Here is a 288,358-nt window from a genome sequence, read left to right as displayed (position 1 = left end):
TTCATTTTATGATTAATTCAACTGATTGGAGTTCTTTCACCTATTCCGAATGTGCCGTCCAAATCAACGAACCATACGATTACGATTCATTGGAACGTTGGTTTCTTTTCTTAACACTATTTCTACCGAAGCTGTCAAGAGACACATATTAATGATTTTAATTTAACACTATTTTTTCCAAAAGCGTTAAAGGACATCTTTTAACAATTTTTAATAAAATTATTTTTTATGATCTACGTATTCTATATCATCATTTCTCGACTTTCGCCATAATCGTTACAAAATAAATTCGGTAAATTGTACAATACAGAATGTCGGTAAAAATTATGTTAAATCAGTACGTGCTGACACGATTTCTATAAATAACAATTAACGAGCACTGAATGTGTACAGAAAACCATAATTCGGTCGTTTTCCCATATTTACCATCACTCGTTCGAAACAGCTCCTCCAGGGTCGGACAATTTTGCCATCGGACAGGTAACAACCACAGCACAGTTGCTCGGTAGGATCGTGAGAACAGGCCGGTGAAGTCATTATGTGAGATTAGAGATTGCAATTACGATTGTCGCTCGCCGAAAGGAGGGCACCGCGAGTATCTCGAGCGAAGAATCTCCGAAAATCTCCCCGTAGGAGCCGGCAGCGAGCGAATTTCGAAGATCTGCCGGTAATAGCGGCTCTCCGGAGTATCGTGATCTCTAAATTCAACCCCGAGGCCGAGTAACGAGCAGGGTAGTAGTCTACGGAGCTGCCGCTGGATTTACGATCATTGCCACGAGAGAAGAGGAGTCGCGTGGCCCGTTCGAATCGCTCCGTCCCGTTTCCGCGCGGGCAACGACTGATCTCGCCGTCCTTCTTTCCGCTTTTATTCGTACAACCGGCTCGTGGGAGCCTTCGGGACAAGCGGAGAAAAAGAATGTAGTAATCTATGGACGTTGCGGGGCCCTTCGGGGCCAGGCCGATCCGTTTTGAAATTCAAGCCGGTTGAATTGAAAATTTGTAAATGAGTCGGCCGCTCCGTGGACGCCGGTCTTTACGACCACGATTTCCACGAGATTTAAGGCGCGCGAACGACATACTCTTTCGCGCTGAAAGATCCTTTATGGCCACCGCGCTCCGCCCTACACGACTTTTCCTTCCACCAAAGAAACCTTCCCGACTGTATAATCTCCTCGTCCAGTCGCCTAGCTCCGACTTCACGCTGTAATCAATTATGCATAGAGCTGGAAGCAATTATTATTGGATCGGAGACTACACGTGGCTGTCAGCCGAGGCACTGTGAAACGGAGAACGCAGGAAATGTCTTCCATCATTTTGGGAAATCTTGAAAATTCTTTCGTCTTTCATACGATTTTCAGAAAACACATTCTAGTTTGTGCACGTTCGGTGGCCCTTATTTGCTTTTGACCGAGATTTTTTTTAGGAATGTTTGTTGTATCACTCTTCGGACTGATTCCAATTAATGAACAAAAATCTGTGCAAAATTTGAGCTCGAACGGATAATGGGTCTTAACCGGTTAACTATTGTAATCTCTTTGAAAAGTATGTAAGTTATTGTAATTGTACTGTATGGTTTTAATTATTTTCATATTTCGTTTAATAACAACAATTTTATCATCAAGCATGCATATAAGTTATCGAGATCCACAAAATGCATTTTCTAAATTCACGTTATAGGCTCAGTTAAAAAAGTTGGAAAACATCATTTTTTAATTTTTTTTATCATCTCAATCAATCGCAATCTAAAAAACTTTTTGTATACTCATTCCACAGAAAACTAGTCCATCTAAAAAATATTCAAGTCCTTTGAACCAGTTTTAAAAAAGTTATTCCCTTTGAAAAGGCGTTAACGTACTTTCTGTGGCGACTGTACGTAATTAAGGCATTTCTTACAGATAGTCGTGTAAGTCGGTCGTATTGTTATAATTAGACTGCGAACTTCTATACAAAATAAAAGTACACTGCATTTGTTGCGCGAATTCAGAAGTCACTTCGGAACTTCCTCCTTTCATCAATAATTATAATAGATTCGAAGCAATGTACCGATACTCTTTAATTCTTTCACTTTTTCTTCTCTGGAAAACTTGTACCTATTTCTGTCATAAATGTATAAAATCTGCAGTTTAATTATAAGATCTCGAGTTCATTTCTTTTGTTTAAATGCAGACACATTTTGCCGAAATAATCTGCGTCTAAGAATTCATTTAATCCAACGAACATGAACGAAACAGCTAAATAAAGCAGCGACTGAACGAAGATGTTCGTGTTCACCTCGGCTGCTAGTTAAAGACCTGGAGATTTATAGCAGTTCCAACAGTATAACGTTTCAATCTGTGGAACGGTAGAGTAATGGTAGAGAGATCAATGGAATTTCCCGCGGAAACGTAGCGTTCCGTTCTCGAAATCTGTTTCTCGTCTTGTGGTGGCCTCGGATTTCAACGTGGGCCTTGCCCTTCTCATCCTGTTCCTGCGCGTATGTACACATACACACGGAGCGTCAATTTTCCGGGACTTCCGACGGGAAGGACACTCCTGCCACGCCGGCTTTAATGGACACTCCACGCTGGTCACGACAGTTTGAATTGCTGTTTCTCCCATCCGTTTTTGTCTCCTTTTCGCTCTTCCTTTGACCATTTCATAGTCCGAACGAGAAATATTTTAGGCTCACTCGTGAGAACGTGTTCCCCGCCTTTACCACAAGAGACTGCTGCTAGAGTGAATAGAATTTATTTTTTCTTTAATTTGGATAGTTATTAATAGACTGCGGTTTTTATGCGTTTATGATAAAAATTAGTAGATCAAATACAAAACAATGGAAATATTTAAAGAATTCAAAAATACTATTGTATTATTTTCAGCTCAATAAATTATATTAACGACGAATTTATAATTTAAAAAAAAATTAAGTTTGTGAAGTAAAAGTTGAAAATTGTGATGCATAACGTCTACACGATTATAACTCCTTAATTATTATAGGTATTACTATTATGTGTAATGATTTTTAATAACTAACGAGTTATCATTTTTAATCGTTAATCAGATCACTTTTTGCCCAACTCTGCATTACCACAATTTGCCTGGTGTTAAATTATTTATCATTTCATCAATTTCATAAATATTCTAATCGTAAGGGCATATTCATACGTTTCTAAAACATTGAGTTAGGAATAGTATTCTTTAATATTGCATGTTCTTTTTCATTACCAGATATTTCCAATAAGTTGCAATTCATACTTATGTTATTCATTATTTTGTTTTATTCTTAACTTTATTTACAAAGCAGAAAATTAATCTATATAGATAGAATAGAATATTAATCTATAATTTACATTTATAGATTAACGAGTGTCTTTCGCTACAAAATCTAAATTTTCCCTTATCAAAGAATATCTTCTTTAACAAAATCTATATTATTTCTTATCGAGAGTTTTTCTTAACAAAATATAAAATATTTTCTTTTCAAAGTGTATTCGTATATCCTGATAAATCTGTCCAAATGTCCTATCCTGATGAATCATGTCCAAATAATTTCTAACACTTTGACAAATGTAATTCCATCTGTGAGTTCACTTTCTTTGTTATGTCTGCTTATTGTTATTCAAAATGGTTATAATTATGCGAAAATCGTATATTACATTTCGGACTACGACGATTAACAGAACGTAAACAGAAAATTCTGCGCCGATTTCCAGCGAATATTTTACAATAAAATTGAAGTTCAGACTTGTAGCAGAGTTTCAGTTGTACACCATAATGTAGAACAGCCGTCTCTGCCCGGCCGAGAGGAATAAATCAAGAGGCGGAAAACGGAAGGAGGAGCAGAAACACTTTCGGTGCCGTAAAAATCTATCAACAACACATCCACGACGGTCACGGATCACTTGAGACGTCGATTTTTCGGAAATCACTAAAGGACACCGCTTTTGGCTCGTTTTCACATTTTAAGCGTTCGTGCCACGCTACAATTTATTGCACATTGTGATGTACGAAGAACGCCGACGGTTAGGGCACCCATAAACATCACAATTTATTGCACGACTTTGTTCAATCTTGCAATGTTCAATTTCTTGCGTGATAGTAAAAGATTCCCGCTTCATTGAAGAATAATAAAAAGATTCTTCCTGACATTTTTTGCGAAATTTTATTTTTGATACAAATTTTAACTTGATGTGACTCAGACATGTGTTACCGCACATTACAAATTTTGAAATTGTGAATTGCACTTAAACAATTTTTTTCTTTAGTAAGACATGGTGCTGATAAAACAGCGTCGCGTACATTGACTGTAATAACTAAAAATATAAAAATATAATAGGAAAATGTGAAGTAATTCGTGACTTAATAGAAATATATCCATCAGTAACTGAGGAAGTATAGCACCCAAGTAACCAAATTGAAAAGTATAAGTATTTCTCTGACTTATTATTTGAATATGACGTCAGCACTATACATAAAATATTCCGTGCGTAGATGTTCGCTTTGTGAACAGTGTGGACGAGGATCTAATATGACTGACGGAAACTTGTCAGAGCCACTGTATACACGATTTTAAGTTCACTTCCTTTCCGGAAAAGATTAAATAACAAAGGGTCCGGGGAAAAAAAGAAGGAATTACCATTCGGAGGACATGGCGCCAGGCTCCCATACCCACAAACACGCCGAGAAGAAAGCTCCGGGTCGATGGACGCTTTAATTGATGCGACAATATTTGGACCGCCTAAAAGTCGCCCGATTTATTTAGGACAAAATGGGTCGTCTATACATATATACCTACTTTGTTCCTACACGCACGACGAGCAACCGTTTTCCAACTTCCTAAGCCACGAATAAATCTTTAAACATGGTTTTCCCATGGGGAATTCTGAGATTGTCGTTTACGAGTAACTCGTTTGCCATTAGCGAGGATTTAACCTTGGCCTTCGAGGATTAAGTGCGGTGTCCGAAGATACATATTTCGGTTAAAATAACATTGTCGGCAAATCGGCTTCTAAATACCTATTTTTACTGCTTATAAAATGAGTGGTGCAACGTTATGTGCACTGTCGCTTCAAATTAACCCTAGAAAGATAACCATATGACAACGTACGTAAAAGATAACCATACGCTTCAGAGGCGCATGCTTTTCTAAGGCGTCAATTTTATACTAACAATGGATATTTATTTAAGTTAATCTAGTCATTTTAAAGGTTTGGCATTATTGTAAAAATAAAATGCATTTATATTATATTTTTTTATATTTTAAGTAATTTTAAACTTAAATCACTAGACCTCTATGAAAAATTAACAAAAATCAACAGTCTTCGCAGGCGCCTCTGCGACGTAGGTTATCTTTCTCGGGTTAATTGATCGCTTGAACTAAAATTATATAATCGTAGATCAGGGCTTAATTACAAAAATTAAGAAATGACAGCGTTTACAATTTGTAAAACGGAATCTGCTAAAAATAAATAAGTACTGATTTATGATTGTATTATAATGAAAATTGTGAAAATATATATAAAAATATATATATATATATATCAGTATTAGCAGTAAATTAGTTTTCTATTACAGTTTCTATTTCGGTTCTAAATTGTTACTGAAATTAGTCATGACTTAACTTAATCCGTTTGTTTTTTAATAACAAAGACACTGTAGATATAACATTAATAATAAACTTCGTAAGCTAGTTGGAGTATTAATACTGATATAAGAACTTTTACATACAAATGTATAAAAATTCATAAAACTATTATCTATTTAGCTTCTTCGAATACTTTTTCAACATTACTGCACTAATTACTTTTGTTTCTAATCTAGTATTCCTTCCCAAGCCATTGAAATTCAGTGAATCATTGGATTCAGATTCTCGATTGCAGGAGACTATCCGCCGTGGATAAAAGTACATTTCTATGGTAGGGACCTCGCTGAGAACATAGGTAGGCTAGGTATGTACCTAGTCGGTCGAGGTATGTACCTAGTCGGTTTCCGAATGGTAGAATGTTCTCCACCCTCCTAATCGAACTATCCCACAAAAGTAGATACTCCACTTTGTGACCAGTCTTTGTAGTAGCCGACTATCAGATGGTCCATTAATACAATTATCTCATAATTAGTCGAGCCACCGAGAAGAAAGGTTCGCCGCTACCTGTTTTCGATTTTCGAGATCACCGATAAAATTTTCTTCTCTGGTGGTATTTTTCCTTGAGAGCTTCGAACGATACAATTGTGGGCAGAATGGATTATAATTAACCTGAGAGCAAGTCCTATCTACGCATACATCAACAACCTACTAGGAAGTCTGGTACTGAAACTATTTTTTGTCTCATTCCCTCATTGTTATTATAAAATAGAATTTTGGCGGCTGCTTTCTATCACCTTCGTTCATTTATATGCAATTGTCCATACAACCACATACAATTTGAATAAATTGCTGTCGGTTGATTTGCAATACTTGATAATTTTTGTAATTCTGGATCAGGTATTTTTAATTATATTTTAAATTGCATAGAAACATTTTTTAATTACCTAGACATAGATATGATTAAGTTATTATATTATAATTATATTATATTATTATTATATATTATAGTTAATTAAACTGATTGCCAGACTGCAGATTTTTATGCAAATTCATACTTTCATGGACAACTTTATAAAAATGAGAAGCAAGCAAACATTTATTTTGTTCAGTAAAAAGTTTCTTGTCATTCTAATATAGGAAAAGTATTATACTACTGATTTTTGTTAATATACACGCTTCCCTTTATTTAAAAAATTCACAGCTACAATAAATGCATAAACTTTTACTTAGTTAGCCATTTTAATAGACATTTTAAATTATGTGTAACTTATAACAATAAAAATACATTAAAAATCAATGTATATTATAATAGTGATGGTTTCATGTACTTTATTTCGTAATTAATTTTACGTCGGTTTGATCTGAATCACAGATTTATCCAAATCCACTGGTGGATGATCCATATATGATCAAAATTGGGTAAAATTGCATGTGCTAATGTTAACGTAATAAATTTTAAAATAGATACATAGGAGATGTGTTATTAAAAAGTAAACAAAAATTAAGGTTATAGTTGCAAAAATTATATTTATACTAAACTACTCTTTAATAATAAGCTTATTCAACTAACATATTTTTATAGAAAATGTAATAGAACAGTATTGTTAGAACATTAAAAAAATACAATTGAACAGCTCTATTTGTTTCTTAAAATAAGGTATTGTTTCATCCATGCATCTTCTTGATTACCCAATTACCTTTTTGCTTTGCAAAACACATTTTCATTCTGTATAAACAGTTCACAAAATTAGTACTTATTTTATGTAATAAAAAGAACAGGATTAAGTCGTATGACAATTCTTTGAATTCTAATTCTGAAATAGTTCTGAATGAAAAGGGTTAACATACTGTTGCTGGCCGGGCCTTCCACAAGAAATAAAGACGTTGACGGCAGACCGAAAAGGTTAAAAGCAGGCAATGTCGGAAGACCGAAAAGAGGGTGGTGTCCACTTGAGCACGTGCTTAGCTCCCCGAGAAGGATGAATCTTGTTTTCCTTGATGAAAGCAAGCCGGGCTACGCGAACGGGTTACGCAACACTTGACGAATATTTTCGTAGCTGTGCAATTTCCGAAAAGGATCAGATTTCTGGTAGCTCGTATCGAACAGACACGGAGACTCGAAGATCTTTACAAACTTTTACCGTTCAGCGATCGATATATTATTCTGTAGCATTCTTCTTTAAACAAATGAACAGTGTCAAAGAAACCGTGAAAATCAATATTGTTTTAAATTTTCGGCATCGTCGGCTGCTTTTGAAACGTTATTTGCCGACTCTGAATACTTCAATGCAACATTAACATTCAAAATTGAACGGAGCAATTACATAGACCGCGGAATCTTTATACATATGCGTATTTTTGCCAGTATCTTGCATTAATTTCGTCTGGTCATTCAATAGTGAATGCATATAGGATTTTTTAAAGTTTGAATAAAAGATCAAATTATAGATTTTTTTTCTGTTTTTTTCCATTTATTTTCGATATTTATTTATTTCGAATTATTTCTCCACAAGCATCAGATATCTGTTCCAGCTCTTCAATAATATCAGTAACTAATGTTCCCGATTCGTACAATAGGAATCCTCCTGTTTCTGATTTTGCTATTGCAATCAGCAATCTCCAGAAATTAGTTGCAATGTAATTTCATTTTCAATGTAACTTCATTTTCACAATTTCTTGGGCAATAACTCAATAACCTGGAAATAAATGACGACCTGAATATCTTATTTTGTTTAAGTAATACATATATTAGTAATATAACATTACAAAACAATAATGACTTCTCTTATACTGTGCAAATTTTATGAGTTTACTATCATTTCAAGACAATTTACTAATACTTAGAATAAAAAAAAATACTTTTTGACATTTTTCTGGAAGCTTTGTGCTTTTTTAACAAAACGAAAGTTTGTTGAATAGTGAAACGACTTTTCGAACGACCAAAGGGTCACCGTTCAATTGTGACAAAATTGGGTAAAAATTTAACCCTAATTTTTGACCATTATTGTACATCAGCTGTAAAAACATATTTACTCGAATGCTGGTGTTTCTAAGCAAGAACATATTGTTCCATATTGTATACTTCAATCTATTTATTGTTCCGATTTATGAAACATGAAAACGGTGCGAAAACGGTGTTGCTACTTTTCGCGTATTATTTCGTATAAATAAATATTTTCAAAGTTCATTACATTATTTAGAAACATCAATCTATCGGGCAGTAGTGCCATGATGATCTTATCCATCTGAAAGGCGTTCCACGATAGGTACATTTACCTCGCATCAACTTTACTCAGTATTTTCCGCTTAGATACAATGTTCCCGACCGACACTGAAAGGTTCAAGTCTCGCAAGAATCATAAACGAATTCTGTGAACGAATTAGTAAGCATGCATCAGGGAAGCTGCACAAGTAATGCTTCCGGAGCGTTTAATCCCGTTTTTAACGGAACTCACTCGAATTCCGAAGCGGTGAAAAATAAAAGCATTCTTTTTGTTAACGAGGATACGCCGTCTGACGTTTCCCTACGGTAGTATCCTATCGACCGACCCGTAATAAATGTTTCGAATCAACTAATAAAAGGGTTGGCGCATTGCCCGAGCAAAAGGAGCCCTCTAATTGGCCTGTATCGGGCAGCATTACATCCGTTAAATGGATCACACTCGAAAACGTTTTATTCCCTGAGCGGTGGTGATTACTGCCGATAGCCAGGAGGGCCAGATGTTCGAGCGGCGATGACGGGCTAAGATTCTCAATCAATTTTTATTACGTTTCGACTGGTGATGCCGAAGGGTCGCGTGGCACCGTCCATGATTCGATTCTTTCTTCGGTGGAAGCCGAGGCTACCACCCCCTCCTCCCACGCTACCCCTTTCCATGCTCTATCCTTATCTAGCCCTCCTATCTTTATTTTTCCTTTTGTGGCCGGCTTCTTCCTCTTTTTTCCCTTCTTCGTTTCTTTTCCTTTTTCTCTCCCTCTTTCGCGATCCTTATCCCCGTATCTTTTTCGATGGGGTTTCCGAGGATGAAACACTGGACGTGGAAACGAGATGGACAATCGTACAGCTGTTCGCTCGCGGGGGTGCATCTGCCTCCCAACTCGCGTGCAGTTTAAGAAAAAAACAGCTAACGTTCGTAAATTTACGGGCCTCTTTAGATCGCCGTTACACTCTACCGTATTAGCCTGTGGATTCTGAAGCTGTTCGCATTTTGATAACGGCAGGATCGTGTAACGTGTTCGTAAGCAGATTATCCGAAACGTAATAAAAATCAATTGGAACACACACATACACCGTCCCTCAGTTTACACGAATTTGCGATCCACGCGGATTTGTTTCACACGAATAAAAATCGCATATACATTGGAGATGGAAGCTGATATAAATCTCTCACTTCTTTCACATCATTTGATTATTCAATTATACTATTTTAATAAAAATAACACCGTACTTAACCTGTTCTCATTCAATTATATTCATCATAATCGGATACTTAGAAACTTAACTGAAAAGAATAGTTCATACTCGCACAATTTTTAACTAATAAAAATAATCCCACACTCACACTCACTTCCTTATTTTTATTAAGTATTAATATCTAAGAAACGTTTTACATTTTTAAAAAAATTTATTTAATTACATACAAAATTAAAATATTAACACAAACCTCTTTATCAATATCATGCACAATATTTTAACACCTAATAATTTTAATCGTCTCTCATTCGATAATTCAATTACATCTTGATAAAAATAAACCTACGTTATGATAGTAATATTCTTAATACTATTAACACTGTGTTTACGGAGCACTAAAGATAACTATTTTATATAGCTTGTAAAAGTAAGTGAAATGTATCTATTCAAATTTTTAACCTTTTTTATAGTAATACAAGTTCTGAGACCAAAAATATTTGTAAATTTGTAAATGTAATGGCAAAGCTCGTTATAATACATATATCGAGGAAATTGTTACTAGAACCACGAATGTATTAGATTTCTTATAAGTAGACTGCGGATTTTTATGTAACATAGGGATTATCCGAGCCATTTTCGTATTGCACTTTCAAATTAAAAGTGATATTATCAAAGTTATATTGAAAGTTTCAACGTCACGTTCCATAAAACCACATCTCATTAAACAATCGGGAAGTAATTAAAAGTTTCACAATATGCAAAAAAGAGAAAATTTTCTTCACAGAGCAATGCATGAAGTTGAGAGTTAAAAATGTTGAACAAGAAACTTTGCACAAGAAACAGAATCACAGACGGCATGCGACCATAATTTCAAATTTATCGACGGTAATTTTAATTAACTTTAACGTTAAAGGTATGAAAAAGCTGCGTTTAACTGGCCACTCCATTTTGGGGCATTCATCGGGATGCTATTGGTCCTTGTGTCCCTCCGCTTCATGCAAATTCGCAGGTGTCCATTTCACTGACCTTAAAATATGTACAATCGGGCGGTTGGCAACCGTATTTCATACGTACTTCATATTATTTCATTCGTAAAGTACGCAGTGACAATAACATAAACTTGAACGGCGCTAGATATAAAATTCTGTCCACTGATGCACGATGATTCATATTGCAGGCCGAGGGTGTACATTAACAGTTCCCCTCGTGAGTTTCTTCTTCGCCGCGAAATGTCGCTGCTGCATTCCAAGTTTAAATCGTAATTGTGAAACAGAGTTGGGTTTAATTCTTTTCGGATGGCGGATGAGAGATGAAGACTGGCGAATAAAATCTTATTCGATAGTATGGAATAAAAATTTGTCTAAATATAAATTTTTGCGAACAAGATTTTATTCGAATAAGAATTCATTCGGATTTGAATAAAAATGATAGAATATAAAGCGATTTTTTCATAGTTTATCGGTTCATGTCTTCCATATTCCTTTTTAAAATTAACTTTCTTTCAAGTGCTGCATCGGAAAGTTTGTCACTTTTGGGTACATTGATGTATAACTAAATAATCTTTCTATGGATGCAAAGGAAGGCATCGACAATTTTATAATTCGAAAATGAATTCGAATTTCGAAATTGAACTGATCCTGAAAGTATTCATGTAAATATATTCTTATAAAATTACATAAAAACATGCAAAGTCAACAACTATTCGCATTATTATTCGAATAGCTTTACGATCTCTACTCGAATAATTTACTCAAATAATTTACTCATCATAAATTATTGTGCCTATTATATTTATTCAAATAAATCGATAGAATATAACAAAAGCATCTCAAAGAAAGATGTATCTAACATGTGTTCCAAAATTACTTAAAAATTGTTTATTTTTTTCTGTAAACAGGAATTGAACTGTGCAATTATCTTTTCTTTAATTTATTCTTCAATTACCTTTAATTAATAAATAAATAGTGTCCAGAGAAGAATACAACAGTAATATTTTTGGAAATAATAAATAATATTTTAATTATTAAGATCCCATTTTATCCCATAATAAGATCCCATTTTTCCCAAGGATTAAAAACATTATTCGTGTGTTCTGTGTGATAATGATATTAATAAGCCTGCAGCAATCGCCTGTTTCGGCTTCGCAGAAAATCTTCACACGTCGTTCATCAATAGAACATCTAAACTAGACAGACAGTAATATGATATCGATAAATGCATAGTGGTTTCTGAACGATACAATAGATTACAGGACACATCGCGTGACTGGAACACAGATCAATGTAAACGAGCGCGTAACCGCTAACCACAAATCACCAGCCCTTGTCCTTTCACAGAAAATCACGAATGTCGATTAAGCTTGTCAAGGGATAGTTATATTGGAACCGATGATTGAAAAAGCAGATATCAAAAATGGAGTCCGAAAAATCCGGTTAAAATTCATTCCAACGCCAACCTTTTACATTTTAACCATATCTTTGGCTTGAGCTACAAGTATCTTTTATTGCAAACATAAAAAATAATTGAATATCTATATGATAATTGAATGTCGACATATTTTTATTAATTAATGATGGAAAATATTCGGCACAACGTGTATGTATTGCATGATTGTTGTTAATATTTCTTAATTTAGAGATGTCCGTACATCTTGGTTATCGATTTCCTATTTATACTTTTACGTATTATATCAATTTGTATTTATTCCAATAATCTTAACGATTAGTAATAATAATAATAATAATAATAATATAAACTGCATTGTAATAACATTATTACTAGATTGCAGTTTTTATGCATTTACTACACAAATGAGTAGATAAAATACCAAAGTGTGAAATTGTTAGAAAAATTTAAAAACGTTGCTGTCTTTTTTTTATAAAATTATTAAAGGAAGTAATACATTTTTATTTAATTTCTGTTTCTCACAATTGAGTTATAGAAAACACATTGATGTAAGATGGGCAAATACCTTTATATTTCCAATACAATAATCGTGGCAAAGATATTTAAAGGAAATATTTGTTATGGAATCAATAAAACGTATTGATTAAAATGTGCAGTAAATTAATTTTGCTTATAAAAGGTAACGTACTGATATAAATTCATAAAAGGAAAGCGAAAGTTAATTGGACTCAATTTGTTTATTCAGATATTTATTTATGATATGTGAATATATGTAATATTGAAATATCCACAGTTCAAAAGTTCAAACAATTGAGGAAATTAACACTAAACTTACCTTACAGATCAGCATGACCTCAAATTTTAAAGTTGTTAAAACTATAGTTTTTTTCACAGGAAATAATAGAATAAAAGAATCTTTAAGAACTCTTTAGAAAAGAACTATCTTTTCTAACATCAAACGTACCTTGTATTGCTTCATAAGAATAACAAGCTTGAATTTATTATGATTTTGCACTGTTTTTATTGCCTACATTATAAGCAATACATTATGATAAAAATAGATACTCATACCTTAACACTTCGCCTGCCACGCCAACAACCTCAACAATTTCATACAATTAAAGCGTGATAAAGATTAGCGTAAGAAGTAACTTTCAAATCTAAATAAATAATTTTGTCACCCACAGCAACTTTAAAGATGCGTATAGGTTAATAAACTCACAATATTTGTTATTTTATTAATCCTTCCACTACCTATATGTATATTCTACGCGATTCTTGAATTTATATATTATACCTATGTTAACGTCATGTTTTTAGAACCGTGAGCAGATTAAAAGAGCAACTGAAGATTTCATTAATTGATAATTGCATGTCAATATACATATATATAAGAACTAATTATACATCTATATGATTATACGATTGTGTGATACAACAACAAGAGTTTAAATGTCTTTCGCGACGCTATATTGTCTGTAAGGGAGCGAAGGTTAAAATAATTCTGGAACCAAGTTGTCGTGTCCGACTTTTGAAGGCAATAACTTAATTAACGAGACACGTCGAGAAAAAGAATAAGTATATAGAGGTGTCAGCGGAATAACATCTTAAACGACACCGGCAAATTAATTGAATTATACGCACCGTAATTAATTAATAACATGAAACGAATTTAATCACAGCATTATTGCTCATGAATATTTACGAGCAATCATTCATCCGGTTTTATAGTCCTCGGATTTCCTATGCGTTTGCCAGGAGTCAAATATTAGAGTCTTTTAATTGGTGTATCGAATCACGCTGTGATTCCAACGAAACGTGTGTGTTGCTAAATCCGTATGGAATAAGTCATAATCGGCGAACTGGCGGTAAATATATCGCGAACCCTCCGCCATGATGGCGAACATGACTTCTCGTGTAGCCGAATCTTCTTGTTTAAAAACACGTTTTCGAGTGGGTTATGCAATCGCGCAGAAATAAATGAAGCGACACGATTCTGATTAACGAAAAGTAAGGTGGCTGCGAAATAAAATGAATTAATACTTTCCGAGTGTATTATCTTTATGGCGACCGTATTTCGAGTACACACCCAAGTACGAGGTACGATCTTTCGTTTCACCTGAATCAGAACGATATAGGAGAGACAGCTTGCGACGAAAAACTTTATCGCAATTTTTTCTCGAGAATGTTCTTTACAATGAAGAAATAGTGAAATAACTTAATACTTACATACTTGAATAATACGTTTAGGATAGAACAAGTGACAAAATATATGACGGACTTTAAAAAAAGATAAATAAAAAATAATAACAGTATGTGAGGTAAATTGTAACACATTATTTATTTAATCACGAATACAAACAGTTCTATAAAATAATATATTCGATGAAAACATAGTTATTAAACGTTTAATGTAATGAATTAATCCGTAAGTGATTATTCGCTGTTAAAATTGCAATTATAACAGATGAATGAGATATTCTTATTAGTACAGTTCTTGTGTGTTCAGTACACCGCGGATCTTTGTACAAAATAAAAATTGTTTGCATCATTTACAAAAAAAACAGGAACTGTATAAAGTTTATTCTTGTCCGGAATCATTTTAACGAGTTATAAATAATATAACGAAATTGTTAAATTTTTAATATAGTGACACTGTTTTCTGTTTCACCTATTCATTTTTTCACCCCATTTCATCTGTTTCATATCAAAGTCATTTAATTAACAACTTTGTCAACAACATTGACAACTATTAGCTCAATTCTTGTGCATTCTAAAAACCCTAGTAACATTCAGTTTGTTCGAATGTACGTCAGTAAAAATTAATTTCAAAATGTGTTTAAAAATTAATGTCATTCATATGCAACCGACGCGGTACGCAACGTGTTGATTAAAAAATTTTAACGATATTGAGATGACGTCCTTTATTTATTTAATCAATTTAACGAATTTCCTCGGATTCTCGAAGGAAAATCATTAAAAAGGAATATTTAAATGCCACGAGAGGGATTCATCAAATACGTTCGGCCAAAGGAAGTGGCGCCATAGAAGACAAAGGTTCCATTGTCTTTTCGGAGACGAATTTAATCGTCGTCTCCCGGAGAGTAAGATCGACAGAGATATTTGGTTTCGGAGACAATTGGGGATTCAACGTCTTAATTAGTACTCCGATCCACGAGCCACCGTGATCGAAACGTTAGATCTTGCCTGCTGCGGCCATACCGTGTTCCCTTCTTTGAGATATTATCGAGCAGAAATTCTTGAAGCCTGAAAACCGTGTAAGCGTCAAAAAGTGCCTAAGTAGGAACATCATAAAGTAATAATTATAGTTAAGTGGCTCTAGTTCCATTTTTATTTCAACGTTCATTGCAAAATAGACGGCCATTTAATAATTTTAGATTTTGAAAAAATATGATTACGCGTAGCAAAAACTAATACAATTTGACCAATGTCGTCGAAAATAAAACTATAAAATTTAACAGAGTCATTTAACCTTTCCTGATTCTGAAAATCTTAATCAAATTCGATCTGCACAAATATGTCACGATAAAAAGTAGCTTTTAGAAATTAATGAATAATTATAGATTCAAAGTTACTTTTACGTTGTTACTAATGTATAAAAGAAAACAACAAAATATCATATCTGTATATTTCGATTTTCTATTATTTGTAATACAGAATTATACAAACGTGGTGCTTTGTTAAGTTTTTATTTAAATATCATAAAAAAATTAGTTCAAATTTATAACTATTCATACCACTGTATGAACGACGCGACAATGAGCGTGTTAAATGACCCAGGATCATTTATTTTCGGGAAGATCGTATGAATCTTGCGATATGACCTAATAATTTCGGATGTACCTGAAGAAAGACGGAAAACAGAAGGTTCGACGTTGAAATGTAGGACGTCGAGATGGACGAAGAGGTAGGATTCTCGAGTTACTAATTAAGACACCGGCGGATCGACCATTGTCCGGCCAACAAAAAGCGTGCACACACTTCTCTGCCGGTTCTATAGCGTCCGAGTGTTTGCGATTAAATCAGCACGTCCGATCGAACGAATTAAGTCTTCAGCGTGGGTGGACTCAACCGGAGAGGAATATAAAAGGGCCTGAAAGATCATCTGACTCTCTCTCTTACACGAGCAGAAGCGGCCAGCGTAAATAAACTCGAACGAGTGGAAATTTGCATGTTTAATTCCTTCGTGGAACTAATCTAAACGTATCGGAGCGAGTTTACTCGTTACGTTTTAATTAGCGGCCGTTTTTGTCAGCGGACCACACAGTCTAGGGGAATTTGGCGTTCTCTGGTGAATCTTTGATCAGTTCTTTTCAATTATTTTCCGGTATGGAAGGTTTTATTCCTGATAAATGAATATGATTGTCGATTGAATCACTTTCTTGCATGGATTTTCATTGATCATGTAGAATATTCATTACGGGTTAGAATTGTTTTAAAAAAATTTATATTCGATCAAACGAATTTTTGAAATGCTACGTTGTAAATGATCATGTGAATTTTTATTTGTACTTATCGCAAAGGATGAATCGAAAGAAATAGGTATCCAATTTCGTTTCGTAATTAATTTCTGAAGCAGATGATCTAAATACAAATACTATCAAGAAGGCTGAAAGATTTTAATTTTTATAATAAATGATAAGCTATTTATATTGACTATTTGTTACTATTACTCTACGAAATGGTAGAAAAATTTGATTAAACCTCAACGAAATTTCATATGCTATATACATATACATACTATCGCTGTTGACACAATTATTGAAAGAATAATTTATTCGTTTATTATGAACGAAAAATATTGTTGCATATACATTAGACGAGCATGATGCAAAATTTGACGAGATTTATCCAAAATACTAATGACATAACAACTGCTCTTTTCTTTCGTTAAATATCAAACAGTGAGTACATTGTTTCTTTATGTGAACTTTATGGAAGGGCAAGTAATATTATATCCATAAAAGGAACTCATGTGAACAATTCGAGTACTATTAGAAAATATCGGAGCTCTTTTTAATCAATCGATAAACATAACAACAGAGATTTATAAAATATTGTCAGCCACATTTTAGAATGATTTATTCCTTCAAGTCAATGTCGTTTTATTCTGTATCTTATAAAAAAAAGTAAATATATTAATTTTTACACTAACGTCTTCATACACGACGAGTTTTGTCATTTCATTTACCTTTACCATTAATGGAAAAAATTTTTATATTGAAATTAAATTAATTAAATTTTTATATATTACCAGGTATTATACAGTGGAATCTCAATTATGCGTACCTGTAATGACTGCATTTTCTATTATCCGAACACATTACACATTTAAACAACGCAACTTAAGATGATCTGTATAATCTTTTCACTTATTTATTCAGAAAATCTCAGAAGAACTTTGTACAATATGGAAGACAATTGAGTAGGAAGATTAACTGACGTAAGATTAATTTTCACAATTATTTATTTCTCTTTGTACACGTGCGTACAATCTTCTACACATTTAACTATAAAAAATTTTTTTAATGCATTTATTTTGTGAATTGTTAAAGACTGAATCTAGCTCTGTAACTAAGTGATTCCTCTATTATCCGAACACTCTTGTCTCCCTAATTAGTTCGGACAACCGAGATCTTGCCGTAGTTCAATGATACAAAGAAGATAAGACCGGAACAATTTCCGAGTGAATCCTCGTGAGAGGGTTACCTAATTCGGAGTTTCGGGAAAGTGTGACAGAACCGTGTGCCGAGAGACGAAAATCGACGCCTATGAACAGAGACTCGTATGTCCTTCTATAGTCTACTCCGTCTCCAGCAACCGCTCGGCCGATCTTTGTCTTGTAAACGAAGCCAGAACTGATTCGTATCCGGACGTTGATAAATTCCCCCGCAGAGTTTAGCAGTTCTTCGCGGAGGCTCGGCCCGAGGCTCTCCGCTTATCCTTCCTTCCCATTCAGTACGGAAGGACGAATGGTCCTGACACCGAGAGCATCCTCCTCCGACGAGTCCAGTGGGAGAGGGAACAAGCGAAAGAAGACTTCGTGGGAAACCGCTCGGACAATCCCTCGAACAATCTTCATTCACAGACTCTTCGTTCTTGTTAGGAATGTACATTAAGAAAAAAAGACATGTTACCTAATAAATAAAACAATGAACATGATCGTCGCATCGCCGTGACTGGGGCAAGTGAAATTGTCCCGGTCGAGAAAAGAACACGAAATATTTCCGGCTTAATGTGCCCCCCATGTGTCAAATTAGCACTATAACAAAAAATCGATAAAGTATGGGGCAAATAATTTCTTTCGGCATAAACACAAACCTTTTGCATAGCATAACGTTTCATGAATGAATCAAATATATGGAAAAATATTGAAATATTGTTTTCAATACATTAGCTATTTCAGGAAGCAAAAATCTTATATACATAGTGTCATTGTAATTTCATTGATAAAAATTAAAAAACATTTCCCTTATTTATTATATAACTTTACTCTACTGCTAGTTTTTTTTCACTGTTACATAATTATACGTAAATGAAATTGAAAACATATTTGTTATTATAGTTAAGAGAAAAACGTGTAAGTATTTAAATTTATTTACGTCATAGTACAAAAACATTCTGAGAAAATAATACTTATCAATAAAAAAATTGTATGATTTTAAATAGTTAAAATGATTTTAAAATAGTCTCTTTTGTGTAATGGTCTTTCCATAAATATGTTTAGCTCGATATAAGATTTGTATTGTTTCTCAATTACTTTTATTGCATATAGATATAATTAAGCAGACAAGTACATCATTTTTTTAGCAATATTTTATTCTACCTTGTTTCATATTAAACTTTAGGAACATTTCATTTATTCTTGTACATATATATGGTTAAAAAATATTTTATTTTTTAGATTAAGATCGCTATTAGTAAATTATCGTTTTCTCGAAGTAGTCTGCCAAATTTATTTGTAATTAATATTTGCAAAGATAATGCCAGAGACAATCAACACTTTATTTACTAAGCTTTTTTAATGGCATCAACAGTGGATGCACCGTGCGCTATGCATGGCCAGTGCATCTATGCAACAGCGTTGCACGGGTCATAAATGTTCAGGGGCAGTTGTGAGTGATGAATTCACTACAATTCTAAAACATTTATAAATATAAATCATATGATCGTGGCACCGGAAATTGTTCTTTAAGTACGAATTGTAAATATTTTGTTCATTCGATACATATGTAACTAACTTTGTACGTATTAATTACGATTCCGATTTTATTTTCTTCATTAACTCTTATTATATCTATATTTATTATTTTACAGCGAGAAAGTGACAAGACTATAACACATAACTTTATTGTTTTTGCTGTGTCATCTTAAATCGAAATACTTTTACATACCCTGAGCTGTTTTCCATTTCTCTTAAAGGAATTAAAGTACCATATTTTACATCTTTGTTCGAAGATACACACTGGTACAGAAAATAACTCTTTGAACACACTATCATATTCAACAGAATTAAGTATATAAAATGCCGAGACTAAAAAAAGCATTGTTCAAATTTTCATTACATACTCAGGTAAGAAATTGAAAAATATGACTTTTTTATTTTATTTGTTATTCCACCCAATTGCAATATCTGCCAAAAATTAGTTATGCTGTGCCTAGCAAACTAGCGTTTATATCACCACAAAAAATTCGAATCGTTTGATCAAATTTTAGAAAAATCTTAAATATATCTTAAATGTATATTAAATTACAACACACAGTCTTTTTTTTTTATTTTAAGTCCTACTTTGAGAAAGATTCTCAGCTCTTAAATATTGCCCACGTGTTTCATTAACACGCCGTTTCGATGCACAGACGGCTAAGAACATAATTTCGTCGGAAAATGCTCACTTCCTCGGCATTGTTACTGCACGAAACACAATCAACCCATATTCCCTAAACTTTTCATTCTTTTTCTTATGAAACCGTTCAACCGAGAAATCTCGCAAAATGAGGAAGAAGCTCTAATTTTTCGTGGGGGTGTGGCGGGACATCATCGTGCCTCCTTATTGAAGCTCCCGACGGAGAATGAAGATAGAAAAAAAGGTTTCGAATATCTTCGAAAATGGTGAGCATCCGATAGATTAAGGTGCCGGAAGAAGGGTGTGGCTACTATACTCCCTTTCGTGATAAATGGTCAGCGAGGAACCGCTTTTCCCCTTTTTTATTCATTGCTTTTTTCAAACCTCCCTCTTCCTCCGTTCTACCAAAGGGACTTGGTCTATTATCCTTTTTTATTTAGTTTATTCTCATGCTCTTCCTGGATGTTGATGATAGGTGCCGAAAATGGAAAAGTTCAAGCGTCATTTCGAGATCGAAAGAAATCACTTTCAACGTAGAATTTATATTTTGTACATATTTCAAAATATGTATAAATTTATAAATCATGTTTAGAAATGCTGTCTACATATTGAATCTAATATATTATCTGCACTTTTCAAAATAACGTGTAGAGGTCACGAAATGGAATAGTAAAGTGCTTCTTGAAAAAGTTGTCTCGACCTTGGAAAAGGATTAAGGTTTTCGTAACTAAAATTATACGTTGATTAATATTTGAGATTTGCAAAAATCTGTAGTGAATGTTGACTGAATCTGGACAATATTATATTAACTTGATATTTTTCATTCCTCCAATTCTAGAATTTACATTTGAAAAGTTTTCATTTTTTGCTTAGTAAAGTCGACATTGTATTTTATTTTCTAATTATTGTGTAACCAATTATTAAACTTACATATGATTGGTAATTTGGATCAACTAGACTTGTTATCACATTCTTATGATAAAAAATTCATCTTTTTCTTAAGAATAAACTTTAAAATTTAGAATCGATTTTGACATTTTACCTAAAATTGTATTATTTTCTTGTCACAGAGAAGTCAATGTGGAAAAATTAATTATAATTCGTTTCCAATTGAATTTTACAATTAACGCAGAGATTTCAAATCCTAATGCGCGTAACAATTTATGAACAATTTATTGTCATTATAAGTAACGTTTCGAAAAAAAGTGGGTGATGCACATAAATGCATAAGTTTTGGAGTAGCAATATGGACGTTCACAGCAAATAAGTAGAAGTTCATATAAATAAAATATTAAAATATTTCATTTTAACAAATGAGTAAGGTATTGCAGTCCAGTAGTTACCAATAGTAATGTCTATGAAAGTTTCACCAAATATATCAGTAAATGAAACCACGATTTAATTAATAACAATCTAACAGATGATTCTCATCTTTACTCCGAATAAACTTCTTAGCTAATTCATCGTTGCCTAAAAAATCGAGGGAATTACTTCGGCTCGAACAAATCATCCTTCCAGACGAAGTTTAAAAATACTTCCCGCCCAGTTTGATGATTCCTTGCATGGTTGTTTTCAGATTTTTCGGTAAGAAAGCAAATAATAAGTTGGAATCTTGAATTAGACACACTCCTAAATGGTAGAGACTGTTTCAGTCTGTTTAACTTCCATGCAGTCACGCTAGTTTGTGCCCGGGAATGCTTTGAGACCTAGAGTTTGTTTAGTCAAACCTTGTGATTAGTTGCGCTATTCTCAATCTTGAAACACCTATTACCTTTTTGAAACACAATAGTCATATGTTATTTCTGTCACCTGCGGAAACTTTTCCATACTTTTAATTATCATTTCTCGTATAGACTCTTGACTTGTTCAACACATTGAAGTATAAATAGTATGAAAGTTATACAAATATAAATGTTATACAAATAAAAGTACATTGTGAATCTTAAAAGAAGAATGCATCTGCACGAATCTTTAAGAATCTTTAAGAATAACGAAAATATTCTTTTAATTTCGACAAACATATTTTTATCATTTCTACAAAATGTTCGTCTCTTAAACTTCAGTTTCTGCGATGAAAATTTATGTAAATGAACAATATTCTTAATGACTGAAATAAAATGACCAAGTAATGAATATTATTTAATCTAATGGAATTAAATGAATAAATGTTCTTACTTTTTTATATGAATAAAGACATTACAAAAAATAAGATTATAATTTCATGTGGTGTTACCGAATTTTGTTAATCGCAAAATAAAAACTCAGATAAATAGGAAAAATGCAGTAACGGTTATGACTGACAAAAATTACGTGAAAAAATCTGATGAATTTGTTAGAATTTCAGAAAACGGACGGAAAAAGAGGACGAACTTTCCGCGAGACCCGATAGCTTGAATCGCGTTCGCGGCTCTTCTTCTTGCATCCCACGCCCTGCGTTTTCCCCCGTCCCCAGCCCACCTCTGCCACCCTTTTCTCCATTCATCCGGCCACCGTCGGGTATCTCGCTCCCATTTCGCTTTACGTCTTTGTAAGTACATAATGCTCTTTGTACCGTCCCCGCTCAAAGCAGAAGCAGAGGAGCCGGCGCGGAGGCCAAAGCAGCAACAACGGCAGCGTTGCACCGCGTCGCAGCGTTGCAACCACCATCCTACTCCTCCACCTTCGAGGAAGCAGGATCTGGTTGCGTTCGTCGACCTCGGTCGATCATATGGGCGCCCCTACGTACTTGCACGTGGGTGGCACGAATTCTTGCAGATCGAACGCTTCTCGCGGAAGGGAACTTCTCCTTTTCTGCTTCCTCTATCAGCTCGTTTCGTAACTCCTTGCGTTTCTCACACACGACGAGTATACTGGGTGGATCACTCCGTAATTATTAAAAATCTATTCACCACTATACGTCGCTGAAAATTCTCTGCATCAAACCTAATACAGTGACTCGCATTAAGGGGGAAACGTTATGTGAACCGTTAAGGTAAAGCAGATTTTCGGCAATTTTTTAATAACGCCGAACATTGATGGAACTTCCCGTCACTTTCCGTTCATATTCTTTGACATTTCAAGATACATCAATTTTTGTTGTCGTTACAGTTTATCGACGTTTACTGAAATAATCAATTTTGAAGAATGGTAATACGCGGCTATGAAAACAAAAGTGTTTTTTACGTAAAATTTTGATTTCAATTTTATTTCCAGAGGCGCGTATTATCATTGTTTCTATAACTTTTAAAACAGGGTTAGGTTTGTTCTATTGTGAAAAATACTACGTTTTATTTTGTATTCTAAATCGGAGAAAAGAAATGCTAGAACGTACGCCGTCGACCGGGAGGTTCATGAAGTACCAGATTTATTATTACAGTAAACGTCGACGAAAAATGTAACGACAAATTTTATATACCATGAAATGTCAAATAATATGAATGGAAGGAAACGAAAAGTTTCATCAATGTTTCACGTTATAAAAAAGTTTCCGAAAATCGTTCTCATTGCAATAGTTTACATGTGTGTAAGACTAACCCTTTAATATTCGAATAGCCTTTAAAACAGTATAACCTTTTTAATTTAAATCCTTTTATCTTTCGTTTTTAATAAAATAAAAAAAGTGAAGATTGGATTTTCCTTTCTAATTATCGCGTAGCTTCAAAATTTGTCGACAGTCTCAAATTGGATATTGCTAACAAAGTACAGTTTTTTTTCATTCCTATCATCAAAAATTCATTTTTCCACAAATATATTTTAAAATTTAGATTCGACTTTTTCGTGATTTTTCCTCAAACGCACAAAATGTATATTGTTTATAGAAATAACAAATTTCTATTACTATAATATATATATATATATATATATATATATATATATATATATATATATATATATATATATATATATAGATATATTTTTACAATTGCAGTAACTGTGAAAGAAAGAAGTTACTTTGATTTTTATTCGGCTATCCGAAACAAAATTTCATTCTTCTGTTATGAAATTAAGCCTTCGAATGAAAGGTTATTATGAATATTATTTTAAGTGAAAAAAGATGAATGTTCCAAAAGTGCAGTATAATACTGAAAGACTTTATCATGGTAAAAAAAAGTGTTCTGGTTGATCGACGAAGTTGCTGACCCGAGGTGAACGATGAATACATCAAGCTACTTCCAATGCCATTAAAACACTAATTGAAATAAAAAGGGAACATCAATCGAACGTGTCAGAAAGTGTAATCGACAGATGTATTTTAAGATACCCGTACATTGTAAAGGGAAAAAACGATACTAATAGTAAAATAAAGACATGTAGATGAGGAAGCAAATCTCCCCTCCACTTAAACGAACTAATATTAATAAAAATTAGAGGGAGAGGTAAATACATATTTAACTTTTCATTATGTACAAAAATCCTCATCTACATATGCCATTTGTCGAAAATTGGAATTAAAGAAAAGTTTCCTCTGTCAAAAAATTACTCATTGTTAAAAGAAAACGAAAATACCATTAGAATTTGTTAATTCGTGCATTTTAATAATCAATACAAATTTAGTTATCAAACTTAATAAAACCATGTTTCTGTTACTATACCAATGTGTTACATACGTACATAATTAAGAATTAAAAGTTTAAATACAAATATTTTGTTCTCCATTCTGATTTAGCCTGGGATCAATTCATTTTTATTGTTATTTTATCATTATTACTATTATTATTATTATTAATTTGAATTTTTGTAGAAAAGTTAAAAGAACCCGTTTATGCTAAAAATTAAATTACATCTAGTGCTTGGTAATTAGAGCAACGCACAGTCTTCGAAAATCCCTAAAATGTGACTAAAATTCGTTTTTTATGAAAACACTATTTTAAACAATTGTACGGCAATATTGAAATACATTGATTGTAAATTATAGTGTAACTTTAAAAACAAGTGACATTACAAACAATTGCAAATACGCTTTTTAAAAAAATAATTTGATTCTACATTTTGTTATTACTATGTATGATTCTTGATATTTTAAAGTTTAACCGTGTACATATTGTTCAATCTGTAAGTACATTTTAAATTAAAAATAGTAAACATAAATATGAACATTATAATATAAAAAATTACGATTTTTTGCGACTATAAAAACTTGGTAGAAATCTTAATCCTTTACTCCTGACGTAATATTTACATTCAATATCATCGCTTCATTTCGTTTATATGTAATTTGATGCATTTATTCATACCTCATTTAACCTCTTAGCTGTGGATGACGTGAATATACGTCATAAGGAAATGGTAATTTCACATCATACAGCAAAAATACTTCTCCTACAATTTAATTTAAAATGCTTGTGAAACATATTCATAAATTTTGCACATTTTAGAATAATTCTAGAATAACTTGCCAAAAGAAACAGCTCCCAGTGTGATCGATAAAAAGCGCATAAAAAATTGATCTCAAAAAGTGCAAAGAGTGCAAAGGCTTAAAATACAAATATTGTTTTAAGATTAATACCTGGAAAACCGCAATTATTTCAACACTAAACCTAATATGGATCAAAATGAAACCACATAGGAGCGTAATAAACGACAGAATATTTTAAACAATATTCTGTGCAAATATTCTTTGAAGCAGAGGGCCGAACGGAACTTGAAAGTTCTCCTAACCCTTCCCGAGGGCTCGTTACATGTTTCAAACAGCGTGTCAACAGAAACGCTTAGCCGCGTTCACGATTAATTTCGCTAATGCTCGCAAGAATGCCAGTTTATTACCGTTGGAAGCGTCCGATTTAGGGCTTATCCGGCGGACAGCTTGTCCAGCCACTCGATGCAACAACAATCGACACGTTCCGTTCCTTGTTTCGTTTCAGAGAAACCGCCGGTTCCGTGTTAACTCGACACCAGAGGCTTAGGCTGGCATAAAACGGTGCGGAAGAGCCGTAAAAGGGCCAGTCGCGAGCCAGAACGTGAATCTCGGCGCATTTTAATTTGAGCTTAGAGTTCGTTAGTGGCAGGAACGATCCCTAAGACGACAGATCCCCTCAACGGCCCGCTTAAAGCCGGCCTAAATCGAGATTAAATCGCGTCCGACCGCGGGCTTAATCTAGTTTTTGGTAGCCAATTATCCGGTAGGGTTCCACCGGGAAATAATTCGAATTTTCGCGCGTCTTTTGCGGTCGGAAGCCTCTGTGCGGGGCCACCGAGCCGAATCGCCGGGAAAACATTAATTTCACTGCAAACTGGACGACAAACTTTCTATCGTTTCTTCCTGCGTGGTCATTCGACAAGCGTCACCTTTTCAAGCCTTACCTTTGAGACGCCGACACGACGCGTGATCGGACTCGGTCTGTGACAATTTTTCGTGAATTGACTAGAAGCCGGTCGACTTTCGACCTAGGGTTCAGGTACGACTGGTCAGGTACAACTGGCCAGGTACGGTTCGGCGTTCCGCTATTTAACAATGCACAACAAACCGACACCGAGCTTTGTGGACACCCATGTTTCGTGAAATTAATAGCAGAAAAGGTTCGGCGACTCGTTATTTCTTTACTTTCGACTGTGAAACCGCGTCGTGGAAAATATATGGTGCAGGGAAATGAATAGTCCGCAGCCTCGGATTTATGGAGCGGTTTACTTTTACCGCAATGTTACGCGGTAGAAATGAACATCTTTGTGTTGTGTCAATTCCTGGCCGATATACAGTATATTCTCCCTAATAATCCCGCAACTTGGAATCGAATATGGACAACTTAGACAAACCAGACTGGATTCTCGTAGATCGCCTTTATAGTTGCCGACATCTCGTTTGAAAGAGAGAGAGAGAGAGAGAGAGAGAGAGAGAGAGAGAGAGAGAGAGCAAACTTAAACCCTTGCATACCGATGTAAATTAATACAAATTAACAAAAAAACACAATAATGCTAGAATAAAAACGATGCCTTAACTTTGTTATTTTTAATTTTTTTTATACATGAACATTTTTTTACGAATTAAAAGGAAAAAGTATCCTCACTATGTTAACGTTTTAAAATCAGATAAGACTGTTAGGGATTTGTCTTTTGTAGTAAATATTGTTAGAAAATTTTGATTACATTTGAACGCATCTAGTGTAAAAATTAGATTGCACACATATGGAATGTACTTAGAATGTCCTCAAACAATCTCATAGTTCACAGGGTCATTATTAATTACGTTCTATATTTTGACCTAATACATTATAATGTTACATCTGGGTCCTAACGAAGATTCGAGGCAAGAGTTGACAAGTGCCTTATAAAACCGTCTGTACACATATTTAATTTAGTGTTGTTGATCTGTTGAAAACATTTCTATAAAATATTATTGTAAACAATTTAGCAATCAACGAGTGAAATAAGGTTAGCTAGTTATTGTTATTCCTTCGTAAATATTCTACTTTCACGGAAATCGTAAAATCATGAAGTAGCTTTAACAAGCGCACTTGCGATCGGAATTGCAAATCAAGGTATTCAAACGCCGTTTATAGTATACATAGAGTTACGCGGCAGAAAACGACGAGGATAATATAGGAACAGAATGAACAGGATTGAATATTGTATAAGAAACCACACGTTCGATAAAAGGCCGACGATTATGGTGTCACGTACGTACATATGTACATATTAGCAACGCCCTAAATATCCTGCGCCTGTGGTTAGAAAAATGATAGGCGTATAAAGGACAACTTGAAATTGCCGGTTTCTCGGTGACGAAAGAAGGGTAGAGCATTCGTAGAAGCGCAAGGTTATCCGCAACGGAATTGCTGAAACATTCATAGCGCCAAATGAATTCTCCAATAACGGTACCATAGACCCTATCATTCGAACGGAAATGAACAGGAAAGTACTCTGTCATTTGAGCAAAAATCTGGTTTCTAGAGTGATCGCCGCTGGATCTCGATGTCTATTCTTTCCTTACTGCTCCAGCTGTTTCGCAATCGTCGAAATATAGCTTTCGATTTCAAGGATGTCCTTTGGGAAGCGAAAATCATAACGTTGCGTCATTCGAGGAAAAAGATATCGTGTATTCTACGCCGAAAAAATGTTGCTCCAAAAGCTTGCTAACGCGTGCACGTTTTTTATTTTTCTGAAATCTGAAATCTGGGTCCTTCAAACTTGGCAATATAGAAGGTATTTCGATTTGTTATAATATCATCAATAGAAACCAGAACAAATATTATGTAAATTATATTAATTGATTTTCAAGTCATTTGTTACATACCTACATTATATTCTGGCTTATTTGTATTGGCATTTCTAACTTCATGTTGATTAAACTAAGTAGTGTATAAATAATATAAATAATATTTAAATAATACATATATGTTATATAATACATATATAATAGATCATAAGCATCGTTTATGAAATATCAATATAATTTATATCTTAATTTTAATTTAATAAACTGTTCGATGGTGTAAAAATCGTCCTCTTTCCGCCTGACATCTTATAACTGATAATTTACATGAATTGTTCGGTAAAATATCAATTATATTAATAATAATATAACTGTAATAAATCAATTAGATAAGCGTAATCAATTTTCTTCTGAAGATAATCATTAATAAATATATCTTTAATAGCTTGTAACTAGTGAATTTGTGAAGTCTAAAACCTGAAACATCTGTATTATAGTGCATTTAACCAAACGAATTTTTCTGACTACCAACGATGTATGTCCGTAGAATACTAACAAGTGTAAATCCAGATTACGCTATACGTGATGTAGTGCTCATAAAAGTTTTTCATTCGAGTTGATGATCATCATTAATCGATGTAGGAGTGGACCGCTAAATGGAATGGATCATTTGCTCGTATAAAAACTTTTCACGATCCAGAAGGGAATTCAGTGATAAGATTTAAAATATCAATTACATTATTTAGTAAAGCTGCGTTTATAACTCTCAACGTACATCATTAATTGCTCAATTGCAATAATATCATAATCTGCCAATTAACTGTAGGAATCTTAATCCCCGAATTAAATCATCGCTGCTTATAATTCTATAGCTATAATGAGTTTCATTTGGGGTTCAAGGTGCTTAAGCCCTCTCCTTATATGTAATATTGAGTCAGACAGGTGGTAAAGACCTTAAATCTTTAGTGTGTGTGTGTGTGTGTGTGTATGTGTGTGTACCTATGAAAATTCCCCAATCTTATTTCTTCGAAATAAATCATTATTTGAAACTGCAGATATCCAAATAGGTTGATATTATTTTAATTTTGAAATAACAGTCTTACACAGTTCAGTAAAGTTTAATAACCAGACTACGAATTTTATGCATTTATAATATATATGGTTAGATGAAATTTCAAACAATGAAAATATTAAACGAATTTGAAAACGTCTATGTACCATTTTCAATTCATTGCAATTATTGTGTGTGTGTGAAGAGGAGGAAAGGAATTTTTATTTGACTCATTTATGTTGCAATTGATGAAAATAATCTTCATTTTGCATAAATATCCGCAGTCTAGTAATAATAACAAATCGAAATGGAAGCGAATATAATCGTATCTTCTCTTCCCAAATTGTCCATCTTTGTGTAAAATCTGAGAAAGAATTTACTGTACTTTCAAATAGACTTGTGAACCCATACGAGATAGGTTCGAACACTTTTATTAGAATTTTGAGGAACGTAGAAGATAGATACTTCGAAGTATACTCGAACCTTGGCCGAGTAAATTCAAAGCCGACATTATGTATAAACGAAGGCCTCGATATAAGTCTTACGTCAAAACTCAAGTTAGTTGTAAGTTACATCGCCCTATAATGACAATAATACATACAGTAGATTCCCTTATAACGCGATAATGCGTTACGTGTTCTGCGGATTCATGTGACCCTGGGTCGGGGTCGCTTGTAACATTTCGCTCGCTTTCCATATTTTATTAATAACTTGGATATTTCTTGATGTATAACAAAAACACTGTAACTGAATAATCTCATACAACTAGGTAAATGGTTCGTACAATAATTGTTGTTGTAAATACGATTTTTTATGCGTAATCGTGTTTTAAAGTCAAAGTGTTACAACTGTCCCCGGTCTTCCTCACGAATCTTTAAACGACAGGTGTAAAGCAGACAATGAACTTCTGAGGGGGATCTATAATGTGCTGGGGTTGTTTTACACGTGAGATTGTCGGTCCGTTAGTTAGGATTGAAGGCATCGTGTGCAAGGAACATTGTTTAAACATTTTACAAAGCAATTTACCATCAGTTGTTAGCTCTACTGAGAGTACGATGAAGGAAAAAATATATTTTAAAAATAGTAAACGGCTAGCTTGAAAATCAGAAATTCTCTGTGAAGAACTTGTGACCTACCGTGAAAAAAAATGAAATGTTACAACATCGAACAAGAATTAATAAAAAATTCGTCACGCAGACGAGGGGCATTAAAAAATGTAAGGGAAAATTAACAAAATGTTAATTTAAGACTATAGCTTGACAACAATGTTAAAGTGCAAAACTGTAAAAGTTGTGTTAAGTTCTTATATTTGTAAAGTATTCCGTTCGTTGTAAACATAAATGAAAATACACTATTATGTAATATTAATTATATAACATGATCTTTATTTTCATGAGACATGGAGTGTGTATGTACACTTTTGCTCATCACTCTATGTTCCTGTAAGTCACTGTGTAACTTTCTGCTATTTCGTAAACTCAAATAAAAACAATTTTAGGAAGGCGTTTTGGGTCGATTGAAGTCGTAGGAGAGAATTCGCAGAAGGAGTTGAAGGCTATATCCTCTTCAGCGTTGATGTATGTGTATTGCCTCGGATGGAGAATATTTTGATGTCGACGAAATAAATTTTGACGAACAAATAAGTATTTCGTGCTTCGTTTACAAATTCTGGATACTTTTCGCATAATTTGTAATACATAGACTGCGGATTTGATGCATTCATGACAAAAATGAATATGTGAAATACACGACCATGAATATATTAATAGAATTTGAGGCCACTTATATTTCTTACGATTAACATAGACAACATTCATTTTACATTAGGTTCCACAGTCTAATAATAAAAAGCTTGTGGATTTCGATGCGACGCAATTTTGCTAGGCCACGAGCGAAAGCAACCGCAGGAAGAGTGTGCAAAGAGTTGAACCCGGTCAGCAATAGATAACCGTTTCATTGTCTCGGATCGAGGTTCTCGCGGTGTTGTAAGGCAAGCAAATGGACCGGCGAACAGGGCAGAGGAAAAAAAATTCCTCGAGGGTGGATCGAGCACGAATTCTTGAATGCCGTCGCCCGATGCACCTGTAGCCTGCACGGTTAGGTTCTGCATTTTTCGCCTCTCCTCTGCCTTCTTTTCTTTCTCTTCTCCGGCATCAGGTTGCTGCTCGGCCCTGTCCCGTTCGCTCCAACGCGGACCACGCTCGCCTCGTGGCCTCGTGTCTCGAAATCATTCCACGAGCCTACTACTCGTGTTCAAGAGCGCGACCGAGCGAGCATTCCTCCTCGAGAAGACGCGTGCCTGGCGTGTGCTTCTTTCCCCCCACCTGCGCAGCTTTGAAATTCGGTTTCTCTCCTCCTTTCCATTCCCCCGTGAATCGAAATCGTTGCTTGCCTCTTGCGTTCCCGCTGAACCCGCTACAAATCGAATTTGCATCTTCGACGCATTTAATCTGTAGGTATCGCTGGCTGATGCAACATCCGGATGCCGCTTATCTAACCCCATCCTACCATCGAAAAGCGGTACTTCATTTTCGCTGTACACGGTGGTCCACGAATCACTCGCCATGACTTTTCAAATCTTTTCGTATGTGTAACCCCGGTTCACTGCCACCTGGTGCGAAGATGTTTATATTCAAGCTTAATATATGGTGAGAACGAAGATTTTTATTGGCACAGTCCTAGATAGTGATGTCTGAAAGATGTCCATTTTACGTCCGTTTTGGGTTTGAACGTCTTATGACCTAAAATGAACGTCTATAAGACGTTATTTAGACAGTCTTCAAGACATTTTGTGCTATCTGGGGTAAGATTTACATACAACCATTTCCAAAACGAATTTGCATCTTTGGTGCATTCAATGACTATTTATATATATGTGTGTGTGTTTAAAATATTCATAACATATTGCTTTATTACTTGATCCAAAAATCAACCATTTTTCTACGCTTAAAACACAAACACATTTTCCTTATCAACCTATTTCATTACACCGTAGCAAAAATCATTTGACATATTAGTTGGAACACCCTGTATATACACCTACCGCTCGTAATTATTCGGGCAACTTTATCTCGAGTGCCGCGCCATCCACGTATGGATGACGCAATTATTTGTCCAGATTTAAAGTTTAATATTTACATCGCTGCATTTGGCGTGCTAAATCTTACCAGTAGAATCAATTTTACGGTTTCTGGCTTGAAGTTATCTCATTAGACATTTAAAAGATATAATATTGGGAATAAGCAAGTGATGATGAGATTACAATGAGCAATGTAACATCACGAGCTTGGAGGCAACGATATAATCGTTTGTGATTAAAAAATTATTTAATGGTCTCATTAAAGTGCTGTTTGTGAATATTTGTTTTGCTTCGTATAAAATTGATGCTGCTCCTTGAATAACTTTTCGTTACCATTTTAAATAAGTATTCTTCGACGACAAGAGTACATTAACTAATAACGATAATTAATTATTTAAGCGAAGACAAAACACAAAAGAAGCAAAATTAATTTCACAATTATGTACTCTATAACAGTATGATTATCGTGACGCACTGTAAAGTGAAAGAATTATTGATTGAATTCAGAAGAAAGTGAAAAGTTCTTGAAAGGTGATAATAAACATGACCGATGAGTGAACTGACCGTGGATTAATTAAGATCTTTACTCTGAAAAAGCACGTTGTTATGTTAAATCAGAATTGCAGTTTCATCATTTATAAAAGAAATGGCAATTATTAAATGTAGTTTTCAATTAATATTACATTTGGTATTATCATAGTATGTCAGACAATATTGATAAAATTGAACTAATACTGTGTATATAATAAATTCTTTACTTTCACGAATCATTTCTGCGCTAATCGATTATGCTTGAAAAAGTAATTGATGTCACACAACTGATCTTTTCAATTTTAATTTGACCAAATCAAATTCAATACTTGTTTTTTGCGGTCTCGCTTGTTTTTTGTGCGATTTTGTTTATGCAGTAGATGAAAAAATTAGACAGAAATCAGTGAAATGGTTTATATTATAAAACAATCAAATAATCGTACATTTCAAATTTTGTCTACGTTTAGAGAACATGTGTGTACATGTGAATAAAATATTTAAAAATGTAAATTAATCTTGTATGGATAAGCAATTCTGAATTCTGAATGTTTTTTTTTTATACAGTCCCTGTTCACCGTATAAAAATAGGATTGACTACTTTAATTTTAGGAATGGAATCTTAGAAGCTTCAAATAAGATGAGAATACTTAAGCAGTAAAGATTCAAATACTGAAATATACGCGTGTAATAAAACGAGATGATCGGTTGCGTTATGAGAAGAAATTTCCGCAAAATCAAGGAAATGTTTTTGTCGCAGGCCTGTTAATCGTTTGAAACTTGATCACTGGGACGTTATCAGCCGTGTTTTGTGTCACTGGGATACTCGCGGTAAATTCGAATGCAAAATAGTTGAAAGAGAAGCTCAGGCAGCGGAGGTGGAGGAAAAAAGAGAAAGAGAAGGGAGAAAGAAGCACGAGCACTGTCAGCTCGACTTCCCTCACGGCAGGTTGGCAGCGACTAAATGATTTACCAAACAATAAATCCTCAGGGAGATACGATCGGATGCAACGCGGTCTGAGCCTGGGAACGAGCGAACCGCTTACATCGTCTTACTTGTCCGCAAAAGCTTCTTCTACTTCTTCTCCTTCGTTTTGGGGCCACGAATCTCCGCATCGTTCTTTTTCGCCCAAAACGTTTTTAATTTTCAGAATGGTGACCGCCGTCGCGTGTCCAACGCACTTAAACTATATATTTTATGCGTTCGTAACGATTAGTTGACCGGCTAATTTTCCAATCGTAACACATGCTCGATGCTATATGTTAATTGACAAAAATCGCGATGTACACCCACAACCACAAGTAACATTCATTTCAATAAAGGTGAAATAGAAAAGGAATTTCATAAATTGCTTGTATTATAGTACTATTTCTAAATGTTTGTTAACTAATTTTTTTTTCTAATTTTAAAATATTTCCAATTGATTTGTATGTTCAATTTCTGTATGCACGTAAGTGTATGTTGCAAAAAGGGTTCTTCAAATATTTATTCTCTAGTTACGAATCTTATTCTCTAAAGTTACGAAGTACTATAACAATCTATTTTTTAATAATAAAATATTATTAAATTATTATTATTAAATAATTAAATATTATATACAAAAATATTAAAATAGTCAGAAGACGTCATAAAATAGTCATCATAGTCACTACTTTCGTTTTTGTTATGAACGAGATTGTAGTCTATGCTAATGCAAACATTAAAATCCAATATGTTGGGATTATTTTTTAATTAAAATTGTCATGATTAAAATTTGATTAGTTTGTTTATTACACACTATTATCGTTCTAATAGAAACTTCATCGTAAATAATATTATATGGAACGTGTACACCAAAAAATTTAACTTTATTTTACTTTTCCTTTATGTTAATTTCCAATCTTATGTAAGTTCGTGCTTTGCGTTAACTGTTTTCGCCCGCATATTCGCTTCGCACACGCACTCCGCGCAACGTAAATTTCACTTTTTGAGATACAATTTTCTGTATTACGAATTTGCATAACGATCAAATGAAAGGTTTCGAAAAAATAAGCACAATGACATAGCAGGTTCTGAATTGTTGATGAGCGTCTGTCAGCGAAGAGAAAATTATAGTGTATGCGTTACTGCGTTTCATCGAGAGCCACAAATTCGTCATATCGTTTGCATGTGGATAAAAAAGATATCGGTATAGCAGTTTCGCGGATTCAGTAACCCTTTCTCAGAACAATGCGATAATTTCACCGATATGTTTCCTTGGCGATTGTATAATACAATAAAATGCAACCATGGTACGCATAAACAAGATTAACCCTAAGACTGCTGAATCCTAAACACCGCTAATGCATTAATTGTTTTATAACAATGACAAGATCGGATTTATTTAAAATTTGTACAATTTCTATTAAAATATATGCTTGAATAAAAAAGTTTATATCAAAATTTCTCGTAGAAACATTTTTATGACAGCAGAAATTGTATAACGAAAAAATAAGAAACAATTTTGTCTGGTTTGGCAATAACAGCGTTACATCTCCTTTAATACATTCCTATTTATTTTAATTATTTATAAAATAGTACTTCAATCATAATCATTGTACCGAAGAACATTACGTCGAATAGAAATTGTCTAAAATAATTGAAAGCAAATAAATAATTTGAAAATAATGTAACAATATCCCTACATTCTTCTAATGATCTTATTCATTTGTGTCGAAAATGCTTAAAATTCACAGTCTAGTTATCATTAAATGGCAACGATGACAAACCATTTCAAAAAGTTCTCTTAATTTAATCTCTTAATTTAATAAATGCCTAATACTTAACTAAAATTTTTACTAAATATTTGGTAAATTGTAATCTAAGTCCTTTTTTGAGAATTCACTAATAATATGTTACTCGTCTAGAATGTATAAACTACTTGTATCTTGAAAATTGATATTCGAGACCAGTTTTTAATTTAATAAAGATATTTTGCTTCGGAATGAACGTCAGAAATAAACGGCCATGTGAACAGGTAAGTCGCATGATCCGAAAACGTAGCCCGTCTAGGGTTAATCCACAAAAATCCATAAAAATATTTAAGTGGTCGGTTTCTTCCCATCGACAATATATGTACATGCATACGCGTGTGCAACGGTGCAGTGTACATGGGCTTAAAATCCACTGAAAAGGGTCAATTTTATGTGACGCGCACCGAAGGAGCCGACAAACCGTCAAGCTGTGTATGCGAATGCTCGCGTGCACGGCATAAAGAAACCGAAAAGAAAACATATTTCGGTTCTACAAGTGCATTAATTTGTTCCCATGCTTCAGGGATCGCATATATATCTAAGGCAGGCCTATGCGTCGAGCATATTAGCTGTAGATCTATTAAAATATTTAATATTAATATATGGTACAAATGACATGCATATAATGACACTATATGATAAAATGATACCGTGTTTTGATTAAAATCACTATTTACTAAAAACTGGCGATCAGAAGCTAAATGTGAGTTCATTATAAGTAGCTATAAATATCACAAATCTTTAGAGCATTAAAATGCTATTAGACTTTGTTTATTGATACATCTCCCCTTCCATTTTAAAAATCTGCATATGTCATAAATGCATAAAGAGCTATAATCTGGTAATAACTGAACAGTGGATTTTTATGTGAAATAGAAATTGCAAGAACATTTCTCTTTTCAGTATCTTAATAACTCGAAAAAAAAAATAAAAAAATATTATACTTCGATGCGTATTTCTCTTCACTTCTTGTAATCTGTTTCGCCTTAATTTCTATCACAACTTTTTGTATTTACCAACTTAATGTGTCTCTTTTATTAACAGGATATACGTGAAAATTTGAATAATACTAAAACAATTTATATTAATAGTATACACTTTGGTTGTTCTCATTTTTTCATCGTCGTAAGATTATTTTTGTATTGTAATGTGCGAATATATGACATTATCCTTATTTGTTAAGCGTTTGAGTAATATACAATTATTATAAATAAAGGTTAGTAAAAATAAGGGGGGAGAGTATGAACTTATTTTTATTAAATGCGATGTATTGAATGATGAGAGATTATTATTTATTATTTTTTAATGTTTCAATTGTTGTATTTAATAAATTGATATAAAATATAACTATCAACAAAAAACTTGTTTACCAGACAAACTCAAAGAAAGAATTTTGCAAAAATTACAATCGGTTCGAATAACAAGATAAGAAAATGATATTTTTTCAACAATTTCATAACATATGCTCGTATAATGTATGCTCGTTTCGACGATGTAAGATTACGTCTCAATACTAAATGTCATTTGAAAATCCGAGTGCGGAAATCAATTACGAATAGTGCGCTTGCATTCAGGGATTCTTAATTATTTAGAAGCGGCTGCTCGCTTGGGCGGAACCAACTGCATTACGTCGATTCGACTGTGTCAAATCATGCGCTGAACTGCTCAACGTGTGCGTTCACCTGAAAGAAGAGAAATCATACGAGTTGATTAAGACCCTGTGGGAGTGCTACGGCTGTCAGAAGAAAACGATGCAAACCTTTCTAAACTAGGAAAGCATATACCCCTTCGTTTCCACCTTCCTTGAAAATCATTCGTCTTCTGTTTTGCTCTCATTTCTCAGACCAAACGAGGAAACTGTCAACACTCGGAATTTATTGTAATAAATTACACTCGACTCTCGTTATCTGTTTTTTGCAAGCTAAAAGCGAACCATGATGAGCATGAATGAAAATGTACTTACAATGGTTCGCACCGAGAACGATTTTGTACTGTATCATTTGCTTATTCAAAAATGGGCCAGGCGTGCGTGCGGTGCATTCCGGTTTGTTAACACTGGAATGATCTGCATGGGCAAAATATCCCCAGGCGACTTGGCCTAGTAAGTAGACCCTAGTTTATGAAAGTAGACATTAGGGTCCTGTCATTCATATGAATGGTTTATCAGTGAACTATCAACATTATTCAAATTCCGATAATATTGGCCTGCTATTACTGCGAAAGAATATTACCAGGGGTGTTGGAATAACTTTGAATGGATCAGAAAGGACGTATCATCGCATAAACAAAAATATTAACACTATTGCTATCGATGATGTCAAAAAACACTTTTAATAATTTCTATTCAACGTTATTTTCACCAAAGGAGTTAGAGGATATCTTTTAATCATTTTTATTAAAAATTATTCCCTACGATCTATGTTTTCGATGTAATCACTACTCGACTTTTGCTATAGTCGTCACAAAATTAATTCGGTAAATTGTATAATACAAAATAGCGCTAAAATATGACTTGGTTAGAATTATAGTGACGTAATATATACATGTCAAAATATTAAAAAGACAAGTGAAATAAATTATGAAGTTACTATGAACTAACTTAACTCTAAATTATCTTAACAATAAAGTTGATCAGTTAACACTATACATTCTAAGTGATTCGTATAACTCCAATATCAACAACCCTATCGGAATTGGTCAAATAATAAAAATGATAATTCGAACATAGAATCGCAAATTAAATTATCTATGATTGAACTATAAGATCACGATTAATTTACGGTTTATATAAATATTGTCTACATTTATTAAATTGCAATGTTTTTCTTGAATCGTGAATTATTTAGATTCCATCCTGAATTTTATTATAAAATGACACTTTTATGATTTAATTGACAAAAAAGGACAAATTGCTATTGATGGAACAAAATAGAAATGAAAGCATTATTAAGCTCCATTAATTTTTTATTTTTGCGAATCCTATCCTGCAAATTGTGCACGATCTGCAACCAGTTATTAGTAGACCGCGGATCTCCATGCAAAATACAATATTTTGCGTTAAATACAAGGAACAAGGGGCCGCATAGATATTTATATTCATACCTTAAATCATTTCAATAAGATATAAGTAATATAATCAAATGTTTGTGTGTGTGTGTGTGAATTGTTTTAACAGTATCACGGTTTTACATTTCATCTACTAATTTCTATCATAAATGCATGAAATCCGCAGTCCAGTTATTAGAAATATTAACGATATTAATAATGAATCATTATTATTTCGCTTATTCTTAAGTTCGAAGGGTTTGCCCGTGAGGAGTGAAACCAGACGAGCACGCAGCGAGCGATTTGAAGAGGCAGAAAGACGAAAGAGAGCGAAATTCTGTTTCTACAGAGCGCAAGATCGGTAATTGCTGGTCGTTGGAATCGCGTGCCAGCGATCGGGATCAAGATCGACCGGGTAAGGGACGAAGAGAGGGCGTAAGAATGCACAGTGCACGTGCCTTTATTTATTTTGCATAATTGGAGGTGCTTTGCCCAGGGTATCGTCAGCCTGACAGGTTTCCAACTCATCTTTCTTTTTTCTTCTTCGGTTTTCAAGTGTGCTTTGCTTCTTTTTCCCGCATTTAATTGAGTGATGTTCGGTTCTCACATCTCGCCGAACCAATTGTCAAAATATTCGGCTACGGAATTATTAAAAATAATTAGCCTGTGCGGAATTTATGTGTTTAAGGCCTTTGAGGATATCGAATGATTGAAATTATTAAAGGAAGGAAAATATTTATATTTATCTCTTGTTTCTTCTAATTCTTCAAATTAATTTCTTATTTATATAAATATCTGCATTCAAATAAATAAACTGCTGATTTTTGTGCAAAATAAAAATGTTCGAAATTCGTTGTAGAAAACAGAAACGGAAGAAGAGTGTAATTTTCCTTTTATTAATTTTATTGAATCAGAAATAGTGTAACGATGTTCTTAAATTTTCCTAGTGTTTATAAGATTTTATATTTCACCTATATATTTTTACAATTAATGCATAAAAGCCACAGTCTACTTATAATAATATTTTTACGAATGTCTGAATATGAAAAACAATATTGTTCATGTTCTTACCAGTTATACTTTTACGTTATCACCATCACATATCATTATATGTATGTTATGAAACCAAGAGTTTCAAACATCGCAAAATTAAATATAGAAAAACGAAATTTTTTACAATTATGGTGCATTTTAATCACATATATCCCTCCTTATTACAAATGTATGACTAGTGTAATATTATATTTTTGAGGTGGCCAGAAATGGTATTAAACGTGGATAAAACGGTAAAATATGCGTATTTTACTATTTTTGTATTGTAACAATTCTTTAATCATTTTGTTACCCTATTGCAAGTTCAATATCAACACTAAAAGTATTAAATAATTTATTAAAACTTGCACATATCTCATGGTATCCTCTAAATCCTTAGCTTTGTTACACAGATTGAACAATACATATATTAGCAGTTTGCAAAATATGATAAAAAATCTCATGAAAACTAGCATGGATGCCGATTTCAAGGTGATTCCTTACAAACAGTCGTTCGAATAATTGACGGATAGCGCAGCCAATGTACCATTAGGCTATCAAGGATAGGTGATAAGTCTATTTGCATCTCAATGAACTGCTACGACTTGGGAACAACACAATTTCTGTCGCTTACGGTCAGCATTACCTCCTTCGAACCGTAGAAATTGGTAAACTTCCACCTTTCTCTTTAATTTCCCGTCCAATTTCCGTAATTGCGCGCCTTACACGAACGGTAGCTTATGTTAATGATCGCGTTGCAAAGTAGAGCACGAACGTATATTTCGCATCGGCAACATGTTTTGGGTGCGCCACTGAATTAGCCGCATTACCTTTCGTAAAACGAGCATAACCAGATACCAACCAATGTGTAAACATTTTTAATCAATCATTTCAATATCCAACTATATGATCCAACAGTAAAATAGCACAGTGTCGACGAAACGCCCAGAGCACGCTCCTTTTTCTACGAGAAACATTATGCTGTATCTTGCGCAATGATCTCTTTGTACGTCTTGGACTACAGGAAATCATTAGCGCGGAATAGCAATGGATTAATTATAGCATGTTTACAAAAGAGGTGCACTGTTAAGCGCAATAGCTGTTCATCATGATCCAACCATTTTAAACCCGTAGCACGTGGTTATGGATAGGATCATTATGCAAAATAAAAGTGATCTCCGACAATCGTGTAAAATCGTGTAAATTCGTGTAAAATCGTGTAAATTCGTGTAAATAAAAATGTTTTCCTTCTTTCGATACTTTTGATTAATTAAAATGTAACTGTTAATTGTTCAATTAATTATCACTTAAACAAATATTAAAATGCAATTAACAGTTTTAATTAATTAAAATCAAAATAAAGTAATAATATTCCTAAATTCTTATGTCTTTTCGCTGTTCTGTGTTTCTTTTATCGATTTTTGTATTGTGACCTACCGCGTGTCACGGAAAACAGAACGACGTATAATCAATTTTATTACAGTGGAGAAAAAATACGTAACAATTCAATTGCGTTAAAAATACCAGCTGAGGAACATCTACAGAAACTATGCTTCTCTTCACGCGTCGACAAATTCTGCTATATTCTTTATATAATATATTGAATGGATCATCTATATATTCATTCTGTATCCGCAAAAAAGTAATTCTAAATTTTTCGTAAAATGTCAGACATCTGCTGTTTGAATAAATTACGATACTTTGTTGTAAATATTCACATAACCCTCGCTCATAATTTGGTTCAAATATTCAGTTTTTACTTATACATATATACTTTGAGGGAAACGACATGCAGCTAATTGTTACATTGCACAAGCAGCGTATGCAAATGTGGCAATCGCGTTACAATCAAAGCACAAATGAGTCGAATAAGCAGAATAAACATTTGACTTTATCTCTGGCACGAAAAATAAAGTCTGCCTACTTCCGCATCGGAAACTCGGTAAACTGGTTTAAAGAAATCTAATTTCGCGAAAATATTTGCAATCAAATTTTGAGCATCTTCTGTTCTGAGAATAAAATGTTGAGTTTAATGCGGAGCGTAGCAGGTTGCAACAGCGATCGAAGCGATCGAACGAAGAAGATTATTCGGTCGGGCCGCTTAATCTTAACGACGAGCTTCGATGAAACGGATCCTGGGAATCGACAAACGGTCCGAAATTCCGTCGGAGATCGAAGTTAGCATTCATTAGAGGGCCACGTGAGATTTCCGGCGAGTCATGTAGAAATAATTAAGGTAAGTGAGGGGTCCGTGGTCCGAATCGGTGCACGATCCCCTAGTGGCCTCTCTGCTTTTCTTCGAACAGGATCGCACGCGCCATCTTCTTTCGGCGTGCACGCTCTTCACCCAATCTTCATCTTCTTCCCGCTCTTATTCACTTACGCTTCCCTCAATCAATTTCTCTTTCACACGTAGCAAGTTATCCCCTGCTCTCCTTCCTCGTACTTTCTTTCTCAATATCTCACTGTCGCACCGGCAATTAATGCTTTTCATTCCGCCGGCGAACCGTTCTTCCGTTTACCGGCAATCTTCGAAACGATCCGGTCAATTAATTTTTCCCTTTACGCAACATACGCTCTAATTGTTCGTTAATGAATTTCTCCCATTCTTTATACTTTCTGGATACTCGCAATCGTTAGTTTTATCGCGTCATCGGGACGCGATTTCTCCGCTATTTATGCCGTTTGGGAAACTGAATTGGTTGTTGGGGAATCGTTTGTTTCTACATCGCGGTTCTTATGCATTTACTGTAATGATAGGATCCCGAATATTCTAAATATTCATTGTTTCTAACAAAACAATGAAAATATTAAAGGAATTCAGAGTGCATTATTTTCATCTCGCTGAAATTATTAAAGAAAGAAAAAAATGTCTGTTTAACTCATATACATTGGATAAAAATATTTTTACAGTCGATATTTTGGAGAAAAATTAGCCAACTTTCACTAACTATAAATCTTCTTCGCGAAAAATCATCGTAGGATGATGATATCATTTTTTGAAGCAGTGTATGTTGCCTGTGTGCTAAAATCCTATTTCGAGATGCTCAAGTTTGAAAAAAATTTTTTTTATGATGCTGGGATATTAACAAAAAGCATGTACGATCGATATTGTAAAAATGACAGAAAAAGAATAATTATTTTGCTTGCAGTAAAAAATAACCGAACTCGAAAAAAATGATTTTGGATATCCTTTTTCGAAATATCGTATTTCCACGTGATATTACTCATTGAAATTCATTACAGACATATAATATTCTAATTACAATACATCGTAGTATACATAAAGATACATTGAAACATAAGAAGTTTTTTCTAATACAGAAGAAAACGTTTAATGTTCGACAATACGTTGTACATTTTGTTCAATATGTCGATTCGGACATGTTCAAAGGCATGGAAAAGAGAATAGATCACAGGATCTGCAGTTCCGAACCGATGAAATACAGTTTGTCCAATTAAGTTGCGATAAGATCATTGCGGCTATGGGTGACGATTTGGAAACGACTTCATTAGACTAGCCATAAAATTCATTGGTCCGTTGTGAAACGGAAAGAGGACCTGATGCACACGGACAGGTTCAAGAGACAGGTGGTGTCGTAGATCACATTTAAGACGGCAGGTATCTCCACATAGCGAACGTCTAGTCCTGCACACAAAGAGAAATGATTAGGGTTTATTAGAAGCGAGATACCACTCTTCGAAATTCCGATACAACTGAAAGATGGAATTCTCCTTGCACGAGCACCCATCGCCGGGCGTTCAAATCTCCATTCTTATGGTAGACTTTTATTGGTGTGCCGCGAGAATGAAATATTCCGGTAGCACCGTTTCGGGAACCAAAAATGTCTTCTAATATTCGTGATGATAAAGGTTTTGGGATAAATCAGCTGCGCTTTTTTGTAAAATGAATGTAACCCTTTAACCCTCACAGAGGACATAATTACAGTACTTTTGGAATTAACCATTTTTCTTTCTTAAAATCAGTATAAATACAATCCTTTATGATATTTTATTTCACATTAAAACTACCCAGCAGTTCTGATATTATTCTTTTATTGAAATGTAGAAACTACAGATCAGCAGTTCATTAATATTAATTTATTAATAGGGTATCATGTTATTTTTGTATTTCTAGTTGCAGTGTTATTATTAATATTTTCTTCCGTCAGAGATTTTCATTTCCTGAACTATTAAGGATATTTCGCAATTTCCTTTTGTATCATTGCAGGATATAGTATTGTTAATTAGATAAAACTTTCTTCTTTTATTAAAATTCTCTTCATAAATTAGAGATTGTAAGTAAAATGTATATTTATAGTATGATGCATATGTTGCACTAGTCATTAATTAATGTGCGTATCTACATACTTATCCAGCTTATTTTGCTTATTTTGTCCATACTTCGCAGCTTATTTCGCAAACATTGATATGAGGGTAACATTAACTTTCTTAACTAGGATTACGCATTTAGTAAAAATAGAAAGATTATAATATTAACTTTTGTCAGTACTCAGTTCTTCTTATATTATATTAATTGACTACTCCTATAAATGCATAAATATCTGCGATCCCAACGTTACTGTGCTAAGCCATTTTACTTTAAATCCAAAATAGTACTTCTGACCTACGGTTTTTGCATTCTGTACGACTTATAATAACCCATGTGTGACTCATAAAACAATTATACTTTTAAGAGTTTTTCAATATAAACAAATGTGATAATGTAAAAATTCTTCTGAAACGTGATATAAGAGAGAAGAATATATTACGTTCAAAATATACAAATTTTCAAAATGAGAATATTACTCGTCACCGGTTACATATATTTCGCGGAAGTTTTTGTAAGCATTACACTACCATCTGTTACCATAGCAAATTCATTAATTTCCACCAAAAGAAAAAAGTTGTCCTGCTGCGAAGCATTTGTACGAAAGGAGTGCGTCTATGTGTGGGTCTTACAATTATCGAGTTATTTTTTCTTCCGTGCCTTTAATTCCGCAATCTCCTTCATTCAAAGTTCCGAGTGTGCGTGTGCCCTCTCACATGCTTTCTTATTTCAGGCTCAAAACTGCTGTGATTTTACATTGGAATGTAGTTCTTTCCATTTTAAGAATATTTGTGCGTTGGATCGCAATCGCATGTTAATTGGCCCTCTTCCTCATTCTTTTCTGCTAATTGCGATTCCCCAGTTAAGTATGATTGCAATTAAGTCCATTCAATCGATTAAAGAGTATTTATACGCCAATACATTCACAATTTAAATCAATTTTTCAATTACAATTTAATGTACGCTATTGCAAGTATAATTGATCACAATTAAGTTGCACCAGTTTAATATACATAACCTTACAAGTACAATTTTATACAATTTAATTTACATTTTTGCTAGTTTAATTTATTGCAATTTAATAAATGCCATTACAAGTACTAGTTTAATAAACAATATTACAAATACAATTTAATATAATTTAATTCGAACTATTACAAGTACAATTTAATACAGTTTATGATCTAATATACATTAGTAAATGTATGTTCATATACATAATATACATTAGTAAATGTATGATCATATGTTATGATCTTATATACATTAGTAAAATTACAATTGAATACAATCTAACATACAGTATTGCAAATACAATTATATATACACTATTATAATTTCGATATAATTCAACGATATAAATACTAGACGATTTCATTAGTAATTTGATTTTCCTTTTCTATTTTTGGAAGGTGAAATACAAGAGCGTGATCTCAATTATTAATATTTTACATATTCGAAGATTAGAATTTTATATTGTTTAATAAATGTTTGTTAGGCGTCAAAATATTATTGTAACTTAAATCACCGTAAACATTTTCATATTAAAAACTTTTATATCATTTAATAATAAATTACTCGCAGAATTATCTAATATATTAGCGATTGAACAGAACGGAAGAAATTTCACGTTTAAACTACGTATAAACTACGTATAATACAACTCTAAAATATATTTTTTTAAAAAACCATTTCCTAGACACTCTTCCAAAAAAATGAACAGAGATGATGGATCATTGTTGAGCGAGCGGAAGATTTCTTTATCGTAGTTCGCCAATACAAAATTTCGTTGTAGCAGAAACGAATTTCGCCGACGACTGACCGTTTGATCTGATTTCAACGAAATAAAGCAAGAAAAAGGTTGCTTGCCGGTTGTCGGAGACCGGTTGGATATAAACGACACCGCGGAAGCCTCATGGACGCGTGTCCTGCCAGTCTGTATCATTACTCCTTGCTGATACGTCTCTATTGGCCAGCATTTTTCTGCGCCTCTGCATTTTCTATGCTCCGCGGATATTGCCGCGTCATAATTTCGCTTAAAAAAGAAGTCCGTCGGGAAATCAAGAATCACCGGGCTGAATATGGGTGTACATAGCGAACGTGAAATGGTAAGCCATTCGAAGTGAAACTGAATGTTGTCGTAGAAATCAAATACTTTGCAGATAATCGGGTTGCTTCAGTCGTTCATGCATTCGCTTGATGCAACTGCCGATGCGACAGTCGTTTCGTTAGCTAAAATACACAAATACAAGTGAATAAGTTTTCGACGAATTTTATTTGAATACATAAAAGTCGCATCAGTGAATGAAGATTAATAAGATCCAAGAGGTTTAAGAAGATTTTTTCGAATAAATCAAATTCTTTTTTGAATTTGCAAACAAATGCCGTGAAAATGTTAAATAAAAACACAAATATTTTAGTTTTATTTTTGTGATTATTTCTCGCATAGAGTTGCGCTAAAAATTAAATTGTCGGCATCGGCGCGTTTCTGTAGAAATAAATCGTTAGGCAAGGGTTTAAGGACGAACAACTGCTAATCAACTTAGTCGTGAAAGTAATCGTGGTGCAAGAGGTTAACGAACATTACTGGAACAAGAATGGCGTAGAATGAACGTCACAATTAAAAAAATCAGACATTCCATGTGTAGCAACCAAATAGATGACAACGATAACAACAACTGCGGCATAAATCGCGAGGCAGAGTGTTAAAGGGAGGAATTCACACAGCGCTAAGAATAAGTCACAAGAGTGTGCTAATCGTTCCGTACAGTTGATACACGCCTATTAAACATGTAGCAAGCGCCCTTTTAATTGAGCGTCTGGGATCTCGGCGGAATGGCACGTGTTTTTGGTTTCTGGCACGCGCATCGCTGGTCGACTGGTGGGGAAAGGGCCATGGGAGCTGGTCCCATAAGAACGAAAGGGGCGGAAACGGCGATAGGGAGGGGTGGGAGGGGAACGAAGAAGTTCACTTAACTTCCCCTCAGCAAGTTGTCTTACGTTTGCCAACGCTCTTGTTCAGGCCGAAAGGGCCACGATACTGTATGTAGTAAGGCGGCAGATTCTTTCGGTTATATTTTATACCCGTCTGTTTAGGAGGAAAAAAGAGGGAAGAGGTCGCGAGAGACGAAGGACGAACAATGCAGTGGCGTAGTCTGCTAGTCCCGTGGACCACTTCACAATGATCTGGCAATTCGCTTTTTATGCCCAAAATGAAGTTTTTCAAGTTCAATACAGTAAAATAAATTCGTCCACTCTGTAAAGTGATAACTAGACTGCGAATTTTATGCATTTATGACAAAAATGTGCAAGTCGAATGCAAAACAGTGAAAACGTTTCAAAAATTTGAGAACACTGTTTTACTATTTTTATCTCAATGATATTGTTAAATGATTGCTCATGCATCTGCTGTATGCTGCAATTCATAGAGACAATTTTCATTTCGCATAAAAATCAAAAAATGTTAAAAGAATGATGTTTTTCAACTTTTTGATGTATGCTGAAAATTTCGTCGGAAGATTGTTACGGGCTATAAACAAGTACAAATTATGGAAATCAAATCGATGAAACATTCAGCTTGCATGTAGCTTACCAAGATCTACAGAGCAGAGAATTGAAATTTTTATTACAAGCCCGGATAAAAAAGTTGAAAAACGTCATTTAAAGATTTTGTTGTCAATCCAACCAGCTGCAGTTTTTGCAAAAATGGTTTACTCATTATTTAGTAAACTAGTCTTTTTAAGATCTCAAAATAACAGTCCACGCAGACTTTCTTACTGAGGTTAACGCTAAAATTCAGTACTCAATTTTATGAATAGAAACACGTCTTCTGTGATACACTGACAGCTACAATTCTCCACGTTTCACTACGTATGTTCGTATGTTCGCACAGTTTTGTTTGATTCTAATTCATAAAGGAGATACTTAACACCAGAACTACCGAGCCCTTCAAGGGACTAATGTAAAACATTTTATAACAATGATAAGACTCATTTAAACTTCGTGTAACTAAACTGCGGATTTAATGCATTCACGGCAAAATTGGGTAAATGCAATTTAAAATAGTAATGAGATTAAAGGAATTTGGAGATGTCAATGTATTATTTTTAAGCTGTTAAAACAGCTAAATAAAGAATAAACTTGTTAATTTTTATTTTTTCTAAATGACGGAGACCATTCTTATTTTGCATAAAAATCCGCAGTCTAACGATTACAATGTATGCTTGAAAATCGAAGTTTATCTAAAAATTTCTTATAAAAACATTTTTATATCAAGAAATGTAAAAGAACGAATCGGAAACAACTATGAAATGTTTGGTAGTATTAATAGGCGCTGCCTCATCGTTAAACATTCGGGAAACTCGAAGCCATAGCTCTGGTCATGAATTTTAGGGAAGAATTGTCTCTTATACAAAAGCAAAAGAACTTATCAAAGATACACAAAGATACACGATCTGCAGTTTTGAAGATAATGTCAGAACTGTTCGTGTACTGAATCAACAACGTGGTTCTCGAGTAAAATGTCGTTGAACGAATCAGAAAAGCTTTGGTTGAATTAATCCGACGGTCATCGGAACAGTACTGGTAATGATATCGTATTCGATGCAATGTATAGAGATCGGTAGAATTGCGTTTCCAGGCCGGTTAATAACTACTATTGCTTACTTTTAGAGTCCACGAATGATACGTTACTGTGGATAGAAGGGAAGAGGAGAGGCCAGAGACCGGGCAGGTGCGCGCGTTTCATTTCGTGTTCCGGCAAACAGCCTCGGTTCCGACCAAAGGCGCGCTGCGATTCGGCTGTTTGCGATTTTATCCTGAAACGTCTCGTATGCCAAATCTCTCATTCGATAGAATAAAGGGCCACACTCTGAATAGCAAGAACAGTCGTATTTCGCAGTGGGAAGTATCGCGGATCACGAGGGATTTCTGCCTCCGCTAAATACGTAGCCCTCGAACCTCACAAAATGAAACCTGATTTAGTAGCGTCGCTCGGCTTATTTCAATATTTTTATCGCATTAGCATATACATTTGTTGCTAGCGTCGACACGGAACGACCAAATCAGTTATTTAGAAGGAAGCTTAGCGAATGGCCGTGTGCTGTGAACAACAAGGACAGATTATTGTATACATAATTGAATTTCTAATCAAATGTTCAGGATGCTCCCAATAAAACGAACGTTTCACGAAGGAAATATTTTATAGTTTCTCGAATGTTTGTTGTACACAACACACTCACTTTATATAGGATATTAACTAAATAATGTATTTATTATAATATGATTCTACTATTTGGAATAATTAACATTGTAACGAGCAAAGGAAGAATCGATGGTTCTCTGAAACATTGGATAGATTTTATTGTTATAAATCATTTTTATTCTATTTTAATCAGTTTCATTATTATTATTATTATTATTATTATTATTATTATTATTATTATTATTATTATTGTTATTATCACGTGCAATATTTTGCACTTAAAATCTGATATTTGAAAGTGAATAACTGATAAAAGAATTTTATAATAGTAAACGGAATTGTAAGGCGCAGAGATATTTTCTGAATGTATGGCAACACAATTGTTCGCATTTAACAATCGATCAGTGTATTAGATAATCAATCTAATAATTAGTCAAGTCATTGCAAGAAATTGAACGAACTATTCTAACTGTCATTCTTGAAAGAGCTATTGTTTCTAAACTGGTTGTTGGTAAATCTTGTTACTAGACTGGATTTCTATGCAAAATAAAAATGGTCTGCAACAACTGCAAGATACAGGAGTTACGTAGACACCAGTTTCTATTTTTACTAATTTTAATAACTTGAAAGCAATACGACAGGATTTTATTATTTCTTAAATGTTTCTACTATATTTTAGTTGATTTATTTGCGGAAAATTTGTGTCCACGATTGATCATATCTTCAAAATAAATTGCATGGTAAAACAGCGATAAATTATCGAGATAATAACAGCTATTTTTTTTAATTTTCGTGAAGCATTTTAAAAGCTAATTGACAACATGATATCTTAAGATATCTATAAAACTATAACATTTAAAAGATGTTTAATACTCATGTATAAATCGTTAACTGAGTTGATAATCTATTATGTGGAATATATTCGGTGACACGACGCACGTGAACATTTTCGTACAATCCTTTTTTAGCGAACTCGGACCCGCGAAGGGTCTCCGTATGAAAAATTCGTACTCGGCCAGGTGAACACAGGTGTATGAGCTAACGAGCACGGTTTTGCCTCCCCTGTCTGCTAGAGTGAGAGTGCAAGAAAGAGGTAAAAACGAAAAGAGACAGCAGTAGGAAGCACGAGACTAGCAAACAGAAGAAAGAAAGCGAGAGAGGAGGGTTAACAAGGAACAATTCAGGTGGTAAGCCAACTAAAAGAATAATAGAAAGATTATGGAGTTATTGATTAGAGATATTAATATTTTGATTGAGTCCGAATTCACGTTTCTTTCACACGTTTTCGTTAGAAAGAAAATCACCTTTTGTACACGTGAGTACACGAGAAAATGTATTTATAAATATATATATATTTATCTATGAATATTTATTTTTATAAACTTTTCGAAACTTTTACAAAGTTATTTTTCGAATATTTGCTTATAAAAATTAGAAGAAAACGTGTAACGTACATCAAAATGCCATCAGCCACTTCGTTTCATTTATATGAACATAAAAGTAAATAGTTTTGAATTTCTAAACGTTGATAAATATTTTCGGTCGATCGTGTCAATTTTTGCATCATTTATTTCACAATAAAATATGATTTTTCGTCTGTAAAAACTATTCAGAGACACAGAAAAATAATGCTGGTTGCTGTCTTTATGGAACCCACTGTTCAAAATTAAATTTTACAATTGAATTTTGTAATCCTTAAACTGTGTATATTTTAAAGTAGGAATAATTGTCAAAAAAGTGTAAAAATCCAGTAACTCGCGTTAGAAAAGGATTTAAAAAATTGATATACTGCGTTTATTATTTCTACCTCTTTGTGTCTCAATATCGCACTTCCGAACTTTTTTACAATTTCGTGGCATCTCGAAAGATTGTAGAAAAAGTAATGATCATAGATCCCAGTCCAGGTTCTAAGTATTTTTAGTCCATGGCAGCAATAGTACCACGAAGTGCCATTATGCCGTAAAAGGTGAATTATCTTCCTAGAAAAGAACCCAAACAATCCAGATCAAAGAATCAATCGCATGTAAAAGCATGCTTTCTCATTCTGGTGAAGATCTTAAGATCAGACTATCATATTTTAATCTAAAATGATCCATTTTCAAACTCTCAATATTCAAATGATTTTTAAACGATTATACTTCGCTAAAATTATTTCTGAAAAAATTTGTTCTATACTTAATAACGTACAGTATATATATTGCAGACACTGATTATATTTTAAATAAACGAGAAATCTTGACCGAACTGTATGTGGAAATGGCAGACAATTTCGAATAAAAAAAGTGTATTCCAGATGAATGGGAGCAATAAGAACAAAGAGCAATTAAAAACTCTATAAATCTTTGCCAAGAAGAATTATGGTCGTTATTAAATATAAAGGAGGAGCCAAAAAAAGCATTAAATGTAATTCGTTGATTTATTGCTATACATAATTTTTAGTTAAACGTGCTACCATTTTGCTCCACTGTATTTCCATAAAAATTCTTGTTTTTTTTCAAATAAAATTGTTTAGACTGGCGAAATTCAATTCTATTTCATTTGTATATGTTTATGGTGGTATTTTACAAGTTTGTATAAAAACAAACCTTGATTGTAATGTTAAATAAATAAAGATTACGTTAATTTTAAAGTGTACTATTTTTTCCCTGAGTGTGCGATCTTAGCAATTGTTTAAATTTCCAAAATAATGTATCAAATCAAATAATGTATCAGAAAATATAAGCGGAATTTAACATTGTTGGAGTATTTGTAGGTGGCCTACTCGGCAACCCTGTATACTCCTTGAAAGACGGGTTGCCAGAAGTTAAGGCTCTTTGTATGTTTCGTATCAGAATTCTCAATTAAGCCTTTACACTTGTAGAATTTTCACAGATCATTCCGCAAAAATTCGAACGTATTTATTCGCGAAATAGTAAGTAACGCTGTAAAGGAAATATAAAATCATAGAATGTTGAATAATAGATTGTTTAAATAAGATTTTATAAAAGATTGAATTCGCCCAAATGTCGTAAAACAATCAAGAAATACCTAAAAAAATTCCCCCGTGATAAAAAAAATCTTGAGAATCTCTTAAATTTCATTGCAAGAAATGAACACTCTGCCTTTTGACACTAAACCTACTAATTCTGAGCTCTAAAAATGAGAAACGTGTGTTGCTTTGTAAGAATTCCTAAACTAAATTTATTTAGACTTCTCCCCATCTTTAATAAAACTAGACTGCGGATCTTTATACAAAATAAATATTGTCTGCATTGACTGCAATGTACGGGAGCTTAATAGACATTTATTTCTTTTTTAAATAAGCTTAAGTAAGTAAGTATAGTAATTTCTCCCTACTTCGCGCTTAGATTGCGCACAAAAATGGACAATTTGGGGAGAGGAGATACGATTATTCGAGCCTTGCGTCTCGTTTTTATAGTTATCGATTGTCAACAAATATAAAAACAAGACGCAAGGCTCGAATTATCGTATCTCTTCTCTTCCCAAATTTTTGTGCGTAATCTGAGTGCGAATTGGGGAGAAATTACTGCATTCATCGTTCTTATAACTGAAATTTTACTATATTTCACGTAGTCACAGCGAGAGTGAAGAAATAAATTACGTTAGCATTGACCAACATTCGCCTGTTCACGATAAAAATTTTACAAAAAAAACCAAACGCGAAAGTTGTAAATTAAATGTACCACCTTGTCGCGTGCAGATTGCAGATGAATACATAACCGTGACATAAAGAATTGTGAACTTTCTACAGCAGGAAGCATGCGGCTATATAGGAATTCCCTTTTTCTATACAATCGATTTGGCGGGAATTAGCGCTAACAAGGTTTCTACACCTACATATAAACATACGCGCACTTTTTTGCACGCAGCTGATGGCCAGTGGTTTACGTGAAAAGAAAGTTGCATGATGAAAACCGTAAGTCCTGTTTTCAATTTACTCGTTAGTTAAAGATAGACTATTTCCTAAGGTTACACACCAAAGAAATATAGTTCCTTTCCAGTCCGTAATTCACTGATGTAAACAATGTGGCGGCGTCCAAATAAAAATTATGCTTCAAGATTATGTTACGTGAAAACATTCATCGTTGTTGTCAAATCGTAACAACTATTTAACAATTCTCAGTTGCTTAACACGTCAATTGCCGAATCTCGATCCCCAAAATATCCACAATATTATAGTCATTTAATTCATGAAACCGAAACCAGACAAATAAAATTTACCATGTAATTGTCAATTTAACTCTTTTGCATTCGGAAAATCCTAGTTACAAATTAGTGCTACCCTTTGTCAATCTTTAGTAAAGTTATATCGAACGACGAAGTCTTTTTATAACCCTACTCTATAGTAGTGGTTACTATAATGGTAGTCACTCTCTCAAAGTGACTTTTACATTTTTAGTGAACTATTTTGTGTCAATGTAAGTGTCAATAATGTAAACAAGAAATTTTTCAGAATTTTAGAGCACCGTTATTTTACTTTGGAGTTGCTCCACTTTTTCGGATCAGTAAACCATCTTTATTCAACCCTTTTTTTCCAAATTATTTCGAAAGATTTTTATCGAATTTAAAGATCTGCTGTCTACTTAAAAATTATTGCGGCTACTCGTGAATATTTAAAATTGACTAGCTTATTATATGTCTATCATGTCACACTGTGATTTCTTTCATAAAAAAACTTTCCGAGATCTTAACTGATAAATATTAAGAAGATTATGTCCACTATTGAAGGTACGGTTAAATAATTGTACTTTTGTTTCATTTTTCCTCTAGTTTTGGTAGTATAATAAGGAAATTGCGAATCTTTATGTAAAATAAAAATTGTCTCCATTGACTGCAAGGTGCAGGAGATTAGTAAACATTTACTTCTTTTTTTAATAAGCTTATAAGGAGTTGAACGTAATGTAATGGTATTTTTAAATTGTTTAAACGTTTTCACTGTCTCGAATTTCAGCTATTCGTTTTTATCATAAATACAGAAAATCTGCAGTCTAATAATAAGAATCTATACTGTATTGGTGACGTTATCTTTATTGACAAACTAATTTATTTACTAATTTATTTAAAGAAGTCAATGATGATCTGAAAATTCGAGCTTTCACGCTAATATATACGTAAAACGCTTAATGTCAATTGCTTCTTAGTCAAACAATTACGATTATTTCATTGAAAATCGCGAACAATAGGCATCAAGAATTTATTAACATTTTTACTGTTTAAATAAGATGAGAGAAAATAAATTTTGAAGATAGCGAAAAATCTTTGCGTATTTATAACTTATAGAACATTCCAAGATACAGAAAATTATGAAATTAAGTAGAATTCGAAGCTGTTATACAAAATTACTTTATCTAGAGAAACTATTTTCTTATTACCTAATCATTGCGACATTATAAAAAACGTAAACAGTATTCGCTAATAGATTATCTCTTGATCAAATAGTTACATCGAAAGTTGAGCGAAAATCTAGGCAGAGAGCACACGCGATTGTTGAAAATAGCACAATCGACCGCAGCTTTTCGAAATCTCGTATTAATTTCCTATTATATAATACGACGTAAAAGCAATCAAAGAAAATGGAGCAAGACTTGGAAATCCATGAGAACACTCAACGCCGATAAAATCGTAAATAATGTCAGCCTCAGAATGCAGCGAGATAATCAACGCAGCAGAGAATAGACAATACCACCACAGAATAGATCATAGACGCACTGTTCGTAATTTCGTGTTGCAACGTGCTGCATATAAAATATTTTACGAAATTTATTCCAGAAACAAACGAATACTCGAAAGAACTGCCAACGGCGTCTAAGAATTTCTCATGAATTCATGAGTTGGGCATTATTCGAATTGTTTCGAAGAAATATTTATCTAAGATAATTATCCGAATGAATTCTTTTCAGTCGAATATTACATTCGGGCAACGATTGTTCACTATTTGTCGTAAATTATGCTATCTATTTATTTGAATAATTCTTTATCCGACGAACTATGAAAAAAACACTTTATATTCTATCATATCTATTTAAATCGATTATTTCCCATACGAATTCCTGTACCAATAAATTCTTATGCGAACGAATTCCTGTACCGATAAATTCTTATGCGAGTGAATTCCTTTGCCGATAAGTTCTTATTCAAATAAATTTTCATTCGATTAGATATTTATTCGATAGTGTTGTATAAATTTTTATTCGTTAGTCTCTATCTCTTATCCATCATCCGAACACAACTTTGGCCAATTCTGCATGAGAGCACGAGATCGCCGAGTACACTGGAACAAAAGGAAATAACTCGTTAATAATCGTCAGTAGTACATGGAATTACAAACACGGCTATGTAAGAACAAGTGTTGCAAAATATGCGATGACCAAAGCAATAAACTCGGTGCATCAAAATATTTCGCATAACTGCTTGTTCGTTATCATTGAAATTGAAATTTATACGCTGTTGATGGGGACTCGGATTAATTTCCTTTCTTTCACAATTGGACGACGACTCTCGATGCCTTCTTTGTTTCTCAAAGATCTTTCCTTTTTTCTCTTCCTTTCTCCTTTTTACTCTTTTTCTCTCACTTTCTCTGCCCCTCCCTCCCTCTCCATCTCTCTTTTTATTCTCCCTCTTTTTCTTCCTCTTTCTCTCTCTCTCTTTTTTCTCTTTCTATTTCCCTCTCTCTTTTTCTCATCTTTTCTTTTTCTCCTTTTTCTCTTTCTCTCTTTTTCTTTTCTTTTCGTTTTATTTTCCTCTCTCTCTCTCTCTTTTCCTCTCCCTATACATATATCTTTTTCTCTATCATTCTGTTTTCTCACCCTCTCTCTCTCTCTCTCTCTCTCTCTCTTTCTCTCTCCTTCTCCGAATTCTGTACCTCCTGCGAATCAACCGAAAACCTACAGCTGTGCGGTGCACTGCAACCTCGGCAATAATTTCATTACAATCAAAGAAGTTTGGGAGACTAATGATTGCAATTTGCTCGAAAGTTCTGTGTCGGAGTCGCACGGTGGAATTTCAATCTCGGAGGTTTATAGGCCGCGAAAGTGAAGCAGCCGTGCCCGCAGTGAAATTAACGAGTGACACGTACGGGACTGCATGTTTTCGAGGATTTCGAGATTCCGTTACAAATTACAGGGGACGTTTAAGCCCACAATCGGGGGCTCGGTGCGCAGTTTATCGTGCCCGCGTATCGAACTTGTTATACGCGATTTCATTCGCGACTTTTATTGGATAATTAGATGAGACTCTTGCGAAACATTGTTGCAACTCTAGATTACATAGATTGGAATATAAACGTGCCAAGTGAGGCAACATGTAGGAACGAGTCTCGAAGATGCTCGCATGTTGCAGAAGTGACGGAAGTTTCAAAGTTGGGCATCATTTAAGTGAATGTACATTTAGATGATTATTTAAGCAAAAAGATTATTTATTATTTAAAAGCCTAAATAAAAGACACGCATAATTACTTACTATTTAAATTATTTCAAATAATAAAATGTATTTTTTATTTATAAATATAATTTCAATTGTTACTTATTGACTATTATTTAATTACTTATTATTTTTTATTTATTCGGCTTAACACACAGTGTTACGAGCAATGGACATAGCTTATTGTATCTTAAAATACTAATAAAGGAATGTAATTTATTGCAATTTTCAGTGTAAAATTTTTAAACACGTGCCATTCGTTGCGATGCGTCGAGCACACGTCATAGTTAGGAAATAATGATCTTCGAAGAAAGTTTGAAGACCATTGGGTTCACGAAGAAAGTTTAAAGACTATTGGGTTCACGAAGAAAGACGCAAACTCTTCGATAATAATAAAACGAAATTAATATTTAGTACGCGATAAACGACAAAAGAAAACATACAGTCAGTGGTAAACTGAATTGAAAATGCTTTCTCTCAAAATTAACTACGAAAGCGGAAATTCTAGAGAAAACAGTTCCTTAATGATTGCTCGTACGAAATGGCGTGGTAGGTTAATTAGCGTCGAATTTATGCTGGTATGTTGGCGTATTAACTGATATTGAGAATACGGTCTGGAGGTAGCGGAATCGGTTCGCGTGAATTACATTTTCAACGGCTCCTTTGATGTAAAACTCGATCACATTCATGGAAGTGTTTTGAAATTGGCAAGTTCTGTTGCAGTTACCGCAATTGCTTCCACCTTCGCTCGCAATCGTGTCTCAGCTTCTACTGACATTGAAACGGCGGTTCTTAACTTTCGTTTCTCGGTGATCGAGTATTTCGTGAAAATTAGGTTACTGGAAAAGTCGTAAGCAGCACGCGGACCTTCATGCAAATTCGTATTTTCATACGTCATTTTACAAAAATTAGAAGCTTTCTTTGTCAACTAAAAGATTAACCATTGTAAAAAAAAAATGAAAAAATGCTATTAGATTTTATTAATTTATACAATTTTTAGCATTTTCTTAGCAAGCTTTTTCGAGCTTACTTAAACGTCAAATATATATGTTGTTACGTAGGAGAAACACATTATTGAAACAAATGAATAAACTAATCGAATAGTTTTGTATAAATGCATTTTATGTAGTATAAATTGCAAATTATATATTATAAAAATAGGTATGTGCACCTTTTAATCAATTCACACTGTTTTATTTGCATTCTTCGTTCTTTAATTCGATTACCTAGACTTCGTAGCTTCCATTTATTTTAACGATACCTTATCGATATTATCGATATTTATGGATAACAGTATACATATATACTAAATATAAGAATTCCATTTCGTCATCAAATTCCAAAGACAGATGTATAGGACAAGACATCTAAAAGATGAGATACTTTTACGTGAAAATATGATTTTTTTAATAGTTCTGTGAAAAATGATTTTGAACCATTTTCAACAGTGTATTTCATTTTAATAACTGGTAGAACTATGTTGTTTTAATAGTAACAACGAAGACTTTCTTATTAATGAAGTAATCCCTTCATTTTCTGGAAAAGGTAGAATTGTAATTTCAATAAGAAAACCAAAATAACATATAATTTCATTTTAATTGTCGTAAATGATAAATAATATTATTGTCTCCCAATGTTTAATCGCTTTCTCTCTTATTGCAATTAAATTGTTTAAGTATTTTCATCCTTATCGTACCTGAAATCGTACCCAATCGTATCTCCTCTTGCCAAATTGTCATTTTTGTTTACAAGCTGAAGGAAAATTAGGGGGAATTTACTGTATTTAGTATCAAATACTGGTCCAGCAATGCATGTATTGTATCGATGTAGCAGCTCATAAAACTGTAAAATGGTGTAGCAACATACAGGTTTCAATCCACGTATAAGAATCTATTTCAAGTTCATAGTTGCTGGTTTGTTACAAGGTTAGGTGCAATACCAGTTTTACATTACATATAAATCGCAATATATTATCATAAAGCCATACATATTTGACACAGCTGCTAATAACGTTCATTACTATGGCCACATAATATACATTCCGTACTTGATATAAAATTGACGTTAATGTTATATAAACTTTATTATCATTGCGAAAAGACGTGACGTCCATGAATCTACTGTTAATCCATAAAGTTGTGATAATGAGTTGTAATTGAAAGATATTATATATAATGTGATCTAAACAGAAATAAAAGTGTCGTGATCTACTGTTGCATATAAGATTATGATATTAATGGAAGCTGGAGCGAACTTAAGAAATCTTTCGTTTCGTATTGAAACGCAAACGACGATGTACTCATTGTCAGTGTAATTAAAGTGAAATTGTAATATCTTTTTCGTTCTGTACACCGTGTTCGCAATTAGTCATTTCGAGAAACATTGATTGTACCCCTGGTATAGAGCTTCTGGCGTGATTAATGACGGGACAACGGAGGAAAAGGGTTAAATAAAATTTCATACATCTCTCGTCAGGCGAAGATGACGAGGCGTGCTCGGAAATTTATTTCTCGGTGCCAATCATACGTAACGTTACGCCATTTTGATGTCGCCCCATTAAAATCGGCGAATTAGCGGTCTGAAATTTGAAATTTGATTATACCCCTCGACAACTGGTTCTTGCCTTATCTGAATTTCATGAGTCACGGATTCGTGCTATCCGAATCGCTGGTAATATAGAAAAATTCTAAGCTATCCACAGGAAGAATCATTGCCGTTCCACCATTAAGCAGAGTCGCGTGCCGAACACCACTTTCTAAACACTCGTGAAGCAATTCCACGTGCGACTTTGCACGTTCTAGATTTAAATGTACAAGTCGATTTTTATTTCAGCTCGTGAAACATTATTGCCTAATATAACACACTCGTAAAGAACTGGAAATAGTTCGTCACTGTGAGTCGCTTATGTTATTAAGTATTCTGTCGATAAGTCGATTTTTCTATGGTGTTTAGAATATTCTAAGAATATGACGAAATATTTCAGCAACTTTTCTCATCATGGACGTGTTTAAAACTGATATGTAGAGCACATTGCGTTTTATGACGTTCTTGCCCATTGAAATCTAGCGAAACCACACACAGTAACACATCGAATTCGCACAATTTAGTTTCAAACACCACTATAAAGGTTTTTATATTTAGTAGACTGAGGGTGTCATCCCTTGGACAGTCATAGTCTACTAGCACAGGACGTCCTTCTTCGAGGCAAAATCCATCTAGATTGATTGTCTCAAAAGGTTTGTGAGAAGAATCGTAAATACTTGATTTATATATTTTCTTAATATGTCATAAAGATTTTGTCAATATAAATGATGAACAAGTAAAAAGCGATTTACTTTTTTTGTTACTTGAAGCGTTAATATAATTTCTCACTGCGATGAAAAAAGTCCCCATTATGAAACGAGTTGAAAAAACGTTATTTCCCTGATTAACAGTAAGATTATCTACATTGTTAAATTATGATTTATCAATAGAAACATCAAAGGTATTTAATAGGAGCAATGGAATGTTTTAAGCTATGTTAATACTATATTAAATTATTTTAAGTTAAATGATGTTTTATACTTTTGAAATAAACATATTGAGATATTTGTTGTAGACGAATATTTCATGCGGATTTTTATTAGCTTTTTGCAAATATTTTTCACGGTACCTAAACATTAGTACAAATATATGTATATATTCTTTTGATATTATGTTTAATTATTCAGGACTCCAATCTTTTCATTTTATGTTTGCCTATTCATCACATCGATTTTTTCATTTTATGTTAAATTATTTAGGATTTGAATTCTAATTATATGTATGTTGTGTGTGTGACCATACAGAACAATACATTTCATTGTATTCAAATTTTTGCTAAAAATAGGCAGAAATTAAACTCATTGCCTTGACATAAAATTTAAAGGGGAAACGAGCAACTCAGTTGGAGAGTGAAATCATTCACAAAAAATACTGTAACGTTATCTAATAAAGTACATGCCAGAAACATATAATGTTACGTGTCTTGTACCTATGTAACAATTTCAAACACTTCGTTTAACGAATTCTGTGCGCAATGTGTCTACGTCATCAAATTTGAATTATAAGTTTAGTTACACTTCGTTATTAATAGACTATGTATCTCTACGCAAAATAAAAATTATTTGAATTAATCATAACCAGTAGAAATTAAATAAAACTATGCTTCTTCCTTTAATAAATGAAATAAATTAGAAATAATGTAACATCTTTTGTATTTCACTTTTTCAATTTTACCGTAAAATCCGCAGCGTTGTTAGTAATACTAAAACTACCAAAGCAATCGAAATGACTGGTTTCTGATTTTGTCTTTTACAATGTGTCTAATATTTTGAAAATATCATTTAAACCCAATCCAGCCATTATTAACAATATACAGGATGTTTAAGAATATCTTCGAATATCTCCGAAAGAATTGACGTTAGATAGGAGGGGGCACATCATTTAGTATTAAAGAGATTTCAAGATCAACTCAATTTTTTCAAATAAAATACTATATTTACAGTATTATAAATAAATATATAATATATTATAATATAGACTGATACTAGACTGATACTAGACAGATTAATTAATCAATATACTTATAAATATATTATATATATATATATATATAATACATATTTTATTATAAAAAGGTACTATACAATATCATTCTCAGTTCGATATATAAATAAATAGTATATAACCGTATCGTAGTCATTTAATGTGGTCAACGCTGCTAACTCTCGGCCGTCGACCAATGCACCACGTAAACATAAGCTAACAATTTACCTTTATCAAACTCGGAATGATATCGTGTAATACCTTCCTGGATTTGTCTGACTGCCAGCTGTTATATACTGAATAAAAAAATCTAGTATTCCGTTTAAAAAAATTGAATTGTCCTCGAAATCTCTTTCACTTCCCCATCCACAAGAAAAGCTATAAACACGGGACGATGTGTCCCGATATACCAAACAACTTTATAGAAATATTTTGTTGGTAACTTCAATTCCCCCCGTCCGCGATATTCCACTGTTCTCACTCTTCAACAAAACATTAAATTAAAATTACTATTAACTCTCGTTCTGCGGTTAGCGGGCTATTTTAACCCGGTGTAGTTAAATCGTCATCTAATTATCCAATTTTTGGCAGTTAAACGAAATAAATTATTAACACCGTAGAAGCAATTGCAAGATTGCTATTGTATAGGTCAGTTAAAAGTATCTTCAAAATTATGCATTGACAAATTGATAAAAAGGTTCAATTTCATTGAACCTACCTACCTAGCGTCTGCTTACAATTAGAATAAAAAATCTCACATGAGATGTCAGTATTAACAAGAAAGAAAATTAGAACGAAAGTATTTCTATCATTTGATTTCGAACGTTGCTTTTAATTATATTTTCTCATTGCTAAAAGCTGTGAGCTCGTTTAACATTGAAAGCAAAAGAAATGTATTTGTTTTAACTGTCTTCAGCGTAAAACCGAATAAAAAGAAATAGTAATGCAGTCCGATTTCACGGTAATGATCTCGAACCGGTTGTCGCGTCGCGCGACAATCGTGGTCCTTTCCAGGCTTCGCGTGGTTTCTCTGTTCCCCTGTTTTTACATGCTTTTCACAGGACAGATTAATCACTGGTTTAAAACCAAAGCAATGCTCAGTGTCTTGAACAGTGATTAAAAGTTAATAGAGAATAGATTGACTGTTAATTAGTGGAATTCTAATTATTACCATGCAGAGATAATACATGTACGTATCATTATAAGATTCGTATAATTACATTTTATAATTATGAACAGTGTAACCTATTCATGCTGATAAATATGTAACAGGTGATAAGAAGTATCAGGTATGTTAAATGCCTGATTCGTGTCATTAGATTATGCGAAATTGTAGTATAAGATACAACTTGCACTTTGTTTTACGAGCAGCTGTAATTTATGTATCATTTTCTTTCCAAACAATATTATTATCAAAATTACAAATATCTACCCCTTTATTTTTACACTCGAACAGAGAACCTTCCTGACAAACTCATAACCGATTATGCTTAGCGTCATTTATAATTAATTTAAATTTATCACTCCTTTTCATAATATTCTTTAAGGTACTCATTCTAGACAGATTAATTTTTCTATAGACCACGATTACAATAACAATTATTAATTGATATACATTTTGCTTTATATTTATGAAATTTCTTTAAATTCTTCCAATGATTTAAAAGTGAAAACATGATCTTTTTAGAGTAGTTTTAGAGTGGCTTCCTTCACGTGATCCCTACATTGTTTTCTTTCTAGAGAACTATGTCCAAAACAGAAGGACGATTGCAGAATTCATCATTATCATATGCATTGTAGAATATAAAAATAAATCAATAATGCAAGGAATAAAAATGTTAATATTCTTTACTAATAATATAATTTACGTATACTTTACGTATCGATCCAAAACACAGTACGTTTTAACCTATTTTAACTAAATACTGTTCACACGGGGTTCCATTTCCCGGTCAGCTTTAAAAGAATTGGAGAAAGATAAGTTTCTGACAAACTATGTTTACGAAGTTAAACGAAACTGTATTACGCAGGGAAAAAGAACTGTGGGGACACCGTGCCGGAAACGGCATCAAGTTTCTGGACAGCCTAATATATGTATATGAATGTGAGATTGAAACCAGGTGCACATTTGAAACGGAAAGTTAAACGATTATTTAAGGACTGCATTCGTGAAATTCACTAGTCTCGTTCGAAATGAAATAGGGTAATCGTCAATTACATTAGATGCGCGAAGGGTAGCGAAGGGTATTTTTTAAACAAGATAAAAGAATCAAAAAATGTCATGTATCTTATTCGATAAATATAAAGTTAATTATGCACGAGAACAAACCAAAGGCATTGCAATTGGTCACCCCACAGTAACCGGCTCCAGTACACAAGTATACTTACAATGTAAACCTCGAAATATTTCATTGGAAATACAAACTTGACTTTGAATATTTCACAAGGCAAGTGAAAGAAGTTGGATTAACATATCTCGGGAAATCATGAGTGGGTAGCGAATTATATACATGTGTAGTGTACAGTGATTGTGATAGTTGGATCAGGTTATAGCGCCGCTTAAGAAAAATATATTCTGCGATATCTATAATTTATGGATTAGATAAAATTCATCGTGCACAGATGCTACGTGTTGTTGACTATTTTCGATTATCTGATATAACAAACTAATTTCTAACAAGATCTTGTGTTCGATTGTTATTTATATTCACTGTTTTTACACATTCTCTTACTATCGATTACAAAACAATTTGCAGACTGGCTCAGGGAATTTTCATTTTGATTATCAATAGTACATTATCTAGGAGAAAGTAATTATATGTATTTTGCAAGGCTGCCAACGTACTCATGCGATCAATCGTACTGCAAGATCAAATTTTCTATGTGGTTGTTTTTAACACCGCTTAAAATATCCAGTAAGGCGATTCGATTAATCAAACCAGCCAGTTATCAAAAATAGTTAAAGTCCAGTCAGTTGAAATTACTTGAATCGTTCAATCAAGAAAGTAAGTTAGCACTCACGTAAATTCAGAAACTGTAACATGCTTTCGTTCACAATCAATCGTCCAACTGAGTTTCCAAACAACAAATGCAATAAATCTTCGTCATTCTAAAAGATATGTCGAAATCTTTTTAACGAAAGCTAGAGGATTTCTTATGCATGGAACATTTTGGAGAATGTTCGAACGAAAACAGATTTGAAAGAATTTTCGAGATTAAAAGTCACGATTTGACTAGAATTAATAAAATTTAGGAATAGACATTTTGTTAATTAAGATAAAATCAGTTCTCAAACATCACGACAAGTGTCAAGTATTATTTAATGAATAATATTATGTCAATATTATTTCTACGGAAAGAAATTCTAAAAGAATTTGTTCCCATGGAACAATTAATGTACGGATTCTAACAATCACGAGAAAAGTTCCGCAGGACTAGACATTTTATTGAAACGTAATATATATGTAGTTCGAAGAGAACATGTAAGTTCGAACGAAACGTATGTATAAGTTGCAACAGAATTTTTTTCACAACCGGAGCTACCCGTTTATTTCGAATCTTGATTTAGAGAAATACGTAACACGGTGGTAGGAACGATTTCTCAGCAGATACAGGCATAGATGAGATTCAATGCTGTTTTCTCAAATCGAATGCTCTATTTTGTATACTAGATTTGGATGGAACAACGATTCTAAGCAAAAAAAAAAATAACTAACGTACGTTCATCGTAGTACGTGGCATCTACGAGATATTTGAATTCATTCATCCTATTACTTTCGTTGTATCGATGCACATAGTCGACACTTCAAACGTGTATCATAATGAAAGTAATAGCATGAATGAAATGAAACATTTCAGAAACAGTACGTGTAAATGGTACGGTAAATACTATAAATTATATTATGTTTCAACTCAGATTTCTGCGTAATGAAATGAGTTTAGTAATGTAATATAAACGTAATATATATAATATTCATAATCCAGTTTCATATTATCCTACCTGCATACCTGTTCAAGCCATGCGCTTTTGCATAACAAATTTCGGAAAAATTTACTTTGAACGGCCTCTTGATTAATTGGGGAGACAAGATTTCACAGGTCTACTTTGACATGTGTACATTCCCGTTCATAAGCACATACATAATATCATATATTTTCAAGAATAATACTAAATCATATCGAACCTTCAAATGAATAATTTATATCACGTTGAATTTGTGTGAGAAGCCTGACTATAAATCAAAACAGCTGAAGTTGCTGTAGACTTCTCACGCTACGGAAATAGTGTTTTCATGTTCTCAAGTGAAGAAGCGGCGGAGAAATGATTATAGTTTTCATATCCTCGGCTCAGGTTTTGGAAAAATGATTTCGATCATGCAAAAGTGATTGCCTTGTTAAAATATGATTGTCTATGATCATATAATTGTCTTGTTAAAAATATCATAAATTGTTTTCACAAAGTAGAGGTTCTTATAATTTTTTGTTGCTGTAGATCTTTGTAGAATTTTTAATCATGAAAGGTGAAGAGAGAAATTGATTTCTTATAATACAGATTGTATAAGTTATAAAGGAGTGACAAAGACACTAAATTCCATAGTTTTAATATTCTTAGTTCAGGTTTTAGAAAAAAAGACTGCGTACTAAATTGATGAAATACGAAGCTAAAATGTTATCCATTGATTCGATGCAGTATATCCATCCGAAAATTCCCGTTTTTACAGGACAACTTACGACAATTGAAGTTGTGTGAAAATTTATTTCTGATACTAGGCACTTTACACATAATGAAACAGTAGTTACTTCGGTAGCTAAATCAGTTCTGAACAATATAGACACATGTTCCTTGCAGTTTGATCATTACTATAGAGCTTATCGGGAAATTGCTGAAGTATCCCATAGTTTTTGCTGCCGTTACAACAATAGAAATATTTAATCATTTAATTTATAGGGCCATTGTATTTCTGGATGTTTATGAATCAGAGTGTACCAACACAGGTTTAGACGGGTGAACGTCTATAGCCGAGTGGGCACGTGTCACACGAACTGAGTACATATATACCAGTGCCGTTTTGCAGGAACCAACAGTTTACTTGTAACTTTGCCACTACCTATCTACGAATCGTGAGTCTATTCGTTCCGAAGACGAAGTTATCGACTATCGTTACCAATTTTCGCCAAAGAGGTATATCAAAGCGGGACAGATCAACTATCGCGCGGTTTCTCATTCGAAAATCATTCACTTATAGATACTCGTGTGCTTTCTTCTCGGCTGATAAGTGTACAAGAATCATTTGAAAAGCAAATTTTGTCGCTAAACGCAGTGCAAACGAATTTTTTCGTTCGATTTGAACAATGTTTTCTAATATTTCCACAGTCATTCGATATTTGTATGTAATTACATATTTTATGAAAGCATCGATTCGAATACATACGATTTCAGTAATTTGTTATTGTGATTTATCACGCTTGGTTGGGTGTTGAGTTTTTTAGACAGTTTGCGGATTTGGGAGAAATTTTTTGAAAAAACAGCAAATATTTCATCGAGCTGTACAGCTCTTGTTTCAATCTCACGTCGAGATAATTATTTGAAAACGATTTTCATTTCTGAAACAATTTTTTAGCCGTGCAAATGACAACCCATGCAGAAATGTGGTCACAATTATTAATAAAAGTATTATTTATGTGTTCCATTTTTTCTTATCAATGTAGCTTTGCTGCTATCGTTAGAGTGTGCACGTTTGCGCAAATATCGGTTCTTACGAACTGATCTGTAAAATTGAAAATTAGAATCGATTTAGGAAGGAAACGAAAGTATTGTTAATCTTCATACATTTCACTGAACCAGATTTTAGATAGTCAGGTGTATTACAGATTCATAAAATTTATTATTCTGAACCAAATCTGTTAAATAAATTGCTATTACTTCATTAAATTGCATTGCATCGGTAAAAAAAGATCGAGACGAAAATCCTGCAATTCTTTTGATCAAATATTCGAATAAGCATTTTTCATTAAAGATTTTGAACGAGCGAGTGGCTGTCGTTGAACGCAGTTGATTAATGACATCGCAAATTATCCTACGTTCTGATCAGCTTGATCACACCATGACAGAATTTGCTGAGAACCAAAAAAAAACCATCCTATCGTCGGGTGTTGGTGTTAGTGCGAGAGTAAATTATTCATTCGAAATAAAACATTACCGAGTTAAAGGCCAGGGCAAATAACGGTTCAGTTTTTTTCGTTTTCGATATTAACTTATTAGTTCGATTCGTTTCCTCTTAAGTGAATATACGTATTGGATGCGAAATAACACATGGGAAATAGTCTCACACGAAACATTCTTATTAGTAATTATCTCCTCCATTCGTAATTAATTGTGTCACGTAACATAAGTCATGATAGAACATTAAAGAAATATTTTTGCCTACAGAGTCATTAAAGCAATCAGAAGAATGTTTTGTAAAATATTTGAGAACACTTGATACAATATTAAAAATATTTAATACAATGAAATACAAAATACTAAAAATTGTATGAGCTGCGCTTCTCCTTGTACAGAGTTTTTATTGATAATTTAAAACAAAAAATAAAGCAGCTTTTTCATTAATTGATTGTAGTGTGAATCAAATTAAAAAGAATATCTCGTTGTTTCAAAAATTTTTCAACCTTGAAGTACGAATTTGGATTTATCGAATTTAAAAAACGAGAGTTTTTTATTTTGTTGTCATTCCAAATAATAGCAAAATCTGAAAAAAAAAATAGTATTTTAGTCATTGTCTAGTAGACAATGTGGTTTAGACCAGTTTTAAAATGTAAAACAGTCTCAAAATGTGCGGACTCTGTTTTGCTCCTCACTGTACATCTACGTGTGAGTTATAAACTATGAAATTCCACATAGTTCGCATTGCTTAGATTACTTTCTTTGCGAATCATATCAAGGTGCACGAATTCGTGCCGCTTAAAAACGAGTAGATTGTATAAAACGCAGGTTAAGTAGAAGATCATGGAATAGTTAGTTAGGCAATTATACATGCAGGAAGTGTCTTGGAAGCAACGCCATCGTGGTCTGGTTCACAGGATGATTAGAAAATAAACATTATCCACAGAATTAATTACGGTCTAGGAAGCGAGTAATTAATGGTTAGATCGCGATGCCGGATGATCCGTGAAAATTCGTCTGTCGCGCTTCGTGTATCTCGAATTTAAACAGTCCGATGGGAAACTTAAATCGATGATTTCGTTGTGCGTCGAGTGCACGAGTTATTATCGTTACGCGTAGTTTCCAGTACTCTTTCGGATTAGTGCACACGACACGCTTCCGTGATCTCATGCCCGGTAGTTAGATAGATTACTTACCTCGATTACCGCGTAGACCGTATAGTAGCACATGTAAAAAATATGATCGAATTAAATCAATCTTACATTTTGACTTGCACAAATCAGCACTCAATAATGTATCAGGTTTTCAATAAATCGTCGACGTTTTAACGGTAAAGTGCGTCCAGGAGTAATAGTTAACACTTTCGCTACCACTGATGGATGCATTTTATTCTCGTTTTCACCCTCGTTTGGAGCTGTCGGTTCACTTGCGAGAAATTAAAATTGGGATTTGAAAATATGTCTGAACATTGATCTACTATACAAAATTTAGCGTAACCAAATTCAATTCTTTTTTTCCATTTATATATACTCCCAATATTTTACAAAATCATTATTTTAGGTATCGATTATCAGATTGTGGACATCTGTGCATTTATGGCGTGTGCAAATTTTTAAAATGCAAAAAAATGTATAAATTAACGAGATCCAATAGCATTTTGATCTTCGTTATACAATGAGTAATCCTTTAGCTGTTGAAGAAAACTATTCTCTAATTATAATTTTTGTAAAATGACGTATGAAAATAGAAGTTTACATGAAAATCTGTTTATTTATTATAATATTCCATGAATTCAACTGAAATGTGATCTGTGAAAGTTTACGCATATCGCATAATTTTTATTAAATATTACTTGTTTTGTGAAACTAAATAAATGTTCTAATACATATGAAGGAGTGTGTATGTGTATTCAGTGACTTTTTTGTAATTAACAATAAGTAGTCCACTTCGATAATACTTAATAACTATTTTAACCAGTGACATCACTCGGTAACATAGAAAGCACTGTTTACTAAAATAATGACAATGCCATAAGTCAATTGTATTCCTAGCAAAATGATCTCTGACAACCAGATCAATGACGAAAACATAATACGAACATACGCATACGAATATTTATAAATCGTAAAATCAATCCATTGCTGCAAAATTTCAAAGTGCCCTTATGCAAAAATTTTAATTATTATTTATTTTTATAAAAAAGTTCATACCACATTATCTCAAAAAAAGATATATTCTATTATACGAATTACTTCAAAGTATGTGAAACTTCAAGCAAAATTTTAATTTTTAAAAACAAGAAAAGATATAAATTTATTACTAATATTGTGAGTGCATAAAAGAATTGTTAATATCATTAAATCATTATAATTATCAAAGCTGTCATAACTATTATCCTTAAATAGGAGATTTGAGTACTGTGAGAAGATAATAGAATAATACTAATATTATAGAGAAAAAAATTTCAACCTTTTTAGTACAATATTGCATCGCGAATGAGTATTATAAATAAGATTTTTTAGATTGAAACTATTTCGACTAGAAACTATTTTACAAGCGATTATGTCGTTATTCAGTAGTCTACAGAATATATTAAATACTAAATCATTGACATAAACCTTGTCTACAAGGTGGTTCACTTCCACTGGAAGTTGTTTCGCGACTATAATGTCAAATAGAGGTGTATACGAATATTTTATCAATCACATTCTCTAATAATGATAATATATTACCATATATATTTAATTTGTCCATTATCTGACTTGCCAAGATCATTCCAAATTTGAAATCATACAATGTTCACCTTCGTCAAACAACTATAAAGAAGATTCTTTTACCATTTACACTTTCCAAGCTAAAAGAAATCACACAATTCCTTTAAAAGGCCACTAAGATTGCCATGAATTTTTAGTTATTATTTGAATATTGATTTATTAAACATCTCAATTGAAGATGTAAAATTAAAAACGAAAATTAGCATAAAAGTGCACGATTTAATAATTAGAAATACTTAGAATTCATTTAATACTTGGACGGCAGGGCTAGGGTCCATTTGGACCCAGTATATAAATATCGTGATTTAACAATCTAGTTTCTGACAATTCATTTCAATTTTCACACGCTCTCCATTAAGGTTTACAGAAAAACTAACGTACCTAGAAGGAGTACGTTACAAAATATGTTGACAAAATCGTTAAATAAAATAATAAACGATCTTGAGCCTATTCAGTTACATTGTTGTCGAAAAAGGTCCGTCGTTCGAGTGTTGATCGAAATAGCAAACTTAAGCAATCACGAAATCATTTTAAACACTTTGAAATTTTTTCTAATTTTAAAGGTACCAAACCATGATGAAGATATATTGGGGATTACTTTGCGTCAGTTTGTTGTGTTTGGGAGCCGGAAAGGTGGAAGGGCTCCAACGATGGGGTTCTAAGTATGGAAAAGCTCCTCTTTTGGAGAGATTCTTCTGGAGAGCGTTGGACTTTGCATACCCAGATGAATCAAGCAGACAAATGGCAATGATGAGGGGAGATTTTGTACCAGAGAATGCGTTGCCTGTTGGTATCGAGGTATGGCGCAACAAGCTCTTTGTCACCGTACCAAGATGGAGGAATGGTACGTTTGAATCGGATATCTCTTTATTTTTATCCCCTGTTAGTTAACATTGGGTTTATAGAACGATACAAATTTTCAGCATGCATATAACAAATCGAGATGTACAAAATCTATTTTTTAAATTTTCGTTGTAGTCTCAGATGAAAAAGTTGCGAAACGAGAGTTTTTTTATTTTATTTTGTCACTCCAAGTAATAGCAAAATTGGAATAAACTAGTCCGCCTATCATCTAAAAGAGATTCAAATCGTGTAGTCCGGTTTTGAAAAAGTTATTGCGTCTTAAAAGGTGAGCAAATATGAATGCGAATCACTGTATTGCGAACGAATCATATTTTAGTTCATTCTCTACACGGGAAAAAATCAGATATAAATCTCGAGTAGGAAACCGGAAACTGACACGAGCATAGTGTGTAGAATGTAGAAGATCACCGTGGTCGGTGCACGCCTCGAATCTCGTCTGGTCGACTTCCGGTTCGCGACACAAAGTGCCGAAAACCGCGCGAGCGATTTCAATAAAAGGACTTCTATCTCTCTCTACCTCCACCTCCGCTTCGACCAAAATCTAGAAGGGAACTGGCGAATGAATGAAGCTTATTCACTTTTATATTCTCGTATTTCCGATTTTTTTTCTCGGTACTTTAAGTTTATCGTAAGCGGCGGCGCGCGCCAAGTTATTGTGCGCGAGGAACATTCGCCGCCAATGCTCAACGATACTTCTCATTTCGGAACTTAACTGTACACCTTCCCGATATCCTTGCATCTTCTAATTTCAATTAATTCTCCGCTGGAAACTGTGATTCCGTCCAATAGTCTCCACGTCCCGGCGAATTATTAAACTCTTATTATCAGGTTGAGGGTCTACAAATTCTCGCTTTCACACGTGATTTGACAAGAATTAAAAAGCATCGTCATATACGCTAGACAAACATTATAAAAATGAAAATTTTAAACAAGAATTATGCTGTTGAAGTGATACATGCATTTAACCTTTTACCAAATATAAAATAATACACTGTCCAGGGCTATGTAAAAATTATAAAAATAATTGCGTAGCAAAATAATTCATACTTTTGTCGCTGTACGTAACAAATTTTATCATTGTGCTTGTCTTTACTTGTAATAAGGAAACATTGAAAAATTATTATAACTTATCTTGATAAGTACTTGCCTGAACATAATTGAAAATTATTGCAAACAATAAACTAAAAAGATCGAGAAACAGTTTATGAAAAGCATTGCAAAAAAAGTTCAAAATGAAACTAATCGAACAATATTAAAACGATGTATGCATTTTTTAAAGAAAAGAGGAATATCTTGCAAAAACATATTTGAGATATTATCCAATTTAGAAAAAGATTTAGGATACAATCTTTCGGCAAATCAGTGAAAACTGCAGTCGATTCGAAAGTTTATTGTAGCATTTATGGAAGTCATTGCGTTTACTTCTATTTCTAAAAAGGTACTTACGAAATGTAACAGACCAATCTATCTTCTTTTTCTACATTTGGAACCAGTTCAGATTACACGTAAAATTGGTACAAGATAAGAAGGAAACGAAATTGCGGAACTTTAACCAGAATGTAAGCAATAACCAGTCGTCTTACCTAAGTATACGATTGCACTATCAATTCATTTGAATCGAAATCTCTACGTCAAACATATCATTTGTAGTAAACGTTTACAATAACCTATCAATTAATCATTTAATGTCATGTAACCAAGTACATATTAAACAATATTATACATATTACATATCATACAATTACATATACGTCTTATAATTAGATTGGGAATTTTATGAATTCATATCGGTTTCTGTTTCTTAAAGTCGATGCAAACAATTTTTATTTCGCGACAAGATAAAAGTAACTAAAGAGCTAATGTCGTGCTAATCATTACTTTATACTCTCAACCTAAGCAAATAATTTGCATGTCGTAGCACCTTTTATGTTAAATTTTAAATAATTTACTACTGCTCAAAATATACTACTGATACAAAATATTAAAGAACATTCAACAAAGGAAAATCACGTTGCACGTTTTCTTTATCATTGCAATGTACATTATAATATTAAAATTGGAAGTGCGTGAAGTTATCTCGATTTTCCTAATTCAGACTATGACGGTCGTCAAATATTATTTTCATTGAACATATCAACAAACATGTTTCATTACAATTTATTCTGTATTTCGTATAACAGGTCCCGTTGAGTTTTCTAAGTAAGCTTTCTAAAAGAACTTCGTAGTTCTGCGGAACTTTCTTCAAGTCACGTGTACTGATTCATCGATGCGTTTTAGTGTTAAGAAACACGCTTCTTGCTCGAATTATTAATCGAGAAGTGCATACTGAAGTGCAAATTCGTTTCACCGAGTGCTAATATTCCTTCATTCCCCGTCATCTTACGTCACCCGGATAATTTCCACCTCGTTTCCGCTGGTTCTTTTTCACGTTTTTCTCGTTGTTCCGGTTCCGATCTCCCCGACAGTCTTCTGAAAGTTCTCCAAACGTGTCAAAGACCGCGGTGGTCGGCATTGTTTTTACGAGAAGGTTTTATTCGTTCACGGCTTTGTTTGCTCCACTCTTTCTTCCGACGTCAGCTTCTCCCCAAACAGAGGATGCGAAATATTAAGAGAGAAAAGAAGAAAGCGGTTCCTGTCACACCGTCCGAGCAGAATGGACTCGGAACGTTCAATGACTTCCTTCCTGAGCTCGGGATACGAATTGTTTTAGAATTCGGCGCCCAATCAAAGCGAAAACAATTCAATTCGAGATTCCCCGACCTCCGAATGCTATTATTATGGACGCCGGCGACCATTTGGTTCTCCTTAGAACATGTGAAACTCGGGTCCATCGATTCCATCTTTAAAGACATGCTAATTTTTGCCCTAACATTTTCACCTAGAAAAAATATTTAAGTAAAAGACATTTGAATTCAATATAACCTGACCTTTTAATGCCATTATCCTAGTCTCCAGCGACCATTTTGTTATCATCAGAGCATGTTAAACCATGATCCATTGATTTCATCTGTAAAAGTTTGCTGGTTTTTCGAAGCTCGCCGTAACATTTTCTTAGAAGTAAAAAGTTTCTGTAAGTTACAATTGAATTCGAGTTTGTCTCACCTCTGAATGCCATTATCCTGATCTTCGACAACCATTTTATTTGCCGAACATGTTAAACCACGGTTCATCGATTCCAGCATTAAAAGTTCGCTGGTCTTTCTTACATGGAACCTAACGTTTTCTCTAAGGCGAAAGGTTTAAGTGATCATACACGACTGGCGTGCCAATAAACTTTTTCTTTGTTATCTGCAATTTTCGATCACGCAACCTTTCTGTAGATCGTGTAAATCTGTCTTTCAAAAAGTTTGCTTCTATTGTTCGGCATACACGTTTCCGATAAAATCGAATTGCGTGCGTCAGGATTTCGATAACGTTGCTCACGCTATTCTAGATACGAGTAGCGTGCAAATATTCGGTCATATTTTGTCGCGTTTCGAATGCAGATCTGTAACGCATGGTACTTACGATTTTAGGAATTCCGGCGACTTTGAATTATATATCGCTCGATGCGAATCGTGGAGGCTCACCTAGGCTCACGCCTTATCCAAACTGGGCGCTGAACAAAGCTGGGGCGTGTGGTACCGGCTTGACCACTGCTTACAGGTCAGTATGATCGAAAAATGATTTATATTGTATTTATGTAATACATTTATATCTTATACGAATATGTAATCCAAAAATGCTATAAATTGAAAAATTATTAATAGGTATCGAAATATGACAATTACGAATGATCAATAAATCTGTGCCTGCATTTATATCGTTCATGAATACGTAATCTAAAATGCCATAAATTACGTAATTATTAATAAACAATGAATCTATATGTATATTTAAAATATATATAAATATGAAATCGAGAATTAGCATAAATTAAATATAATAATTCAAACTTAATTTTCAACAGATTCTTTAACTTAATTAACAATTGAATTAAATTTATGATGTGATTTTAAACAATGTTTTTGTAAATTGAGGTATATAAATATGTGTACATCTAAGTCAATTGTCAAATTCTATTAATATTTAATGATATAAACACAAAGATGTAGCATATTGTTGCTTGTCAATTGGAGACAATACCTCCACAATGCATAAACCTGTACCTGTACACCTCCACAATGTATAAACATTAACGATATTGTATACGTAATTTAATTTTAAAAATTGTCCTGCACGAGTCTAGTTCATGTAACCATTTTTTTCCAAACATCCACAGATTTGAATTACAAATGTTCGCTTCTCAGTGGCAATATTCTGTTTATATCTATTTTAATAATAATTGGTAACACTTTTATTAATTCAGAATACACGCAGACGCATGTGACAGACTCTGGGTACTAGACACTGGTACTATAGGCATCGGGAACACAACGGTGCAAGCCTGCCCTTACACACTAAATGTTTTCGATTTGACAACGGACAAAATCTTAAGGCAATATAGACTGAGACCCGAAGACATCAATATGGTATATCTTTCTTGGATTTTATTTGCAAGCATGATCTTCCGAAACTTCGAACATTTACATTTTTTTTCATTTTTTAACGCTAATAGAAGTTTGTCATAATTGCAAGTATAAGTAGCATACATTATTAAATGAATAATTTTATAAAGATCGTAAATATTCTAATCCATAGATTACATGACATCGATGAGCATAATCTTATTATCGGTAGTAAACATTATGCTACATAATTACTAATACGTGCTTGCTTCTGGGTGTGTGTGTGTGTGTGTGTGTGTGTGTGTGTGTGTGTGTGTGGCTGGCCTAAAAATTTATATAACTCACTTATTGATTAAACTGAAATTCTTAAGTCTATAGCTTAAACCTAAACTTAACGCTTAAATCTTTATATTTATTTTGAGAATTACTTCGTCTTAACGCAGTTCTTAATTTAGTTTGTCTAATTTATTTATTTTCATGGACTGAGCTAGAGGTTTAATATATTGTTCATAATAGCTACTCTTCCCTTAGATTTTCTATTATTAATTTGATTACAGTGAAGACTGTAATCAACTGCAATAATAAGTTTAAATTAATAACATCAACAAATCATGATAGCCACATGTGATCGCCAAAAAAAACGTACCATTAATTGTTTAACAAAATTACTACTTTACAAGTAATTTGAATATTATAAGTATATAGTATAGAATGTGTAATAAAATTTATTTTCATTCACAAAGAAAATGCAATTTATGTTACCACTGCATAGTTTTTTTACGAAATTAGCATTCTGTTAATTTGTTTTTGAGATTATAATCTTCACTGAGTCATTCAAGAACACTACCGCAACTTAATTTAACCGAAATAGCTCCTATCTAATTTACAAGAGTTGGCTTGATCTTTTGATAACGTGTACCATTCTTTCGCATTTATTTTATATTATTATTATTAACTGCTCAACATTCTTCTATAATAGTGCTTTTTTGTGAACTTTCCGGCAACACTTACTGACGACTTCCAGTTGGAACCGATTTTTCCAACGATACTAAATTATGCATAAATATCGTGCACATTTTTAGTTGCAACACGCTATTCTGTGTCAACTAACAATTAGCAGTACTCTTACTTTTCATTTATACATATAGAGATAGTAGAATGTAATATATAACGTACTGTTACTTTGGAATGTTTATATACGTATTTATTTTTCTCATAATGTTCGCTGTTTAACATTTAATCACGCAAGTCAGTATTGGTGAGTAACAATTGCCGCCTTCGCTATGTTAATTAATAACTTCACTAACTTTTACGAAGGAAATCAAAATTGACTGTCACATTCGATTTCGTTTAGTAACTTTGTTTAACTCTTTGCACTTGACTGTTTCCTCTCATGGGTATCGTAAATCTCGCAGATAACTAAAATATTCTCTTAAAGAGAAAATAAAGAGAGATCATTGATGATTGTACAAAACGAAATTAGACAAAAGTGAAATTCTTTACAGATACATTCATAAAAATATTTGACAACTGTTATTATTTTATATTACTCTGTAAATGTGTCGTTAACTATTATGGCATAACAAAAGAAGAAATAAATATAGTCGAACGAAAAATAAAAATCATTACTATGAAAATTGCGTTATATTAAAAATTTACAAAGCTTTTGATTTATCAATTAAGAAGTGATTTTACACAAGTACACATTGCAAAAGTAAATGTAAAAATATTATTCTGGAGAAATATTATTTTAATATTAAATATATCATTGCTGGTCAAATGGACCCCCCCTTTTTACATATTTTATTAAAGTATTATTAAAATTATAAACATGAATTATTAACGTCATAAATGTTATCTATATAATCTTATTAAACTATTACTAAAATTATAATTCATTCAGGCAGTTATCATCATAAAAAATGCCAGGAAACTAACTAAAATCAATCTTATAATTTTTATAAAAAAGCACATACCAGTCACCTTTAGTATTCGATATTTTTAGTATTAAATATTAGATTTTATACTAATTTGAATATAATATATAACGTAATATGCACAAAGAGAAAAAATAATAGATAATTATTATTGTACTATTTCTTTTAATCTCTCTGATGTTTTAAATTGCAGTTACTCGTTCTCGTCATAAGTATGATTCGCAGGCGATTAAGCCAGATTTGAAATCGAAGGAAAGGAAGCAGGTCACGTGATACGCCAGGACTCTCATATAGTGGTGTGGGGCGCCTAATGAAAATCACGGCGCATCACGTGACCTACGCCCACTCCTCCAATTTTAAACCTGGCTTGATCACCTGTGAACCATGATTATAAATGCATAAAATCCGCGGACTAGTCACAAGTATCATCAATTAAATAATTGTGAAAATGGTCCTTCGTCCGAGGGACAATAAAAGTAACCCTAGAAAATTCACTAAGTGCAAAGAGTTAATGACTGTGCAATGTTATAGTTATAAGAATTAACGGAAGGTGTATTGCTTAGAACACATTCATTGCCAATATCGCGGTGGATTTGGGGAAAGGCGGATGCAACGATGCGTTCGCCTACATGTCTGACGAGCTGGGATACGGCTTGATTGTGTACTCCTGGGAGCAGAACAAATCATGGCGTGTTACGCATAGCTATTTCATGCCGGATCCTCTAGCCGGTGATTACAATATCGGCGGCTTGAATTTCCAATGGGGAGAAGAAGGAATTTTCGGTATGAGTCTGTCCCCAATCAACGTGAATGGATTCAGAACTCTGTTTTTCCATCCTCTCAGCAGCAGAAGAGAATTTGCAGTCTCGACAAGAATTCTCAGGGATGAACAGCTGTCGCAGGACAGCTACCACGAGTTCCAGGTACAGTATTATCTTCATACAGTAGTGCACGGTTAAATTTACGCCAAATTTGTACGGTTAAATTTATACAATAATTGTGAGGACAGCAACTAAGAAAACAGATACTTTATTAATTAAATACATTTTTTAATTTTATTAAAAATTCTACAATTTTGTTATGATTCGTAAAATGCTATTGCTCAACTTGCACAGGTTGAATCATGACTGTTATAATTAAAAGTTAATTGAAATTACGTATTATTTTTTAGTTTTTTCTGTTAATATTGTTTGACTTAATGTTTGTCTGTAAGATTATTACATTTCGCAATTATTAGTTTACCTTCAAATCCTTTAAAATGTTATTTTTCATTAAAATGGTCCCAAGTTAACTTATATTTATTAAACAATTTAATTTAATTTATAGCTTCAATATGTAATAACATTTACAATGAATAACACATTGCATTACTATATATCAAGAATGAAATCGAAACATATAAACAATTTAATTTAGGGCATCAAGATGAATGGAATAATTTTTAATTTGTTATGATTAACTATGCTTAACGTGCAAGTTACGAGACATGACCATTTCCGAATTTTACATTTTATTATTATTAACATTGTTAGGTTCTACCAGAAAGGGGACCACTCGGTCATTGTACTGCTTCCGCAATGGACGAAAATGGTCTTCAATTCTTTAATCTAATTGATCAAAACTCGGTAGGCTGTTGGAATTCTTTATTACCATATGGGCCTCAGAATCATGCAGTTGTTGTAAGACATGACGATGCTTTAATATTTCCAGCGGACGTCAAAGTAAGTTTTAAAAGTTTCATTCTAAGTGTAATATTAACATTATGAATAGTCTATAGATCTCTGTGGCTTAATTCGTGACCTCAGATTTTAAACCGAAGTCTGTTTATCCTTCTATAGATATTCTATTCATTCATAAATGAAATGAAGGCTTTATTTATCTTGACATAAATCATTAACAGTTTCGTTTCGCATATTCCTATTACTTATTTATAATTTATTGTTTATTGAATGTAGTGAAGTAGAATGTTGTTTATTGTTGTATATCTTACAGCTTCTAAAGATTCTAAAAAAAAAGAAAGACTAGTGCAGAAAACGAAACTCTTTTATAAACATTAAATCATGCACAAAAATTCACAGTTCAGTGATAAAATTGCGTTATTGCGTAGCAATAAAAAAGAAACTTTGCAGGACTCTTCTTTCGCTTAAACTTTCACTGATTAAAGATATCTATTTGTTTGATTTCGTTTTCTATTATTATTGCAACCATTATAGACAGAAGTGTAAGCTAGATTTCAAATCGGAGGAGTGGAGGTAGGTCATGTGACACGCCGGGACTCCGGTACAGCGGAGTGGGAGGCATAATGGGTGTACATGATCATTCTGAACTACGAACGCGACGGTATTACACCGGTATAGCACAATAAGATAGGAACTCCACTCCGCTGTGTATGAGTGCCGGCGTGTCACGTAACCTATTCCCACTTCTTTGATTTGAAATCTAGCTTATTCATCTGACTAGCATGATGAAAACTTCCTTTCACTGTGAGGAAATGATTGAAACATAATATTCACATATTCAATGAACCGAATGAAAATGAAATAGGTAGCAATAATAAGAGCTTTCCAGTTTGAACGAACGTGTTAAAAAGAACGTTGATATTATTTTTAGATAAGAGGAGGATTGTTATGGATTATATCAGACAGAATGCCAAACTTTCTGATAGCGACTCTGAATTACACCGACGTAAACTTCAGAATATTGACAGTGCCCGTAAGGGAGGCCATCGCAGGCACCGTTTGTGAAAACTCACCTTGGGGATACATCAGCAACTCCATTTGGTGGGAGTAATGAATTTCGTTAATAGATTTATATTGAAAATATTAGATTTAGGATCGAAAGTTAGCAAAACAAACGTTCGAACAGCAAAAATGTTCTACGATTTTACACCAGAAGAACTTTGTAAATCAAAATTTCGACAATCACAACTTTCCTAGAATATAATTCTACATATACTGAACTACGTAGCACCATTTAATTCACTACCTTCTTCTGAGCTTCAGTAAGTTCATATATTCCATTAGCAGTCCGAGTCATTAATACAAAAAAGCTCATTAATCGTAACATTCACTTAATCGCCACTTCTAATACAGTAGTCCGCTGATTTTTGATAATTACGTGAAATGGAGATGCGTAGATTCTGAATGCTTACGAAAATCACATCTAATAATTGTGTACTAACCACGCAGCACCGAAGCAAATGAAAATAAAAATGCTCTATATTCACGATGCCATTTATTAAAATACTATTAAACTAAAATAAGGATTGGCTCCGAATTCATTATTCGTAAATTAAAAAAAAAAAACTGCACGTACAGTAGCTTGAAACTTTATTCTGAAGTAGGAACAATGCCTATTCATTTATACGTCGCTTATGCTTTCCAGTAGTTGCTGGTGATAATGAATTCGTGACGATAATAAGATGTTAACGATAAGCATGTAAAGCGAAACTCCGAAATAAATAATGTATATTTTTTATTTAGGTAGACAGCGAAATTTCGTTCTGGGTCCGGTTGGACCCGGCATCCTGCCGACACGTCTATAAAACCGTCCGCCTTGCATGGGTTCGCTGTCGGTACATTACCTCGTAAATAGAACATGTCATTCAGCATTGACAATAAAGAAAGAATCAGGAAGCACGAATCCTTTCCTTCCACCTACCTTCTTTCACTTCATTAGACTCGATCATACATACTTGTTTTACCGATCGTTTAGGATCGTAATTAGTCGTTCTAGCAAATAAATTCCGATTGTGAGAAAACACGTACGTGCCGACCGAGTTTCCTCGGTGTACAGACGCATAATGCCAGGCTCTTACGCTTTTCTAAACAAGACGAGAGTCGGCAGTAGTCGACAAAAACGGTACCAGGAAGAAACTCGCAGCATTTCTCTTTGGTAGCTATTCCGCGTCGCTCATAGTTTCTACAGAAAACATCACCGAAAAGCCATTGCGGCCAACAAATCTCACGATCATTACAAAATAGATTTATATTGCTTCTAATCGAATGGATTTTCACTTGCTCTGCCCATTTCTGGACTTTTCTGACACAATAGCCTGTTCCCAACATTTCACTGTTGCCACCTTCTATACATATTTGCGGTCGGTTTTCTGGTTAATGAAATCGCGGAGTACACTATAGTCTGCGAGAATATTGCACGACGCTACACAGGATGTTAACAATTTTATTAATCAACTAATATTGTGGGATCAGTTTTGAATAAGAAAATATTGAATGCAAACTAACAGTATGAACACAGAACAAGGTACATAACACAGAGTAATGCAAATATATTAATACATCTGAAGACGACAAAATGGTAGGTACAGTGGCGGACAAAAATTTAACACGAAGAGAAAGAATTGGTGAAAAGCACTTGCTCTAATCAATCCCGACTTGTCCAACGTTTATGAACCTTAGGAGATGCAAGTCTCATTTTTCGATTTTTGATACAAAGAGACACCATGGTTGTGGAAATCGCTTTTAGGAATGAAACTCGGTATAATTTATAGTATGCATGTAATGAAACCCTTATACCGTTTGTCAAAACGAGTTCGTCAAAATATACGTTGTTATAAAATACGTCAGTCTTATTCGAAACACGAATGAACTATGCAAAGAATGTGATCCGCGAAATCAGAATTAGTAAAGAGAAACGGCGCGTGTGGACTATTTTCAATATAATATTTTATTTCATTTAGAAACTGTTTCGAACTTCGTTTAAGACGAAGCGATCGCGGTTAACGGTGATGCATTTAGGTTAATTGGTCCGGCGTGAAAATAGTGAAGGAGTTGGCATGAATCAGCCAGCCCCGCGGAGCCAGATGGTCCAACTTGGCCCATTAGTTTGGCCCTTGTTTCCGATAATTCGAAGGCGACCGACCATTTCGTGCTCTGATATACGATCGGATATCGCTTTCTCCCTCCTTTGAAAATTATCCGTTTCACGCCGACGCCCGTAAAATATGGCCACGCGCCTCCCTTGTGTCTCGGAGTAACAGCATAGAACCGTCTGCAGCAATTAGTAGAATATTTTGCCCGACTTTATCCTCGATACTACAGTAACACGCTACTCGACGGAAATATTAAACGTTACAGACAAGAGAAGCTTCGACAATAATAACAATACAATAATAACTTCTGAATAAACCATCTGGTTTAAAGCTTTAATAAATAAATAAATACATTCTGATTATTGTACATAAAAGAATATACACGGTACTACTGTTGTGTGATTCTTATCTTACAAAAATATGAGATGTTCATTGTAGATTGGAAACACAAAACAAGAAATCTTTACTTTGCAATATCCAATGGACGCTTTATACAAATTTTGATGCGTTGAACACATGTCCAAAAATTATGTTTCATCATTATTTTGTTTTTAAACGTAATTTAGAAGAAGTTAAATTTTTTAATTGTAGAGTATTTTCTACCTTAGTAAAAACTATACCTCTTTTGCGTTAAAGTATTCTGTGAACTGACCTAATTTCAATAGGAATCACAAACTTTATTCCTTTGTAGGAATCACAAATATATTTGAATATGTTTAAACGTTATTTAAGTAAACAGAGCGAAATGTCTTTAACCTACTAAAATTTTTGGATATACTTGAAAATTTATTTATTTTTAAAATTAAAGAATTGGGACAAAACCTAATTACGCCACACAGTAGAGTAATACTTAAAGTATAATCACACGTTTTTTTTCTTGTTAAGACAAACTGAAACATGGATTTCGTTTACGATTGACAAAACACTTTCACGTGTCAAGTAATATAATTATTCGAATATGGACTCGAGTGCATTAACAGCACCAATTCTAACGAAAATAAGCTATTTTTACAAAAACACGAAAGTCTCGGATCAAGAAGATTAAAAAGGACACCGTGTATGTAAGTTAAAGTGAACAACCGTGCATGAGACATAATGACACGTTGTAACGTAACTGTGTTTTTTTCTTCAAACCGATCTCATGAAATCTAAAAACATAACGAGTCGTAGATTTCTCAAATTGGACAACGATGGATGAAACATAATAACATGTTATAATATAACGTGCGGTTATAATCAAATAATTGTATACAATTATTTCTATAACAAATGAGTAAATAATAATATGTACTGGGGTATATACATATTTAGTTTCTGTCATTGCTTAACAGATCTCAAATAAAACGTTGGGAAATCAGAATATAGCAAAAGGTTTTATATCTGCATGCTTTCAGTAAGCTGCAGCAAGACTCAAAATTGTATGACGACATTACTCAAAATAAAATGTATCATACAGAATAAAACAACGAGACTATTCAATTTCGTCTTTTCCTTTGTATTCCTAGCTGCGATAACAAGTGATCACAATTAAACATCTTTTCGATACCAATTACCGAATTGGAACACCGAAAGGTGAACAATGTGGACACGTTTTATATCGTAAAATACTTAGAAAAAATGTAATAGTAGTTTGTGAACGATAAAAAAAGCTAAAATTGCAGGTACAGAAATAAAAAACGCAATTTCTATCGAACACGGTTCATGGAATTGGACAGAACGTTCCGGCGCACTTAATATAGAGCTTGGATCTCGAGAATGTAATCTTATAAATATTTTAGGTATACATGGACATGTGAAAAAGCTGTTATATATGTGGGCCAAGCCACGTGTCTACGTGTTTTTTCTTAACCCTTTGCCTTACGATTCGGATCTACTCAAAAATAACAAACTTTCCGATACAACAGTGGAAAAAAAGAGTTCATTGTAACAGGGAAGAAAAACGAATCAATAAACTATGAAAAAGTTCGATTAATTTCCGAATTAATTCCTTTACAAATAAAATCTTGTTCAAATGACAAATAACTTCTTATTCAAACGATTTTTTATTCGAATAAAGTCTTAATCGTATAAATTGTTATCCAGATAAATTTGTATTCGATTGGATATTAATTCGAATAAAATTTTATTCGTTAATCTACGTTGTGTTATCCTACATCCGGACAAAATTTTGCCCCAAGTCACACCGTAAATGGAGTTCTATTGTATCTGAATGACCCTTCATTTACGCGACCCGATTCACGAGGCCCACCTAGTATATCTCCGCAGCCGTCCAGATGCTCCATTGAGTCGTGAAACTCGCGTACACGTCGGGTGTCTGGATTAGAAACTTCGGAATGCAAAAAGGCTAGAATTGCAAAAAGAAAAATGGACGAGGTCTACGCAGCCGAAAGTAGCCACGTGGAACACGTAATGAGTATCTCGTCGATGTCGACGCAACTCGTCTTCGAGACCCGTAATTACTGGTGCCGGTGAAAGAACCGGGGATCGGTGAGTAGCCACCTTTTAAAAAGGTGCTAAAGCGTGCCGCGAGCGCCGCGATAGGTGTTAATTTAAAACAAACCAAAGGATCGCCGCTGTTCCCTAAGCTAGGACTCCGTCGACTAACCCCTGTTCCCGAAAGTTTCGGTAACGTATCGGTCAAACAGTCCCTATAACTTCGAACAAGATCGTATATTTGTTCCCAGAATAATGAATTATTCAAACGTTGTCGACTATCGCTGTTTATGCGTAGGGCACATGTAAGCAATATGCAACGGAATGTAATATGGAACATCGTCGTATCTTGATCAATTGAATAAAACAAGCTGGTTAAAAACATTTTTAAAAAGTATTGGCAATAGTTAATGAAATATTCTTGTTTGTATGAAATAATATTTCAAGATTTCTTTGACGTCACAGCGATAAATACACGTATTGAAAATAGTTGATTACGCTGTGATAACCAAAATTACAAAAAAATCTCCCTAATTTTCCTTCAGCTTATGAACAAAAATGGACAATCTGGGAAGAGGAGATACGTTTATTCAAGCCTCGCGGTTCACTTTTATAGTTGCCGATTGTCAACAATTATAAAAACGAGGTGCAAGGCTCGAATAATGGTATCTCCTCTTCCCAAATTTTTAATTTTTGTTTACAAGCTAAAGGAAAATTGCGAAGAATTTACTGTATTAATTGAAATAGTATAGATTGAATGTTTCACCTAAAGCAAGCCACTTATTTAATTTCATTCCACTCGACTAATCTGTTGCAATAATAGTATGACCTTGGGCTCTAAAATGTTTAAATTAGTTCCAAACTTATTTCAGATGAAATATGAGGTGCCCGAAACACTTGTCATTGCATTGTAATTAGAGAACATCATTTGGTAGCCGGCTTTTAGTAAAACAACCTCTATAGATTTTCAAAAAATTACCGAAGCTGGAATGGAAATAGTTTTGTTACATTCATGCATCTGTCAAATTACAAATAATCGAGATAAACAACCTATCAAAAATCATGAATGTGAAATTAAAAATTTTGTATCTGCATAAAATGAACATCCTCTAGACACGGTAAACTAAAAAAGGTCTTTCTAATCTTATCCGTCCGTCACGTTTGACATGGAAATTATAGTTCTCGTATACCGTTAGACATACGATGTATATGTGTCAATGTTAAAAATACTATGTAATTATAGTTCAAAACCAGCTTGGTACATGAAACTATTAGTTTGACGGAAACGTTACAAGTCATTCTAAGATAAGGCTTACTGCATTATTGTTCTACAGTTATTTTTATTTGTTATCCTTCGTATGCAACTTGGTAAACATGTACAGAGTGAGTCGTTTAACTCTTTCACATTAATTTTTCTTATAAACTGTATGTTGTATAAAAAGATGTTTCGAATAAAGGTTGTTTGATATAAAGAAGAGAATAATTCATATTATAACTATATACTCATACGTATAGAATAAGAGAAAATAAAATATTAAAACGCATGAAGTAAAAAACATTGTACGAAACATTGCAATATAATAGCAAATTAAATTGCTGAAATCTGCTATTACTTATGACAAATAGTTAAGCTAACAATTTAACGTGAAAGCATTTTCTAACTTAATATAAAATAATGCAACATGATATCCTGAAAACATGTAGCGTTTACATTATTGCATAATGTACAAAATCGCAGTCGACAGGTCAAATATTAAAATTTCACAAAAGCAATTATTTAAATAATCTTAGAAGCCATTATTGATGCGCTTCTTATATTGACCGACCTTTTAAGGCACAGCATATTATTTTCCAGATGATATTAAAATAAATTAATGTTATAAATTACAAAGATTCTTACGAAAATGTTTTTACCGCCACGGGTTATTATAAATTCGCAAGACAGAACTGCGGCTGTTGATTTGGTATCTACCATGTAATCAGAAAGATTTGCAGCAATTTTTTTAGCAACCCTGAGGCAGGATTATGGATCCTCCTTTCCTTTGCACCTTCGTTTTTGTTTCTTATTGGCGGATGGTTCTTAGGATGAGCGACTCCAGACCATTTCGGTCCTCACACCAAGAAACAGCCTGTACTCAAATACCTAACCGAAATGAACTAGTAGTAAAGTTACTAATTGGATGCTTATCAATTGCAACAAACAAGAACTGAAGACAAATTCATTTTTCGTATTAATAATTTTAATAGGTTGAAAATCGTGCACGATACAATAAAATGAAGAATAAACGATATTTCTAAGTTATTCTGATGTTTTCGTTGTTTCATATTTTACCTACACATTTGTGTTATAAATATATAAAATCCACAGTCTATTAATAGTATATTACTTTTCGTAGAAAATGCCTAATTTTGATCTTCTGCTATGGATAATGCAGTTTTCGAAAATCTGAACTGCTCGATTTTCATTCTATTTCATGGAGAAACAAAGGTGTAATATCATTTCCAATCTGTAGCACAGTCTTTGCACGTAATTTGATCCTTAACAAGACAGCTCTTGAGCTCATTAAAGTTTTGCTTTATCACGATCGATAGAATGCTCCAAAAGGTCTGTTTTCCAAATTGAAAACAACGGCGGTATCGAGTTCGCCGATCTACCGCTCGTCCTTTAATCGCCACTAAGGCGCTAACCATCGCGATCTACAATCTATCGATCGACGGAATTAGCATTCTAGGCGTGAATCTTTTCCTAAATCCGCACCATCGACAACTTTTCAAGTAATTTGCGGTTTATGCTAAAAAACCCGATACAATCTACCGTGATATACGATCACGCGCTAATTTTTAGGGTAGAATTCGATACCCTCGTTATTCCAAAGAATTTCTGTTCCCATTACTCGTAGATCTCCAACTGGTTTGTCAGAGAAAAGTTTACGTTTTATAATTTACGTTGTATAAAATTTAATTGCAATACATCTTCAATAGAAATTTAAATTATAATAGATTTTTATATGAATTTAAATTATATCAAATTTTTATTTAATTTTGGAGAATTTAACTAAAAATTTAAATAGAAATTTAAATTAACTGATTTTAAGTAAGAGTGAGATAAATTATAATGGATTTTTAATATAAAATTTAATTATAATGAATTTTTATTATAAAATTAAATTATAGCAGATTTTTGACAGCAAAGCAAATGAGTAGACAACATGAGTACGAATACAATTGTACTCTCTACTGTTCTTGTACAAGCACGAATGTTTTGAATTTAAACAAAATAATTTTGAGTGTTAATAGTTTATCCTATAAATGATATGTTTTGATATTAGAACGATTACGTTTTCGAGAAAGTAGCTCAAATGGTATATGCTATGATTTTACATGTGCTGAATATATATATAATCATAAAATAGGAAATAGAATCAGTAACTTTCCCTGATATCATGACCACAAACTGGATCAGTCAAACTCGCCTGATTCTATGCATGATAACTACCAAGTCAAAATGTTCCTCTCATTTTTAAATAGGTAAAATGAAAGTTGTCAATGACGCAACTATAATATTCAGGAAATAGAAATCTAAATAACAAATACACAGTTAACTTGCGTCTAATTCATCAATCAATTTTAGTAGGATAAGAATTACTTTTATTTAGTTAAAATAACTTTTAAACAAATGTGAAAGGTGAGAAATTTTGGACAATAGATAAATCAGTAATCTGTTTGAAATTATAATGATATACGAATAGACTAGAATGTGCCACTCTATGCAAATATTAATCTTCATAATTTATTTTGTAAAAATTAGAAGCAAGGTAAAATTAATTCTGTTTGTTAGAATATTTTTAACAGTAAAAATGAAAGAAATATAATATTAACGTTAATTAGTGTATACAAATATTCACTATAAGTAAATCACGATTTGTGAAGTAGTGATGAAAATTAGTATTACTTTAGCAATCATTTGAAGAAGTCAAAAATGTTAATATTGGGACTGTCTTGAAAGATCTAGGATGAGATCAGATGATAGTTAATACGTTTTATTAAGAAAGGTTGGGATAGAAATATCTTTTATCTTTCTTTAGTATTTCCTTCATGATTCTCTCGTTTGTTTCGCCGCTTTGACAATTATAGAAAGCATCTTGCTGCCATCTGCATCGATCCTACGCATTTATAGTACTGAGCATACCAACAGGCGGTATTTATGAAATAATTCTTGTTGCGAATAAGAACATAGACCACAAACTTAGGATTCGTACGGACATTGCATCTTATGGACTTTTCTGCTCGTCTTTGGGGATTTTTAGAGCTCCCTTACCATTTTAGTGTCACTCTCAGCGTTACCGATAGTTCACGAATTTAGGCACGTTAGCAAGAAACAAATATCCTATATATATTTCATTTCTACTACGAGTGCTGAATATTATTTGAAAGCAATAAGCGTATGCAGCAATTTCCACCATTTAAGGGGCTAGATTAATCACGTGACTTTATGAATTCAGCAGGACGGATTTGCTGTACAGATTTCGTTACATAAATGGTATTATCTAGAGATGTGTAGCTGCTTGATAATTACGAGATGGAGCCACCTGCGTTTTCTATTAGAAATGAAAAAGGAACTCAATTTAAATAGAAACATTCTCTGGATCAAGAAATACAGTGACATTTTCATATAACTTTTGAACCATTCGAGGTATTGCAATGAAATTTTCACTAAAAATATTTAAAACATAATCATTCTTAACTTTGGGTAATTAAATATTTTTCAATAAATATGGAAAATAAATATTGACAACAGTTTTTGATTTAATTGTCAAAATTTTATTATCTAATATTTATGCTTCGAAAGTTTTTCTTTATCTCGAGTTGTGTTAGTTAATTTTGTTCAATCATTAGATAGTAAAACAGACAAGAGAGTACTAGAAGATTTCATTAGGAAAAGAAATTCTTATAATTATTATTAAACAACTGGAAGTAATAAATGCATCAGTAGAATATTTTTGATGTAATTCTTCGATAAATTCGTACTTTAAAACTCACTTTGTATGTTCGACATTATTAATTAATTACGAAATGACACGACGAAATAGCCACGGGATTATTTAATAATATCATTGGCAAGAATAGTTCTCGTTAATATTAAACATCGAAAAGCAATCAATTTATTAACGAAGCTCGTTTGCTGCAACAATTTCTCGAAACATTTCTACTCGAAATATTAATTCATATATCTAATTCTATCAATTATCTTCATTAACAAATTAAATGGCAAAATAGCCAGTGAGGTGCTTAACAATAATTCTAACACACAGAATTGTTATAAATATTAAGAAGCTCGAAATAATAAATTTATTAGCGAAAGCAATTCGATATAGTAACTAACCGATCGATTTATGCAATTAAAAGTCTCTTGTTATTTGAGTCTCGTTGGCATTTTTCATGAACAATTTCAATGATAATGTAGCTATGCGAGCACTGGATAGCATTCTTGCAAAATGAATTGTTGTTAACATTAAATAATTAGAAATAATCGAAACTATCGATCGTCATCGATCGTGCGATCAAAGTCAAACAGTAGCTTTCAAGTTCCTGTTTGGTTCAAAGTCATTGTTCTGTCATTCGCTACGTGCACGCCAATGGAAGCAGTCGGGTTTCAGGAATACTCTTTTAGAAGTGGTCTGGCCAAGAGTGGGTCTTCGCGGTAATCACTACTAACCTCTGGTCCAGTCCTGCGGTCAGTAATAGTCATCCATCCCAGTGGTCAGCAATGCTTTTCTTAGTGGTTAGCAATGGTTATTTTAGTAGATCAGTTCTGGTAATTTTCCTTTTTTATTTAAAATTTTTTATTTGTATTCTCGGTGCTTAGAGTTGCGATGTTGATTTCAACTTATATTACCTTGTTCCATTTTAAATGAATTTTCTTTTTTTTTCAATTTAAATATAAATTTACTCTACTCTCTCCAAACATCAAATTTTACTATTCTTCACAATTTGAAACTAAAATTATTTTACTTTCTCCTTATTTAACAAAATGTTATCTTCAATTTCAACATGAATTTACCTTTTCGAAATAGAAATTCATATTTTTGTTTGGAATCTTAAATCAAACCTGATATCCGTGTTACGGAAACTTCTATACTTTCTACTACTACTTCTATACTTTCTACTATACTTCCTCTTTCCTATTACTACCTTTCTTTGCCACTGCTCTTGCTTCTCTTCTACTTTCGTTTACTTCTTCCTACTCCGAATTCCAGAGCCGACGTCGCATCATAATGTGAGTCGCATGCTCGTATTTTTCAATTATTCGCGTTTTCCGTTTGAATTCAATTGCCATTACATTTCCCTCTCGAGTAATTAAATTTGTGCACCTTCGTCGAAATAGATACATTTCGACAAATGATTTGAAACTAATAACCCCTTTTTAGCTAGGATTTTCAGATTCTTTATTTTCAGGTTAATATTACGAATGTAATATATATACGTATTGTTAATTGGTCATTGAACTCGCTGCAGTAGTAATAGTAGTAATATTATAGTATTCGAGTTGGCTTTGCCACCCCAACGATCAGCGTAGATGGGCACGTCCGCGATTTGCAATAGCGTTGCGATATAATCACGCGTTGTTTTAGTACATTTTGAACAGAGATCAACATTAGCGTTGCGAAAAAACAGTCGCGATTATCATTAGCATTGAAATTAATTGTTTAAAGTATAACGTTGCGAATTAAACGATCGCGATTTCATTTTGTTTGGCATGCACGATACCTTTAAAGATATCGTTGCGAATAAGTTGGAAAATTTTGAAGATTTTTGAAGTCCACTTGTTTTTGGATCTCTGCTCGTTGAATTAGCGTTGCGACAACAAAATCGCATTGCAATAGTTCACCTCTGACTTTTTAGGCGCCCATGCTGCAGCTACAACAATGGGCAAGGTTCCATTTGCATTATTTGCGATTTTTCTAACAAACAGAATTATTGTAAATATTAAGAGTTGAGAAATAGTAAATTTATTAACGAAGGAAATTCGATTTAATAACTCACCGATCGATTTGTGCAAGTCTTTTGTTAATCAAACCTCGTTGGTACTTTTCATTATTGCAAAATAAATTATCGCGAATATTAAATAATTGGAAATAATCGAAATTATCAATATTATCGATCGCCGTCGATCGCGCGATCGTCGATCGTCAAAGTCAGTGGGGGGGAGGGGGGGGGGGGTTGCCCTTCGTGCTCGCTCGGCTCAAAGTCGTTGTTCAATCAGACGGAACTTGTGTAATGTGGGAATCAGTCGGGTTTCAAGAAAGCTCTTCCACAAGTGTAATTAAAATAAATTAAATTGTTAAGAATTAAGATATAATATAATTTTAAAGGAAAATTAGTGCGTGTAATTATAATAAATTAAATTATTAAGAATTAAGATGTAATATAATTTTAAAGGAAAATGAAACTTTAATAACTCATCGACCGATTTGTGCAACCGTTGTTCTCTTGTTAATTAAACCTCGTTGATACTTTTCACGAACAATTTGAATGATGAAATAATTTATCGGGCACCGGATAGCATTATTGCAAAATAAATTATCGCGAATATTAAATAATTGGAAATAATCGCAGTTATCGATATTATCGATCGCCGTTGATCGCGCGATCGTCGATCGTCAAAGTCCTTTGGGGGGGGGGGGGTGTACCCTTCGTGCTCGCTCGGCTCAATGTCAAAGCTCAATCAGTTGGGACTTGACTAATGGTGGAATCAGACGTGTTTCAAGACAGCTCTTCCAATAATGTCGATCGTCAAAGTCATTGGGGGGGGGGGGGGTGTACCCTTCGTGCTCGCTCGGCTCAATGTCAAAGCTCAATTAGTCGGGACTTGACTAATGGTGGAATCAGACGTGTTTCAAGACAGCTCTTCCAATAATGTCGATCGTCAAAGTTATTGGGGGGGGGGGGGTATCCTTCGTGCTCGCTCGGCTCAATGTCAAAGCTCAATCAGTCGGGACTTGACTAATGGTGGAATCAGACGTGTTTCAAGACAGCTCTTCCAATAATGTAATTATAATAAATAAAATTGTTAAGAATTCAGATATAATATAATTTTCAAGGAAACTAGTGCGCGTAGTTATAATCAATTAAATTGTTAAGAATTAAGGTATAATACAATTTTAAAGGAAAATTATTGCGCGAAATTATATTAAATTAAATTGTTAAGAATTAAGATATAATATTTAATATGATTATAATACTATATATTAATATAATATAATTATAATAGATATTTAAATGAATCAATTTTTATTAATTAACAAGCGAGAAATAGTAAATTAATTAACAAAAGCAATTCGATATAATAACTTGAACAATTCGATAGATTTGTGCGAGTCTCTTGTTAATTAAACCTCGTTGATACTTTTCACGAACAATTTGAATGATGAAATAATTTATCGGGCACCGGATAGCATTATTGCAAAATAAATTATCGCGAATATTAAATAATTGGAAATAATCGCAGTTATCGATATTATCGATCGCCGTTGATCGCGCGATCGTCGATCGTCAAAGTCCTTTGGGGGGGGGGGGGGGGGGTGTACCCTTCGTGCTCGCTCGGCTCAATGTCAAAGCTCAATCAGTTGGGACTTGACTAATGGTGGAATCAGACGTGTTTCAAGACAGCTCTTCCAATAATGTCGATCGTCAAAGTCATTGGGGGGGGGGGGGGGTATCCTTCGTGCTCGCTCGGCTCAATGTCAAAGCTCAATCAGTCGGGACTTGACTAATGGTGGAATCAGACGTGTTTCAAGACAGCTCTTCCAATAATGTAATTATAATAAATAAAATTGTTAAGAATTCAGATATAATATAATTTTCAAGGAAACTAGTGCGCGTAGTTATAATCAATTAAATTGTTAAGAATTAAGGTATAATACAATTTTAAAGGAAAATTATTGCGCGAAATTATATTAAATTAAATTGTTAAGAATTAAGATATAATATTTAATATGATTATAATACTATGTATTAATATAATATAATTATAATAGATATTTAAATGAATCAATTTTTATTAATTAACAAGCGAGAAATAGTAAATTAATTAACAAAAGTAATTCGATATAATAACTTGAACAATTCGATAGATTTATGCGAGTCTCTTGTTAATTAAACCTCGTTGGTATTTTTCATGAACAATTTAAATGATGAAATAATTTATCGGGCACCGGATAACATTATTGCAAAATAAATTATCGCGAATATTAAATAATTGGAAATAATCGCAGTTATCGATATTATCGATCGCCGTCGATCGCACGATCGTCGATCGTCAAAGTCATTGGGGGGGGGGGGTGTACCCTTCGTGCTCGCTCGGCTGAATGTCAAAGCTCAATCAGTCGGGACTTGACTAATGGTGGAATCAGACGTGTTTCAAGACAGCTCTTCCAATAATGTCGATCGTCAAAGTCATTGGGGGGGGGGGGCGGGTGTACCCTTCGTGCTCGCTCGGCTGAATGTCAAAGCTCAATCAGTCGGGACTTGACTAATGGTGGAATCAGACGTGTTTCAAGACAGCTCTTCCAATAATGTCGATCGTCAAAGTCATTGGGGGGGGGGGGGGTGTACCCTTCGTGCTCGTTCGGCTCAATGTCAAAGCTCAATCAGTTGGGACTTGACTAATGGTGGAATCAGACGTGTTTCAAGACAGCTCTTCCAATAATGTCGATCGTCAAAGTCATTGGGGGGGGGGGGTGTACCCTTCGTGCTCGCTCGGCTCAATGTCAAAGCTCAATCAGTTGGGACTTGACTAATGGTGGAATCAGACGTGTTTCAAGACAGCTCTTCCAATAATGTCGATCGTCAAAGTCATTGGGGGGGGGGGGGGTATCCTTCGTGCTCGCTCGGCTCAATGTCAAAGCTCAATCAGTCGGGACTTGACTAATGGTGGAATCAGACGTGTTTCAAGACAGCTCTTCCAATAATGTCGATCGTCAAAGTCATTGGGGGGGGGGGGTGTACCCTTCGTGCTCGCTCGGCTGAATGTCAAAGCTCAATCAGTCGGGACTTGACTAATGGTGGAATCAGACGTGTTTCAAGACAGCTCTTCCAATAATGTCGATCGTCAAAGTCATTGGGGGGGGGGGGGGTATACCCTTCGTGCTCGTTCGGCTCAATGTCAAAGCTCAATCAGTTGGGACTTGACTAATGGTGGAATCAGACGTGTTTCAAGACAGCTCTTCCAATAATGTCGATCGTCAAAGTCATTGGGGGGGGGGGGGTGTACCCTTCGTGCTCGCTCGGCTGAATGTCAAAGCTCAATCAGTCGGGACTTGACTAATGGTGGAATCAGACGTGTTTCAAGACAGCTCTTCCAATAATGTCGATCGTCAAAGTCATTGGGGGGGGGGGGTGTACCCTTCGTGCTCGCTCGGCTCAATGTCAAAGCTCAATCAGTTGGGACTTGACTAATGGTGGAATCAGACGTGTTTCAAGACAGCTCTTCCAATAATGTCGATTGTCAAAGTCATTGGGGGGGGGGGTATCCTTCGTGCTCGCTCGGCTCAATGTCAAAGCTCAATCAGTCGGGACTTGACTAATGATGGAATCAGACGTGTTTCAAGACAGCTCTTCCAATAATGTCGATCGTCAAAGTCATTGGGGGGGGGGGGGGGCGGGTGTACCCTTCGTGCTCGCTCGGCTGAATGTCAAAGCTCAATCAGTCGGGACTTGACTAATGGTGGAATCAGACGTGTTTCAAGACAGCTCTTCCAATAATGTCGATCGTCAAAGTCATTGGGGTGGGGTGGGTGTACCCTTCGTGCTCGCTCGGCTGAATGTCAAAGCTCAATCAGTCGGGACTTGACTAATGGTGGAATCAGACGTGTTTCAAGACAGCTCTTCCAATAATGTCGATCGTCAAAGTCATTGGGTGGGGGGGGGGGGGGTGTACCCTTCGTGCTCGCTCGGCTCAATGTCATTGCTCGATTAGTCGTTACTCGTTTAGTGGAAGAATCAGTTGCATTTGAGGAAAGCTCTTGCAAAAGTGGTATTATTATAAATTAAATTGTTAAGAATAAAGATGTAATATAATTTTCAAGGAACGTTATTGCGTTAAATTACTTAATTAATTGTTGGAACAACTACTATAATAGAATATAACAGAAAGTGTACAGAATCGAAGTGAATTGGATATTTTCACACGTGTCAGGCAGTGCACAATAAATTTTATTTTTCGGAAAGTTTATTGTTAATCGAAATTCGTTCTGCTTCCTTCTAAAATCAATGTTAATTAATTTTCTATCTAATTCGAATCTAAATTTACTTAACATTCGGTAAAATTATTAATAGTTATTTTTCAAAATCGTATCTCTAATTTCAACGCGAATTTCCAAATGGTTTCCGATAATTTCTAAATCTTTTCCGCGAATGGAAATTAATATTTTCGATTAAAATCTTAAATGCGTGTGCTATGGAAACTTGGACACTTCTTGATGATGCTACTCTCTCTACGCTGCTACTCTCTCTACGCTGCTACTCTCTCTACGCTGCTACTCTCTCTACGCTGCTACTCTCTCTACGCTGCTACTCTCTCTACGCTGCTACTCTCTCTACGCTGCTACTCTCTCTACGCTGCTACTCTCTCTACGCTGCTACTCTCTTCTACTTCTTCCTACTACAAATTCCAGGACCAACATCGCATCGAAATGTAAGTCGATCTTATTTGACCAGTAGTTCTCTCAATTTTTTCGAGTACAGTGACCACATACTTGTTGCGAATTCTATTGTATATTTAGTTAGGATGTATTCTTTTCAATGACTTGCGTTTTCCGTTCGAATTCAATTGCCGTTACCCTTGCCAATACTTCTGTCATTGTTACTTCCATTAAATTTTTGACATTACTATTGCCGTTACCCTCGCCAATACCTCTATCATCGTTACTTCCATTACTTTTTTGTCATTGCTATTGCCGTTACTTCTCGAGCAATTAAATTCACGCGTAGTCATCGAAACAGATTAATTTTGACGAATAATTCGAAACTAATAACCCCATTTTAGCTAGGATTTTCAGGTTCTTTATTTTCAGATTCTTTATTTTCAGGTTAATACTATCGTAAGACAAAACTTATGGTGTATATTATCATGTATATTATTATGTATATGTATTGTTAATTGGTCACTGTACTCGCTGCAATAGCAATAGTAGTTCTTGTCATAGCAATAGTAGTTCTTGTCATAGCAATAGTAGTATTCGGGCAGGCTTTGCCAACCCAACGATCAGCGCAGATGGGCACATCCGCGACTTGCAATAGTGTTGCGAAATAATCTCGCGTTGTTTTGCTTCATTTTTAACAGAGATGAAAATAAGCGTCGCGAATAAAACCATCGCGATTATCATTAGCATCGAAATTAATTATTCAAAGTATAGCGTCGCGAATGAAAGATTCGCGATTTCATTTGGTTCGACATGCAAGAAGCGTCAAAGATAGCGTTGCGACTAAGTACGCTCGCGTTTCAAGTTTGAAATTTTCGAAGATCATCAAAGTCCACTCGCTTTTGCATCTCTGTTCATTGAATTAGCGTCGCGACAATACAATCGCGTTGCAATAGTTTACCTTCCGACTTTTCAGACGCCCATGCTGCAGCTGCAACGAAGGGCCTCGCCGCCCCAACAACAACTCGGATGGGCACATCCGCGACTTGCCATAGCGTTGCGAATTATTCACGCGTTGCTATAATTAATTTCGAACAGAAATCATAGCGTTGCGAACAAAATAGACGCGAGTTTTCTTTGTATTATCAAGCACAATAGCTTTGAATATAGCGTTGCGAACTAATCGCGTTTCAACTTTGCAATTCTATCAGATTTCTCGAAGTCTACAGACTCGTTCTTTCCAGAAAGTAAAGTTAAATCTTTCGGATTTCTGTTCGATGCATTAGCGTAGCGTCGAAATAATCGCGTTGCCAGTAGCTTCGTTCGTCTTTTCAGGCGCCCATTCCGCAGTTGCAACAATGGACCGAGGTCCCAACGATCAGCTGGGTTGGGCACATCGCGATTTTTCCATCCTAGCGTTGCGAAATGAATTATCGCGTTTTTTCTTCGAATTAGTTTCGAAGTTAGCGTTGCGAGAATAATCGCGTTGCAGTAGCTTCGTTCGTCTTTCAGAGCCCATGCCGCAGTTGCAACGCTCCGCAGTGCAGGCATTCGCGATTTTCCTTAGAGTCGCGAGACGAAATTAACAACGCGTTGTATTAGCGTCGCGAAAAATTGCCAATGCGTTGTATCAGAATTGCGAAAACTGCCAACGCGTTGTGTTAGAGTCGCGAAATAAATGCCGCACTGCGAGTTGCCGTTCCAAGGATCGCAGCATTGTCTCGCAATCGTCGACGATTCCCTTTAGAGTTGCGTGAAAACAAATCAAAGCTCGCGGGTGTTTTCGCTTCCGGATCTGACGAATTAACATCGGATTTAATATTTAGACGAATTAGCACGAATTAATATCCACTTCTAATTCTCGTGGATTAGCGTCGCGAGAAAGGAGTCCGCGTTTCTTTGCCACTTTCATTTTGATTTCCTCTCTGACATCCAAAATTAAATTGTAATTCTTATATTCGCAGACAATATCCTTGCGAAGCACTGGACGATCGTCATCACAGGGAGCGAGAATATTTTATTCGTACCTTCGGACTTTTTTAGACCAGGACCGAGAACGTGGTGCAAATGCCCGCGAAACCACTGCGTGCAGTAGGAATTCATTTTTTCGATCCGAGAATTTACAAGTCGTAGCAGTTGGCGTAAAATCGCGATACACGTTACTTATGTCCAAGTCTTCGAACTCCTTCTGCCGAGATTATCATCCGCCGACGATTTATCATCCGCGAGGGAGGATCATCGGCCGAAAGATGAGACTTAATTAATAATTGTGCGTGTCTTAGTTCATAATTGCCTGCGTCTTAGTCAAGCAGTGTTTTTAATGTAAGTTTGTTAGATTTCGTTTCCAATGATTTTCACACAAATTGCATTCGTCTGTGGGTTAACATGGCACTCCTGTGCTGGTCTTAGGTTTCCTATTTCGCTATATATTCAGACTAACTTGAACTCAATGGTTTCAGGTTCATTACAGAGAGATTATCATCCACCGTGGGATTATCATCCGCCGAGGGATGCGTCTTAGTTAATAAGTGCGTGCGAGTTAGTTAATAAGTGTGTGTGACTTAGTTTAAGATTCTTAACCTCTTGCCTTACTTTAACGGATCAAGCTTTTACTAAAGATTTTTCTTAAGAATGAACATTATTTTATTCTTCCAATTTCGTCTAAATTTCTCTTCTTTTCACTACAATATTTACTTGTTCAATGAAATGTAGTCTCACAATAATTAAAAATTTTCTTCTCCTTCTGAGAAATAATTATAATCGGTATATTTCTAGTCATTATTAATTTAAAGAAAATGGTGCGGCAAGGGGTTAAGTTCCCTCAGGGGCCCCCGACCCACGGGAGCGCCCGTGGGGGGGCACGGGGGGTAGCGTCCCCGAGGTACCCGATTCACTAATTTCGCATATGTCGAGTATTATTGCCTTAGCCTTATTTTTTCGCGTCTCGTCTTTGACTCCGCCACAGCAGAAAGCTGTGGTGGCCTTGCTTGCACAAACTCTTGGGTAAGTCCGGACACATCTCGATGTTCGACGAGTGACCATGCGGCGTAGTGATTCGAACGCGGATCCTCCTTCTGGGAGGGCTCTCACCTGGTCGCTGTTCGGCCAGTAATCCGTCCTTAGCTCTCTTTTGGGGGCGGGGCGTTGGGTGAGAAATGGTCACACAGGTTTACCTGTGTAGTCTCCCACCTAGTGCCGATTCAGACGGGTAAGGCGGCCTAACTTAGTTTTAGGTCGCAGGGCGAGAAATGGCCACTCACTCCCAATGTGGGAGGATACAATTTTGGATCGTCACTCCTCATGTGATCGCGCCGGACTTCGAGATTTGTAAGGCTCCGGTCTTGTGCAAGCATTGTACGCGTCGCGTCACCCTCGAGTCGGTGCCTTCTGCCCCGACTCGCATTTGTTTCTCACTTTGAAAGAATCACTGCCTTCTGCACTGATTCATTTTGATCCCCGTGGATCAGAGACTTCTTCTTTGATCCACTTGGTCCGCAATAGTACTTGACATATGCGAACGAGTGAGTGTGTGGAAATGTGTGATAGCTAGCTAGCGAGCGTATTAGTTTATAAGTCGTCGTTGTTAGAAAGGGAGCCATAGCGAATTCCGGCTTCGTTCTGACTCCCTTTCGGGTCTCTAAAGCAGCAACCTCCTCGCGGTGAGACCCGGGCAATCGGTATCATCCTCGGTTCAGGAAATATTGAGAATTGCAATGAATTTCTGGATCGAGGATGATACCGAGCAAATAGCTGCAAACTTTGTAATGTAACAAAGTATTTATTGTAAAAGTATGTGAAATTATACTATAAGTCGGGGCTCTGAATAATGTTTCGTTCGAAAATTGTTGAAATTGGTATTCCTCCGATTGGAGGTCCCTCAGGGGCTCGCTTGCGGGTGGGGCCCGCAAGTGAGTACGGGGCGTAGCGTCCCCGAGGTACCCGAGGCGCTTGTAGGTTGTTAGGTTGTTGTTCTTAATTTAAGTTTCTTAGATTTCGTTGCGTCCATTTTCTCAAAAAATGCACCCGTGTGCTGGTTAGTTTGGCACTCGCGTGCTGGTTAGCTTGGCACTCGTGTGCTGGTCTTAGGTTTCCTAATTCGACTGGTCACCTATTTTGTGTTCACCCTAACTAGAATTCATTTATTTCAGGTTCAATACAGATATTATCATTCGTCGTGGGATGCGTCTTAGTTTCCATAATTTCCGCAAAAATTGCACTCGTGTGCGGGTTAGCTTGGCACCCCTGTGCTGGTCTTAGGTTTTCTATTTTGACTTGAATTCAGACTAACTTTAATTCAATCTTTTCAGGTTTATTACAGATATTATCATCCGCCGTGGGATTATCATCCGCCGTGGGATTTTCATCCGTCGTGGGATTTTCATCCGCCGTGGGATTTTCATCCGCCGTGGGATTATCATCCGTCGTGGGATACGTCTTAACTAATAAGTGCGTGCGACTTAGTTATTAAGTGCGTGCGAGTTAGTTAATAAGTGTATGTGAGTTAGTTTAAGATTCTTAACCTCTTGCCGTACTGTAACGGGTCCAGCTTTTAATAAAGATTTCTCTTTAGAATGAATATTATTTCGCCCTTACAACTTTATCTAAATTTCTCTTCTTTTCACCACAATATTTAATTGCTCAAGAAGTGTAGTCTCAGAGTAAACTCAAATTTTTTTCTCCTTCTGAGAAATAATTACAATCGAGAAATTTCTAGTCATCATAAATTTAAAGAGAATGGTATGGCAAGGGGTTCAGTTCCCTCAGGGGCCCCCGACCCAAGGGAGCGCCCGTGGGGGGCACGGGGGGTAGCGTCCCCGAGGTACCCGAGTCGCTAATTTCGCATATGTCCAGTAGTATTGCCTTAGCATTACTTTTTCGCGTCTCGTTTTTGACTCCGCCACAGCAGAAAGCTGTGGTGGCCTTGCTTGCGCAAACTCTTGGGTAAGTCCGGACACGTCTCGTTGTTCGACGAGTGACCATGCGGCGTAGTGATTCGAACGCGGACCCTCCTGCTGGGGAGGCTCTCGCTTCGCGTATTCGCAATGTAAGACGTCCTTAGCTCTCTTTTGGGGGCGGGGCGCAGGGCGATCCGACTCATTGTAGGATGATCCAACTTTGGATCATTATTCCTCATGTGAAAACGGCGAGCATCGAGATCTGCGAGGCTCCTGATTTGTGCGAGCATTGTACGCGTCGCGTCACCCTCGAGTCAGTGCCTTCTGTACTGACACGCCTTTGTTTCTTAGTTTCGAAGAATCAGAACCTTCTGCTCTGATTCATTTCGGTCCCCGTGGATCAGAGACTTCTTCTTTGATCCACTTGGTCCGCAATAGTACTTGACATATGCGAACGAGTGAGTGTGTGGAAATGTGTGATAGCTAGCTAGCGAGCGTATTAGTTTATAAGTCGTCGTTGTTAGAAAGGGAGCCATAGCGAATTCCGGCTTCGTTCTGACTCCCTTTCGGGTCTCTAAAGCAGCAACCTCCTCGCGGTGAGACCCGGGCAATCGGTATCATCCTCGGTTCAGGAAATATTGAGAATTGCAATGAATTTCTGGATCGAGGATGATACCGAGCAAATAGCTGCAAACTTTGTAATGTAACAAAGTATTTATTGTAAAAGTATGTGAAATTATACTATAAGTCGGGGCTCTGAATAATGTTTCGTTCGAAAATTGTTGAAATTGGTATTCCTCCGATTGGAGGTCCCTCAGGGGCTCGCTTGCGGGTGGGGCCCGCAAGTGAGTACGAGGCGTAGCGTCCCCGAGGTACCCGAGGCGCTTGTAGGTTGTTAGGGTTCTTAATTTAAGTTTCTTAGATTTCGTTGCGTCCATTTTCTCAAAAAATGCACCCGTGTGCTGGTTAGTTTGGCACTCGCGTGCTGGTTAGCTTGGCACTCGTGTGCTGGTCTTAGGTTTCCTAATTCGACTGGTCACCTATTTTGTGTTCACCCTAACTAGAATTCATTTATTTCAGGTTCAATACAGATATTATCATTCGTCGTGGGATGCGTCTTAGTTTCCATAATTTCCGCAAAAATTGCACTCGTGTGCGGGTTAGCTTGGCACCCCTGTGCTGGTCTTAGGTTTTCTAATTTGACTTGAATTCAGACTAACTTTAATTCAATCTTTTCAGGTTTATTACAGATATTATCATCCGCCGTGGGATTATCATCCGCCGTGGGATTTTCATCCGCCGTGGGATTTTCATCCGCCGTGGGATTATCATCCGTCGTGGGATACGTCTTAACTAATAAGTGCGTGCGACTTAGTTATTAAGTGCGTGCGAGTTAGTTAATAAGTGTATGTGAGTTAGTTTAAGATTCTTAACCTCTTGCCGTACTGTAACGGGTCCAGCTTTTAATAAAGATTTCTCTTTAGAATGAATATTATTTCGCCCTTACAACTTTATCTAAATTTCTCTTCTTTTCACCACAATATTTAATTGCTCAAGAAGTGTAGTCTCAGAGTAAACTCAAATTTTTTTCTCCTTCTGAGAAATAATTACAATCGAGGAATTTCTAGTCATCATAAATTTAAAGAGAATGGTATGGCAAGGGGTTCAGTTCCCTCAGGGGCCCCCGACCCAAGGGAGCGCCCGTGGGGGGCACGGGGGGTAGCGTCCCCGAGGTACCCGAGTCGCTAATTTCGCATATGTCCAGTAGTATTGCCTTAGCATTACTTTTTCGCGTCTCGTTTTTGACTCCGCCACAGCAGAAAGCTGTGGTGGCCTTACTTGCGCAAACTCTTGGGTAAATCCGGACACGTCTCGTTGTTCGACGAGTGACCATGCGGCGTAGTGATTCGAACGCGGACCCTCCTGCTGGGGAGGCTCTCGCTTCGCGTATTCGCAATGTAAGACGTCCTTAGCTCTCTTTTGGGGGCGGGGCGCAGGGCGATCCGACTCATTGTAGGATGATCCAACTTTGGATCATTATTCCTCATGTGAAAACGGCGAGCATCGAGATCTGCGAGGCTCCTGATTTGTGCGAGCATTGTACGCGTCGCGTCACCCTCGAGTCAGTGCCTTCTGTACTGACACGCCTTTGTTTCTTAGTTTCGAAGAACCTTCTGCTCTGATTCATTTCGGTCCCCGTGGATCAGAGACTTCTTCTTTGATCCACTTGGTCCGCAATAGTACTTGACATATGCGAACGAGTGAGTGTGTGGAAATGTGTGATAGCTAGCTAGCGAGCGTATTAGTTTATAAGTCGTCGTTGTTAGAAAGGGTGCCATAGCGAATTCCGGCTTCGTTCTGACTCCCTTTCGGGTCTCTAAAGCAGCAACCTCCTCGCGGTGAGACCCGGGCAATCGGTATCATCCTCGGTTCAGGAAATATTGAGAATTGCAATGAATTTCTGGATCGAGGATGATACCGAGCAAATAGCTGCAAACTTTGTAATGTAACAAAGTATTTATTGTAAAAGTATGTGAAATTATACTATAAGTCGGGGCTCTGAATAATGTTTCGTTCGAAAATTGTTGAAATTGGTATTCCTCCGATTGGAGGTCCCTCAGGGGCTCGCTTGCGGGTGGGGCCCGCAAGTGAGTACGGGGCGTAGCGTCCCCGAGGTACCCGAGGCGCTTGTAGGTTGTTAGGGTTCTTAATTTAAGTTTCTTAGATTTCGTTGCGTCCATTTTCTCAAAAAATGCACCCGTGTGCTGGTTAGTTTGGCACTCGCGTGCTGGTTAGCTTGGCACTCGTGTGCTGGTCTTAGGTTTCCTAATTCGACTGGTCACCTATTTTGTGTTCACCCTAACTAGAATTCATTTATTTCAGGTTCAATACAGATATTATCATTCGTCGTGGGATGCGTCTTAGTTTCCATAATTTCCGCAAAAATTGCACTCGTGTGCGGGTTAGCTTGGCACCCCTGTGCTGGTCTTAGGTTTTCTATTTTGACTTGAATTCAGACTAACTTTAATTCAATCTTTTCAGGTTTATTACAGATATTATCATCCGCCGTGGGATTATCATCCGCCGTGGGATTTTCATCCGCCGTGGGATTTTCATCCGCCGTGGGATTTTCATCCGCCGTGGGATTATCATCCGTCGTGGGATACGTCTTAACTAATAAGTGCGTGCGACTTAGTTATTAAGTGCGTGCGAGTTAGTTAATAAGTGTATGTGAGTTAGTTTAAGATTCTTAACCTCTTGCCGTACTGTAACGGGTCCAGCTTTTAATAAAGATTTCTCTTTAGAATGAATATTATTTCGCCCTTACAACTTTATCTAAATTTCTCTTCTTTTCACCACAATATTTAATTGCTCAAGAAGTGTAGTCTCAGAGTAAACTCAAATTTTTTTCTCCTTCTGTGAAATAATTACAATCGAGAAATTTCTAGTCATCATAAATTTAAAGAGAATGGTATGGCAAGGGGTTCAGTTCCCTCAGGGGCCCCCGACCCAAGGGAGCGCCCGTGGGGGGCACGGGGGGTAGCGTCCCCGAGGTACCCGAGTCGCTAATTTCGCATATGTCCAGTAGTATTGCCTTAGCATTACTTTTTCGCGTCTCGTTTTTGACTCCGCCACAGCAGAAAGCTGTGGTGGCCTTGCTTGCGCAAACTCTTGGGTAAGTCCGGACACGTCTCGTTGTTCGACGAGTGACCATGCGGCGTAGTGATTCGAACGCGGACCCTCCTGCTGGGGAGGCTCTCGCTTCGCGTATTCGCAATGTAAGACGTCCTTAGCTCTCTTTTGGGGGCGGGGCGCAGGGCGATCCGACTCATTGTAGGATGATCCAACTTTGGATCATTATTCCTCATGTGAAAACGGCGAGCATCGAGATCTGCGAGGCTCCTGATTTGTGCGAGCATTGTACGCGTCGCGTCACCCTCGAGTCAGTGCCTTCTGTACTGACACGCCTTTGTTTCTTAGTTTCGAAGAATCAGAACCTTCTGCTCTGATTCATTTCGGTCCCCGTGGATCAGAGACTTCTTCTTTGATCCACTTGGTCCGCAATAGTACTTGACATATGCGAACGAGTGAGTGTGTGGAAATGTGTGATAGCTAGCTGACGAGCGTGTGTGTTAGTTTATAAGTCGTCGTTGTTAGAAAGGGAGCCATAGCGAATTCCGGCTTCGTTCTGACTTCCTTTCGGGTCTCTAAAGCAGCAACCTCCTCGCGGTGAGATCCGGGCAATCGGTATCATCCTCGGTTCAGAAAATCTTGCGAATTGCAATGAGTTTTGTGCCGAGGATGATACTGAGCTAATAGCTGCAAATTTTGTAATCTTTTTGATATTGATATTTTCAAATCATAAATGATGTTATTGTGCTACCTTCATTGATAATTAATTTATAGGAATTTAATTGTATTCCTTATACTTTTCCATTAATTCACGATATTGTTGCTTCATCGTTGCAAAAGTAAAGCAATGATGGTTGCAGCGAATGCTGCAAGGAGAGTCAGTTGGCGTAGCCCTCGTGGCATCGATGTTGCGTGCAGTCTTGTTCCGAGCTCTGGTTTATGCTATTGTACATTGAGTTAGAGCAATTTTTTGAGTATTTATGCCAATTGATATTTGGCAGCCATGAACGGCACATACTTCTAATTCCTTATATGTGTGTTTATTAAAAATTCATTGTTTATTGATAAAATTATCGTCCGTGGAACCTGAAGCAATTAGTTAAATAAAAAGAGCAATTCTTTGGTAGGTCATATAAAGCACATTTTATGCATTATTTTAGAAATTTCATGTTATTAAAAGTCTCCAGCCTCTCGTGAAAGTCACTGGGCGTCTCAAAAAGTTTTTTGGATAGTGTGCAATTATAAGGCAATTAGAGAGCAATTTTTTTAGCTACGTTTTATTAATATTGGTTAATACGGTGAGTCAACATCACATGGGTTAATCGACCAACTTACATACACTAGCGAGAAACTGTTCAACGCGGTGATAGCCCTCTATAAACAGATGTTTGAATTAAAACGGAGATACCCTAATGCATATGTAATAAAATATGTATGTACATACATTCATGTAGTCAACGTTTTGCGGCCAAAATGGCAGCTCTTACGAAAGCAATAGAAATTTCAAAAAGTATAAATAGTCTGGCAAAATTGTTAACAAATTTATATCTAACTCCAATTGGTAGCTCAATAAGTGCTCCGACATACATTCTTAGGTTCGTTGCATACTGTTATATTAATAATTTCATCGTCAAATCGAATCATTGGAAGCTGTAGAATTTACTGCATACTTTTTCATTTATCGATTGACGTACAATTAAAGTCAATCTAATAAATCGGATTGGATGATGCCAATGGATTTCCATTGGCAATCCATTGGAATCGTCCAATCCCATTTGTGAGGTCTCCTCTCCGCCATTTGGATCAGATTCCAAACAGAATCCCTGGCATCATTGAATACACTGGCTTTGAGTGGAAATTCCACGAACGGTCAGGATGATGGGAGCTCTGCATCCAACATAACCACAATCCAAGCTTGCATCTAGGTTTAGGTTCAGATCAGGTTTATTAAAGTGATGGGGAAATAATTTTTCCCTTTTACATTGTTATCCGTACATGGTTGGCAGACCTGCCATTCTTACATAAGCTCTCTTATTATATCACATCATATTATCACTTGATGTATCTTACGACTAGACGCTCTTATAAATTTCTCTGTACAACATAACAACAAAATATAAGTTAATATAATTTATTTTTTGGGGTTCACAATCTATTGGGAATCTGTGTTATAACGCAAGCTTGCATCTACCTCCGATTCCATGTTGATAGTCCTTCTACTTAGACGCCACCTTATAAGCACCAGTGTAACTAAACGTATCAAATTTTTTGCTCTATATTATCAATATCATGAATTCTGATGCCAAAACTATATGGTTTCACAGGGCGACCCTATAAACCTATGTTTTTGTCTCATTTTGTCAGTAATTGTGTCCTCTACCATTATCTCCTCGCTAGATGGAAATAGTATTTATGAAACAGGTATTACAGAAATATGATATAAAGTGTAATTATTTTTATGAACAGTTGAACTATTATTTCTAATAATTATATAATCAGAAACGGTATATAGGAATAGTTCTATTCATTTTTTCTTGCAAAGGGGTATTTACAACGTTAATAAATTTATAGGCTTTACAGTGATAATGCTATTATATGAATACAATATAATAATATAATATAATAAATCATATAATGATTCTTGTGTGTGAAAACAAATGCCATATGCAACATTTGACCTGTACAAAGTATCACATTCATCGAATTCGTAACTTTCCAAATTCAACAAACTCGGAGGCAGAATCTATCGTCTACAAAATGATTCGCACAAAAATTTTGGTAGCAATTTATGCTACCTTATTATCCGATTTATGCCATATTTAGGCTTATTTTCATCAGGAAAACATCTTGAACTAATTTATTTAAATAGTGGGACGGCATACATATATGTAAATTATAATTAAAAAATATGGAAATTAAAAATTTGAAAATGTTTAATAATTTAATATGTATAAAAAATTAAAAATGGAATTTTGAACAAGTCAACGATTAGCCACATAATTGTTTAATGAAAGTATTTTAAATAACAAATGTTGCTTAGAATCTGTTTCTGCATTACATAGGATTCGTATGCAAAGTGCCGACAAGTAGGGAAGAAATCGCTTAAACGCTTTCACGGAAACATCGATAGTTTTCGCAGGAATAATTAACGCTGTAAATTTAGCACCTCAGACATACTCTTTCCTCTGTGCAGTCAAATGTAGTTCACTAGTTGACCGTTCCATTTAGGTAGAGTCCGCTATCGTACTACAGTATTTTCTGCAGTGTCGGTAATTTAGACTCTGAGGCAGAAAAAATCATTGCATTGCACTGATGCACTAATGGGCTGTATGTTGCAGGTCATAGTCATACTAAAAATAATATGTTCTCTCAATACCTAATTTATCTACACTTGTAAATTTTCAAAGCTTCTAATATCCCGACTCCAGAAGCACCAGTACATCCTCACACCATACACTTTGACCTCGCAAGTTTCATCGTCGGTTGCACATTTTTGGGACCAATTCAATATTAAATCTACGCCACACTGTTGCACCAATACTGATTATGACCATCCGACTCAAAATTTTGACTCGTTAGAAAATAGATTCTTCCAGAATTCATCGATAGCGTTTATGTATCCTTCTGCAAATTCTAATTTCTTTCTTTTTATTTATTTTGCTGATGAATGATTTCCTGCTCGCAATGCTGTTGAATCCTTCCTGACGCACTATTCTTCGTACTGTTTTCTGATGAACTTGCTTGTACATATAGTGTTAAATATTCTAAAATATGTGACGCAATATCCGACGCACTGGTATCTGGTTTATCTTTAATAGTTCGGACAATTTTAGACTCCTCTCTCGTAATTGGTTTCCGGGGTCTGCCGGTTCTTTCTTTATTTCGCAACGTTCCTTCTTTTTCATATTTAGTTATTATACTCTGTACAGTTGATCGACTTCTTTTTAGTATATCTGATATATTTCTATATGATTTACCCTCTCCGTATAACCGTATAATAATTCCTCTCTCTTCCAACGTTGTTTCATTGCGTTTTCTTCCCATATTGCAAATATTTGGTGATAACATGTATGTAAATACTCGACACGTCTAGTACCACAAACTTAGGATCTGAACAGATATTGCATGCAATACATTTTTTTGTCTATAGTTCCGAATTACCGACTGTGCAGAAAATGCTGTGATACGATAGCGGACTCTACCTAAATGGAACGGTCAGCTCGAGAACTACACAAGACTGCAACAGAGAAGGTGTGTGTCTGAGAAGATTAAATTGTTGTCAACTTTTAAAATTAAATTGTTGTAGCATTATATTCCTACGAAAACTATCGAAATACAGAAATAAATTTTAAACTACAAAATTTTCTATTGTAAATACTTTTATTAAACCATTATGTGACTATTCGTTGAATTATTCGAAAGTCCCTTTAATAATTTTGTAATTTTTACCGCATGTATTTTTTAATTATAATTTTTATATATGTATATATATTACCTAACTATTTTAAATATATTTCTCATACACAGTCCACTTGTACCAATACAAGAGAAAATCTCTACCACTATTGAAGGTGGTGTTATAAAATGAAAGATACGTAAAAATAAATATCAAACTTAAAATATTGCAGTACATTCTTTTTATCGCATTGAATATGAGATTGATATACGAATTATATATTAACCGAAAGTGGTTTATGAGTGACGGAGCCGACACATAACGAATCTTTAATTATATTTTAATAAATAAATAGTAAATTTGCAACCGTTTTGGTGTAAAACTAACAATGAAAAATTGAAAAAATGTACATCTCTTCGAATAGTAATAATTCTCGTTCGTATGAAACATGTATAATAAGTTCCAGTAGATAATTGTAAAAAAATTGTTTGTAGTAGAGCATTTACTCAGTACATGACTAAATATATATTTTGCTCAGTATAATATAATCACATGAATATGATATAAATGTAGGTAACTCTGAAGCTTTAGTCCCAAAATAGTTCGAAAACTACAATCTCGCCTCGTAACATATGTGTGTTCAAATCAGAATGTACTGCTTAATATAAATGTTTGTACGAAGTTAGCCTATAATTCTCTCCGACCATTTGAATTCCACTTTCCAGACTAATATTAGATGAACCTATAATTATAACTTGAACTTCGAACACAATCGAACAGAAATTCATTTGTTCGGTTTTCATTGATTACAATGATTTATTAAACGCATTATTTATATTTTATATTTATTTCATTCGCAAGCACATTAATGCTATTCCATTAACAAATTATCAAAATAATATGGTTTGGTTTTAGTATTGGTTTAGTATTCACTTGAGTTCATAATTGCTTCAAATGTATAATAATTTTAAATAATATTGTAATATATTATTTTTTGCAAATATATATATATAATTTTAAATAATATTATAAATACTACCACTTCTAAAGTAACTAATTTTTAAATTAAATAATACACATAATGCACACAATAATATACATCAATATATATATATATACAATTATTATTTATCATATATATAATTCCTTCATTGCTATTAGAAATACAACATTGTCAGATTCTTTTTAAAAAACGATGTATGATACAGAAATAAAATGAAAATATTATTTGCAAAAATATTTGAAGTACTTTAATCTTACAGTAAAAATACTTATAGATATTATTTAATGTAACCAAATAACTAATTCTTCGAATAATTATTAAATAGGGAAGATATTTCATAATTCATAAAAATGGAACTGCACGTGGTTACCAGATTAGGAACATGGTTCACGCATGCGTGAGAACTCATCACGGAAGAGGCAAAGCCGTCGGTCTTGTAAAACCCATGGAGACTGAGAATAGATCCATTATTTTGTACCGCATCCTCAACAACGTTTGTGCCAATTTAAATATTTTTACTCACTGTCATGTGAATACAAAAAGAAATTTGTACAAAGAAACATCTACAGAAACAAAAGTGCCACAAAATTTGAAGTAAAATTCATTCCTATGAGGGAATATTATCATTATAACAAAGTGGTGATGATTCAGTATTTCATATTTTAATAAAACATTAGATTCATCTAAGACTGACTGTGAAATATAATTATACACACTGATATATTGACTGAAATATTCTACCAGTTATATAGTACTTAATTCATTAATAAATAATTCACAATTGAATAAAGAATTATTTCAAAACAAATAACAGTATTATAAGTATGATGGTAGAGAAACTTAACTCAACTAAATGTACATAAGTTCTCAATGAAATATGTTTAGGAGAGATTATTAATCAGTGAAAGTGATAGAAACATTGTGATTATATCACAAAATGACGTGCTGCAAGAGTCCCAATATTACTTCAATGTATTACATTTGCATTCAAGCACATTAATCAAACAAACTATTCAATGAAAAATGATTTAAATAATATAGTAAGAATCTCCATGGCAAATTAAATGGTTTAATGACATATACTATAAACAAAATCATCTTGTATTTTAAAACCAGTGTTTTCTACAATAAACAAAGAAAGAAGAAATTTTTAATACATATTTTTGAGTGCAATTTAATTAATAAAGTAACAGAAAAAGTTTAATTTATATACAAGAAAAGGGCTATAATCTCCAACATGATTTGTTTTACCTCATGTTCACTGACTATCAAAAAAGCTTAAATTAAATGAATTAAATTAATGATTTTAATAACAAATGAAAAGAACGATCATATCATTCTTATCACGTTGTTACATTTGATAAAGTTTAAATTTTTAACAATGCACGAGTTATGTAATTCATTGATGTTACTCTAAGCCTTATTAATATCAAACTGATTGAAAAGCAATTGCCAAAGAAAATATTAATATATAAAATACAATCTGAATTTCAATGTAAATAAAGCAGTTTGAACATATGGGTTTCTCTAAGATGATTAAACGTTTGCTGTACGCAAACTTTGCAACTTGTAGTTCTAAAATAATAGGAGTATTAGCACCATTAACAATACCACCCTTGCATATCACATTTATGTATTACTTTTGGCAAGAATACTCACGAGATGTGGATAAACAATATTGCTCATGTTCGTGTTGGGATACAGTGTTCAAAGGTAAGTGAATGTCATTAATAAGAAATTACTTGTAAAATACATTAAAGATATTTTGTGATTTTTAGGGTCATATGAATCTGGCATTGCTTCTTACAAGCACATGTACTTCAATGCCACTACAAATACTCTAAAAATATGGATAACCATTGTAATGGGAATAATTCTGTTCTATGAAACAGTGAAACATTTAACATGGCTAGCATTTCAAAATCGTCTCAGATTTAGCATGACGATACTTTTTTCCACTGCTATTTTTTCTCACTATTATACTTGGTGGGTTTATATGAATTATTGGAATGATGAATTTTATTCTCAGTGGTACCATCAGTTATTTTTCTCCATCACCGAACTGGTATCTACAATCCTGGTTATACATTTAGCAGATACAAAGAATCCAATCACACATAGAAAAGCCTTTGGCATTGCTGCAATTGCTATTCTACATATTGTAGCAGGTGGTTGGGATCAATTTGTTGCTAATGTTGTTAGAGGGGAAGGCTATGCACATCAGGTATTACTCTTTATAACGTACATTGATTACAAAGCCCTATTTAATGTAATAATGAAGACATTTCTAAACTAATGTGATTTCTTTGATTAGTGGGAACTGAATTAGCTGAATCCAGAAGAAATTTTATTCCATTTCATTTTATCTATTCAGTGTTGATTTCATTAGTCAGAATATTAATTCTGGAACACAAAATTAATCAATTTTTATTGCGATTAATTTTTTTAATCAATTAAGACTCTATTACACTTTTCATGATGTAATGATATTTCCTTAGGTAAATATCTTTTTAACTCCCAACATGTAAAATATTACCGAGAAATGTCTTCACATGCTGTGTATAAACTTGTATTTGAATACTTAGATAATAATTTGTTTGATAGGTGGTGCGAGATCTAGGATTCATGATCCCAGATATACTCCATGTTGGTATTCCTTTATGGGCAGTTAAGTGGAAAAATATATATAATCTTCCAGGGTCAACCAAAAGAGATCCTAGTATCAAAAGGGATTTGGCATACATGTTAGGGATGATATGTATAGGATTGTGCATTTGTGCCATTTTGTAATATCTCAACAATTCCAATGCCTAAGAATTGTGTCTTACAGATTGATAGAAAATATTTCACTTGATTTTTCTTATAAAAATTTACAGGGTGATTGTACAACATCAAGTGAATTTTACTTAGAGGTAAAAAAGTAGTTTTGTGATTTTTGAAATAATGATGTCAGTATCCGAGTGAAAAGTAGCCATTAATTTGATTCAATCTGTTCACCTAATTAAGACTACTTTCACTGAGAACAGGCTATATAACTAACAAAGCTGTAGTATTTTTATTGACAGTAGACTGATAGAATTTTTATTTATCATGAATAGGATTTAGAAAGTTCTTAATAATATTAAGCAATTGTTATGTAGACCTTTTTAAGTATTTTAACAGATTTTAAAGTAGTCCACAAAAATTTAATGTGACTTTAGAATATTTATCACGTAAAACAAACTGTTTAAATCGCATTATTCACTGTAGTAAAATATCAACTGATTGATGAACAATGAAAAATCAAGTTCACTTTGCGTAAGTAACATAATGTTTTAGAGTAGAGGTTTATTTATTTTTCCCCATTTCAATTTATAGTCTGATTAGAAATTAATTCACTAACTTAATTTATTCATTTATCAATGGTTTATTGATCATATCACTTAGTAGTATTTGCCTCAAATACCTGTAGAGTACAATTTTTTATTAGATATAAGTAGATCCTCTTAGATTATCCATTCCTCATTTTATTTTCTCACAACATAGTTACACTCTTTCTTATCAGTTATAAGAGTACACTTCTAGTTTAAAGCTTAATTTAAGACAAAAGTATTGCTTATGAATATTAATCAATGAAATTGATATAAAAATGGAAATTAGTTAGTACTTATAAAACTTGTTATCCGTAATGTGAATAATTTTTAATCACAATCAGTTCATATTTTTGTAATCAAAATATTGAAGCAGACTTCATATTTGTTTTTATAAAAATCGATTATTTCAATAACAGCCCTCATTGAATAATAAAATATATAAAAATGATAACAAATTCAACAAAATCATATACAATGTGTCCTATGTAAGCAATACCACTTAATTTCTCGTACTAAAAATGTTTGTTATAAATTTGATCTATCTACAATTGATATAAAATAATATATATACACATTTTAAACAAAATTTGGCAAAATACGTAATTAATAAGAGATTTGAGAGCATTTAAAGGCATTCTAAAAAGCTCAATTGCAATAAATACTTAAAAGAAGAACATTATTATTCTTATTCATTACGAAAAGCATGATGTTATGTACTTCTTAATACTTTACATACATTTTCTTTAGAAAATCAAAAGCAATATTTGTATCCTAAAAAATATAAACTGACCAAAATTATGATATATGCATATAAATATAGTTTAATTTAGTTCTGAAGACTTCATATTAATACTTATGTGAGACACATTGTATAATATAAATTTATATATTGCATTTTAGAATAATTAAATTTGATTATATTTGTGATACAATATTTACTATATCAAAACGCCTACGTACATTTTCAAAGAACTACATATAATTATCTAAAAATTGCCTAATTTAAAATATTAATGAATGTATTGTTAGTTTAGAGATATTACTTACAAGAGCCTAAAATGCGATTTAAAATTTCCACAACTGAAATTAGAAAAATATTTATTCCTTTATTTGTGCATGTTGAATGGAATACTTAGATATCAAATATTTTTATGCCTTTATAGTACTTAATGCATTTGTTGGAATTATTAAATGGAATATGATTAAAAATTGTATCAACAAAAAACATATCATATATAATATTCGTAGCATATTTCTTAAAACTAAAGATTTATTATGCAAAAAAGCATGTGTGAAATGATTATTGGTAGAAATGGAGTGTCTTTGCTAATGAACATAAGGCTATAACAAAGTGCCTATATGCAACATGAATTACGTTCAGGGATGTTATTATTTAACGAATATAATATTAAATATAATTATAGCCAATATGAATTGAGAATTTAATTTTTAGAGATAAACGAATTTTATCGTATACATATTCATATATAGAGTGTTCGTTTTATCTGGAAATCCAGAATATTTCGGAAACTACGAAAGATAGTGAAAAAAAATGTTCTTACAAAAGTTGTTTTATTTGGTGTTAATAGTTTCTGCATGGGTTTAGTGCTGGCAGAGATTTCAAGGTCAAGTTAATTTTATTCAACAGAACAATATGCTTCTTTATTTATGATCTGTTAACGTTTCCTGAGACAAATTCCACGACATATTATTTATCATCATTCGAAGCGGTATAGTCATAAATTAGTGAGATGCAAAAGTAAGATCGACGCGAACCGTGAGTTCTTGGCCAAACTGAATTCTGCGAGACTGCTATCTGCTCCTACCAGACCGATTCAATGTTTCACTTTAACGTTCGGATTGATAACATGTAATATGTCGTTGAATTTGTCTAAGAAAACGCTAACAGATTATAAATAAAGAAATATACTGTTCCATTAAAAAAAGTAAACTAGACCTTAAAATCTCGGCCACTACTACACCCACGCAAAAACTATTAAAACCACGTAATGTGCCTCATCAAATCAAACGACTTTTGTAAGAACATTTTTTTATTATTTTTCGTAGTTTTCGATATATTCTGGATTTCCAGATAAAAGGAACACTGTATGGAAATCAAACATACTTTATTTTCTTTTATCGATAATAAACACAAGCTGCTTTTTATTGCATAATCAACATAATAACTAAATTTATTATTGATCTGGGTGCCAACTTTTATACATAGTGTAGTAACAAATTCTGCTAGTATAGCATACAAAATTTTATTTGTTGTACGAACGTATTATTAATTAGAAGTCAATTGTTATTTGATTACACATTCGCATTTAAAATGTAAAGTAAGATAAAATTATCACCTAACATTTAAATACAGTTTTTTTTTATCGAACTAATGCTTTTACTGACTTTGGGTACTTATGCATTTGCATTGAAACGCAACAAACTGAACAGTTACTAAAAATTTAATAAAACGTGTATTTCATTTTTAAACAAACCAAATCTATATATACAGGCACACGATTTCTGTAGTACTGATTTTTATACCATAATTCATAAATGTGTGAATTAGTATAACCATTAATGGTCTAATAATAATTAACAATTAATATTAATCTTCAGCATATCAAAATTTGTGATAGAATCCAGTTTGCATTACATAATTCTAATCACATATTCTAATAAGTTTTCCGATTATCAAGTTGTTTCAATGTTCTTTTAGATTTTTACGTTTTCATATCTTCTGCATTAAGAAAACATTATGATAATTGTAAAACTGAAATGAAACTTCGAAAATATAATTTCGAAACCTTGCTGAAAACTATATACAGGGTGTCCCATTTTAATCACTACATACGATTATCTCCTATACTATTCGTTATTTGAAAAAATGTTTCATACGAAACTTTTTCTATTTCGAGGGGGACGTAATCCAGTGTTGCTATATTTTTTGTAAATGTACGCTTGGAGCACACACAAAGATCATTGTTATTTTTTTAATGGAAACATAATTTCTTATGCACGATTCAATGCTTCTTGGAATTCTGAATAAAAATGTATTAGCCTATTTATGTCGAAAAACTATTACTTTGGAATATATGTTATTATTGCGAATCCCTATTATTAGTACATAAGATGGTAATTATGTAGAAAAGGAAATCTTAACTCTGATTTTGCTGAACTTGGGATATGTTGTAGAGAGACAAGTCCTGGCTAATATCATTTGTCCGAGGTCGCAAAACGGTCATGATTTAAAAATTATGACAAAAAGAAAATCGTAATTTTCGACATAACACTTTCTGTTGCCTAAGAGATATAATTGTATCCTTTTCGTATTTTGCGGTTCCGTAGGGCTAAACGACAAATCTCTATTAAATCAAACTAAAAACAAATCTATGACAGCTTTAAGCTAGACCTGCAAAATGCGAGGGAAATGTAATCATATCTATTAGAAAACAATAATTATTACCAATCTCTGTTTTGTAAGATGTCGAGGTGTCAAAGGAACAGATGTTGAACTACAACAAATGTCGGTACTGAGGAACGTAAACTTTGAACAAATATTTTCCGCGAGTTAAATGGCAGGAACTAGCTGCATTCGAGTAAATGTAGGGTAAGAAGGAGCATTTTCAAATGCGTATTATTCAGGATCTTCCCCTCCACAACATATTCAAAGTTCAGCAAAATCGCAGATAAAGCTCCCTTTCCTGTATAATTACCCACCTACATATGTACTAGTAGTAGGGATTCGCAATATTAAAATAACTCTCAAAGTAACAGTTTTTTAACATAAATAGATTAATATATTTTTATTCAGAATTCTGAAGAGCATCGGATCGTGAATAAAAGATTATATGAACCATTTAAAAAAAAAAACCATAGCCATGTATCCTTCAATCATAGAATTACAAACAAAATAGTGGCACTAGATTACGTCTCTCTCGAAATAGAGGAAGTTTTGTACGGAACATTTTTTCAAATAACGAATAGTTCTGGAGGTAATTACATGTAATATTTAAGATGGGACACTCTAAACATATAAACAGAATCAAATGAACTTTACTTATTTTAGATAAGTAAATATGATTTGGTTTAAAATATGTTATGCAAATTATTGTAAATAAGTTCTAGTTGTAAATGACAATTGTAAATAAAATTTGTATAATTTGATTTTAAAAAGTTAATGAAGTAATGTATTTAAAAATAATAAAATTTATAATAAACCCTAACACTATTTATTTTATATACCCCTGTGTCTATTCTTATCGAAATGAGCATCTTTTACATCTAGTACATACAATTTCAAAACAAAAAGTTTTTCTCTAGGTCACCGTTTTTGTATTTTTATATCAAATTGAGTAGTTAAACAATTTAAATGCTTTGGTTCATAATGACCTGGTCATCGCAGCTCAAGGATTAATTATCTGAAGAGGAAGCTGCTTCAAAAATAACAAACAGGCGGCGGTACTATTGTGATATAAGCGCAATAGACGACCTTGGACTTAACAAGTTCATTCATATAAAAATGGAAGAAGGATATGCGCATAATATAACAAAACGAAAGTTTTTATTTTCTGTGAAGGCAATACAGCTTCGCATAAAATATTCGAATCTACTCCTACTGATCGGTTCGATCTGCAACGTGCAGATCTCTTAATGAAGTTAAAAAATTACTACTTTCATATTTCCTTGGAAAGATATTGTCCCAAACAGTATCGTTAATTTTAAAGAAAGAGAGAAAAGTCGCTTACTTCCGTCAAGGACATTTATATTACAATTTTTAAAAATTAGGAAAGACATACTTTAAATGGTTCATAGCTGCAGCATAACGCAATAATTTTCGATCGCAAATGAAATTCATTCGTTTGTTATCGACCATACATCAACCGTGTTGACATACCTGTTGAATAAATTGATACAATTAATGAAAAACGTTAATAATACCTCGAATTTTATAGCAAACTAGATTTTAAATAATATAAGGTACCGCGCGCGCGACAATTATTTTACTGTAAGTTACACAATATTATAGTAGTCGAAAGAAGTTGTCTGCGACCATGTTTCTATGCATAATTATAATATACATAGATTAGAAATTGTGCCGTGTCACGAATGTTACCGAGGAAGGTGGGCTTGTTATCTCCCTAAGTTTACTCGTTGCCTTACTGTTTCGATAACCATAGTAGAAAAACATTCAGTGTCAGTAAAATAAATAGGAAGTTTTAAGATATTTTAGGAACAAGATTTCTCGAACATTCGCGAAAACAATACATTTGCACAACGAGATCTACGGTATTTAAAAGTACCATTCTTAATTATACTTAAAATATCATAACTCGAATTACAGATATCAACAGGAAATAACAGGCATCATATGCGTACATAAACGTTAAAAGTTTAATTTAAAAATTGTAACATATTATATGACGCTTTTTAAGTTATTATAAACAATATTCTTAATTTTAAATATTAGAACAACCCCAAGAGGAAGCACGCATTGACTTAAAATTTCTTCTACAGCATTTACAAAGGGCATCTTTTATATCACCTAAATTCCAATCTGAAGCATTGGTAATTGCCAAAGTTACAAATGTTCATTTTCGCGCATGACCAGTCCGCGTGCCGACCCAACTTATTTTTTACACTTGAGTCGTTGCTTCAAACTTTTTCAGACGACAGCTTGAGAAAACTAATTCAAGTGAATACTTATTTGGAGCCCTTAACAAAGATAGATTTAATACCTGGAGGTTCCATTTTTCTATTAAAAAATTCAGTTCGAGTTGAGAGAGCAGCGCGTACAGTACATAAAATAAAATTATGCAATGTTTGTGCATCATTTTTATACTGTATTATTGTGTTATGTTCTGTATATATATATATATAAAATTGTGGGCTGGTGGAAAATAAAATTGTAAGAACGTTCGTACTATTCCAGTTTTATTTCAGAAAAGTTAGTCTCATGTGGCATCGGAAGGAAAATAAGAAATCTCAAAAAACATCTTTTTAATCATCAACCTTGAGGACTGTTTTCACTCCTTCCACAAGTAGAAATTTATTTTATTTTCGGTAAAATGAAATATATCGAATATTTTTCTAAAAACTATTTCTCACATGAGTTTTATAAAAATCAAATTGCGCAACTTGAATATGCTACCTTGTTAGATCAGTACCCGCAGCAATGCTTCAAGGAAAATAACGTTGGAGAAAGATAAGGCTCTCCCTTTCTCTCTTTTTCTTTCTCTCTCGGTTGCACTGCTCTAAATTTCAACGAAGGTAGGACAGTGCTCTAGAAAGCAATCAGAGCTCGTGTCTAAATCGTCATTTTCCAAACACATTGTGATTATTTTAACACTCACAAGTTTTTACTTATGCACTCTTATAGAGAAAAATGAAAAGAATACTAAAAAGATATCACTTCAATAGAAGTGATAAATAATACAATATCTCATTCTGAGAATAGTAAAACTATTTTGTACTGGAATATTTATACTCTTTTTCAAACAGGAGAATAAGAATAAGGATAATTTTTATTTATGACACATGTCGACATTACAGTCAGAGTTGGGCAAACAATGATATAATTTTGATTCCGACAATTTTAAGGCGTCCATGTTTTTGAAAAATCGATCGTAAAGGGTACACTTGGGGCAATATCCTGAATTTTTTTCAAATATTTAAATATTTCCGTGATATAAAAAGACCGCATTTGTTTAAAATAATTGCAAAATAAATAGTGAAAAATCAATTTTTATAATTAAAATTATTTTTTTTAGACACTCTCTTATGTTTCTACTATAATCACCTAGGAGCACGTTTTCATTAGTTTGGTAGTTCAGTAGTTATGATTTAATGAAAAAAGGTTGACATTTTATTCTCCAAGCCTGTAAAATTAATAATTCTGAAAGTTTTGAAAAATCCTCCGAAATTTGTTTATCCATCGCTAAAGTACATTTAAATACATATTTAAATTTCACCAAAATCTAAAACAGTACTCCAAAAAGTGTTCGATACTCTATAATGGCTCAGAAATCAATTATTTTTATTCGCAAAAACAAATAACATTTTATTCGTAAATGAATTATTAGTGAATGAACTATTTGCGAGTATCTTATCCACGATTAAGGTAACAGTAAATTATTCGAATAATTATTTAGACAAAAAAATTTATTCGAATAATAGCCAACTCTGATTACATTCAGTAAAGATTGACAAAGCAATTTAATGCTGCGTACTAATAGTCGCTTGCTAATTCTAAAATTTCAGTGTTATTATTATAACAACGTCATTGACGAACGGTTTCTTTAAAATGACCTCATTAAACCCTGCTTAACGTTAGGCGTACATACATAGCGTATTGAGCATACGGAACACTTTGTATACTCTGCGCATATCTGATACGTGAAGGTTTTTGTGATAAAAGCTGACAATTAGAATGAATCATCCACTACTCGAAAGTATTCCATCGATCACGAGTCGATTTCGAGAATCATGCACCTTACGGTTTAATTAAGAATAGAGCAAACCACAATAACAATGGCGACACGTTTCGTCACGTGACGGAGCTCTCATTGATCCATTTTATGCCAGACAGGACTGTACCTGCTTGCAATAAGCCTGAGTAAGAGCTATTACCGATTTTTCAATTTTACAAGCGAAGCCATGTCTTAAATATCTGCATCCCTAAACTATGTAGCAAATAGCACACACATTTTTATTTTTGCTTAATGAGTTAGTAAGCAAAAAGTAAAGAAAAATGGTTTTGATTAAATTGTTTAAAAGCTTTTTTTCTTGACCACTTATTCTAGTGTTACCCATGTTACTGCAAAAGTCACGTGGTTTTGTTGTGGTTGCTCTATTCTTAAATTGAATAAGTATGTAGATAACTTAAACTGTAAAAAACTTAGTACTTTACAATTCATAGAACTTCATATCTCATCCATCGTTTGTTATGAATCATCATCGTATGCAAAAGATATTTCGAAACAGTATTCACTGATTAACATGATCTATACCCATCGAATAATGAATCACAAGTTGCGTTTCGCGCGCACGTTAAGTCACCAATAGGTTAGCATGCGCTTTACTCACTCACAAATTGCATCTTGAAGTCTTGAAGTTCATTCGGGTTTGGTGTCCAAGATGGCCGCGATGACAGATACGTTGAGCTGTCCATTGTATGCTGGATACGCCTAAATTTCCAGTTTTTCATACTTGATACATGTTACAGTAACATGAATAGAATTACTCGGGATATTGTCACAATAGACGAAGAATGCACGACGGACAAATGACTTTTTCAGACACGCCTCATACGTATGCTACATTTTGTGTTCAGTCTGTGTTTTCACGGCGAGTAATTCATTCTGGAGAAGCAAGAACCTGCTACAAGGAAAACGATTAGAGGTTCCGTATCGTATTCTTCATGTAAATAGATTCTGCAACAAAATTTTCCTTTTTAAAGAAAACAAACCAGTTTGATCTATTCCATTAATTTCAGTGTAATGTCAGTTATTGTCATTCCTCCAATTGTGTGTATTTTTTTGCAGACAGAATTGTGATATTTATGTATTAGAGAACTTGAGTTCTTCTTAGAGTATTAGAAACCATGGAAGCAATTGTTGAATACAACTACGAAGCCCAAGCGCCTGACGAGTTAACTATAAAAAGAGGAGACATTATCCAGGAGATCAAAGTGATTCCAGGTGGTTGGTGGAAAGGAACTCTGAGGGATAAACGTGGCATGTTTCCTGATAACTTCGTCAAGGTATTGTCTTTGACACCTTAACAAAGTGTGAAATTGTGAATCATATAACGTGTTAGAAATTCATAATCCAATAGCTAACGAAGATTGTATGATATTTATTAATGGCAGTTTAATAACAAGTTGTCTTTCAAGAATCTTAAAGTTTAGTGCTACTGTTTCTGTTGTGAACTGTTTTTATAATTATGATATCTTATTAATCAATTTTAAATTATATTTGTATATTTTACATAAAATACAAAACATTTTTACAAATATGAGAATAGTAGCGAATGTGCTAAGATATAATTAATATTTTATGTGCTTCGGTAAGAACATTTTTAAGTTACTAAATTGTATAAAATAAACACTTTTTAGTATTGTCATCTTTATTGATCACAGAATGGTTGAGTTCTAACAAGTTAAATGATTTATTCTAAATATATCTTATTCAATAATAACAAAAATATCAATTATATATATTGTATCATTTTACAATATTCAGTATTCACAATTGAATGTAGGTTTTAGATCCTCCATCAAGTAGAAGCACAGGAGAGAAAGTAGCAAATAATGTGACTGAAGAAGTTACATTGAGAAATGGAGGATCCAGAAAAAAATTTTGTAAAGTACTTTTCGATTATGAGCCATGTAACAAAGATGAACTAACATTGACACCTGAAGATACCATTGAATTTTTGGGTGAAGAAGAGAAAGGGTGGTGGAGAGGTAGACTTAAAGGCAAAGTTGGAGTTTTTCCTTCGAATTTTGTAACTCCTCCATTTTATGAAGATTCTGACAAATGCAAAGATGAAGACAAGAAAGATTACTGTAAAGTATTGTTTTCTTATGAAGCTGCTAGCGAAGATGAATTAACGTTAATGGAAGGAGAAATAATAACACTCTTGTCTAGAGATGCTCCTGATAAGGTGGATTATAATTATATGAACGTTGTACTATTATATATAAATATTGACGTTACATTTTCTAACAAATGTTCAATATTTTATAGGGTTGGTGGATAGGAAAACTGAAAGGTAAAGTGGGTTTATTTCCTGACAATTTTGTTGAAGTGATAACTACTACGTCAGAACTTCAAGACCATGAACAGAAACATGATTCCAAAAATAACACGAAACTTTCTCAACCATCGACGAAGAGTAAAAAGGCGCACGTTAGAAAAAGTTTAGATGTAGAAAATGTACATGCAGGTACATAACTAGTTTCAATCATTTTCATAACATTACATTAGAAGAGAAGGTAAATATACTTATAGTATCATTCTATCAAAAGTAGAAACAACTAAGAAAGTCATATCAAGGAGGAAGTCTCGAGAAGAAAGTAGCGGAGATATAAAAACTATAGGGGAACATTCAATCATATCAAACTTGAAACGTCTCGTAGGTGACGTGGAAACCAATAGTGGTAATGGAAGTACCAATACTTCTTTGGGTGAGGAGTTAGATGGAGTAGAACGAGGAGAAGGGGCACCGCTTTTGCATTTAACAGCATCTCGAGCCAAAGCACCCCGACGACGTCCACCTTCTTCTCAACGTTTACTACGTCGAGCTGCTGGACCAACCCCTATGACAGCAGTTAATGTTCGTTACACTATTTTGATTTTAAGTTACATCAAACCTTTGATAGACAAAATAGTGAATGATAGTAATGAATAGTGTAACGTTTAAATGCAATAAACTGGACTGCCAATTTTTATGTAAATTGATATTTATAGAGATTAGTTTATAAAAGTAAGAATACAATAAGAATTCCTATACTTCCTTAAACGTTTTATTGGTATACAAGTAATATAGAAACGCTTCTACATTTTTCTTTTAATTTTCAATATATTTACATAGAATTCGCAGTCTAATTAAAGCATGTAAAATTATTATACTTGTTTAAAAAATTTTATCTTAATACTACCCTTAGACATATAAAATATTTCTTTATTTATATATAATAGGAGGATAACGTAGCAAATGAAAGTATAGACACCGTATTAGAGCAATCACGTGAAGAAGAACCTGAAGGATTAACGGCAAAAGCAAGGAGAAAAGCACCTTGGGTTATTGAATACATTTTCTTTTTCATTAATTACAAACATATGATGTTTAATATATTTAATGATATATTAATTGTTTACAGGCGGAGGAATTAAAATGGAATCGATTCGATAGATGGAAAGTTGCATACGTCGATCAAGTTGACAAATCTAAAGTTAAGAAAAAACGTAATGTCATGAAGTAAGTTATTAGGAAAAATAATAACAACCTGTCAAAACTGAGTATTGAAGTATCCTATAAGTCACTTTAAAACTATTTTTAATTATTCCACAGAACACCAACAATAGAAATTTCTAGAATGACATTCCTAGAAGCCATTAATAACTTAGAAGCTGAACTACCTGATGACAGTAAATCTAAAGACAAAAATCAGAAATCTGACATGTCTCCACATTCTGAGCAGACATCACCTACTTCTGGAAACCCTGCTTATGTTCCATATGCTGTGTACAATCAGTTGTTAGAAAGGGTAAGTACACTAATTTGAAAATAATCAAGTGCTATTGTAATATCTTAATATCCTTAAATCTGTCATTAAACATTCTTTTTACCTTTTTTTTCATAGAATGATCGATTTTGTTTCTGTAATTTTAAAATGTCAGGCCGAAATTTTTTTGTATATATCTGAAACTTTAAATGCTGCTAAAACTCTTAAAGAGCTTCGTAGCAGCAAGTTGATATGATCTCAAAAACTTAATACATATAAAAAAAGTATCTATTTATCATTTGACGAACATGGAACAAATTTTTTGTTTAAGTGCAAATAAATTACGTAACTTTATACAGTACTGACTACTAACTAGCACTGATAATTAGTTAATTAGCAATATAGAAGGAATTATATAGAAACGATTATAAAAAATTATTTATAATTATTATTATGATTGGATAATTCTAGCAGAAAGAAAAAAAATGTTTCTATAATATGTATTTTTATTTTTTATTTTTATCAATAACCACTCCATTTTTTTTATTTAGAATATTATTAATTGATGAATATAAAATTTTCACCTAACAACTAAAATAGATAATATAGCATTTATTATAAAATTAATATTTCTTTCATTAAAAGCTATACATAGTCGTAATAACTTGTTATTATATAAGACCAACTAATATATATTAAAAATATATATCTGTGTATATTTTTATTTATATTAAATGATATTAAAAAATTTCTAATTACTAATAAATTTTACTCGAAATAGGTTGCCACTTTAGAAGAGAAACAAGCAATGATGTTACAAACTATGGTAAAGGTATTGCAACAATTTGTATTTCTTCACTTTTCAAACGACAGTCCAACAGATCAATAGATGTCAACGCATAAATTTAGCAGTATGTTTTCTATGTATAGTAATACAAATGCGAAGTTCTTGATTTCAATAAGGAACAAGCTATGGTTACGCTACTTCTAATCGCACACCTTTCATATTTTCAGTATATATTTTATACAATACAAAAGGCCTTGGTTTCTCTTTCCATTTTAAATGGAAATGTTAGTGTAACTTATATTATATCATTCGTCTATTTATTCGCGTACATAGCAATATTTACCTGATATTGTTTAAAACAAAACATTCTACATGTTATTCTTTACATATGAAAGTATTTTCTTGATTTGCATATGATCTCAGTGTAACTGCCTAATTTCTTTATTACTCTGGTATTGATATCAATAGAGTAAAATCAAAGATATAGTAAAATTCATTCCACTTTTATATTTTCATGAATTATAATCAAATAATATATTTTTTCTTAATATTTTAAATTATATTTAAAATTATTTTTTAAGCATTAACGATATTTATTAAACACCTGATAATATATCATTCTGATACGCCTTCCTAATCTTTTCGCAATAGCGGAACTGGCCAAAAAAGTGCTATCACAATGGAGCACCTGGAAAATTTATTTCCTCATTTTAAAGATTTTATCAAGAGATGCTATTTCATAATTACATGTTCCTTGCTAAAGTTTATTTAAATAAAACTCTTTTTGTGTTAACAACAAACAAATGTCGTTGCTACATAATATTATTATATTTTAACAATGGGCTGGCTATTCGCGCGTGGTTTGCTATAGTGGCATTTTCGTACTTAGGGGAAAATTCACGGGGGTCGCTATAGAGACCTGTAGTAGCGAAAGAGCTAAACTATATGTTGAAACTATAAAGAATGTACTTGTACTTAAATCGTTATTAATGAAAATTATATAATTTGTTTTCCGTTAAGGAGCTGCCTCGCAAATAATCATTTTTAAATCAATTATATAATTCAAGTGCCAATATATTTAATTTTCTCTCACATAATTCCGTAACTTTATTATAAAAATTGTTTAGTTCTAATTAGTTATATTTTAAGAAATATTCAAATATCTTTAGCAGAAAATGTAGAAATGATTTCTTAATCAATTAGCGAAATATATTCTTTCTCTTCATAAGCAACGCAAACTGGTGCTACACAATAAAATAGTTGTGATATGCTGTATCGCATACATTGTAGTACGACTAAATGAGGCAGCGAACTATAATTAATAATTTTTATCCTAATTAAAATTAATAACATCGGAGCAACAAGACATATTGATGCTCTTTTTTTTAAGAAACAAAAGAAAATACATAATGATAACTTTATTCTATATAATCACGAAACTGTTGAATATTTAAAATCTTTTTATTTTTTTAAAAGAAACAAAATTTTCAGTAAATACGATGCGATTAGAGATATATATGAGAAATACGAACCAGAACAATATCTAATTTTTTATATTAGTAACAAATAGAAATATTTTATGCTTCACTTTCACATGTATTATTTTAAACTGTACCTTAGTTGTATGTCATAGTATAAATACACACTATCCTAAATAAAACTACTACTATAATTCGCAATTTAGCTGTCATCTTGAAAAGTCATCTAGTCTGAAAGACACAGATTGCAGTGATTATAAGATTAAAGTGCCACGGCCAATAAAACTAATTGTCACAATGAATGTCATTGTTAACAAATATTTCCTTCAAAAGGTAATAATAAACTATACTGAAAACTATGTATATTCACTTATTAATATGTTTTCATTTACAAGAATTGTAACTTGATTTTTAGAAATATAGTAATTTTATTTTTTCCTAATGAAAATTATACATTATTACGTTTTGAAGGACACTGGATGTAATATATAGTATAGAATGTTAGCATTGTGTAAAATTTTTACATATTTCAACCGGTTATAGCTTATTTAAGTGGGGTAAAACTTAAGTGGGATGGATATAACTATAAAAATAGAAATATTCATTTGCATATAAGAAGAAAAATGTCTTAGGTGCTGTTCAAATTTGGCAGCTTTAGAATTATATTTGTATGCTTTTTACAAAATTCATAATTTTCAATTAATATACATTTGTCTTTATGACTAACTACACATAGGATGTAACGTTTATAGGTAAACGAAATTGTTTGAAAACATCAATTATAGAAATTTGTTTGTAAATTAAAAATTGAGAACTATGGATATGAACATATAGGATGTCTCATCAATCTTAAATATCTTTAACATCTCTGTTACTTTTCGTATTATCAAGAGGAATAAAGATATTGAAGATGTTAGAATTAGATGAGGCATTCTCTGTGTATCATAGTAGTCAGTATATTACAATTTATTATGCAGTTTAGTTTTTAAAAATACTTTCCATGTTAAAAAAAATTCAATTTTGATACATTATTCTAATGTATATTATTTTTTAATAAATTAAACTGATGTTTGTATTATCTGCACACGAATGATTATTTTTTATTCATTTTTTTTTAGATAATGTATTACCGTATATGTATATAAATTATATGTTTTGTTTGTCATATTTATATTGATATATGTAATCACAATTCTTGATGACCGACAATTTTATTAGTTACATGTTATAAATATATAAAGTAAATGTTTAATTTGTAAGTTATATATGTTTATAAGACATTTTTAGTGAAAATCATTTGCAATGCTTTCAACAATTTTTAAGCTCTTTCATACTTTTGTAAAAAAAGATGAAAACACTGCAAAAACTTTTTAAAACAATCAAAGAAGAAATATTTTGATTGTATACATACCTACATAATTAGTTTTTTCATAAATCCACTAACCGCCTTTAAAGGTCCAATAACTAATATCAGTCAGCTCATTAAAGACAAAACTAGCTTATATAGTTATTACTCAGTATCATTAATAAATTCCTTTCCACTTCAAAAAAATATTATAACTTCTATTTACAAAACTAATTTTGTGACAATACTAGTCCTAAGTAAAATGAAAAATCATTTTTCCAAGTTTGTATATTGTATACTGTTAGTTGTATTATTTCAATTTTACACGCGTTTTTTTTTTCATTTCATTATAACACTGAAGTTTTAAATATGATTTTAAATACTTTTTACATGTTCAGGACGGCATTTAATTTTATAAAATGTTTGCTGTCAGGATTTACAAAGAAATTACTCAGTGTTAGACCAATACTATCTTTACAGTCATTTGATTAGTTACATAAAAGCATTTGTTAAAGCAGGAGGGAGTGGTAAAATTATACGGAATCCATTGTCACATACTCTGTATTCACATATTTTTATGAATTATCATAGTGTAATGAGTTATAATTTTCTCACAAAAGACTTACATATGTAGGTACGTAATTGGAAACCTTGAATAAGGGTCTTGTATTTTAAATATAGCATGAACATATATACGAGGTTTTCATAAAATTAATGAAGTTCGTAGGAAAAATGATAATAATAATTTAAGATACTATTCTTATTATTGTTAAATTACTACAATTGGTATTATTACTAGTTTATAATATGCTTATTATGTATTGTTAAAATTTTTAGATATTTCGAGAAAGGTATTATTTGAGTAATGACAATATTCCATTTCCTAATCATCAACAGAATTATGTAGCTGTTTTGAACATGTATAAACTATTTCTTGATAAACTATTTACTCCATTATTAAAGCAAAATAATGAAATGTGTGCCATTAACATGCATTTTTAAATAAAAAGAGGACTGTTATTAATGTTTGGTTTATACAAACGTTTTTACGATTTTTCTACTTATGTTTTATTTACTACAAAGTACTTATTTATATTTACAAAATTCAGTATAAAATGCACGTTAATTGCTTCTATTTGTAAATATTACAATTTTTAATCTTTTATTTGTAGCATGTGTATAATAGTTAATTTTTCATCAGAAAATTACGGAGCATGTCATGATTGTATCTCACTTTTAGACTACTTAGTAATATGGAACAAATAATTTTGTATGAAACAAAAAATTGTAAATTATTTCGTCTTTATTTATTAGTGTATATGCATTAACCATATATGAAGAATAAATGTTTAACAAAATAGAGAATAATACAAATGTTTCTAATGAATTTTAGTATATATAAAACTGGGTTATTTGTCATTCATTATCCATATCGCTTACATAATGCAAGAATGTTTTCAAAAATTGTTTTCCATTTGTGTTGCGCTTACATCACGTATGTCATCCACTAAGAAATCATTAATGTAGTCAAATTGTAGCACCATTACACATATAACATTCTGCAGTTCCGCTAAGACTTTTAACAATTTAACAGCTGTCTCTTAGGTATTAAGTATACAATAGATGATAAGTAAATGATTGCAGAAAGCACAATTTCATTGTATACATGTATATAATCTTTGAAGAGTGAAAATTGTATATTTTTCTCTTATTAAGCATGTATCCAGATCAACTCAAATTTGTATATAATTTCTTAGAATATATCTTTTCTTGCTAATAACAAAACAATACTTGTAGTTATACATATTACACGCTAGTATACAACATAGGATATTAAAGTAAGAATATCAAATGTCTTTGTTATTTAAAATTTTATAAAAAAAACTTCATATTTGGAAAATCGCGTTATTTTTAAGCAAGATATATAACGTTAGAAAAAATCCTCTTTCTCAAGAACATTTAAGATAAACAGTTTCTGAGCCGTGCATTCAATCTTTAGGGAACAATATGACTCTGTAATTTTCTTAAAGTTATTTTATTACACTATGTCTTAATAATTTACTTTAAGAGAGTATTAATGTTGGCCAAGATTTCGGCAATTTTCATTACTGTGCGACGGCGGCTGGTACCGAAAATGTTTGATGATCCAACATTATTAACAGACCTGGCAGATCTGTCATCATCCATTTTTAACTGTTTGAAAATCCAATTTAAACACTGTTGGTATATCAGAAATCTATCAGTTTGTATTAAATATTTCTATTATACCTGTCGGAAAAATCTTTTTTTTATTGTATCATATTTTACTCATAAGTTTTATTCATGAATAAATAACGCAATTTACGTAAAAAGAAAAATTTTTAATTCTCAAGCTTCAATTTTCAATGTAAAGATCACTTTTATGCAGTTATATTTACGTTAATATCCACCAAACCGATGATATAAATTAACTTATAATGATCCCAAAATATGTATAGTAATAGCATTACCATTATTAACAGCATCCCTGCTACGGTTAAATTTGATGACATGGACAGTTTTTCGCAAACTTATTAACATAAGTCTTTTAAACATATATTAGTTGATACGCTGAAACTTTTTATCGCTCCAGTTACCTTTTCACCACAAGCACGATAAATTAACAACATATCCAATCTCACTCACTATTATCATAGTTCATTTTAAATTATCCTTTTTCAATAGTCATGAACGCGCATCGCAGGTGTTTTCTACAATACTAAACTGTAGACGTTACAAAAGCGACCATAGTAAATTATAAATTCAGAACATTTCTGTTATTGAACTTTGACACGTGACGCGTTTGATTGAAATTAGTACTACTTTAACTTCCAGAGGGGAAGTTAGGGCGTATGACACCTCACACAATTTTGTTGTAAAACAAATCACTTTTCGCGTCTTCTTTCCGTGTTTTTTCTTTATTTCATATAAGTTACAATTTTAAGAAAAATATTGTTAACCCTTATTTTAGAATATGCCGAAAAAATATTTAATAATTTTTTAAACCCAAATAATAAATAGTGTCGACGTGATAGCTGTTTGGGCTTGTTGTCCCATGTATACAATTTTTGTGGCGTATATACAGCAAAGGTGAAAAATTGTTACGTTAATATCTTGTTAATTAGTACGTATACTATACATTTTTACTCAGAATTTAATGCTCTATCAATTTTCGGTGGAGAAAGTAGGTCACTCCATTTTAAAGAATCACGGTGCCCTTGAAGAAGTCGCCTAAACATCTTCAGCCGCAAAAAAGCACATACCGTATTATGTTTTAAAATTTTTGTAAACATCTTGCATAGTAATACAATGTACACCATCTTGGAGTTAATGTTCAAAAGTACATTCATGATAAAAATATATAGTTCATAAACTGAATCTTTTAATAGTTATTCGAGTTAGCTGAAACGCTTTGTTTAATACCACTATGCAATATTAATACTTCTTATTTATAGAACAAAATCGATTTAAAAAAAAAATCACTTCTAGAATGTTATCACTAAATGCCCTTGAGAAGAAGTTTCTTTCTACCATTACATACTGTATAAAATAGCATGCCTTTGTTTTGCAAACTTTTGTTGTACTATTACGTGAAATGGACATATTTAGATATCCTCATTGAAATATTACACCTGTATGATTAGTGTTTGTATTATTATTTCATTTATAAAACAAAATGTATACAATGTATTTGTCATACAAATGTTTTTTATCGATACGAACCTGTTATTTTTAATATATTATCATAAATAAAATTTATCACAGTTTATATTTTAGTTTTTTTATTTAAAGATTTTTCTTTATAATATACAACTCATAACTGCACCTGCGCAAATATTTTGTTTCATATGTTTGTTGTGTTCAATTATGTAAAGATTGATACATTGGTGAAATTTCACAAATAAAATGTAATAGACTGTCACATGGTACAACTTTCCAAAAGGGACCATGTTCTGATTCAGATGATTTCATAATGGTAACACATCCTCTTGTGTGCGACGGTTCCCCCTTTCCCCACGCTCGATATTTGAAACAGGAGAGCGGTTCATCTAAAAATAATTTCTTTCCTCAGGAGATTAAAAAGAAATTAAAAATCTTTATTTGAATTAAACATATTGTAGTACTGTTCAATCTAAATTCTACTTTAAGGAACTTACAAAATGTTATATCATATGCTAACTTATTTCTGAAATATATGCTAATTTGTAATAATTATTAAATACAATAACATATTAAAATTAGGTACAACGCCTATAATTCTATAATGTATATCATTTTCAAGTACTAATGATACAATCTATTTAATATATTACTCGGTATCATATCATTTATAATCAGTAACTTATTTATTAATTCCGATTTGATAATTCTTCTATTATACTGAAAGATGGAAATAAAGAATGGTAAATTGAGAAGTGTACAGAAGAAGGGTATAGTTGATAATTATTCACTAATCGTGTAAATAATATTTAACATATCTCAACATACATTACACTTAATAATTATGAACAAATTAATCGTTCTCTTAATATTAAAAACAAAAACCTACAAAAGTTAATAACTGAGAATTAATGCTTTTATCAAAATTAATAACTACCAAATTGATTTTTCCAAATTTTCTCATGATCGCGGCTACTGAGTCCAACGAAAGTGGGCGTATTTTCGGAAATATACTTTGCCAGACCTTCCGTGCGCTCCTCACTAATTATGTGAGCAAGTGTAGAATTTATCTTCTGGCAAGAAATTTCTGCTTGGCTATAATTCAAATAATTGTTCGAAATTACGAAAATTCCTGTCTTCGGAACACAAGTCAGCGTAAAGTTCGTGCCTAAAAGTTAATCACAAAAATCTGTACATTACTCATACTCGAAATATTTTCTAAGTTTTATCGTGTATCGAATATCTAAAACACGTTGTGATAAATTTTATCTTTAATATTAATTAACAATAATACATTTATGTCACAAATAATATATAAACACCGTTATATTATAAATATCATACTTGATGAAGCAGAATAATTGGAAAACTTAATTTATAGTATACGAGATCATATGTATAATTCGACGTAAGGTAATTGTGAATAATATTTTTTTAATACTATTTAAAATAGTTTTATTTTTCATTTACCGGATGGAATATAGCTGGCGTACATGCTATAGTATTGATAATTCTTGTCTCTATGGAGAGTAGTAAAATTGTGAACTTCTGGACACTGAAGAGCTTCGCAAACTTTAATCGTACCTTTACGCCGCTCGTTTCGTGTATTCAAATTCCATTCTACATGAAAAAATAAGATCTTGTTTTTCTATCTTTGTAGTGTTACTATATCCTATGCCAGTTAGTATAAGCGAATTAATCCGCATTTTATTTTTAATATAAAAATGAATCTGATACGAATTACTATTGCAAGCAGTTAATAATATCAACAGCTCAATGAATAATTAGGTAGCAATTATTTTTCTTCCGGCGATTTTCGTTACATGTATATTACATATGTCTATGTACTACACTCGTAATTTATACTTATTCGATATTTATTTGTAATCAAATTAAATTGTGGATTTCTTGCACATGCATATATGTATGTAGAACTTACGAATGTATAAAACACTGTAATATAAAAATTTAAATAAATAAATGGATATCAAAATTGTGTATTAATTTTATAATTTAATGTGCTTTAACCTGATTTATATATATATATATATAAATTACATACTCTCTCTTTCTCTCTCTCTCTCTCTCTCTCTCTCTCTCTCTTAAGAATATTAATATCTGCATAATACTAGATCTGCAATTTTAGCAGTTTCTAATTTCAATAATACAAATTTGTAAATCAATGACACTACTAGTAACGCACTATCTTACCATTACGATTACTTTCCAAGCCGTAATTAAAAGCCAGGGCTTTCTTGGCTAGGGCAAACTGTCTGCACTCGTTTACACTTCGCACGACTGACCTCGACAGTAGTAAATGATTTGAACGAAAGTTGGATTTGATTAGTTTATAATGCGGTAAAGGTTGTAAATTAATTCGATAGCAACGGTTACACAAAATTATGTTCGATATCAAGTATACTGTTGAAAAACTAAGCAATATAAGCAATTGATTCATTTTTTAGACCAAACAGCGATCTTTCTTGACTGAATGATTATGACCGAGTAAACCTGGTTTTATTACACACACATACTCAAAACCTCATTTTAACTGACCGCGGAGTCGTATTGTATACCAGTAATTAACTTGTATGTCAACGTGATGCGTACACAAAGCCAATTGAATTTCAATTTATGCAAATAGGGTCTGTTGAAACCTAATACAATAGGATTATAGTATTCGATTACAACTTAATTTTTATTCAGTGTCTTTAATTTAAGAAATAAGTGAACAGGAATGAAGTCACTTAGACCATACACTTAGTCTATACTTAGTCTGTACACTTAAACTATTAGCGGGTATGTATAAATTTTTCGGCGACTACAATGTGTTGAAAATGCACATGGATATCTTACAAAATATTAACACAAGTTTTATATATTAAATATTATTGGAAATATGTACTGTACGATTTTTACTGACGGGCAAGTTCTCTACGTAACGACAAATTTTATTTAAGTTACTAATAGTTATTGAAAGTTTTGTTCTGCTGTTGTCATATATTAAATAAACAAATATTGAACTATGCAGGATTTTAAGTGACGATCACTGTAATTATATTGTACGGACGTATTTGTTCAAGCACGTTCAGTTACATGTCGCTTTAGGCAAAACATTGTTTTTGAGAATGCTAATGTTGCGTGTCCGAAACGCATAAACGATCTGTCAGAAACCAAAGCCGACCACCCAAAGAGCCTCTACGAGTTCCGCACAATAACTACCTAATCATTTGTTTGGCACCAGACATCGACTTCAATGTCACACGAAAATAGCGGAAGCTGAGAATCCCAGAAGACCGGCGAGAAATCCAAACGACTTGGAACGGCTAGGATTCGACGGGTAGGATTGTAGGGCATTGTCTGCGACGTGAATGGACCTTGCAGAAAATAATCAGAGCACCTCAGACGAGCGTACTATAGTAACTATCCGTGACACATTAGAGCGACATTCGTATCAATAGATTTCCACATCACCCATGAGGTATTATTCTTAATACGCTTTTTTTGTTAGAGATATCCTTTGTAGATCTATTCCACTGTGTCACTTGATAATCATTGTAAATACAACGTACTAATAAATCACTAAAACAATTTAACAAGAGAGAATTGTAGTAAAGTTAACAACTATGTTCAGTTAATAATAATTTTCATGATAACAATTCAATTTTAATTACAGAATTATTATTTATCATTGATTCGTTTCTGTCAAATATGTATGGATATTTATGATGCAAAACATAGATAGATTGGTGTCAAGAAGAGGATCATAAAGAGGAAAATATAGTAACGCTTTTTGTATTTGTAATTTCTTGATATTTTTGGCATGTATTATATTACCTATAATTACTTATTTATTGCAGGATTAGAATAAGTAGACGAATATAAAAAAGTAGACAGGAATATTTTAAAAGAAATCAGTTCTCAAAATCGTAGAATATAGATTTTAATTAATATTCAAAACAGTCTCTAAATTTATGAGCGACATAACAATAATATAACAGTAACACGTACGTTACAAAGTATATTGAACAATTTTATACATAATGTAATTTTATTCTGTGATTAAAAACAGGTACTTTAGATTACTCCATAACTGATACCAAATTAAATAAATTAAAAAGTTCACAGTATTTTAGAATTTTCCTACAAAATGACTGATAAACTTGTCGAAAATGAAACTTATATTCGGAATTCCAAGACTGAAACCACTAGAAGTTACTTAGAGTATTTAAATATTTTTAAGATTAACAAAATTCTTTCAGGATCTAAGCTACCAATGGGTCAAGAGCTTGCACCGCCTGTTCGAATATGGAATCGATGGTCCCTTCAGCTACGATCTAAATGAAAGTGTTCAAAGTTAAACTCAATATTCCGAACATTTTTCTCTTTTTAATGTATTATCGTTTATTAACTTACTTTAACAACTTTATCCTTATAGTGTTCAACAATCTCCCCGTTCTTGACATTAAATATTTCGATCCTCTTCTTGATTGTTTCCTCGTTATCGTCGGCTCTTTGTGAGACGGCTGCACGACCCATCAGCCTCGTTTTCATGGTTTCACTCGAGACGTCGAAGAAAATGATTAAATCAACCGGACAGACCTAAATTAGAATTTTGTATTATGTGTCTGCGTTAATTCCAATGATCAAGTATTGACAACAGCGAAATTAAATCTTATTTCGATTAAAAATGGATAAATAACATCTAAATCTAGCAGATTCTGTTCGAAAGTTTCCTCACGAATCTTACACAATATTATAATGCAAAAGGTTAAAAAAGATTAGTGGATAACCATAACGCTTACATTCTTCTCAAAGAGAATTCCTTGGTCCAATTCACGAGGATACCCATCGATAAGGAAACCACTTTTCGTAGATCCTTCCGCTTTAACCTTTTCCATTCGTTCTCTGATCAGGTCCAGCACAATGTCCTGCCGGAAACCATATGATCTTCACACTAAGAAAAGCGGGATTCGTTCGTACAACACGAGAATCTTGGGTTACGTAATATTACTCTATTTTAATACTTTTCAATCAATCAAAAGACTTTAAATCAGATCAACAGTACATGCATTATACTATTTCTGAAAGATATTTATTTCAGGTATACTGTTCTCCTATATTAGACATATTTACGTAAATAATTGGTAATTTTACACGTTGATCCTATGTAACATTTTTCTTTTAAAAATGGTCTCTTAGTTTCAGAGATATTTATAAAAGTGTTTTTAAATTATTCCATTGCACCACTTGAAACTTCGACATAGATATAAGCATTTTCAAAACTACGTTGGCTATTATAACCGAATTTTAAATTGTTTCATTTGTTATAATTTCTAACGAATAATAAAATATTTTTGTGCGTATCTTTTAAACTATAGTTGAGCGACAATGTACAAGAGAATCTACTCAAGACACACACGTTGACCTTCATAACATACATGAAGGTTACAATTAAAGAAATATATAATTATAAACTATAAGTATATATAATTATGAACTATATTTTATAATTGCATGTTATGTTTTTTGTTTTTATATAATTTCCAAGATCCTACTGTATCGTATATTTAGTGTATCTATGTTTATTATACTTGATATATATTATACCTAAAATTAGATTAGTTTATACATTAGCTTCTCAAACAATTTTAAGATAACTTGGAGCGGTAGAAGTAAGATGAAATAGTTAAATATTCCCTATGTATACTTAAGATTTTAATAACTGTAAACCAAAACAGAATAAATAACATAATAAAACATGTTTTTAAATTTTGTGGGAATTTTGTGTTAGTAAGAAACTAATATATTTATCTGTGATATTTTGTTTACCGTGGGAACAAATAGACCTTTAGACATTAATTCTTGAAGCGAAGCTCCTCTAGGACTACCACTGGAAACTTCTTCCCTCAAGAGATCACCGCTGCTTATGTGATAGAATCCATATTTTCCGATGATACGTTCACATTGAGTCCCTTTACCGCATCCCGGGCCACCAATTATCCAAATTGTCTTCATTTTTTTATAAGACCGTGTCGCGGTTTCTTCTTGCGAATGTACGTTACAATAACACTGTGTAAGTGCTTCTTCTTTCTCGTCCTACCAAGAAAGCATACACGCGTGTTAATTGAACTATGTAAGGAGGGACAAAAGATATATTACTAGTAGGGCTCACTAAAATTTGGTTGAACTGTTTCGTTTAAATTTGAAATGAGATAAAACCTAATTAGGGAAAAGGAAACAGACAACACTGTGCAAAGAGTCGCTGCGATCATAAGAAATAATTATTCAATGAAAATAAAATTTCAAATTCTGTAATTTTTGTCTTACCGCTTCAAATGTAATACCAATTGCTGAGATTTTCCCGATTATAATGTGTCTAAGCATGACATTAGTAAGACAAGTTTTATAGACTTATAAATATAAACTAATTCAATTTGTTTGCATATATATATATATAAATAATATGCAAACAAATTGAAATAGTTTATATTTTTAATATGTATATATTGTATTTGGACTCGTTCTTTTTTTATTCAAAATAAAGAAATTGAAATTCTGGTTTCATTGTTTAACTAAACTTTAAAGCTAAAAAGCTAAAAAATAATTTTTCAATCTTTTTATAAATATTTGACCGCTTCTTAAAATCAATCTCTCTCCTGATTATGTACGTACTTAAAAAACAGACATATTCATTCGAACCTTACCATTGCATTTGTTTTTATCGTTAATGAAAATATTACACAGATTAAATGTGCAAAGATAATCGCGATTATTAAGATCAGTAAACTTACTCCCATATCTGATTATTGGACTGTGACTAAATCTTTATGCACATTCAATTTTTCAATTGTTCATTATCGTGATCAGGGAAATGAGGGAAACATTGATTCTGGTAACTAGAATGTCTCCTATAGTAAAAATACAAAGATTATAGTAACAATTTCTATTAATATTCGTCATTCCTATATATAATAATAATAAATAAATAAAATTATTATTATTATTATAAATATTAATATATGTTGATCCATGTTTATTTAAACTTGACAAGAACTTTTAACAAATCTTTTAACACTGTGAATACACGGACTAAGAGGATGTGTGGCTGCAGTATTTTGACAAGTCAAATCGCTAGTTCCGTCAGTTCGTACTTTTCTGGGTATACATGTAAACATGAAAAGTTATGGGAAATTGCAAACAGTGTTATGCAACGATTGCCATAATTTGTGAATAGCGTTACGTAAGTACCGCATCACGCGAGGATCGCTTTTGTAAAATTGGAGACGTTTTAATGGCTCGTAAGCCAATTTTATCTTCTTCAATAGAATACTGTATTTTTGTAACGAAGTTAAAAAGATTTGGATTTTTGAATGAAAATATATTAGCAACTGTTGGTTCGAAATTCTAAAGTTAATAAGATATTTTGTTTTGTTTCAGAAAGTTCACAATCCAACGAATACTTTAAGGATAGAATTATATTTGGTGGTGTTTATGTAACACAGTAAAATTAACAGCATCGATAAACATCGCCAAATAAATGCCATAGACTACTGGCCGTTATGAATGTATGATACTTACACATTTTCTAAATACAAGAAAACGTATGTATAAGGACACATATTAATGACATCTCTACTACAATTTTCCCATAAAGTTTCTAGTCGATAAATTGACTTCGTTACTCATCTTGATGTTCATAAAATAATTTACGAAAATTGAAATTAACATAAGGATTCGCATTGTTAAGCATATAAGTTACCAAGATTTACGAAAGGTATTTTCCAAATTTTCGTTATGGACTCAGATAAAAAAGTTACAAAACGAGAGTTTTTTTTATTATTTTGTCATTCCAAGTAATAGTAAAATTAAAAAGAAGCATTTTAATCATTATCTAGTAGACCAACTCCTCCATCATCTTAAAAATTCAAATCGTTTAGTCCAGTTTCAAAAAATTGCGTTTTAAAAGGTGTATGAACACTTTTGTGAGATCGTAATGTTGTAACAATGTCGCGTAGCATTTCATCATCCACAAACAGTGCTAAGTAAAATAAAATATGAAATGAAAAATAAAAATATTATCGAAGGTTATTTCCTAAACTGTATTAGTATTACTTCATTTGAAAAAATTATTTACATTCGCTTTAATAGGAATGCTATTTAAAATTCGTCCTGAATTTCAATTATTTTATTTACTTATATATTACAAATTTATCAGTGATATCTTAGATGACTCTTTATTGCAATTTTAATGCCATGAAAAATTATATAAAACAATGATTTATTATATACGTCCAAAAAGATATTATTCAAAATAATTATTTTTAACAAAGTCAAAAAAGTATTATTTCAAATAATTATTTTGTTGTAGGAGATAAAAAATATATTATGTTAATTAATAATTTTAATTCATATATGATAATGAATATACAGTAAATTCTCCCTAATTAACGCTCAGATTGTACACAAAAATGGACAATTTTGGGAAGAGAAGATACAATTATTCGAGCCTAGCGGCTCATTTTTATAGTTACCGATTTTCAACAACTATAAAAACAAGCCGCAAGGCCCAAATAATTGTATTTCCTCTTTCGAAATTGTCTTTCCTGTTTAAATTGTATTTTTAAATATCCTTAAATGTAAAATTAGCATCTCAATTACTATTTTCAGTACTTTTTATTTAAAATGTACTCACTCTCTGTTCACAAATCTATACAGTATTACTAAAATAATCGAACTAGTAATAAACACATGTAACTTATTTAATAAATAAGTAGCTTGAATAATATAAACCACAAGTAACAATGTTCATAGATATTACAACTGATGACGGACATATAAACGAATATAAAACTGACAATGAATAAAACTCGCATGCGATCGCATCTAATTGATAACAATTTAATTGATAAGACGTTGCCCATAGTAACGGTATATCAGTAACTGGTCATCAGTTACTGTGGAGATCGATAATAATAAACATACTAAAAATATACAACTGTAAATAGTACTAATAATGGCTATTCCACCATGTTTAACAAAATCTGAAATACAAGAGTCAGCAGTAGTCACACTAATAATAAATCAATAAGTGAAAGTGTGATTTTCACGTTTTAAGGTCGTTGATGATAAAGATATAACCGTATAATATGATCCACCAATAGCCATCGAGTCATTAATATTTGATTGGTGCAAAAATAATTGCCGTTTTTGAAAAGCAACTTTAAAATGCTATAATTTATCTTTATTATCCATTAGAAAAATTATTTTAAAGCAGATAGATTCAATAATAAATATTCTTAGAAATAAACATTTAAAAAATGGTGTGATTCATCATTGACCGCTCCATCACAATAAAAAACTATTATATATGCATGAGGCTGTAATATAAACACGATTATACCAAGAATTATATAAGGCTACAAATAGGTATAAAAATCGAAAAATTGTTCATAAAAAGTTTAATAGATTTAATGCTAGAAACTTTCCTATATATCTTAGCAATGAGAGTTTCACTTTGATATTTCCATCTTATCGATCGTTATATTTTGTGTCTTGTGTTTGCCTTTTCCCTTGAACTTTAAAGCAATTTTCATACTTGAATGTTTCCCAATAAGACTAAGCGTTATGTGTTATGTGCAACTCAGTGACTACCTTGCACTACTTGACAACGTTATAAATAGTTGATCACATCAGTTCGCCGTCTATGCAAACAAAATATTTCATGTAGAAATGTTTCTATCATTAAAACTTAAAAACAAAAAAATTTAAGTTATTTTATTTCGTAAGAAATTATATTATTGTTTGTAGTATTCTTGAACAATTTCCGGTGTATATTTAAAAACGGAATTGGTTTACTTTTATTATCTACCAAATTTTCTGTCGCCTTATTTCAAAACGGGTCACTACAGTGGTACGTATCGTTATAATGCGTCTCCTAATGAGGAAGCTGAAAATTGACACGTCCACGACATAAGTAGTACTTACACTTAGCGAAGCAAGATCGTTCAAATATTTTTATAATTGGCGTCATTGAAAAGTGGAACAATTTTGTTTATCTGATTTAGATCGTATGATAACTCGTTAAATATCATTTAATGTATGACGTTTATATACATTTTACTTCACAACACAAAAATATAGAAACACTTAAAACATCGTAGGATTACACTTTAACACACGTCTTACATAACTTCGTACGTAGCCAAATGAAAAGACATGTTACTTTGTCAAATATAATTATAGAATGTAAACACTGTTTTATTTAAATAAAGTTTTCATTGCGAGAATATATAATTTTATCCGCTTTAAATGAAAAACGGAAACACTTACGCAGTTAAGTGATGTCAAGTAGGGAAAATAAAAAGAATTAATTTTTCAGAAACTGGCGGGACTACAGACACGCGAACATTGTATTTACAAATTCGATATACCCTTTTATCATTACACATCCATAGTAGCACTGTCCGCACAAATAAAACATACGTGACTGTTTACTTACTGTGCGACATGGATCGAAGTAAAGATTTCACTATTAACTATTCAGAGGAATAGTCAAAGCTTTCGAGCTTCTACGTGAAAATTTCGAACATATCGATTTGTCATTGGCTCATCGTCATCAGGTGGGAGTCATTTTTACGCATGTGCAAGGATGTAAGGTCAGCATCTTGCTTCTAAGTTGGATGTAGGGCATAGGATTGTATACATACAGCATCAATCATTTTTATCGTTTGAATTTGAGACATATACTATACCACTACTGGTGGTAACATCAACTACATGACACTGACAACTGGTAAACTTAAATCCGCAGCACCTTACACTTCATAATATTCCTAATCTTTTTGTAAGTATAAATGAAAAAAATCCTAAAATTTATGTTAGAATAAGTCATCGTTCTAATCATCTCAGACCGGACTTTAAAAAAGGCAGTTGGCATACAGAAATCGTATAAAATGATTGTTAAAGTGATTAGTGATGATTTATTTTTACCTCGTGTTTGAAAGTGTACGTAAAAGCACGATTTTGTAGAGTGACACTTAAGAGTAAAAGTATTGAAGAACACACAATATACACTTTTTGGAATTGTATTTTAGAAGAATGAGTACATCGTTCAAACGCAGCAACCCGACTAGAGTGAATTCAGCGGTGGTTCAGCTATTCTCGAAGAAATAGATGGTTCCGTGGCATTTGATGCATGTATAAATATATACAGTTTGAGCTTGTGGGGAATACAGTTACGTTTAAAAATAAATATGCGAGAAATGTCGAATTCTAGTCTCTATTCACGTAATTAGGTCAAGAATTATAATATTACCCTATCGCGATATTAACGAATACTAAAATCCTCTACAACTTCATATCTTGCATATCCTAGCAAGTGAAAAATTGCTCCTTTTCTCCACTTCTGCGCCATCTGTTCATAGTCATCACAACATACGGTCGAGAGGATAAAGCAGTTACAAACGCTAACTGTTTTAATTAATTGTTTCAGTGAAAATGTATTTAGAACTCAATAATAATAACATAATTAAATTAATAATATTAACAATAAGAAACTTCTATTACTCTATAAGTATTATCTAGTAATATCTGAATTAAAAATTGTATGTGAAATAAAACGATGAGTATTTCTGAATAATATTACAAGACTTTTAGGTAATACAGTTAATGACAAAATATTATATTACTGAATAATGTTTTTCGAGAAATGATATAACATAATATTACCACGTTAGCGTCGCAACGTAGTCACTATTTTTCATTGGATGCAACATGAGATTGAGTATGTACATAAGTATGTACATGAGTATGAGTATACAAACGAAATTTTAATATATAAAAGTGAAAAACTAAGACCTTAACAAAGGAATTGCACATGAAATGCTATGTACAATCTGTTATAGAGCAACAATTTTATGAAGCTTTATTAATTGTGATGAAATTATCATAGGAGGAATATTATTAATAAAACAGTTAATACAATAATGTGCTAATTCAATATAACAATAATGGTCTACTATGTAAAAGTTCAAACATAATTGGATACATATGTATAATATAATGCACATATAGTGTTGAAAATACGTTTTCTGTACTCAGAATATATCTCAAAACAATATAATCTTTTTTGAATTATTTCTCGAATTAATTTAAGATGTTTTTCATTATGTTATTACATTTGTTACTATCATTCTTTTCTAATTAAGTTCAAAGATTTTATTCATCAATTTTCAATTAGTGAAATTCACTTCAAATTAATCTCTACAGAAATTTAAACTCTACTTCACACTCACTTCCATTTTGTGATTTGATGCTTATGCTTCTGTAATTCTTGAATCACAGAGTAGGTCCTCTATGTGTTAGCGTATCCCAGCGGAATCATCTCGAATACCGTTTACAGGTTAGAGTAACAATTGTGCTCGTGCACAGTGAGTGAAATTGAAAAATCCATCAAATTACAACTAAAATTACAGAAATGGTAAGTAACAAGTGAAATTTTTATTTCAGTAGTAACAAAAATTATATTTCGATTTATTAATTTTAGCACACCTCCACACATTTCCAATTTCGTTATAAGCCGCTTTCTGTCTATAATGACAGAATATAATAGAAAATATTTCCTATGTATGCAAATAATAGAGTTTTTTACGATAATAAGTAAAGCACTTAAATAAGACTGATATATATAAAACGAAGGTTAATACGCATAAAAATGATCATTAAATTATAGGTTGAGCAGTTCTAACCTTATATGGCGATTAATTTCGGCTTACACCCACAATATACCTATAACAGGAATTTCAATAATAAAATATTACACTTTTGTGTAAATTTCATTAAACTTGTTAGGTGGTACTTGTTAGTATTTCAAATAGCAGAAAAAAACAAATAAGTAGTTTAATTTATAGTTCATTTGTTTCATTAAATGTGGTAAATGTTTAGAGAAAACTTTAATTACTTCATATACTCGAATCTGATACAAGAAAAATGGGAAGATATATGAGAGTACAGTATTAAAATCATTATTATTACTAATAATAGTTAATATAATTTATATAATATCTTTTGTAGCAACCTCAAATAATATTACTCAAAGAGGGAACAGATGCTTCACAAGGAAAGCAGCAATTAATATCAAACATAAATGCATGTCAAATAGTAGTGGATGCTGTGAGGACCACTCTAGGTCCTCGAGGAATGGACAAACTTATTGTGGACCAAAATGGAAAAGCCACTATTTCAAATGATGGTGCAACCATCTTGAAACTACTAGAAGTTGTTCATCCTGCAGCTAAGACCCTTGTGGATATTGCTAAATCTCAAGATGCAGAAGTAAATATTCATTAATTTAAGATATCTTATTGTCTCTGTAAACAAATTTGAATGGTAATATGCGAGTGAAATATTACCAGAAAATTAACAGAGTATATTAATGAACTTGTAGACTAGTAACACATAAAGGATATGAAGTTACTTCAATGTTGTTCGAACATTATTTTTAATTACTTTTACAATAGGTATAAATTTTAATTCTCTTAACGTAGGTTGGTGATGGTACTACAAGTACTGTCTTATTAGCTGGAGAATTTTTGAAGCAAATGAAACCTTTTATTGAGGAAGGGGTACATCCCCGTATTATCATTAAATCTCTTCGTCTTGCACTTCAAAAAGCTGTGGATGTAATAAATGCTGTTAGCGTGAAAATTGATAAATCTCAGAAAACAAAACTTACAGAACTTTTAGAAGAATGCGCAGCTACATCTATGAGTTCTAAGTTAATTCATCAACAAAAAGAATTTTTCAGCCGTTTAGTTGTGAAAGCTGTTTTGATGCTTGATGATTTGTTACCCCTTAATATGATTGGTATTAAAAAGGTAAGTACAGGAAGATTTTAAACCAACAAGAAATTAATAAAGTTTGCTTAAATTTTATTTTATTTTGTTGTGATAAAATATTTTATGCGTAGGTGTCTGGTGGAGCTTTAGAAGATTCAGAATTAATTAAAGGCGTTGCTTTTAAAAAAACATTTTCATATGCTGGATTCGAAATGCAACCTAAAAAATATAAGGATTGTAAAATTGCTTTGTTGAATATAGAATTAGAACTAAAAGCAGAGAGAGACAATGCCGAAATACGAGTAGATAATGTTGTTGAATATCAAAAGATAGTTGACGCTGAATGGCAGATTTTATATAACAAATTAGATAAGATTCACAAGAGTGGAGCCCAAGTTGTATTATCAAAATTACCTATTGGTGATGTTGCTACACAATATTTCGCAGATAGAGATATGTTCTGTGCTGGTAGAGTTCCTGAAGAAGACTTGAAACGAACAATGAAGGCTTGTGGTGGCTGTATCTTGACTACAGTACATGATATTAAAGATTCAGATTTGGGAAAGTGTGAGATGTTCGAAGAAAAGCAAATTGGTGGAGAGAGGTATTTGCATATATAGAGTATATATGTATATATTTTTTTATATTTAACTTCTTAACTGGTATTATATATACTCCTTTCCAGATTCAATTTGTTTTATGAAGGAGTGCGTACAAAGACATGTACATTTATACTGCGTGGAGGAGCAGAACAATTCTTAGAAGAAACTGAAAGATCTTTACATGACGCCATAATGGTTGTAAGGCGCATGGTCAAAACTAATGCCTGCGTAGCAGGTGGTGGCGCCATTGAAATGAAATTATCAAAAACTTTGAGAGATCACTCTCGTGTTATAGCAGGCAAAGAACAACTGTTAATTGCGGCAATAGCTCGTGCGTTAGAAGTTATACCAAGGTATGATAGTTTTATCTAATTATTACTTTGATTATATGAAACATAATAATGCAAATTTTAGACAATTATGCGATAATGCCGGATTCGATGCAACAAATATTTTAAACAAATTAAGGCAGAAACAACACAAAGGGATGTACACCTATGGCGTTGACATCAACACTGAAGATATTGGAGATAATATGGCAGCTTATGTATGGGAACCTGCTGTTGTAAAAATTAATGCTCTCACTGCCGCGACTGAAGCAGCTTGCCTGATTTTATCAGTTGATGAAACTATTAAGAGTCCTAAAAGCAGTCAGGATTCGCAACCTCAGATGGGTCGTGGTTTAGGACGACCCATGTAAAATTGCTTTATTCATTGAACGAAAATGATAAGCTTGAATATTTAATATTAATAATACATGTATTGGATGTATTGGAACAAAACTGTTTATACACTAATAATCTATTATAATATTCCATGCAATTCTTTTGCATATTTTTTTCTTACATTTTAATAATAATTCTCATCGGACTGTACAAGTATTTTAACATTCAATCATTAAAATTATAAGACAAATTTCATATTCAATAGTATTGTGCATTTATTAAATTACAAAAACATGATTTGATTATATAATTCTACTTTAAATAGAAAAATTAAACCAATTTTGTATGCTTAAAAATGTTTGTGTATTCTATACCTGTTATTCTCATCAATGTCAATGTTCAAAAACTACGGTCATTCATTTATTTTTAATGTTGAACGCTTGATGATTTTCACGTTTTAATCATAAAATATTTTAATAAAGTGATCTGTTACAGTATTCTTTCTTTTAAAACATCTTCTAAATATGAAATGTTAAGAATAATATATATATACTTATATATATACGTACTATACGTACGTACTATACGTATATAGTACTTTCATATGCACATATTTTTTTAATACATTTCAATTAATGCTTCCATTAATAATAACATTAACTAGGAATTATATTAAAGTCTTATTTATTACATGATTATTTAATACTTTTGGGCCCGATCTTTCTGTGTGAAATGATACAGTTCTCTGCATTAATAAGATTTCGTTGCAATGCTTATAAAGTGACCCACAAGATCATTAATATTTTAATCAATATACTAAAAATAAAGAAAACACAATTTTATTTCTTTCACCACAGTCCTAAGATGAATGTGTACTTTTTGAAAGGTTTCATTTCACTTGTTTACTCTAAATTTATGAATAAATGTAAAAGCTCCGTAAAATTACAAATCATAATTATTTTCATAATATTCGTTGTTAAATTTAAATCTTAAATTGCGATCTCGATAATTGTGATTTCGCTGAATTGCAGACAACTTCATTCCGTGTAACAGTTTACAAGTCTATACAATACAGAGGCATTGTATTGTACATACAATGTATTTTCATACATGCTTAATCCAGGCATAATTCTTAAAATTAAAACGTAGTACAAAAATCTTTAGTGAGATAAGGAAATATATAATTTACGTGGTTAAATGATTTTGAGAAATCGATAATAAATGGTTGGAATAGAAGAAAGAAACTATCAACGAGTATTGAAAGAAAATTTTACATGACAAACAAAGCAGTTTCGAACTGCTAGATAATAGTAGTATATACACGCAGTTACAAAACTGGCAAATATGAAAACAGAAGTGTCTTGGAAACGCCGGTTTCTTCGGAAAAAATTTAAATACACCTTAATCTGTGTATTTGTAGTTGCTATTATTTTTGTTGTTCATCAATTATTTTATTTTAAACAACTTAATCAAGCGGTCGTAGAAAAATTAACTAGCGAATCGGTGCGAACATCTAAATATAATATTAATAATAAAATTCTGGATAAAGTAGATACATTACGTGGAACACGTGACAAAGACCAATTAAAATATCTACCAAATTCAGAAGAAAAATTTGTCTGTTTTATTTCAAAAACAGAGATAGATTTTGTGAAAATTAATGACGATTATTGTGATTGTCCAGAAGATGGTAGTGATGAACCTAGTACTAATGCTTGTAACAATGGTGTCTTTTACTGTCAGAAGTCATCTTCACAAGTTACATGTATTTAATTCCTTATTTTTTTATTATACATTAACTTTGCTTGCAGTGATAACTGATATCAATCAAATTTCAGTAAAGATATCATCTTATAAAGTTAACGATGGAGTTTGTGACTGTTGCGATGGATCTGATGAATGGGCAGAAGTTAAATTATCACATTCAGGCAACGATAGTTGGTGCTATTCTGATAAAAAAAATTTTGTTTGTTATGATTCTTACTAATTATGAATAATTTATTTTTCAGGCTCTGAGAACATAGATTATCATAAGTCGAAATGTCAAAATAAATGTTAATACACCACGGATGCAAATATATTTATTTGACATAGATATGTATATCAATCTTCTATCAACTATGCTGCTACATATTAATGTACGTAAAATTTTTCATTGTGTAACACTAGTCCAAATGCTTTTTCAGTTCTACTTATTTAAAAATATAAGAAAATTTTAATTAACATATCATAAATGCATTAATAAGTATTTACAAATGACTTTTATACATTACGTACTAAATTTTCTTAAGAAAATATATTTATATAATACTATATCATTACCCAATGAATTTAAAATGAACACAGATTTGGAAAAATAACCTGGATAAATGACGCATGACTGCAATCAATTCTAACTATTAATAGGATTACCTACTACTGTTAGCTTGTTAATGGAGTTATCATTTTGCTATTAGTCATGCATTTTGCCATTTCTTTACAATGACAAAGAATAGTCTTTATAGTTAATATATTAACATTTCTTTTGTTGGTGTCATTGTTAATAACAATAAAAATACATTGTTAAATCTATCGTAGAATCAATATTTTTTTGTAAGCATTTAAATAATTTGTCACACAAATAGTAAATTACATGATATAACAGAGCTAACTCAGTCTTTTCAATAACATCCCTTATACTCACAGCTTGGTTCCCTGTACAACAATAATATAATATTGGCTAACTAGAGCAAGAACATTGGCTAACTAAGCAGGATATTATTGTATATGAAAATGTATTTAAATAATTTAAGTAATGAGATATTATTGAATATAATTTCTGATAGCAGTAAGAAGATTAAAATGTAATGTCAAATTTCTTGGTTTATCTGCAAAGTGTAAAATTCGTTTCACAGGAACTTCCATACTTCGTAACAAACAACAAAATTGATTTTCTTCTTCACGAATCCATGGACGCCGAAGGTCACATATTTGATATGGTGTGACATGTACATGAACTTCTATTTCTGTAACATTACAAGTGTTAAGCATAACTGAAACAAGTACAGAAAGTTTTCTCATAATTTTACTGAATATATTACTTAATTTTACAAACGATTCTAATATAGGTTTATTCGTAATCCATGTATCTTTGGAACGTCCATGTCCACTATCCAACCACCACATGCTCTCAATTAGTTTTACAAAGTTTGTAATTTCTAGGTCAGAATCTGGATTACTGAGATGGTTATGAAATTCATGAAGAAATTGATTCAATACAACACAGCCTTTGCTGAAGCCCATTAGTGTTAATCTTGTTTTGTTATTAATAAGATCAGTAGGATTCTAGCAATACAAATAGACTAGAATGAATTTTATATTGTGACTTATATTATTGTTGAATTTTAACTTAAATATACCTCATCCTTATATAATTTCAAATTCTGTGAAGAGGATTTTATCAATTCCTGCAAATGTTTTAAAGCATTATGAGATGGAGAAAACGTTGGATCACCATATTCATTTGTTGATACAAAATTATCAAAACAACTAAAGCTGCCATATACTTTATTGTGTATCCTAGAACAAATTTCAACATGATAACAAATAATGTTACATATTATTGTTTCATTGTAAGTTTTACCTTGATGGACGAATGACAATTATATGTTTATTTGGAAAATTTGTTGAAAGTATACGAGCAGTATTTTCTAGACTCCACTCTGCATATTTTTTACTGTCAGGATGCCGTTCCATACATTCTTGAATATCCTTTAAAGGATGTATAATATTATATTTAACTATTGCATTGTACACCTTAATAAGAAAATAACTTTATTTTAGTAAATATCATTAAATCGTTTCACGCACACCTGCACATCGCCTCCAAAATATATGAGAATGTCTTGACATGGTAGTGATTTTGGATATGAATAAATTATATCATTAAAACGACTAACAATTCCAGGTACTTTCTTCCATATACAGATTTTAGAAGACATTTCAAAAAATCTAAATCTGAAACCACAGTCTAAAATTTTAATGTAACGTTTAACATTGCCGGTAATTCACGAGTTTGAAATTGTTAGAAAAAATCAAATATCTATTTAGTATACTATATTATTGATTTTCGGACTTAGGATATATGTATGTACGATAGGAACCGGGTTATGGATAACCGGGTGGCGCAGATCAGAGTGCAAATCCAGTGAGCAGTGAGCTAGCGAATCCAAACGGGCAGGGTATCCACCATATTAATTTGCACTACTTTGCACTTTGCTCTCACACTAACAAACAATGCATCGTATGATTATAGGGCTACGCGGCTACGCTCGCTCAGGCTATGGCCTTGAGCGGCGCTCGAAAAATGAACATGCTAGTATACATGAAATATTCCGTATTTTTTTTACTATATGTAAGTGATAATTTTAAGATAAACACTGTTGACCCTTGATTTATTAGGAAATGCTTAATTTTACAGCAAGTATGTAGATATGTAGTTTGAAATTGTACTTCGTCACAACCAGAGTTCGGTAATTATCACATAAGCCTTCACGAAAAAATATGTAGTACAAGTTGTATAGTTAATTTTACTATATATTTTTTGCCTAAGATTTTAGTCATTTAAGCACTTAAAAATAGTAATCAAATATTTTGGAATATAAACTGAATAGTTTATGATCTTCTAACCCAACTTCATGAACATTTTTTCAGTTTTTAGGAAATATAAATTAAGTTTAATCATGCAAAGTAATACAAATTTGAGCATATCAAATTGGGACCCTCTTCAGATATTTCAAAGTTGTTCGCAGTATAAATATGCTATAGTTATATTGAATCGCCCACTTCGTTGGAACAGTGATATTTTACTCCGAATCTGGGAGAATGGTAAGTGTTGATCTTTACATAACATTTGAAAAGTATTTCATGTTTGTGGCTTTTTAAATTATGAGTAACATTTTCAACTAGTATATTATATGTATAAATTCAAATATAAAGACAGGTATTCTATGTATGATAATAGAAATTATATCATAGTTGAATTATATACTTATTTCTTTTAATTATTTTAATATTTCTGTTTACTATTTGTATTGTTTATATTATATCATAAGCGATGTCTTAAATAATTCAGCTCAGATTAAGATCACTGTTGATGGAGGAACTCATAGGTGGTTACAATACTTAGAAGCACAAGATATAGATCTTCTAGATGGAAAACATTCTCAGTATTTGCCCAATTTAATTACTGGTGACATGGATAGTTGTTCTCCTGAAATTCTTGAGAAGTTAAAATCCGTGGGTACAAGAATCATTAAAACACCTGATCAGAATTATACAGATTATACGAAAGCTTTACTTCAGATGGAGCAGTATGCCAGTGAAAAAAATATAAATGTAATAGTGGATCTTATACGATTTTTTTTATGATAAATAATGTTTAATAAAAACAAAAATTATTACTTACAGTTGGAAGCGATATATGTATTCGTTGATTCATCAGGAAGACTTGACCATACATTTGCAAATATTAATACACTTTTTCTTTGTAACAAACTTATAGCTGGGACAAAGGTAATGATGTTTTTATATTTTTAGACAATTTTGCAAATTTGAAGATACATTTCTTAAATTACTATAATTTTAGTATGATACGGTTTTTCTTAAGAATTATTTAATACAATTACTTAATAATATTTATGGACAATGGAAAAAGAATTTGACATTTGAATGAAAATAATAATTGCTATACAACAACTCTTCATATTGATAATAATAGTTATGTCTCTTATCAAGTTTATTGTTTGTAATTATGGTGTAAATTCAAATTCATTGAAATTATGATGTATATAGTTATAAATTAAATAAATAAATTCAATATATAGCACACTAATTATAATACTTTTGATTAATTAGAATAATAAGTTTATTTATTCAATTTTATCTACTGTAGATTATTCACATTGCTAATGATTCATTGACATGGATTCTGAAACCTGGGTTTCATAGTATATCAATTCCTGAAATATTGGTGCAAACTAATAGCTGGTGTGGACTTTTACCAATTGGATCACCTGTTAAGCATATAAGCACAACTGGTTTAAAATGGAATTTAGGTAAGCCTTTTCATTTATTTTCAGGGCCATGTATAAAATTATTCTTAGTTTTGGTTTACCTACTCGAATTCATATTCTTGATGTGGCTGTAGATTAATTTAAAAAGTAACAATTTTTGTTCTGTCTTAAAAGTTTCGTAATTTTAAACACATTTTTAGTACATATTTTATTAAATTTGACTAAAACTTATGTTCAAATTATGTTTAAAACAGGAAATTGTTCATTTTTCAGATAATGCAACTATACAATTTGGTGAAATGGTAAGCACTTCGAACACATATGATAATTGTTCTAATGTAACCATCAAGACAGATTCATTAGTAGTATGGACAATGGGTATAAAGTCACTTAAGGAAAAATATGATTAAAAATGCACAATTTGATATTATATAACTTATTATTTCGTATTAAATTTTCATTCCACTTAATAATTATTGTACTTACTCTATGTCATGGCGAAATTCATAAAAATTTAAGTAACACACTTCTAAGAAATACTTATGATAAAGGTTGGGAAAGAGCACACAGTTTACTCTTTACCACAGGGCTCGGAATTATCCAGCACGCAACATTAAGATCGCGAGGGCTACGCCTCTTGACTCTCGTCGTACATTTCGCTCCTCGTGGTCGCCTAAATGTACGGAGTACCTCATCAAATGCTCTATTTTACATACATCGACTACACGAACATTACGTACTATCATTTACTAAGGACCGAGCATTGTGAGAGGCAGGCGAGAATTACAATGTGGCAACAAGAATTGTAGGAATTTTAAAAATCGTTAATGATATAGCTCAGGCCTAGGCAACTTGTGGCTTGGGAGCAGGAGCTGCTACTACTCGTGTTTTAACTAGTGTAGTCAGGAAAAATAACTACGCAAGGCGACGCATGCGTAGGAACATAACACTGGCACGTGTGGTCGCACCAAGGGCAACTAAGGTACACCCTATCGTACAGTCATATTTTAATAGTAACATACACCAAAATCCAACACAACAGGATACATAACTTATCATATCTTAATTCTAGACTTAACGTAAATTAATTTATCTTAATACATTTTTTACAGTACAATTTTTTAACTTATATCGTTACATCAAGTGTAATATTGTTATGAACATGGGTCTGGTAACGACATTGTAACAGAGACAAAAGAAAGTTTGTCAAAAATGTACGTAACACTAGTCCCTCATTTTGTGAAATGAAGAATATAAACTTTGTTTATAGTATAGCCTAATTATTTAATTATGTCACAAAATTCGCGGTCACCCACGCAACATTGGTGTCAGAAGTGGGATTCTAACAACTCAGGTTCTCGAGTGGTCGCATTTGGATGCTGCGGCGTAGGCCGGCATTAGCGAAGTATTGGACTCGCAGAACTGACAATTTTTGAATATGAAAACTCGTAGGAATACAAATCGGAAAATCTCATAGTCAGCCGATGTAATTTAAGTATGTAATCTAGCTTTAAATACTTTTTAATTTATATACAAATAGTGAAAACTTTTAATAATTTAAACTTTGAGGAAGGTTTCAAAAAAAATATTTCTCAGTGTTGGTTTTTGGAATATTTTTATATGAAAGGATATATGTATAACTGTTAATGAAATATATAAAAATCAAGTGTAATCTATATGAAATTAGGGGGGTTTAAATCATCATTTTTATAATTTCGAACTTTTTAAGAGTTATAACTGAACAGTTATAACAGTTTTTACTGAATTTTACAAAAACTGCCTTTACGTTTGAATTTATATCTTCGAAACTATTAAAGATACAAAGTTGCGATTTTTTTCAGATAATCTTAAAGGATATGCGTATTTAAAAAAATGTTTCAAAAAGTAAAAATATTATAAATATTTCAATATTTTTAATTTAAATATTTTTAAAAATTTGAAAAAAATATGTCCGTCTTCTTTGAACTCTCCCCTCTCCATTCTAATTTTTTAATTCGCGGATACTCTGAAACTGAAACTAGGATAGGACGGAGAAAGACGCGGCGCGCCCCGATTCTGCTAAACAGACCGCGCGTTTTACTGTGACGTTCGACGGCTAACCAACCACTACCAATCTCATACTATTTGAATAACGTTGTAAAACAGAATCGACAGGTTTCCAACACTGCTGAATAGTGTCATTTATACTCTTAGAAGAATGTTAGTAATCTACTCTTGGCCAATGAGACCTTTTTTTATAATAATCAGACTTGTGAATACCAGCTCGTGCTACTTTCAATAACTTTATTAGCAAACGAATTTTTAAATAATTTACGTGACAAATTTATTGCTCTGAAAACACACAACTTTACTTCGATTTCTTAAATGTTAATATACTGTATTCGTGACTTCATAATATACGTATAATAAAATTAAAATATGTAAAAACGAATTGCTGATTACACTAAAACGAAGACATTAAAATGCGATTTTGGAAGAGCGAGAAATGCAAGATTTAATTTATGTACCTAATTATACATTGATTTTAGATTTAGGATTTGTATTATTGAGATTTTGTATTACTCAATCCCTGTTACACATATTTTTCTTAATTACACAAGAAATTTGTAGCGAAAGAAACGAATAGTTCTCATGGTAATCGTATGCAGTGATTGAAATGGGCACCTTATATACAATATCGAGAGAATATTGTACATACATAAGTAACTACATACTTTTTTGGACTATGTAGGCCGCCTTTTCTAGAAAGTAACTGGTTGCGGGGTTGCTAATAATATGCGTATTATCACCGCAGGTTGTGTTTGCTTTCTCGTCGATATTATGTTATACATATATAGACTTGGCCACTAAGTATAATCGTTTTAATTGTTTTCGTAGTCTGCAGGGATATGAAAAAAGTTTATTCACAGAAGTTGTATATTCTTTCATTAAATCTTGCTCAATTAAATAAAATACGGTATTTCATTTCGATAAAAATTTAAACAATATTTTTGTAAAATTGAACTTCTGATGCTTAATTTTAATATATATAACGCGATGTTCAGTCGCCAGGCACTGGAAGAAGAGAGCCACATGAAACGGGACGATTTTCCAATCGATTTCGAAATCCTGACTTTCGCGCGATAAGGATCCAAAGAACAAAATTGATCTCGTAAAACAAAATAAATTATCAGGCTCCATTCTCTTTAATCCTTCTCTTTAATTCTCTTTAATCCTCATTTTTGATTCTTTATACAATTTTCGCGACGGTTTCGCAATCGGTCTCGAAGAGACGCGAAATTGCAAAGCGCAGATGGTAGACGCAATTACAAATGACTGCCACGGTAGTTCCCGAAACAGAACGCAAATCAACGCGTGCGTTGTTCGAATACACGTTTCCACGGAAGCACGGTAACGATACGGAAAATCACGATAGCACAACGAGTTACACGCCTACCTCTCTCAGTTACATCCCCGAGGAAAACGTCCGAAATAAAAAACTACACGAAACTTATGAAAACCGAACGGCGCTCTCGAAGCGAGAGCGGAATGATAACATGAAACGAGAGCAATCATTATCGCACAATCATTATCCGAGCCATCTCGCGAAGAAAGCAAAGGATCACTGAACGACTCACCGTTTCTCGACAACTCGTTTGCCTAGGGCCTAGATGATACGGCAACGGAATTGGGCCTCGATGGAGTTAGGATCGGCACGTAACTTTCGTTTGCACTCGCGATTAATCGCAAGACAAAGACGTGTCGTCGCGTTACGGGAGGTCGCACAGCAGTGATCATTCGTGATACTTCGCGGGTTTCAGAAATGCAAGGAGCTGCTCTTACGTACCCCACCCTCTACTTATTACTGTGGTTTAGTCTCGCGCTCGTAACACAAACGCGAAGGATTGTCCCACAAATGGTCCTGGGCCCAAACCGTTTTATAATAGTATCGCCTTGGTGATCGAAACGAAGAATAATATCGCTTTAGTCATCCCAGGGTGCGTCCACGCCACTCACACATATAAAACTCCTTGTACGGGGCGAGACAAGATTTAAAAATTTTTTTATCATCCTGCAATCTAAAAAATTTTGTGTATACTCATTCCATAGAAAACTAGTCGGTCTAATATCTTAAAAGTGTTCAAGTCCTTTGAACCAATTTCAAAAAAGTTATCAAATAATTGATAACGAAAAGAGAATAACTCGTCGGTCATACATTGGTGACACTAATTTGTTATCACTTTTCAAAATTAATTTCAATTGCAATATACATATATTCAAACAACCTGAATTTTACTAGGATGTTTAGAATGCAAAAGAGCTAAAGTATTATACTAGTCTAGTAGTATAGTAGTATAGTACTAGTTAAAGTCTAGTTTTAGTTTCATTAATTAAATTACTTCGATTTCGTGGAAATTTTTTTGGGCACGCGCTCGTGATTGTATGTCGGAAAGTTTATATTCGGCTATTGTGTCTTGCAACCGACGCAGACAATTTTTATTTTGCATAAAGATCCGGACTAATAACTATAACATACACTAACAAAACATGGGTAACATCAATTAAATATTATCTCTTTTTGAAATGAACAGGTGTCCCAATATATGCGATTGCGCCTTTGAACACATTTATTTTATCTCGTAACGATAGCTGAGAATTAAATCAATACAAGTAGAAATACGATTGGTTCCTTTTCTTCATTTAATTCGTTAAATGAGAGTTAAATCGTTAGATTACGATTACAATTATAATATCTGCTCTATAAAGACAAATTGTCTCTTCGAAAAAACACTTATTTATGGTCTATATGGAGTATATATTAAATGTACCTTGTGCAACGCATCTTCGCATGTATGTATTATGTTCACATGACATTTTTGTCACGCAGTATTGACAAGCATTTATAAAACACTCTGTATAATATGTGATCGAAATAAAATTATTTCTCTCACCTATAGCTGTTACAAGCGTTTGAAATAGAGTATTTATCTCCGATAAATATTATAAGCAACCGAGATAAATTTTTTCACAGATAACAGTTATAGGCAACTTTATAGGCAAAACAATTTCGGACGAAGTTAACTATGACAATGATTTTTTCACATTGATTATAATAGTTATGGTCCTTGGTTTTCCGTGTTGCAAAATTCAAATTTTACAAACAAAAACTTAATTTAATTACATACGATAACAACGCATACGCTGAACGCTTAGACGACCAATAATATTGCCAATCTATCAAGGTTCTCAATATTATTCTCAATATATATATTGGCAATATGTACCGTCAATATTTATTGACAAATCACATTATCCTCATGCGTTCAGTTTTATTGACAGTATAGTACAAGTTAGTGCTCTTATAATGATGTTGGGTAAGAAAAAAGGTGCAACTATTACTTTGGCGTTATCAATGAGGAAATTACGGAAGAAAAGAATTTAGCACAGTATACAAACATTTGATATTTCTGTTATCCGCAAATCGCACACGTGTTTGTATACATTCAAAGTCACCGTAATTGAAACGCGTAGTCGTATTATATGCAGCAAGCAAATATATGTATAACAATTAACACTAGATTTACAGAGCACTAAAAACAGATGTTTTATATTAGTTTATAATTTTGAACGAGTGTAGAATAAATTAAAAAATTAATGACCGGTCATTTTGATGGGTTCCGTAAACCTACTGTTAAGACATTTTAAAGCAATCTCTGTTTTATGGAGCAATTTAACTTTTTGCACTCGGAAGATTTTTCCGATATACCTACCAGTAATTCGGAGCAAATTTTGCAAAAATTCTCATTTTGTTATACAACATCGTATTGAAATAAAAACCATTATACCGCTGTGAAATTTTATACGAATTAATAAATAAAAAAAATTTTTGTTTTTATTTATGTATTTTACATGATTACCTTGAGGATAGCGAATAAATCTCATCTGAGATTTGAAAGCATATAATAAAAAAAATATATATATACGATTATCTTGCAGTATGAAGAAAAATAATTAAAAAGAAATACCACTTTGACATGAATATACCATATCGGCAACATTCGAGTACAAAGGGTTAGATATTAATAATTTGTCCAAAAATGCCAATTTAGAGCACGAATACATTTTGGAGTCATCGTATTTGTATTGCACTTAACCTTTAACTGGTGTAATGATGACTGACATACACAGGGGTCATGATAGATACTAAATAAAAAATGCAAAAAACGGTGTTGATCTAATTCTAGACACTAGTTTCATTGATATTTTATTCGTATCTAGCGTATAACATAACAAAACTTGATAAATTTAGCTTTTACTACAAACTGAAATAACAATGCAGTGTAAGAGTTCTTACGATCCTAGTATAGCCTTTGTAGTCGTATGGCGACTGTGAATCACCATTAAAATTTGCTATATTCTTCAAGGTAATGTAAATGAACAAAAATAGTATAAAATAAAAATACTATACGTTGCAAGAAACATCTTAATTTTGAAGTTAAAATAGCCTCGAGTACGAACAGTTAAGTATCCGACGTTTTACCCTAAAATGAAAAAAGGTTGTCAATAGAAGAAAATGACGCTGGTCATTTCTAGCGAATTGATCACACAAGGTAGTAGTAAGACAGCTTGTTTCTAGCAGACCACCCTGTAGGTCAGAATGATCAGCTGTGGCGATGTTTACATTCGTTGGCGTCCTCAGCGACGATGTACCGCAATGGTGGGGTCGCGGCCACTGGCCAGTTCCTTGCCGTCTTTCGACCGGTCGCTATCGTTAGCCTCGCTGTTTTCTTAATTTTCTAGTCATTCGCGAGTTCATTGGTGAAAGTTTCACAATTATACTCGGTGCACACTATCGAACACGCCAAATGATTCATCAATTGTTTCGCCACTGCTCCAGCCCGGTAAGTCAACAAGCAAGTTACCGATCAAAATATTCACTGCATCAGCCTAAAGTCGACTCACAAATGTACTTGAGCCTCCAAGATTTTCATACTTGCTCGATTGGTTGGGTGTTTGATATCCGACTTGATCTAAACGGAGAACTGTATACACGGTGGTTCGTTTACCCGATAAAGAAGTGAATTCTCACGAAAATAGCTCATTAATCAGTTTAAGGTCTGAAATAGATTTTTTGCAAACCAGTTTCCATTTTTCGGAAATAGGATCTTTAATTTTTTTAAATTACTTTTTATCGAAAAAGTGCATCTAGTGAATATCGAGATTGAAAGTTCTCGAAAACGTGTTTAGAAACTTTAATTTTGTACTTTCGACTCGAGTTTCCTTTATCTGTTACCCCCGTTTCGATTATATTGTTACGGAGTACTCTATATATTTTTTATCGGACAATTAATTAAACAAGTGAACTGATTTAAATAATTTTCGGTCGTTTAAATAAACTCTTATCCAATTAAGGGGAACATTTGGATATTTTATGACAGGCAACGTAAACGATAATACTTTCTTTTGATCAACAAGTTTGAATAGTCTCGCGAGCAATGTTCAACTCTATCGGATCGTAATCGAATTTTAAGATGCTGTAATGAAATCTTTCGATCATACAGAAGTGTGATTTGTTTTTGTTGTAGAAAGGAATGCAGTGAAATAATATTTCTTCGGTGCTAGAATTGTGTGACATAAGAGTTTAGAAGTTGAATATTCGAGTGATGCAATGAATATTACAGTGTACATTATTGTTTATAGATGGAGTAGATGAACTACATAGTTACGTTGATGAATGTGGAATAAGAATCAGATGACGCAATGTAGTGTGTAAATTATGAAAAAGGGTTAACATTTATTAATCTTTTCAGTGACTCAGATAACATAGTCGTTCACTGATGGAAATGCATTATTCCGAGAAGATCACTTACAACAATCGTAACAAATCATCATATTTTTGTAATCGTTTAGAATCTAATTCAAATACTCTTGCATTCTTTTTTATTATTTTCCAAAGACAAAATAATTTCACTTTCCTGTTCAATATATGCCTCAATTGATTGATTTTATTATCTTTAATTGCATTAATTATTTTATTATATTTAATTATTTCGAGCTCATAATTAGTGACCTGTAGAATAGTAGTGACATTTTTGCGAAGGTGTTTTTGAAACATTGTATACTTGTTTTCTTTGTTACAAATTACACTTATGCAGGAAACTTCTGAAGTAACCTGACAATAACTGATTCATTTGTGTGCACTGTGTATTGTCGGCGAAACTTGATGACCTTTTGGGAAACTTGAGCAACCTCTGAAGCAATACCCTTGTTGCGTGTAGCTAGACGATAGAGGAATACTATTAAATTAGGTGATGGAACCAGGCAGTCGTAAAGGCTTTCCGCTGCTTAATTATTAATCGTAACTGGTAATTAATTACTTTTCATAACGCGTGGTATTTTCTATTAGTGAAACTCGAAATGCATACCGCATTAATAAACAGTTCATCGTTTTTCTGAACTATAAATTTCGATTTATAATTTCGCTGCAATTTTATTAATAATTTTACCTTAGAAATAATTGTTAATCTCTTTCTCGTTATTTCTGGCGTAAAGGTCTGACCTCTAAAAATAAAACGGTGAAGCCTTTTTAATATTAAAAATGTTTAAAAAAGAGTTCAGAGGAGACTTTAAAATAATCCAAGCTGTTGCAGTGTTATCGTTGTATTGTTTTCAAATATTGATGTCTGGAAAAGGTCAACATAGATCTGTGCTCGGATTGTTGATGTCCAATATTGAGGAACTAACGTTTGGCACCACTTTATGAAGTTTCTACACATATATATATTTGTTTCACTGTATGTATGCTCATAAATTCTCAGTATCCAAGAAATTTTCACGAACTTGAAAATAATGTGTCGCTTCCAAGCACATTATTCAAACAAATTCGCACTTAAACACGTTTTATCCGAGTATTCGACGATTGTTAGTTAAACAAACGCGTGTTTGGACACACCTTCTATATCGCTAGGAGCCGTCTATGTCCATTGCGTTGCTTGTTATGTACATAGCAGTTCGGCTAGCAAATGTAACCATTTCGATAAGTTGCAAGGGATTTTTTTTTCTGTTCTAAATCCGAAGTCTTATCTTACTTTATCTCTAAGCTAATGCTTTTTTAGTAACGTTACTATACTTGGCATTGAGCAATACGTATCATTGGGTTTTGACTGCTTCAGTTCAAGCTATTACATTAAACCTTAAAAACGCAATAACTTTTTTAAGATTGGTCCAAATAACTTGAATATTTTTTTAAAAGATAGAGGGATTAGTCTATATAGACAATGACTAAAATGCTTTTTTTTAAATTGTACTATTACTTGGAATGACAAAAAAAAATACCTCGTTTTTTAACTTGTTTATTTCAACCAATAACGAACGTTTAAAAAATGTCTTTCGTACATCTCGGTAATTTATATGTATGCTGAAAATTTAATTGACATCGATTACATCACAACATGTTGTAACAAATTAAAGATCGCAAAAATCGCAGTTTTGTCACGATTTTTGACACTTTTAATCAAAAACTGTAAGAAATCTGCACTTTTTTAAATCATTCAACGCCTCTAGCTTGACTCTGTGTTAACCGATGTCTTTCAGCACGATTTTATTTGTCGTTCCAAGTAATAGCAAAATTAAGCCATTGCCTAGTAGATTAATCCCTTTATCATGTAAAACAAATTCAAGTTATTTGGTATAATTTTAAAAAAGTTATTGCATTTTTAAAGGAGTAAGAACACTTTTATAAACTGCTGAAACTAAAAAATAATTGCGCAAACGGTCACCCGTAATTGTCATCAATTTTCGTTTTACTTTTTAATTGTGCCAATTTTGTTTTATTGTGTTTTGTATAAGCACTCACAGAGAAATAAAATGTAGAGAAATAGCAGAATTGAAAAGATTATTTAATGGAAAAGATTGAAAATCGTGTAGAAGAAATCTCAGGGTTAAACAAGATCGAAATGAACAATGAAATGGAAAATTGGATACCATAATTTATTAGGTTTAGGATTAATGTAACATTGATCAAATTAATTGCGAATGAAAGTCAGAGAACTTACCGCGAAACTGTTCTAGTCCGCGATATCGAAGCGTCATTATCGCTCTGCGGTTTTTGAAACCGGAGAAACGTGCATCGAATCGTTTACCGTTATTTCGTCGCATGCGTTTTCGCGCAAACTAGTAATTCGCGAAGGCTGCACCTTACAAGATATTACATCGATACATACTTTCTGCAATTAAAATTTCATTTACTTTCAAGGATATATTATGGAGCTACTGATAAATCTACAGCAAGAATCATCGTCGAATTTGTATTAATAAATATAGCAGAAATGAATTTCTAACAGGGAATATTTTTGACTGAAAGTTTTATTTCTTTAATGGAATTGTAATACAATTACTTTTTCTATCCCATTATTACGACATAAGGTTGGTAATTTATTAATATAGTCGTGTCTATAAATTCTAAAAATTTAATAAAGAGAAAGAGGGAATTTTTCGGGAAACGCCCATATTCCTAAAAACACTTTAAATGTGATCGTAACAATTGGCACATTTGTAAAATATCATTAAATATGAGTTATGAAATTATAATTTTATAAAAGACGGTTAATCAAAATGTATAAAGATATTAAAAGAATAAGATATTTATTCTTATTTTAATTAACTAAATCTTTTATTACAATTTATTTAATGAAACAAGCGAATTCTAATTATTTACAATTGTCTTTTTTCCTGCCAACGCGTGGAACAATATTCAGTACAATGATATAGTGCTACACTAACAATAGCTTTGCTTTATGCGTTTCACGTACATTATTGCATATACGTAGAGTGTGTCTTATTCAAATGAAACAGCTTAAATATCTCGTTTATTATTGACAACAGAAATGTTAGATTAAAATTGTTAAAGGAAATGTTTGAAGGTATGATTAAGTTCAAAGGGTAATTGCAAGAAACGAAAAATACTTTACAAGGCCATATTTTTCATATATGTAAGGTCATATATATTCATATATTTAGACGATACGCTGACCAAAATGTCATGATTTTTGTGTGACTAGATTTTGTGCCGAGTGAATAAAATAAATGACAAAATTACGATAAAAGAAATTAGTATAGAAATTTCGTTCTTGCAAGTGCTTAAAATAGATGATAAACAAACAATTGTTTGGACTTCCTTATTGTTTCCTGTCTAACGTTAACACATGCAATTCTAACGTTATTTTTGCTATTTATAGACTTACGAAGATAACTATATTATAGGTCGTTGGATCCGTCTGACCCTCGGCTGTAATGTGCCCACCATATTTACTGTATCATTCAAAGAAGAACCGCGATAACCTTGAAACCTTCAAACATTTTACCTTCGAAAGAATGTTTGCTCATCCGAAAGTTCGCCTCTTTATATCTATCCACGTTTTCTTATAGCATTTTCGTTTATTATCAATACACATTTTATATATTTATACATTTTATTATATACATTTGTGATATTAACACATTTTTAAATTACTTGAAGATGTGCATATTAACTACCATTAATGACGTAGCTATTTTATTTTTACCATAAGAAACTTTTTAGTTGGCAAATGGCATTTGTTCCTTATTTTGTTATTCATGAAATGAATTGAAATTTGCTTAAAAATCCGGGATTTAATTATCAGTAATAAGCGAGATATTTAAGGTGCCCGATGTAAATGGGGCACATTACATATATGGTGAATCAGCTTAGGCTTAGCTCATTCTGTTGTTCGATCAAAAATTTCTTTAAAATGATATAAATTTTATTTTGTATAAGTTTAAATAAATTTCTTATTGCAATATATAATTTTTCATTTGCACACGGTTCAGAATCAGCACCCTCCTGAGTATGAACCTTAGGAGGATGAGAATAAATTTTTTCAACTAGTCTTTTTCGGAGTTTTCAAGGTCATTTCAAGTGCTGACGTAAAAAGACATCTTTTAATAATTTTTATTTGACACTATTTTTACCAAAAAGGTTAGAGGACATCTTTCAATAACTTTTAATAGAAATTATTCCCTATGTTCTATGTTTTCTTGTGTAATCACTTCACGACTTTTGTCATAGGTATGACAAAATTTATTCGGTAAATTGTAGAATACAAAATTTTGGTAAAAATAGTGTTAATGAAATAGAAAGCTGTTATGATACGCAGCAGATACGCCGTTAACTAATAGATGTAAAAAAATGATAGGTTTATATATAAAAAAACCGGAGATGACCTCGAAAATTCTAAAAAAAAAAAGACTAATTGTTTACTATAATTGTTTTAAAACTCTTGATTGGGTATTGAAAAGATTTTTTACTGAGCAGAATAACGTAAGCTGAGAGCAGATTCGGTGGTCCACCGTGTATATTAGTTATAGGACTACGGGCGTGGAGTCGCTGTAGATTCGCCAACACTAGCGCACGTTGCCACAGAATTGTTTATTTTAGCCGTGCGGTGGAGATTGTCTTACCAGATCTCTAACCAACAGCGGATAGTTTGGCTGAGTCTGGGGCAAGTAGAAGGCGTCAATAAGAGTAGACCTAGATAGGAGGAAGGTTAGGATAAGAAACACTGTCTAAATTAGTGGAGTTCCCATTCGACGCTATTGGATAGTAGCCTCACTGTTGAAGAGTCTAGCACGGCGTAAAACACGATGGGGCTTATGCTTTTTCTCTACTGTCATGCGATTTGTTGAATATACACGTTATGGTATTAATTGGCTAGAGGTGAACTGATTTATGACTGAAGCCATAAATAAAACACTTATGCGGTACCGTCCGTGAGTTATGTGTTTTGTATGCTTCGCATCTTTCCCATACTTTATTGTCTAATAGAGGATTAGGATCAAGTGTGATAAATAGACGGAGGTTTTTATACATTTACGACAAATGCGAACAGGAGAAGTACAAAACAGCAGTGACAATACATGAAAATATCATTATATTATTTACATCCTAATAGACCTACTAAGAAAACAAATCACTTTCAATTTCGCTCCAGTTTGTTGCAAAGAAGGAATTAAAAAAATTATAGCGTTTTAAAGCTGTCCGTATACTGTATCAAAATCTCGAATGTATTTAAGCAAATACGGGGAAAATTTTAATTAATTGTCAGAAACTAGGCAGTTAAATAACAATATTTATACACGAGTCGAGATAAAATCCCGGTGTCCGAGTGTGTTAACAGTAAAAGTTCATGAATGGCGACGCTTGAATTGTCGTAGTTTGTAGATCTGTCGGCCATTGACACCCGTATAAACACAATTAACCTTCTGTCGGGCGCAACTGTTCAAATTGATACGTGTGAAACTATCTCGTTTGATATTTTCTGATGGAATGTATTCGATGCTGTCAATTTTTTTTTTTTTTTTATTGTAATTACCTTTTGTTAACTAGTTAAGTTGAGAATATTCTGAAGAATTCAAAATCTTTATATTATTGTACATTATTGTTGTTCTGTATAATTTATACTCCGAGATTGTTTTGATATATTCCTCGTGATAATGTAAATCTTGATGTTACTCAATGAAATGATAATGTATTAGTTATTAGCAAATTACTGCCATGAAACTATCCCACTCACGCGCATGTGATTTGTTTTGTGTTTTTCTCTCAAAGTGTGACATTATTAGACCGGCGAGTTTTTTGGCATGGAAAACGAAGAATAATTGAAAGCTGCAGATAAATGCAAAGGACAAGCGAATTCGTACTAGTTCTACGTTAAGAATATAGAAACAAGATTCGTGGTGCAATTTTTGTGGTCGAACATATTATACAATATGAAAATTTATGTTATATTAAATTCATTTCCTATTAATTATTAATTTATTCAGTTAGTTTATATTAGATGCATTTATTATTAATCATTCATTTATTCATTTAAACTATATTAGATGTATTTATTGTATTCAGAAAATATGTGATAAAAATAATACCTTAAAAAATTGATCTAATGGTTTTGATCCGGTGAAAGCAAACCAGCTTCCTAATTTGGACCATCGGTTTATTAATATTGTATCTAAAAAAGATACTTCGTTATATAATTCTTGTAAAATGTTTACAGAAAGAAATTCTGAACGATAAATAACTATCTCGCTGTTCTCACACGTCCCACTTTCACTTCATAAATAAGTGCAGCTGCTGGAAACAATGAACTCAGCAATGTTTTCATTACAGTGTTATGTTCGATCTAGACAACTCACCCGTAAATCCTGTATTAGATTCTTTTCACTTTTGTTGCATGCATTGGATACTCCCAAAACATAGTACACGATTCCATTAAAGCACAATTAAGAGTTACCAGGATAAGTAATTAAGATTAATAATAAAAACAAAAAGAATAAACGTAATCGTATTCAGATTTTCGTGTCTTTGAGTATAAAGGCAGAATAAATAACAAATGTAGGATTCATAAATAATATACAAAAATATATAAGAAAAAATATTTTATGTAAAATGCTTTTACTTAAAGCAATGATAGTCAAAAATTTACTTTCATTTCTATTAACGTATATCAAATTTTTTGGGGCATTTTTAGAAAACCAGTAACTTTTCTATTCTTTTTTTGTATAAAAGCTTTGAATTCTAGTATCAATAAAAGATTTCCAATTTCCTCTCGCCTTGAAGATTTTGCCAATACTTTTTTAGTTACATAAAACACTAGATTAATAAGTTACCAGTAATTAGTTAAATTCTCCGCTAAATAAATCATCCTTCCACACTGGTTTCTCATTTTTTATTTAAAAATTGTTGGTATTATAAAAACTTTTTCACAGGAAATGATTAAATAAATTTTTAAATTCAAGCCTACGTTAGAATAAAAACGGCGAAAGAACTACATAAATATAAGATAGTATTACTATAGTAGAACGTCGATTATCCGAGTTAAGCAGAATAACATGATTTGTAAAACAGTTACCGTACCAGTCTTAAACCTTTTTGATTTATTCTGTGAATCGTTTTGCATACGAATTGTTTTTAGATTGAGTTAATTGCATGTGAAACATATTTGAATAATACAGAATTGTTCAGACATTGAAGTACCGGATAATGCAGAGTCTACCGTATTTAATTGATAAGCCCAGAAACAGCACGAATTTGTTTGGTTGCATGATAGATCAGTCCAATTAGTGCAGAAATTATCCTATTATGTCATGTCTAAACTGCATATATTATGCATTTTTGATTGAAATAACTAGATTAAATACAAAACTGTGAAGGCTTTAGAAGAATCGAAGAATGTCTTTCTAATGTTTGCAACTTCTTATGATTAACTTGGAAATTTTTATTTTGCATAAGATCCCACAGTCTAGTACACATATTACTAGTACACTGCAAATCTTTATGAAAATCTCATTTTTCATAGATCATTTCATGAAAACCGGGTCGAGAAACAAATTCACTTTACCAACGTTTTTAATGATTTTAATAAGTTGTACATATTAAAAAACCATTATAGTTTTGTTTATGTTTTACATAGTTCTGTTAAAAGCGCATGTAATCCGCGGTCTGGTCATTAATGCTTGTTAATAAGCACGTCTTCGATTAATTCAATAATGGAGAAATACCATAAATACATAAAGATCCGAATTGGATTCCATTTTGCAGTGGAATCCTTAAAATTGGAGCTATGACTTCAAGACGGAAAATAGCTTATGCATATTGTCTATCGGCGAGACGACTAAATGGGTCGTTGGCCTAGACATTTCAACTGCACGAGAACGTGATGTGTGTTTTGGAGCGTTCTACGATTCTCGTAGACGGTGCATCTGGAATTGTAATGAAGCAGTAATAGAATAATAATACCAAATTAAACTACGCTGTTAGCCGTCAACAGCATTTCAGTTGAGTCAGATAGGTCGACAGCGTTCTTTCTCGGAAGTTTTATGGGTAGTTCAAAGCCGAATGAGGCCTTGTCGCGAACCACATACGCTTTTAGGCAAGAATTGGTTACGAGGTCACACGGAACAGCTGACTGCGTTGTATTTCCTCGAATTATATGTAGTGCGTTTGTATGCTTCAGCTAACTTCCCGCCTACAAGCATTTCGAAACTGTTATTTTTCATCACTGTTAGACTCTATTCATGGCAACGTATTCGAATGTTTCCTTGCCATTTCGTGTTTCAGTTCATTTATTCATCGTAGAAACGTTTAGTATCATCTAATTACATTATCGGATTAAACTATTCGCCTCGATTAAATTTGCTGTTGCAAGCTATTGTTTCGATTTAAGCCTTTATATGTTGTTTAAATTTTCGTTATAAGCTCACATCGGAAACTTGAGAAAACGTTATTTTTTTATTTCTTTCGTCAACCAGTTGCAATTGTTACAAAAACTTTTTTACTCATTGTTTGGCAATCTAAGTAGTATAACATCTGAACAAAACTTCGTTTGGTAGAATTTTAAAAAAGTTATCGCGTTTTAAAAGGTGTCCGACTATTTTTAAATTTTAAAGAACTTTAATTATCAGCAGTTTTGTCATGTTACGTCACCGTACATTATCTGGGTTTTATTAATTTCAGAATTAATAAAACTCGCGTTTCTCTAATATAACTATTAGACTAATGACAAAAAAAAATAACTAAGTAAAATACCAAATTGTAAACACAAAAATTTAAGAACGTTACAATTTTCTCCTCGCTTCATTATAATTATTTTAAGAAGAAATACACATTTTATTTAATTTCTGTTGTTTACAGTTGAGTTGGACAATTTTTAATTTGCACAAAGATCCACTGTCTAATAATCTTTGACATTATTTAGAATTCATTATTTTCTATTTCGGTATTAAATATATTGTGTAATTACGAATTCCAGATTTAAATTCTACGAAAATGTATTGATTTTGTTAATTTATCCAGCATAAAAAATATCAAATTGATCTGTGACTTATAATCAATGCCGACTATGAATCGATTCGGATAAACGAAATTGTACACTTTCATACCTGTTGTAATTATTTTTGTATTATCTTTAATTCCTTTATATGTATATAGTAAACTATGAATATTCATGGCTACGATTACTTAAAAAATGTTTTTCTCGGTTATGATAGGATAACCATAAGTGGGTTATATCGTCAACGAGCGCTTTCATTAATTAGAGCAATAGCTTCCGTCCATGTGAGCCATATGAGAGAATTGTTATTCTCCGATAGCATTTCAGGTGTTCTAACCAGCATGTGGCCATGCTTGGCCCGAGTACTCTATGCCCTGCTATCAAAACGATGTCAGACAGTAGGTGTAAATAACCTTATGAACGTAAAAATAGACGTGGTAGACCATTTGGGTTTATATTTGTTGCACTGAAAAAGGTGTTTTTGTGTCATGGAGTTATAATGACTAGATTGCAGGTTCTTTACGCAAATTCTCATTTTTCATATTTAACTTTATGAATACTAAAATATGGAAAAGTTTCCATAAAAGTTCCTAAAAATTATTCCTCTCAGTACTGGCTAAAATGAAAAAGCATAATAAATTGTTACATCATTTTTATGACTTTATATTATATTCTTATTATATGAATATAATGTTGATGATAATTAACACGCAATTTTAATCAGTAATTTTCTTCTTCGTTAATATACATGTTACTTTTAATTTAGAAATTCCCATTTGCTACAAACGCATAAAGAATTTGCAGCCTAGTAACAACGCCAAATTCTATAAAATAATTCAGTGAAAGTTCATAGCGAAGTAAACAAATTTAAATCTATGACATTTCGTGAAAAATCATGATTTAGTTAGAAAAACACTTTTCTATCCTCGTATAATTATCTTATAATGATACCACTATTTTAAACGCTTAGTATAACGTTCTCACTGTTGCAATAAGAATATATTAAAGCCTAAATGATTGCCAATAGACAACATATTGAATACTTTCTGTAGTAGTTAATGCTTTATCATTGAGCAGAAGTGTTTTCCTGCATCGGATGCTCGAAATAGATCTGCACCTGTTCCAACAGAGGATTTAGGTTGATTTGTAAATTACATATTTACTAATTGATTAAAATACTTTCTGCGCTTATTAAGTAAGGCTGGAGTGTTACACATGCGACGATTTGTATCGAAGTGGTAATAATAAAGATGAAAGAACAATTAGAATGCTTTCGGTATGAAACGTGAATGTTCATTACGAACTCTTAAATTACAATGAAAATGTTTCGTAACTCGCATAACCGAATTCTTTCACTAAAGTATGATCTTTAATTTTGGAACATGCGGCACAGTCAGGTCAGTTTTCAAAGTATAAAATTTGGCGCCCGTGTCTTACATCAGCGACGCCGAAGTAATAAGGCGGTCATGAATGTCAACAGTGTCTAGCTTCTCAGCAGAGAATCTCTTGGCAGACGGAACAAGATTGACAAAGATGGCGTCAAACGAAGGAGAGAGAATGAGAGGGTAGAACTGTCTAGCTGCCAAATATTTTCGTCAATCGTAAATTCCTTTTTAAATCTATTGTGATTTCATTGGCTAAACGTTCTGTCGCCGAACAAGAGATATAAATAAAGCGAGGTATCGATTTTTTCGGGAGGGGAATAAAACTGAAGGGTGACCGTCAGTAGGACTGCAATCGATATTGGTATTGAGTCAACCACCTGACTGATGCTTTTGTCTGTTAATAATTCAGCTTCTCACATTTTTGGACTTCAAACTTTTAGCTAACGTTTTTCATCAATTCCCGTGAATTTAATACAAATCTAAGATAATCAATTTTGAAAGAATAGAACGCTGATTTTCAAACCCCTAACTTGCGTAGGAGTTTTCTGCGGACTCTTCCGAATTATTGTTATTGTTAAATATTTCTTGTATTGATACGGAAACGTGTTTAAACAGTGGTTACAGTGAAATAAATACTCCAATTTTTGCAGATATTTTGCAATTTATTTAAAAAATTGTATTTGTAGGAGAAAATGTAATTGTTTGAATAATTGCCTTTCGCTAACGAAATATTAAAATGCTTGTTTTATAATTAAACAATGACGAACTGAATCTTAGGCGTTTCCATGTTACGGAATGACATATGGCATTTCTACTTTTAGAAAAGCGTGTTAGGAAGACATTAATTAACAAAGTGCTTCGTAATAGTAAACGTGTTACGATTGAAGAAAGTGCTTTGATGTTTGATAATTTCGCTCTGAACATTTTATTATTTTCCGTTCTTTATTGCCTTCCCTTCGATTCTTTGAAGTTCACTTTTAAAGCAATTTTTATTACAATTATTTTTAATATATTATTATTATACATTATTGTATAATACAAAAATAGTTTAAATAAACGTTGTTTCGTTTAATAAAACCTATTACGATGACAATAAGTTAATACCTTCTTTCTCTTAAAAATTTACTTCCCTTTTGTTCACAGCAATTGCCTAAAAAAATTTGTTGCAGGTTGTAAGATCATGCTCCTTACACCATGTAATACAAAATAATATACATGGTTTATATCTTCATTACACTGTAAGAAAGCACATCGTTTCACACATACTGCATATGTCAGTATAATATTGAAATTAAAATTGGTTTAATAATTTTTTCCACAGAGATTTTTCTCGTTTAACAACAAATAATTGAAATATACGTATTTTATAATTGTCGAAATATATTTTGGAGACATTTTTTGTCTTCCCTTCTAAGAAAAAGTTCAATCGACAAAAATGAACAGCTATTTTCATTTTTCATGCATAGAAAGAATTTTTTTGGATAATAGAACTATCAAGCATTATCTACACTTGTGGACGTACATTATAAATGGTTAAATATCAGTTTGCAAATTCTTATCCTATTTTATAAGAAATTATTTGTATAAATTATTATTATTTCACAAGAAATTGGAATTAAACAAGAGTTTCCTTCGTCAATTAAAAGATTATTCATTGTAAAAATAATATTAAAATAATTATAAGTTTTCCTGCATTTGAAAAATGTACACATTCCATGAATAAATAAAAATCCGCAATCTGAGTAGTTATTATAATACATTATAATATAGATTTGACGCTAACTCAACTATAATAAAGATCCACGCTGAAAAGATAATACTGTGCAAAATTGTAATTAAATGTAATAATGTTATTAGGGTAATCGTAGTAGTAAATGTGTGATAAAAAATCGATAATTTAAGGTATGACAAGTACGATGTCGGTAAATGCGGGAGTATTACAGAAGAAACGTCAATTAACGTTTCCTATTTACTGAGATATGCATAATGCACGCAATTATTGAACAAAGAATGTATTGAGTTGTAACAATGTCCACCATAGATCATAATTTACATAATACCTGCCGTGATTGAAATTGTGAATCGCTGTAATCAGTGTCACGAATATATAAGCATTCACGGGTGGGTAGGTTTGCTGGCTATTACTAACAATAAGATACCATAACGATTATTATTACACATGTACAGCGTGTCACAAAATTATAAGTCCGGACCTTCATTACGTGATCCTATACCTTTGGTTTGATAGTCATTGACATAAGGAACTCGCTACAAAAATTGACCTTAATCCTCATTCATGTTAGGCTGGTCCCATATTATTTTGTAACACCCTATACATGCATACGATTTTACTATTTCTATTTAGTACAATCGATAGGAAGATCGTTGGGCATGATTTTTACATCAAAATATAAAATAAAAATACACTATAAAAACAAAGTTACTTTACTTTTAAAAATTCACTGTCGTGTTTATTATTTTATATATAATTTGTAAAAATGTTCAAAAGGCTTCAAATAATTTTCATCGAATCTCAACTTGTCTTATATGTTTTGGAAATATTAATTCGAATAGAACCTTATTTCTTATATTAGTATCAATATTTCTAGAAACATATGTAAGACAAGTTGAGGTACCACGAAAATTAACTATAAATATTAGCTTTATTAATTATAAATACAAGATTCTAAATGCGTTCCGTTAAATTTATTGAATGAATCTATTTTGTTAGTGAATGGAACAAGAAATTCTTTCGATTCCACGAAATTCCATTAATTGAGAAATAAATAAATATTTTTGTTCTATTATAACGTGTTACTGTGGTGGGAATTTTAAATCTTGGAATGATAGAAATTCTCTCGAGTATCAAAGTAGCACTTTGCAAATGAAGTTCAGCATATAAATGTGTAATGAAGTTCAGCATATAAGTAACCAATGCAAACCAGTATTCGTGTCGATGGATTTATCGTTGCATGTTCCATAAAGACGAACCGCAAACGATCGTGTCCGTAAATACACTCCACACTTACGCGAGTATTTGCATTCGTGAAGGTCTTCTTTATCTTTTTTTCGCTAACATACTAGTTTGCCACTTAACATACAGCAGGTAACCCACAACTATAATTCATTCTTAAGAAGAATGTGTGCCATAGGGATATCTATTTACAAACATTCTCTATAATAGAACCTGTGGTGCAGTGATAGAACAAAAAGGTGTAAAGAAAAGTAAGCATTGCGCGTACATTTAGATTCCCAATTAATAACTATTAATTTACTGGCATGCATTATTTGACATCAACTAATGGCGATATGTTTAAAACTTTCATTAAATACAACTTAATAGTTTTCGGGTCTTGAAACGGTTATGAAGAATTTTATTTCGATTAGCAGTTACATATAAAGAATGAAAATTTACAATTACCAGCTGCTTTAAAAAATGTATAGTTATCCCGAAAATTGTATTCAGACTTAATAGGTCTCATTTCTGTGTATAATTGCATATTCATTCAAGATGCATAGCTTAGAAATGAAAATGATTCCAGTGTTTCAATATTTATGCTGTATAGTACAATCAAGTTAAAAAAATAAAGAAAAACAACCCTTAAGAAATAGTTGTAAGAAAGTGTTATCAACGAACTGTTGTACCAACTGACAGTCAATTGAGTTACTTAGTGACAACGAATCGAACTACACGTACAATCGATAAAGAATAACATGATTATCGATATCTGTAAATAAGTAGTTGGTAAAGTAGTAAATTTTGAGAAGTGATAAGAATTTTATGCAGACAAATTATCGTCAAGGTCGAGCTTAAATTATTTTCAGTACTTTGCGTTTGCGTTTGAAGTTAGTGGCAGACACTGAATTGGTTTACAATTCCACTTTTCACTGCTGCAGATTAATACTGAACGAGAACAACAAGGACGAGTTTACTTGTTCTTTATAACATTGTTTCTAGTTGTTTCGAGATTCAAAGTTCTCAAGTAGTACTACTTTTTGCAATATCGATATTGTTACAATATTTCCACACTATCAGAATTTGTTATTTATTGTTATACGTTAATACTACTTCTGTTAATATCAGTAGAAAGATATGGGTTACATAAAAAAAGTTGACAAAATAATGAATTACTTACTTTTGAAAAAAATTATATCATTTTGAAAATAGCTAGAATTACTTGTGTTAAATTGGGGTATGTATATACGTGTGAAAAATATGGATCACATAAAAAGTTTGACAAAATGAAAAATTATTTGCAAATTTTTAAAACATTTATATAATTGCGAAAATAATTACTGAAAATTGTGCGAAATGTGTAAATTTACAAAATACTTTGAATTCGTATAGTATAGTAAGATTATGGTAAGAAAAATGTTCGAAAATGTTGAAGTGCAAAAGTAATATTAAATATCCCAGAAAATCAGATCATATTGCATAACAAGACACTAGTTTGTGCTATAGCAATACCAGAGACATTTAGAATGTATCACAGTATAATGTAGTCTGTAAATAGTATTTTGAACATTTATGAAAAAAAATTTAGATTCTCGTACGATCCTAATGTTGTCTTCTCCTGGTTATATACTCGAATGTATTTTAACATTAAATATAATATAACTTTTTTATTTCTTTATTTATTTTACTTACATTTATATTAGATTAAAAGTAAAACATAATTGGTCGAATTAAAGTCTGAAATGAAAATGTATGAATACTAACTATCAATTTTTCGTGCAACTTTTATTGAAAAATGTATCATAGTTAAATTGTTGTATTATAACAATAAGTGGAGTATTTTATATTGTTACAGAAAAAAATTTCTCGAGTTATTTGCAATTTCATCTCGTCATTTATAGGATTGATCGTAATAATTATTACTTATTAGTTTTTTTGTTCACTTAATCATATTGTTAAATGAAAAATAAATTTCTTCTTTTTCTATAAATTTTCATATTCGAGTGTTATATTATGGCTTATCGGAAATTTCTCTTGATGCACTTAGAGCGAGAAGATCAATAACACATACTTATTTCATCTCAAATAAAGAAAAAGATTAACAAATGTTTCCTCAGTTTTGCCTTCCATATCTTTCTATCTTGGGTTAGTTTTCTGACGCCCCGCCCTCGGCACTATAGCACTCGCAATACGCACACCTTGCTGGCTTGCAAGTGATGTAGATACACACGGTTGCACTGTATTAATGGCAGTTTGTCACCTTACTTATGCTATCGTCGTATTACATATAGGGTGACTCGTAAGCCACGAACTGCTTAAAAATTATTATAATTTTTATTTGTTAAATATTTCCATTTTTGCGTATAACACGTATGAGATATGGAGACATGTGATTTTTATTGCAAAGCTCTTACTTCTTTCTTGAATATTGGATATGAATACATTACATTGGATTGAATACCACTCGTCTCAAGGTATTTATCTGATAGGAACAACAAATCGGTATTTGTAAAATTCAGCAAACGGGATGATGAGTTTTATTTCATTATACTATTGTAATAATGTACTACAGAAAAAGATTGTGCGTATATGAGACCAAGAATGGAAAAATGTCCAGTTTGTATTTTGTAAACAACATACGAAAAATAGAATTACTTGAAAGCAATTATAACATTTTAGAAATAGTTTACACGACTTATGAACCACTCTGTATCAGTAAGTTTTCCTATAATTCATAGAAATGTAGAAAGATCAACAAGGAGGTTAATTTTTTACTTGATTTGTAACTGAAAATTAATATATTCTATATATTAGAAATAACTTTAGGATTCACTAAATTTGTTTATATCTAACAAAGTTCGCAAAAATTTACGTTGTCGAATGAGTATTGTAGATGATGCTTATGTACATTTTGTAAAGATTTTTTAATACGTTTAAATTCTTCGGCACAGAATCAACGATTTCCGACGTACAAAGAGGTTAAGAGAGTATATTATGTTTGCAATCGCCTCTATTCTGAGCCCCTTATGACGTAAAGAGGCTTCCAAAAATTGCATCACACGGAAATGTGGATGCAGTCATTTTTTTAAATTTTGGTTTTAGCAACAGTACTCTCACTATACGATCATTGAATACTTTGCTCCCCAAAAACAAGGATGGAAGAGACAGAGTCGCAGCGTCTTTATATAGATTACATGTTCATTCGTACATGCGAGAATGTTATGCCATCTTGTGACTGTTTCTGGTACTTACTGGTGGCACGAAACAACCACCGGGCATCAAGCATCAGGAAAATGTTCGTTAAACTTTTATTGCTTTGTTTTCACATAGTTTTCGAAATTAAAATTTATAATTGATGTTGTACATTAATGATCTATACGTACCTCAAAAATATATAAATTTGAAAATTGTGTTAACATAAAAAGTAGTTATAAGTATAGAGTGATTATTCTCAATCACTCTTTTAACGCTCTTCTCAATTGATTGTTTATTGTTTTATAGTCATTTTTTATATATATATCCCAAATATTGGTATTTAATTGTGTTTCTTGGAATTTAAAATTTTCAATCTGTATTATTACGTGAAAAATAAAAATTTGTATTATTATGTAAAAATTTTCAATTCGTATTACTGTATAAAAAATTTTGATTGCAAATTCAACAGAAATATAATCGAGATACGTATTAGTCAGTAGACACTGTACAATTATTTGTACAAAAAGTAATATTTCATATAAACTTTCATTAACATGAGTACATATTTCAATTAAATTTCATACACTTGTTCAATATACATGGAAGATATGGAGATATAATAGTAAAAGCGTTGCATTCTTGAATATTTTCAACACATACAAAAACTTTATAAATTTTACAAAATTTATTTTTTATAATTTTGTAATGTTTAGTTATAAAGATAATAATACATTCTAATCGTTTAGCAACTTTAAATTCCTAATAAAAGAATTTAATAATTCAAAAAATAAATTTATTATCATTTATGCGTATTATAAACTGTCTGTATTTTCAACACAAACTTATTAAAAACTATAGAAATATATAGAAATATATTAAAAACTATTGCTTTAATTTTATGAGTTTAATGTGTATGATGTCTGATTATTTTGTAGAATAATAATTAATTGTCTTTATATTCCTTTCCCGTTCTTTGTTTTTCTAATTGTTTATAACAAGCATTAAGTTTTTGCTGTATTATTATCTAGAAACAAAACACCATTAAAGCATTAAAGATTGATCCTATTTAAAAACTAAATTTTTGCTTTATTATTATTTGGAGAAGTATAACAAATAGAAATGCATAATAAAAAGGCGTAATAGATTATTTATAACTAAACACTGCCGCCATGATCAGTATTCGCGACAAAATAGGCTACGCAAGGAGTGGGGGCAAGTATCATTCACGGGAGTCCCGCACAACGGTATGGCGCGTCCACTGGGTGAACATTATAATTCTGAACTACAATTGCGATGCGATGTTATAATAATTGCACTAGTCGTAAATATATACATATATGTATACATATATGTATAGCGAGATCAAGCCTCAGGTTAAACCTGTCCCACTCTATTTCTCCTCAAACTTATTGAACTGAAGATTATATAAGACATTTAACATCGTAAATGCCATATGCATGATGCATAATAATTGCGTTTTAGCTGCGGATAAAATCTTGGTAGATTATAAATTTCACTCGTATTGCTCCATTCTAGAACAGATACAACAGTTTTTTCAACCCTGGAAGAGCAAGTTAGGTAATCTGAGCATCATGCAGGTATTTTAAAGTCATATTTGTAAAAATTTTAATACTTTGCATTTCTGTAATTGTATCGGTATATCCATAATTGCGTTTTTACCTAGCAAATCGCGTTCTTCGATCATCCCTATGTCGTTTCTGCTAGCCTTTAACTCTCGATAATTTAACAATTTTTAGATCTCTTTTGATTGAAGATTCCGAATACTTTGCTGCAAATGAAATGTCAGATTTTCTCCATTCGTCAAAATTTCTTGTACTGGTTTCGCTATTCTTTTGATATTTGCACATCTTAAACAGTGTGATTGACTATTAAATAAAATAAAATTTTTTTGTGACTTGCGAATGACGAAACTCTGAAGTTTATGCTTACTCTTAATAACTTTCCCATTATCTCGGAGATAAATGATTATGCATTTGAGGTAGCATTTAAGGTGCAAACAATCTCGTTCTTTCAACATTAATTTGTTATTATTGTTTCTGGCCAACTACATACTTATTGCTAGGGGCAGTACCACAACACGTATAAAAGCGGTTATAAGTGAACATAGAAATGTGACTAAATAATTTCTAAGTAAATTATTGTTCATTTCTTCGTCAGATTAAATGTAAATTCATTTTGAAGTATTATTTGATTTCCTCATTATTTTTAGTTTACAGTAAACAAATGTTATAATTCCTTTTTTTTATTCTATATTATATTGAATCATTTTTATGGTACGGGTTTTCTTTATACAGTGCTTTGTTACGTATAACAAAACTTGGCGTTTCTTATTGCCGGGTGTAGTATTACGAAAATAACCTTATTGCGTTACAATTTATATTATATTCAATGATAAGATCAACGTATTCTGAAAAAAGAAGGTTTCAAAAATCTAGGAAAGAATAACTGGAGATGTGCAAATGTTTAGGCACAACCTGTAAGAATCAAGGTCGCTCAATGAAAACTCACAGTGTCCTATCATTTTTTAAATACCATTCTGTTTTAAATAACTTCGTTTATGAGTTGATAACTTAGCTGCACTTCTTTAAAATGCCTTCATATTTCGAAATGAAGCTTAGCGTTCAATAGCGTGCGCAAAGCTCTCTACAGTAGTCAAGAATTTTTAGAGATAGGTATGGCATTACATTAGATAACGATAATCCTACTCTATCGTTTGTTAGATACGAATTACGTCGAATACCCAGAACCTCTTTGAGTTTCCCTGTGAATATATGTAATTTCTAGGTAGTCTCATTTTGGAAGAAGAAAATATAATATTTATACCTTTATTTGAGTTATAATTGTTTATGAGTTATAATGTGTATTTGAGTTATAATTGTTATCATTGAAATATGTAAAATAGATGGTGCTATTAATTTAGATCTTACATATCCATAGAAACTTATCAGAAGACCGCAGATTTTATGCATTTTTGACAAAAATGACTAGGTCAAGTACAAAATAGTAAATATTTTAGAAGAATTTCCTAATATTTTCATATTATTGAATGACTTATGAATGAATTATGAATTTTTATATTATTGATTATATCTTATTTTTATATTATTATTTTTTATTATTATTATATATTTTTATCTAATTTTTAATCTCATTTTTCTTACCATCAATTTATTAGACCATTTTTATTTTGGATAAAAATCCACGGTCTACGTATCATTATATTCTTAGTCCTAGATTTTCACGCATTAAATATAAATTAGAATAGTACGTAATTGCTGAAGTAATTGCACCTAAACATAGTTTTATTAGTTTTCATTAATATTTTATTATTTTTATATAATTTTTATATATAAGCAATTAAAATATGATAAAATCAATAAAATCAAAATTAACTAAAATACATGATATTTTTCATTAGAGTTTTTATTTGAAAATAAGGAAATAATTTCAGCACAAGTTGCTTTTATCACGAGGAGGACAAAGAAAAAATTGATTTCTATTCTTTTTGATTATGATGCATCAAGTCGAAAAATCTGAAAAAATTCTGATGCCACTGTGGCGGCTACCGCCAGACCCGCCAGCAGATGGCTCCTCTTCCCGCAAGTAACCGATCCGCCTCAATTTGTATCCAACGTCTAAGGCAAGGGCCCGCTAGGATAGCCTTACTGATTGAGTCCTCTAGCGGGTCCCGAACGAGAGAAACGTCTTCTCTTCTCCTTTTCTCCCCAACATCATCACACACCACCACTGCCAAACCACTATAGTTATAATTAAACAGCGGATTTTTATACAAAATAAAAATTGCAATGATTGCAAGATACTGGAGCTACATAGAGATTTGTTTCATTCCTTATCAATTTTAACGAATTTAATAAAACATAATTGTGTTTTTAAAATAGTTAAATTTTAATAATTAAATTTTAATATGCACAGACGAAAATAAGCTTTTAAAATACATTTATATAAACATGATGATAGCCGAATGAGCCAATAAAGGAGCGAGAGGTAAAAATATTAATGTGGCAGGAAGAACGATAGAAAGAGCGCCATATTTAAACAGATTTCTGGATAGAGCACGGTTTTAAAATCCATTGGGTGCGAATTGTGTATTCTATTAAACGTTGATTTGTTTTCCTATTTAGACAATAAATTTTACTCAAGCTAATTATTGATAATTGAACGAAATAACAGTTTGTTTACTCGTTTTTATTCAGGAAAATATGTACTACATTCTTTTGGAAGGCAACATCATGTTTCAATATCAACTCGCACGCAGTCGCTGCAGTTGATGCACGTAACATATTTAAAAATAATTAGGTATTGCCGGTAATTATTTCGTAGCTATGCTAGAGCAATTACTTACCGTGTAAATACATCGGTGATAAAGTGCCACGGAATGTTTCATAGTTTCATGTTGGGAGAATGGATACGGAATGATCAACGTAGTAATGCTTTTAACTCGCCGATTCAGTATGAACTACACGCAATACGAGCCACTGTGAAATCCAAACAAATAGACTGAACTACAAATCGCCTGGAAATAATCCAGGTATCGTAGCCGAACAATCTTCGGCTGTGATTTTACTCCTCAGCATACTTCATCAACGTTGTTCCTATCGGATTTAAAAATATTTGCATTATTATTGTTTGAAAATCATCGTGCTATTATTATTTTAAAATCTTTACAATAGTATTGTTTGAAAATCTTTGTGATATTATTGTTTTAAAATCTTTGTGATATTATTGTTTTAAAATCTTTGTGCTACCACTGCTTTAAAATCTTTAAATCATTATTGCTGTATTGTTTTTTGAAATCTGGCAAACAAAGACATTTACGGAATCTTTAATATGCACTTGAACTTTTATCACATAGATTAATGATTAGAATATTACGTGTAAAATTGCCCTCCGATTTAATTCCCGTACGCGAAGCAATTATGCAACTAAACGACACATGCTCTGAGCAATCTGAAGATAAGAATAGCCGAAAATGAGATACCAGATATCTCTTGCTTAGTGAGGAGCGATATTATCACCGAAAATAAGAAAGCATCAGGTAACTGAAAATCAGAAAACTTATCAAGCGGATGTTTATGCAAATATTCGTTCTCGAAAGTTTTGAAAACATGAACCGCGATTAGAAAAATCATCCAACAACAAACTATAAAACTGGACAACGCAATTTGTTGCAGTGAGAATTTCTCGAGTTTGATGAGTCATGAATTTAGTAGAAAATTCGTTTATCATAACAAGCATACAATGAACATTTTTTTTTCCTTAAAAGGAGATAGTATATTAATAAAGTTAAATACGAAATACGCCATAGTTTCACTTCTTTGAAACTAATAAATAAACGTAAAACGTATACCGTACAATTTTCTATAAAATTTTTCAGAAAATGCACAATTCAAACGTTATTTGAGGTATGCTACTTAAATAGTTCACCCTGTATTGTCGACACTATGAATGACGTAATTAGAAATAATTTAATCATTTTGTAAATAAATTCGATTATGATGTTACACATTTTATTATATCCAGGGATGTGTAAAAGATAAAAATAATATAAAAACTTTCCTAATCGATCATGTTCTTGTATCCATGTATTTCTCCGCCTTTATTTACATTGCAAATCCATAAAATCCACAGTCTATTTATTATGGAAATATTAAGTCGGTACAACTCAAAAGTGAATTCATGGATTTAACCTTAAGCTTTTGTTTTTCTTTACAATCGCAAGCTTAGCAAGTTTATTACTTAATTTGAATTTATTGCACTTAAAGATATGTTAATTCTTAATGATTTACTTGTCGCTTAGTACTTGTCGCCCAAACTTCTTAATATGAAGCTGTTTTTTTCAGTTATTTAAATTCGTTTTTGTGAAAAAGAATATATAAATTCTGTAATGTGTACCTAGTACTGAAAAATCTTAACGACTTCCTGTAAAATGGACCTTAGTTTTTAAGAAAAACAAGTGAAAGTTTCTTTGGCTCTGATAAAAATTTTTGTCTTATTTCTTCGCCTGAAAATGGCGGCAGAAAAGCAGTCAACATGCAGCATATATTTTTCTGTTTTTATTTCTTACAATGCATATACTTTTTTAAAGTGATTTTGTAATAATCATTCGTATTCGATTTTGTGTGTTTAAGCTAACGCAAGCAATTCGCGTTAGATTCTTGGTTCGCATCAAGATAAAATGGTCGAATTGACGGTAGCGAAGACGATAGGTAAACAAACGTCGAAAACAAAAGCCAAAAATCTGTCAAAGGATCGCAAACACGAGTATATTTTTTACCAGATATTTTAAAAGATACAATTTTATGAATGTACATGGATTTGGCCTAAGAAGGATTTTTTACAATAAACATCGATGATTTTACACGAAATGCAAATGAAACTTTCAATAATATTATTTGGAAAATGGCTTCAAAAGAGAAAACATCAACAATTTCGAATTACTAATACTAATAATTTTCCGGGACATTAATCGTTGAATCATTGGAAAGCGCTACGAGGCCACGTGCTCGAGGACACGTGAGACTTGCATGTTATTGACGTTTTCTTGAAAATCAAGCAAAAGAATTGATTCCTCGTAAGAAACACTATGTTTACTGGAAGTAAAATTTCTCATGGAAGAGTATAAACTTTTTAACTACAAACTTAACACCTTATTTAAAATTATTTACAAGATTTTACTTGTTTCAATTACAAAATATGTTCAAATACATAATAAATAGACTGCAGATTTTACGCATTTATGACAAAAATGAGTAAATCAAATACGAAACTGTGAAAACATTTGAAGAATTTAAAAACACTGTCGTTTTATTTTTATCTCATTAAAGCGATTGAGAAATGAAATAAATATTTACAAGTTAATTAACCCCATTATTTAACCTGTTACAAAAGTATACATTTTATTGACAAACATAATGTGTTACGAAAGCATACATTTTATTTATGAATGGATCTTTCGTTGTTTTTCTTGTAATAATGCTTTTAACTGTTAGACAAGGCAGCGTATGCCAACACTTTTCCATCACAAGATTTCACTATTTACACGTTACTTTTACAGGTAAATCATTAAGGTTTCTACCAGCCGTAATTACAATTACTGAGTGTCCTTGTATAAAGAAATTACTAAATTCATCAGAAATCAAGGCTTCACTGACCTAACCAGAGACTTCAAAATTCAAGCAATACTGTCCACCAACGTCTTAATCAAATAGCAAGGTCTAGTTAAAGCTACAAACTACTTTAGATTTTATCACATGCATTCCAGAGATTTTATGGTATTCGTTAGATGTCGTTACGATCATTACAATTTGAATGCTTCATTAGCAAGTGTTAATTTTATAGCCTCTTCTTGCATTAATTCCTTCTTATGTAATCCTGATATAAAAGGACTAAGAATAATTTACGATTTCATTAAACGATGTTCAGTAAGAATTTATAAACTAATAATAAGTAATATCGGCCATATGTACAAGTAACAATCCTGTATTTGCTAAATAAGCCGTCTGGTTTAAATCATTAACAAGTCAATAAATAAATGAGAATGAGACATAATCATGTGTCTATCAGTTTTCACTTGAATGGTAAAAGACGAGAGAAAGTTAAACATAATCTGTCGATGTAAAATTAGTTTCAGCTGGTATAGCATTTTTTTTATATGTAAGACTGTAGAATAGATAAATGATAAGTTATGCGACTGTAGAATAGATAAATGAAAAGGTGGGAAATTAGTGGGTATTTGGAAAGGGTTTTGGGGAAAAAAGAAAGGGCTTGATTAAGAAAAGCGGCATTTATTGTTAGTCTATATCATTGAATGTTTGGAGCGCTAACGCGAGAAAATCTCTTGGAAATTTTTCATCGCCCTATGTTAATTATTTGAATATAAGAATGGTATACGTAGAAAGAAATCGAAAGAAATTCGATAAGAAGACTGTAACAGTTTTTCGATAAGTCGAAAAGATGATATTTTTCTGTTTTCTTATAGTTTTTGATGTCAAAATCGTGTTTACAGATTATGATAAAATATGTTAAATTATCGAAACTCGTGAAGAAAATAGAAATTTACAAATATAGTAAAAATGTAAGAGCTTATAATTATATATGTCAGAGTTGTTTATGCATGCCGCAAGTTACATCGGACTCAGTAAACGTTATTCTGTGCTACAAACAATTAAAGATAGGAATCATCGCGTTTAAGACTTTTGACCAATAATTGTGAGAAATTTGAAGAAGAACTCACTGTTGAACTCTCTCTTTCCTGAAGATGTTATCTGAAATTTGTATTGTTTATCATTGCAACTAATTGCAATTTTTGCAAACGTTTATTTAGACGCTGTCTGGTCCGTGTAATATCCCAAAAACTTTGGCCCAATATTAAAAATGTTATGTATTCCATTTTCAAGCGTGTCCGAAAATTCTAGCGAGCGATTGTAGGTAATTTTTGGGGTTGTTGAGTCAACGGCGAACACGGCTCAGTAACCAGGAATATTTGGTGCAGTTCTGTCACGGTGCGACTGTTTAATTGTTATTGAAACGATTTCGTTCGATCTAATTATCTGCGCGTTGCACATAGCCCCGTTACCTGCTGCGGCGAATTGATTTGAATAAGTGTATCTCTTCACAGTGTACGATTATGTACAATGAACAACTCGTCACGAGTTCGCCGCTTCCTCTCCCGCCCTGCCGCGGCCATCACGCAAAACTCGTTGGAGGTGGGACGTTGTCGAGCGTTGAATTAGATTCAGTAAAGTAAGTCGGTGAGTACGCGACAGACGATCTGGTATTGTGTTGGATCGAGTCGAATCACTAGATCCTCGTTTTTGTTATGTAATTCGTCTCTCGTCTCCTCCCAAACGTAAAAAAGATCGCTAAATAGATCCTACGCTTCCTCGGCTGTTTGCTGCATCATCCCGGTGAGTCGATACGTTTTTCTAATTAATTGAGAATTTACCTCTATCAGCTCGCACCTTCATCGCCGCGACGAAATTTCGAACAACGGAGAATTACAAGAGCGCTTGCGAATGTATGATGTACTGTGATAATTATACGCGGATCTTTTGCAAAATAACAATCTCAATAGGAATCGTAAGTTAACAGAAGTTCTTTATATTGCTTTATGAAAATAACAAGCATGTATTTATTCCGATCTTTAGCGAATTTTACCATAACATGTGCCAAATGAAACAAATCCACTGAATAAATTTCCCATAAGTATATCTTTACAATTTTGACATTCGTTAAAAAGTTACACGTCATTTTGACGGGTTCTGTAAACCTAGCTTTAATAACTTCAACAAGTTAAAAATGGTATGTCGGTATCCATTAGTTATTTAAATTTTGCTATTGTATTAAATTGCACTTGCTCATTTTTCTTACAAATACATAGTATCCGCAATTTCGTAATAATGTATCTCTATGTGATTGTAAGATGTTCAAATTATCGATCTCGCGAAGAGACGGGAGTATCCGGTTTTAATAGAATAAGTAATTTATATTGCGGAAACTTGACGCTTTAGAGTTCGACGAAGTGTACTTTGCAACGTAGAAATGTTGAAAAATCGTTAAAACTTGGATGGTTACATCATCCGCGATGAGGGTTGTAACCGAATAACATATTTCTCTTTCGTATCAACGAAGTGTCAAAAGTATTCGCGTGTGTTGTATGCGTGAATCCCAGTTTTTCACATTCCTTCAATTTTTCACGAACAGACTGAATGTAGAATTAAAAAAAAGAGATCTCTTTTCGGCTAGGAATAAGCAGACCATGAAATGTTTTCAAAAATAGGAGTTGTTTGATAATCTAAACAGCGTGTGTTATGAATAATTCAGTTAATCAGGGTTCTGCTGTACAAAGCGTTTAATTCTTAAAAGTATAATTACATTCTGAGTTATGAAATAGCTGTACTAGAACGGTAATTGACAGGTGTTAGTCGGAATTCAAGTAGTTATACAAATGTCGTTGAACACGAGTGAAAATTATGTTTGAATTTATTGACTTTCTTTTATTAAAATATGGTCGTTTCGACAGCATTTGGAACGAACTAATCTTTAATGCTTACACTGTTTTAATTTTTAAATATACGAAGATTTATAGCTAACAAGCGTAACTTCTACTATCAGAAAACGTGCAACTTTGCACGCACGTGCTTAATTACTGATGTTGCTACAATCTTCGTAATACCCATGCCGACACAACAGAACAGTAGAACAGTGGAAGATCGTTCAATATTTGTTTATCCGTTCTTATATTAACGATAAAATCTAGATTTTGCTAAATTGAATGTGATAATCGTAATCGCCATTTTCGTTGAAGAGCCCAAAACGGATTCATGAGATTCGTAAAATGGAAATAGCCCTCTGTATTATACAAACGCAGAAAGCATGTAGTGAAGATGATAATAAATGTATGCAGAATGCTTATTTCGTGGTGGTAAGTTCAGTCCAAACACGTACATCGCAATGCTTCAGATATAATATCTGCACATCTAACGTAGGTACTTGCATGACGTAGGAGATTACAATAACTCGCAAAACAAAAGAAATATACTTGTTCCTTCGTGTCAACTGTTCAATATATCTCAATTACTATAACAAATGCAAATTGTCTTCAATTTTCGTTACAGATTTTTTCGATGTTACAGATTTTTTCCAGATTTCCAAATTTACAGATTTTCCATGTTACAGAGCTGAGGATTAGTCGAATAACATTATATTCGGACAATATTTAAACCAAATTTTTCGAATACAATTTCATTCGAATAATATCTTGAATAAATTCTATGCTTAAAATTGTAGTTGTTCGTTACTCGAATAAAATATGTAAACACAGTTGAATCTCTTAATTAGATTTTTTGTTTCATTTTTGTAAAAACGTGTTACTACGGTGGAATAGCGATCAATCAGGTTCCGATTATCCGTGGTTTTCGTTATCTGGCGGAAAAGTCATACGCAATATAGTTTTGTCGTTTCCTTCTACCTGAGTCCGTAACTACAAACCAAAAAAGATCATTTTACTTAGGTTCAATCGAATCCAGGTATCGCCGTCCGAATATTAAATATAATACATGCAGCTATGTATTTTTATGGATTAGTCTCATCTCGACTGTTTATTTTATTACGTTGCTCACAATTTGTAGCTTAGTACGATGTTTTTGAAAATTGGTACTCTCATGTGCAAAATTAAAAATGGTAAATGTTATGCTATTAACGAAAGTATTGCTTTTAACTTGTTTTTTTGTGAATATCAATAATTTTCTACAATATTCTATAATCATATAATTAGTAGTCTGCGGATCTTTATGCAGAATGAAAATTGTCTTCCTCACCTTCAACAAACTCGAGTGAAATTGTAAGTAACTTTCTTTCTTACTAGGCTTATTAGGATGCAAATAATATAATAATATTTTGAAATTCTTTCAATATTTTTACTATTGTAAATTTTACAATTTAACTTCGACGTAACGATCTTATTTTCAAACTGAGAAATTTTCGAAATTAGTCGTACCATCAACGTTTAGTATAAAAATTAAATTAAGTAGAATAACTGAAATTAGATAGATTTTTTAGTAGAAGTATCTATTATAATATTCATCATAATTTAATAGAATTGAATATCATCATATTTTTAGGATTCATCATGATTTACACACAATTTGCAGACGCAGATCTTTCATTAACATTGGATGTATAGGTTCGTCAAAATGATTGGCTTCAAATTTTTTAATTTACGATTATTTGGAGAAATATTGCATTTAACAATCGTTAAAAATTCGAATAAATATATTATTGTTACTTCTGTAAAGTAATATACAACAGCAGTTGTTAATGCTTCATAAATTTAGTGTTCAACGTAAATTCTAACAATAAAAGCGGATGCTTATTACGAGTGGATGCTTATTACAGAAAAAATGTTATCTTGTTTTGTACTCTTCAACGATTTATGGCCAAATGTGTTTACGTTGACACACGTTTTACTGTGACACATTGTTAATTTACTTTATATATGAATTCTTCATTCAGGAATCGAAGCGTGAACGATAAAACGCAACACTTCATCATACTTCTATACAACGTTGATATATCGATTTTTCATTGATGTGTTCGCTTCATTTGTCACATGTCCAAAAAATCGTCGTATAAATGGTCGAGTGGTAATTCTACACGTAAAAATAAGTCGAAAACAATGTCATTTTCCATTTAAGACTTAGTTTTCTAACAAAATGAATTTTTTAACAGATAAGTTGTACCGCGAATTTTGTAGTATGACAGAAAGTAAAACTTTCTTTTAATCGTATTATTTTTCAATTTCTTTGTGGAAAACGGAGCCTTAAGTGAAAATGAAATGTTATCCTCTTCTTAATTTACGTTTGTATGTAGAGTTTACTGAAACCGAGTAGTTATATCACGATTTTTTGGACCACCCTGTATAGTAGAATAGGAGAACTAAAATTTTGTGTTCAGTTTCCGTTTTTATAAACACCTACATGTACAATGCAGAAATTATTGTGCAAAGTACGTTAAATGCGCATATTGCCGAACTTCCGTGTTCCTCTCACTTCGTACAATTGCTGCAAATGAACTGCAATGTGTCCTCGATGAAAGGAATCGCCGTGTTTACCTTTTTCAAATGTTCCTGACACTATTTTTTTGCACGATTTTTGCATTTATTATAAAAGGATGTGAACCTCTCGGATCGATTAGATGTCATTTAACAACATCTTTCGCATTATTTTTTAATTAATTGGTAGACGTTCTTGTTGTTTATAAATATGGTAACGCATAATTGCAAGCGGAACATCTTTTCCTGTTTTAAAATTGTGTTGTTGTTAATATTAATCTACGTGTTTCATTTGTTACAATATTACCTTACGTAATTGTATTTGTGTTTACATAATTATTAAATCGTTCTTTCTTCGTTCAATGAAGATTCAATTTCCAATTAAAGTGGATTGTAAGTTCACAGAAGCATCTATAGAGATCATGTTTGATTGTTAAATGTTTTTTAGTTCTGTCATACATAGAAGCTGTATGATTGATCGTTCGTGTATAAAGCTATTGATAACTAGATTTGCAGGAAGTCAGTCACACAACTGGGCATAAGGCCTCGGCTTTACAACAGAATGATAAAGCTAATACCTGCCATCATATATGTGCATGCGATGCCGCGCTAAGCCATTTAAAATATAGCGAAAACAAAACGAAGTTACGAAAGATAGATCGGTGACAGGTTATTTACGAAATATAAATTGTAGGTGAATGTCAGAATAACTTGCAATTTTTAATTAGGATAAGTAATTATGATCATTTATTTAAATACCAGATATACTTTTTCTTATAGGACTGTATACATTAAAATGTACGAGCATATATAAATATAATAAAATTACTCTGAAATGCGATAATTATGATCTTCGAAATTAACAATTGAAATATGCATTGAGATATACAAGTAGATAAATGTAATACAAGAACTCTTATGTAATAATTATAATCTTCTGAATTAAAAATTCTTAAAATAAATATAAACTGTAAAGCAGTTTTAATATTTGCAACCGAAGATGTGACTTAATCAAAATAGCATTTTTTAAGACTGTTGAAAGCATATGTTATAAAATAACCTTTTAGAATAGCAACAAATCCTTGATCATTTTTTAAATTAAATATTTTTTACTAATATTTAAATGCAGTAAAATAGTACAATTAATAAATAAAATAAAATACAGGCAACTAAAAAATGGCACGAATATAATATTAAAATATTAGTGAATTAATAAATAAAACCACGAGTATACTGTGTAATATACGAAACTGTTTATTATATCTAAAGGTTGTCTTATTTTACATGATAGATGTGTACATTGTCTGTGCTCTTAAATGTGACATTGACGTGTGAGAGCTTGTTTGACCATTAATTAACTCGTTAGTTAGCGTGCATTTTCTACGTTCTGTGGGAAAAATGTGTTTCGACTAAATGGACGAGACCGTCAATTTTTCTCTATTTATAGCTTACGAAAATACAGTAATACGATCGTCAACATTCTGTTGAAAATACAAGTTTGTGCAAACAATGACTAATTCAACGAATTAACAAGAATTGGAAATTAATCCTGAAAAAAATGAAATTTGAGAAAAAATTAATCACTGAAATGTAAACTTTTCTAATTATTATTTGACTTTTCTTATTATTTGAGGCAAGTACTTTTTTATCACACTTTACAATGTATATGGTGTACAACAATTGTATATCATTTAGTCCGTTACGAAATTCAATATTGATTATAGCAAGATCTTAATCGCACGCTGTACAATGGAATAGAAATGCTCGTGCTCGATTAGCGAAACTTGTGTTTTGGTATCGTGTTAAAGGTAAAATCGGCCTCTGGACGATAAGTATTTGGCGTACATACACCGATAAGAAAGGTATTCTTCGTGGTCAATTAGTCTGACACGAGCTACATCCATGTTTCGACTCACGGACAATTCGTTTTATCCGTTCATTATGCTCAATTTATTGAAGATTTCCACGTGCGTGTTCTATGCAAGTGTTCGTTCATTTCTCAAGGTGCATAATGGACTTTACACCGCGAGCTCTGTATCGCGTACAACGCTTATCTGTATAGGGGAACGGTCATTGATGATATACCTCTTTGTCTCTCTTCTTCTTTTGTTTTCCTTAATGTTTAGACGAGGTTCTTATCGATAGATTTGAACAGATACATTCGATATTGTTTTCTCTATTATCTTCGGGAAACATTGATACGATCCATAATAATGATTTCTGTGTCGGGGACGAGACTGATCGACAAAGGACTTGTAAACATATAACACATTGAGTGCCGCATTGGTCGCACATTAATGACACTAATTTTTAGCTCATTTTTGAAATTCATTTTTATTGTGATATATTGACCAAGTTGAATGTTATTGGGACTTTTAGAACACCAGAGAATTAAACGAATATTTTCAGTGATAAATTTTAACTTTCTATGTTCGGTTTGTAGATTTTTCGGAATTGATACTCGGCACTTAATTCGTTAAACTCTTTTCGCGATTCCGCTTTATGCGATTATTTGCTTGGTTCGCGCATAATATGATCATTAATAATAATATTTCGGTTAGATAAGGATATTTTCAATGAAATTATCTTCTCTCGATGATATTTATTTGATTGCACATAGAATGGAAAAAAGATCAAAATTATGTTGAATTTTCTACTTAAAGCGGGACCGATTCAATGATTCTATATAAATATTGCATACATATATATGCGTACGACACCATTTCCTTATCGCATTTTTGTTTAATATCTGACGTAAGATAACGTTTACAAAAGTTTTATGAGATTTACCTCGGCTCGGAATATTACAGAATTCCAATGGAATGAAAAATCTTTTCAACCAGTTTGATCTTTTCAACGGGTCCGACCGTAGGCTGATCTTTGTTTTAAATCGCAAAAATTTGTGTTTGCGCAAGAATCTGCAGCCCGATGACAAATATTCACTGTTTAACTTTATCGTTAAACCACGGGACTGTTTAACACATCCGCCGTGACGCTTACCAATTACAAAGTCTAGAGACAACGAGGTGATATCTGGATCTTTATCCCTGGTTTGGATCTCGGTAGTAAGTATTTTAGCACTGAGATAAAAATGCTCTAAGCAACGATTAAAGATATTATTTTCATGAAATATTGATTGGCAATGGGGTACAAAGGTATGTAATTACTGTTCTATTACCTGTCCGAAAGATATCGGATACAGTAAATGAAACACTTTTATTTAAAGGAGATAATATTTCAAGATCTATTTAATTCCTTAGTTTTACGTTGAAGAATATTTGAAAGTATTTACATATTTAATTGTATATAAATTGGAATATCATTTCACGATGTAGAAACATAATTGTGGATGCCAAAATATTTTTCTAAAGGACGAAATTTGTATATATAAGGAGATTTGTTAATAAAATTAAAAGTCTGTTGAATATATGAGGGAATAATAAGAAATAAAAAGACAATTTAGTGAACAAAAGAAATTCTTTATTTTTTGTATAAACAATATAAAACGCATAATTATACAGTGAAATTTGAACAGAGACAATCAGCTAAGATGTTATAAAAAACAAAAATATTGTATTACTAATATTTAATATTTCCACCGTTATGGCTAATTGTTTCAAATATTCTATTCTTTATACTGCAAACCAACTTTTGCAATGTTGCAATATCAATTTTATTTCATTTTTGCTTTACAGCGTTTTCTCGATCTTCAATGTTGATGTATTGTTTATTATCAATCTTTTATCAATTTGTTAACAACTCAATATTCGTTGAAAATTAGTAACTTCTGAAAAACTCGGGATATTATAGGTTCATTGTCTGTGGAAAACAATATTTTTTAATTTAGAAACATGCGCACTGTGGTTGATTAATTAGTTTTTGAGATATTTGTCCTACCAGCTCGAAAAATGATGTTTCAAGAAAAATGCGTCTAAAGTTTTACGTGATGAAAAGAATCCACGCGGCACTTGATACTTATTAGAGGTAATTTGTAAAATTTTGAAATTTCCTTTTAATGACATATTCTTGAAGTGTCATAAAAAGTGAAGAACGGAAAAAAGTCGATGTTTTAAAAGTTCCTTCTCTTAATATGCAGTAGGAGTTCATTGTTGCGTGATTATAGTCGCCTTCAGCATAGACTGACTGAATAAGATTCATCTAGTAAAATGGTGTTTGACAACAGGTGGGAGAAAATCTAATGGATATCTATTCGTCGAACGATTCATCACTGTCCTGACTTATGCACGTCACTCGTGATGGATCAGAACAAGTTGAAGTATTAATGATTGCAAAATGAATTTCTCTCGTGTTGTCAAATACTATATAGATAAAATGCATGTGTAGAATACTTGTCTAAAATGCATTCAGTTTGGAATGTATGCAAATATTTGAAACACTTACTCAATGCAGAATCTAATTTTTTTTTAAAACGACCGTAAAATATTGAATAACTTTTTTCATTGTAATAATTTCATAGAAGAAAAAGAAAATTTATATTTGTCGTGTAACTTAATTTATTTAAGTGCTTAAATATTGACGATTTCAAAGAACGGAATAACGTTCATAGTTAATAGATTATTACTAGAAATCTCCATCATGAGTTAGACTCGTCAAAATATTGTTAATAAACATCACTGATTAATAGACTCCGGATTTCATGCATCTATAACGAAAATAAATAAATGAAATACAAAACTGTGGAGTTAATAATAGACGAATTCAAGAACATTGTTACACTATTTCAAATTATTAAATAACAAAATACATATTTATCTAATTTCAATATATTTCAAGTATCTTTTTATTTAAAAATGATATCATAAAAATCCGCAGTCTACCGATTAATCTTTTTATAAATATATAAATTGGTAAAAATTGTGGAAACTGGTTTCTCCATCATAATAGCAGCGGACCTGTATCGAGTCAATTTGAAGTTACCATTTGCAAGAGTGAATGAAGCTTAATAGAGGATTCATTAGTTTAAAATTATTTCCTCTTGTTCTATGATGCCAAGTTGAACCGGAAAAGTTTATCTAGAGTAGAACTCCATTTATATGAACCTGTCGAGAAACAAGAGTTGATTCACATAATTAGATTTTTTGTATTACAAGCGTCCACCTGTTTCCCACCATTGACTATGATTATTCATTCGTTTCACTCTTCCACTCTTATAATACTACAATGTATTATTTTAGAAAATATAAATGGCTGAATTTATAAATTATTATCATGTGATAAAACATAAAATAAACGTAAATAAAAATATAATAAAACATAAAATAAACGTAACATATTTGAAATCACGAATGTCTGTCAAAACTCGCACACACATCTGAAATTGTCATTTGCTCTATCTAATGTTTCTCTCATTTTAAACAAAAACCTCCACACATACCAAGTTGACATTATGACAATAGTTTACTTTCCCCAACGTATAGAACTTTTTTAATTGCCACTTCATTGGAGTTCTTCATTGAAGTCTGCAAATTATGTACTTTCTTTTTTATTCTCATATCCACTATTATATCATATGAGAAATTAATAATATATATTAGTATATAAAATATAATAATATATAATAATATATATTAGTATATAAAATATAATAATATATAATAATATATATATTAGTATATAAAATATAATAATATATAATAATATATAAAATATAATAATATATAATAATATATATATTAGTATATAAAATAATATATATATAAAATTATACAATATATATTAGTGGATATAATATATCCACTATTATATCATATATTATATCCACTAATATATATTGTATAATTTTTTTGGTCAAGTCTATGTAACACTAATACCATTAGCCTAAGTTTTTATGAACACTATAGATTAATAGGAATTCATGTTCATATAAGAAGATTCAGTTCAGAATAGAATTCAGTTAACCAAGTACTGCTAAAATTTAGTTCACATAAATGCAATTACGCTATATTCAAGGCCTGATAATAGGAGCAATAATTTATCAATACATTTCATTACATAGAAAAGTATGCATCGAGATTCAGAAAAGCATCTGTATGATCGAGTTTTACCTCAACATGCAATCTCCTTTATACGAAGGATAGCCACTGTAGCACAACCGAACTGTATACATAATTGCGCAGGTTACGCAATTATAAAATGGAATTCATACGTTCCCACGTCGTTACTAATTCGATGTGTAACCGCGGCTAAGTAAACGGAAGTCTCTTGGCAAAGACAGGAAAATGTCTCCAATTTGACAAAAACCACGTTTTTGAAAGGAAGGAAAAATGATGATGGCGTAACATAGTTCCTTATGACGCCACGATTTGATTATTATTGTTTGGTGTATAGATGAAGTCAAATTAGTCATTACTGATTCGATGTCTAACTATATCTAAGTAAACGGAAATTCCTAACAGTGTTACGAGCCGAGGGCCAAGTAGCTTTGCGTGGCCGGAGGTTGGATGCGATTGGGAATTTTGATAAGGGAAAATTGCGTGGACCAGCCGATGCTTCTTTCATCATGGCTGGTCACCTGGTAATCAGGATAGGATTGTGGAAGTTGGAATTTGGGTGCCTCGTAACTTTTACAAGAAGTCTTCGAATCAGGAAATCGAAAGAAAACTTCGAATCGGGAAATGGAACAATTGAATTTTACAACCAAAGTAAACTGGTAAAAGATAGTATATTACAAGTTTTTGATTTAATACAATTGTATATTGTATGAGTGTATCGCGGATTCTAGATCGCGGTCCCAGTTTATCGCACTGGGTAGGCGGGGGCTTATAACCTTGTAACGATGTACGTATTCGGTTGAAGTGCTCGAAAGAGAATTGGACTCGACCTTATTAACGTTTCTTCGTCAGTAGTTGACTTGAGACTAGTCCGCTTTATGATCGCGTTTGGGCCCTTTATTTACCCAAATTTTCCTTGAAGAATGGTAGTGGGGGTATTCATATGTGCTCCGATTCCAGAACGTTCGTCGTCGACGAACCACCGGTTGGCTGGCGCTAGCCTGGCGTATGCCTTCAGGAAGGAGTATGAAAAAACACGTCGGAAAATTCTCCGAACGTTACAACAGGAACAGGAAAATGTCTTTGATTTGATAAAAACAACGTTTTTGAAGTGAAGGAAACAGGATGATTGCGTCATATAATTCCATATAATTCCTGACGACATTTCGCTTTGATTATTATTTGGAGCACAGGTTAATCCGTGGTCTCCACAATTAATCTTTTATGCGTCATATTGAATTTTGGAAGTGTTAAAGTGCCTATCATCAAAGTGAAAAAAGTATGATGTCATCGGATAAGCGTCAAATCTGACATGGTTTTTGGATTCCGAATGAAAAAATCTTCTTAGGGTTAAATAAATGATTATAGCTTTACTGGAACTGGAATTATCGCTCATGCTCGCATTTGTCAGGGTTCGCTAAATTAACGAAAAAGCGATTTTAGAACTTATAAACTTTATTCAATTCGTGGCTATGTTTCATTTTCAATCTTTGCACAAGAGATTTTACCACGTGGGAATCGAATAACGTCATGTTTCTCTCTCTAATCATGTGGAGACAAGTTTAAAAATTGATTTGTAGTTCTGGTATGACACATGCGTGACATGGAACGGACATGGATAATCATTATTATGCGTTGAGGGGTTATTGAGAAACTGCTGTAGCTTGCAGTACACGTAGAAAGTGGTACCAAAGTGACTAAACTGTTGCAGAAAAATGATCCTCGAATACTAAATGGGCTTGCCAAACAATTAATTGCAAGTGTCATTCGACACAAATGTTGTCAGCTATCGTACAATATCTAATCGCTTGCATTTCGGAAAAATTTAGGATTCACGACAGGTGATACAATTGTCGCGCGTGGACGCGTGGAAAGTTTCCCTTTGCGCGGCTTACTCGCCAGTTTCAGCTCCATTCCGATTACGTATTATCTGTTCCATTGTCGTTACAATATCACTTTGTCGATACACGTTCTTGATTCTGCCGTATCAAAAATACATATCATCTTTCTTTAAAAATTGAATTCACTAGACAATGAATGAAAAGCGATGGTGATTGCTTTCAAAATTATGGTGTACTTAAATTGGTTCTAAATAGGCAACAAAATGAAAAGAAGGCCGAGGATTAATTTGTATACTTAATGTTAACGAGGTTGTTTAATAATCACTGTTACGGAGCGTGATATATCAATGAAATCTATTTTGGAAATACATAGTGTCGTCATGTTTAAAAAAATTAGTCTAATAACAAGCGAAGACATGCTTGCGGCTTTCTAACAATCAGAAGTGCCATAAAAGGGAATTAGACTTCCAGAACCCAGGCTCATAATTTAAGGCTCGCGTTTATATCGGTGCTACATATGTTTGTAGATACACACGATTCACTTTTCTTATCTTTACGTTAGCTTCTATCTCGGTTCTCTTACGTAGGTCCGAGCGACGGAGAATTTCGTTTGGTATTCGATAAGATTGCATTTAGAGTCGCATATAGGGCGTTCTCAGTTTCAATCAATTGAATGCAAGTGTATTGTATAAATAAGAAAAAAGATTGCCATATGAAAATTGATTCGGAAATATTTATATATCGAAATATTAAAAAGAAACATATGCAGTCGGTCGAAATGACTGGTTTGACATTTTTTTATAATATTGCTGAATATTTTTAATATTGTTGAAACAATAAAGACTTCTTCATAGAAAAACATTGAAGAAATTTCTTAATAGAATCAGATATTTTAATAAAAATAGCGAAGGTAGGCACAGTCTTTTCGTCATTACAAAACAATGCAGGTTAGTTACCTTTAGAGCTTGGTAGTCTAATGCCCGTACAAATAAAATAATTAAAGGCACGAGCTTTTCATTTGTTTGTCATTCCAACAAATTCGAGTCATTTGGTCCAATTTGAAAAAAGTTATTTCGCTTTAAAGGGCGTACGAGAAATTTTCTAAGCTACTGTAATATTTCGTTTGTTTCAGGTTTATTAATTAGCGTACGTAATTGAAACGAATAAACGAATGATAAAAGCGTGAGTCTCACGACGTGACGTGACGTATAATATTTTTGAATGGTCTGTAAGCACTAGACGATTGTATTAGTACGTTCTCTGATGCCGCTGTATGAATCGCCCTGTATGATACGTTTACATCTGTGCGTATAACTCGAAACCTGTTGTGCAAAGGTATACACAGAGATATCGTGCCATTTAATAATCTGGACATATCAGATTGCCGAGCCACTTTTATCGGGGAATGAAAAATGGAGCAGACAATGAGACAGTTTGAAACGTAACAGAGCTTTCTTCATTTCTTCACCGGTAAAATGACCAGTAAGAAATGCGGATAGCCATTTGTACGTAATTCGTCGAACTTGGTACGTTCGATCGTGAATCTCTGCACAACAAATTGTAAGCTTGTGATTTTCGTGCATTATCAAATGTGTCACGTAATAGGTGAGATCAAAATATCAACGATTTAAGTTGGTTAATTTATAACAGAACTATAAAATGTAATCTACATAACGATCATTGTGTCATTGTGCTTAGTATTTTTTCCTGCTTCATTTCTAGTCGTGTAGAAAGAATATTTGTGAAGAATGTTATTCAACAACAAACGATTTATATCAGAAGTAGACGGCGAATTTAAAAAGAGAATCATGATCATGTTTAAGTTTGAGTGCCGTAATTAATTTAGGTAGTTATCTGCAAGAGAAACATGTGAGATTATACTTGATGTTAGATAAAAAACTAATCAACGTTAATTTTTCAATTACAAAATTTCTTTAGATCGCTTTGTCTTCATTATACATTTATTGATAAATGTGTGCACTGATCTAGAAATGAAATTTTTTATTTTGGAGATTGCATTTGATAGTAAGTGTAAGCAAAAGATTGTTAATTTACAAAATTGTAGGATTACTATAGCATAATTGTAATTATTATCTAAATTCGATGTTAATATTCTGCATTTCGGCTGTCTAGCTAGTGAACTTAAGAGATGCAAGAAATGTAATTTCGTAAACTAAATGGCTAATTTATTGAACAATTTATTGATAGTTTTAAGTACTACATATTTATGAACCAACATTTTAGAGCTGCCTAAATTTTCAAATTGTAGTGACGTAATCTATTTCTACACCGAATTCTATTTTCTCACGTGCCAATTGGGAGGAAGAGTAAATACTTTTCAAACCAGACTATGAATAATATGTATTTGCAGTTTATAGTAAATTAAAAGTAACTTGGAACAGGTTTTCTACCGGATGATAACGTACTTTGAATGTCGATTGACTTATTAACAGATTACGGATTTTATGCATTTATGACAAACTTGAGCATGTGCAATTTAAAATGGTAAGAAGATGAAATGAAATTAAGAATGCCAAGTTATTATATTCAGTCAATTATAATTATTCAGGAAAGGTATAATTTTCTTCTTGCAATTGATGTAAATAATTTATATTGTGCGTAAAGATCCACAGTCTATCAATCAAAGTCCAAATTATGTTTTTGTGAGAAAAGGTTTATTCACAATCATTATTAGATTGCGGATCTTCATGTAAAAAAAATTATCTTCGAAAATTGCAACAAAAAGGGCAGTATGTTTTTTTCTTTAATAATTTAGATGAATTAAAAATAATACGCAGATGTCTTTAAGGTCTTTTAATATTTTCATAATCTCAAATTTTAGATACTCATTTCTGTCATGGATGCATAAAATCCGCAGTCTAACCGTTATTGTTTGAGAGGTAAAATATCAAATTACAGCGAGGAATAGTATTGAATGCAAAACAACCTTGGTGATAACCAATATTTTATATTGATATATAACGTGCCTTTCATCAAAGAGTACAATGTTTCTGTGAAACAAAGAATTATTTGAATCTTGTGATTTCAGGATTAAAGTTGTATCTCAAGCTTGAACAGAAATCGACACACGATTTTATCAGTAATTTTGAAACTGCGTGCTCGTAGAATACAACATGTCACACTAGCTTATAAGCAGTACACGATATTGTATTGTTATCGGCGAACGATATGGTCACGTTTTTCTTGTCACCGTTCCGCGATTTTTGAAAGTCACGCACGAATTGTGATTCGATATTTTTCGGCTGTATGAGTGAACAACTTGGCTCATCTTTCAGATCTATGGCTGAATTTGCGTATTCTTGGAAACGTGATCTTAAAGTTGAACGTTTTCTTGTAATTTAATAAGTCTATCTCGTTTGCGTTTATTGAATATAGTCGAACTTCTGATTGAACCTATGCACGTTTTTGGGGAGAGATTGAACATTTGCAATAATTTTTTAAAAACTGGACTAAATGAATTGCATTTTTTATATGTTAAAGTGAATAGTTCATTGTACAATGACCAAAATACCTTTTTTTTTTAATTTGGCTAATACTTGGAATGACAACAGAAAAGCAACTTCTTTGTTTGAACTTATAACAAAAATGTAAACATTACGTTTTGTAGATTTCGGTAACTTATGTGCATACTGAAAATTTCATCGAAATCGGTTGACGTTGTTATGAGTTAGAAACAATTGAAGATTGCATTGAAAATCGCAGTCTTTTAGGAATCTACAACACGCATTTTTCAAATTTTCTTTCTAGGTTCAGATAAAAAAGTTAAAAAACAACGATTTTTATATTTTTTGTCATTCTTAGTAACAGCAAAATAATAAAAAACGTATTTTAGTTAGATTGCCGGTTTAGTTAAATTAACTCGCTCCGGCAATCTCTAGTGTTACAAGTATTTTAATATTATAATAAACTAATCTCTTTAACATTAAAAAAAACACAACATTTAAAAAAGTTATTGCATTTTAAAAGGTGTTCGAATACTTTTTCCAGGGGTTGTAGTTACATTTAAACCTGTTTTCCAAATGAGCAACGATGGTCGCTTCTGAACTATTGAATCAACTACTCTGGTAAAGCGTAGAACTACTTGTTCTTATTATATAACCTTCAGATATAGCCTTTTATTGTTTCCTTTCGGCGAGAAATCTGATAGTCGTGCGGACATGACAGTGGCTGTTGTACGTATATTGGAAAGTCGCTGATCAATGTTATCACTTTATCTACATATTTAGTAATAAATTCGATTATCGTTTCGTATGAACCTTGATAGGGAACTTCGTATCGTGTCGAGCTCGTTCTGTATCATCTCAGCGGAAATGGGATTAAGATGCCGCGACAGTGACACTCATTTTGTGGAATATTATTTATCGTACTGTATCGCCAGATCGGGGCCATGTTTGCAGTAACAGAATGCAATCTTCGAATACAATACAGATAAAAGTATATGACACGTACGATTTGATTTCTGCAGGATACAGGAAAGTTAAACAGTGAAATCACTTTATGTGAACGTTTCAACAGCGAATGCTTGTAAGAATTCGTACTACTATCGTGCATCGGTGTTTGCTGAATCACTGTCGATTGCTGATCTTAATTTAACCAGAGATAAAACTGTAAACTGTTTGATCTTCAACGATTTGCTTAATAATTTGTAGTAGCAAGCAGGACGAACTTCTTGTGCTCGATAATACCGTGTAGAGTGTGTAACGTAAGAGCGTGCGCGCAATATCTTTAAATTGGTGAGAATTTCTATTGTGTGTATAATACCCACTATAGTAACATTACCGTAGTAATATCATGCGTATACGAATATATATTAAAAAAAGTAACGTGTCCATGAGCACCGATGTTTCGTTAGCACCTCTCGCGGGAATTCATGGAAGTAAACTCTTAGCGTGGTAGGGTAACCGTAGTCGGCCTCCTCTCTTTCTTACACCGTGCTGTAAATATAACTTTTGTACAACATATTTTATATTTTATATTACACTGTTATCTAGAGTAATGTGTCTAGTCTCTTCCATTAGCAATTGTTACCTGGTAATGTCTAGACATGTTTTCCCCTGACTTTTCAGCTTAAGATGAAAAGTGGATGTGTAATAGCTTTTTGAATTATTACGAGTTCACCTTTTTAAAAATTGTTAATTTGTCGTTAAATTATATCTATAGTTTCTACAGTAAATGGTTTCACGTTACATTTATTATCTTGAACTCATAACAAAATGTCGGATTGTAGAGAGTTACGTACTAATTTTCAGAGAAGACGCGTTCGTGCTCTTACGTTACACATTATAAATTTGAGTAATAAATATCAGTGTAGCTGATATTGGAAATGATGCAGTTGGAAATAAAATAATTGAGTCGATATTAACCCTTTGTACTCGAAGTGATTTTAACTTTGAAACTAAGATATCGTTTAAAAAACGATGTAGCAATTTCTAGTAGTACCTCAGTGTTGCCATTCGAGTGCAGAGGGTTAAATATAAATAAATATATAATTAATATATAATTAATATATAATTAAATATAAATAATTAATGCTCTATCATTCCTTCTTGTTACAGGATAAAACATAAATCGTTTACAATGTTCAGGAGCGAGACGATGGCTCTCTGCCAGCTGTTCATTCAGCCAGAGTCTGCCTATCAATCCGTCTCTGAACTTGGTGAAACCGGTACTGTGCAGTTTCGCGATGTAAGTTCTGTTAGACATAATCCTTAATTAACTAATTTTATCAGTCACATTAACTCATTGTCTCATCACCAGTCCAGAAACGTCATATTGTTATTACAACTTACGGAAGCACAAAAATATTATGAATGATGAATTATATGAGAAAATCGTGCAATAAGAAATTGGAAAAATATACGATTTACGACAAAATAAAATGAACCTCTCAGCGGGGCTCGAACCGTGTCAAACAGACTCACAGTTGGGCACCCTAATCGTTGCGTCGAACAATAGTTACGAAACCTTACGAAAGCAATCTTCCTTTTAATTCATTTTGAGTTTCATTTCTTACATTCAATGGTTGCTTATTTGAACGAAGAAACGTTTAATACTGTATAATACACTTACTGAGAGGACAAACTCAAGTATTATTTAGTTTCTCACGGAAAAAACGCCAAAAGTTTAGTTTTTATTTTGCTTCACTTTACCGCAGCTCTTCTAAAAGTCTACAAAAAATTGATAACAATACTTCTGGTAGCATCTTATCAAGAAATTAAAATGTCGGGGATAAAATTTGCAGTTTATAAAAAATCCGCATTTTCTCGATTTTTTAGTGGTCTTTTATTTTTGCAACCGCAGCTTGCAACTGAAAAATCTGAAAAAATGCTTGTGGTTTGTGATCCAAAATGTGTCACATTTTTTCAACCTTTTGAGTAGCCTCAGAGAGAGGAAAATGACTGGAAAAGTGAGCGGTATAATTAACCTGGTAACAATTCTTACGAGCATGCTACAAGGTTGGAGGAATTTGTTTTGTCAGCTGTCGAGCGATGGCATATTTGTTGGAAAACCTATAATAGTAGACTTTCATGACAAAAATGGGTACATGAAATTTAAAACAATTAAAATATTACAAGAATTTAAGGGCATGTACGTATTATTTTCAACTCACTAGGATCAGTAAAGAAAGAAAAAAACTTCTATTTTAACTCACACTAGTTTCAATAGCTGAAGATAAATTTTATTTTGCATAAAGATCCGCAACTACTTATAACACTTATAGGATTTTTTGGTTTTCCATAACTGTTCCAGTCGGAACCGACATATAAAAATTTAAAACAGTTATTATTGGAACCTATTCCATTTCTTATCGCTTTCATAAAATGTTGCTTCGTCAGTGAATTAAAAAATGCAAGCACACAATGTTCGTATAGTTCACCTCACACGTTAGTTTCCACCATTTCAGTTATAAGATTAGACTAAAATTGATAAGTAACCCGTATATAACAACTGTATAGCATGTTTAATATTTGTTTAACTATAATTTCTATTTGTTATGGATGTCTTCGTAGCTAAACGGCGATGTCAATTACTTTCAACGAAAGTTCGTCAGCGAAGTCCGTCGGTGTGACGAAATGGAGCGGAAGCTTCGGTACATGGAATCGGAAGTCAGAAAGGATGGTGTACCTATCCAGGATAACCTGCCTGAGTTACCACGTGCGCCGAACCCCAGAGCCATCATAGATCTCGAGGTAAACAAATATTTTTTGCATATTTTGGTGATCTTTGTTTGAAAGAAGTACATAGTGTGGTTTCAAAAAGTATTCATATACGCTGATTCTCTCTAATTTTCTCTAATTGACGTTCAGATTGTACACAAAAATGGATAGTTTGGGAAAAGAAGATACGATTATTCGAGTCTTGCGGCTCGTTTTTATAGTTACCGATTGTCAACAACTATAAAAACGAGCCGCAAGGCTCGAATAATCGCATCCCCTCTTCCCAAATTGTCCATATTTGTGCACAATCTGAGAATCAATTAGAGAGAATTGATTGTATTCGAAAAATCGTCCGTGTCCAAACTGTTATAATTTCATAAAATAGCGCCACATAACAATAAATCTCGACTCATTTTAAAGGCACATTTATATGTTTCATAATAAAATCAAATTCTCACGTATTTAAATTATTAGCTGGAATTAAGTTCGCAATGTATACATATCGCAAAAGGAACGAAGGAACAATTTTCAATTAAAAATACTAGAATTAATTGTTATTGCAGGCGAATCTCGAGAAGATGGGGAACGACATTTTAGAGCTGAGCCAAAACGCGGTGAACCTGAAGAGTAACTATCTCGAGTTGACGGAATTACGGCACGTGCTCGAGAAGACCCAAGTCTTTTTCACGGAGGTAGCTAAAGTAGTTCAGCAGCTTTTGCTCATAGCATCGTCCTCCTTCGTGTAAACGATGTTACCGTTCTGTCGGGGAATCAAGATTCGTCTCATCTTCTTCTGTATCAACAGGAAGAGGCCAATGACTCGATGAACAGGACGCTGAACGAGGACGTACAGATTCAGAGCGTCACCGGCCATGGACGTCTTGAGTATGTTGCTCTTTTTTTATTAACTATCAGCAATGTTATAGATAAAATTGTTTTCAAGAAAATGTCTTCTACGGGGACAACTCGCGTAACACGTTGACAACTCTTAGAAATTTTTCTTCAAACACACTCTTCTCTACATTTTTGTTGGAACTTATAGGGTGTTGTTGTTATGTAGCTTTGAAAGTAGAAAATTTTTAAGTAGACCGCGAATTTTATGTATTTATGCTAAGATTGATCAGGTGAAATACACTAAAGGAAAATATCAGAAGAATTTAAGAAAGTTCTTACATTTTCCTTAATTTATTGAAATTATTAAAAGTAGAAATATATTTTAATTCAATTTGTATGTTTTAAAACTCATTGTGTCAATTTTTATTTTACATTAAGATACGCGGTGTACTGATAACGTTTTGGAATTAAGCAGCAGAATTTTTGTAGAAAAGATATTACTATAGCGAGGCTGTGATCACTTTAGTACGCTATAATATTACGAGTATAATATAGGATAGTAATAATAGATTGTTATACAACGAGTAACAAATTGCAGGATGATTTTTATCTACACCGTTTATTCTAGTTAAATTCATTATTTGAGTCGTTTGGAGTAACGACTATGTGCTTACGCTTATATAATATTTTTATTTCCTCTCGTAGAGTATACTGGCAGAGTTCGATCATTTTCTATTGATATGCAATGCAAGTCTATATAAATATAATATATGTAACAGAAAAAATAACTATGTACTTAAATTATGTAATGAAATGTTAGTCACGGAAAAATAGATTTACTTTTAAACGATTATAGTTAACCTAATTTTATTAAAATATCTTTAGATAACACAATTCATATAAATATTATTCTTTTGTGTTGCTTATTTATTTTCGTTCTAATCGATTCTAAATGTATTGTTGAATGTTTGTTGTTGTTTAAAAAAGACAGTAGACACATTGATATTAACTTCATATGCCCTTCATAGTACCAATCGAATTCACATGAGATGACAGAGCAAGACACTCATACTGTTTATTAATTTTTAATAATTTTATAGAATATTAATTATAATAGAATATTATAATTTATAATAATTTATAATATTACAATATTCTATTATAATTAGTCGGTGAATCTTCATGCAAATTCAGATTTTTATATGTTATTTCATAAAAATCAGAATTATATAATATTATATAGTAAAAATGCTGTTAATTTTTGTTAATCAATATGTTTTCTTGCATTTTAATTAACAGCGTTATTACTTCGCGATTTTCGTTACTAACTCGTGAACGAAGTCGTAACCAACATCATCGCTGAGAAAAATGTGATTTAAAATCAGCTCCGGAGTCACTCCTTTCTGGGTGTAACGAAAGTACTGAGATACCCTGTACACATTGTGCCAAATATTTTCCATGATTTACATGCCCATCGAATTTCATTTTATAGACCTTATAAGATTTGGGAAATTTGTTTGTGTTTGAACAGGATTTTTCTTTCAGATTCGTTGCTGGGGTCATAATCCGGGAGCGTGTACCAGCCTTTGAAAGGATGTTGTGGCGGATATCACGTGGAAACGTATTCTTGCGTCAAGTTGGACTGGATCAGGCGTTAGAAGACCCAGCCACCGTTAGTCTCCATTTTTCTATTATTTTTGAGATATAATATCTATTTTAGGAATGCTTCCGTTAATTCAGAAACAGCATGTAACGCTTATGAAACGATACAATCAATATTTATTCCAATAATACAATTCTATTTATTTTTATAATTTCAGTTTATTTAATAAGTACATAGAAAATAGGACTTTATATATGTTGAAAAAGAAAATTTAGCCTCAGACAAAAATTAATCTATAGTTTACTTAGGACTGAGATTCGAAAATATCAGTTTACATTTCCGCCGGTTCCGTCAGCGCGCACCGATGGTGATATAAACTGTACATTATACAGGGTGTTCCATAATTAGTTTAACAGCCGAAAATGAGGGGTAGCTGAGGTCATTTGAAGTAACTTTTTCCTTTGCGAAAATGCAATCTGCGGCTTTGTTTACGAGTTATTAACGGAAAACACTGACCAATGAGAGGTGACGGCGCGAAGTTCGAGAGCCCGCAGCACGAGGCTTTGACAGATGGTCGGGACGGACTCGAGCCGCGTTCGAAGTATTGAACAAATCACGAAGCGAGAACTTTCCGTATTTTTTTTGCTACGTAACAGTGATGTTTTTAAGAAAAACGCTGTTCACCTTTACTTTAGAACGTCTGAAGAATATTTACTAATTTTTCGGACCCGAAATAGTAAGTAATTTAACCGTGACGGCCGTTTTAATTTTCTAGTGTGCATGACACCTTGTGTGTAACATATGAAATTTTTAAGCAAGGTGTACAGTGAAGATTAACAAAGTACGTAAATGATATTTCATGTGTTGACCTTGACATAACCTTGACATAGCCTTGACATAGCCTTGACATAATCTTGATATAGCCTTGACATAACCTTGACATAGCATTGACATAGCCTTGACATAGCCTTGACATAGCCTTGACATAGCCTTGACATAGCCTTGACATAGCCTTGGCATAGCCTTGGCATAGCCTTGGCATAGCCTTGACATAGCCTTGACATAGCCTTGACTTAACCTTGACATAACCTTGACATAACTGTCTTGACATAACCTGCCCGGAGACATCCTTCTGTTCGTCGCCGTCGGATACATGAAGTGGATTTTACAACTAAATGGATGAGTATCTTATTGATAATATTCTTCATATTGCTCTAACAAACATATCGCTTACGTCCTTTAACACGATTATTATTTATTAAATTAGCTTTGCGAATCATTCGTTGAACTGTGTTCGGACACAGAATTATTTAAATTAAAATATCATTTACGTACTTTGTTAATCTTCACTGTACACCTTGCTTAAAAATTTCATATGTTACACACAAGGTGTCATGCACACTAGAAAATTAAAACGGTCGTCACGGTTAAATTACTTACTATTTCGGGTCCGAAAAATTAGTAAATATTCTTCAGACGTTCTAAAGTAAAGGTGAACAGCGTTTTTCTTAAAAACATCACTGTTACGTAGCAAAAAAAATACGGAAAGTTCTCGCTTCGTGATTTGTTCAATACTTCGAACGCGGCTCGAGTCCGTCCCGACCATCTGTCAAAGCCTCGTGCTGCGGGCTCTCGAACTTCGCGCCGTCACCTCTCATTGGTCAGTGTTTTCCGTTAATAACTCGTAAACAAAGCCGCAGATTGCATTTTCGCAAAGGAAAAAGTTACTTCAAATGACCTCAGTTACCCCTCATTTTCGGCTGTTAAAATAATTGTGGAACACCCTGTATATACCGCGATACATCATCGCAGAGAAGACCACACCAAAAAGGGTATATTATAAGCAGGCGATTTTTAGTCGCCAGTCTCCTAGTTGAATTTAGTTAAAGTAAAAATAAAACTTAAGAAAAAGAATTAATATCATATTCATTTAAGAAATAATCCAAGCCATAATCCCAATAGTATATATAGCAATTGAAACGCTTAAATGTAAATTTACAAAACGCATTTAAATTGAAATGAGTCTACAGATTATTCGGCATATCATTTCTGAGTTTTGTTTAACCCATTGCACCACGATCTTCTTCAAAGCCAAATTTCAAATCGAAGGTGTGAGGCTTTGCTATTGGTCCTGTTTAAAAATTCTTGGTTTCTTCAGAAATCGCAGGTCACATTAAATATCACTCGACTATTTCGATTAACCAAGGTGTCTAATTAATTGTTTCAGGGGAATCAGATGTTCAAAACTGCTTTCGTTGCTTTTTTCCAAGGAGAGCAGCTGAAAAGTCGAATTAAGAAAGTCTGCAGTGGCTTCCACGCTTCTTTGTACCCATGTCCGCATACTCCTGCGGAGCGTAGTGAAATGCTGACGGGCGTCCGCACCAGATTAGAGGATTTGAACATGGTGAGACATACGTCCAACATTTCTGTTGTCGCATTCTTCACGTAGTCAGTTATTAGTCACGTAGCCATGTTAAGCCATGCATTTGCATGTGCATCGATAACGTTCCAAGAAAAAAGGAATGTGATTAAAAGAGTCCAATGATGTATTTTGGTTTACCACATAATGAAGACCAAATAGGTCGAAGTCGAAGTACATACTTTATAACATTCCGTCTAACTTCGCCGTGCGACATTATTTTCTTTTAGTTGTCGTTTTAGTGCCATTGTTAGACTGCGGATTTTACTACAGTAGAAGAGCTCAACAAAGACGTACTTCTAGTTTGACAGTCTCAATAAATAACAAACAGTGTAACGAAATCTTTAAATTGTTCTGATGTCTTTATATCTCTGTACTTCACTTATCCACTTTTGCCATGAATGCATAGAATCCGCAGTCTTGTTACCTTGTACCTTTGTTGTTAAAAATGCTTGCTTACGTAAAGAAAGTGTTTTTCAAAAAAGGTTACGAGATTGCTTTATCGTCATTGACTATTGTCGCCTGCGTTGATCCTCGATTTGGAAAATCGTCGACATTTTTGATCGCTTTATAATTTATAACGTTGCACTTTGGTCGCTTTATACCCTTCTTGATAAATGCGGGAGACTTGCGCAAGTTCTAGTTGCGCCTCTCATAGGTATCAATCCTTTTGGATGCAAACATAAGAACATCGCTTCAACTCTTTCTCCCTACGCTGCACTCATCTCGAAATCTTCTACGTAATTCAGTGACTGAAATAAAACTAAAAGTTTCTGGATGTAAACGTAATGAAGAAGACTGTGTATATTTCCATTACCACACCACTCTTCCCTCGAATATCAATGTTTAGCGATAAGACGTCTAGGTTCTTATGATACTTACTGTACGTACGTAATTCGAACGTTGTTTATGTATTTTCTCTTATGTCTCAGATTCTAAATGAAACACGAGACCACCGTCAACTTGTCCTACGCAATGTAGCCAAAGAGCTACCAAACTGGACCATCATGGTTAGGAAAATGAAAGCCATTTACCACACGATGAATTTATTCAACATGGATGTTTCGAAAAAGTGTCTTATAGGAGAATGCTGGGTACCGATATCCGATTTGAACATCGTCAGAAACTGTCTGAATGAAGGATCGGTTAGTTTTTAAATGAGATTATCCAAAGTGTTTCGTACATTCAAGAAAAGTTCGGTCATGTTTGAATATCGGAATAATGTTGATAATTGTTTCCTTTTTTTAACGTTTTATCTTCTTTAGCGTATTTGCGGTAGCACCATGCCGTCTTTCCTCAATGTGATCTACACGGACGAAAGTCCACCGACGTTTAACAGGACGAATAAGTTCACGAGAGGTTTCCAAAACCTAATTGACGCGTACGGTGTGGCATCGTATCGTGAAGTTAACCCAGCCCTTTATACAATCATCACTTTTCCTTTCTTATTTAGCGTCATGTTCGGCGATGCCGGCCATGGTAAGTAGAGATCAACAGCAGGATCGAAAGTGTCCTTAACGAGAATTAAACCGTTCAATAGTCTGCGAAGAAAAAATCTTTTAGGTATTTTAAATTTCGGGTTATAGCCAATTTCAGCTCATTTTCTCCATTTAATTATATGCAAAAATTTTAGTCCTCAGCACTATCGTTGTGTAGTTTACACAGTAATGTTACTTAAAAAACATCGATGTTAGCAAAATCTCGGAAAACATGACCACGAAGTCATGTTCGTCACCGTAATTTTATTGTCCCATTGAAAAGATATTACCCCCTTTTGAAGAGAAAGCTTAGTTAAAATAATTAGCAATTAGAAGGCTGGCGAGATCGACCGATTTACATTGCATTTCAATTTAAATTAATTCCACGAAGCTAACCAGAAAGATAATGCCTCAGAAATGCTGGGACAAAATGGACCCGCGTGTTGTCCATGTTGCGCATCACTATCCAAGTGTTGCGCGTAGTAGAGTTAGACGGGCCATTCTACATTTAATAAACACTTGAGTGGTTTAACAAAGTAATGCTAGGTTGTATTTATTAACAGACAAGTGCATCGGATACTTTCGTCGTAAATGAGATAATCGGTAGCTAAAGATTAATGAGCATCAGTTAATATAGCTTTAATGTATTATATTATATTTATTACTGTATTTATACTCTTATATTTATGTTCGATAAGCGTGCTCCTCTACTTTAACATACTTTTAATGAAGTATTTAGAAAATTGTTGCCCAGATCGTTGATTTACACTTACGTTGAATATTTCTTTTTAATACAGGTGTAATTATGACTTTGTTTGCCCTGTTTATGATACTGAAGGAGAAGAAATTTATGTCGCAGAAGTCGAAGTCGGAAATTTGGAACATATTCTTTGCCGGTCGTTATATCGTACTTCTGATGGGTATATTTTCTATTTACACCGGCGTGATCTACAACGACTTGTTCTCAAAGTCAATGAACTTGTTCGGAAGTAGTTGGTCCATACCGTACGATACGCAAACAATAAGAGATTTTCATTCTCTTCAATTGGATCCGGCCGATAAAAGCAGTTATAAACAAACGCCATATCCTATGGGCGTGGATCCAGTTTGGGCATTAGCTCAGAACAAAATTATATTCTTGAACTCCTACAAAATGAAGCTGTCCATCATTTTTGGAGTTGTGCACATGATTTTTGGCGTCTGCATGAGCGTCTGCAACATTATGTGAGTTTCTTTACTTCAGATTATGAAAAAATTAATTGATTAATCACCTAAACGTCTTGTATGTAACTTTCATAAGTTTTGTCCAAATTCGTCCAACACGTTTTATTCTCTACTTTTGGTCGTGTAAATTACAAATTACTCATTCCAAAGTATTTACTTTCGGACAATTTAGTTTTTTGAGATTGTGTACACTATTTTTATCGCTTCGAAAACTTTCAGCATTTTAACAATTATAATGGAACCGTTAGAATAATAGGTAGATTTTTTTTTCAACCTCTTTGGACTTGAAATAGACTTTGATTTCAAAATGACGTGTTACGACCACCAAAGCGGGATTATACACCCGTTTAAAGTTAAGGTCGAAGGGTCAAAAATTTTAGCACCCATCGAGGAGAACAAATATTTCAAAGGAATCATGGCTCTCGAGTCAATCGTTCACACAAAAAATGATATTAAAAACGACGTACAGAAATTATATAGGGTGTACCCAAAATTGTGGTATATGCAAAAATAAGTTGAGAAAGAAGAATAACATTTTTTCGAGAAAAATTAGGTTGCAAAAATAATACAATTAAATAGGAATTGATGAGTCTGACCATTAAATACCAATTCTACTTCTCGTCATACAAGAAGCTACTTGACGCATCTTCAAACTCAGTTCTCTCGAAAACGAGATAATAAGATAAGATAAGATAATAAAGATTTAAATAAGAAAATGTTACTCGTTTTTTTGGATCATTTTTTGCATGTGGAATCACTACTCGGCCGGTTGTACCACGACTTTGACTGTGGTGGTCCTGACATACAGGGTGATTCACTTAAATTGAACATCCAAGTTATTTCCATTGCCGCGAAAGGTGGGAAGAAATGACAAAGTGGTATTTAAATAACTTCGAAGCGCGCATCTGATGGTAACAAAGAATCGTTCTAGCAAGGCCATTTTAATGATCTCTTCAAGATTATCGATATTCTTTTGCACATTAACGTTTATTTTTTATAGTTCGATGTTGTTGTCTGCGTCAAGACGTCAATGACCTATAAGATCATTCATATATTATTACTGTATATTGAGTAATGTGTGTCGTTTTATAACGATCACAAGATTTGATTTACTCAAACTTCGCATGATTTCTATTATAATTTGCACTTTAATAATGAAGCTCATTAAAACATTTCTCATAGACACTTTTCAATAATTACAATAACTATGAAAGAATAAACAGAAGCTAATTATTTTGACCGGTTTGATAGTTCTAGCCTTAATTAAAATTTAATTCATTGCATACCTAGTATGTACGCTTTGTCTTGTTAACAAGTGGCACGTACTATATTCTTTTCATTCGAAAATTAAATTCATTTCATATATTTACTTTCTTATTGCATTTCATGTTTTAGGAATGCATTCATCACTATGTTTCTTTGCAGGTACTTCAAGAAGTATCCAAGCTTATTCCTCGAATTCTTGCCGCAGTTACTTTTCCTTATTGTGTTGTTCTTCTATCTCGTGGTTTTGATGTTTGTCAAATGGGTCTTGTATAGTGCTACAATAGGTAAACAGCGTATTTCAAGCCCACTTAATTCATTTATACACAATATTACTGTGATATCGTAACCCCCACTGTACCACTAGATTTTCAATTCACAATCTTTTTTAATGACCGTGTTGCGAACGCTTATTATTATTATTAGTTACAGTATTACGACAATCTTCAATGTGATATTTAAAACACTGATTCATTCGGGCCTTTCATATGGTTATGTCATTATATATATTTATATTATATATATTATATTATTTATATTATATATATTATATTATTTATATTATATATATTATATATATTTTTTAAGGTGAAAAACGTTTTAGTTCAAGATGTGCTCCATCCGTTTTGATCACGTTCATCAATATGATACTGCAAGGTCATACGAAAATACCAGGCTGTGATGAATATATGTTCCCTGGTCAGGCCATTATTCAATACGTCTGCATTGGTATTGCTATAGTATGTATACCGGTGATGCTCTTCGGAAAACCCGTTTACTTCCTGTTTGCAAAGAGGAATAAATCAGGAGGTATAATTCATGTAAGTACACATAATAAAAGCAGTAATATTCGTGCTTAAACAGATCATTGAGATGTTGACATTGCGAGAGAAAGTCTAGACCCTTTACTCTTCTGCGAATATGATGAAGGGTTAGAGAAAAAGTTAGAGGACTCGCGGAGGCTATTTACCATTAGACGCCTGCCTTAGACATAGAGGTATCGAAACGACGATTGAAGACTAGTTAGTCAAACCAACAAGCTTACTCAAGCCTGCGATTAGCTGGAACAAGGCAGAACAAGGCGGAACGAAATTGAAGATATGAAAAACTGTTCAGAAATGTCAAGAGTTATTTAAAAAAATAAAGAACACTGTTCTTAAAGGGTCTAGGCACGGAGCGAACATCACATTTCGACCGTTTCACCTTGTTTTGGCAATTCGGCTAAAAATGCTTAAATGACTTGAAATAAACTCCAGTCAAGACATATTCAAGTTAATCGAAGGTTTCAATGGAATTGTTTTGTTTGAATACCCAGCACAGTTTATATGCGGATGTAGTCACTACAACAACTCTAATTACCATTTATGCAAAATAAAAATAATGTGCATTAATTGCAAGAAGCAGGGACTGCATAAATATTTATTCTGGTCTTGAATTATCTTGACGAGTTCTAAGTAATATAATTAAACTGTTAAATTTGTCTAATAACATCACTGTTTTGTGTTTCATCAATTTTGAAGTATACACAACAAACATAAAACAAACTAGTATGGTAAATACCACTATTGTTTGCACATGAATATGTTTCATCTGTACACACTGATTGTACAGTAGAACGAAATTCTAAGCAATTTGCTGCAAGAAAAACCCAGAAATATAATTCTCTATTCAACCAGTTTCTTTTCTCCTGTTCTTGCATTATTTATATGGGGTTTGATAAACTCAAATGAATTTGTTTTATCGAACGGCTGAGAGATAGTCGGGGCTTTATTTTCCTTCGTGCATTTGCATACCTTTCAATTAGAGTCTCCAGACTGCGTCAAAGTATTTTGTATCTGATTCCGTTTGTTGTTAACAGATAAAGCACTTTCCCTGCAGGTACTGAATATTTCTTTTAAATGCGGGAAAGTTAATATACACCATTTCACTAATTGACAGTATAGAATAATGATAAGTTTCTTTTTCATTAGTATAATCAATTGATTCGATCTTTTCAGAGCAACGGAACTACTCAGGACATCGAGTTGCAGTCGGATCCTACACAAACACTAACATCAACCAGTGAAACGGCTGCAAGTGGTACTAAACATGAGGAAGATTCATTCGGAGAACTTATGATCCATCAAAGCATTCACACTATAGAATATGTTCTTTCGACGATATCGCACACTGCCTCTTATTTACGTTTGTGGGCCTTGTCGCTAGCCCACGGACAGTTGTCAGAAGTATTGTGGTCTATGGTTCTGAGACAAGGTCTCGGGGCTGAAGAGAACAATTATGTATTCAGCATAGTCTTATTCTTTTCTTTCGCTGCCTGGGCGTTCTTCACCCTCGCTATTTTGGTTATGATGGAGGGGTTGTCTGCTTTCCTTCATACCCTCCGACTTCATTGGTGAGTAGGCATACATACAATCGAATAATTAACATTTATGCCGAAGCATTTAACATTTCGATGTTTAAGATTATTTTTTCATGTTAAATGCATCCTACATACATGCAATCGAATAATTAACATTTATGCCGAAGCATTATTTAACATTTCGATGTTTAAGATTATTTTTTCATGTTAAATGCATCCTTTGCGGTTTTTTAAATTGTTTTCAGGGCTCATAGTGTGGGCCACTCATAATCTTTTATACATGTAGAATTTTGAGCATCAAATTATGGCCAAAAATCTACAAAATTATATTTTAAATCGTGAATTGTGTAAACTCGCATTTAGTTACATAATCGTGGGATATGAATGAGAATAAGAAACGGTGTTATTACTGTGGTTTTAACCGTTTAAATGTATAGTCCTTACGTGGTAAGGGAAAAATTCACATTGTTTCTCTTGTGGTATTTATGGAAAATTTGATTTACCATGATCATTATATGATTTATAGTATGAATATAAATAATAGAAAAAGTGAAAAGAAGAAAAATTTCTTCTGTTTTATTTTTCATTTTGGTCAGCACAGAAAGGGTTAATGTGCTGTGTGAGAAATATGGTGTCAATTTTCATATACACATATTACAATATATTAATTCATTGAACTGAATATATCAGAAATAGTCATTCTATAGCAAAATATCTTGTAGTAACAAGTAATACTTGTTTGACTTGTTAACGATTATAAATAATGTCTTTTAGGGTGGAGTTTATGAGCAAATTCTACGAAGGCCAGGGCTATCCTTTCCAACCATTTTGTTTCAAGAGTATTTTAGACGCAGAGGAAAGCGAAGAATAGACAGCATATGGTCAGCAGCAATAATTCTAAATAGACACGTATGCTGTATCATGTGTGAACACTTCTTTCCGTTTTGTAAGGAATTGGAAACTATAAATTGCGACACAATGAAAAGGAATTGAAAAGTTTCTTGATAAGATATTTTCTATCAAATTGAATGGTTAACTGATTTGTGTATTAAGTTTGTATAAAATATTGTTCCTTCGTAAAATCACGAGATAATACTGTTCAATGTACGAATATATCCTACATTCGTCGACAATGATTCGACAGTTATGTAAATTATGTAATCAAATTACAAAGTTATTTTCCGAACAAGAATATATTTACTGAACAAACATATTGATTAAAATAAAAACTATTTTATTTGAGAAAACTGACTTCGAAGTAGTGGTAAATGTTTATTTTTTGCATCTTTCTGCGTTAGAATGAAGGTTTGCATGTAACTATTTCATTGATACTAATTTTACAAGCTTTACAGTGCTTTCGTTTGTTTTCATCGTTCTCGAAACTTTTGTAATCCTTTGCGCATTTTTTCTTTCTCGTTTCAAATCTTTGCAATCTTCACAGTACCATGCTGCTTGTTTATACACTCGTATTATTTTTTAACTGTGTTGTGTAGCGTTTCCAATCTTTGTTATATATACTGTTTTTAGATTTTCGGTTTGATTGTTTGTTTCTTCATGTCTGCATCTGACAATGAAGTTAGTTTTTTCTAGTCCCTTCAATTATAACACAATAAATATATGCATGTTTTATTATATTCCGTATCATATTCTTCCATATATTTCGGTACTGTTTAAAAATTTTCATTATTTCAATTTCTATTTTCTTGTTTTTGCTTTTTTTTTACAAAATTTGGTTGCATGTATATTTTATACATTTCTCTTCCATATTCCAGTTGCTCTATCTCCTTTATTCTCCATATTTGAAGCATTTAATATTACAATAAGAAAACTTGCAAAGAATATGATTGACATATACAGACACATACCAGCATGTGTCATATCGGAATTTGTGAGCACAAGACATCAAATTGTCTAATCTTTAGAAATTGATTTATTGTATCGACTTTACGCTAGACTACCAATTAATACATGTATTTATTTATTCGGGCATATTTTGCAATAAAAATTGTACAATGTCTTGATAAGTGCGGTCTTGTTATTTTTAAAAGGAAATATACATTGAACGCTATTAGAGCTAGGTAGTTCTAGAGTTCATAGTAATTATATAACAAACACCTGTCTAATATTACCTGTCCTACTTTGAATTTCATTAAAATTGTAGTGTTATGTTTCAGGTGGTACTCTTTTCTCTTTTGTCAAATTTTCTAGTCTCTTCGTTATATAAGATTTAGCTTTTAAAAACTCTTAAATTGTCTATCTTTCTTTGTAATCTGGCAATGTTTTAAAGTCCTATTTTGAAGTCCTATTTTGAATGTCGCCATTTTTCTTTTTCTTCTCTACTTCTACCTTATCTGCTCTTTGTACAAGTCAGCAGCTTGGAAATATGACGTTTAGATTGTTATATTAATTGCTCATAGAATTTTGCTTATTCTAAAAACTAGTTTTTCCCAAAATTTCTTCATCTTTTCAAATATTATCGATTGTTGTTCTTAGTAATCTACTTACACTTGTACTTCTTACTTTTTTTGTTTTTAAATTACTTAGTACATATTTACGTGTTTGTTTGTACTTTTTCTTCTTTCACGTGCAAACTTATCTTCTTTTGTTCAGACGTCATGTCTCTTTTTGTTTTTGAGTTTGAGTTCCTAGCATCGAATTTGTGATATGTATATTTGTGTTGGTATACCAACTTCTTTTTGTTTTACTAGATCTACATTCTTCAACAGACAGTGCTTTTGTCCATTCGGGCTTTATCAATTTACTTCGAATATCGATCTTGTTATTTTCATTGTTGCTGCCCTTCCTCCTTTCTGTTTCGTCTCTTCCTGTCATGCTTACTTGTTTTGAATCAAAAATTTGTTTTTATTATTTTTTGTGTTACCACTTTCTCTGACGTTATGAAACCTTTTACAAACTTTCAAGTAACTCCACTATATGTACGAGAGTTTTATATTTTAATTATATTGACAATATTTTCACTAAACATAATAATTCACATTATTAGCGATCTATTTCATCCTATTTTAATGAACCAAATTGAAACATTGTTCCAACGTCAGTTCTTTCCAGTTTAAAGGAACAATATTGCATAAGTTAACCGAGTACCGAAACATTTTCTGTTAAATGTGTATCACGAATGTATTAATATATAATAGCAATGTATATATAATGTAAGGGATGCTGGAATACCTTCTTCGGGTGCACGATATATTATAACGTATAAAAATATATTATACACTCTTTTGTTAACAAAAAGAAACAGGAAATGTCGAATATGAGAAGGACGGAATGTAAATACGCTATTGTTAAAGTACAAATGGTTCCGAGTAGTCAACGTTAAGTATTTCATTCCTTAACAAATAAGAAAATGACGTTAGAAATGTATACAGTACTGGTCAATTATATTACTATAATGTCAAGGAAGAATGATGCAAATATATATAATTATATTTTAACAAAGTCGCATTGAATTGAACGTGTCACCCTAATCATCCTGTAATTAATACATATTCGTCAAAACACTAATGTGTACGTATTGTAAAAAAAAACACTTTTAGTAACTACTTAATAACAATCCAATTTAGGGGTGAAGTAATTCATCATAAAACTGAAGATCTGAAGAAATCGATTTTATCAGTTCACTGATATTTAATTTTGTTTCTATTTTCAAAAACAATTATTTCATCCTTCTTACAGTAGAAGTTGGTTTATTTTCTTTTTTTAAAATCGGTAGAAGTAAATTTAGTTTGTATTGATTCTGTATATATTGCAGTTGCCAATGTGCTTTGAAATTTACGTGGTAGCAACATCATAACAGCCATATGCAAAAAATTGCTTTCGAATATATGCTTGGAATCGAAAGTTATACGTGTTCATACTAATGAACAGCTCCTACATCAATATATTTGAACATCATAAATGCAGCCTCACCTTTAGTAAACAGCGCGTGCCAAGTAATTGATTATTGTCATTATTAAATCATAAAGTCATGAGGGGAACATGGATGGTAACTTACCATTCGTAAGAGACCCGTGATAGACGACAGCTCGAGCGATCAGCTGATGGAGAAGGTAGATAAATCAGTGAACACACCTCTCAATAACAGGTCTTAATTACAATACTTCTCTTTTTTCGCTTCTTCTTCCATTTTCTAATATCGCACAGTGGTAACATCATACAATTTTTATGAAAATCGATACTTTTATATTTCTGAGGTCGTTGAATTTGAATATGTTTTCAAACACGCAATGTTCAAAATGGAAAATCAGACACTATTAATCTAAGTATTGTTCCTAACTTATTTTTTGTGAATATTAATAATTTTTCGATAGAGTAATGTAGAGTATATAATAAAATATTAAAGTATATAATATTTAATATGACGATCTTAATTTCAACATCTTTAACATTGCTCTTAAAAAGGTTTTAAAAAAAGTCTTAAAAAAGAGTGCATTGGCCACGCTAAATAAATCTTCAGTTAATAATATATTACACGAAGTACTATGTTGAAAATTTAAACGTGAAACGATCAAGAGATATAATATGATAGTACTATGTATTTTAAAATATTGTGCTCTAAAATACTGTACTTTTGAAATATTTCTATCAGATATTGTTTGAACAATTATTATTATTACATTTATTTGAATACGAAACAAAATGAAAGATTACTGAATTAGATAGTTAAGTACAATAATGAAATAATTTGGAGAAAAATCACTTGATCCTTCAAATAAAAGTCGGTGCATGAGTTATGGTTATTATTTATAACGAAAAACCTTTTTTTAATTCTTCATATTTTGAGAATACTCTAAAATATAACACTTTCATGAACATTCTGCTATTATTGGTTGTACAAACTTTATTGTCAACGAAGGAATTTTAACGGCAGGTGTACATACTGTCTGTCTTGTACTCTCATACTCTGAAGAAAGAACAGTTATGCTTACGTATAGTGTGCGATGCGATACCTAGAGGTAGAATGTGCATGACGAGGGTCTGTGGAATCTGTATGTTCCGCATATATAGGAGAGTATGTAAAATTAATTGCAATTCCAGAAACATACCTCGAAAAGTTTCTGTTTAGGAAAGGGAAATTTTCTAGAGGTACAGGCACAGAGGAGCAACACGCATATTAAACGCTTAATGAATCGGAAAGCATCTCGGCAGAATTGCACTTTATTTTATTAAAGTTATAACAGCACAACAATGCTTGTTCTGATTTAAAAGTTTATTTGTCTGTACCATACATATTGAATGGATTCATCTCTCACGTGAATTTACACGAAATTATAAAGGAGACCGATACAAATCAATCGATTTTGAATCTTCTTGCGTACGACAAATTGAACAGATCATGTTTTTATATTGTTTACGAAGCATGAAATGTATAATTGTATTATATACACAGTACAAACACATCTTTATCATAGAATCTTTCGGTCGATAAATCAATACAGTCTATTTTTTCATAAATTAACAATGGATAGCAGCATTTATATTTACTACGGAATTACTAAATTAATTAATTAAATTAATTTGACTTCTCTAAAAAAACATTGATATTTCTTTTTATTTCTTGAAAAAATTTGTTTCTTTAAAAATTGTGCTTTGCATTACTAATGACATTGTTATTTTTTTACAGCTACATTATGTCAATTTTAAAGTTAGTGGATTTTTACACCGATTGGCTTCTGAGTCGTCCAATTATTGATGTCCGCAGAAATGATTCAGTTGAAGTGTTTTTATATTTTCTTTTTTAGATGACAATTCATGATAACAAAATAGTCATTTAGAAATTCGATAGATAAGTTTGTCGTCTATCGATGTCGAGCATATTCAAAAAACCATAAAATTACTGTTACGCGAGAACATCGACCGATAACCCGTTCACCAACTTTACATCCGCTCGTGTGTTCAATAATAGCTTCAGGTCTGTTTTTATTTTGATCTAAAAGTAGATACAGGAAATATTTGACAGTGTTCGGCTGATTCAAATGAATTTCGGCTTTTGTCAATATGCCGCTTAGGATGTCATTGTTTCCTTTTTGTTTATTTCGGTAATTAAGGGGGAATTTTGGCTTTGAACTTCCAAAAAATCAACTTTTTGCATTTTTCTCAAGTATAAGAATTCTGAAACATGTGTCTAGAACGATTTGTTGGTATTAGTAATAGTACGCTTTTCTTGAAACCTATTTTTTTGGGAACAGTTGACACGATATTTTAAAAGTTCTAGTTGATTACTTAACTCAAAATTGCTAGTTTCATTAGTCGTTTTTTTCTTATCTTCTTAGCAAACCAAAGATGAAAACAATAAAAAAGATCGATAATTTTTACTCAAAATGTCGCAAATTTGTAAATAATTCAGATTACTAAACAATTTTGATTCAGGCCATAGGCAGACTTAGACTAAAAAGAAAGATTTTTTGTTTTAAATTAATAGAAAGCCTGAAATAAAAAAATTTATTGTGTACTTTAAATACTCATAAATGTATGTACAAAAATTTGATGCATTGAAAAAAAGTTCCTAAAAACTGCTTAAAAAATGACATTCAAAACCAGAATATTTTTGAAGTAAAATCACTGTATTCATTTATGTAATTAGTCTAGTATCTAGAAATTTTGGTCGACGTATATCATAAATATCTATACGTACAGTTGTTAATCAATGTCAGTTAATTCAGGGAAAGCTCGGATTCGACAATTTCAGTACAACGAAAGTGCGACCTCTGCGTGTTTAACTTTTCACTCGATACTGAAGTGAAATCATTGATTGCTTTCATGGCAAAGTTCAAACATTCTATTCACAACATTTCGATCAACTACCGATGCAATTACTGGCTCAAATGTGGCGTTTACCAAAGCGATTTTGAAGTTTCCAATTAGCGCAGGCAATGTAGTATTTTGTATTGATCGATCGAAGTGTTAAAAACGCTTTTCTATTCGTCCATCTATACATCACGTCTAACTAAACCATTTTAAACCCCCCACACATTATATTGAAATATTGTTATATTTAAAGATTAAAACACTATATTAGTATAAAAGTAATATTTTCATTGACACAATACAAATTTCTATCTTATGTTAAGAAACTTTACTGCACCCAAGAAAATACATGTTTCTCAATTTTTGCGGCAAATGTAGCTTCTGTATTTTGCAATCAATGCAGAATATTATTATTTTACACCAAAAATTTGCAATTTAGTCATGTATTGACATGATTATTGACATAATATCTATAAAATGAAATGTCATCATAAATATGCTGAATGTCTCTACGTTGATTATATGTATATATATGTATAATCTTTAACGATAAGGATTAGTATCTTATTTAGTTTTATCAAAGTTAAACTGTTACATATTTAATAGAGTAATTAAATTTCTCAAAACTTACAGAAAATATCGTTACAAATTTTTGATGTTATAATGAAAAACGACACTGGGAACACGCACATCTATCTTCTAACATTATAAATACGAAATACATATGTGTAAAAAACAAAATAACTTTTGGATACACTAGAGTAATTTGTTTCTGTCAACTTGAAATGATAGCATACATACTCTACTTACAAGTATGTTCTTCTTTCTTTCAGTTATAAAATTTACTCTTTATAGCGTGATATTGATCATTACTGAGCACTTTCAAGCGTCTCGTTAGTCCGAGTTTATAATTCATGTTAGAAATCATAGTCAGGGATGATTATAAATCGGTGCTCGGGGTCGGTTGTAACACTTTCTCCGCTTCTCTTTTCTTAAGTAGGTCTAAAAGAGGGATTAAAATGGCTATAGTGTTTATGAAAAGAGAAAAGATCGTGTGAAAACATAAAGAAAAGTAACAGAAAAAAAGGATGAAAAGTATGAAAGAGAGCAGATTATAACAAAAGGTAAATAAAAATAAGAGAAAAGAATGAAAAGAAGTATGGAGCAGAAATCGAAAGAAAAGAACTCTTTCAACAGATATAAGAAAAGAAATAGCGAGTCTAATGATGAAAAAGATGAAGTATACATATTATTGCCTTGAAGAAGAATAGAATTGCATAGCATAAGCATACTCACATGAGGTGTAACGTAACAATGTGTCAGTGTAACGATTAAGCGTATCAAGAATGTATCAGAATTGAACAAACACTGACAAAAATTATTCGATTCAACGAAACGTTTATTATTATAATTATTCATATATTTAAGCAGGAAATTTAATAAATTCAAATGTAATGGTAAAACTCATCATACATAAAAGAGATGTTAATTGTATATCCACAAATATGTTTGATCTTTCTATAAACCGTAATTCGAAACATTACAAGCTATACTTAAACTTTTTAATAATTTGCAGTAATCAATAAACATAACGATTATTTTGACACTCTTAAATTATTTTAGTCTTCTTATCGTTTCAAATTACACCCATCAATTTTTGTCACGAATGCATAAAATTCGCAGTCTAGTAATTATAAATCAATTTCATTCTTCAAATTTAGGCTTATATTTTAACGCTATATATAGATTGACTTTAATTTTATTATTCACTTTTACTTTTTCTTTTTCGTTAGAAACTACGAGTTTTTAGGAACACGCGTCGTCGTTTTCACCCACTAATCTTTGTGTTCACCCTACCTGAATAGACTTTGATGTTGATTCTCCCTTTACACTTAGAGGGTTGCTAATGAAACAGGGGAAGCATGGTATTTCCCATCTGCAGTTTAGGCATGGGTAATCACACAGTCTTTTCAGGCTCTGACAATAATGACATTCAGATTCACATATTGCCACTTATCCGTGTCATATCCTTTTCATGTATCAGCTCTTCGATTACGTAGAATTACGAAAGTTGTGTTATGCTATTCTGTCGGATATTTAACAAACGCAGCCTTGAAACCGTTCGAAGATGCTAAAAGGAAATTCTAAATACAGTTGTATTGAAATCATTTTATTTTATGTGTGAAACGCGAACAAAACGAATCTCGTTTCAAACTAATAATTAGAGACTGCGGATCTTTATGAAAATTCTTACTTTAAACGTCATTTTACAAGAATTAGAATTAGAGGAGAGTTTCCTTCGTTAACTGGTCGATTGTTCATTGTAAAAATAAAATAAAAATGTTATTAGATCTTGTTAATTTGTACGTTTTCTCGGATTGGTAAAATCTGTACATGTCATAAATGCATCAATATCCGTGATCTAATAATAATAAGTTTGCACTTTATGGACTTTGAACTTTAATAAAAGACGATTTCCTACGAATATAAGAAAAACTAATAAATTTTTCAAACGACTTAGAATCGATAATGTAGAGGATATAGTCAATCAGAATAATTGATTGCACACTTTCATTATATCATATTCATTATTTTATTATTTCATATCAATAATAAGATGAAAATTTGCAATAATCTTCTGTGGGGTGATCAGTTGCTGTGCCTTTGGTTTGTTATCAGGCGTTCTCAACTTTATATTTATCGAACAAAACACATCACATTTTTAATTATTTTATTTTGTTTATCATTTAATACTTCATCTTTCTACGATCTTAGCAAGATCAGAAAGATCAGTTCTCGTCATTTTAGAAAAATTCTATTTCACACGCACTAGCCTAATATTTCGTCTAAAATTCAATACACGACTAAAATAAAAAAGAAACCGATTGTTCTTTCCACTTTGTTTTCGTGTAGTAGCTCAGAAAAAAGTATGCGCGTTAAAGTGTCTGTGTGTACCGTCCACGAAGAATAATGAAAATTTCCCACTGCCGACGTTGGGTGTCATTTTAGGTATTTCGATGGTACCCAATATCTTTTTGATTAGCGCATGATTTTTTCTGCGTTGTTTTTCTGCAACGGAAAATCGAGGGGAGAGACACAGTATACATACATATATGTAGTTGCGCGCGCTTGTGCAACGACTTTCTGTGCTTGAATCGTGAGCGAGTTCAGTCAACGAGCCGCGTTCGTCAAAGCTACGAGGTTTAGTGCCCGTTTTTCCGAACGTTCCGCCGTGCATTTCATCTCTACAGGTGAGTACACGCTATCTGCATGCGCCGTGTCGGAATCCGGGGAGGTCAATAGAGAGTTTTACTGATTGGTCGAACCTCGGAACTGGAAACTCGAGTTTCGGTTATTACCAATTTAATTTTTATCGGCTTTAAACGTTCTTAAGCTTTTTATTTTTATCCGAAGCTTGTTTGGCCCAAATGGGAGGGGGAGAACGATCGAGACAGTAAAGAAAGAGGGAGAGAGAAATAGAGAGAAAGAGAGAATGAGATAGGAGGTCGTTGAATATTTTTGTATCGCATTTTTCGTTTAAAAATTTCATGGTACAGTAAAAATCTCGATTGTATGAACTGATTGTAGAATTATTGATGACCCGATAATACAACAGTTATTTACAAATCTTTACTGATTTGTACAATAAATTGTGTTGAATACGTGACGCTTTAAATTATTTTATTTATATACGTATATATATTCTCATGTAATAATTTTGTTATATATTATTATCTCTACACTGAACCTATTTGTGTACATATTTATAGGTCTAAATCATATACGATTAAATCTTAAAGAAATGTTTATATAATATGGAATGTAACGAATTTGGGAAAAAGTGATTCACAGCGAGGTTCTGCCGTGCTTTTCATTTATCGTAGAAACATATTCGTGTGCTTGTTGAAAAAATGTTGGATTTTTGTGTATATTCACTAGCAAATATCACAATTCACAATTCCTATAAAATACAATCTGAAACTGACACAGAAAGATTTTATGAAATAAATATACTGTTTAATGGAGATACGGGTTTGTACATCATCATGCGCACAAGGAAATTGATATTCAATTTAACTCTTGCGAGGAGCGATTGATATCGAATTTTACTTCTGAGGACAAAGTTAACAGATTCTTGTAAATAATAAATCCTTTATTATTACTAGTTTCGGATATTCAGATACAATCGAACCTCGATTATCCGATCCTTCACAGTAACTGAATTCTTTATTACTCAAACAGGTTGTTCATGTACAAAGCATTTTGTGTACGACACTATTTATTTGACTCATTAATAAGGATTTAATTCAACAATTTATTTAAGTAACTATTCTATTATGCGTTCATTCATGTTTACCACATTAGTTATGGTAATTGAGGTTCTATATCAATTCTATTTCTGCACTATTTCTATATTTATTCTAATTCATACGTATATGAACTCTCTGATACAAATTTTATATTAAAAAATAATTATTTTATTTTGTACGTGACTTCGAAGTAACTAGCATATGCTATCTTGGAATAAACGTTAGCATAGTTCAAATAGGCTATATTTGATATTATTTTCTCTGTGTGTAGTATAATAAGTAGACTGCAGATTTTTATAAACAGTAAATATTTTCTAACAAATCATCAATAAGATCTATAAGATAAGCGTAATCAAAGAGATTTACGTGATCTATTATATGTTCCCAATTTGATTAGGATTCGCAGAACGTAAGAATCTTATAAACGTCTTATCTTAATTATTTAATTTATTAAATATTAAATACTAAATATTAAATTATTTAATTTTCGAAATTGTTGGCGTGCCAGTCAAAGTATTAAGAATTTTTTTGTTTTTACTGCTTTCTATTTGATCTAGTTACTTTTGACAAAAATGTATAAAATCTGTAGTCTAATAATGAGTGTTCAAAGCAAATATGAATTTTTAAATTCAATTCCAAAATAGTAACAGAGTTGCTTGTTAAATCAATGTTTTGATTATGGGTGACTAAAGTAATACTCATCTGTAGAGACAGGTTCGATACCAGCCGAACGTCACCCGACAATTTGAATTCTTATGTAACACATTGAATTTATTCATATACCTATGATTGAACCTGTGGATTTTTGAAAGTCAAAGAAATGTATGAATAAATAGGTCTAATAACATTTTTATTTTATTTTTAAAATAAGTAATGTTTTAGTTGACAAAGGAAACTTTTCTTTAATTGTAATTTTTGTAAAACTATGTATGAAGATGAGAATTTACGCAATGATCCACTTATATATCCATCCAAAATCATGAAAGTATTAAAATTAATTCAAAGTAAATATTCGAAATATCGGTAGAAAGGTACTACTTTATCTCTTTTAGTACTGTGGATATTAACTTCATGCGATGTGTATATCAAATTACCTACTACTACTTACCTACTTTTGGAAGATTTTTATGTTAAATCGAAAAGTTCCTCATAATAATAAAAATTTTCATAAATATTCAAAAATTTTCCAAAATTCAAAGATGGTACAAGAAATCTATATTTAATCATTTGAACTCGTGCAAAACAAGTTAGATCTATTAAACTATTTATCAGCATAGGAGCATTTATAAATAAGATTTGCCCTATAGCCGAGTGCTGAGAAAATATTAATGTATTGGTAAACGTCTCATGGTGGCTTATTGTCAAAAACATGATTAAAGATTTAGTCTTTCGTACACTTTAAACTGTATCCGAAATATATTAGAAATTATCATAACATAGATAAAAATCTACGTAGACTACTTTTTGTCAGACACCCTGTATACTTGCCTCTACATCATAATTGACACTTTCATTAGGACGATCAAGTATTTACTGACTTGGTATGTTGTACTATACGTGGTGTACCACAAACATTAATCAAATACTGTGATTGACACCAACGAGAAATCAACATTATCACGCGAATGGCCATATTTATTGCATCAGACAATTGTCAATTTAAAAAATTTCAATCTAGTATCTTAAAAAAATATTTTTTGAAAAATGTACATTAAAGAAGGTTCGAAAAAAAAATATTTGTCTACATTCAACGACGAGAAGATTTTTAAGTAACATACTAACATATAAAATAACGTGTTAAATACATATGGTTTATTTATTTGTATGCTTAATTATTAACGAACGATATTTTACATTTATGCGATTACGTAGTACAATAAAATGAGAATTTCGTTAAAAACTAGAATGAATGGGAATTATAAAGGGAAAATTTTTTTTTTCAGAAAAATATTTCCAATGCTTTCGATAATATTCGTTAATATAGAGACTGCTATATTATAACCGTTTTGTTACACAGCTACTTGCGATATCACGGAATTCCTCATTAATTGCATCCGCCATATTTTCAGCTCTCCATTCGAGGTTCAGGTAATATCGAGAAAGTAACTGGCCTTTAAAAACTTGAACTTCAGTCGTTCACCTTTAAAAGACATCATCGTACGAAAAATTTCATTTCTCGACTGAACTTTTAAAAATCATCGTGCACTCTCAAATCCATAGCAACTTATGCTTAAATTGCAAGACATAAGAGCCAAACACGAATTTTTCCTTTCCTTTATAATTCTAATAAGTTCGAATTGATATATCGACATTCTTAGCTTATTTTAATATTTTCACTGCTTTAGATTAAAATAAAAATTTCTAAATTATACAATTTACAAGCACACTATTTTGTTTGCATTTATTACTGATAAATACTTAAACGATGAATTTTTATTTTGTTTTTATTAATACATAATAGAAAAAGCAATCTTTATTTAATTTAATTAAATATCAATAATTATTTTAGTAACGCGAAATTATTGAAATAATAAATAAATAATTATAAGAATATTGCAATTGAATATTGGAAACTAATGTGTTTCGAGAATTTTTAACTCCTATTTGTTATAATGGAAGTAGAATATAACAATCCGCAGTCTAATAATTACATTCGAGTTTTCAGGAGTGGTCAGAATTTTAAAAATCATATAAGATACTCGCTTAAAAAGAATATAAACTCAGAAATCGAATTGGAAGTGCAAAGTAATAAATTGACAGCGAATATTACAGAGATGCATGTTTTTATAGAATATTATTGCAAAAAAGCCATGTGTGTAAATTGGTCTAATCGTTGCAGGATTTATTTGTATTGTTTTTTAAATCCTGCATCATTTATTTAAATCAGATGAATTTCATCTAGACAACATGGAAAATGAATTTTTCTACTTTTATTATTAAAGTTTCACGATTATGTTTTCAGACTGGGAAAGAAGGATATCTGGTAAGATTATTTCTCAAACTTTATGATCGAAAACATTTAGGTCACTACAATGGAACATCGAACTTTTCCTATTATGTTCGAGAGAAACAAAGCAGTCTGAGTAAACTGATCTTAAACCTAACCGCGAAATCGCACATAGGGTACGATTAAGGTCGAACATATTTATACATACATAATATGTATCAATATGTCAGACAAAAAAATGTTTCTACCGATTTTCGTTAATTATAACTTTTGGAATTGCCATGATAAAAGTATAAAATTATACCAAGAAAACCTATGTTAATATAGAAACACGTGTACCACTTTATAAGAAGATTATCAAAAGATGTACTAAGATTATAGCAATAGATGAAAGTTATTCGAATCTTCTAATTTATAATATTAAAAATCTTGAACATATTCCTTATCTTCTATATCCTTATCTTTGTTTTATATATCTTTTAGATAATGTAGAAGTGACAGTAAGAATGACAACAAGGAATTGGTAACACTTTATAATTACTAGACAAATATTAAGAATTCAACTCCTTTATTTAAATGATTTGAAATAATACAATTTATTTCTTACTTATAAAGACAATTTCAATTGTCACTTATTAATTATCATTATAATTATAATGGTCTTTGCAAATGAAATTTTAATGTAATTTATAATTAGAATTGCAAATTAAATAGAACTAAATTTGCTCATCTCTGATTATTTGTAACTTATCCAAGTTATTAAGAGAAAAAATAAATATCTATGCAGTTCCTGTTTCGTGCAACGGAAGTTGCAACATTTTTATTTTGCACAAAGACCCGCAGTCTAATAATTACTAACAATTACAAAACTGGTGATGAAGATTATTAGTTGGGAATCTTCAAGGCAAACTGATGAAGATTGTAGTTGAGAAACAAAATAAATCATCTGGTATAAAGCATTAATAAATGAATTAATAAATACGATTCATTCTTAAATGAACATTCTCTTTTATTGAAATTATTGCTTTCCCAGTCTAAGAAATTATTGATACGCTTACAATATTTGTTACTAACTCTCACTGTACCAGGTCTGGGGTTTTTCGGACCCGGAACTCGAGGCTTGCCTTGACCGTTTGACTAACGTTTGTTTATATTAGTGTAACGACAACAAATACAAAAACAAATGTAGCAAATGTAATTACCATGTAGACAAGTACAGTAAAATTATAGTAATAATAATAGTAATAATAATAATAATGGTGATAACAGCAACAAAATTTTGGTTTAAAATGTTTAAATGAACGTGGAGCTGCGCGTAAACACCCAATCACCGGTACTGGGAGGGCTAAAAGATGTGATGTATTGTTTGTTGTATTGCAACGTTACCATCTTTCGATTATAACGAATTATAATAAAAATATTTATACATCCAATTCTGTTTACAATCTTCTAAGAGTATTAGTAAAATAATACTCGTTGAAAGGCTCAAAGTAGATATAGTTTAGATTTAACATGAATGTAACCCATCACAGGCCGAACTTAATTATAATGGATAGACTAAATTCGATGTCAATGTAACACAACCTTTAAATTAATTCTATACATTACTACGTAATTCACACAAAAGCATTTTGACAGAGTTCTATTTACGATCATTCCATTTGTTAACCCAACATGATTACAATTCTAGTAATTATGGATAGATTCAATAAGCATTTAAATTAACTAATTATTAGACTGCGGATATTTATGCAAAATAAACATTGTCTAAATTAATTATAAGAATTGCAAGTCAGATGGAACTGTCTTATCTCTTTTAATAATTTGAATAAGTTATACATAATACATAAGTTATTCTCAAATTCTTCTAATGTTCTTAATTTTTTGTTTTTGTTCTAGTCATTTTTGTCAAAAATGCATAAAATCTACAATCAAATAATTATATTTCGGAGGTGTCTAATCGAAATATTAGTAAGCAAAGAAATAGCTGACAGAAAACATAGACAAATAACATAACAAGCTGCTTATCTTCTAATTTAAGTATTCTTAGTTATGTATATCTTGGTATACAGATATCAGACAATAACCGAAGTATAAATAAGCGTCATCCAAATCTTTATGAACATCTGCTTCTTAAAGCACGCTAGAAAGTAATTAAAAACTAATCGACGAGATTTAACTCCAACTTAACATATGCTTCACTGAAACTTAATAAGCAGTATTCGAGTAAGAGAATTGACAGTATCATAATAAAGATAGTTAGGTTAATTATTAAATCTACCAACAAGTATTGTTTTATGCTAAGCTGAAATTGTTTTCGTTAGTTATAAAGAAAAACAAATTAGTTCATATAAGTTACATGCTTGCTCACTCAATAGAACGAACAATTTCCTTTTACGAAACAGATCTGAGACAGTAAACTAACATAACACACTTATCATTAAATTGTGGATTTTATGCATTTACGATGAAAATAGGTACGTGTAATTTGAAGTAGTAAAATGATTCAATGAATTTAAGAATGTCAATGAATTACATTTATCTTTTAAAAATCATTAACGAAAAAGCAAAATTGCTATTTAATTTTCACTTCTTATAATAAATGAATCATTTTTATTACTGTATTTATCATTCAAATGGTTCTGAAATGCACCAAAATGCTGAAATATTGTACAAAATAGTATCATGTATCGTTATATCCTTTATTCACGCTAAACCAATTACGTTATCAACCGTAAATTAAAAGCTACGCGAGTTACTGTCTGTCTAATTGTGCGTTTTTATTGAAACAGTTGTATATGGATGTTCTTAATTACGTACATATGTCAAACAGTAAGTCAACACACGTTTGCAAGAAAGAATGTTAAACGCTTAGTATAGTGTCACCGCAATAAATTACAACTTGAAGAACGTATTAATAGGTTAATATTTATACATTTTTAAAATATTTGAACGCTGTAGAATTTAAAAAAGCTACCTAATGCTTAAAATAGTGGAAAATATCTCAAAATAGAATTTTTTTTCTACTTCATTGCATAACATGAATTTATGCATTACATATATAAACTTGAATTCGCCTTAAAATGTATTTAGTCGTAATTACTATGATATAAAATAATAGAAAAATATATCGGTATATATTGAAGTTTCATTTCTTAAAAGACGTTTCACGTTCACCTTATCTGGTGGAATGTCCTATTCCAATTTAGCATGCGTGATTACAGTCATGCGTAAAATATCGATAAATAGTTCTCCTGTGTTACCATACTTGTATTGCGATCGCAATTGAAAACCTGCAGTATCGATAAGTTATCGTAATTGGATAACACGGTAGCGAGTTACAAAATAACCATGCTACAGATGCAGCTCGTTACTCGACACGTACTTTTTGATAAATTGTTTCCTTATATTATGCTACATAGTGCTTTCGTTGATCTGCAGACATAAGACAGAGCGATAGTTATCAGTTCTTATCTAATTTTCAGTTATATGAAAATCTGGATGTACATTTAAAAATGTCTATAATTATATTTTTAAATTAAAAAATGTTTTTCTTTAGAAACCTAAACCGTTCTAACCTGCAACTGCATGAGTTCTCATTGGTCGCACAGATATTACTATGATGAAGTGTTTAAGGAAATTTATCGTACGTGTTTGTGTATTTTTTTACTTACATTCAATAAATTAGAAAAAAATCATTAAATATCATTAATTAAGTGAAATCGATAACTGAGTACTCATGTGAAATTTGAGTAAATAAATTAAACCTGCAGATACGTCTAAAAATATATGTTTGATATGTTTTTAAACAAGCTACACGTATTAATTTATTAACAATTTTTTTGTTTCTATTTGTCCACTAATAAAAGCTGACATTTAGTTCGTATCAAAGATATTTATTATGTATGTGTTGCTAATTGCGATGCAACATCGTTTGTTTTTCATTATCATTAACACCGTCCGATTAATACATAGAATGGTTCCGATCAATATAAATTACATCACAAGATCGCATTAGTATTGCGAGCCACCCTACTGTCATACACCACTGCGCTCTCAATGAGAACCACTGGGACATCTCGCGAAAGCCATCATCACTTTCACATTTCACTTCGCAGCCTCAGCTTGATTAAGTTTCTCCTTCTCGTCCTTTTCTCCTAGTTGGTTCATCGTTACTTCGTAACTAGCACTAGTCTTCCTCTTCGGTCCCAGACAAGTTGTAAATACCGTGTCACCGATCCCAAAGTTTTCACCATCCTCAATGCTCTCAGGCATCGGCTGGTTGACTGTCTCAGGCAAGTACAATGCTAAAAACCCGGACACCAGAGCAACGAACCCAAACAAGACCGCTGGCACTTTGGGATTAAACGAGTCCAACAGCATGATCATAGGCGTTAAAGCTCCGCTCAGTCTAGCGCACATAGACCCGATACCCAGAGCAGTGTTCCTGACCACGGTAGGGAATAACTCGGCTGTATAATTGTAGATGACAGCGAATGAACCGGCTATACATGCTTTACCAAACAAAACGATCACCACAATCGCGGTAGCAGCCACGCTGCTCCCAGTTGGCACACTGGAAGCTACAATGCAGCAAACTCCGCCAATCAGCATGAAGGTGCTAACTACACATCTTCTCCCAGTCCTGTCCATCAACAGGCACATTAGAATGTAAGAAGGCAGTTCGACAAGACCGCTCAGGAACATCATCAGGAAAGGATTGCCAACCAGGTTGCCTACGTTCAGCGACAGTCCGTAGTAGACGAGAGAGTTGGCGAACCAATTCAGGCAGACGTTCAACATCTTCTTCCTTAAGTTTGGCGTCCTGAAGAGATCCAAGGCCCCGTAAGACCTTTCTTCTTGCCTGACGCGCTGGACCTTTGCTTCGCTGATCAGTTTAGCTGCATCGATGTCCACGTTGTTCCCATTCATCCTCAAACCTTTCTGAACTATCACTAGGGCTTCACTGACCCTGCCTTGGGCCCAAAGCCATCTCGGTGACTCATCCATGAGCCACCAGTGCCCGATCAAAAGAGCACTGTGCATACCGTAGGCGATCTGCAGCCACATTCTATCTTTGATCACAGATCCCCAGACCGCTACCAGCATGAATCCAACTGCGAACGCTAACTGGAACATCACTCCGCAGACTGTTCTCTTAGATGCGCCGACTAGCTCCATAGTCAACACGAATCCTGTGATATAGGCTCCAGCTGATCCGAAGATTCCGTAGAGGAATCTCAGAGACAAGAAAATATAGTAGTCGTTCACTAAAGCGACGCTCACTCCGAGGATTAGTTGAGCCACTGCGGACACGTAGAAGATGATTTTGCGGCCGTACTTGTCCGCTAGGCTTCCTAGGGACACTGCACCGATGAAAACGCCGAACATATAGGCCGACTGGGCCAGTGAACCCATCCAGCGCTGGGAACACACGAAGTTCCATTCCATTCCACGAGACGATTGGAAGTACTGGGTGTCGTACGTCCAGGAGTTGCATTTTTGCATAGTATTGTTTACGTCTAAGTAGTGACAAGCGTCTACCGATCGAGGGAGATCTTCCAGCATAAACGACGCGTTCCAGGCAGCCGATGAAGCATTTAGGGAGCCTAAGGACTCCGGAATGTCGCATTTGTGAGGAGGGACGGCTGCTACTGTTAGCAGTGTCAGCATGTGAAGACCGGCTGTCAAGGCACCGATAATGTGCAAGGAGAACTGCCAGCATTGATACTTCCCAAACTCGCCCAGGTACGACATTAGCTCTTCGAGGTTCTTATCGACGCTCGCCATGATTGATTCTATCCAATAAGTCTGGGAATAAGAAGGATGGAAGGACTGCTCGAGATTATACACGAATTAGACAGAATTTCTCTAGGATTTGCTAATCGTCTAAGGTGTTATATTCTAAGTTAAAAATATACTTAGTCTTTTTTGAGATTTGAAGGCAAATTCTAGACACTTCGGTGTCTTATTGCTACCGTTTTTCCGGAATTTGTTGACTAGAATCGTTTTCGTTTCTTCTTCTATTTTTTTCTATTATGAGATCTCTGTGTTTGCTCTGGCTTAGTCTTCCGTAGTGGTTGCTATGTTCCAACAACAGTTTCTCGATGTCCGTTACTAACAATCTTTCTGTAACTTCTTTACACTTTTAAGGTACAAATCGTCTGATTCCTCGATTAGCGTTGGAATTAAGTAAACGGTATGGTCGTAGAGTAATCAGAGATCGATAAAATGATTTAAAAAACCGAACAAATTGATAATTAAGGTCGAAGTAACGTGACTGCACGATCATGTGAAATGGTCTCTTCCAATGCCCACGGCGAACTGCATCACTCACTGAAGCTGCTGCAGCGAACAACAGTTTCCTCGTATGCGTTCGATTGACTTTCTACGAAAACTGCAGGCGACCTTGGATCTTCGTCGTGTATATTTCTTGTTAGACTGCTTGTATCGGCACGAGTGGTTATTGTTGACTGAACAAGATTCGTGAGATGACTTCTGAGATCATCAGTCTGAAAAGAGAACACATTTCGGTTAGGCACAGGTGGTCTCTATAAGATATAAAAAATATTTCGTAGAAAACTTTGAACGTTGTTTATAATAGTATTTTTTTCAATACTTTGTATCGCTATCGAATGTATATCTTAAAACTTTTGTACTGTTTATTTCCTTTCAATATTAAAAGATATATAACTAGGATGTCGTTTATGAGACACCTAGTATACTACAGGGAAAACCACGTATCATTCACTATAACGTGTGTGGTTAAGAAACTGATTTATGTTTTTTCTAAATAGTAATTACGCATTTACGGATTTAAAGCGAATAACTATGTAATAATTCATAGTTTTGATATAAGAACACATAATTTTAATGTAATAACACATAAAATATTCTTAATGGTACGATTTAATTGTTCTTTATAAGATATAACAAAAACAGCGTAGTTACTTGCTTCTAAAAAGTATATCAAAACAAATATTCATCAATCATTTGACATGTTAAAAATAAATATAGTCATGTTTGAAAAACAGATTTTACTTCGTTACGTCACAGTATTTTATTTCTACGTTAATTTGATGTTAGGCTAGTGTTACGTTAATGTTGAAGCTTTTTTACTTTTCTAATTAACATGCAAGAAGTGTGAATATGTTTTCATTTATTATATTACTGAAATACACGACTCAATATTTTAGTTGCTTTGCTAAAGTAACTGTCAAAACTCGCTAAAGCTGTCACATCAAGGGTACATATTCAACGTTACGAGTAAAATACACAAATGGAACACAAATCTTCTTGCATTTTGCCACAGAATAGAACGCGAACCTTGTTTCTTCGATGATATTTCCACCATTCTTTACATTACACAGTAGTGTGGCAAAGATTCGAAATTTCTGGCGACACGTTCGGTGTTCGACTGAGCTCAGAATCACGCTGCAATCACTATAAAAGCGTGTCTAACGCCTTATCACGCGTACACCGCAGAGATATCGGTAGTTTTCGTTGCCACCGACTAGAAGTACTGTCGATTACCCTAATTTCGAAAGAGTTTTTCCGTTTGGTAGAATGTAGCAAGTTTCTTGTGGCCTTGCTTTCTATCCTGATTATGACCTGCTGCGATCGCAACGACACTTGTGCTATATTTCATACTAAAGTATATCTTATGTCGAATAAATAAGTTCCAAGAAAAAAAACTAGATTTTTGATCCGAATGAATGAAAGGACATTCATTTTCATTAAAATTGCATTATACAATAAATGCAAATAAATGATGGATAATGTCAGATGTCTCCGGAAAATTTTAAGAATATATTCCCCTATTTTTTCTGTTTGGTTATTTACTGGAATATAGTTGTATATAATATATATATATAAATGTAGTTTCACGATTGATTATGTTAAAAATTTGATTTTTATATTACGGAATTATACTAAAATAATATTAAACATATTTAGTATATATAAAAATAGTAAATAACAGATTAATAGAATATTATAATATGTTACTGTCGATGATTTTATTTTATTAGTGTTTCTTTGTATCTCGTTCATATTTCACGTTATAACAAGTGTTTAATACGTTAATTCAGTAAACAAATATTTGTTTCCCATATTTCATGCGCCAGAATTTACTTTCGAGAATTTCATTTATTATTGTTGGAAATTAAGCCTGACATCAAGCGAATGCAGTTATTTATCTCCATTCTCGAAAATAGAATCCGGATGAAAATTGAAGGAATTTTGAGTGATTAACAATTCGCAAAGCACTGTGGTTTGTTCAATATCTGTTCAATTTTTGAAATAGATATCTTATTCTCTGTGTATTTTAGTCGACCCAAGGTCTCACATTTACATCTTTTTCTCATGCAGAATACTTAATGATCTGACATTTAACCAATGCTTTGGTGTCAATTGATAAGGTTTGATCAATAAAATTTACATAATCAAATCATTTCAGGTATTCAATTTTATCAGTTTATTGTAACGTTCATATATCTAATGTGTACTGTAAATACGTGAATCGTGACTATTGTTATTTATTTTAATTTAATCGAGTAATCATGGTTTTATTATTTTGTATTTTATTTCCTGTGTCTGTTCTGTTGTTTATTATTGTATCAATTCTCTAATTTGCTTTCTACATTTTTCTACACCCAAAGATTACGCGTTCATTCATTCCTAATAAAAAATGAATATTACGTTTTAATCGATATTAATAATGACTTCAATAGAGAATTTAATGTAAACTGTATTTTCTTCGATTTACATTCCCCTAAAAGTGTAAGTAAACATACAATTCAGTTTGTAGAATTTGTACAAATATATGCGATACTGTTCACATTAATGAACTAATGATTGATTTTAAAAGAGGGCAACGTCAATTGTGATAAATTTTTAGCGTAAAAGTTGATCTCTCATGATGAATTTTAATTATTCATTCAGAAGAGAAATTCATTAATCTAGTTGTAAATGCTGGTTGAATGCCGACATAATTATTTCAAATATTTTTAACACGAGGTTTATAGAGCACTAAAAGCAGTCATTTTTATTTACTTGATAAAAACAACAAAAATATATTTGTTTAGAATTTGAGCGTTCTCTTATCATAGTACATGCTCAAAGAAACAAGTTTACCGAATAAATTGCCCATGGATATATATTTACAATCTCAATAATCGTAAATTAAAAAATTTGAAATCCCTCTTTTTTATCTGTCCTGTAAACCTAGTATTAAAAGAAATGGATTATCCCTTAATTCTCTTAAATTATATTAATACAGATTGAATTCTATACATATTTGGATAATGAATATACTTTATTAAAATAAAATTTAAATGTTAAACGATTCCAATGTTACTTTATTTTTAATAAAATGTTAAGAAAAACATGTTTAACCATCTACATTGTACACACAAGTGGGTTGAACGATGTGTCTAAAACTTATGTCATTCGATCAAAGCAGACTTTATTTTCTCCAAAAAGGTGTTAACGCGTTAAAAACGCACATACGTTCATAATTCAGACATCACGTTAAATTGATTCGTAAGCTTTCCATACCTGGGGGAACTCGACCGTTTTCTTGCTTAATGCACTTCAGAATAACCGGTTGCCATACATTCGGCTTTTCACGATCTATTTTTACATGTCCCGCGTAACGAAGTTTTCGTCAACATAGTTCCATACGTTTCTCCGGCCCAACGCAAGCTTGACCTCACTGTTTCATGCTTCGTGAATAGCTCGGTGGATATCAATCAGCCATCTTGTCAAGTTACTTTCACACGATATTCCTTTCGGCACAGTATTCCATCGAAGAACCAGTGTCTCATGATCGTTATGCACCTTACGTGGCCACCAAGCGAAACGATCAGTGCCAATGAACTGTTAGCATAAATGGTAATGAAACGAGCTTCAAGATGCACATAATCATTGGCCTCAAGTTCATAAATTATCACACCGCAGTATACAATGAATTGACAAATGAATTTAACGTGTAAACAGTTTCCATGACTCCTTTAACACTAAGCCTACCAGAGCAATCGAATGACCGCTTTTTAAACTTCGAACAAAACTTTCTGTACAACCTTCTCTCGAGTAGATAGTTACTTAATTTTCCAATATCTATGTGTATTATATTTTCGTTTTTTCGGATCGAATATTTTAGTGAGCCACTGTACATAATATACAGGAGAAATAAATTAGCTCAGTTAGACAACTTTTATCGAGATAAAGATAAAACCATTACCTTTCTAATCACATGGAACTATGCACGCTTTCTAGGATGAATTAGTTTTATATGCTCAGGTGCAACAATGTTTATTTTATGTGTGATTTTTATTTAGCGTTATTATTAAGTGTAAGTCGCATTTTTACTAAGTACTTCTCGTATTTTTTTAAAATTGCAATGCGCATATAAATGTCGCTGTTTTATGTAATTACGATAACTTATTTGATATTTTTACGTGTCCAAATTGGACTGCTAGATTGTTAATCATTTATAATATCGAATTTTTTAAAATACAAAAATCGAATAGAAAAATTTTGATTTCAAAATTGTCTGTGCAAATGTTTGTTGAACACCCTAATAGCAAAGTACCAATATTAATATTCGATAACTTGTCTATTCTTCTAAATGACTAATTTTTAGAAAATGTCTCTTAAGAGATGAGAAACAAGGATACTAGGTAATGTAAGCAATTATTTTCCAAGAAAGCTTGAAGAGATTACTCAAACATGAATCTACTAAATTCTACTAATAAATTAGTCAGCTAAGAACTTGTGCCAGAAGCGTTCGTTAAGAATTCATATATTTCCAAGAATTAACCGGAGAAATATCATTTCGGTTCTATTAAAAAAACTGCTAATTGATTCAAATATACTAGAAGATTATTCGTATGAAATTTATTCCAAGTGAACACAATCTCTTATATTGCAGTTTCTTTTAGTTTACTTTAATTATCTACTTTTTAAATCAAGAATATATAGTACACGTAATACTTTTATAAGAAATTAACTTGAACACCAAGTCGCAAAAGAGTTATTCATAACTAATAAAAATTTTATTATTCCTGGCCGATATTATTATTTACTACGTCAAAATTGGCTACACTAATTTTAGTACGATGATAGAATTGTACGTGTTTTTTAATAATACGATAAGCGTAAAAGGCTAAATATTTCAGTGATTTGAGAAGAATAAAAGAGAGGACAAAATATTAACATCATTCACCGACTACATCGGAACAGGTATACAGCGCCATGATTACATTGTGAATATCATTTAAGGCCGCTTATGCTTTCTGATGACAATGGCCAGGAAAGTTGAGTGCATATGCATATGTGCTAATAACATAAATGCACAAATTATCAAAATATAAATATTGCATTTCCTCGGACGGACAAAATGACAGCACATGTTTAATACGTTAAATGCCGCAATACTGAGCAAAATTCTGACCCCTAGGGCCTAATACTTTTATTGAAATGAAAAAACAAAAAACGCTCCCGAGAAGCAATGTTTGTCGCACGCAGCCTTAACGGAAAAATTCTGTGTGAGACGCATCCTGTCTCACGCGGCATGGCGGTCCTCAGTAGGTATAAGATAGTGAATGCCTCACACGGCAGTCAATGTGTTAACATATTCGCATTCAAACTACTGAAACGAATAAATTTTTTATATTGGATCGATCGGAAAGTTGTTTCGTTCTTCCACGAGAAAATGAAAGATTTTTTTAACGTTTAGGGTAAAAACAAATTTTTTGACATTTTTCTGGTAGTTCTGAAATATTATGCCCGTGGAAGTTCTGTTTTTTATTGGAAAAACACTGAATTACAGAACGGATACAAATAAAGGAATAGTTTAATTTGAAAAAGATACTTGGTAAAAGGCACATCCATTAAAAACTATGTTGAACTAATAAACGAATAAATATAAACACGTGCAGTACGTATTGATGAAGAAAAAATTGTGTTTCAGCGAAACAGTGTTGCAGTACATATTGTCAGTTAATAAAAAGCAAAAATACATTTTTGATATGAAAATCAAGGTTTGCGATGATCGACAACGATCACACGAAATTAATATGAGTTGAAATAAGTTGTTTACGAAGATAGAAGATACTTACGTCGCATAAATCATTCGAAGTATTACGAGAGAATGAAGAAAATAGCGACACGAAAGTATTCGAATACTTTTTAAAACTGAACGACATTATTAAAATTGGACCGAATCTCTTGAATTGATTACGCGACGTTAGAAGCACTGATTTACTAAGGAATGTCTAAAAAATTAGAATTGGTTGGAAGCGCAAGAAAAAAATAAAAATCTTACGTTTCTAAAATTATTATTTTAGCCTAGAGCTGGAAATTTCATCGAAATTGGTTGACATTTACATTTTCATCTAAAAGTACTTTTTAACCATATTACATTTGCTGAATTACATCTACGCATGTTAGTTTCTTATTCACAAAAATGTTAGATACTGTTAGATACATTTTATTCGGAAATAAATACTTATTATAAATACGTGAAAATAAAGAAGAAAAGAAGAAAAACTTACTGATTGAAACTCGCTTTAGAAAACATCGTAGAGAGGTTCGGTTCTTATTCATGCCTGTCGTTTAGGAACGCTAGTCGAACAGTGAATTGAACGATCAACAGTAGCGCCGGTGTTTTAAGCTCGATGAGCGTCCTTGTCCAATTATCAAATGTCCCTAATTTGAACTTCAGAATTAATCGGATCAGAACGTGAAGGTAGATTATCTTCTTGCGATGCTCAGTTGCTTGATTGTTCGGCGAGGAATGTTGAACATGACTGATCTGTCGAATACAAGATAAACTGGAGCAAACCGTTACGAGAGGTATGCATGTCTGTAGCTGTCTGTATCAGATCACGTGTACTTGATCTGTGAGTTTCGATTACTCGAAATATAAGTATTTACATCGAACTATCGGTTGGCATTTTCGCGAATTTTCAAGTATTTCTTTTTTGATTACAAGGCAAAGAAACGAAAATAACGTGACGAAAATATGAGTGGGCAAAAGGGTTGGGTAAAAAGTAATCTGATTAATGATTAACGATTATGACTAACGTGAAATCATGTTCACGATTAATGATTGCGATTACTAAGCAATTAAGTAATCATGATTATCGAATAATTGAAGTAATCAAAGCAAATGTAATCATTGGTCATGATTAACATAGTAATCATTAACATAGTAATTACCTGATATTTATCGGTATTTTGGTAGTTAGTAATAATCGTTTTTATTTATAAAAACTCTGATTTAAGCGAGTTTCGTTACAGGAAGCATGGTTCCCTCTTGGACCTTTTGTACGTCATTGTTGCATCAGGCAATGTATTTTCGTAATTACAAGCGATCGATTGGAAAGGGACAATTACAACATGCATTTTTCAGTGTATGGGGCAACGGTTCTTAGAAGAGAAAGTCATTGTCCGGCGACTGCCTATTGACTGTTTACGCGACGCGTTTATCGTATGCTAATTTGACACTGTCGCGGACTTCGAATATTTACATTTATCGAAATGCAAGTTTATTCCAATGAAATTTCGCTTGGAAATAAATTCTCCTCGACGATAACAGTTTGGTAGTAAATAATACATAACTTTATTTATTTATTTTTTATTCATTTATTTATTTATTTATTCATTTTACCGGACAAAGTCCTTTTACATTAGATAAATAAGGAGATTTATATAAAAATTAAAATAACATGAAAATTAGTTATGAGACATATAATATTTTAATGATTAACTCTAGGTTGACTAATATTTTAACTGTTATAATTTCGTAAAAAGTCGCTACCTTCAAAAGAGATATTTACTGAAAAATGTTACAAACTGAAACGTCTCCAAAATCATTGAACAATTTTTCTCACAAATAAACCGACCACGAATTTGAGAACCGAAGCTTTCCCTTTACAATGACCTTTCAAAACTTGGTGTACGACATTTTTTTTAATCATTTTATGAAACAGGAACGAGGAACAAGTTCGGAAGTGTGGAACGCTCGTGAACCTTGTGTTACTGTAAAGTAGACAGTACACCTTCCATTCGAAGCTCAATCGAGTGACTAAAAAAAATCGTACGTCAAAGTTTAAGGGGTCATTGTAAAGTGAAGACTTCGATCTTGAAATCTATGTTAGGATCAATCGGAAACAAACTTTTCCACTGTATTTACAGATGTTTCAAACCGTAACATTTTCTAGAAAAAGCATGTCTCTAGTTACCAATCTGTTACATTACCTAGAAATGTGTTACAGAGAGAGGAAAATGAATGATGCGTCGCGAGTAAATAGAAGCTTCATGCTTTAAAATGAGTCCAGGTTCGTTGTTGTACTACATGCTTTTACGAAATTGTAACAGTTCATATATAGACAATTTGTCAAAAATCGGAACTCAGTGTACGATATTTTCTGCACTGTATATTTGTAGTTGTGAAGGAATGTTTAAGTTTATCCATTATTTGAGCTGAAACAGTACTAATACGAAGAATCAGTGATGAGAAATTTTTGCGTGTTTCCTTGCGATTACATTTATACATACATTGCGGATCTTTGTGCAAATTTATATTTTCATGAATTGTTTCACAAAAATCTGAACAAGGAAAACATTTCTTACATCTACTAGACAGTCCCTCGTCACGAGAGAACTGCGAATAATAATATAAGTTATTTTGATTAACATTCGCGTTTGCTGGCATTTTACAAACTCGCATATACCATAAATGCACAAAAATTCATAGTTTATATGCGTATGAGAATTGCAACAAGAGTATACATTTCATGCTGTGAACTTTACAGCTTCATGATGATAAAATATAGGACGTGTTCAGGCTCATTATGTAATAACCATAAACACTTGTCGAAAATGATTCGATATAGGATCGTGGATCGAATCGCATGACATCGTGAAAGGCTCGAAATTCGTAGTAATCGAACGCAACTATTCGTGATTCAGGCGAGGATACAGTGATTACTATCTCGTACAAACTAATCCAGGAAACGGAATCATTATTATGCCGGTGTGGCAAGCAATCTTGCAAGAACCGTAAGGTGAGCCATGTATCGACATTCCAGGATAGTTGCCAAGCAGGAAATATTTGTAAAAGGAGACTGGACGATGATGCCGAATTACTTGATGGAAGAAAAAAATACACTGAACGGTGTAGAAGAGTCAAGCCTATAGTTACAGCTCGTTTCAGAATTGTAGGGACTCTCGAAAATGCTATGTATATTTGTCAATTTTTCTGGTTATGTAGATAAATGTTATGATATTTCATGAATTTCGAATTATTTCGTCTTTTTTGAAAATATGTTATAACTGGACTGGAGCGCTTTATGTGAAATACAAATTTTTTAAATTAATTTTAAGAAACAGAAGTGAAATAAAAATATATTTCTTTCGTTAATAATTTCAATTACTTAATGGGAATGCATGAACACTTTCAGATACTTTCATTGTTTGCGATTTTATCTAATCAATTTTAGCATAAAAGCACAAAATTTGCGTCAAAATTCGAAATATTAACGAGAACTAAATTAACGCACCACAAAAAAATTGTATTTTTTCTTGTATATTTTGTACAGTCACAAAAAATGGTTACGCTTTTAAAAAATTTGCTTGTGTGTAAGAAGACAGGATATTTCGTTGTTAATTAGAATATAAATTATTTCTAGTAGTTAACTATTGTCCTCAGTTAAATATTATGCGATCGAAAGATTATGTTTCTACATTGGACATTAATTTTAATTTTTAATCAAGATCTCCATATCTGTCTGTATACCGTACTTTAATTACTTAAATTCAAAAATGTTTTCATTATTTAGATAGGTTAACCTTTATCTATATATTTTAGGTGCAATTTTTAAAAGTGACAATTATTCAAAGACTTCCATAGCATGATCTTGAAGCTGCTTATTGTGTATGATTTTCTATTTACTACAATAAAATTCTAAAAAAATGCTTTGGAAAGTAAATATGATAAGCATTGCTCATAGCCCTAAACTTTAATTGTAGTAAATACTAATATTATGTTACCAGACAGTTGCAAATAGCAGAAACACGACTTGCTTTAGATATAAAAGTTAATTTGTTCAAAGCACACGCCATTTTTAATAAAATAAAATTGCGAACACGATGTACAGATCTTTCGGAAAGCTTACCATTACTTTTAGTATGACCCTAATTAGTGACTGATAATCCCAAAAACTGATTGCATTATGTTTCCTCCTTTATGTACCAGATTATGGCACAATAATATCGAAATTTCAATGAATCGATGACGTAATACCTCCGAGATAATAGCCAACTTTGAAACGCTCAAAATATTTACTGCTGACGTTTTAGACAATAATGAAGTATTTATTCATACAAGAATGAAAAGTCGAATTGTGAATACGTATTACCGATTAAGACAGCGGATGTAATTAAAAATGTAAAAATGAAAATTGATAAACTGATGACCTCAATAAAGTAGCTATCAATTATTGAAAAATGAGATGTAGTGTTTTCATTATAACTATATTATATTTGATACGTGTACTTCTGTTATCGTTCAACAGAAGAACAGTCTTTTCTGAATAATTGATAATAACTTTTCATATATTTTATTATACAAATTTTATTGTGTTGGAAATTTTACAGACGGAAACAATGCCAACTTTGATCATATTAGGACAAATTCTTTGAACTAGTTTTTTCTATGAACTTTTCTATAAAAATCTAATTAAGAATCTTACATAATGATGAGTCAGTATTTACTAAAAAGTGCAAACGATGAACATTTTTTAATTAACTAAATAGAGGAATATTATGTAATATAATAAATATGTTGTATCAGCTGATATTACATAAGTACAATATAAATCATTGAGTATTTTCAAAGTCGAGTATTTTCTTTATGTATTCTATGAACTAATTTGATCCATTACCTAATAATTGTAATTGGAATTCGTAGCAGAGATATCTAAACGAAAACTTAGCAAAATATCATATTTCCATATTACTGTTTTTTATTATTTTTAATATAGAAATATGCAAATATGAGATTTTTATCTATACGATATTTGTGTATTTTGTTTATTCTTTCTTTAAATATAGTCAGTCAAAGGTGGTGCTGAAAATAATTATAAACTTAAAGTAACTTTTACATTTTTAATGATATTTAAACAAAACCAAAAGAAACTGTATTTGTATGTTGCTATTTCCTATCATTTCCAATATAGAAATATACATAGGTATTTTGTTATGTTTCTGTTTATATGCCACTAAAAATGTAAAATTTATTTTGAGTCCATATTTATTAACACCACTGTAAATCCCATTACTGTTATTACGTATTATGCAAAATAAATGCTTAAAAGTAGCATAAACATTTTGTATCTTTTGATAGATTATAAAACAACGAATCCTGGTGATCACATTTACAAGAACAATCATATATGAGGAAGTCAATTTGTACGCATAGCTTTGAGACACCCTGTACAACGTGTAATAGCATTGATGACGTTCGAGGCTCTTCCCTTACTACCAGTTTGCAGCAGCATTTCGCTGTCGTCCGATGCATATTCGGGACGGTTCACAAATAGGCGTATTAATCTCCCACGACCTCCGTATATGCACGTTTTGCATTTAATTTATACTTAAAATAACACCTTTAATCTTTAATGTAGCAATTATTTTCCTCGGGAAGGATTTTACGAATATCAGAGGGACTTTTGTAATACTTTCAGCATAATTAAACAGAGACGTAGAATTTCCTTTAACATTTATCTTACGATTAAAGTTCCTATCAACTTATGATGCATAATTAAAATTTTTATTCGATATAATTTATTGGAAAGTTTTCTATTATTTCACTTTTCCGAAATGAATTTCTGATTGTAAAATATTAATTACAAATAACATTCTTTAGCCGTTTATAACTTTCTTTTTCGATAAAATTTTGTGTATATGCCATTTATTAGATTGCAATTAAAATTCAAGTGACACCGTGATTATTTTCTAGAGTTCTTGCAATAATTACGATGTCGACAGGGTGTGATATAAATTAAGTGAAATACATTGAATATTGTCCATTTGAAATCATTTGATGATTAACAATTAAATTTTTATTATTGAAAATTGAATTGTTAATGATTTCTACATATATTGGCTTGCATTTTTATATAATAATACAATATTAATTGTGAAAAAATATATAATAGGGCTTTAAATAACGATAAAAGACATTTAATTATCACGCAATTATAGCATGTCTGTAACTGATAGTTTATAATGTGTAATTAATTTTATGTTTGCGAAGCACTTGAAAGCAAACAAACAATAATATATAACGCGGTAAGGTAACGAACAGTGAAACTATACATATATTGTGTGTTTCACTTGTACGATTTCTGAGGTTATATTAATAAGGTCAATGGTGTGTTTAATTTGCAATGTATTTGGCTAAATTTATATCAAACGCAAGACACTAGTTAGAATATTATAATAGTTACAATATTAGTTTAATTTAAGATTAAGTTTAATTTTAATTGCATTTTAACAAATTATTTTTGAAGAAAATTTTATCGAAAAATAAAATTATAAATTATTATTAAATAATGAACCGTTAAAATAATGAAAATACCACATGGATTACGTATAAATTTGATGAAAGATTTTATGCTTTTATGGTAAAAATGTGTAGATGCAATTTAAAACTGTGCATAGAATTACAAACGTTAGGAATACCGAAATGATTTATTTGCAATATATTATTTGATGTGTCATGGATTTTGTAAACGAAGATACATACTAGGACATCGCAATAAATAAATTGATCAAATATTAGACATCGTAATTGACGCGGTTAGTAGCAGCTAATTTTGGAATGCATTTTAATTTTTTAAGTTTAATTTGGCGAAGTTTGATAAACATGTTATTGCTATCCTCGTTTCTTGTAAAACTTGAGTGCTGTTTTTCGCAAGCTTTTATATAATATAATTTATGGTAAATAAAAGAAAACCACAAAGCATTGTGGACAGGATAATAAAATGCTTATGCATGGAACATGGTTACGTAAGAAATGAATGGAGCATCTGTTCCATGTGCTGTTGATGACTTTAGATGCACCAGCAAGTATCTAGTGTAACGATCAAAAATGCAAAAACTGTTAGAAGTCTCAGCTTTGTAAAAGAACGTAAATATATTACTGTAGAGATTTATTTATACGAGCATGTATTTTTATAGTATTCTGCTACCTAAACATTTTATTATCTAAGCACTGCATTATTTAGATATATTTTCACTTAGTAGAAAACTTGAATGAAATTTTTAAATCGTAGAATATTTCGTTATCAGAATATTACACAAATAAACGTTCAGATGAGAGAGGCTCTACTGTAAATGTATAGTTGCCTCAGTTCAGGGTTGAGTAAAATTTTATTCGTACAGTTTATTCGAAATTTTATTCGAATAAAATTGTATTCAGAAAATTTCTTCGAATCATTTATTCGAAAGATTAGTGGAATAAAATTTTATTCGAAATGTTACTCGAATAATGTCCAACTCTGTTTCACTTATATTCAGTTGTACATAGAGAATGTTCCAGTATTAAGTCGAAATACAGAAAATGCGAAATGATTTCTCTGTGTTTTCGAGACAATTAATTTGAATTTTCTATGTGTGCGAATATATCATACTAGATCGTGATTGAACGGATCTCGAAACAAATATTTACTTTATCCACTTCTGTAGAAGCATAATAACATCATGTCAAGTATACTTGATACATTGCCACAATCTTTTTATCAACAAGATTCTTTAACTGTGTTCTTATCGTTCGATCATAACATAGTCAAGTATATGTGCACACGGGAAAAAGTAAAAATCAATTTTCTCGAAAACGAAGTTTCAACTGGAAATAATTTATTCGATATTCGAAGTAATAGTTATCTTTTTAAATGGACAAATATAAAGTATAAACAAAATATCTTTGTTAGAACCTACAATTTTTCCAGTAACAATTAACTATACTTATTAGCTTCGTTATTTAATATAACCATTTAGGTTAACGCATACAATGATTGATAATTTAAGGATAAGTGTTAAATAATTTGTAGAAATAAAGTGTTTATTGCTAAAATCCAAGAATAAAAATTTCTGTAATCACATTGAATATATTTAAGAATAATAAAACAATTAACATTAAGCGTTTGCATACGTTAGAAATGTTACAAAATCATTATTTATAATTAATGTTTCAAAATTGTAATAATTGACTGGGTTTTGCATAGTAATTGACGACCTTATATTTATCTCCCTTTTTAACCTTTGGAATCTTGGATTGTATAATTTTAATCTAAAAATTTAGTTTGGAAAAGTTATTTTATAAGATCCTACACGATTCAAATGAATGCTACCTATAGATATATTTTTTAATTTACCAACTTCCATCATTTATCAATTTATTCAATTATAGCATATGATGTAATGAGATATATTAATATTTAAGTCAATCATTACGACATAACAAAATTGTTGACACTTTTTGACACCGTTTTCATATTTTTGAAAACATTGACATTTTTTAATAAACCAATTTTTCCTCGCTATCTTTGAAATTGTTTTAACGTATGCAAGAATTACATAGGTATTTATCATAACTCTTACTAATTGAAAATATTCGAAAAATCGTTGGCGTTACGATTTTTAGGGAACATTACACTGACTCCACATAGTTGGGATTCTCGCAACGATTTATCTATATAAACAATGTGTTATATGCTTCACTATAATACAGTGGTGTGAACAATTATAGACTCAAGGTAATTTTTACATTTTTAGCGACATAAAACAAAAACTTAACAAAACGTCATATTTGTACATTTCTATATTAGAAATAATAGAAAATAGAAATATACAAATATAGTTTCTTTTTTGATTTTTATTTAAATATCAGTAAAAATGTAAAAGTTGTTTTGAGTCAATAATTACGCACACCATTGTATATACTTTTAATTTAATTTAATTTAATTTAATTTAATTTAATAAGACGTATATTTATTAGAATATCAAAATTTACTCAAATGTTAACGACGTGTAAAAGTTTCATAACTTTTATCGGGAAGTGTACATACAGTTACATTGGACTATATCTAATAAACCAACAAGACGATTTCGATGACTTTTTAACATGTTCTTGGGAGTATTTTCTACCTTTATGTGAAAGAGAGTACATTCACCGGACAGTACTAAACAACAGTATGCGTTACCCTAACTTTGTCACAAATTAACTGTCGCAGCGAGAGTACTTTTTTTGTATTCGTCACGTTCGTCTTTCTCCCCAGCGTCATTTTCGAAACTTTATTTGACAACTATATGTCACCGGTGATCTTTATAAAGGCTGCACACGTTGTCCAGAATGTTTTGGTTCGCGCCAAGATTGCGCCAAGCGAATGGGCCCGTCATTAGAAAGATCGTTGCTTTAACGAAAACGGCTCGCAGCAGAATATTGGATTTTTAAGCGAGACCTCCCACGGACGCTGACTTCAATCACATTGATCCAATATACTTAAAGGGATTTCTAAGCTCTATCGCTCCGCGAGACCATGAAATATTCTGTGGCATTAAGTTCAGGTCTATTCGTCTATTCGCAGTCGAACAACTAATATTTCGATAAAAAAATCCAAGAAGGAACCAAGAAGCACAATTTCACAAATCTTCGATCGCAATTAATCGAAACAATCAGTTTCGTACAAAATCAGTGTCACTTTGTATGCCATTTCAATGACGCTTAATGAACGCTTCGTGTCGTTGTGTCTATTATTTGTTATCAATTAACAGCTGAATATAATGTTTGCACGGTGATGATTTAACGATGTTCGTGCATGGTGACGAGTGGTGTAGTGTATAATTTGAGGCGATGGCGGGTCGTGAAAGTGGTAATTGTAGTGACGGTATATGTAGGTGATAATTAGTACTCACCATGTATACGGCGCTAACGCGGTGAAATTTGAAATCGAGGGGTGATTGTTAGTGATTGTTGAGGCACTAAATGATTAACAGCCGAAAGGAGGCAACCGTCTGCGACCGGATGAAAGTGAACGAAGCGCTCTGGCGAACAATTCGTGTACTTCTCATTGGTAGGAGATAATGAAGTCATAGTGGTGCGAATTAAAAATTCTGTGATGGATGGAACCCTGATAGCTTCGTTATACTTTCGAATAAATTTATGACCCACCAGCTTGTTGGTACTTGTCGCATGGCTGCCGCGCAATCCTCTTTATTTATACATTTATCGCGTTATCGGGCTAAATGCTCCAGAAGATGATAGACTCGTTTGAACAACGATTGTTTTCTGGCCATGGTTTACCTATGGTTTCGAGCTTTTGCTTCAATTCAATGTTATTCATTAGTGGATCAGCTTTAGAAATTAATTAAAAACAGCCATATAATAGCTATAATATTATGGTTCTAAGGTTCTAAGGACTTGTTAAGACAGACATTTTTGAAATTTATTTACACGTATTTCAAAATTTTTTTTAGATTCAATTTATTTTTAATAAATTTTATTGTGACGCATAAAATGATATATGCAGCTTGATATTTAAAGCAATGTCTTTATAAATAAATAAACAACGTGTGCTCACTTACATTGTTATATGTACGTTTGGTTTCTGTAATCCTATTTACTTAATGTTGAATTAAAAACACTAGTTTTAATGTTTATGTAATTCTGTGCGTATCATGAAAATAATATTAAATTACTGATTGTGCAGTCTATTATGTGTTAATTTGTTTAGAATTTTCGTTAGCCTTAGTATATTATTTAGTACAAGTTTTTAATAAGGGAATAAGTAACACGTAAGAAAATGGAATAAATTATCTTATGCTCATTGATATCGTAGGTATCTACACGTATATTCTACATTTGTAAAAAAATTCTATTATAATAGAATTAAAAGTTTATCATTTCATGCATGCTACACTGAAAGAGAAACAATAATTGAATCTATAGAAATATTTGTATTATATGAAATAGGAACAATTAAAATGTGCGAGGACAATTATAGAATATTAACGACTTAAAAATGAATATAAAAGTCATCATCAAAAATAATTTCTAAATACGTACAGAAATAATGATGAAAGATTGCTTTATATAGTAATTTTAAACGTGATAAAATTGAGACCGTAAATAATTGATGTTCTTGTTAGAGTTATATTATTATGTTATGGACTTATCTATATAAATGAAATATGCATCATTTCAATTCGTTTACTATTTTAATCACTGATGACAATGAGAATACACTGAACAGAAATCAGCTGATTCCAGATGCATGAAAATAAAATGACATCGTGCTCTGGACGTAGTTTAATAATATCTTTTTAATTAGTAGAACTGTCGTTAATTTGATAACTTGATGAAAGAAAGTGGTACATTCGATGTAGACAAAGCATACTGAACTTAGATTTACATTTTCCCAATGATTACGTTAACGGGTTGTGTCGATGACCTATTCAAGCGTACTGAATAGATAAGGTCAAGCGGTTAGCTGTGTATGCTAACTAACCTGTGTTCTGCGATAAAGATATCAATATACGATTCTTAAGAAATACTAGTTTCTTATACACGATGGAGGTTACGCATAGAAATTATAAAAGCTTATAAATTTTTAAAATCCAGTGCATCGTATCTGTATTAATTCACATTTTCTATATATTTACGACCATTTTAATGAAAATACATAAAATAAAACCGTGTATTGCAAACGTAATATTCGTGAATATTATGAATACCATAAGTGAAAATTTTAATAAACTTTGATAGACATATTTATAGAAACATTGGTTAATATAACATGTAGATTAAAGTGGTTATAACAACTTATCAATAATTGTAATTTTATTGTGCGACAAACTATAATAGTAATAAAATCAACAGAATGAATTTATGTCGTCGAGAAAAATGGAAGCAAAATCATTTATAACTATAATGATAAAATACTATTCAAAATCATATTAATATTGATCTTATTTTTAGTATTGCCTTAAACGAGTAACGTTTATTAATAAAGACTGTTTTATCACATCGTGTTTATTGAATTATTTTTTTCGTTTTATGATAATTGTTATGGTTTCACAATAAAATGTTTGCCTGTCAATGTATCGACACAGAAAAATAAATTTTCGAATTCAGTTTCATGTCTGTCACTTTTTATCAAAATTTCGTTTCTATTTAGAAAAAAACTTGAATTTCCTAAAATTTAATAAAACACCTTTCAATAATGATTTCTTAAATAATTATTTCAAGAATGCTCCTTATTATAAATGAAGTGTAGATATTATGCGTTAATGACGCGCGAATATACCAATCTACTTTAACATGATGTACCATTAGGTGTTCATGGAAAAACTGAAATTCATGGAACTCATGGTAAGACTGTTTCATCGAACCGAAGATAACAGACCGCAATGTAGTAATTCCACTGACCGATTTACATATTAATAGACTCTTTCGTGTAAAGAAAAGTAATCGAAGTCATTGCTAATGCGCGACCGACACTGTCAGATGAAAGACAGAATAATTACAGTTTGTTTTTCCATGGGTCTGGAAAATTATCGAATGAACGCTGTAATCTTGTGTTACTTGTTTCAGATGATGTACTGCTATGTATAGATACAATTTTAAACATTAAGTAATGCAATAATCGAGCGAGCAAGTGATAGATGCCTTAAACAATTCATAACGGTCAAGTTCAAGCGATGGTAAACATGTTTACTTACAGATTTCTGCTCCTCGTTGCAAACATCTCTGAATGCATTTTCATATCAGCTGCAGTATGCTTGCGACTAGATATACTCGCAAAACGGACGATTACTCATTGAAAATTGCAAAGAAGTTATTTCGAAACAAAAATATGCATCGCAGTGTATTCGTACTTTGGTATTGTCGAATTGTACGTAAAATATTTTTTATATCATTACAATTAAAAACGATATTTTTTCAGGGAGTCTGCTAAAATTATTTTAATATTAAAAAAACATTTTTAATGCATGAGCGAAACTATGAATGAATGATAATTATGAATTGAATGTAAAAATACAATAGGTGATTTGGATATCGAAGCGAACTTTTTTTGAAATTTGTAGATCTTGTTTAAAAATTATTTCGAAGAGCCATCTGTTCGACTCGACGTGAATAAATATTTATTAGTATATCTTTTTCATTCGTAATGATATAATTAAATAGTAGATTTCACCCAGTTGTGACAGAAAAAGTAAGTACTGTAATACTGAAGTTTCGCACGTTTTTCGGGTCGTAGCTTGCTAAGCAGTCGTGGATAAGAACAGAAATTGCTTCGGTCTCAGTGGCTGACGATTCACTCCACCTGATATATTATCTTCAACCTATTTAAATTATTAATGCAGCAAGTAAATTTTTATATAGTTTATATAGTTTATGCACACAATTATTATTTTGTATTCAGTTTAGGAATAACAAATATCTAAAGTATAGTTTGAATGATTTTGGAGTACTATGTTAGCAAAATTGATGCTATTGTTATTATTTATTGCGGCCGTATATTACATGGCGGTAACAGGTTCGACAACAATGTAGTAAATAATAATGAGATAATTATTGTATTATGTATAACAAAAAATATATTTACGGATTGCAAATTGTACGTTTTGTCGATGACCAAGCAGTTCACACACAAAAAGCATTTATTTTTCGCCACTAGGTGGCTCCAATATATTACATTATTGTTGAACTTTTTAACATACAAAATGTCGAACGAAATAATATCACACAGGAGAACAATAAATTCTTGGAATATCACGCTGTTCTTTATAATTTCAAACGAAAACATAAAATTAATTCAATTTTTCGTAAAGATTAAGGTCTTACATATTTTCTAGTCCACCATTTAACAAACATTAAAAATACTTTGTTTATCTATGTTGTAAATGATCCTCTGAAAATAGACGTTCTTAACAATTACATCATTAAATGGTGTAAAGCTTTACCATTTACCTTCTTTTACCATAAATGCTGTTTTACTTTAAAAATATAAATAATTATTTGATATAGAGTGCATTAGCATCAAGTAATATAATAAATATGGTACATTCATATTTATATATCATTGTATGTTTAATATGTTTGCTATATTAAAGTGATTAAACTGGCAAATTTGTAAATTTATGTTTTATTGTACCATTAAAATATGTATCATCGTTTCTATACCATATCTTTTATAGTACTGCTTACGAGAAAATAAATCCTCTTTTTAAATCTCCTTAGTAGGTATTTACAATTTTTGTACAGTCCAATACAAAAAAGAGAAACAGCACTAATATTTAATTTATATTTATTAGGATATTAAAAAGCGTATAAATTTCATATTCAGTATGAAAGTGTATGAACACGAATGTTTATGAATGTGTAGCTCGTTTCAAATAACATACGTATTAATTGCGCGTTTTACATATGAATGTGTTTTAATTGCTTTTTATTGCTTTTTACTGTTTTATACAAATTATTCGAGAATGAGGCTGCCTCTTTACCGAACCAGTACCTTCAATTTATATTAAATTCTGATTTGTTAATTTCATTAAGCATAGTGCTGAAGGCACTTTCTCCAGATCTATTTATTGCACTGAATTAAACTGCCAGCTGTTGAAATTGTCTTTTGATAAAAATTAGATACTTCATATTTTTAAATATAATAAACGACAAAGCATATTATTGGTCTTCAAATATTCAGCAAATACATAATTGAACTAATAAGTATCATTTTTTGATCATGTTCACACATTTGAATTATTTGCAATTGAAATTGACAGGATACGTTTTTATACGAATGTTAAAAATGTAAATTAATAAAAAGATTGTCGTAAAGATCTAAACTGTTCATGCATTTTTACGAAAAGCGGGTAAAAAAATGTTTTAACGTAGATTAAAAGTGAGTAACCGGTTATTGATACACAGTTGAACGTTCGTGAGTGACCCTGAATTAGCTTTGAAGAACGTATCGTAGGTCAGTGAATTCGTCTCAGATTGAATTACACATACAGTAAATTCTCCCTAATTGACGCTCAGATTTTGTACAAAATGCGGCTCGTTTTTATAGTTGTTGACAATCGATAACTATAAAAACGAGTCGCAACACTCGAATAATCGTATCTTCTCTTCTCGAATTGTCCATTTTTGTGTACAATCCGAGCGTCAATTAGGGAGAATTTATTGTACGTACAAACAAAAATAATTATAGCGAAATAATAGAACAGTTCTAAAAAATCAAATGATTTCGAAATTTTTGTGGTACCTGGACATAATCTGTGCCTAAAAGTATGTTTTGTTTCTTTCTTTCAAATCATGAAGAGTGTAATTGATTGGATTCAACTTCGTCAGCTGCTTCGGTAATTATAGCAGTCTTCTCATTTATTGTGAATTATACTCTATCCAATCATATAATCAACCTTTCGTCTTTGATAATTTGTTTCGGTATCTGCAAATGTGGAAACCAAAATTAGGAATAGAGGGTTTAAATAGTGTTTTTAAGATTCGAGTCGGTGTATTATTCATTCAAGTAGCAAGGAGACAGCTCTCGTTATCCGATTATGCGATTTATTTTATGAGGACTAGTGCCATATAGAAGTAGGAGAGGCACGAACTGAGAGGTAAGTGGGTAATGACATGGATACAGTTATCCAGTTAGCCGCGTGTTATCAAGACAGATAACTGACCTTCTCTTCTCGACTCACATATGCCAGAAAATCATCGAAATTTTCATACACTAACATAATGCACTATCGTATAATCGCTTCACATATGGTAAATACGGTTTTTTATATCTTGTGGTCAAATGGCTGATCCGAGATTAGAGATTACCGTACACCGTAGGTTCAAAATGACATTCGCATTGCTATCTCAGGAATCCCTTATTTTTTGAGATCTCGAAAATTCAGACATAAAACTGAGATTTCATTTTGAGAAATTTATAATTAAAAATTCTGAGATAAATTTAATATTTTATTTTGATTCAAAATTTAAGATTTAGAGGTAAAATTAAGATTTAATTTAAAAGATCCAAAAAATTAAAGATTCAAACATAAAATTGAGATTTTATTTTGTGAGGTTTGTAATTAAATGTTCCATGACAAATCTGAGACTTTATTTTGAAGGATTCAAAATTTAAAACTCAGATTTAAAATTGTGGTTTTATTTTGTGGAATTCAGAATAAAAAATTCAGGGATGAAATTGAACTTTTATTTTCAAAGATCCATAATAAAATCGTAGTATTTAAAATATTATATGATATTTCCTAAAAATTTTATTTTCATTCTTCCTAAGATTCGTTGATCCTCGAATTACGGTTACTGGGTCCTTTTGAATTAATTAAATCGTCACCTAATTACTCAATTTTTCCCAATTAAATTGAATTGAATTTAGACTAAATTGTTACACTAGGGATATAAAAAATATTAAAAATCTATTATAATTAAAATTTCTATTAAAAGTCTATGATAGGTTAAAATATTGTTAAAAATATGTTTCGAAAAATTGATGAATAGATTGAGAATGATCATAAACATCGTTAAATGCAGTGAAGAATGAAGATTACGTGAAGAATTCTGAAGATTGTCTACCGTTCCAGGAATAAAAGCAAGAAACTGAAACTTTGCCATTACTAGTTATTTTAAAGTGAATGTCACATATGCCTTTGCGTGTAGACAAAGTTAAATTTAAGTGTTGTATAAGTCAATGCGCTCAACTTCATTTAAGTATGTGTAACATGTTCTGGAAAGTATAGAATCTCTTTTCTAGGTTTTGTAATCAATCCATGACTTCAAGCGTAAAGAGTTAACGGTGAAACGTAAAATGCTATCGTGTTTATATATATATTGAGAATGTAAAACTACTGAGAAAATATCCACTTCATTTCCTATAATCGAAGATAGAATCTAATTCATTCATTTATTTATAGTTTAGATTGTGGTACTACTTGTCTGTGGAATAATGTCAACATGAATTAATATTTTCGCTTTATCTAGAACATAATGAAATCTTTAAGTTGTTAAATATATTTCTTCCTGTTAACGATTTCATTAAAAGCTCTACGAAATTCATAATTTGCATAAGATTATAAAGTACAATTATATTTTCATCGTTTATACATGTCTCAATTGAACACATTGATTTGAAACTGAAATGTCATTTAGTTTCACAACAATTGATATTTACAATAAAATGAATTGTTTTTAAGTCACTTAAGAAAGCTTTGATTCACATTTGTATTTCACCATTTTTTGATTCATAATATTTAGACTTTAATATCGCTGATATCGATCTATAGAAGATATTGTTTTGGTTCTATGAAAGTTTTTAGAACTTGCGACCAATTTTAAAGTAAAAGAATATTTATATTGAAGTACTGCTGTCATATATTTTAAAATATACATTAAATATACATTAAACACCAAGTGGTAACGTTTCTTAATTAACGTTATGCAATTATTTAGAAAAATGGTCTTATTTAATAACTTTTCTACCATCGCTCATTTTTCAGGATGTAGTAACGAAAGTGTATATTCAATTATTATGATTAACTATACCCTCTTATTTGTACTTTTCTTCCTCAAACTTTCTTGTTGTATAACACAAACGCTTAAGATTTTTTATACTCACCCAGGAGATAGTATGTGATATTTACAGTGTAGAATGTGAATGATCCTTATACTTGAATACGCATAAAGGGTTGGACATCATTTAAGTAAACATTCATTTAAATGATTATTGTAAATTAAAAATTATTTATCATTTGTATGTTGGAAGTTTAAATAAAAGACAAAAATAATTACTCATCACTTATATAGATCTAAATAAATTATTTATAAATACAATTTCAATTGTTATTTATTAGTTACCATTTAATTGGTTATTATTAATTATATATTCCGCACAATCGTCTTCAATCGTCCTAAGCGATATCATAAAGTTCACGAAGAAGCAAGTTCTTCAATAATAATAAATGGAAATTAATATCTATTATATGGTAAACAAAAAAAGAACATAGGTTACTTTTTTGTTTTTCACCTAAATTCGAATAAAGAGTATTATTTTATTTGCAAAATATCCATTATATAATAAATAACAGACGAAAGTGAAGCAGCAATTATTTATTATTTGTCTTTCTTTAAAAACTAACATTTTATTTGAAAATAAGAAATAATAAACAACTTTTTGATTAAATAAAAAATTTAATTTTAATTAAAATTTTTCCAACACTCTGGTAACAGTTAACCAAAATTTAATAATTCATTCGACACGATGCATCCACATATGTATTCTTGTTATAATTTCATTAGGATAAACTGAGATACTTTATTTATTGGCATATTGAAGCAATCGAGCTTGTCGAAGGGAAAGATATCGTGTTCCTTCTTGGGAAGCTCTCGAGGGCTGGATAGGAGCGAATCGAAAATCCAGTGGATATGTGCCTGTAATTTGAACCTGCATGCAGGACGTGCTCCATCTACACAGTACCTGGTTGGGTTACAGTTCATTGTGGTGTACTCTTACGGAACAAAACACCGTCATCTACCATTGTAACGAACGCGAACCGAGCGAACGAAGGAGATTCGTTCTACAGCCGCAGACATGAAATTCGGCGGGCTTCTTCCGGTCGGAAGTAAGCTTCTCCACGAGAGACGCGAAACCCGTTCTTGAGCAGATTGTTTCTTATCCGATTACTTTCCTTTCTACTCGAAATTTCTTATTCTTAGAGCTTTACACAAATCTTGATATTCTACTTCTCGTAATATTGGATTTTTGTATCTTTCATAGTCTATACCATCTAAGCCAGTAATCCAATAAACTTGTTTTAGTCAACGTAAAATTGCCACCAAGAACGTTTAATCTGATTCTTCGTTCTTCGACGTTTCCAGAATTTATCCATTTAAAGTTTTCAATTTTATGAATATTTTGTATTTTAACCTTAGTGTGAAGTGTGTGGTTTTTGTTTAACTTTGTTAAGGAATTTTTTGCAAAGAAACTACTATACCTTTTGCAAGTAAAATATTTCCGTTAAGAGACGTTGTATTAGGGAGAGATTATAGAATCATTTTACGTTAAAGTCGTTCATTTAGATTTTATGGTGAAAACATACAAAATTTTTAAATTTGAAAATTCGTCACTTTTTTCAAAACTGAAAACAGTTTGTACATTTCTAACTAGCATACTAAATTCTGTAGGATACGTACTATACCAAGAGGGGTATACAAATTTTAATTTCATCAATTAGCCTGATTCAAATATGAAATATGACTATATTATTAATTTGTTGATGTTCATGCGATTTTTAATTCATTATAGGTAAGTCGCAAAAATGTTTAATCAAATATAATTCTAGTTTCTGCAATAACCTTGTTTGGGGATAAAAACAGGCAAACACTGTGTCTTTATTGAGCTCGCCATTTAATTTTCTTAGAAAATTTGTATAAACTAGAAATGCATAAGGATCTGCAATTTAAATGTAACAATTAACGTTCTAGTCATAATTGATTTCAAACAAAGAGTTATTTACTTAAACGAATTGTATCAATCTCTCGTTGCTTATATTCCTGCAAATAATTTTTAAATTGTTTTCGATCTGCCTCTATTTCAGAATTATTTCTGACAAAATACGCTACATCTATTCTCTTTTTGTTACATTATGTTCTAATATTTTGTGTACATACACGTTTACGTATTTAATTGAAATTCAACTCACAGTAAGATCCAATTCACAAAATGTCGTAATTCAGACTTAATCCAATCTTCACGATTGTTCCAGCTTCGTAAGGTTCTATTATATTTAATTGGAAGATTCATAGACCGAAAGTGTTACTTAACATTTTTGCGGGAATTGAATCATTGTAATAACCCAAGATGTTATGTGTAGCTGTTTTATACATCTTGTTATTTCTGTTCATCCTATTACAGAATCAAGAAACTCAATTCGATTCAATTCGAAACATCAAATTTATAAGCAATAATCTTATACTCAGTACTCTTCAATTTTAAATCGATACTACTTACATATACATATTTTAAATGTCGTTTAATCATATCTTAAATTGTTTAACATCTGTACGTACATTGCGTTTATGTGGCCAAAAGTGAAGATACAAATTCTTATTGTTTTGTCATTAAACTATTATTGGAACTGCAATTTTTTCATATTTTCACGTGTGTCTTAAATATTAATGACCTTTGCAAAAACTTATTTCTTAATAAAAATGAATTTCGCTTTTGTCTTCATATGTGAAACTTATGGATCAGGTTAGCCCACTTCAAATAATGAATGGTAAGAATTAATCTGAATTTATTCTTTGGACTTATTTCCTGAAATATGTGACACTGGGTCAATTTGATCCTTACTTGCAACACTATACAAATCTCATACAATAGTTAAATTATAAATTTTCGATTCACTTCAATCGCAGAACATATACTGTTGGTAATAAGTACCACATCTGCTTTATTATCCTTATCGTTATTTATTATTTTGTTTTATTAGACCCTTATCTTTCTTGGAACATACAAACCTGATTGGATACATACGAGTGGCCGTTACTTCGTATCATGTATATGTATTACGTTTTGAAAAGAAAATGTTAATTATTATGGGCCATTGGCACGTCGGTGACAGTAATTGCAAGATCAAAACTATTTGGTGTCAATTTCCGTGTGGAAGCTTTGTGTGACAGCTAATTTACATAGTTGCCACGGGTAGCAAAGATGATTTCAATCAATTAGGGACACGTGTGTGTGTGTGTGTGTGTGTGTGTGTGTGTGTGTGTGTGTGTGTGTGTGTGTGTGTGTGCTTGAATCAATTACCCACCTCCAGGATTATTGGATACTTACTAACTATACTTCAGCCTCGTGCCGCTACTCTGTCAATTATAGATTAAACCCCTCGCAATTTCATCTAATTGGAATTTCGAAACTGAGAATTAATTAGGTATAAATAAACTGGGTGGAGAGAGTGTTATTGATAATAGGGTTAACGAAGGAAAAAGTAATTGTTAGACTGTGGATTTTTATGTAAAATAAAAATTGTCTACACGATGATATTTTTAAATTCTTTAAATGGGTTTTTTCTACTTGATTTATACGTTTTCGCCATAAATGCATAAAATCTAATAATTATACTTTACAAATGAAAGATATAAGTATTAAAATCCAACGTTTCTGTATAAGAAATGAAGAAAGTGAATAACAATTTATTTGAAAGAAAAAGAGTTCCCAATCTTAAAAGTTCGATTTTTGATCAAATTAATGCAAAATTAATCTGTTAAGTAGATGAAACTTTGGAAATAGTATGATATATTAATCGAAAAGAATATAAGACGATAACAAAATATTTTTGTTCAAATCATCTAATTTTTTGGTCGATTTAGTCAACAGAATATTATATAAATATATAAAATATCGGAACGAAAAGCATAAAGTTTATTATAACTAGTAAGACATTTTTTATTTACTATAATTCTATTAGTCGCTAAATGAATGAATACAAAAAGCACAAAAATGCGGACTTTATCTTTAATAAGAATTAATGAGAAACAGTTAAGGCAACAAAACATAAAATTATAAATAAGAGGAATGTTTCAAATGAGTTTTAAGTATGAACGTTTGTTAACATCAACAATTTAATTGTTTCGCATTCGAGTGAAATTTCATTCCGTCTGTGTAAAGAATGACACTATTACTGAATTTCAGGGTCACTTTAATTACTTCGGCACGCGGTATCTTGGGAACCATTTTACGACGATATCAGACGCGCGAAGAAAATCTTCGAGACGCCGTTTTGCAAACAATTGAGTTTTATCGCTGATGGGAAAAGATTCTCGTTTAAGAACTGTTTTCGTTTACCGAAGTAATTTATTTACGGTCTGAATTTATGTTTTCATTATTGGACACTTCGTCCTCGAACTATGTTCTAAAATTTAGAACACGCACTTCGGGTAACATAGAAGAATTCGATAAGAACTTGTTTCTCGTGTCAAGGAGTTCCTTAAGTGAAGCGTAAAATAAAAACTACTGGCCTTCAGCATTACTGTTTCTTCATGATAAATTCGCGGTTAATAAGAAACGATGAGAGCAACGATTCATCATTCTTGTAAGAGATCCAAGAATTGTAATTCGAAGTGAATCACTCTGTAACAAATGACGAATCTTCTGTATTCTACAGAAACAGATTCTATGACTGCAACATTAAGCTTTGACTGTGTTTAAACAACTTGGTTGCATTAGCTTTTATTCATTTATGGTATTTTCATATAAACGTTATATTATAACGTTCTTTATTATATTATAACATTATAGCTAAGATTAATTGGAATTTTAAGACAAAATTTTTACAAATTTCATTATTTCATCTGTTTTCAGTAGCTTTTGATCATTATATTCGATAAATAAATTTGCTTGTAGTCATTAATTGCTGATTGTGTCAATAATCAAAGAATTAAGTAAACAAAGTAACCAAATTATTACGATTGAGGTTAAATATTTGTTATATTTTCGTTATCTAAGGAATACTTTTATTATCTTTTACTGTCGATCACATGTCGATTCTAAAGTGACTGGATTATTAAAAAGTTCTCGTATTTTTACAGTCGAAAAGTAACATGATCTCTTGACTGTGATGTTCCTCAGAAAATGAGTTGAGCAATTTTGCAGCAATTTTGTAATCAGTGTTCATCTACAACGATGATTCATTGATGCCGTATATAATCGCTATATCACATAAATAGTTATATAATTTTATTACTAAAAATATAAATAGTTAATAATTTTAATTGACTGCCAGGAAATTATAATTTAAATCGAACTCAAGTCTCGTTAGTTAATGGTTAATAATAGTGTTGAACATTTTGATGGTCTAGGTTTTTACAAATATTTTTCAACAAAATCATAAAAGCAAATATTCTGTTTGATATTTATATACAACAACAATGCGTCAAAATAGCAAATGTGCTTGCGACTTAAACAGTATTTTATGTACCTTATGCCATCCAAGTAAAACATGTTCTAATGAATAAAATATATTCGTAAAACTGTTACTACTAAAATTGTTATGTTTAATTTTTTAGAAAATGTACGCGATTCGATTTTAATTAAAACTTTTCCTTTATATACTCCAGCTCACTAATATCAGACGTCTTATAAAATGATCCTGTATCCAATAAATAAATCACCCGATTAAAAGCATAAATAATTAAATAAGTACATATAACAAATAGGTGATGTAAGATCGTTATCGTTTTATCCATTGCTAAATTCAACAAAGCATTGGAATACCTTTTGCATTCTTTAGAATAATAAATTGAACATTTCGTTACTAACATAAATAATGAACTACGTCTAAAAATTCCCACATCCATCAAACAATTTTTATAAAGATTGTGCACGTACAAATAACGAGGTGTGTCATTTACAACGTGTTCAGTGAATAAATTGAAAGTAAAACGATCAGTCGGGGGAAAAATGGTGAGGCTGACATCAGGATTCGTCAAACCTGTGGCGTCCTGTCGATCGTATGATTTCGCAGGATCCGGAAGACGGTATGCAGGTGGAAGGATGTAAGGTTACGGAAGGTGATATGCGAGGTTCGAGGAGCGAGAGATGGGGAGGACAGGAAGCTCGGCTGGCAAGGAGAGGATGGAGGAAGTTACGAAGCCGGAATGCTACGAGATCCTTGCCAGTTGCGCGCTAACCACCGCATGGTGTGGGACTTTCTCGCGGCGATTCGAGTCGATCTTCATCCTGTGTTGCTCTCCGGTGTAAATCTATTTTAAACTCGAATCTAAGAACCAATCATCATAATCAAAGTTCCAATTTGCAAACGTTTGATGATTGTTCAGTTTTCGTTCGAAACTGTTCGGTTAATTAAAACAGTTTTTTCGTATATATTCAATTGGGAGAAATAACGGGTGACTGTGCATGGTAGGTAAATGAAGTGAATAAAATAGTCCTTCTGTAATGAACACATTTTACGTCTATGTTTTATTCAATTAACTGCTTTGTTATTTATTTATTAATGCTTTAAATGAGATAGTTTATTTAGCAATAAAGGATTGTTACATGTGTACATGTATGTGCACATTGTCATGTGTACATTGTCTATGGAAATTATAAATTATTCTAAATCTTTCTTATATGCTTTTATATTAGACTATAGATTTTATGGATTCATAACAAAAATGAGTAGATGAAATTTAAAACTACAAAGACTCTTAGAAGAATTTAAGGATATTGTTATGTTAATTGAAAGAGGAAAGATATTTTCATGTAATATATGTTTCATGCAATGAACGTAGACAATTTTTATTTTGCATAAAGATTTGCGGTTTAGTTATTATTCTTCTACAATCTGTCAATATTGTTGAATATCTTCGTCAGATTGCTGACGAGACCGAGTACTTTTTGCGTTTGTGATAAAAAGGAGTAGTGAAATGCAATGTAGAAAAAAGACATCAGAAGAATGTGATATTATCGTTACATTATTTATGAAGTATTAAAATTGTTAATAGAGAAAATCAATTTCCATTTAGCTTTCTTCTCTTGCAATGAAAATTTTCAAATATATTTCTCTGCGTATTTGTTGTTTTAATTTTGCTAACGTTTAGTTGATAGTTAAATATAATTTGAGTACAATGAACGATTTTTTGACAATTTTATCCATTTATTTTTTCATTGACTCATATTTGTGAGCCGAGAAAGCATTTAATATGTATAGATTGAAATGTTGCTTAAGTAGTTATTTTTTCTCTGTGTACTTATTTGTATAAAACTAAATTTTATATAGTTGATAGATTCGAGATCACTACACTAATTGTAATAAACAAGAAAAATTTATTGTTATAAAATAATAGAGCAATAAATCAATTATATTCTGTTCTAGTATTTTATATTTTTCTATAAAAATTGTATGGAAAATCTTTACTCAAATGTGCATAATCTAATGAAAAAAGGGAAAAATCATATATACTTCATCGAATTGATTGATGTTTACAATTGATATTCAGTTAAGCTACAGAAAGGTGTTGAATTCACAAAATCAATTATCAGAGCTTGAAAACATGAATATTATTATTTTACATCATCATGATTTTTTGTCTGAAAAATTAAATCATAAAAATTTATATTCTATAATCTTTATGTGAAATTTCAAACCGTACTTTCATATACTTTTATTGCGGAATGGTTTCTTGTATATGTATATACAACAGATTTTATGCATTTATGAGAAAAAGATGTGTGAATATTTTTATGATTCAAAATACTGTTACATCGTTAGCATGTTACTAAATTTATTAACAGAGGATATATATTTTTATTCGACTTTTGTTTAGTCGAGGTATACAGTTTTTATTTTCCATAAAGATCCGCTATCTACTTATAATATCGGCATTTGCGCCATTGGAATGCGAATATGGAAAAGCTGAATAATTTACCAAGCTACCTTGATTAATGGTAAAAAGTTTTCCCTCACAATTTGAGACCATGGTATTGTATGCATATGCTGTATGGTGTCCTCGTAATAAGAGAAAATATTCTAGTCAGGTTGAAACAATAAGAGAAAGAGAGAGGGAGAGTTCGACATAACATAAAAAGTAAGAGGTTCGAACGGACGTAATCGGTGTTGCGACACCTCACGTGCTAAACTACTCTTGAGAAGTTTTTATAGTAACTGACATGCTGCAAGCATTTGCCTGTACGTTCTGAGTGAGGAAACGCCGTGTTGTTAGTTAGTCATATTAATGTATAAAAAATACTATATTTATTTATATTAATTATATTAATTAATAATAATATTAATACTATATTTATTCTTATATTATGATACTATATTATTCTTCATTATACAAATACATTGTTCACGTAAATAGATCGATCTAACATGATTTATTTACAACATTATTTATTGTACAAATTATTGATGAGGTAATCTAGTGATTTGATAATTTGGTTAAGTAATTGTTCTATTATCGGGACACTTGTGTTTTCCTAATTACTACGGATAAAGGAAGATGATAGAGGAAGTCCAAAATAACAAGAGATTGATAATGATTTTTTTACCAACCCTTTGTAGCTCGGTTTTCTAATATCGGTTTAATAATATTTATTTCACGAAATGAGCACATGATGAATCTCTAGATATAAATTAACAATAAATTTACAAGTACCAATTCCAACAACTTTGTATAACATTTATTAATAACAAACTTAGAAGCAAGAGGAAAACTAATTTGAGAAATTGTCGTTTAATTAATAATTTTATCTAATAACTTCGATCAATAAGTAATATTCCACTTTCTGAAACGTAATCTCCTGTTTCTCATCTTATTTGCCAAAAATATATTTAAATAAAAATCGACTGACGCTAATTAATAGTTAAAGTAGTTATTCTATATACATTTATATAGATATTCTATATACATTTGTTCTATTAAATATATCGTAAACGTGTCGATTATTTCGTGCAGTAGCATTCACCACCGCCAGGATTCATTACGGGTGACCGAATCAATCGATGGTACCTTAGATTGATTCCATTGAAATTGCAACACCTATTTAATTGATTCGTTGCCAATAAGAGGCGACAGGTAATTGCAAGGATCCTTTCTGGACGTTTCCTTTCCTTGACGCGTTTGTTGTGAACGTGAAATTACTTTTAATGATCGGTTACCTTCACCCTGTTTACTCTGGGCAGGAAGTTTCTCCAGAACAATGATCCAATGACAGCCTTCGTATATTTCATCATAGATGCTAATATGTAATGTTTACCTGGGTCTGAAGAATGGGACATGGACACTAGAAATCTCTATAGGATTACATATTTAATGGACGTTATGTGAGAAATCATTTTATCTACAATTTAAACGGAGTATACAATTTGCGAACATTGAATATTTATAAATTTCAGTGAATATTTAGCATTTTATAGTATTGTATTGTATAATATTACGAACATTATAATATTCGTAACGGTATTGAGATTGCTTGATAAAAATACATTTGCTATAGATCATGCAATACATCTCTGAATTAAATAATTATATATATAATATATTCATATTAATAAAGTGAATATTGAAAAACTTTATAAACAATACTGCAAAGCAAACGGTAATGTTATTTTGAAAACTAAAACCAATATATTGTAACAATTAATTTTTCATAGTAACGTTTCTCATATTCTAGCCAAAATTTGTAACTGCACTTTGATTTAATTAAGATACATGGAAATCCTAAATGTGATATGTATATGATTAATTAATTAATAGATACAATTACATGTACACTCACATATTTACATGGAAAGAAATGATGATGAATGATTATTTCTGTTTATTAACAAGTTAATCGCAATAATTCGTTAGAAGAAAATTATGCGAAATAAAAATTGTCTGCATCAGTTGCAAGAAATAGAAACTAAACAGAACGTTCCCCCTTTCTTCAATCATTCTAATAGATTAACAATAATTCATTGACATTTTAAAATTCTTTTCATATATTTGCTTTTTCAAATTGTAACTGAGGTAAAAAGACCTATTATGAAACGCCGTTGAATTGTGACCTTCCTTGAAGCAGTAGTAGGAACGTGCAAAGCGTTCCGTATTAGGTTGTTTCATCGTACTCAATTTTTCCATAAATACATAAAATCCGCAGTCTATTAATAGTAACAATAGAAACTTATCCAACTCTTGAGATCAAGGTAGCAGAGCAAATATGACGTGTATGTATTTGAATGATTCCAGGTCTTCACATGATATGACCCAGTCTCGCGAGGTTTTAGGAATGATGGATGATCATCACACGACTACGTTCGGGCGGAAACGAGGATGCACGGTGTCACCTTGCGGTGGTTTCCTTCTGGGCGCGGCATTCCTTACGGCCCTGGTAGTGACGGGACTGTTGGTCTATCATTTCGCCCCGTGCCTGGAGGAAAAGCTCGTTAAATCGTGCAATGATCTCAGGAATTCCGTATTCGAGCCGCGCGGCATGTTCCCCACGGACTTTTCAGTCAAGAAGAAACTTGACGTCAGATTGCCCAGATCGGTGCTACCAGATAGTTACGAGCTGAGGTTGATACCGTTTATATGGGAGGGAAACTTCACTTACCATGGCGAGGTACGCATGCACTTCCTCTTTTAAACGACTTTGTCTTGGATCGAGGAAATCACTGTTGCTTTTACTTCTCGCTGCGTCGAACATCATTTGAAATGGGCTAAAAATACTTATTATTAAACACCGCTCAATCGTGACTCTTTTTTGGAACAGTAGTACAAGCAATACAATAAAAAATATACGGAGCATACGGACGTAAAAATTTTACCTATACTTTTGAACATTGTTCCTTATAAATTCACTCACATAGTTAATGTTTATTGAAAGATGTTTATCCGAATACAGGTGTTCCTAGGTCAGAACATACTGTTCCATATACAGGGTGGATCACCATACTTTTCCACATAGATTTACTTAAAAGTATTAATCTTTTAATAAATGTTTAATTCTTTAATAACATTAAATTCTTCTGATATTTTTACCGTTTTATGTTACACTTATTGATTTCTACCCGTTTATAAAATGTGCAGTTTACTAATAAGCAATAAACAAATTAAATAATGCACTTTGCTACATACGAATGATCGTGCTTAAAAATGACATGAATTTAGTTTGTAAATATTACGAATTCGTCCATTTTAGAATGATATTAACACTTTACTTTAACTAATCATGTAATTTGTCCAGATTTCATATGATTATACTGTTACAGTTAACAGGAACGTTCTTGAAACAATAAAGATATTTTTTTTCGAAAGTGTTTGTCATCGTCAGACAAAAAATAAACAAATATAGAATTTATAACTTAAAAGTAAATTTTGAAAAACTAATTTATTGAATTCCTAATTATGTAAGTATTTAAAAACTATATATTTTATATACTTTACTACAATTGTTTTTACATCTTTTCTGCCGGAATCATGTTTCTTTCTGTAGCAAATTCAATCTAAAGGAAGAGAACGATTACTTTTCCTCTTTCAAGTCAATTATTCTCTCATAAAGTAACTTATTTACGTAAACGATATCGATATTACACATTCAAAGAGAATTGTTCCGGGTGGTTGTACTTCGTAATATGGATATGCAATCAACTGTAGTATAATCGAACAATGGGGGGCATTGTTTTTAGCGGTACACCGTTTTATTTCTTTCCTTCAACCAAGGAATGAGGAAATCGATCGTCGTGACAAATCGAAAAGCACTTTGTTTCATAAGATATAGACTATGCGGCGAATAATCAGGTCTCGGGATATTTTTCTTTTCTATTAGATTACTATTGTAAAGAAATATCGTTTTTTGGTATAACTCTTTCTATCGATACGGATTCCTCATACTTAAATGAATTGTTTGCCAGTATTTTATAAATATTTGTATAATTGAGCTCGAGTGACATCTCCATCACCTTAAATCAAAGTTGTACGGTATTAGAATTTTATATTATTAATTATAATTACAAAGTAATTAAGTTACATTATAATTTAAACACATTGTAATTCGTAATTCAGATCTCTATTCATTTAAATTACATTTTAATTTGTAATTGCAATTGGAGTACGATCACAAAATACTAAGTAATTAAATTACATTTCTTAGGAATTACAATATAGTCAAATTGAAATTACGAATTCAAGGATAATAAATTAATAAGTAATAATACAGAAGAAAATACGCAAAAGAGACAGTAAATGAGTGTACGAAGAAATGTATTTCACAAGTTATGAAATTATAAACAAGTATTGTGCAAAATTACTAATCTATCAATTAGAATATGTATAATAATTGAACTACGGATTTGTATGCATTTGTTGCATTTCTAAGTTCACAAAATACATGAAGACAATTTAAATTATCTAAGAATAATGACACTTTTACATTATCTTGACAATAGAGAACCACTGGATTGGTAAAATAGATCCTCTTATTATTCTGATTTTCTTCACATAATCTGCAAAAGTAAGAATTTTTAGAAACATCTGCGGTCTAATGACAATAACAATCGCGTATAATCGGAATTAATGGAGTATTGTTATCGTTATCAGGAAATATCCAATAGTCGATTTGAACACGTTGAATGCCACCCTAATTTTACATGGTCTGCCCACCTGGTCAACATGAATTTCATATTATTTGTAATTTATTATTATGCAATCATGAGTGACGCATTTATCTCACTGGTGGTCTTCACACAATTTCAGTAACGATGATAATAATGACAAATTTTAATGCATTGAAATTTACTCGAATTATGTTTCTAGTAATCTTGGCATCGTCGGTCACCGGTGACCCCCATGTCATTCGACGTGTTAATGTTGGGTACTTCTAATAATACTTGTAATCGTGCAAAGCTAAGTAATTGCATATTGCATGTCGTCAACGCATAGTCATCAGTGGTGTATGGCGTGGCGAGTGCTGTCTACCATAAATTGCAAGAATGTAATTACGGTTTTAGGTGAAGATTCTTGTGAACGTGACCGAGGACACGAAAAATGTGACCTTACACGCGGCCAGCATGGACATCGACGAAAGTTTCACGAATATCAGAGAATATTCAGCCACAAGCAATGCAACCAAAGCGATCGGAATAGTCGAGCAGAGGAACGACACTGAGCGGCAGTTTCACGTGATTAAAACCTCAGACACGTTGAAAGGGGGCAAGCAGTACTTTGTGCATCTCAAGTTTGTTGGTTATTTGAACGATTACTTGCAAGGCTTCTACAGGAGCTCCTACACTGTTGGCAATGAGATCAGGTAAATACCCACACCGATTAAATCGTACAAACCTATGATTGCATAACTTCTGATGTAGGTAACACAAACATTGAATTTAGTTTGACCGCGTTTTCGATGAGAAATGGAAAGATACAGAGTGAAGCTATTTTTTTTTTTTGATTTATGAAATTATATTTCCTACAACCTTTGATTATGTTTCGATAATAAGTTAGCAAATATTTGTATAGTTCAACTCATAAGCAAACAATGTGTTTGTTTGATTTTCACGTGTCTCGCCAATAGCTGTGCAGTATGAGTAAGAATAGAATTGGAACACCTGTGATAAGAATTGTTAATTGAGGTTTGATAAATATACAGCCGCATTTTATTCAGATATTTATAAAAAGGGTCCAGTTTCTCAAACCTACGGTGTGAGAAAGAGTGGTGGTCTCAAAGGTTTATACCCGACATTTCGGGTTCGGATCGGAACCCAAAAATTTATCATACTTGGATACCCGTCATCGAAGTCGGGTTAGTTATTGCTAATCGATTTTAGAGTTACCGACTCGATCTAAGTACTACTTGACTCGATTTCGATATTTGGTATCCGAAATGTTCGAGTACCTGAGTGTCACAAGCATTCGGGTCCCGACCCGACCGAAATTTTTCGGGTACCAATATAATTTAAAAAGATAATGTATCGATGAGCACCGATGGAAACATTGGCACTTCTCACGGGAACTGTTAAAATTATTTAAATGCATTAACATTTAGATACTTACCAAAATAAAAAATATAAAAAATTTATGAAAGAACATCGTTAGAACAAAAATACACGTTTAAAATGCTGTGGACATTTTTTGACCCTTCCTTAGGGTTAGTGCTGAGGGTTAATGTACAATTACAATTTCAAGTTGATTAGTCCAGTAGTTTCTTTTCGATCATGTCAATCATCTGCGAAAGCAGTTCGATGAAAACACAAAAGCTGTAACTAAATAATGTAAATTCTCCCCAATTGACGCCCAGACTGAGCACAAAAATGGTCAATTTGGGAAGAAGAGATCCGATTAATCGAGCCTTGCGGCTCAATTTTATAGTTGTTGGTAATTGAATCATTTCGATAATCTTGAAAACATATTATCTTAACGTAGAATTCTACTTTAAGATTTCATAGAGAAATTGCTAAAAAGCTAAACTGTAGGATTCTGCGAAAAGTCGATATTTTACACAAAAAGAAATGATGAAAGTCTCTCTTAAAAGTAAAGAAGATTCCATCTGCAGCAGTTCGTTTCGACGGAACTTCCACTTACGGCGGTGCAGGACGGCATTTCTTTCCGGTGCAGGAAATGTCTGTGAATTTGCACAGTTCAACATCATCTCCCTAAGCTCTGCGACCCTGTTGAATAGAAGAGTGTCTGTTTCATGATTCTTGTCTCTGATAGCTGCGGTAGCCAGGGGTATCGTCATGGGATGAGTTTGGACGGAGTCCATAGAAGTGTAAACAAGGCTTTCCCAATGGCTGTTTACCAAAGTTCCCCTCGGTTTTCTATTACAGATGGATCGCCACCACTCAATTTCAAGCGACGGATGCACGACGCGCTTTTCCTTGCTTCGACGAGCCTGCTTTGAAAGCTCGTTTCCAGATCAGCATTGCCAGACCGACGAACATGACGTCTATAGCGAATATGCCAAGAAAGGGAGAACCGATGCCAGTGTGAGTGTCTACAATCGTCCAATCAATTTTTATGCCACATCACCCTTTCAAACAGAGCTTTTTCTATTCATATTTTAATTTCTTTACCACTAGAAATCGCTAATACAATGTTAGGTATAGCTACATGTCGATAACGTATGTAAAGTTTGGTGAATGACAGCTAACGTCAACGTTAATTTTTGTGTAATTATTGTCACATAGATTTAGATATTTTATTCAGAAAAGTGTAATATAGTGTGTAATTTCCGAGGATAGTTCTGCAAGGTTGTGGAAATTTTAAAAAGTTATAAGAAAATAATTGTGATGACATCAATATCTATTTATTAAAAATTAGAAATCGATTTAATTGTCAGAAAATTTTCAGGAAAAATGTCTAAATTCCGTAACAGTTCATTTAGTGTTAAATGAACACGATACGCGAGCAATTGGCACGAATGAAACGTAGAATTAATTTCTAGGATCTACAAGAAGCGTATAATCAAGTTGTTTGTGTAAGACGAATCGTGCCGGCTAATTGTTCCATGACGCTTCTCGTTTGTTAGACCCAATAATCTACAAAATTCCATTAGTTGTTAGCAGACAAATGATACTTAAAGTTATCTTAACTTAAAATGTTACCCTAAATATATCTTAAAACTATCTTTCAATTATAAGAACGGCGGTTTGATCAACCAAATCAAATTCTAAGAAATCTGGCGATTACAATTTGATTATCAAGCACAGCGTTTAGAACACAAAGTATTTTACTATTTATTGGTAACAATCTGGTACACCATGGTGGAGTCATGAAAATTTTGTGTATGCATCTGCTTTTGTAGAAAAGAATATTTCAAGTTATTGACGTCTTGAATTATCGTCGCTGTAATATCGAAGAAAAAAAATTGTCTTCTGCAGCACGTAGTTTTCACATCTACGTAATAATTGATAGTGCAGATTTATCGATGGGTGCAATGTAGATATTACATATCATTGTTACTTTTTGTTTAAGACAATTTCTTATAGTCATTAGACTGTGAACTTTTTAGCCAAATAAAAATTTTCGAAGTTATTTCTAAAAAATTAAAATTAGATAAACATATCTTTTGTTAGTTAATAGTTTCAACGAGTCGTAAATCACAGTTGTATAAGAAATTTCAAGAAATGAAGATATGTACATAAAATATGTTGAATTCTTATGAAAAATGAAACTATTGTGATACTATATTTGATTTTATTCAAATTTGTATATATATTTGTTGATTTATATATCTCTCTTCTTCATCATTTGTAATAAAAATAAGACGACAATAAATAGATTTTTTAAATTTGAGAGTGTCAATTGAAATTAGTAAAAAGCAAATGAAATTTCTATTCGATGGAAACAATTTTTATATTGCAAAAGAATCCGCAGGCTAGTTAATTATACCTACCAAGCCAAAAAATTCTTTATGTTTAAGATTTGTTTCTACTTTGTAGTAGATCTTCATTATATGGTCGAAAATCTCGCATGCATTAAACCGTGAAAAACAATCTCACTTCCATACCGCGAACGTGAATCGCTAAACGTAATGCAAGTTGAATGTTTCTATGCTTACTACCTAAGCGCAAGGTCCCATCAATATTGGTGTGTCACACTTGGGTAATGTTCCTTGCAAATGTGTCATTGCAGATACAATGACTCACAAAGTTCACGCAAGGCTACTGTTTACCCATTTCGAGTACATTGCACATAGAAGAGAATGACATTCTAATTGTATCATAGTAGTAATAATTTCTATCGTTAAATTAATAGCGAGCTCGCTAAAATTTCGAAAAATTAAGATAATATCTTTTTTGTGAAACAGGAATTTAGAAGTCTCAAATTACAATCACTCTTTTAACCTTCTTATGCATCATACTAACAAGATTTAAATATGCAGATTACATCTACAGATATGTATCATCAGATCTACTACAAATACGTAGATTTAGTATCATAAGTGGATAGACTTGACTATGTTAATTGTTTTAGATAATAGGAAAAAATATTAGAAATTACCTTGAAAGAAATATTGTTTCGAAGATGATATTTCCCGAAATCTTGAGGCCATCAGCATAATTTAAAATGAAATTGCATATTATTATCATACATTTTTCACACATGACAATCATGATTTTGTGACGTTTGCGTCACGCTTAGATTTATTGTCACGTTGGAATGCGACGTTTTCATCTTCTTTCTTTCGCGTCTCTAATCTACTTTGCGCTGTCATCCCATCAACGACTGTAAAATATTACAATGTAAAAATGTGAAACGAGAATACTGGAAGATGAAAGTTGCAACAAATCTGAACACTGAGATTTCTCAATATCTGTAAAGAAAGTAGAACGGGTCACCAAGGTGAAAGTAACTTCATAACATTGCAAATGTATGAAGGATTCTATGGGATACTACATTTATATTTTAAATTTAAAAAAGCTGTTGACTTGAATAAATATTAAAGAATAAATTTAAGTATATAATCAAGACAATTGGTTATTAATTTGAATGTTTTCGTTCAATGAGTAATTACTGCGGGTTTCTTTGAATTCAATCAATTGTTACGATCCACAGCTAAGCGATTGCGGAGCTGGAAATGGTTATCGTTGAATTTTTGTTAAGGTCTGAATTTTAGAAGTAGAGGCTCTGTCCTGAGGCGTGCTCAACGACCAGTGCGTGACATATAACACACCCTGTGCTAGTAATAGATATTGAAAATTTTGATAGAAAATATACTAAGTGACAGCCTCTTTACAACGATGTAACGCAATGACCTCTGGAATTGCATAAAATCAAAACAATTTTCAAAGTAATTTAGTTAATAAATTGAAAAATTAAAAATGTTGATACTGTCCCTTTAAATATTAAAAATAAAATATTACTCAAAATACTTTATAAAAATTCTCATTCTCAGGAGCCATTATGAAGATCAAAAATTGAAATCAAAGAAAGTTTCCTTCGTCAACTTATACGTTTCCTTGCATGTTAAAAATCTGCATATGCTATAAATGCATGGAAATTCGTAGTATATTAATTGCTACATTCGTGTAGAGTCTTCGGGCTCAATATATTAACGAAAAATATATTTTTCAGCCGATGTATTAATATTTTACTAAACACGATTTAATTTGTTTATGCGTGATTGGATCGGTAAATGTCAATGCATAATATGTTTTGTTCTTAGGCCAGGATTACCATCCTATGTGTGGGACCATTACGACCGTTCGGTACCAATGTCCACCTACCTGGTAGCCTTCATAGTTTCCGATTTCAAAATGTTGAAATCGGAGTCTGGAAATTTTCGAGTCTGGGCACGCAATGAGGCCATCGATCAAGCTCACTACAGTTTGAAGATAGGCCCGAAGATTCTTGAGTATTTCGAGAATTACTTCAAAATTAAATTCCCCCTGCCGAAGATTGATAACGTAGCTCTTCCTGACTTCGCGGCTGGTGCCATGGAGAACTGGGGTCTGATCACTTACAGGTGACTCGAAATTTTCTTTGAATTAAACGCTCCACAATTCCAGATTCTCTACACAAAGTGTTTATAAAAAGCATTCAATATTTATATGGTATATAGGGTATGCTGTACCAAGTAAGCAAGCCTTAGTAAACAATTCAAGAGGCAAATCGTTTCTGAGATATCAACATTTCTGTTTGCTAGCATCATAATTGACAATTAATAACTTGCAACATAAAACAGCATTTTATTATAATTTATTTTATTATAATATTGTGGTGTTTTTAATTTCATATTAGTCAGTTGTACTTTCTGTTTTACAGCAATTATGTAAGGATATGTAGGGACGTAAGTCTTGATATTTTTTAGGGAAACAGCACTGTTATACCAAGAAGGAGTTTCGACCAGTAACAACAAACACCGAGTGGCCAGCGTAGTTGCTCACGAACTTGCTCATCAATGGTTCGGAAACTTGGTAACTCCAAGTTGGTGGACAGACCTTTGGTTGAACGAAGGGTTCGCCAGTTACGTCGAGTACGTCGGCATGGATGCAGTAAGTTGGCAAACTTCGACCATAAAACTTGACAAGCTCGTGCCGCAGTTGCTTCGACCATAATACCTCGCCGTCCCACAATTCCCATGCTAATCCATAATTCTTTCCATTGGTTTAGGTGGAACCGGCTTGGAAAGTTTTGGAGCAGTTTGTAGTCCACGATCTTCAAATCGTTTTTGGACTGGACGTTTTGGAATCGTCGCATCCTATATCCATTAAAGTTGGACATCCCGATGAGATTAGTGAGATCTTCGACAGGATATCATATGAAAAAGGTATTGAATAACTATGTACAGTTGACCGTTGAGTTAAAGGCTTGTTTAAACCAGGGATTTCTACTGAAACGTAAAATACTGGTATTTTTCGGTTGTACTTTTGAAACTCTCATAGAAACCGACTTCATTTTTTCGGTCTCCCTATCATATTGTAATTTTCAAAGTATTTTTAAGCATAGATTTAGAACCAGTATTACCTTATTATGGATATAATGTTAGGAAATAACGAGACTGATATGCAGTATCACTATGGCACTAAAGTCGGAGTAATTACCAACATGTGTAATATGATATATAGAGTGTTCATTTTAACGGTCGCCACGAGGCATCTAGGCCAATCTGACACAAAATTTTTTGAACAAAAGTTATTTGGTACTTTGATGAGAATAAAGTGCAATAATACAAATTTTTTAAAATTTTATCGTTCGATAAAAAACTAGGATCACCTTGTGGTCAGCGCGAAAATGTCATTAATTATGAGTTACGTTTAAGTTTTATTAATGCCTAGGAAGGTAATATTTATAATATTTACCCAGGTAATATTTAAAATAGTCGTACCTCTGTGGTCACTAGGTCTCAACAATGACAATCTACAGATTATGTCCATTCTTGCAACTGCTATTACGTTATATTTTATTATACTAAAATATATTGATAATATTATATTAGAGTATAACACTATATCAATATTTGTATACTTAAAATGAATGAGGTTTGCTTCAAATCTATCATCATTTTAATATTTGCCATACCACGAAAAGAAAAATCGAAAAATAGTGGTATTTTTGCTTCAAATAATAAATGACACGAATGAATCGTAACATCAATCTTTATCGATGCAGGTGCTTCCATAATCAGAATGATGGATCATTTCCTTACTACCCAAGTCTTCAAACAAGGATTAACGAACTACTTAAATGGAAAGTAAGTGGATGTACATATTTGTACAACGCTATTAATTATCAATACATTAAATTATTTTGATATTTTTTGAAGTTCAGCAAACAATGGACAACATTCTCTTCTTCAATCGTATTTCTTGATCTCCTTTAAAATGGAGTAGAGTAGATTCTCGATTATCCGGTTCTCTAATATCAAAATTGTCTATTATGTAAATACCTATTAGATGTGTTCAGCTCAATGCAAATGTTTTATCGTACAAATTAATAAAGTAATACGAAATGTAATACGATACAAAAAAGCACAGGTCTAAACAAACCTAGTCTCGATGACAAGTTCTAATTAAGTCTTAATTGAATTTGCATCCAGTTTGACACAATACAAACTATCCTGTGTTTGATTAAACTTGGAGTATACTATGACTTAGTCATTTTTGTAAATAGCACATGCTAATTATGATTTTTATCATTGCATCAGAGCTTATCAAAGCGCGGAACAGGATGATCTGTGGGACGCTTTAACGAAGCAAGCACACAAGGACAAAGTTCTAACTACAAGCGTAACAATAAAGCAAATTATGGACACCTGGACTCTTCAGACTGGATTCCCGGTGGTCACAATAATTCGAAATTACAAGAATGGTTCAGCAATGCTAACGCAGGTTCGTTAAAAATAGTATATGCCCGACCATTCACTCATTACAAATTTTTGAAACCTACTTCTTGTATTTTAAGGAACGTTTCCGGCTTGACAATGGTACTATAAAAACCACATCCGAGACTGAGCCGATGTGGTGGATACCAATCACCTATACAACTGAGAAATTATTAGATTTCAACAAGACCCAGCCATCCGAATGGATAAAAGCCGAGAAATCGATTATTATGCCGAAATTGAATGCTGGTCCGAATGAATGGACAATCTTCAATGTTCAGGAAACCGGTAAGCTAGAAGTTATCGAGAATCCAAGCAACATATACCACTGTAGGTCACCTAATTCTATAATTACAAGTACTTTGAATTTGTGACCTAATTCAATTGAAATATGAAGTCATAACTAAAGGCCTCTGAGATTAATGACGGACTATAAGACATGCTTTGATGAAGATTGTGTTCTATTGAATATGAATGTTCTTTGTTTCTTCTAAATCTAAAACTAAATGAAGACATGCAGGAAACAAAAATTGTCTCGTTCTCTCTGCGAAATTATTCAGGACAAAAGAAGTGCTTATCAACACAGCTGTGAAAGAAATCGTAGAGTATACAGGGCTGAACTGAATCTGCAATGTTCTGACATTCAATCATTTTGTAAATAATATGCATAGAATGTTTAAGTATAGGAAAATGTCAGCTTTTTATTCGTTTGCAAGTTATTAATAATTAAGGATATCCGAGAGGTATGGCAACCCGCTGACAGCGCCGGCGCGTACGTATCAGGTCAATAGGAGTCCATAGCAGTGACGTACCATGCAAAACTCGCTTATCTTGGAACTATGATCTGGGACCTCATGAAACCGTTTTCTTTTTTAATATATACGGTCATATATATATCGCCGCATTTTAATATTCCATTGTTGGGGCTCATTGCATATAATTAACGAAATTTACAGTGATTTACATTAATGAAAGCATCCTGATTTAGTAGATAGTAGATAATAGTACAAAAAGTAGAAACTATTATTTCTAAAATTTCAACTCGTGCTCCTCGTTTTATCTAAATTCTATTGCAAACATGATTACTATTTATTGTTTTTCATAAATTAATTTAACTACATGTTACATTTTTTTGAAGACAGTATGATGAAATTTTGTTTTGTTTCGGTTGAAGTAGCTAACACAAGATTAAGTTGTTATGTTATAAGTGTCATATTATACATTAGTGTAGATTCTGTAAAATAAACAGCAAAATAAAATTCATATTATCTCGAAGTAAAAATATTATTTATACTAAACTGATAAATAACTGATATTTGTAATTAATTGATTCGGGATTAATATTACTGTCGGCGCTCACATCGTACACACAAATATTTCCAAGGAAATGTAGTTATAACTGTCATTACATTTAGTACGTAACGCAAACACCATTAATTCTATTTCACTTTCACACACACACATTGAATCTTCCAGGATACTACAGAGTGAACTACGATAGGACGAATTGGCAGATGATTATTAATCAATTAAACAAGGAATCATTCAGAGATATATCAACGATCAATCGAGCACAGCTGATCGATGATGCCTTAAACTTAGCTAGAGCCGGAAGATTAGATTATGCTACCGCCTTGGATGTCACATCATACTTGGCACACGAGACTGAATATTTACCCTGGAAGTCTGCTTTCACTGCCATGCATTACTTAAATGACATGCTGGTCAAGATGCCTGGTTACGATAAGTTCCGAGTAAATAAATATATATACTTTTGTAATGATATATAATTTGGAATCTTTGCCATATTTGGCATCTTTGATGCTAAAATGTTAGAAGCCAGAGCGTAGCCCCCTCCTTCTGTCGCGCCTCGCGGTCAATAACTTGTAAACAAAAAGCTGTGAATTGCATTTTCGTCAAGGAAAAAGTTACTTCGATTGACCTCAGGAATCCTTCATTTCCCGGAATTACCATAATTTTGGGACACCCTGTATTATACAGCGATGCAGACAAGTAAAATGCTACTGAAAAATTGGTTTTCAGGTGTACATTTTGAAATTGATCGACAACGTGTACAAACAAGTCGGTTTCAAGGATAACCCTGATGATCCACAATTAACAGTGTTAACTCGTATCAATGTACTAACATGGGCATGTAATTTTGGTCACGAGGACTGCGTTCAAAATGCCAGAAGTCAGTTTTATAATTGGCGCAATATGCCCAATCCAAATAGAAATAATCCGTAAGTATTAACCGTGCTCATTACTTTTATTCTATTCTCGAGACTTTCGACTTCTAGCTTTGAGTAGATATTTTTTTATTAGATATTATTTTATTTTTGGGCGCCGATTTATTCCTTAAGGTCGTTTTTAATTTTTTGTTAGTATACCGTTAAAGCACTGTATGGTGTTGTGTCTTTCGAATGACCTTCCAGCGAACGTATTATGACAGAACGTGGTAATTATGTATTATTTATTATCACGATATTAAACAGTGTACAATCTTCTTTACGAAACACGTTACAAAAAATGCTTAAATGCTGCAGTTATTATTTTTAGCTCTCGTTTGTAATTTCTTCGGCACATTTCTTTACATTATTTGCATAAGCATTAGAAGAAGGGTTGGCGAGCAAGATTCGTTCGTGTAGAAAGTTTGCGACGTGATAGAATCATTGTATAATTAAGTCAAAGTAATTGATGTAATTCATTCACAGAATTGCACCCAACTTAAAGTCTGTGGTTTACTGTACTGCCATTCGGGTTGGCGGGCAAACTGAGTGGAACTTTGCTTGGCAAATGTACCAGCAGACGAACGTAGGTTCTGAGAAAGATCTGCTACTGAATGCACTTGGTTGCGCTCACGAAACATGGCTTCTCAGTCGATATTTGGAATGGACGGTTACTGAGAACTCGGGTATCAGGAAACAGGATGCTAGGCGAGTACTGGGCTCGGTTTCCAATCACCCTATTGGACAGTCTTTGGCGTTCAATTTCTTCAGGAACAAGTGGACCCGTCTCAAAGAATAGTAAATTTCTTAAAGAACGTGATAAGTATACATTATTAGATATTTCAGTAATTTCTCCCAATAATGTTTTTATAGAAACTCGGGGCAGTTGACAAAAAAAGGCAGCGGCCAGCATGCCGGCGTATATTAATATGAATACATAGTAATGCTAGAATAAAAACGATGACTTAACTTTTTTATTTCTAATTTTTTGCCACGATTCGAAGGCAATTCGGATCCCACGATTCGACGGTCACGTGCCTAGTACTTACCACGTACCTTGTAGCTCCGCGGTTTTTCTTACCTGACTCACACCTAACACACCATTTTGTGTTGTCTTCCAGGAATCGCGTTGCATGCTAGATTACACGCTTGATCGACTTCGTCGATCCTTAGCATCGACGTAGCAATAAATTACATAGACGTAGGACTAGTACAGGGAAATTCACAGCAACCCGAAATTTGGCATTTCCGGGAGGAATTACTGTATGCGTTTTAGAGACAATGGTAATTTTTGTACATTGAACTCGACTGAAGTACAGTAAACCCTCCTGCTAATGCGATACAGTTTCTTGACAAATATTTGAAAGGTATCTTTTATCTACAATGATCCACATCTAGGGAGTGAAAACAGCCCTCGAAATCGAGGGTGAAAACCACATTTACCATATTTCTTTAGGTATCTCGTGAACTAGAGGGTGTGGAACAATGAATATTTTTATATGTGCGTTTTTGATAGTCAAATATAGTCACGTTAAAAATTCCCAAAAAGTGATTTGCTCAAACAATATTTAAAAATTAAAATTTGTTTTCAAACTTTTCCTTTCGAAAATTTAAGCGATACCGTGCTGTAAGTATTAGGTTGTACTGTGTATTCGTTCCATTTTCTGCACGTTTTCTTCGAAAAAAGCCAATAGAAGGATGAATAAAAAATATCAATCAAAATGTGCAATATATAAACAAAATATTTAAAACTCGGGATGAATACATATTTCAGCCTAATAAATTTTAAAATTTGGAAATGATGCGATTCTGGTATATATTATAAGTATCATTCAACTCAATGTTTCCGATTATGAATTCCTTTAAATTTTAATTCAATATTAACGACTCATTTAAACTATTTAAGAACAGCAAATTTCAAGCCAATTTTTGAATTCATAGTTTTACATTATTACATATATCATTCTTACTTTTTATAGCTTCGGATTATCCCCGATCACTATCAACAATATCGTGAAGTCAGCTACCAAGGGTATAAACTCCCAATACGAACTCAAAGATGTAAGTATGAAAACAAATCTTTTCTATTTCATAAATTCTTAGCAAATATTAATCATTTTAGAATTCGATTCATGCAAACTTTTTTCATATTTAGCTATTGCAGTTTACAAATGAACACAAGGAAGATTTCAGCACCACTACAAGAACAATTCAGCAAGTGATTGAGCAGTCTGAATTGAATATCAGATGGTTGAAAAATAACCATGATACAATCAACGACTGGTTAAAACGAAACACTGCGTAATGATGATAAGGGAATGAAAACGAATGGGTAGAGACAAATCAACTAGGTCTAGAATGATTCAAGAAATGGCTGGTTCTAGAATGAGATTTTTGACCATATTGGATTTGTTCAGTCGTTGGAGCGTTTTTAGAAATATTATCGAGTCAGCCGTACATTCGTGTGCATTCTTATCGTATAGGAAACGCAGAACCTATAGTTCCCTCGGGACCTTATATCTATATATACATCTTTGAAAAGAAGTATTTATCTATATCGTAATTTGGACGCCATTTTTTGGCGTCCCTAAATTCTCGAAAATTGCATATTTGAGCCGTTTAAAGTAGAAATGGTGTAAATCAGAAAAGTTAATTTGTGAATGACGAAGAATAAATTAAAGATTTTGAAAAATGCAATAACATAAAATATTGTCACAACTCTTTTATATAAGTCACTTGCAGGCACCAACTTAAGATGAGAAAAAAAACCATACGAAATATTAAATTAAATATGATTTCATATTGTTAAATCAACCTAGCAAAAAATTGACTTACATCGCTTTTGCTTCAAATGGCTGATTTATTGTCAGTCATAGTTTCGACAATTATTCCAGTTTTGAGAAGTGTCAATTTCTGAATGCCGAGTATTCAACTGTCTTGAATTAACGATATAGGAACATACGAACGAACTTATGGACTGACTTAGAACACAAGCTTCCCGCCAGAGGCGAGGCGTCTTGAAACTTTACAAAAATTAATAAGTGTTTTTGTATGTTCTTGTAAATACGCGCCGAATAATCATATACCCAGCGTGTCGCATGATAATAGGTTGAGTCTAATGAAATGGAAATTTAAGTAAAACAATAGAACGAACCGAGCACTTGCAAACATGTGCCAAATTTATCATACTTCCAAGCACAATATTTAGAACTGTAACGAATGAATACAATATACATTCGTACGGTCTTGTCCTAGGATTTTCAACTGGACAGTTTCAATTAATTGGAATCCGCTTATTACGGGATACCTCATATTATACATGTAATGGAATATTTAGATGTACAGTGAATAGGAAGGATGGATCGATCTACACTAGTACATGTTGAAACGCACCGATATGATTTGGGAAAGATATTGTAACGAATCTCTCGATCGATCTCGAATTGTGTCGTTTCATAAGCAAATTCTAACTCGTGCAGTGCGGCTCATTAACTATTAACACTCTGTTAAGTCTGCAAGTACAGTGACTCATCTGTTCACTTATATTATACAAAATTCAACAAATGTTTCGTATTTCCTTGTCTGTATTACACTTACATTCCACACTTTTGTATTACTTATCTTAATTAGTTGTAAATAGTTTGGTAAGCGAATTATGTACGTGCGTGTAAATGAATTATTCGGGTTTAGCAGGGCAGTCCAAGGTTAGAACTGTTTGCATGGTTTAAAATCCAATCCATGTGTCATTGTTAATACACAATTCGATAGTAAAAGACAGAGAAACGCCTATTAATGGCGTTACTTTTTTGGTTAGTGTTTTCGTCTTTCTGGTAATGGAAACGGAATAGAGAAATTCGATTTATTCGATACTTATTGAAAACTGTGTTGCTGTATGTACGATGATAAATCTAAACAAAAAGAATTTGTTCGAAGAAATGTTGCATTTCCTAAAAGACCATAATGCTTACGTGATATTAGGAATATCCAAAGAAGCAACATCAATTTAACGTAAACCTAACTCAGGGATGTTCTATGCACGTTACTAGATACGAAGATGAAGATCTTCGCAAATTTAAATAATTGAAATTAATTGATTCGGAAACGCGAGTGTCCAGCTTAGGAATACTTAATGCGGGCACTTTGAATCTCATTGAGTCTTTAAGTTCGTGAGTCGTCTGTAATTCATTAAATGTTATGATCATGTTGATCAATGATGTTCAGTGTCTCTATTATTCAGTAGTCATTTAGAAAATATACTTATGCATAAAATACCACGATTATTTGATGTAATTGTTAATTATCTATAAATTAACGTTTATTTAGTCTTCTATTACGTGCACAGTTATACAGTAACAGATAGGACTGAAGAGAATCTATATTCTATAATAAGTGTGTTAATATTATACTAGAGTTAATGAAATCTTCGTATCTTTTAAATGCTTCCGTTTACAAAGAAGGTTGCGTTATCATAAATTTATCTTTGGACATTTCATCGAACATTTGTTCTTTAATTGTTATAATAGTTAAACTGATCGACTGCTATACGATACCGGTTTATTCTACGTTTATAATTTAAGCGAATAGGATTATCAGTAATCAATGAAATTTTGTGTCGTCGAATCCTGTGTGTTCGTCTAGTGTTATTTATCAACTTCAAATTATGGTTGTACCGATATCTTCCATGATAAGTTCGAAATCTTTCCTAAATTATTTATAACTAAATCTAGTTGAGGATTGTTCGATTGTTCGCAATTAATCTATTAAACATCGTTTAATGAATGTATATGCGCAATTCAATAATTTTTGTATAATATTTCATGTTAAAAAAATATGCCAAATAATTTTAACAAACAAGTATGGTGTTACTTTTTACGATCATTTGATCACCCTATCCCTTGAGTCCACATTTACAATGTTATTCTGTAAACAATCGCGGAGATGAAAGTATAAGAGTTAGGTAACAAGTAATTTATTATAAAAAGTTTATATAAAAGTGATAATTGAAATTAAACTGTCCTAAACTGAAGGAGGTGGATACGTAAATTAATCAGACACTGAATTTA

General features: G+C 32.3%; 11 protein-coding genes, 3 long non-coding RNA genes and 1 other non-coding gene across 33 annotated transcripts; 8 read left to right on the top strand and 7 right to left on the bottom strand.

The window, feature by feature from the left end:
- Positions 1 to 66,495: 66,495 nt before the first annotated feature.
- Positions 66,496 to 81,255, top strand: Y-y (yellow-y). Of its 2 annotated transcripts, XM_033468661.2 has the most exons (8): positions 66,496 to 66,580; positions 70,896 to 71,176; positions 74,712 to 74,841; positions 75,545 to 75,707; positions 78,184 to 78,543; positions 79,153 to 79,341; positions 80,231 to 80,400; positions 81,103 to 81,255. In XM_033468661.2, the coding sequence occupies exons 2-8, from the start codon at positions 70,906 to 70,908 to the stop codon at positions 81,104 to 81,106; spliced, it is 1,287 nt and encodes a 428-aa protein (XP_033324552.2). In that variant the 5' UTR covers positions 66,496 to 66,580; positions 70,896 to 70,905; the 3' UTR covers positions 81,107 to 81,255. The 2 variants fall into 2 exon arrangements, with proteins under 2 accessions (XP_033324552.2, XP_033324551.2); XM_033468660.2 differs by lacking the exon at positions 81,103 to 81,255 and having other exon boundaries at positions 80,231 to 80,579.
- A 25,079-nt stretch (positions 81,256 to 106,334) lies between these two features.
- LOC143258884 (uncharacterized) lies at positions 106,335 to 109,456 on the top strand. Its single transcript, XR_013032824.1, has 2 exons — positions 106,335 to 106,649; positions 109,205 to 109,456. It is a non-coding gene; the product is annotated as an uncharacterized LOC143258884 (long non-coding RNA).
- Positions 106,981 to 109,252, bottom strand: LOC117225273 (uncharacterized). Its single transcript, XR_004491465.2, has 2 exons — positions 108,431 to 109,252; positions 106,981 to 108,335 (listed from the first exon to the last, which is right to left on the bottom strand). It is a non-coding gene; the product is annotated as an uncharacterized LOC117225273 (long non-coding RNA).
- A 1,384-nt stretch (positions 109,457 to 110,840) lies between the features above and the next one.
- On the top strand, positions 110,841 to 118,032 carry LOC117225317 (uncharacterized). Its single transcript, XM_033478789.2, has 3 exons — positions 110,841 to 112,166; positions 112,232 to 112,677; positions 113,058 to 118,032. Exons 1-3 carry the CDS (start codon positions 111,971 to 111,973, stop codon positions 113,241 to 113,243), a joined length of 828 nt encoding a protein of 275 aa, XP_033334680.1. The 5' UTR covers positions 110,841 to 111,970; the 3' UTR covers positions 113,244 to 118,032.
- A 3,611-nt stretch (positions 118,033 to 121,643) lies between these two features.
- LOC117225422 (uncharacterized) lies at positions 121,644 to 128,385 on the top strand. 4 transcript variants are annotated; one of them, XM_033478973.2, is made up of 9 exons: positions 121,644 to 122,206; positions 122,350 to 122,567; positions 123,068 to 123,472; positions 123,556 to 123,754; positions 123,840 to 124,144; positions 124,510 to 124,611; positions 124,692 to 124,789; positions 124,883 to 125,078; positions 125,818 to 128,385. In XM_033478973.2, the coding sequence occupies exons 2-9, from the start codon at positions 122,409 to 122,411 to the stop codon at positions 125,923 to 125,925; spliced, it is 1,572 nt and encodes a 523-aa protein (XP_033334864.1). In that variant the 5' UTR covers positions 121,644 to 122,206; positions 122,350 to 122,408; the 3' UTR covers positions 125,926 to 128,385. The 4 variants fall into 4 exon arrangements, with proteins under 4 accessions (XP_033334864.1, XP_033334865.1, XP_033334863.1 ...); XM_033478974.2 differs by having other exon boundaries at positions 121,647 to 122,206; positions 123,948 to 124,144; XM_033478972.2 differs by having other exon boundaries at positions 121,650 to 122,206; positions 122,354 to 122,567; positions 123,837 to 124,144.
- A 4,044-nt stretch (positions 128,386 to 132,429) lies between these two features.
- Positions 132,430 to 136,117, bottom strand: LOC117225572 (uncharacterized). The gene is made up of 4 exons (XM_033479256.2): positions 134,536 to 136,117; positions 133,795 to 133,944; positions 133,262 to 133,492; positions 132,430 to 132,713 (listed from the first exon to the last, which is right to left on the bottom strand). The coding sequence occupies exons 1-4, from the start codon at positions 134,780 to 134,782 to the stop codon at positions 132,526 to 132,528; spliced, it is 816 nt and encodes a 271-aa protein (XP_033335147.2). The 5' UTR covers positions 134,783 to 136,117; the 3' UTR covers positions 132,430 to 132,525.
- Positions 136,118 to 136,251: 134 nt separating this feature from the next.
- Positions 136,252 to 143,656, bottom strand: Ak1 (Adenylate kinase 1). Of its 4 annotated transcripts, none has more exons than XM_033479251.2 (5): positions 143,317 to 143,656; positions 138,157 to 138,423; positions 137,130 to 137,255; positions 136,741 to 136,926; positions 136,252 to 136,661 (listed from the first exon to the last, which is right to left on the bottom strand). In XM_033479251.2, exons 2-5 carry the CDS (start codon positions 138,340 to 138,342, stop codon positions 136,590 to 136,592), a joined length of 570 nt encoding a protein of 189 aa, XP_033335142.1. In that variant the 5' UTR covers positions 138,343 to 138,423; positions 143,317 to 143,656; the 3' UTR covers positions 136,252 to 136,589. The 4 variants fall into 4 exon arrangements, with proteins under 4 accessions (XP_033335142.1, XP_033335143.1, XP_033335144.1 ...); XM_033479252.2 differs by lacking the exon at positions 143,317 to 143,656 and adding an exon at positions 142,826 to 142,976; XM_033479253.2 differs by lacking the exon at positions 143,317 to 143,656 and adding an exon at positions 142,657 to 142,813.
- A 992-nt stretch (positions 143,657 to 144,648) lies between these two features.
- Positions 144,649 to 147,785, top strand: CCT7 (chaperonin containing TCP1 subunit 7). The gene is made up of 6 exons (XM_033479247.2): positions 144,649 to 144,805; positions 145,399 to 145,659; positions 145,872 to 146,201; positions 146,294 to 146,766; positions 146,848 to 147,117; positions 147,179 to 147,785. The coding sequence occupies exons 1-6, from the start codon at positions 144,803 to 144,805 to the stop codon at positions 147,462 to 147,464; spliced, it is 1,623 nt and encodes a 540-aa protein (XP_033335138.1). The 5' UTR covers positions 144,649 to 144,802; the 3' UTR covers positions 147,465 to 147,785.
- A 674-nt stretch (positions 147,786 to 148,459) lies between these two features.
- On the top strand, positions 148,460 to 153,955 carry LOC117225571 (thiamine pyrophosphokinase 1). 2 transcript variants are annotated; one of them, XM_076519334.1, is made up of 7 exons: positions 148,460 to 149,194; positions 149,268 to 149,366; positions 152,122 to 152,295; positions 152,543 to 152,805; positions 152,878 to 152,982; positions 153,362 to 153,524; positions 153,756 to 153,955. In XM_076519334.1, the coding sequence occupies exons 1-7, from the start codon at positions 148,774 to 148,776 to the stop codon at positions 153,890 to 153,892; spliced, it is 1,362 nt and encodes a 453-aa protein (XP_076375449.1). In that variant the 5' UTR covers positions 148,460 to 148,773; the 3' UTR covers positions 153,893 to 153,955. The 2 variants fall into 2 exon arrangements, with proteins under 2 accessions (XP_076375449.1, XP_076375448.1); XM_076519333.1 differs by lacking the exons at positions 148,460 to 149,194; positions 149,268 to 149,366 and adding an exon at positions 151,705 to 151,822.
- On the bottom strand, positions 149,479 to 151,414 carry LOC117225569 (mitochondrial protein C2orf69 homolog). 2 transcript variants are annotated; one of them, XM_033479249.2, is made up of 5 exons: positions 151,281 to 151,414; positions 151,052 to 151,179; positions 150,828 to 150,987; positions 150,510 to 150,753; positions 149,479 to 150,434 (listed from the first exon to the last, which is right to left on the bottom strand). In XM_033479249.2, the coding sequence occupies exons 1-5, from the start codon at positions 151,407 to 151,409 to the stop codon at positions 150,232 to 150,234; spliced, it is 864 nt and encodes a 287-aa protein (XP_033335140.2). In that variant the 5' UTR covers positions 151,410 to 151,414; the 3' UTR covers positions 149,479 to 150,231. The 2 variants fall into 2 exon arrangements, with proteins under 2 accessions (XP_033335140.2, XP_033335139.2); XM_033479248.2 differs by having other exon boundaries at positions 149,479 to 150,753.
- Positions 153,956 to 160,207: 6,252 nt separating the features above from the next.
- Vha100-2 (V-type ATPase subunit a family protein Vha100-2) lies at positions 160,208 to 217,897 on the top strand. 4 transcript variants are annotated; one of them, XM_076519329.1, is made up of 14 exons: positions 160,208 to 160,363; positions 203,865 to 203,994; positions 205,320 to 205,499; positions 206,030 to 206,158; positions 206,272 to 206,351; positions 207,846 to 207,972; positions 210,131 to 210,307; positions 211,255 to 211,467; positions 211,588 to 211,801; positions 212,598 to 213,024; positions 214,450 to 214,570; positions 214,875 to 215,108; positions 216,285 to 216,679; positions 217,421 to 217,897. In XM_076519329.1, the coding sequence occupies exons 2-14, from the start codon at positions 203,887 to 203,889 to the stop codon at positions 217,515 to 217,517; spliced, it is 2,502 nt and encodes an 833-aa protein (XP_076375444.1). In that variant the 5' UTR covers positions 160,208 to 160,363; positions 203,865 to 203,886; the 3' UTR covers positions 217,518 to 217,897. The 4 variants fall into 4 exon arrangements, with proteins under 4 accessions (XP_076375444.1, XP_076375441.1, XP_076375442.1 ...); XM_076519326.1 differs by having other exon boundaries at positions 214,450 to 214,574; positions 214,876 to 215,108; XM_076519327.1 differs by lacking the exon at positions 160,208 to 160,363 and adding an exon at positions 186,617 to 186,792 and having other exon boundaries at positions 214,450 to 214,574; positions 214,876 to 215,108.
- On the bottom strand, positions 177,689 to 177,809 carry LOC117225586 (U4atac minor spliceosomal RNA). The gene has a single exon (XR_004491544.2). It is a non-coding gene; the product is annotated as a U4atac minor spliceosomal RNA (small nuclear RNA).
- On the bottom strand, positions 181,465 to 182,472 carry LOC143263849 (uncharacterized). Of its 2 annotated transcripts, none has more exons than XR_013037175.1 (2): positions 182,229 to 182,472; positions 181,465 to 181,623 (listed from the first exon to the last, which is right to left on the bottom strand). It is a non-coding gene; the product is annotated as an uncharacterized LOC143263849 (long non-coding RNA). The 2 variants fall into 2 exon arrangements; XR_013037174.1 differs by having other exon boundaries at positions 181,465 to 181,612.
- An 8,664-nt stretch (positions 217,898 to 226,561) lies between the features above and the next one.
- Positions 226,562 to 288,149, top strand: LOC117225262 (Suppressor of ER stress-induced death). Of its 3 annotated transcripts, none has more exons than XM_033478660.2 (15): positions 226,562 to 226,665; positions 270,495 to 270,867; positions 273,254 to 273,552; positions 275,069 to 275,227; positions 278,410 to 278,709; positions 279,055 to 279,238; positions 279,357 to 279,513; positions 280,356 to 280,437; positions 280,891 to 281,074; positions 281,148 to 281,355; positions 282,544 to 282,821; positions 283,111 to 283,310; positions 283,782 to 284,093; positions 285,275 to 285,356; positions 285,451 to 288,149. In XM_033478660.2, exons 2-15 carry the CDS (start codon positions 270,508 to 270,510, stop codon positions 285,598 to 285,600), a joined length of 2,955 nt encoding a protein of 984 aa, XP_033334551.2. In that variant the 5' UTR covers positions 226,562 to 226,665; positions 270,495 to 270,507; the 3' UTR covers positions 285,601 to 288,149. The 3 variants fall into 3 exon arrangements, with proteins under 3 accessions (XP_033334551.2, XP_033334550.2, XP_033334549.2); XM_033478659.2 differs by lacking the exon at positions 226,562 to 226,665 and adding an exon at positions 266,430 to 266,676; XM_033478658.2 differs by lacking the exon at positions 226,562 to 226,665 and adding an exon at positions 269,526 to 269,587.
- On the bottom strand, positions 231,223 to 252,845 carry LOC117225263 (organic cation transporter protein). Of its 4 annotated transcripts, XM_076519322.1 has the most exons (4): positions 252,659 to 252,845; positions 243,229 to 243,488; positions 240,230 to 240,550; positions 231,223 to 237,183 (listed from the first exon to the last, which is right to left on the bottom strand). In XM_076519322.1, the coding sequence occupies exon 4, from the start codon at positions 236,459 to 236,461 to the stop codon at positions 234,779 to 234,781; it is 1,683 nt and encodes a 560-aa protein (XP_076375437.1). In that variant the 5' UTR covers positions 236,462 to 237,183; positions 240,230 to 240,550; positions 243,229 to 243,488; positions 252,659 to 252,845; the 3' UTR covers positions 231,223 to 234,778. The 4 variants fall into 4 exon arrangements, with proteins under 4 accessions (XP_076375437.1, XP_076375436.1, XP_033334552.1 ...); XM_076519321.1 differs by lacking the exon at positions 240,230 to 240,550; XM_033478661.2 differs by lacking the exons at positions 240,230 to 240,550; positions 243,229 to 243,488.
- Positions 288,150 to 288,358: the final 209 nt, after the last annotated feature.

This window comes from Megalopta genalis, chromosome 2 (assembly GCF_051020955.1).
Source record: "Megalopta genalis isolate 19385.01 chromosome 2, iyMegGena1_principal, whole genome shotgun sequence".
NCBI lineage: Eukaryota > Metazoa > Arthropoda > Insecta > Hymenoptera > Halictidae > Megalopta > Megalopta genalis.
The sequence above is the reverse complement of the archived record's forward strand: the minus strand, read 5'-3'. Positions and strand labels throughout refer to the sequence as shown.

Coding starts and splice junctions, on each gene's coding strand:
- LOC117225262 (XM_033478658.2), top strand. CDS start 269,541: ATGGACACTAGAAATCTCTATAGGATTACATATTTAATGGACGTTAT. Junction 278,710..279,054: donor TGGGGTCTGATCACTTACAG/GTGACTCGAAAT, acceptor GATATTTTTTAG/GGAAACAGCACTGTTATACC. Junction 280,438..280,890: donor ACGAACTACTTAAATGGAAA/GTAAGTGGATGT, acceptor TCATTGCATCAG/AGCTTATCAAAGCGCGGAAC.
- LOC117225317 (XM_033478789.2), top strand. CDS start 111,971: ATGGGTTTCTCTAAGATGATTAAACGTTTGCTGTACGCAAACTTTGCA. Junction 112,167..112,231: donor TTGGGATACAGTGTTCAAAG/GTAAGTGAATGT, acceptor TGTGATTTTTAG/GGTCATATGAATCTGGCATT. Junction 112,678..113,057: donor GGGAAGGCTATGCACATCAG/GTATTACTCTTT, acceptor TTTGTTTGATAG/GTGGTGCGAGATCTAGGATT.
- Y-y (XM_033468660.2), top strand. CDS start 70,906: ATGATGAAGATATATTGGGGATTACTTTGCGTCAGTTTGTTGTGTTTG. Junction 74,842..75,544: donor GGCTTGACCACTGCTTACAG/GTCAGTATGATC, acceptor TTATTAATTCAG/AATACACGCAGACGCATGTG. Junction 78,544..79,152: donor ACAGCTACCACGAGTTCCAG/GTACAGTATTAT, acceptor TAACATTGTTAG/GTTCTACCAGAAAGGGGACC.
- CCT7 (XM_033479247.2), top strand. Junction 146,202..146,293: donor ATATGATTGGTATTAAAAAG/GTAAGTACAGGA, acceptor TTTTATGCGTAG/GTGTCTGGTGGAGCTTTAGA. Junction 147,118..147,178: donor GCGTTAGAAGTTATACCAAG/GTATGATAGTTT, acceptor TGCAAATTTTAG/ACAATTATGCGATAATGCCG.
- Ak1 (XM_033479251.2), bottom strand. CDS start 138,342: ATGAAGACAATTTGGATAATTGGTGGCCCGGGATGCGGTAAAGGGACT. Junction 136,927..137,129: donor GAATTCTCTTTGAGAAGAAT/GTAAGCGTTATG, acceptor ATTCTAATTTAG/GTCTGTCCGGTTGATTTAAT. Junction 136,662..136,740: donor ATAAGGATAAAGTTGTTAAA/GTAAGTTAATAA, acceptor ACTTTCATTTAG/ATCGTAGCTGAAGGGACCAT.
- Vha100-2 (XM_076519326.1), top strand. CDS start 203,887: ATGTTCAGGAGCGAGACGATGGCTCTCTGCCAGCTGTTCATTCAGCCA. Junction 206,159..206,271: donor CCCAAGTCTTTTTCACGGAG/GTAGCTAAAGTA, acceptor CTGTATCAACAG/GAAGAGGCCAATGACTCGAT. Junction 206,352..207,845: donor ACCGGCCATGGACGTCTTGA/GTATGTTGCTCT, acceptor TTTTTCTTTCAG/ATTCGTTGCTGGGGTCATAA.
- LOC117225569 (XM_033479248.2), bottom strand. CDS start 151,409: ATGTCTTCTAAAATCTGTATATGGAAGAAAGTACCTGGAATTGTTAGT. Junction 150,988..151,051: donor ATTGTCATTCGTCCATCAAG/GTAAAACTTACA, acceptor AATTTGTTCTAG/GATACACAATAAAGTATATG. Junction 150,754..150,827: donor TGAAATTATATAAGGATGAG/GTATATTTAAGT, acceptor TTGTATTGCTAG/AATCCTACTGATCTTATTAA.
- LOC117225263 (XM_076519322.1), bottom strand. CDS start 236,461: ATGGCGAGCGTCGATAAGAACCTCGAAGAGCTAATGTCGTACCTGGGC.
- LOC117225422 (XM_033478972.2), top strand. CDS start 122,409: ATGGAAGCAATTGTTGAATACAACTACGAAGCCCAAGCGCCTGACGAG. Junction 123,473..123,555: donor CTAGAGATGCTCCTGATAAG/GTGGATTATAAT, acceptor AATATTTTATAG/GGTTGGTGGATAGGAAAACT. Junction 124,790..124,882: donor AAAAAACGTAATGTCATGAA/GTAAGTTATTAG, acceptor ATTATTCCACAG/AACACCAACAATAGAAATTT.
- LOC117225571 (XM_076519334.1), top strand. CDS start 148,774: ATGAAAACAGAAGTGTCTTGGAAACGCCGGTTTCTTCGGAAAAAATTT. Junction 149,195..149,267: donor GTCATCTTCACAAGTTACAT/GTATTTAATTCC, acceptor ATCAAATTTCAG/TAAAGATATCATCTTATAAA. Junction 153,525..153,755: donor TGGTTTAAAATGGAATTTAG/GTAAGCCTTTTC, acceptor TTCATTTTTCAG/ATAATGCAACTATACAATTT.
- LOC117225572 (XM_033479256.2), bottom strand. CDS start 134,782: ATGAATCAATTGCTTATATTGCTTAGTTTTTCAACAGTATACTTGATA. Junction 133,493..133,794: donor CGCCAGCTATATTCCATCCG/GTAAATGAAAAA, acceptor ATTAACTTTTAG/GCACGAACTTTACGCTGACT. Junction 132,714..133,261: donor AATTTGGAAAAATCAATTTG/GTAGTTATTAAT, acceptor AATTATTTTTAG/ATGAACCGCTCTCCTGTTTC.